Here is a 267,177-nt window from a genome sequence, read left to right as displayed (position 1 = left end):
TATTCACAGGAATAGCTCAATCTCTCTATCTCCATCCACTATAACACACTGTACGGGTGCTGTGTAAGCAGCCTTAAATAGTGTGGGGCGTGGACTTAGTCCCCCTGAGCCATGATTGGCCTGAAGCACCCTGCCTTTGGCCAATTATGGCTGGTCAGGTGCATGCTTTGGCCAATCATCATTCAGCAATGCACTGTGGTCTTGCAGTGCATTATAGGGCGCTGGAATTTGCTGCTAACATCCCATAAAATTTGCTGTTCGGCAAACGGGCAAACACCCGATGTTCACTCGAAGCTCATCCCTAGTTAGCATAATGCTAAGATTAGAGGTGAGACTAACGACTTCCTGTTCGGTTTGCGCCAGAACTCTCGAGCACTGCAAGAAGTCAGAGCTGGATAACGAACCCCATTGAAGTCTATGGGACCCGAACTGGAAAAATCAAAAGATGCCATTTTGAGGGCTTAGATGGGGGTGTTTTTAAATGAGCAGTGATTTACTGATGCTTAAAGTGAAATAAAAATTAAAAATTCCTTTAAATATAGTGTCTGGGGGGTCCCCTTAGTCTGCCTGTACTGTGCATAGAACCTGCTGCAGCAAAAATGGCATTTTATAAAGGCCAAAAAATTACATTTTCCCTGCAAGCTTTCATTATTTTTAACCGCTCCCGGACTGCCCCACGTACATTTAGTCGACTAACTTAATACCATTTTAGTCGACTAAAATACAACTAAAACTGAAACAATTGACATGAGTAAAATGGGACTAAAACTAAAATGCCATTTTAGTCAAGACTAATGCCGCGTGCACACGATCGGCATTCCGACAACAAATGTTCAATGGGAACTTGTTGTCGGAAATTCCGACCGGGTGTAGGCTTCATCGGAAATTTTTTGTCGGAATTTCCGACAACAAAAATTTGAGAGCTGGTTCTCAAATTTTCCGACAACAAAATCCGTTGTCGGAAATTCCGAGCGTGCGTACACAATTTCGACACACAAAAATTCCACGCATGCTCTGAATCAAGTACGAGATGGAAGCGCTCGGTCTGGTAAAACTAGCGTTTGTAATGGAGATGGCACATTCGTCACGCTGCAAATTTTTAAATCTTTCATAGCAGCGAATTCTCTTCTTCTTTATAATGCTAGAATTATGAAGTTGTTTTGCTGCGGATATTCACACAGAGTTCTGACAACCTGATTTCTTTATTATTTCTTGTGATCTCATGAATAATCTTTATTTTTTCACCAGATCTCCAGAATAATGTTTATAATTTTTGTTTATAGTGATCTCTTTTTTTTAAAATCAAGATCTGTTTTTTTAATTTTTTTTTTCTAGTGATCTTCATAATATTTTTTCTCGTTTTATGTGTCAAGTTACCACAACACCATTATTATCTTGTATTTTATAACCTCAAAGAGATTGATTGGTGTTGGTGTCCCTTGTTAATTTGACATTGTATTTCTGAAATATACCTGCCTACTCACAAACAAACTGCCCTTTTTTAATTATAACACATAGCCAATGATTTAAGAAAAAAAACACATTTATTAGGGGTCATAACAAAATAAAGAGGAAGGCAACGCTGGATAAACTGGTGAAATTAGCGAAGCCTTTGTACACCAGGGCACACATCAACTATTTGACAGGCAAAATTGGTAGCCATTTAAGTTTGGAGTCCATTTAATAGGGAGCACAATCCAGGCCAGGACTCAGAGAGATTAGGAACAGCAGCAGGTGATATATGTCCCCAGGCTGTGGTATTACACAGCCTGCGTCTTTTGCCAGACCAGACCGAACCCAGGCCATCACTCTCTTGTCTTCCTGGCTCTGGTGTTGGAGTTGTGGCAGGTGGTGGAGGAGGAGGATGGTCCAACTTACACAGGTGGGTTTTGCTTGTGAGTTCACCCCTCAACCCCTTATTTAGGGCCATATATATCACTTCCTCACAAAAGAGGCGTTGGCCCACCTCCATGTCCTTCATTTTTGTTGGAAGCCATGCAGGCATAGGCCTAAAGAAGACTGGGTGGGGTTCTGAGGGCTGCAGAAGCCTGCCAAATTAACCCAAGTGCTGACTCCTCCACGTTACTCCCCTTCCTGGGCCTTTTTTGTTGAAGGCGGAGGGACCTGGGATTCGGTCAGGCTACTGGGCCTGGCCACTTCCTGGCTGCCACTTACACCTGCCACCTCCTGGCTGCCACTATCCTCTGCCACCTCCTGGATGCCACTTTCCCCTGCCACCTCCTGGCTGCCACTTTCCCCTGCCACCTCCTGGCTGAGGATTTCCTGTGTATGAAAAAGGGGCATAGTTTTAGTTTATTGTTCATCAATCACACACAATCTTTAGAAATATGTTGAATAATGCTATACCTGGCTCAAGCTGGGCTCCTCCACATCTTCTTCCTGGGTGGAAGGCCCAGGTTGGATGTCGGAAGCCTCAGCTGGGGTGGAAGGAAGAGTGGAAGGAAGGGTTGAGGGTGATGGCCTGATTTCAGTCTGGTCTGACAGAAACCGCAGTCTCTCGTAGTACCGCAGCCTAGGTACATAAACGTCATCTGCTGCTGCTCCTGATCTCTGGGAATCCTGGACCTTCTTGCTCTCCCTATTATAAGTGCTCCTCAGGCCACCAATTTTGCACTTCAAATAGTTGATGTCTGCCGTGGGGATCTGCGGCTTCACAAATTCCAGCAATTTATCCAGTGCTGCCTTCCTCTTTAGTCGATTTGTATAAAAGGGGTGTTTTGTCTGCCACAGACAGGACAGCTCTCTGTACAAATTAATGAATTGGGGGAGGAAATCATGATAGCTGAATCCATCCATTTTATCTGCAAGACACAACACAAGACAAACCCTAATGTCAGGCTAAACTCGCATAATCTTGTCCCAATATAGGCCTCAATCTCTAAGCGGTACAGGCCACTGATAGCAATAAACAGGAATAAATTCTGGACAGCTGCACTCGTAGATTAGCCTTGTTTATTAAGGTTTAAGGTTCACATGAAATTCAAAGGTAACAGCAGACAGGAGGAGAGCTGACAATTTGCACTAATCATAGCTGACAATCACGATAGGCCACTGATACCCCAAGTTAAAATTGTACCTTTGTTAGAACGATCGGCACTTCCGCTACTCCGTCCTCCGCTCACAGATTGTACATACGACGCACGCGTGTTGCGCTTTATATACACTGCGCATGCGTGAAACTCCGCCCACCCCTGACCTTCTTTATAGTATATTCCCCGCCCCTTCTCTTTCAGCGCAGTGGGAGAGCACATGGCGGAGAAAGAACAAGTGCATGAAGACGGCAGCAATGACGAAAGCCCGGAGCAACTAATGTCCCGATCCCTGAGGAGATTTAAGATTTAAGAGATTTAAATATGTCCTTTGTAGAGATGGTGGAGATCTTGAAGAGGTCCGACTGTGATGGGAAGCATGGACCTTACCCAAACCCAATTGTCAGAAAGGCCTAGATCATGACAAAAGTTGTGAAAAGTCTCTACAGGAATTTTGGGGTATGACGATCCAAGGATCAACTGAGGAAACGATGGTCAGACCTCTAATTGAGGGAGCACGATCAGTACAGAGGAATCAAGAGAGTGCTGCAAAAAAGTAAGTAACGTATTTATCGGCATATAACACGCACAGGCGTATAACACGCACATTCATTTTAAGAGGGAAGTTTCAGGAAAAAAACTTCAATTTTTAAATAAGGAACTTTGAAGCAAAATAAGGGTCAGTGCCCATCTGCAGCCTCACCATTGCTATCAATGTAGCCTGATCAATGCCCATCTGCAGCCTCACAAGTGCCATCAATGCAGCCTCATCAGTCCACATCAATGCAGCCTCACCATTGCCATCAATGCAGCAGCCTCACCATTACAATCAGTGCAGCTTGATCGATGCCCATCTGTAGCCCAGAGGGGACAGGGAGGGGGGCATGACGAGCGCCGTCAGATTACATACAGTGAGAATCTCCTATGATAGACAGAACAGTTGTCCAAAGGCGGGCCAAGAGACGGGACTTCTTATTACAGATGCCGCCAAGTAAACAGGAGATTCTCGCTGTATGTAATCTGACGGCGCTCGTCCTGCCCCCCCCCCCCCGTCCCCTCCGAGGCAGCTAAAATTAAAGTATTGGCGTATAACACGCACACCCTATTTGCACCCGATTTTAATGGTGAAAAAGTGAGTGCTATACGCCAATAAATACAGTATTTATTGTGTGAGTTCCTATTATTATTATTATTATTATTATTACGTTCGTGCTGCTCCATGTGCTTTTCTTTACTGTTGTACAGTTTAAAATGGCAAGTTTCATGTTCGTGGGCACAGTAATCGTTTGTAGTAAACTTTGTTCGCCCACTAATACGATGTTTTTGGCAGATGCAGGTTAACTACATTTGTTCATGCCTATTTGGATTAAAAGAAGTTTAGTAGCTGGGGGCGTGGCCGCGGCATGGAAGGGAGCAGACGTGTGGGAGCTGAGCGCCGTCTGACCCGTTCAACATTATAGCACCTACAGCAGCATCCAGCCTCAGGACAGCAGGCATGCCATCGCGGAGGAAGCACTCCCCGCAGGACACCTCAGCTCCAATTCAACTTCATGGATGCATATCTTACTGGCGGAGGCCCGCAGTGTGGGGCTGAATCCAAGATGGCACTGGGTGAGTGTTCCCAGGCAGCACACGTGGTATCCCCGATCCCCTCACCATGCCATCCACCTGCATCACCTCCTCCCCCCTCCTCACCGGCCCAAGCAGCCCAGGCCGGCATGATGCCTGGGGGACAAATAGTAATGCCTCACACAGGTCGCCTCATGGCTCCCAGGCGCACTCTGCTACACCTCTTTCCTTCAGCCCCCAGATCCCCCCCCGGATATTTCCTGGGCATATGGGATCGCAAGCAGCCCTAGAAGATGGAGACCTGAGGTCCCATATCCTGGCCCTCCCCCCCCCCCCGGGCTGATCTGGAGGGTTTTATGGCCCGGATGGAGAAGGCCTTTAAGAAGGACATTACAGATTTGCAAGCTGACAGCTCACATTGTGGGAAGAGTAGAGGCCTTGGAAGAGACAGTAGAGGACATTAACCCTACCCTACAGGCCCTACAGACACGCTGTAAGGTGCAAGATAAATGCATTGACTCTTTGCTTGACCAACTTGATGATGTTGAAAACCGGAGCTGAAGGGTTAATATTCGCATACGAGGTGTACCGGAAGCTACGGGTCCCAGAGACATTATCCCTGCTCTTCAGGGGATATTCACACAGATTCTGCGCCTGACCGCATAGAGATTGATAGAGCCCATCGGGCCCTCAAAACCTCCTCTGACGATCCAGACAAACCCCGGGACATTAATTGTAAGCTGCACAAGTATACCTTGAAGGAACGCATCATGTACTATGTCCAGGGGGTCCGCCACATGGACTTTGATGGAGCTAAGCTGTCCCTATTCCCAGACCTATCCAGAGGCACACTGATGCAACGCAGGGCCCTCAAGCCCTTGCTAGAAGTTTTACAAGATGCCCACCTGATCTACCGCTGGGGATTTCCCTTCAGCCTGCCGATCACTAAGGGGGTCAGCAAGTCACCCTGAGGAACAAGTCAGACCTGCCCCACTTTCTTCCCGCCTCGGCCTACCGGCGGTGGACATACCTGATTGGTGAACTCCCCCAGTTGTCCCAGCACAGGCCTGTCCAGAGCCTTGGCAAAAGGCCCATCCCAATGCCGCAACAAACCATGTGCCTACCCCGCTGTCACCGCTGATCAGAGGCCTTCCTCTCCCTCTGCTGCACGTTGACTGTCTGTCCTAGTTCCAGATGATTACACCCTTCCCTCCATTTTCCCCTAATTTTTTCTTCTGTTTTCAGGACTGTTTTTGCTGCTGCAGATAATTCAAATGCACCTCCCATTCCCGGAGGTGCTCATGCACTGGAGTGGGACCCCTAGCAGAGCTCCTGCCTGATGTCTCCCTACTCACCCCCCATAGGTGAACTCTTGGGAGTTGCACTCCTCGGCCGAGGATGTCCACGGTGCGTGGGTAATTTGGACCCTTTTGGGCCGGCTGCCCGAGAGGTGACCCCTGCACCATCGTTGTTAGTGTTATCTACTTGCCCACTGGGCATTATGTTCTTTATTTGTTTTATACTATCCATGTGTGTTTTTCTTTCTCTCTTTTTTTGCTAACTGGGTTATACTCACATGTTTTTTCTCTTCAGCACCTCAGATTTATTGGGTTCAATTTGCCACAGGTCTCTCCTCATCCTCTGTACGCCCCTGTGGTGGAGCCACCAGTGACCAACCATGGCTGATCTGAAGATCGTCTTATACAATGTCCGTGGCCTGAGCTCCCCATCCAAACGCAGTAAGTTGTGGCTTGAGACAAAGACTGGATGCACACATTTTGCTCTTACAGGAAACTCATTTCAGGATTGACTCGGTTCCCCAACTCCCCACACACCTATACAACCAATGGTATCTTAGCAACTCACCCTGATCTAAATCTGGTGGAGTGGCGGTTGTGATACATAAAAATTGCCCTTTCATCCCCCTAGACCACCATTCTAGGATGGCAGATTTGTCTTCCTGAAAGGCACTCTGTTCGATTGCATGCTAACCCTCGTGGCGCTTTATGCTCCTAATTCCAAGCAATTGGAGTTTTTGGATAAGATGTTAGATACCCTTTCCACGTTTCAGGAGGGGCAGCTGGTGGTGGGGGGGTGACTTTAATGTCAGCCCCGACCCGTAGTTGGATACCTCCTCTGGCCATTCTACACACTCGTTTGCCTTCCTTAAACGATTCCGTAAGACCCTGAATGCGAACCATCTGTTCGACTGCTGGAGAGTGCTTCACCCCACCTTAAAAGACTTTAGTTACTATTCCGCCACGCATACCGTGTACATGCGGATAGACCTCTTATTGGTAGACCAATGCTTTTAGAATCGCTCTCTGCTGCGTCGATTGGATCCCTGACGATCTCCGACCATGCACCCATTTCCATCTCCCAAGCTCCCCTATCGCTGGATGTTCGTCAATGGACGTGGCGGTTAAACGAAAACCTGCTAGATGATGCAGTGGCACAAAAGCGGGTCTCAGATACCATTTCATTATATTTCAAAGAGAACATGACGGGAGAGACGGGGATCTGTATGGGAGGGACACAAGGCTGTGATCCGGGGCGAACTTATCTCCCAAGGATCCAGACTCAAAAAGGCACGCAGTGGGGAACTTCAGTCCCTACTGGCCCAGCTATGCACTGCGGAGCTTAAACATAAACGCCAACTGAGGAGCTTGTGTCCCTTAGGGAAAAGCTTCCCACTCTGTTAGAAACATGCGCACAGGATAGACTGAGATGTGTCATAAATTTTACGAGTTTGGAAAAGTGCGGGAGGCTACTGGCAAGGGCCCTTAAACAACAACGCACGTCCGGCCACGTCCGTAAGTTGCAAACTGCCTCAGGCTCCCAAATGGTATTGTCCTCCAAAATTGTGGACACCTTTCGGGAATACTATGCCCAACTTTACCAGCTCCCTGCCACACTCGTGGGTCACACGCCTCCGCAGAAAATGGAACGTATTTCACAATACCTAGAAGAAGCATTAGCCCCTCAATTGTCGACACAAATTAGCGAGCAGCTTGACAGGCCTATAGCTGTGGCGGAGATCGAAGCAGTCATTAAAGACCTTCCTCAGGGAAAGAGTCCTGGCCCGCATGGGTTCACTAATGCATATTACCGCAAATTTTCACCCCTCCTGTCTGATCGCATGTGCACATACTTTAATGCCCTAGCATCAGGCACTTCCCTTCCGAAGGAGGCACTACTCGCACATATTGCCGTTCTTCCGAAGGAAGGGAAGGACCCATCCACCCCCAGCAGCTATAGGCCGATCTCGTTGTTGAACACCAACATCAAGATCTTAGCAAAGGTCTTGGCGAATCGACTTAAACCCGTCCTACCGACAGTAATTCACTCGGACCAAACAGGATTTATAATGGGGAGGGAGGCTAGGGACAACTCCAAGCGAGCCATACAATTGATTCACTGGGCGAATCTACAGGGGCCCAGTCCACCCTGTCTCCTATTATCCACGGATGCTGAAAAGGCTTTCGACCGGGTGGACTGGGCCTATCTTCAGGCGGTACTATCTAGATTGGGTCTAGGACATAATATGCTTAGGTGGATAGGCTCCTTATACAGTTCCCCAGAAGCCCGGGTTAAGGTAAATGGGACGCTCACCAACTCCTTTCCTATACGAAATGGGACCAGACAGGGGTGCCCTCTATCCCCCTGATATTCGCCCTCACCCTGGAACTGCTACTCAATATGATACGGTCCATACGCCGATGAGGTTTTATTTTACATCACGGACCTGCTGATCTCCCTTCCTAACATTATGGCTGAACTAGATTCCATTCCATTCTCTCTCCAACTTTAAAATCAACTATAGTAAATTGGAGATCCTTCCCCTCGCTATTCCTCCTGCGATGCGCTCCCAACTGCAAGCCTCTTTCTGCTTCACATGGTGCGGCTCCTCATTAAAATATCTGGGCATTTACCTCCCACATACATTTGCACAACTATATACGTGTAACTTTGCCCCTCTACTCAACACGATTAAAGCTGATCTTTCGCAATGGGATTGTACCACCTTCTCATGGATGAGCCGAGTCAGTATCCTGAAAATGAATGTACAGCCGAGAATTCTTTTTTACCTTCAGATGGTACCCATATCTCTCTTCTCAGCCTTTAACAGCCTGTTCCTAAAATTTATATGGCAAGGTCGTACACCCCGCTTGGCCCTCCGCACACTGCAACGTCCTAAAGGGCTTGGGGGGGTGGGGTTCCCCTCTATACAAAGGTATTATGAGGTGGTTGCCCTGCAAAGGATTCTCGATTGGCAGCATCATACAGCCACCAAATCTTGGGTTCACCTTGAGAAATTCCTGGCAGGTCGTAACTTGTCTCAGGCGAGGCCTCTTGGACTTTGTGTCGACGGTCTCTGTCCATGTGCTGAAGTTGTGGGATACATTGAACGCATGGGGGCTGCTGTCACAGCCTGTGTCCCTGCTTGCACCTCCTGGGGGCTTCCCCTGGTTCACCCCAGGGGAACACCTCTCCTACTTCCGCATGGGGCAAGGGATGGGGAGACGCGATGTGGTAGGTTTGTACACAAGCAAGGCCTAGTCTCCCTACACTGGCTCTGCTCTCAATTTGGCCGCTTCCCGATGGACGAATGACGCTATAGACAATTACATAACTTTATCCGTAGTTTGCCTCATTCTGTTCGACCCCCACCCCCCCTTGACCCCGTTTGAAAGGCTATGTAAGTCTGAAGACCCTATTCCTCATTCTATTTCAGTGCTTTACGAGATTTTGCAGTCTGCAGAGTCCCAGGGTAAGCCAATATGTATACGAGAATGGGAGAGGGATCTACAGCATACATTTACGGAGACTCAATTGAGTCATCCATACCTTCTCACTCACAAGAGCTTGGTGGATACTAAGATGCAAGAAAATAGCTTTAAGCTGCTGACCCGATCGTATAGGGTCCCAGCGACCTTGGCTAGGATATATCTGACAGCTTCTGCTGCCTGCTGGAGGGGCTGTGGACTTCGAGGTGCCTTCCTGCATACTTGGTGGGAGTGCCCAAGGCTTCAGCTCTTCTGGCAGGATATCAGGGCCCAGATAAAAATTATTTTAGATGTAGATCTGCAGGATTCACCATTGGAGTTTTTACTGCATGTGCCATCCACTCCTCTCAGCCTCTACCGTAAGTCAATTCTCCCACACCTCTTAAACGCTGCCTGGCGTCTGATACCCATATATTGGAAGTTAACCCAAGTTCCGGGGCGACCCGAATGGGTGCGCCTGCTTAACTCCATTATGGCAGCGGAGGAGTGGATGGCAAAGTGCAAGGATAGGTATGATACATTTTACACTATGTGGGCCACTTAGATACATTATACATCTAACATGACGCAAACGCCACCTAATACGGCCCCCAGGCAGGCTGACTAGAGGATGATGGTACATAATTTTACTTTTTCTTTTCTTTTTTTTTTGGAGGATGAGACCTGTGAGCCACGAACCCCTAGGCCCTTTATAACAGTTACAGATGCACGCTTACTGCTGTTGTGCTGATTGATTGTTATGCTCATTGTTTTCGGGTATGCCCATTTCCCTCTGTTTCCCTCCCCTGCCTTTTCACCCTGGGTTATTATGGATGCAGTGCGCGTAGTGTTGTATCCTATATGTAAGAACGTTATTCTGTTCTGTTACAACGGTTAAAATACCCACAAGCCCCTCTGTTGTTGGGGTATAATTTGATGAAGTCATATGAAGCTAGCTACTGACTGTATCAGAAGTCTTTTTGCTCTAGTAACCCAGTGTCCCCCGTCCCCCTATGTGCCCCCCTGGGCACTCATTGTGTTAATTTTTCTTTGTTGGGTTTTGCTTTTCTCAATATATGTTATCTTGAAAATATAAAATAAAGATTATACAAAAAAAAAAAAGAAGTTTAGTACATTGTTGTCTAGATGGGTTTGTAACTAGAATGAAATGCAAACTTGATTCAATGTAAGGAGAGAACACTCAGCAGCTGTTTACACATCTGGATTCAGGAGCACTAGTGTGGGACACCAGAACACCCTTTTTAGGGTGTCCCACACAGGTGCTTCAGTGGATACTAGGGGTCTCTACATGTGTGAAACTTGCACAAAACAGGTAAGTATTCCAGCTTTAAGAAAGGGAAAAAAAATGTGTTCAGCTTGGAACTCTGCCAAAACAGACAATTGTACGACACTTCCAAGCAATGATTCATATTATTGTTTCTGCCGTCAAATATCTGTGTGCTAAGTATACCTTTTTTTATTCACATAGGGGAGAAAAGAATCGGGACATCAGAGGACACCAGGGACCCCCCACCTCCTAAACAAGGGGAAATCCACACACCACAACCTCAGGATGTGGAGGAAGGAGAGGTTTATAAAGTGGGCGAAATAGTGACCACAACAGGTGAGTGTCTGAGACCACTGCTTCAGGTAATAGATGTATGCCTGCATATTTATAATACATGGTGTGTTTTTTTTATTTTAGGTGATGTGAATGTTGTAGAAGAAGAAACACATTTCACAAGTGCAAGTGCACACGTCATCGGTGAGATCATGGTGTGCAATCGTGATTTACAGAAGATCAAGGAAGACATCAATGATGTGGGAAAAAAAGACTCAAAAACATCAGAATATAAAACACCAACATTTGTGAAATTTTTTTTTTTTTTTTTAATAACTTTTCTACAAAATGTTGAAAGCCAAATTTTGAAGATGCACACAGTGTGTCAACATGTGCTATCTGCCATCATGGGATATCAATGTACGCGTTTTGTGGGTGCAACCCCTTCCTCACAACTAAAGTAGCTGAGAGGCAGGGGTTGTACCCCCGAAACACGTCTATTGATAATCAATGATGGGAGCTAGCACATGTTGACATTAGGCATGGGATCAGGAGGGAAATCCCCATTTTGACTCCTAATTTGTGTGCATCTTCAAAATGTTGGCTTTCACAGGGGTGATATCACCCCATCCGATGAAGGCAAGATCAACACAGTTTGGACATACTAATGTCTGATATTGCCTTCAATTTATCAAAGTTGAACTTTGTAAGTTCCTGAGTTTGGTATTGTTTTACGTTTTTAAAAAACAACAAAAAATGATATTTCTACTGTCCAAAAAAAAAAAAAGTTTATTCCAAAAATATGTTGGTTTGTTCAAAAACCCTTTTCTAAACATACACTTGAATGTGAACAGAGTAAAAATGTTTCTACTCAACAATGTGTGGCTTCTTCTTTCAATGCTCAATAGCAGTTTTTTGCTTAAGTTGGTATTTACAGTGACAATGGGGGTTATTTCCTAGAGGCAAATCCACTTTGCACTACAAGTGCACTTTCAAGTGCACTTTTGCAGTGCACTTGTAGTGCAAAGTGGATTTCCTTTAGTAAATAACACCCACAGTGCTTTAAAAATTGGCATGAAAATGATGAATATTTTTATCATTAATGCATTACATACATTAACAACAAAAACAAGGTGTGTGAGTAGCAGAACCACAACATAATAGTTAGCTGAAGAAGAGATTGTCACCTCATGTATCCAAGAAATTACGTTTGCACTATTGAAGAAAATGGCCAAAAAAAAAGCCCATTGGAGAACCTAGGAGACAGCTAAGAGAAACACAAACAGTAAATCAAAGGAAATATTTTTCAGTTTAACCACTTGACCACTGGGCACTTAAACCCCCTTAATAACCAGATCAATTTTCAGCTTTCAGTGCTCTCACATTTTGAATGACAATTATTCAGTCATGCAACACTGCACCTATATGAAATTTTTGTCCTTTTTTTCACACAAATAGAGATTTCCTTTGGTGGTAATTAATCACCGCTGGGTTCTTTATTTTTTGCGCTATAAAAGAAAAAGGACCGAAAATTCAGTAAAAAAAAAATGCATTTTTCTTCGTTTCTGTTATAAAATTTAGCAAATTAGTAATTTTTCTTCATATAATTTGGCCAAAATTTATACTGCTACATATCTTTGGTAAAAATAACCCAAATCGGTGTATATTATTTGGTCTTTGTGAAAGTTAGAGTCCAAAAGCTATGGTGCCAATATCTGAAAATTGATCACACCTGAAGTACTGACGGCCTATCTAATTTCTTGAGACCCTAACATGCCAGAAAAGTACAAATACCCCCCAAATGACCCCTTTTTGGAAAGAAGATATTCCAAGGTATTTAGTAAGAGGCATGGTGTGTTTTTTGAAGTTGTCATTTTTTTTCCACAATTCTTTGCAAAATCAAGATTTTTTTTTTCAGTTTTTTTCCCACAAAATTGTCATATTAGCAGGTTATTTCTCACACACAGCATATGCATACCACAAATTACACCCCAAAACACATTCTGCTATTACTCCCGAGTATGGCGATACCACATGTGTGAGACTTTTACACAGCGTGGCCACATACAGAGGCCCAACATGCAGGGAGCACCCAGGCCAATTCTGACATTTCTCTTCTACATGTAAAAATCATCATTTATTTGCTAGAAAATTACATAGAACCCCAAAACATTATATATTTTTTTTAGCAAAGACCCTAGAGAATACAATGGCGGTCGTTGCAACTTTTTATCTCACACGGTATTTGCGCAGCAATTTTTCGAACGTGTTTTAAAAAAAAAAAAAACAGTTTTGTGCTTTAAAAAAAAACAAAAAAAAACAGCAAGATTAGCCCAATGTTTTTGCATAATGTGAAATATGAAGTTATGCCGAGTAAATAGATACCCAACATGTCACTCTTCAAAATTGCACACGCTCGTGGAATGGCGCCAAACTTTGCTACTTAAAAATCCCCATAGGCGATGTTTTAAAATTTTTTACTGGTTACATGTTTTGAGTTACAGAGGAGGTCTAGGGCCAAAATTATTGCTCTCGCTCTACCGATCGCAGCGATACCTTACATGTGTTGTTTGAACACCGTTTTCATATGTGGGCGGGACTTACGTATGTGTTCGCTTCTGCATGCGAGCACACGGGGACGGGGCGCTTTAAAATTTTTTTTTTTATTGTTCATTTTACTCCCCTCTCGCCTCCCGTAAGAACAATCAAGCAGTGGAACAGCCGCTATGATCATTCTTATGGTTTAGGGAATCGCTGGCTAAAAAAGCTGATATCTGAATGATGCCTGTAGCTGCAGGCATCATTCAGATATCCTGCACAAAGTCAAGGAAGTCGTATGAAAGCGGGCGGGAGGTGGTTAAAACGCATTTTTTTTAACACAAAGTAGGCCATGTATACAATATTTCTAACACATAGCATGTACACCCCAAAATAGATTCTCCTACTCCTCCTGAGTACGGCGATACCACATGTGTGAGCCTTCCACGGCCTGGCCACATACAGAGGCCGCGTACAGCCGAGTATGGCCGAGCATGGCAGGGTATCGCCGAGTATGGCTGGGTATGGCAGAGTATGGCTGGGTATCACAGAGTTTTGCGGGGTATTGCAGGGTATTGCAGGGTGGTCAGAACGAACTAACAGAATGCACTGAAAATCAAATACCTAATATAAAAATACGCACTGAAAACCAGATACGAACTGACTACACGCACTAAAAACCAGATACAAGCCCACAAGCACAAACTGCAAAGCAGTAACGATCTGAAAAGCACAAGGCTGAAAAGCGCGAATCGTCTCTCACCAGACTTCTACTAACACGAGATTAGCAGAAGGAGCCCAAAGGGTGGCGCACTGGCCATTGAACTTCCTTTTTATAGCACCGTCGGACGTGTTGTACGTCAGCGCGTTCTTGGTGATCGGAATTTCTGACAACATTTGTGTGACCGTGTGTATGCAAGACAAGCTTGAGCCAACGTCCGTTGGAAATAAATCCCAGGATTTCTTTGTCGGAATGTCCGATTGTATGTAAGCGGCATAATGCCCTGTACACACAATAGGATTTTCCGACAACAAAACCGTGGATTTTTTTCCAAAGGATGTTGGCTTAAATTTGACTTGCATACACACGGTCACACAAATCTTGTCGGAAATTCCAAACGTCAAGAACGCGGTGACGTACAACAGGTACGACAAGCCGAGAAAAATGAAGTTCAATAGCCAGTGCGGCTCTTCTGCTTGATTCCGAGTATGCGTGGACTTTTGTGCGTCGGACTTGTGTACACATGCTCGGAATTTCCGACAAGTTTTGTTGGCGGAAAATTTGAGAATCTGCTCTCAAACATTTGTTGGCGGAAATTCCGACAACAAATGTTCTATGGAGCATACACACGGTCGGATTTTCCGACAACAAGCTCACATCCAACATTTGTTGTCGGAAAATCCTATCGTGTGTACAGGGCATAAGACTAAAACTAAATTGAAATTTGATGTCAAAATTAACACTGGTCTGTAGTGCATGTTCATACCTCAATACCATAAATAATAACATATTCAACTTTTCTTTCCAGCAGTATATAATGAGTTTGGAAATTGTAGAGAAATACATTACAATTTAACTACACCCATTAGATTTTAGATGACTAAAACCCCCGTTAGACTTACGGGTAACGGTATTTCCAGGAACCTTCCAGGACAGCTACTTGAGAGATGATTGGCTCCGCCCTCTACAGGAAACACAAATCAGATACAATTTAAAAGGCCACTCCCTTTCCTATGACCCTCAGTTGTTTAGAAGATCAAGTAACCTCCACCAAAGGTGCACTCGACCAGTGAAAAAATAGAATAGGGTGGGAATATAGACGCTGTCCTGGAAGGTTCCTGGAAATACCGTTACCGGTAAGTCTAACGGGGGTTTTCCCCCCTCACCTTCCAGGACAGCTACTTGAGAGGATAAGCAAGATTTTATACCTTAGGGAGGGACGACAGCCTGAAACACTTTCCTACCAAAGGAAAGGTCCTGGCTGGAAAGCATCTGAACTCTATAATGTTTGACAAATGCATGAGAGGAGGACCAGACGGCAGCTTTAGAGATTTCTTCCCATGAAGCCCCCGCTCTTTCTGCCCATGATGTGGCCATGGATCTTGTTGAATGGGCCCTAATTCTAGAAGGAGGGGTGCGACCTGACGCTTTATATGCCTCACAGATAGCTTCCCTAATCCACCTAGCAATTGAACTTTTAGATGCTTTGGACCCTTTCTTGGGGCCATTGAACAAAACCAACAGTTGGGAGGAACTCCTAAACCCACTAGTCTTTTCTAGATAAAGCAAAAGACACCTTTTTACGTCTAAAAGACCAAACCTTTCCTCTTCTGCATTTTTGGGAGAGGTGCAGAAACTAGGAAGGACTAACTCCTGGGACCTATGAAAGTTAAAAGAAACTTTGGGTAAATAGAGAGGATCAGGTCTAATCACTACCCTGTCCTCCAGAATCCTCAGGAAGGGGTCTTTACAGGAAAGAGACTCTAGATCAGAAATCCTTCGCCCTGACGTAATAGCCAAAAGGAAGGCCAACTTTAAAGAAATAATTTTCAGGGAAGCCTCATACAAAGGCTCGAAAGGAGCCCTTGTTAGTGCATTTAATACTAACGACAGATCCCAGGGGGGAACATTTTTGATGACCCTAAGAGTATGTCTAGATCTGGCTAAAAGGAAACTCCTGACTAAGGGATCTTCCGCTATTCTTCTCTCTGCAACTAAAGATAGGGCAGCAATCTGAACCCTAAGGGTGCTGACAGAGAGCCCCTTTTTCACTCCCCCCTGCAAAAAATCCAATATACAGGAAGTGGAAAAAGAATCTAAACCAGTTTTCCTTTGCCAAGAAATAAAAGTTTTCCACACTTTCCCATAGATTCTTCTTGTGACCAACTTACAGCTGTCCAGGATAGTTGAAATAACCCTCTCTGAACACCCCTTTAACTGTAGGATGCGCCGCTTAGCCTCCAGGCCGTCAAATGGAAGGTCTGAGGGTTTGGATGTAACACCGGTCCTGATGGAGCAGATCCTTCCGAACTGGTAGGGGCCAGGGAGGATACACAGATAGGGCCTTCAGAGAGGAGAACCAACTCCTCCTGGGCCACCAGGGGGCAATCAGAAAAACTTCTGCCCTGTCCTGAATCATTTTCTGAACCACTAGGGGCAAGAGGGGAAAAGGAGGGAAGGCATAGGCCAGAGTGAAGTCCCACGGGAAGGACAGAGTATCCATCCCCAAGGACTGTGTTTCTCTCTCCAGAGAGAAGAACGCCGGCAGTTTCTTGTTGAGACTGGAGGCAAAAAGATCCACTGTGGGGAGACCCCATCTTAGCACCACCTCCTGGAACGTGCTTTGATGTAGTTCCCAACCGCTGGAACTGATGCTCACCCTGCTCAAATAGTCCGCCAGCACATTTTCTGACCCCTTGATGTGGACTGCCCTTACTGAAGTGACATAGATCTCCGCCCAGGACAGAATCTGCTGTGTTAAAGACAGAAGCGATTCTGAGCGAGTGCCCCCTTGCTTGCTCAGGTAGGCCACCGTTGTCGTATTGTCTGAAAATATCAATAGGTCTTTTGAATAGACCCTCTCTTCCATAGATACAAGTGCTTTCCTCACAGCCAGAAGTTCTCTGAAATTCGAGGAGCGACCTGCTTCCTCTGGCAACCAGGCTCCCTGTGCTTGCCAGTCCTGTGAGTGAGCACCCCAACCCCACAGACTGGCGTCTGTGGTAATTTTCACCGGGGAATGTTGTGTCCAATCCTTCCCACTCTGCAGATGTTCTCGCTGCTCCCACCAGGCGAGATCGAGAAAATTCCCTTCTGGTAATTTTACCAGCTGATCCAGAGAATCCTTCCTGCGATCCCAATGGAGTAAAAAAAAAGCCTGAAGGGGTCTGGAGTGCAATTGGGCCCAAGGCACCCCTGGAATGGCTGCAGTCATCAGACCCAGCAACTGCATGATCCGCCGAAGGGAGGTCTGAGGGAGCAGCTTGAAGGCCTGCACAGAGAGAAGAATTTTCAAAATCTTCTTTTCGGGAAGAAAAATTTTTAGGGCAACAGAGTCTATTAGATAACCCAGGAAAAGTATGCTCTGTGAGGGTACCAGGCAAGATTTCTGCTGGTTGACCTTCCACCCTAATTTTTGAAAAGTCCGCAAAACCAACTGTAGGTCTTGACCAAGAAACTCCTTGAAGATCAAAAAATCATCTAGATATGGGACGATCGATACACTTTGAATCCAAAAAAAGGCCATGACTTCAGCCATGATTTTTGTAAAAATCCTCGGTGCTGCCGAGAGACCAAAAGGAAGGGCATTGAACTGCCAGTGAGATGGCTCGTTTCCCACGAGAACTGCAAACCTGAGGAACCTTCGGTGGCTCTGGCAGATTGGTACATGAAGATAAGCGTCCTGAAGGTCCAGGGTCACCATGAAGACCTCTGGCAACAACAGATTCCTTACCGAATAAATGTTCTCCATTTGGAAACATCTGTAAACTATGTATTTGTTCAGGACCCTTAAATTTATGACCATACGAAAGCCGCCGGAAGCTTTCTTGACCAGAAAGACGTGAGAATAAAATCCCCGGAACTTTTGAATTTCTGGGACAGGAAAAATAACTTCCTCTGTTTCCCACACAGAAATAAAATTTAACATGGCTTGCCGTTTCTCCTGGTCTCTCGGCAGGTGGGTAAGAAAAAACTTCTGGGGAGGAAGATTTTTGAATTCCAGCCTGTAACCCTTTTCCAAAGTTTGAAGGATAAAGGAATTGGTGGAAATTTCTGCCCATTCCTTGATGAAATGGCACAATCTTCCCCCTACCCCAAACCTGGCGTCACTGGGTATTTTTGGAAGAGGCTGAAGGAGCAAAGGGAGTTCCCCCTTTTTGCTTGTGTTTGTTAACCATTTGATATCCACGCTATAGCCGAATGACGGCTACAGCGCAGACCTTAATTCCCGGGAGGCCATCATATGACGGCCTCCCCTGTGCACGCGCCCTGCGCGCACCCTGCAGGGCGCGCACCGAGCGCGATGTGATCACCGAGTCACTGAGACTCGGCTGATCACCGATCCAAGTAAGCCAATGACAGCTGATCACAATATCAAAACAAAAGCTCTGTGATCGTTTTTTTTTTCTTCTCGCGCTGACAGTGCGAGGAGAAAAAAAAGCCGATCACCGGCTCATTAGCAAGGGACATCAGTCCCGAAGAGGAGGAGGCAATAATGCCTCAATTGTGCCACCAGTACCCCCTGCCAGTGCCACCTGACATTGCCACCTGACAGTGCCCACCAGTGCCACGTATCAATGCCCATGAGTGCCAACTATCAATGCCTACAAGTGTCACCTATCAATGCCCACCAGTGGTGCCAATCAGTGCCACCTAGCAGTGTTGCCTATCAATGTACCAGATCAGTGCCCATCACTGCCACCCATCAGTGCCCATCACTGCCACCCATCAGTGCCCACCAGTGCCGCCTCATCAGCGTACATCAACGAAGGAGATAAATTACCCTTTTTAAAATTTTATAACAAAATATTTAAAAAAAAAAATTTTTTTTTAAAAATACGGTCTTTTTACATTTTTTTAACAAAAAATAAAAACCGCAGAGGTGATCAAATACCACCAAAAGAAAGCTCTATTTGTGGGGGAAAAAAATGATAAAAATTTCATTTGAGTACAGTGTTGTATGATCGCGCAATTGTCATTCAAAGTGCGTCAGCGCTGAAAGCTGAAAATTGGTCTGGATAGGAGGGGGGTTTAAGTGCCCTGTAAGCAAGTGGTTAAAGGACAATTTCTGTAGTCTGTTGGCTTTAAAATTAGCCTGGTTTTAGAAGCCACAAAAGGGCTTCTTATTCTGGGGCTTATTCCTTTGGGAAAAGGGGAATCGTTTACTTTTCTCAGAGGAACGAGCTAAGACCTCTTCTAATGCAGAACCGAACAAGAGTTTGCCTTCGAAGGGAATGCCACAGAGCTTATTCTTGGAAGTAAGGTCACCTTCCCAAGATTTAAGCCAGATAGCTCGCCTAGCTGAATTAATGAGAGCAGAATCTCTGGCTTCACTGAATCTGCTGCTGCATCAGCTAAGAAGGCGACTGACTTGGCAATGAGTGGGAGGGATTCCCTAATCTCTTCTTTGGGGGTGTCAGATGCAAGAAGATCATCCAGACGCTGAACCCATACGTCTAAATTTCTAGCCACACAGGTGGATGCTACTGCCGGGCCTAAGGAAAAAGCTGAAGCATCCCAGGCCTTATGTAGCAAGGAGTCAGCCTTTCTATCCATTTGATCTTTAAGGACTCCAGAATCTTCAAAAGAAAGATCTGATCTTTTGGACACCTGTGACATAGGGGCATCTAATCTAGGACACTTAAAGAAAACCTCCTCAAATTCAGACTGAAAAGGAAATCTTCTTTTGTGTCCCCTGGATTGGAACAACCTTTTTTTTCCATTCTTAGTTCTTTCCATTCAGACAGAATCATGTCCCTAACAGACTGGTGTACCGGAAAAGTTTTTGATTTCCGTCCCTGTAGGCCCCTATACATTATATCTTGTACAGATTGGGCTAGTTGTGGCATCTCAATCTGCTCTAAGGTATATATTGCTTTTAGTAGTTCATCAATATCCTCAACTGGAAAAAGATACTTAGATGAGCTACCTGTATCCTCCTCTGATGCAGACTTTTCATCAGATGAAGAAACCGGATTCTCACCTTCTTCCAGATCAGAGGTATCACGTGAACTAATAGTCTCAGATACTAACAAGGGAAGGGACCTGGCAGAGTTAGAAGGGTCTTGGGCTATGGGTCTCGCTGAGGAAGAGCCTAGACTAGTAACCCTGTCATTAAGTGACCGAAAGGAGTCCACTACCTCCTTCATAAAAGTCATTAACTCCCTAAAAGAGGAAAACTCTAAACTAGCTCTGGGTGAATACAATCCTCACAAAATAGCTTTTTATAACTATCCAGAAAGCCTGGCCCTACAGTTCCCACATTTCTTCTTCACCGGTTTGGCCTAGAAAAAAAAGCAGAAACAAGGACCATAAATAAAAAGGTTCCATACAAAAAAAGTCCCTTGCTGTAGACTATCCACAGACAAGGGCTTACCTTGGGGGTAGTATGGGACCCGGATGCTGCCGCTGGTTCAATACGAGCGGATGCTCCATCCTCAGACCTGTCCTCAAGCTCCATGAAGCAAGCGGAGAACGGCCGTAGAGAAGACTGCTGCTGTACTGAAAAACTGCACTTAGAATGGCATTTTTAGCGCACTATACCCCTGCAGCATGTCCTCAGTGTCTCCACGCCATGCTCCTTTAAAAACTCGGCGTCCGGAAGTGCGTCATGTGACTTCCGGTTCCGGCGCCATCTTGCCACGTGACCGGAAGTCCTCCTGACGTCATCTTGGTCCACCGAAATGAATCACTTAGGAGGACACAGTTCCACACAGCAGCACTGGGGAAAAAAGGAAGGGAGTTGCCACCATTCACATAGGCAAGTAACCCTTAGAAATAGGGAACCCTTCTGGTACAGACTATCATATAGGACTTGGCCACAACTAGTCCTGGATGAAACCAGAGAAGGGGGTCCACCAACCACAGTTACCAGACCTTAAGAAAACAAAAAATGTGTCGGTGCTCCTGGAGTGTCTGGAAACACAAAACAACTGAGGGTCAGAGGAAAGGGAGGGGCCTTTTAAATCGTATCTGATTTGTGTCTCCTGTAGAGGGCAGAGCCAATCATCTCTCAAGTAGCTGTCCTGGAAGGTGAGGGGGGAAAATAAGTTTTACTCTACTAAAATCATTTTAGTCGACTAAAATGTACTGGAGATTTTAGTCAACTAAAATGTCCTTGAGATTTAGTCGACTAAATACGATTAAAAAAAACTATTGCAGAAGACTACCATGGGACTTAAGCCTCATAAACACGATTGGATTTTCCGCAGACAAAACCTCAGACTTTTGTCCGAAGGGTGTTGGCCAGGAACTTGTCTTGCATACAAACGGCAAGGAATTGTCAGCTAACAAACACGAACGTACTGACGTATTACATGTTTTGTCAGCTCTTTAGCGCCACCCTTTGGGCTCCTTCTGCTAATTTCATGTTAGTAGAAGTTTGGCGAGTGTTGATTGGCACTTTTAATTACGTGCTTTTAATTTCGTGCTTTTCATTTTGTTTCTGAACGGCAGTTCGTCAACCAGGCATGTTGCGGAATCGGAGGAGATAACGTGTTATTTATTATTGGCCTTGGAGTTATTGCTTTCACCCAAGTCCAAACCAGGAACAGGAGGAGGAGGATTTCTTGGACCAAAATTTGGTTGCTTTATTAATCGTGACCAATTATGTCATATGCCTTTGCTGATTACTCCACCTGTGCCTGAAAATCATCAAATAGTCCTGGAGGAGTAATCCTTGTGCTGCGGTTCCCGGCATTTACATGCCCCGGCGGATTCATATAGACAAGGGGACTGAGACTTTATTTTTGTCAGGAGCCGCTGCACAAGTTTTACTCCACTAGTTTTGTTCCTTCCTCAGCCCCCAGCTGCTGCCCGATAAGCACTAGTTCTTCTGTTCCTTCCCCTGGCCCCCAGCTGCCACAGTCTGATCTGAATGAATCATGTGTCCGGGTTCCAGGCACACTGAAAACCGGACACATGATTCAAAATGATTCAAAACCCGGACTGTCAGGGTGAATCCCGGACAGGTGGCAACCCTAGGATGGGCAGAGGAGCAGGTCATATTATTAAAAAGGAAGTCTAAAGATAATTTAGAGGTGAGTGCAGATGTCAGTCCTGAGGTAAGTGCCGACCCTGCCCAGTGACAAAAAGAAGGGGAAAAGTTAAACTCAGTGGTCAGCTGTTTTCCTGCAAAAAGATTTGCCACCAATCCAGTGCTCAGCTGATGGAAGATCTGCCTAGCTACTGAGGTAAATCTTCCTAGCAACAGCAGGCAGCTTGTTACCTGAAACACAAACCAGAAGCAGCAAAGCCGCCCAGAGAGACATGTAAACTACAATAACTATTGCTCTCCATCAACAATAGAATTCTTTAAAAAACAAATTGATGATCAGGGATGACAACCCCAGGGGCCACTTTTCTAGGTTTTTCTTTTGTGGCCCAAACAAACCTGGAGTTCATCATTAATCATATCTGGTATATCACCTCCTACATACCTTACATAAATATTATCCATTGCATAGTTGCCAACAATGTAAAAAAAAATTCCGGGACCCTTTTTTGGCTGTAGGCGGAGTTGTATTATAATTAGGGGGCAGGGTATGTGTTTGCAGGCGTGGCATAGGGAAAAACAAAAAATGCGGCGTGCAAAGCGTGGGCATGGGTTACACAATATAGTGGGTGTGGCTTAAATGGGTGTGGCTCAAAGGGGTGTGGTTAGAGTTTGAGATGAATGAGGGATGGAGAGGGAAAGGGGGAAAGGGTGAGAGGGGGATGGAGGGACAGCAGCCCCAGATCCTACACAACAATAGAAATATGTGTATTGTAGAAAGTTTAACAATCAGAAGATAAAGATACTCCAAACACATGGTGTTAGCACTTTAATCATCCCGGCACCAAGGTTGTTATGGTGTCAGGATGATTGAAGTGCGTTATTTCTATTATTACATTGTAATATAAAATAAAATCATTCAACTCACCATAATGCAGAATTAGTGGGATCCCTGAGCGTGTCACCTGCCATCAGCAGAGTCTGTCCTTGCATCAGGTGCCCCCAGCAGAGTCTGTCCTTGCATCAGGTGCCCCCAGCAGAGTCCGTCCTTGCATCAGGTGCCCCCAGCAGAGTCCGTCCTTGCATCAGGTGCCCACAGCAGAGTCCGTCCTTGCATCAGGTGCCCCCGGCAGAGTCCGTCCTTGCATCAGGTGCCCCCGGCAGAGTCCGTCCTTGCATCAGGTGCCCCCAGCAGAGTCCGTCCTTGCATCAGGTGCCCCCAGCAGAGTCCGTCCTTGCATCAGGTGCCCCCAGCAGAGTCCGTCCTTGCATCAGGTGCCCCCAGCAGAGTCCGTCCTTGCATCAGGTGCCCCCAGCAGAGTCCGTCCTTACACCAGTGTTCCCAGCCTCAGTCCTTACATCAGTGTCCCAGGGAGAGCCATAGTTACCCCCCTGTACATAGTTACCCCCTCCCCCTAGTTACCCCCCTGTATATAGTTACCCCCCTTGCATTGTTAACCCCCCTATACATAGTTAACCCCCCCTCTTGTACATAGTTAACCCCCCCTCTTGTACATAGTTAACCCCCCATTTTGTACATAGTTAACCCCCCATCTTGTACATAGTTAACCCCCCCTCTTGTACATAGTTAACCCCCCCTCTTGTACATAGTTAACCCCCCCTCTTGTACATAGTTAACCCCCCTCTTGTACATAGTTAACCCCCCCTCTTGTACATAGTTAACCCCCCCTCTTGTACATAGTTAACCCCCCCTCTTGTACATAGTTAACCCCCCCTCTTGTACATAGTTAACCCCCCTCTTGTACATAGTTAACCCCCCTGTACATAGTTCCCCCCCCCCTTGTATATAGTTAACCCTCCTCCTGTACTTTAAAGTTAAATTACTGCCTGGGCTTTACACTGAGAGACAGGAACAAGAGCAGAAGGAACTCCACGAGTGGACGGCGCCGTGTGTTCAGTGGAGAGGGGAGGGGCCGATCCATGCAGCTAACCCCAGCTTCAGTGTGAAGAGGGAAGCCGATTCATTGGCTGCATGGATGAAGCCCCCTTCCTCTCTCTACTGAACACAAGGGGAACGATCTAGCAGCGGCGCTGGTGGCCATTTTGTTGAAGCCAGCTGCTGCAAAAGTGCAAAAGCAAACTTTCCTGATTTCCCTGGGCAAAAAAAGGCAAAATCCCGAATCGGGACGGCCTCCAATCGGGACGAGGGTCCCAAAATCGGGATTGTCCCGGGAAAAATCGGGACTGTTAGCAACTATGCCATTGTATTGATTCTCTAGAAAAGATTACAGTTTGAACCCAATTGGGGTAAGTGAGACCAAGGTATATTAAGCTTGATGTTACCTAATTACCATTGTTTAACTACCTTTATAGCGTATACTGATAAGAAACCTCATTAGTGAATTGTTTATTGTTATAAACATATGCTCTTGTTACTGAAGAAATAAATAAAAAAAAAAAAAAAAGAAAAGAAAAGATGGAAAGTCCCAGTTTCAGTTTCGCTTCTAGCTTGTGACTAGGATGGGGTGATTCTGGGAGATCTCCTTGGTGTCACAGCAGCCATGAGTCGTTTATTTGAGGCACATCTGTTGGACGTCACAGAAACCCTGAAGGAAACCTTTGCTGCACTTTCCTTTTAGACAAAAAGGAAACCCGTCTACATTAAAAAGCCTGAGAGGGAGAGTGTGAGATCCAGTCTGACTAAGGACTGAGCTGTGTGACAGGGACTGGTGTCTTTCTGAGGAATAAAGAACTGGAGAATACTACGCTGAGGTCAGGTGAGTTGTAGCAGAGATATCTGTGCATTGACCATGACCAAAGTATGCTGTGTTTTCCTCCAACCTGTGCCTGTATACCTGTGCTCCATACCAAGGCAGGGGGTGTATATACTTATGCTCCATACCAAGGCAGGGGGTGTATATACCTGTACACCATACCAAGGCAGGGGGTGTATATACCTGTGCTCCATACCAAGGCAGGGGGTGTATATACCTGTGCTCCATACCAAGGCAGGGGGTGTATATACCTGTACACCATACCAAGGCAGGGGGTGTATATACCTGTACACCATACCAAGGCAGGGGGTGTATATACCTGTACACCATACCAAGGCAGGGGGTGTATATACCTGTACACCATACCAAGGCAGGGGGTGTATATACCTGTACACCATACCAAGGCAGGGGGTGTATATACCTGTACACCATACCAAGGCAGGGGGTGTATATACCTTGTCTCCATACCAAGGCAGGGGGTGTATATACCTGTGCTCCATACCAAGGCAGGGGGTGTATATACCTTGTCTCCATACCAAGGCAGGGGGTGTATATATCTGTGCTCCATACCAAGGCAGGGGGTGTATATACCTTGTCTCCATACCAAGGCAGAGGGTGTATATACCTTGTCTCCATACCAAGGCAGAGGGTGTATATACCTTGTCTCCATACCAAGGCAGAGGGTGTATATACCTTGTCTCCATACCAAGGCAGGGGGGTGAATATACCTGTCCCCTATACCAAGGCAGGGGGTGTATATACCTGTGCTCCATACCAAGGCAGGGGGTGTATATACCTGTGCTCCATACCAAGGCAGGAGGTGTATATACCTGTGCTCCATACCAAGGCAGGAGGTGTATATACCTGTGCCCCATACCAAGGCAGGGGGTGTATATACCTGTGCCCCATACCAAGGCAGGGGGTGTATATACCTGTGCCCCATACCAAGGCAGGGGGTGTATATATACCTGTGCCCCATACCAAGGCAGGGGGTGTATATATACCTGTGCTCCATACCAAGGCAGGGGGTGTATATATCTGTGCTCCATACCAAGGCAGGGGGTGTATATACCTGTACTCCATACCAAGGCAGGGGGTGTATATACCTGTGCTCCATACCAAGGCAGGGGGTGTATATACCTGTGCTTCATACCAAGGCAGGGGGTGTATATACCTGTGCTCCATACCAAGGCAGGGGGTGTATATATCTGTGCTCCATACCAAGGCAGGGGGTGTATATACCTGTACTCCATACCAAGGCAGGGGGTGTATATACCTGTACTCCATACCAAGGCAGGGGGTGTATATACCTGTGCTTCATACCAAGGCAGGGGGTGTATATACCTGTGCTTCATACCAAGGCAGGGGGTGTATATACCTGTGCCCCATACCAAGGCAGGGGGTGTATATACCTGTGCCCCATACCAAGGCAGGGGGTGTATATACCTGTGCTTCATACCAAGGCAGGGGGTGCCTGCCATGGTAGTTATATTATAGTGCAGCACTGTTTAACCTATAAATCAATCATTCTTTGAAACACTAATGAAAAAAATAGAAAAACTAAATGCAATATTCCCTGCAGTATATTCTTATATATGTGATTAAAACCACAGTGCAACCAGTCCATATATATATATAATATTTCATATGTTAAATAACATCAGTGTTGATAGAGAACTAGTTCATATCAAACAGTGTGTGCAACCATCCACCGCTGTGCTCATCCGTCCTCACTGGGATCAATATGTGCACACCACCACCAGCCAAATTGCCTGCTCACCTCACAGATGAGTTTAAAAAATAATAGTAATGGTCACTCTTTTGCTCCTTCACGATCTCTCTCATCCACGCCAAAACAGCTGATCCTCCTACGTTCTCCCCACTGAGTGCTTGTGCTGATAACTTCACATAGATTCAGGAAACTTTCTCCTTCTCTCTCCACCTACAGCTCAGCTCCGATTCTCTCAAATCAGTTATTGACATGTAATCATAAACATAGACTCCATAGTGCTTTCTGTTTGTTACTTTATTAAAACAGCCCTAAAATAGGCACACTTGCAAGATCATAGATTTAAAAGAGCATGTGTATATGCGTCCACTCGCTCACCGCTGACATATACTCACGGTGGCTGCATGACGTTACGGGCTCGGGTTCCTCCCCTCTATACACGTGTCACCTTCTGATTGGGCTTTCTCAGTAGATGGGCGGGCCGCCTGCCCTGAACCTTTATTTATGTATACTAGTGTTGCCTAGGCAACCCTCCAGGCTTCGCCACGGCCGTCAGCAGCGTCTGCGGACACTCCCTATTCCAGTGAACACATATTCCATGGAACTGGATAGTTTGTCACCGTGCACGGGTCCACTCATTTGTCTTGTCACAGCATTGCTGCTGACCCCCGCGGCAACCTCCTGTTACAATCTCAACAGGAACTTATTAATATTTATGCCTTCATTTACTTTTTCACAATCTAAAACCCATTAATATTAGTATAATCCTATACCATTTTATATTTTCAACCAAACCATGAATATCCTTTATATTAAAAATGATTTCTTTATTATATTTATCAAAAAGGGCTCCTTATTAAAACGTCATTAAAAAAAAATCCTATAAAATTATATTTCTAAATACCTACTGATTACTCACCCCTCTTTTAAATTACATATGTACCTATTTTAACCATTGAAAATAAAGCAATTTAAGTCAAAGTCTATGTTGAGCCCCCTAGGCACTAAAACCTGGGTCTCATATATCCAGGCTGACTCACGTTGTCTAAGATATCTTATAAAGTTGCCCCCCCTCCAATGATGACTGACTTTCTCTACCACCCAGAATTTTAAATCTTTCGGGTTCCTATTCTATTCCGACCTCTCTCAAATGCTTAGAAACACTATGTTCTTTCATCCCTTTTTTAATTACATTAATATGTTCACGTACCCTTACCAGCAAAGGTCTGGAGGTCCGACCTACCTTCTGGAGCTTGCACAGGCATTCTAACACATATACCACCCCCTCAGATGAACACGTAATGAATTCTTTCATTTTATGAACCCTTCCTGTAGCCGAAGCTACAAAGTCATTCATCTTTTTAACATTACTTCCTTTGGTGATTTTACATGCTAAACACCTCCACAAGCATAAAAGCCTGTTAGAAAAGGTGTCAGTGTTCCCATCTTTTTACTGGGGGGGGGGGGTCCAGAACATTGGGAGTCAAAATATTTCTTAAGCTTGGTACTTTTTTTTTATAAAAGAATGAGGTATGGGGGGAAGAACACTCCCTAAAATTTTATCCCTCAACAGTATGGGTGTGTATTAGAACTGCACAATTCTGGCCAAAATAAGAATCACAATTTTTTTGCTTAGAATAAAAACATCACGATTCTCGCAACGTAAAATCTTTCACATTATACAAAAAAAAAATTGGGCTAACTTTACTGGTTAGTTTTTATTTTTTTTAATTCATTAAAGTAATTTTTTCCAAAAAAATTGCATTTGAAAGACCGCTGCGCAAATACAGTGCAAATACAATAAAATATTGCAACAACCACCATTTTATTCTCTATGGTCTCTACTAAAAAAATATATATAATGTTTGGGGGTTCTAAGTAATTTTCTAGCAAAAAAAATGATTTTAACTTGAAACCAACAAATGTTAGAAAAAGGTTTAGGGCTCTTTCACACGGGGGATCCGTATGTCCGTTTTTCATCCTTCCGTTTTCGGATGAAAAACGGACATACATGTATCCCTATGGAGCGTCGGATGTCAGCGGTGACATGTCCGCTGACATCCGACGCCGCTCCGATCCGAAAAGTGTAACGGAGGAAAAACCTACTTTTCCATCCGTTTTCGGATCGGATCGGGTGACGACGGACACTACGGTCCGTCATCATCCGATCCCCCATAGGGGAGAGCGGCGCTCTGACAGGTCCGTCGCTGCACAGCGTGCAGCGATGGACCTGTCATCTTTCTGCTCAGCGGGGATCGGCGGAGCGATCCCCGCTGAGCCAGCGGGTGTTCACGGGGCGGATCATCACTGATCCGCCCCGTGTGAAAGAGCCCTAAGTGTTTAAGTGGTTAAACTTCCCTCATTTACACACAAAGTCAATTCCTTTGACAAATTGTTACAATGTTTATACTTAGTTCCACTGCTAAAGAATGTTGTGATTCTTGGCAGACTGCCCAGTTTTTCTCTTCCTTTCTTTTGATGGCTGTGGCTTCAGAAGAGCAGAGAATTCTTTGTATAGACAGAATCGTGAAACACTTTTGTCAAGATCACAAACGGGGAAAAAATCGCAATAACGATTCTTGACGATTAATCGTGCAGCTCTAGTGTGTATATGGAGAGATATACCTGTACCCAAGACTAAGGTGTATGGTGTATACATCTGTGCCCCATACCAAGGCAGGAGGTGTATATACCTGTTCCATACCAAGGCAGGGGGTGTGCATACCCACATCAGTAATGGGCGCTTTTACTCCCTTCCTGCCCTGGCCAACTTTCAGCTTTCAGTGCTGTTGCACTTTGAATGACACCTGTGCAGTCATGCAGCACTCTACCCATATAACATTTTTATCATTTTTTCACACGGAAAGACCTTTCTTTTCACCCATGGGTTTTTGACTTTTTGCTAAACAAACGAAAAAAGACTGAAAATTTAGAAAAATATTCTTAGTTTCTGTTTTAAAATGTTGCAAAAAAAGTTATTTTTCTTCTTTACTGATGTGCTTATATATAAAATGAACTGTGGATTGAGATGGATGTGCTGTTCTGTGGAAGAAGATTGGTCAACTCTTATTAAAGTGGATGTAAACCCGAAATTTTTTTTTTTTTTTTTTTTTTTTGATATCATACTGTAGAGTATAAGATTTCCTATCATTTGAGCCCAGTCTTGCCACACAGAGTTAATCCATCTCTGAGCAATCCTCTTTTATTGTTCAGTGAGATAAATCTTGACAAACTGACAAAAACTTTGTCAAATCCTCCCCCTTGCTGTGAGTGACAGGTGATTTACATCTCATGCACTAGCCTAAGACATGCATTATTTTTTAATTCCCTCCCCAACTCCTTTCTTCAGCAGCTCTGCAAGGATTGGCTGTTCCACTCCTCACCATGATTTGGCATGCTGAAGTCATGTGGTTACTTTCCTGTCTTTTCACTGGATGTTAGAGATCATAGCAGAAGTTCAGTGTAAGAAATACACAGGAGAAATGCATATTGACAAGGGGAGTGTAGAGGTGGGCGGGGAGTCTACTGACATCACGACTCCACCCACCGAGCTCCAGACAACAGACCCACCCACAGAATCTGCAGTTTTTCGGGTCCAATAACAGACAGAGGGGAGACATTTGACAGGTAAAGATACATGCAGGAGGCATGTATATCCTTATAGATAACCCCTATGGCAGTAGTTTAGAAAGGATGACATTGGGTTTACATCCACTTTAAGAGGTGGAAAGTCTCTGTGTAATCTGTACTCTGAAGGGTGGCACTAATTATGATATTTATACCTTATTTATACCTTTTTATAGGTGGTATTGGAATTTCGCATTTTACAAAAAATTGAAAACTTTGCTGTGGAGTTTGGGTTTGACTTGGAAGAAACACAGGTAGATCTTTCTTTGTACTACTTAGTTATTGTTTAACAGAAGGAGGTTGTGCAGTCCGATTCTGATGTGTGTGGTCAGCTCTCAGATCGCAGTGCCATTTGTAGCCAATATTTAGGGCAAGGTAACAATCTGACTTGACAGTACTATTGTAGCTGATGTTGATACTTAAGCAGGGTACTGGTTTTACAGCATGCCAGTTCAAGGGAAGCGGGACATTAAGCCGACTTCTGTCGGACAGGCTGTTGTACACACTGTCTGAATGTCGGCCGGTTTCAGCTGAACTGGCCAATACCGGCCGATATTCGGCCCGTGTGAACAAGCTGTTACACTCCTTCAGCGTCTGGTCACAGCCTCCCATGATGCAGCATGCACCCCCTATGGGTTGCATTGTGGAGGAATGGGGAGACAATCACATGATCTCCCTTTTGTGGTGGTACTTGACTTGGCCTTGGGTGAACATTGCAGTATTGAAGAAGGGATGTATCAAAAGTGGAGTAGGGAGGAGGGTGGGCTATTAAGTGAACCTATTACTTTGCCGAGGGGAAGATTCCCTTTAAAAGATTTCTAAACCAAAAACAAAGATTGTGGGGGGGGGGGGGTGTATTCATCAATGTTTTTACCCAAGATTGAAACAACCTTTACCCCAGATTCATCAGTTTTTTACTTTAGATTCAATTACAAGAATAGGTAAAAATAGTTTGAATCTTGGTTGAAAACATTGACTAATATACCCCTTTAAAATACTGCAGCTGGAGAAACTAGGACTAGACTAATTAGACTAGGAGTAGGATCGGCTGGAAAAATAGAGAATTACTTTCATTAGTAAGCAATGTGCTTCCTATGCAAATATAATGATTGGTAAAATATGAAGAATAAATTGGCCTTTCCTTAAAATCCATAATTCACATAAATCAGTAAGTTACACCAGCATGACCAAATCACGTTATTAGTTTAAGCAAAAAAAGTATCTCATTCTTGCCACGAATGAAAAAAATCTGTTGTTCCTCAGCTCCTTGCCTAGGCACTAGATCACATGGTCTCTGACTACCAGTCATTACTGCAGAGGGTCTGTCGTTTTTAATCAGAGAGATGAAGATAAAAAGCTCACTATTGTCCACTACTTTAGATATAAAGAAAAACTGTATCATTTGATTGTCTTTGATGTTACCATACATTTCTCTGATTATAGCTTTATTTTAGAGATGGAGCTGCGGAGCTACCAGTGGGAAGTCATTACTCCAGCTTTGGAGGGCAAGAATGTCATCATCTGGCTCCCAACAGGGGCTGGAAAAACTAGAGCAGCCATGTACGTGGCAATGAGGCACCTACAAATAGTACCCAATGCCAAAGTAGCCATGATTGTGAACAAGGTAACTATGATTTCACATTCTGTATTGTATTTACACTACATACTGTGTATATCTGAACTGGGGCCAAACTGAAATCCTGGATTTTAAAGGGAATAAATATTTAGTGGCTTTGTATAAATTTTCTTTCTGACTTAAAGTGGTTATACAGGCGAAAAGTTTTTTACCATAATACATTCTCTGCATTAAGGTAAAAAAAAACTTTCAAGAGCTGCTCCCCCCCAGAAGACTTACCTGAGTCCTCTCTCGATCTGCACATTGCTAGAGGAGGGAGCAGGGGGCCAGGCTTCTATGGATGCACACAGCCCGGCTTGGGCTTGCTATGGATACACTCAGAGAACAGGAGGAGAGTGACAACGAGGGACCCCAGAAGAGGAGCAGGTAAGTATAACATTATTATTTTAAGAAAAAAAAATAAGCTTTACAACCACTTTAAAATACATTTTCCCTTTGTCATTTAAAGCGGTATTAAACCAAAAAAACAAAAATATAATATATTGCAGCTTACCAATCATTAGATGGGGTGGCCGCATTGTGTTTTTTTTTTAGACTTTTTTCCCCTCTGCTTTCACCTGGTGATTTGGGCAGTAACACACCTCCTGTATTAGAGAGCCTCCACTCTGGATGGGGAGCACAAGAAACACCTTTGGACAGCAGCATTGTCAGTCTGGGTGGATGGAAGCTTCAGTTGGATTAGCAAATTTGGATACACCAACAAACTGAAGCCAAACACCAGCTCACATATTTTAAACAGTTACAGCACACCATTTTTCTTTTAGGATAAAGGTTTTACATAAATAAATACTGTAAAAGCTGACCATTGTAATCACCTGTCAGTGGTAAATGGTTCGTCTTAACCCTTAACTGCTACACCTGCAGGATAGCTTGTTCTGTTGACAAACAACAGACTTACTGGCAGGATCACCAAGTAAAAATAAAAGAAGAAAGACTAAAAAAGAAAACATCACCTCTACGAATTGTTAAGCTGCAATATAATAAATTGTTGCATTTGGGTTTATTACCATTTTCAGGTTAATTGGTGGAGAAATGTGTGGACATTCAAATAATACACAGTAGTACACTTTCATAATAGGCAGTTCATGAGCTTTAAAATATCCTGACTGGGCTCTGTAGCTACATGTACTGTTAAGCAATCATAAGTGTGCGCAAGGGGTGTGCCAGGTATATTAACACTAGTCACCCTGCGCAGTGCAGATTTCCCCAAAGTCCACTGCGCTATTGACACCATCCACTGTTCTACTGACTGACAACATCCACTGTCTTACTCACACGTCCACTGCTTTACTGACACTGTTCATGTTTTAAAATGTTTGTTTACTTTTATTTATAAGAGTGTTTGTGTCTGTGTGTACTCAATATGTGAGTACACAATGTGAGTACACCCCTCACATTTTTGTAAATAATTTATTATATTTTGTTATATCTTTTCATGTGACAACACTGAAGACATGACACTTTGCTACTATGTAAAGTAGTGAGTGTACAGCTTGTATAACAGTGTAAATTTGCTGTCCCCTCAAAATAACTCAACACACAGTCATTAATGTCTAAACCTCTGGCAACAAAAGTGAGTACACCCCTAAGTGAAAATGTCCAAATTGGGCCCAAAGTGTTAATATTTTGTGTGGCCACCATTATTTTCCAGCACTGCCTCAACCCCCTTGGGCATGAAGTTCACCAGAGCTTCACAGGTTGCCAATGGAGTCCTCTTCCACTCCTCCATGACAACATCACGGAGCTGGTGGATGTTAGAGACCTTGCATTTCTTCACCTTCCATTTAAGGATGCCCCACAGATGCTCAATTTTGTTTAGGTCTGGAGACATGTTTGGTCAGTCCATCAGCTTTCCCCTCAGCTTCTTTAGCAAGGCAGTGGTCATCCTGGAGGTGTGTTTGGAGTCGTTATCATGTTGGAATACTGCCCTGCGGCCCAGTCTCCGAAGGGAGGGGATCATGCTCCGCTTCAGTATGTCACAGTACATGTTGGCATTCACGGATCCCTCAATGAACTGTAGCTCCCCAGTGCCGACAGCACTTATGCAGCCCCAGACCATGACACTCCCACCACCATGCTTGACTGTAGGCAAGACACACTTGTCTTTGTACTCCTCACCTGGTTGCCCCCACACACTCTTGACACCATCTGAACCAAATAAGTTTATCTTGGTCTCATCAGACCACAGGACATGGTTCCAGTAATCCATGTCCTTAGTCTGCTTGTCTTCAGCAAACTGTTTGCGGGCTTTTTTGTGCATCATCTTTAAAAGATGCTTCCTTCTGGGACGTCAGCCATGCAGACTAATTTGATGCAGTGTGTGGCGTATGGTCTGAGCACTGACAGGCTGACCCCCCCACCCTTTCAACCTCTGCAGCAATACTGGCAGCACTCCTACATCCAGTTCCCAAAGACAACCTCTGGATATGACGCTGAGCACATGCACGCAACTTCTTTGGTCAACCAATGGTGAGGCCTGTTCTGAGTGGAACCTGTCCTGTTAAATCGCTGTATGGTCTTGGGCACTTGGCAATCTTCTTATAGCCTAGGCCAGTGATGGCGAACCTTGGCACCCCAGATGTTTTGGAACTACATTTTCCATGATGCTCAAGTACACTGCAGAGTGCCTGAGCATCATGGGAAATGTAGTTCCAAAACATCTGGGGTGCCAAGGTTCGCCATCACTGGCCTAGGCCATCTTTATGTAGAGCAACAATTATTTTTTCTCAGATCCTCAGAGTTCTTTACCATGAGGTGCCATGTTGAACTTCCAGTGACCAGTATGAGAGAATGAGAGCGATAGCACCAAATTTAACACACTTGCTCCCCATTCACACCTGAGACCTTGTAACACTAACGAGGGAAAATGTCTAATGGGCCCAATCTGGACATTTTCACTTACGGGTGTACTCACTGTTCTTGCCAGCAGTTTATATATATATATATATATATATGTATGTATGTATGTATGTATGTATGTATGTGTGTGTGTGTATGTATGTATGTATGTATGTATGTATGTGTGTGTGTGTGTGTGTGTGTGTGTGTGTGTGTGTGTGTATGTATGTGTGTGTACACATACACACACACAAATGTATACAATTCATTCTCATAGTTCAAGGCAAAAGCACTGAAATTGATCAAGTTGTTCTCTCAGGAACTCAGCTCGCCATGTACCTCCTCCCAGAGCTCCAGTCATGACATTAGCCTAGAAATGAGAGATTGAAGTCACAGATGATTATATCTTGGTGGTTCTAATGGTGACTTCTCCCCCCCAATCTGCTAGGTGCATCTTGTACAACAGCATTACAGCAAGGAGTTTCAGCCGCACCTTAAGGACAAGTACAAAATTATTCCGATAAGTGGTGATACAGATGAGAAGGGCTTCTTTGCAGATTTTGTAAAAAAAAATGATGTTGTCATCTGTACTGCTCAAATCCTGTATAATTCTCTCTATAACACCAGTGAAGAAAAGCACGTGGAATTAACAGGTAAGATGATCTTTGATCATACTGTAAATCACTCTGGCAACACCTATTATGGCAATAACTTTTATTTATAGAAAAGACATGAGCAAAGATCAAATACTAAAAATATTTGACCCCCTGCTGATTTTGCACGTTTGCCCACTGACAAAGAAATGGTAGTCTATAAGTTTAATGGTAGCTTTATTTTAATAGTGAGAGACAGAATAACAACAAAAAAAACAGAAAAACGCATTTAAAAAAAGTTGTAAATTGATTTGCATTTTAATTAGTGAAATAAGCATTGGACCCCTTTGCAAAACATGACTTAGTATAGTACTGTGTGGCAAAACCCTTGTTGGCAATCAGAGGTCAGACGTTTCTTGTAGTTGGCCACCAGGCTCGCACACATCTCAGGAGGGATTTTGTCCCACTCCTCTTTGCAGATCCTCTCCAAGTCATTAAGGTTTCGAGGCTGACGTTTTGTAACTCGAACCTTCAGCTCCCTCCACATATTTTCTATGGAATTAAGGTCTGGAGACTGGCTAAGCCACTCCAGGACCTCAATGTGCTTCTTCTTGAGCCACTCCTTTATTGCCTTGGCTGTGTGTTTTGGGTCATTGTCATGCTGGAATATCCATCCATGTCCCATTTTCAATGCCCTGGCTGAGGGAAGGAGGTTCTCACCCGAGATTTGGCGGTACATGGCCCTGTCCATCATCCCTTTGATGCGGTGAAGTTGTCCTGTCCCCTCCATGTTTGATGGTGGGGATGGTGTTCTTGGGGTCATAGGCAGTATTTCTCCTCCTCCTCCAAACACAGTGAGTTGAGGTAATGCTAAAGAGCTCAATTTTGATCTCATCTGACCACAACACCTTCACCTAGTTCTCTCTGAATCGTTCAGATGTTCATTAGCAAACTTCAGACGGGCCTGTACATGTGCTTTCTTGAGCAGGGGGACCTTGTGGGTGCTGCAGGATTTCAGTCCTTCACTGCATAGTGTGTTACCAATTGTTTTCTTGGTGACTATGGTACCAGCTGCCTAGAGATCATTGACAAGATCCTCCCATGTAGTTTTGGGCTGATTCCTCACCCTTCTCATGATCATTGAAACTCCACAAAGTGAGAGCTTGCATTGAGCCCCAGATCAAGAGAGATTGACAGTTATTTTATGTTTCTTCCATTTGCGAATAATGGCACCAACTGTTGTCACCCTCTCACAAAGCTGCTAGGCGATTGTCTTGTAGCCCGTTCCAGCCTTGTGTAGGTCTACAATCTTGTCCCTGACATCTTTAGACAGCTCTTTGGTCTTGGCCATGGTAGAGAGATTGGAATCTGATTGATTGCTTCTGTGGACAGGTGTCTTTTATACAGGTAACAAGCTGAGATTAGGAGCACTCCCTTTAAGACAGTGCTCCTAATCTCAGCTTGTTACCTCAATAGAAGACACCTGGGAGCCAGAAATCTTGCTGATTGATACACATACCTGGTTCACTCATTAAAATGCAAATCAAGATCAGCAGGGGATCAAATATTTTTTTCCCTCGCTGTATATACTGTGTAGTCTGCCATTAACACAGCAGTTTTTGTCTTTCTGAGTCCCATCCCCCCATCTTAGTTTTATTACTTAATGATCCTGCCAGAAGATCCATCACGTTTTATCTTCTTCCATTCCCACTTTTATGACTCCAAAGTCATTCGACTTTGGAGTGCAACTTTGGATGGGTGCGACTTAAGCTGGCCATACACCTATAGATTATCTGCAGATTTTCTATGGTTAGATAGAAAATGTGCAACAGATCTCTCCATGTTCGCTAAACTGTGTGGATGGAGGAATCTCCCACTTTTTCTATCTAACCATAGAAAATCTGCAGATAATCTATAGGTGTATAGCCAGCCTTAGATGTGATTTTGGCTGTGACCAATGATAATGGACCACTGTTGCACAACTGTCACACATATAATATTTAGGAGTGACTTTCATGTGACATTTGAGGGTTCACATTGCAGTCTATGCACAACTGTCACACGTATAACATTCAGGCGTGACTTTCATGTGATTTTTGAGGGTTCACATTGCAGTCTATGGCACTCAAGTCACATTAAAGTCACACCAAAGAAGTGCAGGAACCGTTTTAAAACTGCTGCGATTTATTTTTCATCACACATATTTAAATGTTTGTCAAAGAAAAGCATTAGATGCGACCTGTCATGCGACTTTAGTGTATAGAGTCGCATGACAAGTCGCACAAGTGTGAATGGAGCCTTAGCAGAGCCAAAAATGTGTTTGGCTTGCAGTTATAGCATGGCCCAATTCTCTTGAATTGGTCACATTTAGTGGTGGTACTGATCATCTTTGTACTCTCTTTCCTGGTTCTGTTATCTGGATAAATGACAGACTATTGCAGTTACTTCCTCTATTCTACTCAGACAGAATGGGTGGGTGTGTCTGCTTTATTCACATGCTCTTTTAAAGTGTTAAGTCAGCCATTAATGGATTAAAATGCATCCAGTTCAGCAGGGACCAGCTAAATTTCAATCCATGTATGCACACCCTGGCTGTTCAGACATAAATCTATTGATCAACTTCTGTACAGCCACCGTGTTGTGTTTTTCCCATACGATCAGTCCCGCCAGCTATAGCCAGCAACACTGATCGTTGTGTTCTCACGGTGGGGAAGGCTGCTCGCTGTGAGATCATAATAGCACAGCAAAAGTGATTCCCCCACCCACCTCGAATGTGTGGATGGGGAAATCAGCATATTTTTATTCATTCAACCCACTGGTTGAACAAAAAATAAATTATGTATGGCCTGCCTTAGAAAAAACCTGCGTCTTGGCATCCCTCTACAGTATAATATTTAATTGCAATTTAACTTGGGTACCAATTATACCTTCATATTTATTAAGAAAATTATATTATTACTGTGTAGGGCCCCTTTTGCCCTCCAAACAGCCTCAGTTCTTCATGGCATGAACTCCAAAAACATTCCTTTTTAAGATTCTGGTCCATGTTATTGTTATTGACATTATTGTATCACACCATCTTTGCAAATTTGTCACCTGCACATCCATACTGAGATTCCAAAGGTGTTCTATTGAATTCAGACCTGGTGACGGCACTGAAGAAGATTGAATTCATTGCCATGTTCATCAAACCAGTTTAAGAGGTGTTTGGCTTTGTCTTTGCGACTGCCTAGTTCTAGTGAGCCTGACCCTCTGCAGCTTCAGCTTTCTGTATTCTGAGATATTTTTCTGCTCATCGATCGACCAACTGAATTTCAATCAATGTATGAGCACCCTGGTTTTACAGAAGTTGATCTACTGATCGACTTCTGTACAACTACCCTGTCAGTAGTGATCAGAATACAATGACTCAGCGGACCATCCATGTCAAGTGCGTGGATCGGGGAATCTGGTCATTTAAAAAAAAAAAAAGAATATCATATGGGCTGCCTTACTGTAGCATTTCTAATGGCTCAAACCAGTCTCACTCTGCCTATCTGTATCCTCATCAGTGCCCATCTGCAGCCTCACTGTGCCAACAATGCAGCCTCACTGTGCCCATCTGTATCCTCATCAATGCCCATCTGCAGCCTCGCCTCGTACCTTGATTACACACAGCTAGTGTCTCCTGCTGTGTTATGCAGCTGCAGTCTTAACTGTTCGGCGGCCGTCCACTGTAACAAAGTCACATATGTGAGGTATCGCGCAATCTTTAAAGCTTATTTCACTATTCCACGAGTGTACGCTATTTTAAAGCATGACATGTTAAGTATCTATTTAATCAGTGTAACATTTTCACGTTATACAAAAAAAAATGGGCTAACTTTACTGTTTTGTTTTTCTTTAATTCATAAAAGTGTATCTTTTCCAAATTGCATTTGAAAGACCACTGTGCAAATACAGTATGACATAAAATATTGCACCGACCACCATTTTATTCTCTAGGGTCTCTGCTAAATATATATATATATATATATATATATATATATATATATATATATATATATATGTGTGTGTTTGGGGGTTCTAAATCATTTTGTAGCAAAAAATACTGATTTTAACTTGTAAGCAACAAAGGTTCTAAAAAAGGCTTAGGCGTGAAGGGGTTAAATCTGAAAACCATATTACATGTTATATACTGTAAATGCCATATTGCCAACAAACTGCTAGGCGGATGATAAATGTTTTCCTACATATACATTATAAGGAGATATACAATTACATAGTAGGTGAGGTTGAAAAAAGACACACGTCCATCAAGTCCAACCCATGTGTGTGATTATATGTCAGTATTACATTGTATATCCCTGCATGTTGCTTTCGTTCAGGTGCTTATCTAATAGTTTCTTGAAACTATCGATGCTCCCCGCTGAGACCACCGCCTGTGGAAAGGAATTCCACATCCTTGTTGCTCTTACAGTAAAGAACCCTCTACGTAGTTTAAGGTTAAACCACTTTTCTTCTAATTTTAATGAGTGGCCACGAGTCTTGTTAAACTCCCTTCTGCAAAAAAGTTTTAACCCTACTGTGGGGTCACCAGTATGGTATTTATAAATTGAAATCATATCCCCTCTCAAGCGTCTCTTCTCCAGAGAGAATAAGTTCAGTGCTCGCAACCTTTCCTCATAACTAATATCCTCCAGACCCTTTATTAGCTTTGTTGCCCTTCTTTGTACGCTCTCCATTTCCAGTACATCCTTCCTGAGGACTGGTGCCCAGAACTGGACAGCATACTCTAGGTGCGGCCGGACCATAGTCTTGTAGAGTGGGAGAATTATCGTTTTATCTCTGGAGTTGATCCCCTTTTTAATGCATGCCAATGCTCTGTTTGCTTTGTTAGCAGCAGCTTGGCATTGCATGCCATTGCTGAGCCTATCATCTACTAGGACCCCCAGGTCCTTTTCCATCCTAGATTCCCCCAGAGGTTCTCCCCCCAGTATATAGATTGCATTCATATTTTTGCCACCCAAATGCATTATTTTACATTTTTCTACAGTGAACCTCATTTACCATGTAGTTGCCCACCCTATTAATTTGTTCAGATGTTTTTGCAAGGTTTCCACATCCTGCAGAGAAGTTATTGCCCTGCTTAGCTTAGTATCGTCCGCAAATACAGAGATTGAACTGTTTACCCCATCCTCCAGGTTGTTTATGAACAAATTAAATAGGATTAGTCCCAGCACAGAACCCTGGGGGACCCCACTACCCACCCCTGACCATTCTGAGTACTCTCCCTTTATCACCACCCTGTGAACTCGCCCTTGTAGCCTTTTTTCAATCCATGTACTTACCCTATGGTCCATGTCAATGGACCTTATTTTGTACAGTAAACATTTATGGGGAACTGTGTCAAATGTTTTTGCAAAATCTAGATACACCACGTCTATGGGCCTTCCTTTATCTAGATGGTATCTCGACTCCTCATAGAAGGTTAATAGATTGGTTTGGCGAGAACGATTCTTCATGAATCCATGCTGATTACTGCTAATGATACCGTTCTCATTACTAAAATCTTGTATATAGTCCCTTATCATCCCAACCAAGAGTTTACATACTATTGATGTTAGGCTAACTGGTTTGTAATTCCCAGGGATATATTTTGGGTCCTTTTTAAATATTGGTGCTACATTGGCTTTTCTCCAATCAGCTGGTACCATTCCAGTCAGTAGACTGTCAGTAAAAATTAGGAACAATGGTCTGGCAATTACTTGACTGAGTTTCCTAAGTACTTTCGGGTTCAAGCCATCTGGTCCCGGTGATTTAATAATGTTAAGCTTCTCGAGTCTAGTTTTAATTCTGTCCTCTGTTAACCATGGAGGTGCTTTCTGTGATGTGTCATGAGGATAAACACTGCAGTTTTGGTTACTGAAGCCCCTTGATTCCCTTGTGAAGACTGAGGAGAAGAATAAATTCAATACCTTCGCCATCTCCCCATCCTTTGTAACCAGATGTCCATCCTCAATTTTTATGGGGCCAATATGGTCTGTCCTCCCTTTTTTTACTGTTTACATACTTAAAGAATTTCTTGGAATTTTTTTTGCTCTCCTCCGCTATGTGTCTTTCATGTTCTATCTTAGCCGTCCTTATTGCACCCTTAGATTTCTTGTTGCATTCTTTATAAAGTCTGAATGCTGATGATGATCCCTCAACCCTGTATTTTTTGAAGGCCTTCTCCTTTGCTTTTATATGCATTTTTACATGCCATCCAGGACTTTTGATTGCTCTTTTAAGTTTATTACCCAATGGGATGCATTGGCTAATGCCCTTATTTAATATACTCTTAAAGCAAACCCATCTTTCCTCAGTGTTCTTTGTTCCTAGGATTTTATCCCAGTTTATGCTTTCTAGCAAGGCTCGTAGTTTAGGGAAGTTGGCTCTTTTGAAATTCAGTGTCTTTGTATTCCCCTTATGTTTCCTATTTGTGTGATTTATACTGAAGCCAATTGACCTGTGATCGCTGTTACCTAAATTGCCCCGTATTTCCACATCCGTGATCAGGTCTGTATTGTTGGTAATCAGTAGATCCAGTAACGCTTTATTTCTAGTTGGTACGTCTACCATCTGACCCATAAAATTGTCCTGCAAGACATTTAGGAACTGGTGAGCCTTAGATGAATGCGCGGTTCCCTCCGTCCAGACTATGTCTGGATAGTTAAAATCCCCCATCATGATGACACTTCCCATCCTTGCTGCTAATCCAAATTGTGATAGGAGATCTGTCTCCTCTTCCTCCCTCAGGTTAGGGGACCTATAGCATACTCCCAGTATTATTTTCCCCTTAGATTCATCCCTTTGGAGCTCCACCCATAAGGATTCCACCTCCTCCCTAGCTCCCTTAGTGATGTCATCTCTCACATTCACTTGTACATTATTCTTGATATATAGGCATACCCCCCCCCTTTTTTACCCTCTATCCTTGCGACAAAGGGTATACCCTTGAATGTTTGCCAGCCAATCATGAGAGCTGTTGAACCAGGTCTCTGAAATGCCCACAAAATCCAAATCCTCCTCGTACAACAGTATCTCTAGTTCACCCATCTTGTCCGCCAGGCTCCTGGCATTGGTGAACATGCTACATAGTTTAGACCGGTCGCATATTATCCTCTTATTAGGTGTTCCGAGATTGCAACTAGGACTTGCTACTATACTTACCTTGGGTTTATGTGCTTTGGTCAACCTACCACTAATGCCCCAATACTACCCTCTGGAATATGTTATGCGCTGACTATCTCTACCTCTGGACCCTTCCCCCCATCGCCTAGTTTAAAAATCCCTCTAACTTTTTGGCCATCTTCATTCCCAGCTGATCTGCACCCTCCTCATTTAGGTGCAGTCCGTCCCTTCTATAGTACCGGTTATCGAGTTGGCCCAGTCCTCCAGGAACCCAAACCCCTCCTTACTACACCAGCTCTTCAGCCACTTGTTTACTTCCCTAATCTCCCTCGGCCTTTCTGGTGTGGCTCGATGTACCTGTAGTATTCCTGTGAATATTACCTAGGAGGTCCTTTTCCTTAATTTAAATACTTGTATAGATCCACCAATAGAGGCTAGTAGTTGCCAATCCCGGAATTAGTATGAAGGAAAAATACCCCCCAGGTGAGTATTAGGGACTTTATAGGCAACAAGGAAAAGGATATGAACAAAAAATTATATAAATAATATTTATTTATTAAAGAAGATATAAAATTATGCGGGTGCAAAACATCACCAAAAATATAATGGATAAAAACAGCAAGTTACAAACATAAATCGTTAGTGCGTGGTAATCTTGTGGATATTCGGCCTGACGCGTTTCAGGACATTTTTGGGGTCCTTTCATCAGGGGAGTTCAAGACAAAGTGAAACTACCATAGCACATTCTAAAAACAAAACAAAAGAATATATAATAGTAGAGGTCGACCGATATGGGTTTTTCTCTGGCTGATGCCAAAGCCGATATTTAGAAATCGCGGTGGCCGATGGCTGATATATGATGCCGATTTTTTTGGGCCGATATATTAGGCCGATTTTTTTTTTTTTTTTCCCCTTCATCTCATAAAATCTAACAGTTAGACCCCTTTCACACTGGGGCGTTTTTCAGGCGCTTTTGGGCTAAAAATAACGCCTGTAAAACGGCTCCCCTGCAGTCTGTGTGAAAGCTCGAGTGCTTTCACACTGAGGCGATGTGCTGGCAGGATGTTGAAAAAAAGTCCTGCAAGCAGCATCTTTGGAGCGGTGTGTATACCGCTCCTCCACCACTCCTGCCCATTGAAATGAATGCGCACCGCTGCCGAAGCGCCTGCAAAACGTTTCGGCAGCAGCGCTTCAGGGGCGCATTTAACCCCTTCTTCGGCCGCTAGCTGGGTTATAAGCGCCCCGCTAGCAGCCGAATAGCGCCGCTAAAATTACAGTAAAGCGCCGCTAAAATTAACAGCGTTTTATCGTCAACGCATGCCCGCTCCAGTGTGAAAGCAGCCTTAAGTAATAAGTGATACAGAAAATTTTTTATATTTAAACATTTATTAAACAAAACAAACCTCCAATCAGTTCACTTGTATGTAGAATTTAGATTAAAAAAAAAAAATAACTATATCTTAAATATTAAATACACAAAAACAGGTAATCAAAACTTTTGGACGAAAAAAAAATGGGCTAACTTTACTGCTTTTTTTTTTTTTTTTTTTTTTTTTTAATTTCATTAGTGTATTTTTTTTTTTTTTAAATTGCGTTTGAAAGACCGCTGCGCAAATACCGTGTGACATAAAATATTGCAACAACCGCTATTTTATTCCCTAGGGTCTCTGCTAAAAAAAAAATATATATAATGTTTGGGGGTTCTAAGTGATTTTATAGCAGAAAATACAGGATTTTTACTTGTAAGCAACAAGTGTCAGAAAAGATTTAGAGCCCTTGCACACTGGGGCGGCGTCGGCGGTAAAACGCCGCTATTATTAGCGGCGTTTTACCGTCGGTATGCGGCCGCTAGCGGGGCGGTTTTACCCCCCGCTAGCGGCCGAGAAAGGGTTAAATACCACCGCAAAGCGCCTCTGCAGAGGCGCTTTGCCGGCGGTATAGCCGCGCCGTCCCATTGATTTCAATGGGCAGGAGCGGTAAAGGAGCGGTATACACACCGCTCCTTCACCGCTCCGAAGATGCTGCTAGCAGGACTTTTTTTACCGTCCTGCCAGTGCATCGCTCCAGTGTGCAAGCCCTGATAAAAAAAGCCGCTGAATCGGCTTTTTTTATCAGCACAATCGGCCGATGCCGATTAAGTAAAAAAAGCCAAATATCGGCCGATATATCGGTCGACCTCTATATAATAGTAGTGGTAGAGAGCAGACAGACAAAAGTAAAGAGCAAACAAAGAGAGCCCATCATGGACAAGGGTCAAGAGAAGAGGAGCATCGTTGAGACCGAGTTTGGGAGATCACCTACCGATTAGATGAACTTGAAATTGCATACACCTCCAAATAATGATGTAATACGGCTGTAAGGGCACAGCAGATGCCATGGGGCAGTGTGGGATGAAGATGGCTAATTAATTGTGGCTAACCAGGAGATTTGCGTGGTTAAGTATAAGATGGTATAGTGCCTTAATAGAACAAATGGCCACACTCTTGGCGGCAAAATGTCTGCAAGAGAAAAAAAGGTGTATAAAGGAATAGTATCTTTGAGTGCCGAGCTTATAAAAGAGGGCCGTTATTCTCCACCATGATATTATCATCAATATGAAACATATTTATATCCATATTTATATTTCTTATATCTATATTTATTACCCCCGCCAAGTTATTCATTAATAGGCGCAGGTGTTCCTCATAACAATAATAATACAAAATTAGAGGTAGGAGATAAACAATTTTAATATTGGTCATTGATAAATATCAAAAGAGGAGAGGTTTAAAAATAGGGTTGTATATATTCAGAATGTATAATGCGCTAATATTAATCTCCCAATATAACACGGTGTGATCTCTTAATGATTGATCAGTGAATCATGTGCAAAATATTCAAATGGAGCCTATTATAAATAACATAACATCCTTCACCATAACAAAATCCTATAACTAAACATGTGTTAATAAATTATTGAACACAATTAAAAAGAGAAAAATAAAGATGATAAATATTAATGTAATGAACCACAGTGCACAGATATCTCAATAGGACAGCATACTGCTGTGAAAAAATATAACGTCTTTGGTGATTTGATGAAAAATTAGTAATCCCCAGTGATAGTTGGCTTGCTCATATATTCAGCTGCTCATTAGCATGGGCTGGCTCCTGGCTTTCAAAGAATTTTCAGCAGAATAAATTGCATATGATAAGGTCAGCTGCATACAGCTAACAGCTGGGATCTCCTCACACGCCAACAGTGTTCACACAGCACTGCTCGTCACTGGCTCCTCCCGACCGGTTTCATCACTAGACACATGACTTTTTCAAAGGCTAACCAGGAGATTTGCGTGGTTAAGTACAAGATGGTATAGTGCCTTGATAGAACAAATGGCCACACTCTTGGCGCAAAATGTCTGCAAGATAAAAAAAGGTGTATAAAGGAATAGTATCTTTGAGTGCCGAGCTTATAAAAGAGGGCCGTTATTCTCCACCATGATATTATCATCAATATGAAACATATTTATATCCATATTTATATTTCTTATATCTATATTTATTACCCCCGCCAAGTCATTCATTAACAGGCGCAGGTGTTCCTCATAACAATAATAATAAAAAATTAGAGGTAGGAGATGAACAATTTTAATATTGGCCATTGATAAATATCAAAAGAGGAGAGGTTTAAAAATAGGGTTAATTATATAAATGAGTCCTTCTGCTGGTAATGAGAAATAGTGTCCAAGACCATTTAATAGTAAGCCTCAAAAATGCTTTGGAGCAGTCAGACAATTTATATAGTTGGATGTTATGGCACTCAGCCAATCCATAAGTACTGAACCAGGTGTTCTATAGACAATAGAAAATACTGCCCACCATCATTAGGGTCATAAGGTAAAGATTACATCCCAGAGCTGAGTACTTAACCAACCTTGTAGTGGATATTAGTACAGAGCTAACCCAAGCACATGCATCACGTCCGTCCTGAAGTGAGTGGAGGAGGGTGATGCCTGTGCTTGAGCGTTGGCTTATGTAGCGAGGGAGAGGACGCCGGCACGTGCGCAGTGTCCCACACTGCGCATGCTGTGTAGTGTAAGGTGTTGGGGGCGTAGTGTGGGCGGAATCTAACGTCAATCCCAGCCCATATGATACACGTCCATTATGCTGTGACGTCTGTGGGCGGACTTGAGGGGCAGACGTAGCAGCATCAGCAGCGCCGCATGTCCATCTCCTCCATGTCTCTATTTACTGAAAAAGATGCAGGGGGCGGGGCTGGAACACCGAGCAGCTAAATGTGCCTGCATTGTTGTTTATTCACAGTGATGTTTCCTCTCGCAATAGCAGAGGGGGAAAAAAACGAACGGCTGACAATCAGGGGGGAGAGGGCAGTCACATGTCATAGCCCCAAGCAAAACCAGATCCAAAAATCATGAGGATACTTGTTACTCTGGAGGTGAGAGAGAGAGGCAGCACCGATAGTATATGGGTCATGTATATTACTTGTGCATAGATATATATGCAGTCATGTAAATATAAATATAGATAGTATTGCCATTTTAGTAGATATCCAGTGGACATCTAGTACTGGTCCTCTACATATGCACTGAGGAACATAATCCGGCCCAAAGCTAACATTAGCCACAAACACTAGGCCAGTCCACACAGGCCGTGGTAGACCTAATAGGAGGAGAAGTCCTCCTTAGTCCTGCATGAGCCTGGTGCACACAGTGAAAACGGTAGAGACTCCCAATCACGGACTCAAGGGATTATAGAGTCTAACACATAGGACCAAGAAGCGAAGGATGTGAGGTACATATTTAAAACAGTTCAACAGAAACAATAATAAAACATGCATGTAAAGTTGTCTATACTTTTGACTGGTGCATAGGATTGTATATAGCACACATATATAACATCTTATAGAGAACATCCTCACATTTATCTCTATAGTAAACCTTGTTTATAAACAAAGTTTACCAGCCATTCAATAAACTCACAGGCCACTAGAGGTCTTTTTCACACACCCCTGACTCAAAACCCTCCAAAAAAGGCCTAAAGCTAAGCTGGGTGTTCAGGCCTGGGAAGAGAGTGGCGTTCAACTCGAGTTTCTCGCTGTAGGAGGAGTTTATTCTAGTCTCCTCCCCTGGTGTTTGGATGGATTCGATCCAAGATTAGAAAGTTGAATTTGGGGCATATTCCCCCATGGTGGTCAGCCACATGCCTACCCATGGGTAAATCTGGTTTTGCTGTCAGCATACTGGTGATATGTCGCCTTGCTCGTATACCAAAACTCAAGTTTGGTTTTCCCTATGTAGAAACACTTGCACTGAAAAACCAATAAATATACTACCCGGGGGTTTTGCAATTGGCATAGTGTCGTGGTTTAAACACTATGCCATTAGGTAGTACTATATTTTTTTGGGTATTCATATATCGGCATGTAGTGCATCCACAGCAGGTGAAAGTGCCCGTATTTTTAAAGGGATCTGACCTGAATTCCCCAACAAATTCGCTCTGAACAAGTTGATCTTTTATTGATTTGGTTCTACGGTATGTAATCACCGGGTGTGGTGGCACATGTGGTCTTAGAGTTGGATCAATGGTAAGTAGATGCCAGTATTTTTCGAACGTTTTCTTAATTATTTTGTGCTGGCGGTTGTATCTCATAATAATATGGGTTGTCTGTGGTTTGATGTTTGCAGAAATTTGGGCTTCCGAGAAAAGGAGGCTAGTCCTTGATTGATCATTTGCACGTTTGAAAGCTCTCTTGAGGCATTTGCGCGAATAGCCTCGGTCTAGGAGTCTCGTCCTAAGATGGTCAGCTTCTATAAGAAAAGACTCCTCAGTCGAACAATTCCTCCTCAGCCTGAGGTATTGGCTGTAGGGGATGGATTGGATGAGCGATCTAGGGTGTGCACTGGAGGCATAGAGGACGTGTTTCCCGCAGTGGGCTTTCTATACAAGCCGCTGGAGAGGGTGCCATCCTCATTCCTGGAGATGGTAACATCCAGGAATGTAATTATGTCCTTGCTGAAGGACATAGTAAAGAACAAATTAAAATAGTTTTTATTAGTGGCCAGCAAAAATGTGTTAAGTGACTCCACTGATCCCTCCCAGATGATGAGGATATCATCGATGTACCTATACCACGTAGTGATATGGCACATCAATGTAGCCAAATCCTCATCATCTAGGAGGGACTGTTTCCACTCCCCCAGGTACAGGTTAGTGTAGGATGGGGCACAACAAGTCCCCATCGCTACTCCCTGCACCTGGAGGAAGTGGGAACCGTTGAAAGAAAAATAGTTGTGTGACAAGATAAATTCCAAAGAGGCAGTAATAAATTGCCAAGTTTTCCAATCATCCTTGTGGGACTGTGAGAATATGTGCTTCACAGCTGCGTTTCCCAGATGGTGGGGAATCGAGCTATAGAGCGCCTCGACGTCTATAGCCACTAGTAGAGTATCCGGGGTGAGTTAGATGCCTTCTAGATTTTTTAAAAGGTGTATCGTATCTTTTATAGATGATGGGATATTTTGTACATAGGGTCTAAGTTAGGCATCTACAAATTTACTTAGATTTTATTGGTCTGCCGAGTGGGGCCTGCATATTCTTGTGTACCTTTGGCAGGCTATAAAAAGTAGGCATCCTAGGGTGTTTCGTGCGTACATATTCCCAGGTCTCCCTACTAATTGCCCCATTAACGAATCCCTCATCCACTAGGGAGTAGAAATCTTTGTTGTATTTATCAATCGTACTTCTTGAGATCTTCCTGTACCATGTGCCATTTTGAAGAATCTTATTGCACATTTCCTGGTATAGGTCAGGTTAGTTAAGTTTCCAATTGGTTTAGACTTATTTTTCTTGCTCTTTTTAAGATCCGCACTTACAAGGTTTACAAACGCTGCCAGATTTGTATTCTCGGACAAGTGGGGGAATTTGTCTGATTTCTTTTTGAAAACAGGAGGGACTGATATGAGTTCGATTTTTTTCTTCGGCATGCTGTTGCAGCACGCCAATTGTGTCAGCATTGTCGGATAGATCACTTGGATCGGATTCTTCCAATAGGCTGACTAGAGTTTCTAATGCTTCATCTGTTTCAACGTTTTTGGTTCTTTTTTTCTTCATTTATTTCTACATTTTTATTTATCTCAGTTGTATTTTTAGAATATAGACTTTTTAAAATAGCCGTCTTGTGAATAATTGGACATCTTTGATAGTGTCAAAGGTGTCCATGTCTGAATCCGGACAAAAATTGAGACCCTTGCATAGGACTGATACTTCTGCTTTAGATAGTATATAGTTGGTAAGGTTAATAATAATTAAGGGGTCAGAACTGTCTACAACTGAGGTGGTTTGTTCTGTTGTCTGTTCGTGTCAGAATTTATCCTCTCGTATGGCGGTATCAATTGTTGTGTCATGTAAGGAGGGTGTTCCCGCGTGAGTAAGAACAGATAACCCGTCACCTGTAGGCCCTACCGTGCGGGATCCTGCTACACCACGTGCATTACCTCTGCCCACGTTAGGAGTGTTTCCAGATAGGGAAGGTGTGGAGTGTTGTTGAGATAATGGTGGGTCAACCATACGTTACTTGGGTATGATGTTCTCACCAGAGCGTGAGCGTTTTGTCTTTTGACTTTTTTTGTCCATTCTTTGTGATTTCTGTGAGAAAGAAGAAGATACTGATGAGTTTAGGGTAGAGTCAAGGTCTTTTTCATGATGATATTTTTTCTGTCTATTATTAGGAGGATTTGATTTATTGTTTTGCTGTCATCCGTATGCCTTCCCTTCTTGGAAGGCTCTTTGATCATACCAAAACTTCTTCTCCTTTGTGGCTAGTGTTTCTCTAGCAAATGCCTCCAAATGGTTTTTCACCCTTTCCTCTTGTTCCCTAAATATAGCCAATTTTTTAAAGGGTTGTAGTTTGTTATAGATTGACTCAATATCTTTGTCCATGGCAGCGATGCGTTTCTGGTACGCCTCGATGAGGAGTTGCATCATTACCATGGTACAATTTTGCAGATTTTTCTCCCACTTTAGTTTAGTTTAAAAGATGTATCAATATCTTCTAAAGTGGGGAAGATCTGAATCCTCAAGCCGAAGGGGTTAATATTTTTTCTTAAATATCTTGAAAAACTCTCAATGTGCCAGAAGCACGCCGCTTTCTTTTCAACCACCTTTTTTAATTGGGTAAAGATGGACAGTACCTCAGTATGGGAAGATTCCCTCTCATCATGGCCCTTGTAATAGCCTGCCATCAGGGCCTCCCACTCCTGTCCCAGGAACATGATGAAAAAGGAAAATGAAGCAAAAACAGGTAACAACAAAAAAAACAAAAAAAAAACCACACACACAATTGCTAGGTAGAAAACAACTATGCAAGAATAGTGAATAATCAGCACAAAGATTTAAATATTGAATTATAAGTTATACTCTAATCTATGATCAAAAACATCAAAACAGGTTATCAATCAAAAAAGAAATGATGAGTGAATAATTCCATATATTCAAAAGGTTCCAGATATATTACGGGAACAAAATGGTATATGTGGGGCCTCCTTGGGTGGAAGGAGGGGGGGTGGGTATCATCTACCTGGAATGAAACATTTGAATACTTGTATAGATCCACCAATAGGGGCTAGTAGTTGCCAATCCTGGAATTAGTATGAAGGAAAAATACCCCCCAGGTGAGTATTAGGGACTTTATAGGCAACAAGGAAAAGGATATGAACAAAAAATTATATAAATAATATTTATTTATTAAAGAAGATATAAAATTATTTGGGTGCAAAACATCACCAAAAATATAATGGGTAAAAACAGCAAGTTACAAACATAAATCATTAGTGCGTGGTAATCTTGTGGATATTCGGCCCGGCGCGTTTCAGGACATTTTTGGGGTCCTTTCATCGGGGGGCATTCAAGACAAAGTGAAACTACCATAGCACATTCTAAAAACAAAACAAAAGAATATATAATAGTAATGATAGAGAGCAAACAAACAAAAGTAAAGAGCAAACAAAGAGAGCCCATCATGGACAAGGGTCAAGAGAAGAGGAGCATTGTTGAGACCGAGATTGGGAGATTACCTACCGATTAGATGAACTTGAAATTGCATACACCTCCAAATAATATGCCAACTGATGTAATACGGCCGTAAGGGCACAGCAGATGCCATGGGGCAGTGTGGGATGAAGATGGCTAATTAATTGCGACTAACCAGGAGATTTGCGTGGTTAAGTACAAGATGGTATAAATGTACAAAATGTCTGCAAGAGAAAAAAAGTGTATAAAGGAATAGTATCTTTGAGTGCCGACCTTTTAAAAGAGGGCCGTTATTCTCCACCATGATATTATCATCAATATGAAAAATATTTATATCCATATTTATATTTCTTATATCTATTTTTATTACCCCCGCCAAGTCATTCATTAATAGGCGCAGGTGTTCCTCATAACAATAATAATAAAATTTTTAGAGGTAGGAGATAAACAATTTTAATATTGGTGGATTATGTTCAGTGCTGGTCCCTGACTGGTTTCACCAATGTCACTCAATGTAGTGTACTTATTGGGATGCTCCAGCCCTGGATCGGCCTCCCTGGCACTTCCCCCTCTACCCTTCCTGACTGTCACCCATCTACTCTTTGCTAATGCCTGCACCTCTTTGTCTCCACCCGCCCCTGTGCTGGCCCCATGCCGCATGTACAACGAGTCGCCTCTCCACCCCCCGCTGGGCATCGTACCTATTAAATTATATATATATATATAATGTCACTTGACACTTGAAAAAGGAGCGCGCATGCCCAGTGGGAACTTCGCGCATGCTCTGAAACGTGTTGTGGTCCTCTCCACTCCGGTGATGTCACACGCCCACGAGCACCCTTGTTTTGGATTATGGGACTTCCATCCAGCGCAGCGGTTTGCTCTCTCTTGGCGGGGGACCGAGGCCATTCCTTCAGACTTATGCCCCGTACACATGGTCGGACATTGATCGGACATTCCGACAACAAAATCCTAGGATTTTTCCCGAGGGATGTTGGCTCAAACTTGTCTTGCATACACACGGTCACACAAAGTTGTCGGAAAATCCGATTGGGGCAGTAGCCAATAGCTTTCCTCTCTTTATTTATTCTGAGCATGCGTGGCACTTTGTGCGTCGGATTTGTGTACACATGATCGGAATTTCCGACAACAAAATTTTATAGCCTGCTCTCAAACTTTGTGTGTCGGAAAATCCGATGGAAAATGTGTGATGGAGCCTACACACGGTCGGAATTTCTGACAACAAGGTCCTATCACACATTTTCCGTCGGAAAATCCGACCGTGTGTACGGGGCATTACTCTGCCAAATCCACGCCATGGACGCCGGGACCGATCCAGGAGCTGTTCCCCCTTTGTAGCTGTTTTCTCCTTACTTACTTGTAAGTGTGGATAACTTGTTGTTGTCATTATTAAATACCTGCACTCAGAGGCGCTTTTCTTTCGTTCTTTTTCATGTTTACTAGAGAGCTGACTTCGCTCACCTGGAAAGCTTGCCCTCAGCGCGGGTCTTCACACAGAGACATTTTAGTTGTTCTAATTTATTCCTTTATTACAAAGTTTATTGCTATGGGCTGGCTATTGCGATGGACTACCTATAACAATCTTCTGCAGCTATGGCCTTGCTTTTATTTTTTAGCTTATTGATTGGTATTTTATATTGATTTTATAGTGCATTTTCTATTGGTCCTGAGCGCTCGCATGTATTTGTATATATACGTGCACTCGGAGACCTACGTGCACTTGCAGACCACTCGCAGACCTACGTGCACTCGCAGACCTACGAGTATTTTGTATTCCCGTTTTTAATGGACAGCACATTATACAGTATTACCTGTGTGATTTGGTTCTTCATAGGGAAGAGAAACTGACAATTATTACTGTTTCTTCAGATTTCACTCTCTTAATAATAGATGAGTGCCACCACACTCATAAAGATGCCATTTATAATAAGGTGATGCAAATCTATCTTCAGAAAAAGCTGAAACATGAAAAGAATCTCCCACAAATCCTGGGACTTACTGCATCCCCTGGGACTGGTGGAGCTAGCAGTTTTGAGGATGCTGTGGATCACATTTTACAGGTGAGATACAGAAAAAAACATCAACACAATAGCCAGTGGTTTTGAATACAAAAATGTGTAATTTTATTAAATAAACCCTTAAAATAACTACTCATATTTGGTTCTTTTTGGTCTATTAAATATACCTTTAAAAGTGTTTTGTTATATCTGTGTATTAAGTTCATAAAATCCCTGCTGATCCTTCCACAGATCTGTTCAGCGGATTACTGTCTGAGCTCCCTGCCTGTGCTGCACTGTTAACAGTTACGTTCTTCCCAGCTATCCCTGAGGACTATAGAACCCCCCCCCCCATCTGTTATAGAAAAGAGAGGAGGTATTTTAGCCCTGTCCTAGGGTGACAATGCTGCTTTATCCATTGATACACTACATTGAGCAAGTATTGTCACAGGACAAGAAGTGTTAGGGGGCGGGATCAGTAGGTTAACATCAAGGGAGAGAAGGTTGAAAAAAAACACGAATGCAGTCACCACATACAATCACCGATAAACTACAATCTATTACATTTTTGTTTATGGGTTTAGCTGCACTTCAGTGCCACCAAACTTTTGTTCTGTCCTATCCATATTTGTGTTACACCACTTGATGTTCCCAAAGCTTAGTCTGTAACACTTTAGAAACCAGGACTGTGGCAATATGACGTTGAGGCTCATTATAGTTCTTAATGTATCTGTTACTTTTATATTCTTCAGATTTGTGCTAATCTGGACACGTGGAAGATAATGTCCGCCAAGGTCAACATCGAAGATCTAGAAAGTAAAGCCAGGCAGCCCAACAAACAATATGACTTAGTGCCAGAAAGAGCTGTGGTAATGATCAACACATCTTTTTATTGAGTCATTCATTATAGCCTGCAGCATTTTGTCAAGTTATAGTGGCCACGAACCAATGATTCGGCAGATTATACCATCTTCTGTCAATGGAGACACAGAGCTCCTGCGCAGCCATCAAAAACGTATGCCGTGTACACACGATCACACATTCCGACAACAAAATCCATGTTTTTTTTCCCCGACGGATGTTGGCTCAAACTTGTCTTGCATACACACGGTCACACAAAGTTGGTCGGAAATTCCGAACATCAAGAACGCAGTGACGTACAACGAGCCGAGAAAAATTAAGTTCAATAGCCAGTGCTGCTCTTCTGCTTGATTCCGAGCATGCGTGGCACTTTGTGCGTCAGAATTGTGTACACACGATCGGAATTTATGACAACGGATTTTGTTGTCGGAAAATTAGAGAACCAGATCTCAAATTTTGTGTGATGGAAATTCCGATGGAAAATGTCCGATGGAGCTTACACACAGTCGGAATTTCCGACAACAAGCTCCTATCAAACATTTTCCGTTGGAAAAGCCTATCATGTGTATGGGGCATTACAGTACATCGTACAGAACCCTGTTACAGTACATCATGACTACATTTGCTAATGTGTAATCACTGATTACATAAGGAGAGATTAGAAAGGATCCGTTATCATTCTGTGCTTTACTTTTGTGAATTGCAGTGATGGCATACATTGTCTTGAGTGACATCCCCTTCCCCTGTTCACAGGTTTAAAGTCCTTACTTGGATTACTGTCCGCATCAGCAACATGTTTGATTGTTAGCTCATGGGCACTCGCCTCTTTTTCTGCCTTTTTGTGTTGCTCTTATTGGGGGCTTTTTTTTTCTTTAATATTGGTTTGTCCTCGGTTTGGGGGCAGCATACCTGTACATAGCAAAGCTACTTTGTTTTACTTCAAGAAAAATCATGAGCTTTTGTGTTTTTTTTTTTTTGTTTTTTTTTGGCATGGTATTTTATAGTTTTTATTTTTGTTAGGTATCTTGGTTTTTATTTGGGATGATAGGGATTTAAAGTGATTGTAAACGATCACCTTGTAACACAACCCGTTCAATTTAAAAGTGAAATGAAAGGCAAAACATTTGTGTATAGATATAAAAAAAAAAATATGAAAAGCTTTTTTCCCTTTGTTTAAATTGATCACATGCCATCTGTTCTCAGCTGCATAAGGGGAGGAGAAACAACAGCACCCTGATCTTCCCAGTGAATGACTGTGCAGGATGGGGTGTGTCAGGACAAATCTGATCATTGGAGAAGAGCAGCCTGAGTTCCCAGCACAGCTAGAGAGCTGACCACCCTGTGTTCTTCGTTCTTCTGCTTAATGTGGTCAGTTTGTAATAGGAAAACAGTTACAGGCAGGTACAGCAGGGATTTTACAAAAAGGAAGCAATAAAATGAGAACAGGATATTTTTTCATACAAGTACATGATATAGCAGGCACATATCAGGAATATAATATGTTAGGTGCATGGGCATGCTCTGTAAATGCTGTGTGCCATGGACATAGCAGATCACAGATTGGGGTAAAGGGCCAATCACAGCAGCCCTTTCCCTTGGAATTAGCTGTGTCCAATCACAGCTGTCACAATGTAAACAGACTTGCCGGTTATCACCTCTCCCTCCCTCACACAGAGACAGCATGTGAGGAAAGGAGAGCCAATCTTTGGGGCACAGTGAGTACATTGTTTACACTGATAATCAGTGCCCTAATTATCAGTGCAGCCCCATCAGTACCCATCAGTGCAGCTTATCAGTGCAGTCTATCAGTGCCGCCTCATCAGTACAGCCTTGTCAGTGCCTCCTCATCAATGCCCATCAGCGCAGATTATCAGTGTCTATCAGGGTCACCTCATTAGTGCAGCCTCATCATTGTCCATCAGTGCAGCCTCATCATTGTCCATCAGTGCAGCCTCATCATTGTCCATCAGTGCAGCTTGATCAGTGCACATCAATGCAGCTTCATCAGTACACATCAGTGTAGCCTCATTAGTGCCTATCGTGGCAGCCTCTTCGGTGTCCATCAGTGCGGCCTCATCATTGCACATCAGTGCGGCCTCATCATTGCACATCAGTGTAGCCTCATCATTGCACATCAGTGTAGCCTCATCATTGCACATCAGTGTAGCCTCATCATTGCACATCAGTGTAGCCTCATCATTGCACATCAGTGTAGCCTCATCATTGCACATCAGTGTAGCCTCATCATTGCACATCAGTGTAGCCTCATCATTGCACATCAGTGTAGCCTCATCAGTGCACATCAGTGTAGCCTCATCAGTGCACATCAGTGCAGCCTCATCAGTGCACATCAGTGCAGCCTCATCTGTGCACATCAGTGCAGCCTCATCTGTGCACATCAGTGAAGAAGAAGTACTTATTTGCTAAATTTTATAATAAAAAAGTATGAAAATATATATATATTTTTTTTCAAAATGTTTGGTAATTTTTTTTTCTACACTGCCCAGAAAAAGTAATGTTTTATTTTATTGTACAGGAGAAAGTTTGTCACTGAATAATGAAAGCAGTTTTGTGGTTTTAAAGTAAGGTTTTGGTTTAAAAACATTAATTGAATTGCAATTGAAGTTGTGCCATACTCTTTCCATTTTTCGGATGATGGATTGAACAGTGCTCTGTAAGATGTTCAAAGCTTGTTTTTTTTATAAGTTAACCCTGCTTTAAACTTCTCCACAACATTATCTTTGACCTGTCGTGTGTGTGTTTATTGGCCTTCATGATGCGATCTGTTTACTAAAGTTCTCTAACAAACCTCTGAGGGCTTCACAGAACAGCTGCATTTATATTAAATTACACACAGATGGACTCTGTATACAAATGCATGCTACACTTTTAAGATATTAATTTGTAAACATTTTTGAAAACCATTTTTCATTTTCTTTCCACTTCACAATTATGCGCCACTTTCTGTTGGTCTATCACATAGCATCCCAATAAAATACATTTCCATTTTTGGTTGTAACATGACAAAATTTGGAAAATTTCAAGGGGTATGAATACTTTTTTAAGGCACTATATTGAACACAAAATAAAAACGCCAGTGGTGATTAACACCAAAAGAAAACTCTGTCTCCAAAAAAAGATAAAATATTATTTGGGTACAGTGTTGCATGACTTGAATTGAAAATGAAAATGAATTGTCACTCAAATGCCGCGTACAGACGATCAGTATTTCCGACAACAAATGTTCAATGTGAGCTTGTTGGAAATTCCAACCGTGTGTAGGCACCATCGAACATTTTTTGTCGGATTTTCCGTCAAACAAAATTTGAGAGCTGGTTCTCAAATTTTCCGATAACAATATCTGTTGTCGTAAATTCCGAGCGTGTGTAGACAATTCCGACGCACAAAATTCCACGCATGCTCTGAATCAAGTATGAAACGAAAGTGCTCGGTCTGGTAAAAGTAGTGCTCGTAATGCCGTAATGGAGATAGCATATTCGTCACGCTGCAAAGTTTTAAATCTTTTAATGCAGCGCATTCTCCTTTTCTTTATAATGGTAGAATAATGAAGTTGTTTTGCTGCTGATATTCACACATTTCTTTATTATTTCTCGTGATCTCATGAATAATCTTTTTTTTTTTTTTTTTTTTTGCCAGATCTCCAGAATAATGTTTTTTTTTTGTTTTTGTTTTTTTTTTTATATCGTGATCTTTTTTTTTTTTTTTATCAAGATCTCATGATTTTTTTTTTTTTTTTTTTTTAATTTTTTTTTTTATAGTGATCTCCATAATATGTGTTCTCGTTTTGTGTGTCAAGTTACCACAACACCATTATTATCTTGTATTTTTTAACCTCAAAGAAATTGGTTGGTGTTGGTGTCCCTTGTTAATTTGACATTGTCTTTTTGAAATGTACCTGTCTACTCACAAACAAACTGTCCTTTGTCCTAAAACACATAGCCAAGTATTTGTGAAAATAAAATAGGCATTTATTAGGGGTCATAACAAAATAAAGAGAAAGGCAACGCTGGATAAACTGGTGAAATTGGCGAAGCCTTTGTACCCCAGGGCAGACTTCAATTATTTGACAGGAAAAATTGGTAGCCTGAGGAGTCTATTTAATAGGGAGCAGCAGCAGATGACATGTATGTCCTGAGGCTGTGGTCTTACAACAGCCTGCATCTTTTGTCAGACCAAACTGAACCCAGGCCATCACTCTCTTGTCTTCCTTCCACGCTTGCTTCCACACTTGCTTCTGGGCTGTGGCTCTGGTGTTGGAGTTGTGACAGGAGGTGGAGGTGGATGGTCCAACTCACACAGGTGGGTTTTGCTTGTGAGTTTGCCCCTCAACCCCTTATTTAGGGCCAGATAGATCACTTCCTCACATAAGAGGTGTTGGCCCACCTCCATTTCCTGCATTTTGCTGGCTACCATGCAGGCATAGGCCTCTTGAAGATTGGGGGTGGTTCTGAGGGCCGCAGTAGCCTCCCAAATCAAAGAAAGTGCTGACTCCTGCACGTTCTTCCCATCCCTGGTACTTTTTGTTGGAAGGCGGAGGGGAGGAACCTGGGATTCGGTCAGGCTACTGGGCCTGGCCACCTCCTGGCTGCCACTTTCCCCCACCACCTCCTGGCTGCCACTTTCCCCCGCCACCTCCTAGCTGCCACTTTTCACAGCCTCCTCCTGGCTGAGGCTTTCCGGTGTATGAAAATGGGACATAGTTTTAGTTTATTGTTCATCAATCAAACACAATTTTGAGAAATATGTTATACCTGACTTAAGCTGGGCTCCTCCACATCTTCTTCCTGGGTCCCAGGTTGGACTTCTGAAGCCTCATCTGAGGTGGAAGGAAGAGTGGAAGGAAGTGTGGAAGAAAGGGTTGAGAGTGATGGCCTGATTTCACTCTGGTCTGACAGAAATCGCAGTCTGTCATAGTACCAGAGCCTGGGGGACATAAACGTCATCTGCTGCTGCTCCTGATCTCATGGAATCCTGGACCTTCTTGTGCTCTCTATTATATGTGCTCCTCAGGCCACCAATTTTGGCCTTCAAATAGTTGATGTTTGCCGTGGGGATCTGCGGCTTCACCAATTCCAGCAATTGTTCCAGCGCTGCCTGCCTCTTTCTTTTATTAGTATAAAAGGGGTGTTTTACCTGCCACGGACAGGGCAGCTCTCTGTACATATCAATGAATTCAGGGAGGAAGTCGTGATCATTGAATCGATCCATTTTATCTGCAAGACACAACACAAGACAAACCCTAATGTCAGGCTAAACTCTCCTAATCTTGTCCCAATATAGGCCTCAATCTCTAAGCAGTATAGACCACTGATGCCCCAAGTTCAAATTGTACCTTCGTTATCACGATCGGTGCTTACGCTACTCCGTCCTCCGCTCACAGATCGTACGTACAAGACACGCGTGTTACGCTTTATATACTTTGCGCATTTGTGAAACTTCGTGCGCCCCTGTCCTTCTTTCTAGTATATTCCCGCCCCTTCTCTTTCAGCGCAGTGGGAGAGCACATGGCGAAGAAAGAGCAAGTGCATACAGAGGAGAGCAGCAACGACGAAAGCCCGGAGCCACAAACGTCCCCATCCAGGAGATTTAAGGCCTCAAATATGTCCTTTGTAGAGATGGCGGACATCTTGAAGAGGGCCGACTATGATGGGAAGCATGGACCTTACCCAAACCCAAATGTGAGAAAGGCCAAGATCATGGCTAAAGTTGTGAAAAGTCTGCAGAAGAATTTTGGGGTACAGCGATCCAAGGATCAACTGAAGAAACGATGGTCAGAGCTCAATTGAAGGAGCAGGTTCAGTACAGAAAAATGAAGAGTGCTGCAAAAAAGTAAGTATTTAGTCATGCATTACTATTATTATTACGTTCATGCTGCTCCATGTGCTTTTCTTTACTGTACAGTTTAAAATGGCAAGTTTCAGGTTCGTGGGCACAGTAATCGTTTGTAGTAAACATCGTTCGTTCGCTCACTAATACAATGTTTTTGGCAGATGCAGGTTAACTACATTTGTTCATGCCTATTTGTATTAAAAGAAGTTTATTACATTGTTGTCTAGATGGGTTTGTAACTAGAATGAAATGCAAACTTGATTCAGTGTAAGGAGAGGACATTCAGCAGCTGTTTACACATCTGGACGCAGGAGCACTAGTGTGGGACACCAGAACAAACTTTATAGGGTGTTCCACACAGGTGCTCCAGTGGATACTAGGGTTCTCTACATGTGTGAAACTTGCACAAAACAGGTAATTATTCCAGCTTTAGAAAGGCATAAAAATCATGTTTTCAGCTTGGAACTCTGCCAAAACAGACAATTTTAAGACACTTCAAGCAATGTTTCATCTTCCTATTTCTGGCCTCAAATATCTGTGTGCTAAGTATACCTATTTTTTAATTCACAAAGGGGAGAAAAGACTCAGGATGTCAGAGGTCACCAGGGACCCCCAACCTCCTAAAGAAGGGGAACTCACAATACCACAGCCTCAGGATGTGGAGGAAGGAGAGGTTTATGAAGTGGGCGAAATAGTGACCACAACAGGTAAGTGTCTGAGACCACAGCTTCAGGTAATAGATGTATGCCTGCATATTTATAATATATGGTGTGTTTTTTTTTATTTTAGGTGATGTGGATGTTGTGGAAGAAGAATCTCATTTCACAAGTGCAAGTGCACACGTCCTCATCGGGGAGATCATGGTGTGCAATCGTGATTTACAGAAGATCAAGGAGAACATCAATGATGTGGAAAAAAGACTCAAAAACATCATTGATGTTTTAGGCAGAATCAAAAACACCCTAAAATTATTCAAGTTTGTTTGTATTTTTCTGATTTTCACATATTTTAAACATTTTTTAGAAAGCCAAATTTTGAAGATGCACACAGTGTGTCAACATGTGCTATCTGCTATCACGGGATATCAAGGTACGCGTTTTGTGGGTGCAACCCCTTCCTCGCAACTAAAGTAGATGAGAGGAGGGGGTTGCACCCCCGAAACACGTCCATTGATCCCCTATGATGGGAGCTAGCACATGTTGACATTAGGCATGGGATCATGAGGAAAATCCACATTTTGACTCGCAATTTGTGTGCATCTTCAAAATTTGGCTTTCACAGGGGTGACATCACCCCATCTGATGAAGGCAATATCAACACAGTTTGGACATACTAATGTATGATATTGCCTTCACTTTGTCAAAGTTGAACTTTGTAAGTTCCTGAGTTGTGTATGTTTATGGTTTTAAACATGCCTGTTTAACCCAAAAAAGGCTATTTGTACTGCCAAACCTAAAAATGTTATACAACAAATATGTTGGTTTGTTCAAAAACCCTTTTCTAACGCACATGTGAATGTGCTTTGAGTAAAATGTTTTCTACTCAACAAAGTGTGGCTTCTTCTTTCAATACTCAATATCAGTTTTTGTAGTAATTTGGTGTTTACAGTGACAAAGGGGGTTATTTACTAAAGGCAAATCCACTTTTTACTACAAGTGCTGTTTCAGTGCAGTGGGACTCAAAACAATTCATTCATGGTGCTGAAAAGGATGTGTTTTTTTTATCATTAATACATTACATACATTAACAACAAAAACATTGTGTGTGTGTGTAGCAAACCCACAACATAATAGTTAGCTGAAGAAGAGATTGTCACCTCATGTATCAACTAAATTACTTTTGCACTATTTAAGAAAATGGCCAAAAAGAAACCCCCATTGGAGAACCTAGGAGACAGCTAAATATTATTTAATATTAACAAAAAAATGTATTTTAAAAATGTTTATCAAACATTTGCTGACATATCAATGGCCCCCCTACCCGCAAAGTATTCCATATATTTTGACGGACCTCGCGGGCACTTGGGGGGGGGGGGGCAAGCCAGGACGGCCAGCTTCAAGCGCCGTCAGGGTTGTTTTTTGTTCTGGAAATCCGGTCTCAGGCCCAACTGAGGCCACATGGTTTGTAGCATTTCTCCTGAGAACGTTGTGTAGAATGCAGCAAGCAAGTATTATATGGTTTAGTTTATATTGCGCCATGTTGATTGGCGTCAGGAATAGGCGGAACCGGCTGGCCATTATCCCGAAAGCTCTGGCCAGCTGGTAGTTAAAAAAACCTCTGCTCCGGGGTGGGGGTCCTCATCGGGAACGGCCGCATCAGGTGAACACCAAGCCCAAATGCTTCATCAGTGACAAAGATGAACGGTAGACCAGCCACGTTGTCTTCTGCAGGTGGCAAGCCCAAGTCACCACTCAGCTGTAGCCGTCCGTAGAACTCGGTCTGGGCGATGACTCCACCATCTGTCATCCGGCCATTCTTCCCCACATCCACATAGAGAAACTCAAATGTCGCCGACACCACCGCCAACATCACAATACTATTAAACCCCTTGTAATTAATTGTATGACCCTGAGTTGGGGGGTGGCATGATGTGGATGTGTTTCCCATCAATTGCCTCTCCGCAGTTGGGAAAGTCCCACCACTGGGCAAGTTGGGAAGCCAGTCTGCCATTCCTGTGGCGTTGAAGGAAACTGTGGAGTCAAACAAGAAAAAAAAATAGTACTTTTGCACATAACATTGCAAGCAGATTAGACAAACATTCTTGGCCAACATAAGAATAAAACATTTATTTTAAGGAGTATTTAAAGACAAAAATATAAGGTCCACTTATCAGATTCCTCACCCCCCTCTGATGGCCCATTTAAAAATTTTAGGGGGGGGGGGTAGATGTAGATGTAGATCTCCACTTCATTGAGAGCTGAATTCATAAATAATGTGTGTTACTTTGGCCAGCCCCTCCTTACTTACACTATTGGCAGCCCACTGGACAGGTAAGAAGTGTCATAATACAAAAATATGAATACACACTGTCCAAATTGAAGCACATTTTTACATTCTGCAACTACCTATCAAGATAATAGGAGTGCAAAACTTTAAACAATACCATTTGAAAGTATTCAGGCAGGACCTTTCACTACATGCTTTGGTGAATTAATCCATAAATATGAACACAAAAGAGGTAGATATAGTGTGTATGGGTTTGGCAAAGTCAGCAGATAGAGTATTGGTATCGGTTTGGGGGGGAGGGAGGGTTCCAAATGAGTTTTGGCCCCAAAAGAAAAAGCCTCTTGCACTCTGCCTGAATTTAAGGACAAAAATAACATTTGTACACAATTTAGGGGGTATTTAGGGTAAAGCACTACAATGGAGCTGACAAAATACATGCCTGGGGAAAGATGCCTGTTGAGAACTTGAAGTCCTTTAGACTTCTCCCCGTCGCCAAGTACCGCAAGGTAGCGACGAGCCTCTGCTCGGGAGTGATGGCTTGTCACATGCAGTTGTCCTGCTTCGTAATATAAGGGGACAGCAAAGCCAACAAACGGTGAAAAATGGGGTCCGTCATCCGGAGATAATTCCTGAAATCATCAGGATTATTCTCCTGGATCTCCCGCAACAAAGGCATGGGAGAGAATTGGTCACGCTGGAGCAACCAAGTCTTCGTTCATGAACTCCTCCCCACCCTGTTAATGGACTGGACTTGAGTCAAAGTAAGAACCCCAACACCAAGCCCCTGCGAAGCATGAACTCTGTGACGAGTACGTAACCGCAACATGGCTTCAAAATGGTCGGCTGGTCAAAACGAACTAACAGAACACACTGAAAATCAGAAAGAACCCGAGAAGAAAGAGCTGAAAATCAGAAACTAGCAGACAAGAACGCACTGAGAATCAAATACGTACTAGAAATAGCACGCACTGAAAAACAGATGCAAACTGATTACACGCACTGAAAACCAGATACGGACGCACAAACTGAAGAGCAGTAACGATCGGAAAACACAAGGCTGAAAAGACCGAATCGTCTCTCACCAAGCTTCTACTAAAGCGAGATTAGCAGAAGGATCCTAAAGGGTGGCGCACTGACTATTGAACTTCCTTTTTCTAGTCCCGTCATAACTGTCGTACGTCAGTGCGTTCTAGCCCATCGGAATTTCCGAAAACATTTGTGCGTTCGTGTGTATGCAACACAAGTTTCAGCCAACATCCGTCGGAAATAAATCCACGGTTTGGTTGTCGGAAATTCTGATCGTCTGTACGCGGCACAAGTGTGACAGTGCTGAAAGCTTAAAATTGGCCTGGGCAGGAAGGGGGTGAAAGTGGTTTCATTTATGGGTGCTCATAGCGCAGCATTCATTTGTTGCTGATACAATATTTTAGGAGCTGCCTTTTTTCGAAGCATACTGCCATATCATTTGAAAGGAAAAAAGTGCTAAAACAGTGTGCCCCCAAACTACCTCAGACTACTACAGTTAGGTATAGACCTGATAAAACCAAAATGCAGGTAGGCCTAAAAGCAGAGGCAAGGGTATTATACATGGAGGTAGTAGAGAGTGAATGCCTCAAACAAGCAGGTCCTGCACAACAAAGCAGTGGCAGGATCACACACAGCAGTGGCAAAGCATGTTTGTATCCAATACCACTATAACCATCGCAACCTAGTCCTGGTAAGTATGAGTGAGAGGTGTCACCCCAGTATGAGTTTTACATTTTGAGAGTGAACCCACATCCCTATGTGATACAAAACACAAAAACACTCACAAGGAGTGTAGCTCCTCTAATGGGACTTTGAAAAGGGTCACTCACAATGGAAGTACAAAAGTGGAAGAAAATATTAAAATATATGATATTTATTGGAAAAAGATTTAAAAATGGGTCACATGACCTAGTGATTATGCATAATAAATGAACATAAATGAATAAAGGGAGATTGTAAACACAGGACAATAACCAATTCTATTGAGAAAATTGATTTACAACAATAGATAAATGACCTGACGTTTCGAGGTATAGTAGGTAGACCTTTTCTTCAGGGATAGCAGATTTGGTCACGATGAATTTTTACATTGAAAAGATTGTAGAATAGAATAGAAATAAACAAACAGAAAAAAGGCGTATTTATAGGCATATGCGGTAAGTAGAAAACTTGTATAACATGGCCCAAGTAATGTAATATATAGTGCAACATTTATTCGACTATCATGTATGTGCAAATACTGACCACTTGTGTTGACAATGCATTTTCCAGGACATCCCCAGCATCCAATAGGAAGAGATGGATCAGCCACAGCTCCACAGAGGCCAGAGGACAGGAGGGCGGGAAGAGATGGGAGGAGGAAGAACTGTAGAGTGGAGAGGGAACACCTGGACCAGGTGCTAGATTCCCAGAGTAGGCAAAAGACCCCAGTAGGTGCAGCAGCTCCACAAAGGGCACCCCCAAAGTAAAACACATCCACCCCTCACAAAGGGGACAGACAAAAGTCAGTTCCGATGAGCTGGCTGGTTGTCTCACCCGGCCACTGGAATGTAAATAAAGTAAAATTTAATTAGAAGCTTGTTCTGTGTAAAAGAAACCTGATATTTCTTAGTCACTGTGAAAATCTCTACAAAGGGTTGTATCGACCCTAACAGTCATAGCCAAGCATAAAGTCCAAAGGACATACCCCAAATCTTGACTTGTAATATATGGGACCACAGATTCCAAAGGCGTTAAGCAAGGAGGGGAAGGACAGACAGGTCATGTCGATCCAAGAGTGTTTCTGAAAGGAGTATAACTTCCCTAAAGAGTATCCAATATAGGTGGTCTGGAAGCATAGAGCACGGAAATGAGAAGGGGAACTATATAAGTTCATAAGCAGATAATGATCCTAATATTTAGAGCAATGAAGCGTCTTCTCAACAAAGGCAAAAAAGCTTACCATGCAGGCTGTCAGTCCTCAGCGTGATCTGTAGGACGCCGTGAGCAGGTGTGAGTAGTGGGGATCAGGTTATTTAAATACAGCTGTACTTAATATCCACCTCTGTTCAGCCTGCATGAGTGACTTGTTGGTATCCCCCCCTCGTAAATCCTATCCAATATTAGGAAAGAAAACTTGGGGGCAACCCCGTCATGTAGGTCCCTAACATGTCTCCCCAATGGGAGGCTAGGGTTGCTGGTCTGCATTGACACAATGTGTCGGTAGGCACGTCGCCAAAGGGGCTGAATAGTTTTGCCTACATAAAAGCAGAAGCAGTCACAGAGCAAGAGATATACATCAGTCGTCTGACAGTTCGCGTAGTGTTTGGGGCGATACCGTTCTCCATTGGGAAGTATCACATTACGTGCAGTGTTCATGTAGCGACAATAGTTGCAGCCACCACAGGTAAAAGTACCTGGGTATTTGCAGGGATCACGTCGACCCGCGTTGTTAAATTCACTGGACACCAAGTAATCTTTGAGGGATCTTGCCCTTTTAAAAGTAAATGATGGATTTTTGCTTACATATGGGCCTATCGTTCATGGAAAGGACATGCCAATATTTGCTGGCAATTTTTTTGAAAATTTCCTGTTGGTTGCAAAACCTAGTAATAATGGAAATCTGATTTTTTTGGTATTTTTAGATGAAGGATTGTATAACAAGTCATTTCTTGTTTTCAATAGTGCTCTATTGTAGGCCTTCTTAAGACATGATTTGGAGTAGCCGCGTAGGAGTAATCTTTCCCTAAGTAGATCAGCCTCCTTCTTGAAAACGTTCCTCTGTATCCTTAAGTATTGACTGAAGGGGATGGACGCATTTAAAGCTGTAGGGTGAAAGCTACTGGCATGCAGTATAGTATTGCCAGCCATCGGCTTCCTATATATATATTTGGCATCCAAAAAAGTTATTGAGGATCTGTTGGAGGTCATTGTAAAAGTTAGATTGAAGTTGTTTTTATTGAGGTGCTTCAAAAAAAGTTCTAGTTGGTATTGCGGGCCATCCCATATGAGGAAGACATCATCAATAAATCATCATCATCAATAAATCTAAGCCAGAGACCCCCGTTTTTCATAAAGGGGGCCAGGGCCTCAGACTGATTGATCATGCGCTCCCATTCCCCCAGGTACAGGTTGGCATACAATGGGGCACAAGAAGTCCCCATCGCAACCCCCTGCACCTGGAGGAAATGGGAGCCATTGAATGTGAAATGGTTGTGTTGGAGAATATAGTCAAGGGAACCCAACAAGAACTCGCTCATTTTTTAATTAAATCTATTATCCTGCAAAATGACATGTCGAATACAGCTAAGACCCTTGTTATGGGGTATTGAGCTGTATAAAGCCTCCACATCGATGGCCACCAAGGTCGACGTGGAGGAAATACACAATCCATCTAAAACCTGTAGTAGTTATACTCCTTTCAGAAACACTCTTAGATCGACATTACCGGTCTGTCCTTCCCCTCCTTGGGCTTTGGAATCTGTGGTCCCATATATTACAAGTTAAGATTTGGGGTATGTCTTTTGGACTTAATGCTTGGCTATGACTGTTAGGGTTGATACAACCCTTTATAGAGATTTTCACAGTGACTAAGCAATATCAGGTTTCTTTTACACAGAACAAGCTTCTGATTAGATTTTACTTTATTTACATTCCAATGGCCGGGTGAGACGACCAGCCAGCTCATTGGAACTGGCTTTGGGCTGTCCCCTTTGTGAGGGGTGGATGTGTTTTCCTTTGGTGTGCCCTTTGTGGAGCTGCTGCACCTACTGGGGTCTTTTGCCTACTCTGTGGATCTAGCACCGGGTCCAGGTGTTCCCTCTCCACTCTACAGTTCTTTTTCCTCCCATCTCTTCCCGCCCTCCTGTCCTCGGCATCCGTGGAGCTGTGGCTGATCGATCTCTTCCTATTGGATGCTGGGGATGTCCTGGAAAATGCATTGTCAACACAAGTGGTCAGTATTTGCACATACATGTTAGTCTAATAAATGTTGTACTATATATTACATTACTTGGGCCATGTTATGCAAGTTTTCTACTTACCGCGTATGCCTATGAATAAGCCTTTTTTCTGTTTGTTTATTTCTATTCTGTTCTACAATCTTTTAGATGTAAAAATTCATTGTGACCAAATCTGCTACCCCTGAAGAAGAGGTCTACCTACTATACCTCGAAACGTCAGGTCATTTATCTATTGTTGTATATCAATTTTCTCAACAGAATTGGTTATTGTCCTGTGTTTACAATCTCCCTTTATTCATTTATGTGCATCCATTTTAATTATGCATAATCACTAGGTCATGGTGACCCTTTTTTAAATCTTTTTCCAATAAATATCATATATTTTAATATTTTCTTCCACTTTTGTACTTCCATTGTGAGTGACCCTTTTCAAAATCCCATTAGAGGAGCTACACTCCTTGTGGGTGTTTTTGTGTTTTGTATCACATAGGGATGTGGGTTCACTCTCAAAATTTAAAACTCATACTGGGGTGACACCTCTCACTCATACTTACCAGAACTAGGTTGCGATGGTAATAGTGGTATTGGATACAAATACCTTTTAGGCAATATGTGTTTCATGTTCTTTTTTTTAAGATATGAATGTTTTTAAATTTTTTCTGTAATAAACTGATTATGTTTTATCAAACTTGTATACCTGTGCCTAAAAAGTCCATATTTTTGTCCTCATCCAATCTTCCACTATAGATTGCATGTGGCACCTTTTTACAATGAGCGTATCCACAATTCCACCATGTTGTGATACAAGCAATCTATTTCCTTAGCCACAGTTGCTGACCAATTCAGTCACAGCATGCAGAGGAAGTTATTGACTGGCTCATGAAGCCTACATCATTTTCTTCCTCCCATGCACAGAGCAGTCAGCTTGCCTGGTGCTCCCTCTTCCTCCTCTACTGAAAACCATACTACCATACCCCTGAACAGTGGCAGCAGCTCCATACGGGACACAGGGGTGCCTCCCCCCTAAACCATATGCAGGGCGCCGGACATATGTATTTCAATAGGGTTTTTCTTTTTAGAGCCTCAGACTCTAAGTACTTGATTAGAGTCTGAGGCTCTAATTGGCTTAAAAAAAGGGTGGATTCGGGGCACAAAGCTCTGCTCCCTGAGCCCACCCAGCTGTGTGACAATAACAAATTGCCTTCCTGCTTCTCCTCCCGACCAATCAGAAATTGGGTCAAGTCGATTGGCCGAGAGGAGAAGTGATCATATTGGTTGGTACTGGGGGCGGGGAGGATGTAGGGAGAGGCCTGGGAGACAGTGGCGTAGCGTGGGGGGTGCGGGGGGTGCTGTGGCCCCGGGCGCATCATTTAGGGGGGCGCAATTTCGTGCCAGTAGTGTCACTACTGGCTGCCTCCTCCTAATTTAATTTCCTGTGTCCCCCGCGCTCCGCCGCCATGTCCAGTGTTTGGCGCCCTGTGATTGGGCGTATGGGGGTCATGTGCGGCGTGGGGCTGGCCTATCCACGATCACGGTTGCTCCTGAAGTCCCGCCTCCGCACATGACCCCCATACACCCAATCACAGTGCGCCGGGAAACAATGAACATGCTGGCCGGAGCGCGGGGGAGACGAGCACTGGAGAGTGTGAGCCGCCGGGGTATCTGTCTTCTCCTCTTCCTCCTATCCTCCAGACCGATGCAAGACAAAAAGGTGAGGAATGGATAAACATGGGGGGAGGGAGAGAAGAGACAGGCGCCCTATATGTAGTGTCAGTATAGGAAGACTAGGCAGGACAGTATAGTGTACAGTGTAGTATAGTGGTCAGTATAATGTAGTCGACAGTGTAGTGTAGTGGTCAGTATAGTGTAGTGGACAGTGTAGTGGACAGTGTAGTATAGTGGTCAGTATAGTGTAGTGGACAGTGTAGTGTAGTGTAGCGGACAGTGTAGTGTAGTGGACAGTGGTGTATAGTGGTCAGTGTAGTATAGTGGACAGTGTAGTATAGTGGTCAGTATAGTGTAGTGGACAGTGTAGTGTAGTGGTCAGTGTAGTATTGTGGTCAATATAGTGTAGTGGACAGTGTAGTGTAGTGGACAGTGTAGTATAGTGGTCAGTGTAGTGTAGTGGACAGTGTAGTGGACAGTGTAGTATGGTGGTCAGTATAGTGTAGTGGACAGTGTAGTGTAGTGGACAGTGTAGTGTAGTGGACAGTATAGTGTAGTGTAGTGGACAGTTTAGTGTAGTGGTCAGTGTAGTATAGTGGACAGTGTAGTATTGTAGTCTGTATAGTGTAGTGTAGTGGTCAGTGTAGTATTGTGGTCAATATAGTGTAGTGGACAGTGTAGTGTAGTGGACAGTGTAGTATAGGGGTCAGTGTAGTGTAGTGGACAGTGTAGTATAGTGTTCAGTGTAGTGTAGTGGACAGTGTAGTGTAGTGGTCAGTGTAGTATAGTGGACAGTGTAGTATTGTAGTCTGTATAGTGTAGTGTAGTGGTCAGTGTAGTATTGTGGTCAGTATAGTGTAGTGGACAGTGTAGTGTAGTGGACAGTGTAGTATAGTGGACAGTGTAGTGTAGTGGACAGTGTAGTGTAGTGGACAGTGTAGTATAGTGGACAGTGTAGTATTGTAGTCAGTATAGTGTAGTGGTCAGTATAGTGTAGTGGACAGTGTAGTATTGTGGTCTGTATAGTGTAGTGTAGTGGACAGTGTAGTGGTCAGTGTAGTGTAGTGGACAGTGTAGTGGTCAGTATAGTGTAGTGGTCAGTGTAGTATTGTGGTCAGTATAGTGTAGTGGTCAGTGTAGTGTAGTGGACAGTGTAGTGGTCAGTGTAGTGTAGTGGTCAGTGTAGTATTGTAGTCAGTATAGTGTAGTGGTCAGTGTAGTATAGTGGTCAGTGTAGTGTAGTGGACAGTGTAGTATTGTGGTCTGTATAGTGTAGTGGTCAGTGTAGTGTAGTGGTCAGTGTAGTGTAGTGGACAGTGTAGTGTAGTGGACAGTATAGTGGTCAGTGTAGTGTAGTTCTCAGTGTAGTGGTCAATATAGTGGACAGTATAGTGTAGTGGTCAGTATAGTGTAGTGGACAGTGTAGTGGAGTGTATAGTATAGTGGTCAGTGTAGTATAGTGGTCAGTGTAGTGTAGTGGACAGTGTAATGGTCACTGTAGTGTAGTTCTCAGTGTAGTATAGTGGTCAGTATAGTATAGTGTAGTGGACAGTGTAGTTCTCAGTGTAGTGATCAGTATAGTGGTCAGTGTAATGGACAGTATAGTGGTCAGTGTAGTGTAGTGGACAGTATAGTGGTCAGTGTAGTGGACAGTATAGTGGTCAGTGTAGTGGACAGTATAGTGGTTAGTGTAGTTCTTAGTGTAGTGGACAGTATAGTGGTCAGTGTAGTGGACAGTATAGTGGTCAGTGTAGTGTAGTGGACAGTATAGTGGTCAGTGTAGTTCTTAGTGTAGTGGACAGTATAGTGGTCAGTGTAGTGGACAGTATAGTGGTCAGTGTAGTGTAGTGGACAGTATAGTGGTCAGTGTAGTTCTTAGTGTAGTGGACAGTATAGTATAGTGGACAGTATAGTGGTCAGTGTAGTGGACAGTATAGCGGTCAGTGTAGTGTAGTGGGCAGTATAGTGATCAGTGTAGTTCTTAGTGTAGTGGACAGTATAGTATAGTGGTCAGTGTAGTTCTTAGTGTAGTGGACAGTATAGTATAGTATAGTGGTCAGTGTAGTGTGTAATGGTCAGTAAAGGAATCAGGTTGGTCAGTGTTGAAATGAAGTAGGTTAGTGTAGTGGTCAGTATAGGCATCAGGTAGGTCAGTACTATTGTATTTAAAAGGACTCGGGGAGTGATAAAAGTCTGCAGGTTAGGGGGGAGCGCAAATTACTTGCCTTGCCCCGGGTGCTGACAACCCACGCTACGCCACTGCTGGGAGATAGCTGTCCTGTTGGAGCGATCTCTCTGCCCTGCATCGCCACGTGTGTACCACACTCTCCTGGCTTGGGCACCAGCCGTCACTGCTCCTGAACACCTGTATTTCAGGGTAAAGCTCTAATTTTTAGCAAAAAACACTGCCTCTGCCTTGTGTCCCCCACACTTGGGCCTATTTTCAATGGGGTCAATTCACTAAGTGTTAAATAACGGCAAATAAAATGCGGCAAAATAACGCATGCGGTAAATCAGTTGTGAAAGTTCAATTCACTAAGAATTTAGCGTTAAATAAGAAATGCAGTATTTTTTGATTGTTCGTAACTACTGCATTTTCTCATGCGGTAATTTATCACATGTGTCAGTGGTTAAGGGTTGTTTTAGGTCATTTCCTTATAACATTTTACGTTATAACATGTTTGTTATTTTTCTTTTACAAAAAAATATTTTTTAATCTAACCTTTTTTACAGTAATCTGTATTTGGAGGCATTGAAATTTGAACTACCTTCTCAAATTTATGTCTCCTGATGCTTGGTAATCCAAGCTGTGTCTTTGTCATGTGGATCTGTTGCCTGAAAATAGCGGTTAAGCTGTGTTGTGCTCCCTTACTAAATCTATCATGCCATACATTCATAAAAAATATTTTTTTTGTAACTGTATGGCCTACTAAGCTGTTGAAAGTGCTCTTTACTAGATTGTTCTAGGTTTTTGGCCCAGTTCTGTGCTGCTGTTTATATTGTGGAAAATAAAGAAAACTTGATAAAATTTATGGATGGGGGGTGACAATGTCAAAGAGAGGGCACCACCATCCCTGAATAGTAAATGTAGTCAGGAGGATAATTTAGTGGGACTTTATGGGTGCTGGGAAAAGAGATTTCAACAGAGATTTCAAGGTAAAAAATAAAATTCATATTTTATTCAACATATACAAAATTTAAAAATTATGCTGGCCAGACATAGTAACATGAAATGACATACAGCGGTACATATCAGATTAGATTGGAAGTACACAATCACTCAACACTGTAATCTCTAATCCCTACATGTTTCACCCAGTGGGGCAACCTCAGGGGATATTTTGAGGGACCAGAGTGGATATGTAGCTGCATAAAATAGGATACAATTAGAAGCCATAAAAATATTCACAAAGAAATATATTTATAGACAGAAAGCATTAGCGGTTGTCCAAAGCTGATTTGTTTGGCTGCCATCTGGTGAATAGTTACCTGCTAGGGGAGTCAAGCCAGGTGTAGGAGAACGGACCTTGCTCTGTACTGAAGAGGTTTAGTCTGGGTGGGCCCAGATGGAGGCTGTTAGATCTGTGGTTGCCATATAAAGAAGGGGTTAAAGTGAAATAAAAATGGGAAAAGCAAGAAAAGGGAGAGGGAAAGGAAGGGAGGGGAGGGAAGGGAAGGGAAAAAGGGGGGGGGGGGGAGAGGGGAAAGGGAGGAGGGACGGTTGGAGGGGGAAGGGGAAGGTGAGGAATAAGAAAACTTGACTATATTCTTTCTTATAATTTTTTTTAAACATTTTTATTTATTTTTCATGTTCCTATCGAAGTTTAACTTTATAATGGTGTATATAACTAAAAGTATTAGAATGGCCACTTCAAGAGGTCACTTCTAGCTGGAGCAATTGTCATGGTTGACATACTTCATTGTTGCACTTTTGTAAATGTTTACTTTTAAAAAAATGTATTCATTTTTTTTAAAAAGTTCTTGATCTTAAACTTCAGCCGAGGTTTGCATTTAATTTGCACTACACGTCATGCCTTTTTGATTAAATAGTATAAATAAATAAATACTTGTGTACTCGAGATGTATAATGCCACATTTTTGTGTGTCCACTGCTGGTGGAACAGCGTCAACTTTTGGTGGGTCTTCTGTGGGTGGAATTAGACCCCAGCTCAGAGTAGTTTTGCACCCCTTTCTGTGGGTGGAATAGTACCCCTTCCTGTGGGTGGAATTAGGCCCCTTTCTGTGGGTCTTCTGTGGGTTGAAATAGGCTCTCGGTAGGTGGAATGTCCTTTTCTGAGGGTTTGAATAGGCCCCTCTTTATGGTACTGCACTGGTCACAAAAAGAGTGGTGTTAAATATTGCGCCTTTTTTTAGTTCCTGCTTTATTTGTGAATTGGACTTAACAGATCACTGAATGATTTTTTGCGATATTTACCCCCAATTTTTTTTTAATGTTGTTTACTGCAAAATCTTTATTTATTTTTTTAATGATTGGACTTTATTTGCCGCATGCAATCATTTATGCAAATGAGTAACATGATACCCTTACCGCATGCGGTAAAGCTTAGTGAATTGACCCCAATGTTACAAAACTGTTTGCCAAAAAAACTGCTGCCTGTAGCACTTGGTTGATAATTAAGAACAGCAGTGTTTTCAGTGGTGAGGTCCAAATCAATAACCTGTTTAGCCAGAAACAGGACTTTTTCTGCTGCAAATTACTCAACCCAAGTTTAAAACAAAAAGCTCTTTGGAAACCCCTCTGCTTGATATTATTAGTCAGTGATTGGATATATACCAGGGCTTGTCTCACAAACACCATCTCTTTCCTTTGAGTTGCACCCATAGCATAGGAGAGCAGAAGGCAGCAAGAACAGACCTAAACATTGATTGTACAATTTCTCTCTTTACCTCTTGCATGGGATTAATGACCAAAAATTGGATGACACAATGAGAATTAGCTACTCCATTTTAACTATTAATCTGAAGGGGGAGAACCTAAGTTGTCTCATGTGGCTGCGGCTGGTTGTGGTCTGTTGGTAGAAGATGTGTGTAGGCTGCAAAATGTATTGCTAGCTTTTTTAGCAGGTGATCATTCTAACTGGATTTGTATTATGTACTTACAAGTTTAGTAATGTTGCATAATAAAACATTTCTCTCTGCTCTAGGATCCCTTTGGGGATAAGCTGAAGTCACTCATGGAAACCATACATGAATATCTTGGTGAAAATGACTATATTAGAACTGACTTGGGCACTCAGACATATGAACAGAAAGTGGTTGAAATGGAGAAGGAAGGTAAATGTTAAATCTGAAAGTGAACTACACTGTTGAGTTCCATATGTGTGAACTGTCTTATCTGCCAAACAATTGTAAATCTGTTCAGCTACTCATGGCCATATTGGTGACCTAACTTTTCTCCAATACACTTAAGCAATACAGCTTGGTAATCGATTTCCCTCAACTTATGGTTGGACAATGGAGGAGCAAGATGCTGAAGAGGTTGTCTCTGCTCTCTCTTCTTATACGCATGAAGAAGGAGAGTGAATGATAGCACTGTGAATTACAGTAAAGCCTGACTGGCTCAGGCTCGGTTCACACCTAAACCGGCTGAGGATCGCACAGCAACGCTGTCCGTCCCTGTTCTCCGTTTCAGGGACGAATCAGGGCAGAATTTTTGCTTCAATTCGGCCCTGAGACGGAGCCAAAGACAGTGCGCTCCGCAGCCGCAACGGAGATATGTGAACCGGCTCCATAGGGAGCCAGTCACATTCTCCTGCTATGTGAATAAGTTGCAGGTTTCCTGCATCTAATTTGCGAACCTGGCCTTAAAGTGCTGATCCTAACAACTTTTGTTGTTCTGAAGATATAGCTGTTTGTTTCACCAGACTGATTGCAGACTGATTCTGAACGGGATGATCTGATTCATTATATTCACCTGGTACACTCTAATACCCCGTACACACGGTCGGACTTTGTTCGGACATTCCGACAACAAAATCCTAGGATTTTTTCTTACGGATGTTGGCTCAAACTTGTCTTGCATACACACGGTCGCACAAAGTTGTCGGAAAATCCGATCATTCTGAACGCGGTGACGTAAAACACGTACGTCGGGACTATAAACGGGGCAGTGGCCAATAGCTTTCATCTCTTTATTTATTCTGAGCATGCGTGGCACTTTGTCCGTCGGATTTGTGTACACACGATCGGATTTTGTTGTCGGAAAATTTTATATCCTGCTCTCAAACTTTGTGTGTCGGAAAATCCGATGGAAAATGTGTGATGGAGCTTACACACGGTCGGAATTTCCGACAACAAGGTCCTATCACACATTTTCCGTCGGAAAATCCGACCGTGTGTACGGGGCATTAGTGTTCTAATAAAGAAATGTGCAGTGTCTGCATCATAGTTACATAGTTAGTCTGGTTAAAAAAAGACAGTCCATCTAGTTCAACCGATAAAAGGGGAAAAAAAATCCTAAAAAAAAAATCATACAATCCTATATACACAGTCCTATACCCACAATTAATCCAGAGGAAGACAAAAAACCCAAGTAAAGCATGATCCAATTTACTCCAGCAGGGAAAAAATTCCTTCCTCATCCCCCAAGAGGCAATCGGATATTCCCTGGATCAACTTTTCCTGTAAATATCAGTATCCAGTTATATTATGTACATGTATCCCTTTAGAATCAAAATTTTTTTTTTTTTTTTGGAAAAAAGTGTCAAACTAAAATAAATAAAGTAAAATGAACAATAAAAGAAAAAAAAAAAAAAATTTAAAGTGCCCCTGTCCGCGTGCTCGCATGCAGAAGCGAACGCATACGTAAGTCCCACCCACATATGAAAACGGTGTTCAAACCACACATGTGAGGTATCGCTGCGAACGCTAGAGCGAGAGCAATAATTTTGGCCCTAGACCTCCTCTGTAACTCAAAACATGTAACCAGTAAAAAATTTTAAAGCGTCGCCTATGGGGATTTTTAAGTAGTGAAGTTTGGCGCCATCCCACGAGCGTGTGCAATTTTGAAGGGTGACATGTTAGGTATCTATTTACTCGGCGTAACTTTATCTTTCACATTATGCAAAAACATTGGGCTAACTTTACTGTTTTGTTTTTTTTAAAGCACAAAACTGTTTTTTTTTTTCCAAAAAAAATGCGTTCGAAAAATTGCTGCGCAAATACCGTGCGAGATAAAAAGTTGCAACAACTGCCATTGTATTCTCTAGGGTCTTTGCTAAAAAAAACATATATATAATGTTTTGGGGTTATTATGTAATTTTCTAGCAAATAAATGATGATTTTTACATGTAGGAGAGAAATGTCAGAATTGGCCTGGGTGGGGCGTGGCCTCGCTCAGGATGTGATCGGACGTGTTCCTGTGTAGCTCCGGTCTCTCCCTATACAATCCTGCTCCATCCTGATCGACCATTGTCAGCACTCAAATTCTTTTTTGCCTAATCCCTCCTGGTGTGTCTCCTGCATCATCAGGGGGCATTTTGGTGGATGGGAAAGCGGTGAGTGAAGAAACAACCCCTGGTAAAGATGAGCATTGCCACCCGCTCCTGCCAAGATGGCCGCCGCAACACCGTCCATGGGCCCAGCTCATCTCCAGCCTCCACTCCGGATCTCTTTGGAGACGGCCAGGACGGATCCCTACCACCCTCCCCTGAGATTCCGGACCCTGCAGCCGTGCCGTTGCTAGCGACCCCGGGCTTGGAGGTCACGGATGGCAACAAGGAACCCACCCTGGCGGATGTCCTCGCCATTATCAAGGTAAACCATGCGGACCTTGTGGGGAAGGTGGATGAGCTTAAGATTGACCTAACTATTATGCGGCAGAACATGCACAAGTTACGTGGCCGGGTTACTGAAACTGAGCAACGTATCAGTGATTTGGAGGACACTGTCGCTCCCATTCTACCTAAACTCAATACATATGGGGGAAAGATTACATCTCTAGAGGATAAGGTCGATGACCTCGAAAACCACCTACACAGAAACAACCTGCGCCTGGTAGGACTTCTGGAGCGGGTGGAGGGTTCTGACCCTGTAGCCTTCCTAGAGAGCTGGTTCGAGCAAGAATTTGGCCAAGAGCAGCTGTCCCCCTGTTTTGTGATTGAGAGGGCCCACCGAGTCCCCGGACGCCCCCTTCCTGAAGGTAACCCCCCACGTACGGTGGTGATCCATCTCCTTAATTACAGGGACCGTGACTCCATCTTGGGGGCTGCCAGGTGGAAAGGAAGTCTCCGCATTAATAATGCTGTGGTGTCACTCTTTCCAGACTACTCTGGGACAGTCCGCAACCGTAGAGCCAGCTACCAGCGTGTCAAGTAGAGGCTCCGGGAGCAAGATATTCAGTATTCCATGCTATTCCCTGCCACCCTTCGGATCACATACCAAGGGAAAGCCCATTTCTTTCAGTCCCCACATGATGCCATGTCCTGGTGGGAATCACTACCCCGCCCTCCTAAGCCTCCTGCCTGATGCGGATCCCCACATGTTGCTGGCTCCACTGCTGTAACTGAAGTTTCCTCCCTCCTCTGGATTCTCCTTTTCTGCATAATTTTTTGTTTATTATCAATGCGAAGTTTTGTTTTGTTGCTCAAGCATGTGCTGACTTTGGAGAATCATACTTGTCTCCGGAGGGAGAGTACCAAGTCTCGGTCTTTAACCGAGCCTGAGCTGCCTTGGGGTTCAGTCCCCTCCTTTTTCTTCTGGAAATATTGTTGTTGAACACTGACTTTTTTTTTTTTTTTGTTTTTGCTTTTGAACTTCTTTTTTTTTTCTTGCCTCCTGTTCCGGGCCATGTACGCCATGCATGGTACACGTTTAGGGTATAGGCCCACTCCCCTTTTTTGGAGCTGGGCAGGGAATTTATTGCCCTTGTTGGGTAATGAACATGTTAATGTATGTAGTTGTGTGGTTGTATGCATAGTGTTTGTATGGATGGTTGTATGTCTAGCACTGCGGCCCTTAATTTTCTGTGTGGCAAGGGTGAGATGCCCTCCGAGACCCCAGTGTCTGTCCCTATCCTCTCTGACCCAGCACTTATAATACCAACCCCATGTCTGAAGTAACCGTTTGTTCGTGGAATGTCTGCGGGCTGAACTCTAAATTTAAAACAGCATCTATCTTTGAGGCCCTGAAACATAGTAAGCCACATATCCTATGCCTCCAGGAGACTCACCTAATGGTGTCCAAAGTGATGGCACTAAAAAACACTGGGTGGCCAATCACTATCAATCTACCTAGTCAAATTATGCCCGGGGGGTTGCTATCCTAATTTGTAAGGGGTTGCCCTTCGTGTGTCATCAAGTTGTCCTAGATCCCAAGGGGCAGTATGTTATTTTACATATATCAATACATGGCACATCCCTTATTTTGGTCACGGTATATCTCCTTCCCCCGGTCACGGCTGCAATGTTCTCTGATCTCAATATTCATTTTGCTAACCTGCCTAATTGCCCTATGCTTATCCTTGGGGATTTCAACTCGGTCTTGCAACCTGATTTAGATTAAAACCCCTACAATCAGAATCCAAGTTGTTTCGTGCATGGTGTAATACTTATGGATATGTAGATCTGTGGCGCTGGAAATTTCCAGATGCCAAAGTGTACTCCTGCCAGTCTAGGTCCTATACAGCCCTTTCTAGAATTGATTATGCCCTGGCCACGATGGATTTTTTACCTGCCGTTCGATTCATAGCGTATCTGCCCCAGACGGAGTCTGATCATTCTATTATACAGGTGGGTTTGACTGTGGGCCATAGAACGGCGTTCCGAACCTGGAGACTCAGCCCTCTCTGGATCTCTACACCGGAGATATCTGAGGGCATCCCGACTGACATGACTAATTACTGGTCCTTTAACACGGACTCTGCTCCTGCAGGCCCTGTCTGGGATGCCTTTAAGGCTGTGGTCAGGGGTTCCTATATTTCTAGAATTAAGTGCTACAGAGCCGCCGGGTGGAGGACACAGGAGGATCTTCGAAAAGTATTGGAGGAGGCCCGCGCCCGTCATACGGGTGCCCCCTCCTCTGAAACTAGGGGCATGCTGACAGAGGCCCATTGGGCTCTGCAGTTACACTTGGTAGACCTGACCAGGAAATGGCAGTTATACCTCTCGGCTTGTATTCACGAGCATGGATGGAAAAATGGCAGGCTCCTTGCATATCTTGCACACATGGACTGTCAGGAAGCCGCGATTGCCACAATTCAATTACCAGACGGGTCGACTACATCTGACGCACTGACTATTAACCAAACTTTCGCGGATTTCTATGCCACACTGTACAGGGGCACGGATATCCCTTCAGAAACAGACTTTATGGGCTTCTTTGAATCCCTTGACCTCCCGGCGCTTAGTGACTCTCAACAATCCCTTTTGGATAAACCCATTATGCTGGAGTAGGTCACCAAGGCCATATGCCTCCTACCCTCTAATAAAACTCCGGGCCTGGATGGGCTTCCTTTGGAGTGGTATCAGACACATATAGAGGTAGTGGCTCCTAGGCTCCTCAAAATGTTTCAGGACTCCCTTAAATTGGGGAAGCTTCCTGATTCTATGAATAAGGCACTCATTGTTGTTATACCCAAGCCACAACAATGTAGACCCTACCGGCCTATCTCACTCCTGAACGGTGATGCAAAGATTTTAGCAAAAATACTTGCCCTCAGACTTCAGTCGGTCATCCTGTCCCTCATACCACCGGACCAATCCGGTTTCATGCCTGGCAGGAGTACATTTGATAATATCCGCAGATTGTACTTACATGTCCATGAGGCAGCACGTGCGAAACGTTCTGGTTTAGTCCTGTCCCTGGACATATTGAAAGCTTTTGATACTGTGAGTTGGTCTTTCCTATGGGAAGCTATGGCATGGATGGGTATTGGCCCAAATTTTAGCCACTGGGTTTGATTACCATATGCTGACCCGAGGGCTAGGGTTCGCACAAACATGGACATCTCTGCACCATTTTCTTTGAACCGGGGTACTCGGCAGAGATGCCCTCTCTCTCCTCTGCTGTTCGCAGTAGCCATTGAGCCATTGGCTCTGGGAGTGCGGCAGACGTCTGAGATTGGGGGTATCCGTTCCGGCCCACTAGAAGAGAAGATCTCTTTATACGCAGATGATGCCCTGGTATATCTGGATGGTAGGGAGAGCTCTTTTACTAAATTACTACAAGTGGTGGAGGAGTTTGGTGCAGTCTCGGGGCTCCGGGTGGGCTGGGAAAAATCCCAGGCCTTTGCTAACGGTCCCCCTTCTCCCTATGATTATCTACAGAGGTCATGTATTCAACTAACACCCTCCTTTAAGTACCTTGGTATTCAGATACATGCCGATTTCCCTAGATATAAAGAACTCAATATCGCCCCTATAGTCCATCAGATGACGGATAAATTCCGTACCTGGTCGTCACTGCCCCTCAATCTAATTGGTCGCATAAATATATTTAAAATGATTTTTCTACCGACATTTCTCTATAGCTTTAAGGCTTCCCCGGTTTTCCTCACCAAAAAATTATTTGCAAAACTTGACTCTGCCCTGTTTACTTTTATTTGGAATGGTTGCCACCCTCGTATAGCCAAATCCTCTCTACAAGCGGCCAAGGCCATAGGTGGCTTGGCTTGCCCGAACTTAAGAAATTATTTTCTCGCTTCCCAGCTCACCTATATCCATGATTGGCTGCACTCTGATCCCCAAACTCCTGCCACTGCCTTTCCTTTGACCTTGTTTGCACCTCCTACCTCTTTGAAGGATGAATTGCATAGATCAAGGAAAACGGGTGGCTCCAGATTTTCTCCCATTGAGGTTTGTTTTATGGCTTGGAGGGAGGGGGGAAAGACACTGACACAATCCCAAGTGGATATTTCGCCACAGGCTCCCCTGTGGCGAAATCCGAATATTCCTGAGCTCTCAGGTCATCCGGACTCAACGTGGTGGGCCCATTTTGGAATAACACACCTCTTTCATATATTTGAGGAGAATACCTTACTGCCTTTTGAATCCCTTAGACTTAAATATGGCCTTGACAATAAATTCTTCTTCAAGTACCTTTTATTACGACAATTTGGATCATTGACCATAGAGCTCAAGGAATCCTCTATTGAGGACCTTCTGTCATTCCCAGAAATAAACAAACTAGTGATGACCTTTTATGGGCGCCTTCAGGTGATGGGGGCGGATCCCTTTCAGAATTCTCAACGTAAATGGCAGATGGTTATGCCTGAGCTTTCTGAAGAGGATTGGGAAGAGGCAGTGGAAATATGCTTTCAGGATATCATCAGCACGGCTGATGTCCTGATACAATTTAAGTTTATACATCACTTACACTATACACCTGCTAGGTTAGTTAAAATGGGTCTGGGTCGAGATATTGCATGTGCTAGATGTAACATGATTGCTGCCGACTTTTTTCATATGTTTTGGACATGTTCTGGACTTACAACCTTCTGGAAGGATTTGTATTCATTTTTCAACCGTAAGCTGCATATGCTGTTGCCTCATACTCCAGAGGTTGGACTTTTGGGGGTATTGAATGATCATGTTTCTCGCACTCATGCTAGAACGTTGATACGTATATTGTTGTTTTACGCACGTAAAACAATTTTGTTACATTGGAAAGATACTGCTCCCCTCTCGGCCCAAGCTTTCTTCCGTATTGTTCATGGGACCCTCCCTAAATTCAAATGAATATATAAAAGTAGGGCATGCCCTAAGAAGTTCACAAAAATATGGCAGCCATGGCTGGACTTCTGGGGGGATGTCCTCTCCTCACAGTTATCTCAGTGATGTGGTATGTTGATGTGATCCAGTAAACATTATTTGACATATGTCTATATATAGATAGAGATTCACATATGCTCTTAAAAAAGTTTACTTACTGTGGGTTTCTGGAAATATACTGCACTAATGAGGTCATGTGTGCTAGGTGTGTGAATGGGTGTGAGTGTGAATGGTTGTTTCTTTTCTTGTTTGGGGTATTAATGTTTTATACAGATGACCTAATCAGTGATCTTCTTTATATCCAAATGAATGTGCTGTTTACACCAAACATGTATGTACTGTCAGTCTGTACTTGTTTTTTGGTTCTGTCCTTCTTTTGTTGTATAAAAATGAAAATAAACACCTTTAAAAAAAAAAAAAGAATTGGCCTGGGTGCTCCAGAGCGCCTGAAGGGTGCTCCATGCATGTTGGGCCTCTGTATGTGGTCAGGCTGTGTAAAAGTCTCACACACGTGGTATCGCCATACTCGGGGAATAATAGCAGAATGTGTTAATGAGAAGGGAGAGTCCCTTACAGCCAAGACTCACGTGCAACATTGCTGGATCAGGTAAGTATTAGGGGGCTGAGGGGGGCTGCTGCATACAGAAGGTTTTTTATCTTAATACATAGAATGCATTAAGATAAAAAAAAAACCCTTCAGCTTTTAGAACAACTTTAATTGAACAATTTGAAGTTAGAAACTGATTGGCTACCATGAACAGCTGCACGCACCAGTTTTAGTAAATTTACCCCAATATGTATTGTGTAACAATTGTTCATGTTATTTATTTTCTATTATTTAGCCATTAAAGGTCAATTCCCTGTACTGCTGCTCTTCTCTGGAAACTTCTCTTCATAGCGTTGTCCTTAAAAGCAATGTGACAATGCTGATAGTTCTCCTTCTACATGTCCTTGATTTAGGCATACTTTATGTTGTTAAATTGTTTACACTATTTTCTCAATTAGCACTGCCAGGTTTCAAAGAGAGGTTTCTGGGGGTCCATGACCCCATGACATGAGTTACATCTCTGATCACAGGTGTAGAAGGAAAGGTGAGAAGAAAAGAAATAATATCCTAATATAGGAGAGATGCCACCCTTCAATCAGAAATAATCCATAAAATAAATATGTATGTACTATTTATCATATACAGTATGTGAATTACATTATACAATATCCCTATTGGGTAATAATTATTGGGTAATTACATGCTGTAACTGATCTTTAACTCAATAGTAAGTTATGGCTAAGAATAGGAAAAATATTAGCGAATCAATGATTTGTGTAGTTTGTGGTGTTTATGAGCCTTTTGGTGGTCTTGTATTTCAGGAGCAGTGAAGGCTGACAGAAAGAAAAGGACATGTGCTGTGCACCTTCGTAAATACAATGATGCCCTCTTTATTCATGACACTGTCAGAATGCAGGATGCCTATGAATTTCTGGATATGTTCTACATTGAAGAGAAGTTCATCAAGGCATCAGACGACCCCACTGATGTCTTTCTCTATCAGTTATTCAATGGTAAAGAGCATTAATGTGTTTGTATATTATTTATATTTTGTGATAAGTACGTTTTTAAAGCATCAGTCCAACTGCTATCAGTTTTGGACAGACTTTAGTAAGTTTTATTACTTGCCAGCTACTCTCACAGTTCCTCTCTCCTGCACATTAGATATGTGGTTTCAAGTTGAAGTTTAGCACACATTTTTTTCTGGTATACAGAGCTATACGTCAGGGGCGTCTAATCTTTTGAACTTCTTGGACCACATTGGAAGAAAAGGGAAAATTGTTATCAAATACTTACCGTAATTTTCCTTTCCTGGCCTATACTCACGTCAGTACACAATGGGTTAACCCAATGGACCACCTCTTCCTAACTAAATCCTGTATAATATAATATATAATCCTGAAGTGTTCAATAACCTAGCCTGCGACAGGCCACTAGGAAGGGAGTCCAGTGCTGACGTGATGATAAGCCTGGAAGGGAAAATTACGGTAAGTATTTTAATAACAATTTTCCTTTTTCCTGGCCCTACCTGGATATAACTAGCTGAATAAATGGGCGGGAGAGAACACATAAAAAGAAAGATTGACGCTCAAAGAAAGGCTGCCAAAAGACAAAAAGAATTTATATGTCTCGTCCCAAACTTTGCAGAACTTGCTGACCACACGCCTAGCTTGTAAAGTCGAATGAAGAGCTACAGTAACTATCTCACATATATGTTCCACTGAAATCCTGGCATAACTGCCCCAGAGGCTGTCACTCCTCAGGTCGAAGAATCTTGCACCTAGGCCCTTCTGCACAGGAATAACTCCTGCATGCCGATCTAAGCACTCTGGTAAACCAATAGAAGATGACCTGACGGCAAGATGAAAAGTTTGTCCACTTTCCTGACCTCTTTTGAATTTTACATGTACATTGTTAGCAACTTGTCCATGTGTAAGGAACTGAGGTCTTTCTGCTGTGTACACAGTGACTCCATGTGATTGCTTGGAGGGACTGCCCCCAGTTTTCCTAGAAATTGAATACCACTTTGGAATTGAGCTTTGGAGATGGACCTAGTTTTACTATTTCTGGTAAAAAGACACAAAAGGGATCTTTGCAGCAAATACTTACCGTAATTTTCCTTTCCTGGCCTATACTCACGTCAGTACTCAATGGGTTAACCCAATGGACCACCTCTTCCTAACTAAATCCTGTATAATATAATATAATATATAATCCTGAAGTGTTCAATAACCTAGCCTGCGACAGGCCACTAGGAAGGGAGTCCAGTGCTGACGTGATGATAAGCCTGGAAGGAAAAATTACGGTAAGTATTTTAATAACCATTTTCCTTTTTCCTGGCCCTACCTGGATATAACTAGCTGAATAAATGGGCGGGAGAGAACACATAAAAAGAAAGATTGACGCTCAAAGAAAGGCTGCCAAAGGACAAAAAGAATGTATATGTCTCGTCCCAAACTTTGCAGAACTTGCTGACCACACGCCTAGCTTGTAAAGTCGAATGAAGAGCTACAGTAACTATCTCACATATATGTTCCACTGAAATCCTGGCATAACTGCCCCAAAGGCTGCCACTCCTCAGGTCGAAGAATCTTGCACCTAGGCCCTTCTGCACAGGAATAACTCCTGCATGCCGATCTAAGCACCCTGGTAAACCAATAGAAGATGACCTGACGGCAAGATGAAAAGTTTGTCCACTTTCCTGACCTCTTTTGAATTTTACACGTACATTGTTAGCAACTTGTCCATGTGTAAGGAACTGAGGTCTTTCTGCTGTGTACACAGTGACTCCATGTGATTGCTTGGAGGGACTGCCCCCAGTTTTCCTAGAAATTGAATACCACTTTGGAATTGAGCTTTGGAGATGGACCTAGTATCACTATTTCTGGTAAAAAGACACAAAAGGGATCTTTGCAGGAAAGTGCTGCAATTTCCAAAATTCTTCTGTCTGAAGCAACTGCTGTCAAAGGAACTAGTTTTACCACTAGGCACTGCAATGGCAATGAAGTTATTGCAGCAAAGGATGCCTGTACTAGTGCTTTCAGAACCAAGCCTAAGTCCCATGAAGGGAACAAGGATTTCCTTGTGGTCATATATGGATTACTGCCCGCATGAAGCATTTGGTCATTGCTCTTCCACTCATCTGCAGCCTGAAAAAGAGGATAAAAGCAGAGACCTGTACTTTAATGGAGTTGTATGCCAGACCATCCTCTAGCGCTGATTGTAAAAATGTCTAGGATATTGGCTAGAGCTGGGGACACAGGAGAGAAAACTTTGCTGAGCAAACAGAACAAATTTCCTTCATATCCTCTCATATGTAGCGTTTATGGATGATCTTGTGCTCTTCACCAAGGTCTGAACCACCTCGGATGAGAATCCCTGCACCTCTAGTCCAGCCAATTCAATAGCCAGGCTATTAAAAGAGTCTTACTGGATTGGGGTGCTGCCATTTACGTTGGCATAAAAGATCTTGTTTGACCGGAAACGGGATTGGGAGTGCTGATGACATCTGGAGGAGCAATGAAAACCAAGGCCTCCTCAGCAGGTAGAAAGCATCTGCATGGCATAAACGTGTTCTGTCCAAATTTTCTGAAGAATCTTCATAATCAAGGACACCGGATGAAGACAAACACCAATGGAAAAGCCATGGCACTGTGATTCCATCTTCACCTATGTACCCTGTTTTAAATACCGGAAGCTGGAGATCTACCACTGGAATACCCCATAGAGCCAATACTAGTTGGGGTACTCATAAAATAATTTGCCTAACTGATCTGTTAGTGGATCCTGCTTTCCCAGTAAGTAGACTGCCGTTAACTGCCTGTAAGCAGCTCTCTGCCCAGCGAAAAGTTTATGTTGCGAAAAGTAACAGGAAAAGACTTATGGTGCCCCTTTGGTGACAATGTAGGCTACTGCTGTCTTGTTGTCTATCATCAACTTTTCACGGGCCCCTTGGAGAAAGATCCTGAAAGGCTTGCAATGCTAGAAAAAACTGCCTTCCATTTAATACAGTCAGAGCATTTGCATTCCACCAGGCTTCAATGGCCTTGGACTTGTCTCCTCAGACTGGAGACAGACTGGCATCCACCGTCAGAATTATTCAATCTCCTGGGCTGAGAGGCATGCCACATAAGAGGATCACAGGTAATGTCAAAAACTCCAGTTCTTGATAATTTGTGGAAGCACAAATACCTTCTGATCCATAGAGAGCCCATCCCATTAACTGAGGAAGGCAAATTAAAAAGCCCCCATTTGCCACCTGGCCCAAAGGAAAACACTGGAGTGTAAAAGGTCCCAATGGGGATAATGCAATCCCTCACTGACCTAAATGCTGTATTCATGACTCTTCGTACACAGATTTTCATTTTGTAAATTTTACAGTTTTGAAAGACCACTTGACTTATTCGGTTGTGAACTGCTACTCCAAGATCCTTCATAGATTAAGAAGGTGTTAACTGCTTTCCCTGTTTGTTCATTAGTTGACTGAACTTGGAAAAGGACTTCTAGGACAAGGTTGTGATGCTTTGCCAGCTCCTGGCTTACATGTGCGACAATCAGAACGTTGTCCAAGTAGTGGTAGAGCCTTATCCCCAAGGACGAATTACCGCCACCACTGCCACCAAAATGTTCAAATAGATTCTTGGTGCAGTGCTGATTCTAAAAATTACAAACACCTGAACTGGAAGTGACAGCCTGTCACTGAAAATCTCAGATGTCTCTGGTGTTACGCACTGATTGGTACATGGCACTCATGTTCTCTCTGGTCGGCCAGGCGGCATCAGAAAATTGGAGGTGGAGCTCCTTCCTCTTCAGTCACGGGGAAGCTCAGCTGGAGGCAGGTGCGGAGAGGTCAGGTGAGCAGCGCAGGCTTAATGAGCAGCCCAGCTGCAGGTCCCACATGGATATGCCGCCAGCACGCACGCCTTGTAGAGAAGGCACCTTGAGCCAGGTGCTGTCATCCAGTCGCTGCCGCCACCTCTACTGTCCCGCTCCCGCTGTCACCGGACTGGGACGCTCTGTGATAAGGCCGCTATTCCTCGGGGCAGTACCCGATTTGTCAGTTAGCCCCTGGGCCACACAGTCCCAGCGGCAGTAGGCGGAGCCGCCAGCGTCAACATCAGTGATTGAGCACAGGTAAATTAGCAACCGCCTAATTTGCCTAATTAGAGAGCTGCCTCTGGGTCTTCTTATTAGATCTCTCCAATTCTTCATCATTGAGCTTTTAACTCTCTGTCATTATGGGATACGAAGGCCCTTCCTTTTTCACATTTGGAAATATCTGCGTGCTTTTTGCAATGGTTCGGCCTGTGTCTTGCCTGTGGCATGGATATTTGTCGCATACTTTCCTCTACAGCTTCTAGGCTTTAAAATTTGTGCATCCGCTTCCTTATCCATTGTCATTTGAGCCAATCCATCCAACTGACTTTCTTGTTACTGTAGAATGCATGCAGGTCCAACATGCACCCTGGGCTGGGCAATTTCCTATTGCTCTGATTTAAACACATGAGCGCCATTGCTACATGAGGTGCTTAAGGAGCATGAAAGCAGCCCTGTGTGGGAATCCGAGGAATGCAGATTGTCCTGGTCAGGAGATGACCAGTGGCGGCTCCTATGTTTTCTGGAGTGTTTACGTTTAGGGCTTCTGCTTCTAAAAGAATGCAAAACAGCATACTTTGCGTTCCTTGAGCACTCTTTTAAAAACATGTCCCACCTTGCACGCTCGTACCTTTTGCTTGTCTTCTGTGCCACTGACAGGTGTGGTGAGCTCATATCTGCAAAAAATATGGAAAAAATCATAATTCTTTCACTAAGAAAAACAGGCCTTTAAGACCCATCTGCTTTAATTCACTTACTTCAGAAGCAGTAGCAGGTGAGCCCAGGCAGCCCTTCCAGAGACAGACTAGAGACACAGAATCTGAAACAAAACCAGTTAGACTGTGTGACCCCCAGCAATAGAGATGGGCTCGGGCGTGTTCGGGATCTTAGTCCCAACCCATCAAATGTCTCACTGCCTGTGATTAGATGTGCAGTGTCAGCTTCCTGGCGGGAATGGGGCAGGTGGGATCCCGAACACACCCGAGCCCATTCCTACCCAGGAAAACACAGCACAGGAGGGGAGCAAACAACAAGTCTTTACTAGAAAACTGTCAGGACTTCAGAGAGAAGGAGAGAAACCAGTTCCTCTGCTGGCTCTAATGCCCAGTACACACGATCAGAAAATTGTACGGAGAATGCAAATTTCGGGGGGCGATCGTACGATAAGCTTTTTGAGTGCTGATCAGGACAGTTCATCTGATAATATTTGATCCGACATACACGAAAAAAAATTTCATACAGTGCCAGATCGTACGATTTTCGTTTAATCAGTACAGCTGTTGTTAGAAAATGCAATACAAATGCATTATTATTATTATTATTATTATACAGGATTTATATAGCGCCAACAGTTTACGCAGCGCTTTACAACATTAGGGAGGACAGTACAAGTACAATACAATTCAATACAGGAGGAATCAGAGGGCCCGGCTCATTAGAGCTTACAATCTAGGAGGGAGGGTCAAGTTATACAAAAGGGTAATAGCTGTGGGGGATGAGCTAATGGAGAAAATAGTGCAGTTAAAACACATGACATCACTTCTGAATTTTTATTCTGTCAAACATGAATTTTCATGACTTTAGTAAACTCATCAGATTTGATCTGAGATTATCTTGCAAAAAAACCCAGACAATCATTTGTCCAATAATCTCATCGTGTGTACCAGGCATAAGACTGTTTATGCTGCTGCCCAGTGACTGGCGGTCACTACACCGCACCACCTCGTCTCCCTGCCCTCTGTGACATCATCCATAGTCGCTCTCAGACTGAAAACAAAGCCAGCAGAGCAGTGCGGCATGCTGCCTATACAAGACAGGAAAAACCCCAAGGGAGAGGCCAATGATGACATTGCAGAGATTAGTAATAACACACCTGTAGAATATTTGTGCTTTTTAAGCAACATTTCCCATGGCCTGGCACACAGGGCACCCAGTTTCACGTGGGTTTACATTCAACATTCAGGGCCTTCCAACTCCAGGAGAGGCTAAACCTGGAGGGGCGGTGTGGTAGGGGGGATATACAGCAACCAAAGTACTTACCAACTGCAATCAACAGGTGGCCTGAAGCATGACCAAAAAAAAAACAACACTTCAGTGGGGGAGGGTCTTTTATTTTGTTAGGAAGAGGTGGTCCTGTGGATTCCAGAGAAGGCGTTAACCCATGTGCTGATGTGAGGTAGGGCCAGGAACAGGAATTGTTTTGGGCTCTACATCGAATACTCTAACAATAAAGATAGCTGATGAGCGGAAAATGTTGGGCAGTTTACAAGTTAATGATCACTGATATAGATAATGTAGATATATAGATTTTGAGTCTTTTCAGTTGTTGATATAGATAATATGAGTAATAAAACTTTTTTTGTAATATTTTTTATTATAAAAGTAAAAGAGGGCAACATAAAGCTAGTGCTAGAATTTAAAAAATAATAGATAAGGGATCTGATTTCAACTATATTTTATAGCGTAAACTCTGCGCAGCATGAAACCAATCATTTGTAAACCACCACTATTTACAATCCACAGGTGTGGTCACTAAAAAACAAGTGTTTTCAAACCCTATCCAATATGTGAGACTGCACTACAATATGAAAATATTCAAATAAATATATCAACAACTGAAATTACTCAAAACAGAAAATGAAATAAAAAAAATACAAAATATATGCAGTGTCTACAATTGTGTAATAGTATATAAAATGTTCCCCTCTGCCCCCCCCCCCCCCCTTCTGTACCATCCTCAGTGACTGTCTTCCGCCACTGTAAAAGGTAACTGCAGCATCTGCTACACAAAAAGTTGAGCTGGCCATCTTCGCCCTTTCTGCTCTCCCTGCCATTCACAGAACTTGTCTTACTACAAGCCCACAATGCATCACATTCTGTGAATGAGTAGTAGAATCCTGCCATTCAGCTACTCTACTGCTCATTCACAGAACATGATGCATTGTGGGGTTGTAGTAGGATGAGTTCTGTGAATGGCAGAGATCAGGAGTGGAAAGGGGCGGTTGGCACAACTATTTTCTGAAGCAGAGGCTGCAGTTCACTTGTATAGCAGCAATAGACAGCAGCTGAAGACAGTAAATGTGGCTGTGGGGTAAAGATCTGGGCAATAAGTGCCTTCTAATACCACAAGCCAAAGAAAGCATGCTTCAGCCTACAAAACTCCTCAGTCTGCCTTAAAGGATATGTATTGCAGGTAGTTAATTGCATTCAATTGGACTTGGACAAGTAGAAAACATGAAAGTGGCCACAGCGAACATGTTAATAAAAGCATGTATCCATTTATTGCACAACATAAGTAAACACTTACATTCAAGTAAACAAAGTTCCGCTTGAGCTTGGAACAGAAGAGAGCTGTGTGCATCACAGCCAGTGAACCGGCAAGCGGCTGTCATGCAGAAGATTCTGGACCCGCCAAAGGGATATGAAGACAGCGGCGTCTATGAGCTCCTAGGACCAAGATAGTAGACATGGGGAAGTAAAGGGGCAGATTCAACATGTTTCAGAGGCCCTGCCTCCTTTATCAAATAGTGAAGCAAGATTTTATTTTATACTGATGACTGCAAGCCAATATGGCAGGTGGGAAATGAGAGTGACTTTGACAGGTTTGAAAAGACCAATGAGCTTGCAGGGCAGGATCAGGGATGGACTGGCCATCGGGACTACCGGGAGATTCCCGGTGGGCCGATGGCTCAGTGTGGGCCAGTTTCATTTTCCGCCGCGTCTGCGGTGCGCGGTGATCTACCCGTAAACCGCCAACAGCTGGCGCCTGACGGGTAGATCGAGATTAGCCAGCATGCAGAGTAGCGCAGGGAGCTTCTGTAGTAGTAATTTCTCTCTCGTGTCATCACGTTGCTCCCCGGCGGCCCCTCCTCTCTTCTCGTCTATACCAATTGGCTTGTAAGATCATCTGGTATAGACAAGAAGAAAGGAGGGGCCGCCGGGGAACAGCGTGATGACACGAGAAAGAGAGCTTACTACTACAGAAGCTCCCTGCGCTACTCTGCATGCTGGCTAGTAAGATCCCATAATGTGCCATTTGCCCCACAATGTGCCCCGATGATGTGCCACATAATGTGCCCCGTGCTCTAATGTGCCATGTGCCCTGATGTGCCCCATCATGTGCCCTGATGTGCTATGTGACCCATCATGTGCCCTGATGTGCTATGTGCCCCAATGTGCCCTATCATGTGCCATAATGTGCCCTGATGTGCCCCGAGCCCTGGTGTGCCCCGAGCCCTGATGTGCCACGTGCCCTAATGTGCCATGCAGCCTGATGTGCCCTAATGTGGTATGTGCCGTGATGTGCCCCATAATGTGCCCTGATTTGCCCCATAATGTGCCCCATCATGTGCCCTGATGTGCCCTGTGCCCTGATGTGCCATGTGCCCCGTGCCCTGATGTGCTATGTGCCCTGATGTGCCCCATCATTTGCCCTGATGTGCCATGTGTCCCATGTGCCCTGATGTGCCCCGAGCCCTGATGTGCCATGTGCCCCGTGCCCTGATGTGCCATGTGCCCCGTGCCCTGATGTGCTATGTGCCCTGTGCCCTGATGTACCATGTGGCCTGATGTGCCCCATGCCCTGATGTGCCCCATGCCCTGATGTGCTATGTGCCCCATGCCCTGATGTGCCCCATGCCCTGATGTGCCCGTTCCCTGATGTGCCATGTGCCCTGATATACTATATGCCCTGATGTGCCATGTGCCCTGATGTGCTATGTGCCCTGATGTGCCCCGATGTGCCCTGATGTGCCCCATGCCCTGATGTGCCCCGTGCCCTGATGTGCTGTGCCCCGATGTCCTATGCCCTGATGTGCTTTGTGCCCCGATGTGCTTTGCCCCAATGTCCTGTGCCCTGATGTGCCCCGTGCCCTGATGTGCCCTGATGTCCTGTGCCCCGGTGTGCTGTGCCTCAATGTCGTGTGCCCTGATGTTCTGTGCCCTGATGTGCTGTGCCCTGTACCCTGATGTACTGTGCCCTGATGTGTTGTGCCCTATTAGCTGATGTGCTGGGCTCTGTACCCTGATGTGCTGTGCCCTGATGTACTGTGACCTGTGCCCTGATGTACAGTGACCTGATGTGCTGTACCCTGATGTGCTGTGCCCTGTACCCTGATGTGCTGTGCACTGTACCCTGATATGTTGTGCCCTGTATCCTGATGTGCTGTGCACTGTACCCTGATATGTTGTGCCCTGTATGCTGATGTGCTGTGCACTGTACCCTGATATGTTGTGCCCTGTACGCTGATGTACTGGGCTCTGTACCCTGATATGTTGTGCCCTGTACGCTGATGTACTGGGCTCTGTACCCTGATGTGCTGTGCCCTGTACCCTGATGTGACCTGGTGTGCTGTACCCTGATGTGCTGTACCCTGATGTGTTGTGCCCTGATGTGCTGTGCCCTGTACCCTGATGTGGCCTGATGTGCTGTGCCCTGATGTACCGTGCCCTGGGCCGGTCTGGATGAAGTCCAAAGCCACATTTTTGTCCCAGTCCAGCCCTGGACAGGATAGACACATGACAATCACTGTACATACATACAGTATTTTGTTGAAAATCAACATATAGTATAGGCAATGATATGAGAAACGAAATGAAGATCAATAAAACAGATGGTAATGAGGCAAAACTGACTGAGGGACCAAACTGGTTCTAATTGTCTTTTATTACTATAACACCAGCTAAATATCTGACTTGTCTTTCCACCCATCCCTCTGCTCATCCATCCTGTAGGATATCCTGCTCTCCTGCCCTCCTGGTTGATAAGGCTGCTGGCTATTTCAACAAAGCTTGTTCCATCCATGCACCTGACTCTTCAGATTACTTTTTGGACTTGGACAAGTAGTGAAATGTCTTTAACCACTTCAGCCCCAGAAGGATTTGCCCCCTTCCTGACCAGGCTTTTTTTTTTTTGATACGGCGCTTTAACTGACAATTGTCGTGCAACGCTGTACCTAAACAAAATTTATGTCCTTTTTTGCCCACAAATAGCTTTCTTTTGGTGGTATTTGATCACCTCTACCATTTTTATTTTTTGTGCTATAAACAAAAAAAAGCGACAATTTTGAAAAAAACACAATATTTTGTACTTTTTGCTATAATAAATATCCCAAAAAAACATTTCTTCATCAGGTTAGGCCAATATGTATTCTTATACATAGTTTTTGGAAAAAAATCACAATAAGTGTATATTTATTGGTTTGCGCAAAAGTTATAGCGTCTACAAAATAGGGGATAGATTTATGGCATTTTTAGTATTATTATTTCTTTTACTAGTAATGGTGGTAGTCTGCGATTTTTATCGGGACTGCAACATTGCGACGGACACATCGGACACTTTTGACACTTTTTTGGGACCAGTGACATTAATACAGCGATCAGAGCTAAAAATAGCCACTAATTACTGTATAAATGTAACTGGCAGGCAAGGGGTTAACTCTAGGGGGCAATCAAGGAGTTAACTGTGTTCCCTATGTGTGTTTTTAACTGTGGGGGGAATGTGGCTGACTAGAGGAGGAGAGAGATCGTTGTTCCTACTTAGTAGGAACACACAATCTCTTTCCTCTCCCCTGACAGAACTGGGATTTGTGTGCTTACACACAGATCCCAGTTCTCACTCTGTCACGAGCGATCGCGGGTGCCCGGCAGTCATCGCGCCTACCAGGCACGTGCATCGGCTCTGGGGACACGCTGCGGGCGCGTGCCTCTGGCGGTGTGCGCGCGCCTGCTACAGCATCTTAAAGAGCCGACGTACAGCTACGACAGCTCGCGCAACTGTGCCAACCTGCCGCAGTATAACTGCGGCGGCTGGTCAGGAAGTGGTTAACATGTTAGAACAAGTATCTTACGCAGTCCCAATTAAGCTGACCACAGATGGATTAAAATTCAATCAGGGAATGGCCATTTTTGTTCGATCATTTGATCGTCTTCTGTCAAAGGGATATGTTGAAAAAAGGAGGTGGGTTAGGGAAATTACTTCGTCCACCTCGCTTGTGTGTATAGAGGAATTAGTTAGATTTGTTTTGTTCAGTCCGCTGGCCAGCCCAAAGTGATTGTACAGCTTTAATTTTTTTTCGTTGAAATAATAAACATGTTTTACTTACCTGCTCTGTGCAGTGGTTTTGTAAAGAGCAGCCCAGATCCTCCTCTTCTCGGGTCCAACGCTGGCGCTCCTGGCTCCTCCCTTCTGTCGGGTGCCCCTCACAGCAAACAGCTTGCTATGGGGGCCACCGAGCCAAGCCGCTGCTCTGTGAGTCCATTTACCCATGGAGCCATGATACGGCTCGCCCCCTCCATCTCCTGATTGGCTCACTGGCTGTGGCAGCGGGAGCCATTGCCAATAGCCAATCAGGAGTGCGAGTTCCCAGAGAGGGAAGGCTCTCGTGGACATCACTGGATCGGGGGGGGCTTGGGCAAGTATTAGTTGGGGCTGCTGCACACAGAAGGTTTTTACCTTCATGCATAGAAGTCTCTTACAAGACTGTAAAACTGGGCACGACCAGACCACATGAAAGAAGGTCCCCACCGACTGTCTGCATTTAGGACAAGTATCATCCAGTCCTGGGTAGATAGTGGAAAGTCTATGCGGGGTGTAGTACACCCTATGTAGAAACTTCAACTGCACAAACCTGTCTCTAGCTGAAATCATAAATGGAAAGCATTGCTGCAGTTCCTCTGACCAGTCCTCCTCAGTCAGAGCCGGAATGTCCAGCTGCCATTTAGTGAACAGTGGGAGCATTTTAGAGGTGTCCTTGCAGGTAAGTCTTAAGTATATAGAGGACAGCGTACGGTCTGTATTAGTGGCCCTCAGCAGGGATTCAACCGAATGAACCACTAGTTCTACCCCATCAGGGAATTGCGCTCGGGCAGCATGCCTAAGTTGTAAAAACCTGAAGAACATCCATGAGGGGAGGTGGTATTTGCTCTTCAGCTCTGCAAACGAGAGGAGGTGACCCTCTTTATAAATATTGCGCAGTGTCCGGACCTCGCACCTGGCCCAAGCCTGAGGGTCTGGGACAGATTGGAAGTGCGGCATTGTTGGATTACCCCACAATGGAGTATATGGAGAGACACTATTTCTGTTATTAAAATAGTGGGATACTTGTTGCCATACCTTTACTGTCGTTTTCATAGGTGTTGTGACTTTCATAGGTGTTGTGACTTGGGGCTGTACCTCGGACCCCTGTACACCAAGTTACTGAGTTCAGAGTATGAGCCAAGAATCGCTGCTTCTAGATTGACCGCTGGATTAGTTTTGTCTTGAGTAAACCACCAGCGCACCGAGACCAGCACCGCTGCCCAATAGTATTTCTTAAAATTTGGTAGAGAGAGGCCTCCCTCAGAAAGTGATAATTGTAATGTTTGTTTAGCTACCCTGGGTGTAGCCCCTGCCCATATAAAGGAGGTAATAGCTTGGTCCAATTTTACAAAGAATGAGTTTGGGATGGGAACCGGAGTATGACAAAAGGCATATAGGAATTTAGGAAGGAAGGACATTTTAATTAGATTCACTCTCCCGACCGGTGTCAGTGGCAGTGTCTTCTAGACCGAGCTACGCTGGAGAAATTGTTGGAGGATGGGGTATATATTATCCACTAGGTACCTTTGTGGTTCAGATTGTATATGAATGCCTAGATATTTGAACCTTGTCACTCTTTTGAGAGGGAGGGGTGGGCCTGCTGGTGGAGGAGCATCTGTCAGAGGGAACAGGAGGGATTTCTCCCAGTTCACCCTGATCCCAGAAAACAGCCCAAATCGGTCAATAATAGATAGAGCAACCCTTAGCGACTGTTGGGCGTCACGGAGATATAGCAGCATATCATCCGCATAGAGAGAAACTTTTTCAATCAGAGGAGGAATCAAAATACCCCCCACTTCCGTAGATTCTTGGCTCATTTTTAGTCCTTTATTTATTTTGCTTTTACAGATAACAGTGACCACCTTCTAGAACTGAGCAGAGACCAGAACAATGAAAATCCCAAGCTAAAGAGGCTTGAAGAAATTCTCAAGGAGCACTTCCAGTCCTCGCTGTGTTCCCGTGGGATCATCTTCACTCGCACTCGGCAAAGTACCCACTCCTTGCACAACTGGATCACTAGCAATTCCACTCTCAAGGAACGGAATATAAAGAGTGCACCACTAACTGGAGCTGGCTTCAGCAATCAGACCAAGCACATGACACAGGTATTGAAGTAGTTATGTCTGCTAGCAGAAACTGACTGCATTGCTCCCTTAACAATTACAAGAAAAAGAAAAATAATGTTGGCAGTCTTTGTTAACTGTAGGACTAAGGAGCACATGACTAAGAAATTATAAACAAAAGACAAATATGTTTATTGTTTCAGAACTAACACATTGCCTTGGTCCAAAAAAGACATGGGTCTGTTTATGAAAAACATTCATTGAAATGTGTGCAATACGTTTTCACCATATGATCTTCAGCTTCATCTAATAGCCATAATGCAGTATTTTCCTGAACTACCCCAATTTAGAAAATACAGCGTTATGGCCACTATATGGAGCTGGCGATCACAGGAAGTAAACAGTGATTATTTGTAACAGCTGTGTGCTTAAAGTGATTCTAAGGGATTTTTTTTTTCAAATAACAAACATGTTATACTTACCTGCTCTGTGCAATGGTTTTGCACAGAGCAGCCTTGATCCTCTTATTTTTGGGTCCCCCGTCGGTGGTCTTGGCTCCTTCCCCTGCCAAGTACCCCAAATAGCAAGCCTCTTGCTATGGGGGAACTCAAGCAGTCTCGCTCCCAAGCCACGCTCTGTGTGGCCATTCACAAACAGCACGGCTCAGCCCCACCCTCCGCTCTCTCGTTATTGGCTCACTGCATGTGATTGACAGCAGCAGGAGCCAATGGCTCCCGCTTCTGTGTTAGCCAATAAGGAGAGAGAGACCCGGGAAAACTACTGCTCTTATGCACATCACTGGATCGAGATGGGGCTCAGGTAAGCATTAGGGGTGTGGGGGCTGCATGCAAAAGGTTTTTTACCTTAATGCATAGAATGCATTAAGGTAAAAAATAAAGAAAAATTGAGCCTCTAGAACTACTTTCAGACATTCACACAGAATATTTTTATAGACAGATCCATTGACTAGTTCTGTAGCGTTATTACCTAAAGTGATTTGGCATCATCATAGTAATGTAATCAGATCATCATGTTAATGTGTTAGTCCAGCGTCTTCATGCTGATATTGTCTTACAATTCAAACACTTTAACTCTTAATCCCAGGGCTAAATCAATTTACATTGCCTTTGGTTAAAGTAATATTTTATATTCATAATCTGTGTTCACAGAATGAGCAACAGGAAGTCATTGAAAATTTTCGTAAAGGCTCGCTAAACCTGCTTATTTCGACCAGCGTTGCAGAGGAGGGCCTTAATATCCCAGAATGTAATATTGTTGTGCGTTATGGTCTTATGACTAACGAAATAGCAATGGTGCAGGTAAGATATCACTGCAGCAGGTGTGATGTAGAAAATGGTGAATCTCTAGAGAAGATTCCAAAAAAAGCGCGCAAGCTCAGGTCAAATATGTTTGTAAAATTCAAAAAAATACAATTTTTCATTTAATATCCTTAAAATAATCAAACTAATAATAATAAATAAACAAAGCCTCATTCGCTGATTAAATCATTTTCAAACAATTAATTGAAACAGAAAACAAAGAACAAACGAAAAACACTCACTGTGTTCATTCAGAAAAGGAAGTTCCATTTTATTGGTAAACATGACATATTTACAGGCCCCTTCCCTCGGTCTCCATCCTGAAATGATCCCCAGCAACAGCCAGCGTAGGGGAGAGGAGGCGGAGCTTGGGGGACCAAGGGAGCATATAGGGGGCCTGGGCAGCAGAAGGAAGAGGATCCTGGACAGAAGGGGCAAGGGCACTGATCCCCAATAGCTCACCCCTGCAGCAGCTAAAAGCCGGTGGAAAGGAGAGGAAGAGAAACCGGCTTTCGGCTGCTGCAGGGGGAGCTACAAGAGATCAGTTCCAGTAAATGCCACCACCCCTTCTTCTTCTTGTCAGCTACCTGGCCCCCTCTTTTAAACTGAGGGGGCCAGGGCCCTGTACAGGGGGACCCGTGGCACCCCTATATCAGTGGTCCTGGCGGTGAGCCTCTTATCACGTGGGAATAAGTGCTGTGTCAACAGTGATTTGGGGGAGCCCATCCACAATCATTCTATGCCGCGTATTGTTATCAGTACTTTATGTATACTCTTTGCATGCATACACTTAGCTTGGTTTGATCAGCCCGTAATGACCATATTGCATGTCCTCATTTCATGCAGTGTATTGTCATCAGTATATGTCATGCATGCAAAATGGGTTTGAGTAGACTGCAAGTATTATATTGACTGTTTCCATTCTAGACAATTTAACGTGGCCCCTGTTACATTGTGGACAATCAGATTACCTCATCTGTTCATAGGGATTTAAGTGTAGAGGTGATCAGACCTGATTTTGCACTGGGACTGGGTGCAATACAGCTCAACCCATTGTGGTCCATACAGGGTTCTCCTGTGGCCGTCAGGTCTTTATGGTCTTAAAGGGGGTGGGGTTACTAAAGGGTATTGTCCAAGGGGTGGGTTTGGGTGAAGTTGGGTTAAGGGGAGAGAGTTTAGGTTTTTATCATGGGTGTGGAGGAGGGGGTGGTTAGGAGGGGATACTGAGTTGTGATTCATATTTTGTATTCTGCATTTTGTAATAAATTTTGCGGTAGCCATAAGTTGGTGTCATTGTCCAAATGTATTTTTCTTGGTTGAGCTATAGTTATTTTTGGTGACACCCACCATAACTTTGGTTAGGCACTGCTATTTCACGTGGGGCATCCGGGGACCACTTTTTTGTTCTAGTTTAATTGTCCATTTAGACCTACTTCCGGGATCCGGTCCCCTAAAAAAACAAAACAAAAGGAAGGGAATCCATCCCCTTCCATTTAGGCAGATTGGATCAGAGGATAGTCAGGAGTAAAAAGACAGCAGAGTCTGTTTACTCCCAACTACCCATAGAGCACAGAGGTGTTCTGTCCTTGTCCTCTGCAAAAACTGAGCGGACGCTGATGTGTCATTGGCCCACTCTGGTCCGATCAGCAGGGGGTCTGTAAGCTGATCCCTTGCTAATCAGAACATAATCTGCCCCATGTGAAAGGGGTCTAATTCTTTTATTCCCATCTATACATTGTGAGCTAAGGTAGCAATGGCCCTAGGAGTCAAACAGTGACAATGATACATGTTTCTTTTCTCCTCATTGCTCCAATGGAAGCATCATTGTAATAAGTTCATGAAAGTGTTTTTTCATGTTTAAAAAATAGACGTGTGGATGTGGAAGGTTAAGCAGTGACATGTTGGGTTGATATGTAGAACTCATAGGGGATTGTGGTGGATGCAGTGACTGGCTAAATTAATTTTAGTAGAATAGTACTTACGTCAAAATTCTAGCTTTTATGAACAGAGTTACTTTATAAGAAAATTTAGTGTTAGGTGAAATTCAGTGTGTTAGATTATTCTATTATTCTGTCCAATCATGCTACTTAAAAACTAAGGGACATATTTGAACACAACCAAATGTTATATGCCTTCTTTAAGTGAAAATGCATGTCAAAATGATCAGTAGATGCAGAAATATTGGCAACTGAATTGACCTTTTTCTTGTAAAACTTGATCTTGACCCCACCTTCTTCTATTCCCAAGTATCCCTACTGGCAACTGAGGCCCCCATACCATTAAAACACATATAGGGGATCAACAGGTAGGTAGAGGCAAGGTCAACTATTAAAGGAGACTGAGATTTTCATATAACTCTAATTACAGATTTGTCTGGATCTATTGGTAACCCATGCTTAGGCATTTTTACATGTGCTCAGTCTGAAATGGCCCATGCAGGATGGGAATATGGCAACAGAAGATTCATGTTTTTTTCTCTAATAGACAACAGAAATAGGCAATATTGCTGTTAGAAAATGGAGGTGCTACAAATGATGCATTCTGGGTATAATACTACTGTGCATTTCTTTAGGCTAGAGGCAGAGCTCGGGCTGAGGACAGTTGTTATTCATTTCTGGCCAAATCTGGAGGAAAGGAGAGCCGAAGAGAGAGGACCAATGAATCCTTGGAGGATCTGATGAAAAGGGCCATTGAGCATGTGCAAAAAATACCAGAGAAAGAATATAACGCAAAGGTGAGTGATGATACCAGAAATCCATGTTTCTGTCATTTTCTCTTCCAATCCAAAACAAAAAGTACTTTATATGTAACGGGGGAGTAATGAAATGCTGCTCTACACTATGTTATGTGGCTTCGGTAAGACTGTCTCCTACATCTATAAGAGCAGATTATTCCAGTCCTTCATAGAAAGGTAGCAGAGTCTGAAATAAACAATAGGGGGAAGAGTAGGGTTGCCACCATTTCTTCAATCCAAAACTTTAGCGTCAGATGGCAATTTTTTTTTAGTAGTATACACTATAGGGTTGTAAAAGACCCATTGAGAGCAATTCCTGCGGTGCACTATGTGTGCCGCGGCAAACAGTAGGTGTGGCCAAATTGTGATAACAGTGGGAGGGAGCATTCTTGTACCCATAAAATATGCTTTCCTTGCTGTGCCAAAAGTAAGAGTCTCGCAGACATGCATAAACCTCAGCACAATAATTTTTAAAAATAAACTTCTTCCATTACACTTGATTTTCCGTACACTGAAAATAGTCAGAAAAAACATTTTATCTGAGCCTACCTTAAGGAAGATCTTCATTAAAATAGTCATGGACTGCTAGGCAACCAGCAACTCTTAAGACAATAAACACTTTGGTGAGAAGTATATAATATATAATATAGTATATATACAGTGTGGAAAGTATTCAGACCCCCTTAAGTTTTTCACTCTTTGTTATATTGCAGCCATTTGCTAAAATCATTTAAGTTCATTTTTTTCCTCATTAATGTACACAGAGCACCCCATATTGACAGAAAAACACAGAATTGTTGACATTTTTGCAGATTTATTAAAAAAGAAAAACTGAAATATCACATGGTCCTAAGTAATCAGACCCTTTGCTCAGTATTTAGTAGAAGCACCCTTTTGATCTAATACAGCCATGAGTCCTTTTGGGAAAGATGCAACAAGTTTTTCACACCTGGATTTGGGGATCCTCTGCCATTCCTCCTTGCAGATCCTCTCCAGTTCTGTCAGGTTGGATGGTAAACGTTGGTGGACAGCCATTTTTAGGTTTCTCCAGAGATGCTCAATTGGGTTTAAGTCAGGGCTCTGGCTGGGCCATTCAAGAACAGAGTTGTTGTGAAGCCACTCTTTCGTTATTTTAGCTGTGTGCTTAGGGTCATTGTCTTGTTGGAAGGTGAACCTTCGGCCCAGTCTGAGATCCTGAGCACTCTGGAGAAGGTTTTCGTCCAGGATATCCCTGTACTTGGCCGCATTCATATTTCCCTCGATTGCAACAAGTCGTCCTGCCCCTGCAGCTGAAAAACACCCCCACGGCATGATGCTGCCACCACCATGCTTCACTGTTGGGACTGTATTGGACAGGTGATAAGCAGTGCCTGGTTTTCTCCACACATACCGCTTAGAATTAAGGCCTATCTTGGTCTCATCAGACCAAAGAATCTTATTTCTCACCAACTTGGAGTCCTTCAGGTGTTTTTTTAGCAAACTCCATGCGGGCTTTCATGTGTCTTGCACTGAGGAGAGGCTTCCGTCGGGCCACTCTGCCATAAGGCCCCGACTGGTGGAGGGCTGCAGTGATGGTTGACTTTCTACAACTTTCTCCCATCTCCTGACTACATCTCTGGAGCTCAGCCACAGTGATCTTTGGGTTCTTCTTTACCTCTCTCACCAAGGCTCTTCTCCCCCGATAGCTCAGTTTGGCCGGACGGCCAGCTCTAGGAAGGTTTCTGGTCGCCCCAAACGTCTTCCATTTAAGGATTATGGAGGCCACTGTGCTCTTAGGAACCTTAAGTGCAGCAGAATTATTTTTGTAACCTTGGCCAGATCTGTGCCTTGCCACATTTCTGTCTCTGAGCTCATCAAGCAGTTCCTTTGACCTCATGATTCTCATTTGCTCTGACATGCACTGTGAGCTGTAAGGTCTTATATAGACAGGTGTGTGGCTTTCCTAATCAAGTCCAATCAGTATAATCAAACACAGCTGGACTCCAATGACGGTGTAGAACCATCTCAAGGATGATCAGAAGAAATGGACAGCACCACAGAGTTAAGTATATGAGTGTCACAGCAAAGGGTCTGAATACTTAGGACCATGTGATATTTCAGTTTTTCTTTTTTTAATAAATCTGCAAAAATGTCAACAATTCTGTGTTTTTCTGTCAATATGGGGTGCTGTGTGTACATTAATGAGGAAAAAAATGATTTTAGCAAAAGACTGCAATATAACAAAGAGTGAAAAATTGAAGGGGGTCTGAATACTTTCCATCCCCACTGTATATTGAGCAGGAGTCTGTAATATCCAGAGTGTAAGGGGTCAGAGGTATGTAATGCAAGAGTGCAAAGGTCAAGAATATGTAACACACAGAGTTTAGAGGTCAGGGTGTGTAATGCATAGTTCTCCAGCTCTATTTAATGTCCATTGAGAACACAAATGGGAGATGCCTTACACTTTGATTCCTTGGACACAGGCATCACAGGACAGATAACTAAAAAGTAGGCCTATTCCAGCAAATCTGAGACAGTTGGCAAGTATGCACAGAGAAATTTGACAGAGTGGTTAAGATAGGAATCTAAAAGCTAACTTAACCTCTTGCCACCTACATAATGTCTATGGGCGGCAAATGTCCCAGCACAGAGACCGAGATGTCAAAGACAGCTCTCGGTCTGTACTACCCTGTTTCCCTGAAAATAAGACCTAGCGTGATTGTGGGTGATGGCTGCAATATAAGCCCTATCCCCCAAATAAGCCCTAGTTAAAGTCCTTGTAGGTCTTATTTTCAGGGTAGGGCTTATTTTCGGGGAAACCAGGTAGGGCTTATTTGGGTGGTAGGGCTTATATTGCAGCCATCACCGACAATCACGCTAGGTCTTATTTTCGGGGAAACAGGGTAATGATCAGGAACCAGTGGAATCGGCTCCAGATTGTGTGACCACTGCAACAGTCAATAACATTGGTCACATGACTTGGCAGACAAGCATACAAACCCAGGTTAAAGGGACACTAGGGCAGGCAGGAAGGGGTTAAAAATGAGGCTAGTTTCACATCTGTGTGGATGTAGAAGTGTGTGAAAATCGCACCCCTTCCCACACTTGCATAAATTACACGCTGCTTTAAGAAAACACGTGGTGGTGCCATTAACTCTTAATGGCACCCCCATGCACTGAAAAATATGGTGCGGTTTCCACTTGATGAGGGACTTTCCCTGAGTAAATATAGTGCAATCCACTATCCCTCTCATTGACAAATTGTACATACTCCTGTGGATAGCATCTAGCAGGAATGGCAGCTCTCTCAGAAATGTGCCTTTCTGAGAGAGCTGCTCCACCTAGCTCCCCAGCCTTGCCCCACTCCCCCCCCACCCCACCCCCCGCTGTACAACATTCAAGGATGACACTGCACGCTGCAGGGAGAGGTTGTCAGTATCACTCTGCCCGAAACACTGGTGACACAGGTGCAGCGGTTTAGTGATCCTTACTCCATACTTTCTGGATCATATCACAGGAAAAAGTGATGTCAATACATAAAGCAAGTATGCTTGGGAAGCCAAAGTCCGGGTCCATAATGTGTCCGCCTTTCATGTGGACTGAAAACTGGACACATGATTCAAAACCCAGACTGTGTGGGTAAATCCCGGATAGGTTTCAACTCTAGGGAAGAAAATCTAAATCCTGTGCTCAATAGTGCTACAATATAATTAAATCAAATGTTGACAGCTGCACTCACTGTTATCCACATATCAAATAGTATAAACCAAATAAAACCATATAGTTACATTGTTAGTCTTGTGGAAAAAAGACACACGTTAATTTAGTTCAACCAATAGAAGGAACAAATTTATAAAATCCTATATACACAATCCAATTCCCATAATTGATCCAGGAGGTATGGCAAAAAAAAACAAAGCATGATCCAATTTGCTCCAGCGGGGGAAAATATTCTTCCTGATCCCCCAAGAAGCAATTGGATATTCCTTGGATTAACTTTACCTAAAGTCCATCAAGTCTAACCTATGGGTGTGATTATATGTCAGTATTACATTGTATGTCCCTGTATGTCGCGTCGTTCAGGTGCTTATCTAATAGTTTATTGAAACTATCGATGCTCCCCGCTGAGACCACTGCCTATGGAAGGGAATTCCACATCATTTCTAGTTGGGGCCTCTATAAACTGTACCATAAAATTGTCTTGTAATAAGTTTATAAGTTGTTGCCCTTTAACTATCCCTGCAGTGCCATTACTTAGTCAGTTTCTGGGTAGTTAAAATCCCCTATTATTATCACTGTCCCAACCCTTGCAGGCCTTTCTATCTGTGCAAGGAGCTGAGTCTCCATCTCCTCATTAATACTGGGAGGTCTATAACAAACTCCAATAACTACTTTTGTAGTACGCACACCCATGTGCAGTTCCACCCATAATTGTTTTTTTTTTTTGGTGTTGGTGAAGAACATTTAGGTGGGGGGGTTTCCAAATACAGTCAGTATGAAGGAGCCCAAATAGGGGATCAGAGTACGGCAAATACAAGACCAGAGGGAAAGAGTCAAGATGACTAAGAAAAGAATAGGTAGTAAATAGTTTGATAATGATTCCCCTGGTCAGGACATTATTGTTTTGTGACTATCTCCTTTTTTGTTGTCTGTGATATTATGGAATGTTGTTTCCTAAATAAAATAAAAGATTTAAATTTATAAGTCTTGGAGAGCAGCCTCATCTTTGGAAAATGTGCTCACTTAAAGTTAAATGTTTTTATCTTTCCAGTATGTGCTTGTTGCTTACAGCTAACACCTAACACCTAAGATTAAATGAAATAATGTTATGGTCACTGCTACCCAGATGTTTTTTTATATGAACATTAGTAATAAGCTCTGCATAGTTTGAGATTACCAGGTCCAGCAGAACAGCATTCCTACTCTATGAAATAAAAGAAATATGTGGCGCTAACTAGAATGTAAAAGTAAATCAAATATCACAAAAATAATGTGACTAAATTGTGTAGCTAATGACAATTCTTGAATGTGACATCAAGTGGCTAACAGGATAATGACGTGTAGAAATAACATTCAATAAATCCAATAAACCTCATAAAGTGCATAAAAGTGAAAAAATAAAAAAAAAAATAAAAAAATCGCATAAAGTGAAAAAAGTCGCAATAATAAAAAATTGCATAAATAAGTCCAAAAATGTAGAAATGCAGTCAGTGAATCCAATAAAACTCATGAGGCACATAAAAATGAAGAAAATCAGATATTATGAAAAAGTGCAAAAAAGTGCAAGAAAACCGCTAATTCAATAAATAAAGGTGCATAGTCCAACAAGTGCAATCGTCATATAACAGTTCATGCAAAAAAACATGCATGCAAGTGTATGTGCAGAGAATGATCGGTTTCAAATTCCTCCAATCACCGACAATCCGTGGTGCGCCACACGATTCCCCCAGCCTCTCACCTCTATTAAAGACCCCTACGGGTCAAGTCAAGCCTGCAGTCTGAAAGCAGATGTGATCCAATAATCGATCAATCTCCTCCAATCGTCCCAGTCTCTGATGGAAGGCTTCAGGCTTGGCAAGTAAGATGGGGGCATGCAATATAAAGGAATAACCCCATTGCGTAGTAATCCAACACAGTTTTATTAAAACACAACGTAGTAACTTACATTAAAAAATTGGATAAACAGCACAGGACAGAGTACTTCCGGTCTCGGCCGTGACCCAGAAGTGACAACACCTGACTCCTCTCTGACGCGTTGTGTCACTGCTCACGTGACTTCATCATTGATCTTTCATCTTTGATGAAGTCACGTGAGCAGTTCCCTGTGAACTCCAAAAAAGCTTCCAGCGTACCTTCACCTGTGTGTTCAGGGTACTCTTGGTGAGTTCTACAGTGTCCCTACACTCCTGTCTTCCAGTTCTCCCAGAATCTCTCTCAACAACTCCAGTGTTGGAGGAAACTCACACTCCAGTGTACCTGTGTTCCCAGAACCCCAGTTCTGCAATTAATGCACACTCCTGTGTACCTGTATTACCAGAACACCAGTACTGTAAGAGCCTCTCACACTTGAGTTCTTATGTTTCCAAGAGAGTTCTCTGTCCATGAGTGAGTTTCTTGTTCCTGTGACTCAAGCACCCCCAGTACCTTAAGAGACTTCTGCACCCTTATGTATCCTGTAATCCCAGCACCCCAGTGTTCCAGTGACTTTCTTCTGTGTTCCTAAGGTGACTATCTCTCCAACCTTCCCAGTGCCTCTGGTGACCTCACTACTTCCTGTGTCAGTTGCTGTCAGCACAGGTGTCTCTGATGGCTGCAACCTGGATGCCGTCCTGCGGCAAAGTCCATTACGCCTTGGGAGGTGCACTGTTGATTCCCAGGTGGCTCCTCAGACTCTGTGTGTGTGTATATACAAAGCGCAAATCAATATGAGTTCAAACAGGTAAAAATTAATATATAAACTGCACACCATATTGAAATATATAAATTAATAAATAAATGTCCATGTGTATTCAGTGCCAATCATGGATATCGGTAATGTTCAGCGCTTTATTTTCCTTACATCAGGGCGGAAAGGATTAAAATAGCCTCTTACCAGATGAGATGGATCCCAAGTTATGGGGATCAAACACGATAATAAGGAACAGTAGTTCCTCGCTTAGGAAAAAAGAGGAGAAAAAAGAACTGCAGCCCCCCTGACACAGAATATCACTTAGGTGAAATTCAAATCAACAAAAGTTCTAAAATAAGGGAATTGGCGCTGTTCGGCTATATGTGCATTGGATATTGTTCATGTATAAATACATATAAAAAAATTATATATTAAGTGCAACAAATGTGGTGAAAAAAGGGAGCTAAAAATAAGTGAAAAGCTCCTGCAACCATATCCTATACAATAAAGTGCAAGGTGCTAAAACAAATATACCCAAAACTGTCTATAAAATTGAAAATCTGCAAACATTCCAAATTAGTGATGAAAAGAAAAAAATTTTTGGTACAAACTTGTTAAAAACAATCTAAACCATTACAATAAAGTCCCCAGCGTTAATATGTGGAAAGTCCAATTCATAAACCAAGTGATAAAAATATATAGAAGTGATAAAAATGTGCTGAAAAAATATTATTATATAATGAAAACAATGTCCAAAAAATTTGTGTTCAGAAAAAATTCTTTTGATGTGTCCCTCCAATAGAAAGGCGGTACTCTCAGTGTAGCAAGTGTTCCCCGTCTTCCACTGCACCCCCACTCGTGCCCTCACTCACCGGACTGCAGGGGTAAAAGGCATGCAGACAAAATCCAGCGATGATGAACCTTGGTAATGGTCCTCAGCCCAGTGGTAGTCTTTCCCTTCTCTGATGTTGCGGTGTTCCCAGCATTAAACATCCATATGCAGCAAAAAAGAAATTGATCTCATAGCGTGAATCCGAAAAAAATATATGGATTTATTATTGCATATATAGCACATATAAGATTCAAAAAGGGAGAAACTTCATGGTGCAGTAGAAAATGGATGTTTTATTTTCAAATGTCATTGCACTTCACAGATAAACAAAGAAAATCCAAATGAACACAGCCGCAGAAATTCCCTGCAGGCTGGAACGTGGTGACTGATTACTGCTCCACCCGACGCGTTTCCCTTTAAGAAGTATCGACTGGGAACAGAATATTTAGATTTTTGAGTTGCTGCACCTATCAATGTTTCTTTCTCATTTTATACACAGATTATATCAATTAGTTTTCACTATTATCTTTTTAGGGTAAGCGCAGGATATTAAAACTTATATATTTATCCTCAGACTCTGTGCCTAGGCCCCTTTTTGGGGCTTGCACCCTCACCAATGTTGCAGACAGCACAGAGGGTCTACAACTCTGGTCATATGTGACACAAGTCTAGAGATGCAAAACCTGCATGAAGTATGTCAAATGTAGATCAAAAGGAGGTCAACTCCAGGTCAAAAAAAGGTTAATTGCAGGTCAAATGTGCCTGTCAGTGAATTCCGAATGATTTAAAAAGTGTCTCAAACTAATGTCAAACTAATGTAGTTAACAAAAGCCCTAAAACAACAAAGTTATAAAGTAAAATTAGAGCTTCCCCCACCACTGCCTCTGTTCCAATGGCAATGATTAGAACCATGTCTTCTTTCTTATCTCATCAGCTGTACCTCTAAGAAAGCGAGGTGAGGACACATGTGAGGCATGTTCCCTGATCTCTTTGCAACTTTTTTCAGCACTTTTGGTTTTTATGCTTATTGCATACTCAAGTGATGGAGGAGAAGGTGATCGGGGACACTGTGTACCACCGGCCACATCTTGACTATACAGTGAAAACATCAATGGTCTATTTAGATCCCAGATGTCTTCATAAAGAGGTCAACTCTGCGCACTGTCATCAAGAGGCTTCTTAAATAATACATAAATCCAGCATAAAGTAAAATAAGAAAATAAAATAAAATGTACATGGTACTTGTTGGGTTTATTTGATTTATTATTATTCAGAGTACTATACATAGTTTATGAGGCGCAAAGTTTATTTATTATTTTCACTTGTTGGGCATCACCACATATGGTGTGGGTTTAGAAATAATTGTAGAGTCATCATTTTACTTAATAATAAATATCAAAAGGTGTTTTATTGTAAGTTGCCTAGTTGGGGTTTTTGTGTGCTTGCAATTTCTACTTTTTCACAAAAACACACAATATTATATGTATGTGTAATTGTTATTTATTAAGCACTTTTATATTTTATAGTAGTGATTACTGAGATAGTTGTATTAGTATGCATCAACTATGATTTTAAAGGCATTATTACCAAAATATAATTATGATAAACAGTTCAACTATGATGGGAAATACAGAATGAATATCTTTTAATTCTGGCTGGGGATGCAGGGGGCTCTTACAAACATTCAAATCTCCAATGTGTATGTAATAAACACTAAATATGGTCTGTTCATCCTCTGTGCAAAAAGAGAGGTAGTACCAAACAATGGTAGGGTTAATGTAGGAGTCAATATTTAACCATTTGATAAGTTTCTGGTTTCTGCCACAGATTTTGGATCTGCAGTTATCATCTGTCATTGAACGTCAGATGAAACAAGCTAAGGTGGAGCAGAAAAAGAAATTCAATCCTCAAGATGTTCAATTCTACTGCAGGAACTGTGCCACTGCAGTTGGGCATGGGAGTGATTTTCGGGTTGTGGAAGGCGTTCATCATGTGAACATTAATCCTACCTTTAAGTAAGTGTATGTTTCATTTATGGAAAATGGTTGATGGGAAATAGGCTTACCTTTTGTTACATTAAGCCTATCTGATTGCTTTTGTGTTTTATGAAAGGATCATTCCACCCAAAAGTGATATTTCAATTAATGCAATTTTCCCACTGCATACCTTGAAAGATATAAATGTCACTATTTAGCATATACCAGAAACTAAAATATCAGTTTTAGGTGGATTGACCCTGTAGTAAAATGTTTAGTTAGTTTTATTTTTAAACAATCCATAAAGACTAATGTCACCAGATTCCAGAAGCCCCTCACCCACAGACCCCCATAACCACCAGTCCAGGGTTGTGGGAAAGAGGCCTTTGTCCCCAAGGTGCTTTGCCATGTGGTCCCTCCTGACAAGGTACACCCTCCCCTTCTCCAAGTTGAGGACTTGTGGCTTGGTATGGTTTTTTTCTTGTTTTTTTGCATGATGTTCCCCCTTACAATCCATGCCAGACTCAAAGGGGGGGGGGGGGGGATTTGAGGGGGACGCTATGCCTTTTTTTTATGGTATCCCCCTTAAAAGTCATACCAGACCTAAAAGGCCTGGCATGAATTTTGAAGCTGACAGTTGAATGTGCTGAGATAAATCACTGGTTTTTAGAATGTCGGCAGGTGTGGCTCCTTAACAACAAGGAGAAAGCTGTCACATTTAGAAGTGGTAATAATACCATGTTCTGCTTCACACTGCTTCTGGAGGCTCGGTCAGCTGAATACCCATTCATTTACACAGGATCCTCCTCAGACAGTACACCGTGCAAAAGTCTCCATAATATTATTTCCCTTGCTGCTCGATTGCTTTTAGCCTATAATGGTAGGCTATTTTCCCTTTCGGCGAATGTTAATTCTCACAGGCAAATGTTCCTGCAACTATTTTTTTTCTTGCACCTGAATGTTAGGGAATGTTACATTCCCCTAGCAAAAGGCAACAATGAAACTGTTACACACATATTACAAACAGTGTGGGTATTATTCACGCTTGCATGAATGTTGAAACATTTGCAAAGCACATTTTTCAATAACTAGCCCATCTTTTGGCATGATACCATATTTAATATATCTATTAAAGAAAAACTGTCATGAGTGAATCATTGGGGCTACCATTACTGACAATTCCTTTTAGAAATGCTAGTTGCCTGGCTGTCAAATTTTCATACATTTATAGTTGAACCGGGCTAAACCCTGTACACAGGAGTGCAGCTACATAACACCAAAGTAGAAATGTTGATGCTTTTCTCTGTGCCCTGCCTTTCCAGTAGATTTCAGTAGGACCCGGCAATTTTCATCTCTAACAGGCTCTTTTGTCATTGTAAATTGTTTATTAGGGATGGTTGCACCAGAACATGCGAACAGGCAAAAATTTGTGCGAACATGCGAACCCTATTAAAGTCTATGGGACACGAAAATGAAAAATCAAAAGTGCTAATTTTAAAGGCTTATGTGCAAGTTATTGCCATAAAAAGTGTATGGGGACCCGGGTACTGCCCCAGGGGATATATATCAATGCAAAAAAAAAGTTTTTAAAAGACCATTTTTTCAGGAGCAGTGTATTTAATCATGTTTAAAGTGTAACAATGAAAAATAAAAATTCCTTTAAATATCATGCCTGGGGGTTCCCCTTAGTCTGCCTGTAAAATGGTGCATCTGTGTGATGTGTTTTACAGTGCAGCAACAAAATGACATTTCTAAAGGAAAAAGTGTCATTTAAAATTGCTCGTGGCTGTAATGTATTGCTGACTACCGGCAATATAGATAAAAATCAATTTTAAAAAATCAGCGTGGGCTTCCCCCAGTCCATACCAGGGACTACACTGTGTATACATATATATATATATTTTAAACTGCCTGCACGTCACTAACTAACCTGCCTCTAGCTTGTTCTCTCAATGATTGTGATAACACTATATACGGCCGACGTGTAAGCAGCCTTATATAGTGTGGGGTGTGGACTTAGCCCCCTGAGCCATGATTGGCTAAAGGCACCCTGCCTTTGGCCAATCATGGCTCTCACAGCAGAGCTCGCTGTGATTGGCCAAAGCATGCATGTCAGGTGCATGCTTTGGCTTATCATCAGACGTCAATGCACGCCAATCTCGCAGTGCATTATTGGGCATTACGCGGCGTTGGACTTGAACATTGAGCCCATCCCTACTGTTTATACCTATTCCTTCTCTGTAGTGGCCTGTGCAACCTTCCGTTGTCACACCTTTTACGCTGAAGGTCAGTGTAAATAGTAGTGGTCAGTGTATATGCCCCCTTTCAAGTTGTGGCCAGTATAAATGCTCTGTTACTTTAGTTCTTGGTGTAGATGCCCCATTACACTGGTGGTCAGCATAGAAAGAAATGCCCCTTTTCATTGGTAGCCAGTGTGACAGAAGAAGTGCCACCTTACAATAATGGTCTATTTATCAGAAGAAGTGCCCCCTTACAATTATAGATGATTGGGGAACCACATGAAAGTGGTTCTAAAGCCTCACATTATTTTACATTAATGATATCTATTATCTACAATAAACATAAACATAAGATTATTTTTTAAAAATAATCTAACATTGTATTTTACTCACTGTTATGGGTTGCATCCTTAGCGATCCTTGCTCTTGATTCCCTAAACGACGACATGTCCCAGCAGACTTTAACGGGCAAGCGCTACCCATTCCATTCTCAGCAAGCTGACGTCAGGTCAATCAAGTCACTATCAGCAGAATAAATCGACCTTTCTGTTCTTTCTAATCCTTTGCTAATGACATTTCTGGGGAGGTGTGAAGAGAGGTCCCCCAAGGAGGGTTGGGACTTTGAAGGCAACTAAAGTATAGGTACAAAGACCAATTATATAATGATGTAATTTATTAAATATTATAATAAAAAGTCAATATATGCATAAACATAACAATTGACCATTTAAGAACAATATAAAAAAATATACAGTAAGTACAGAATGACACTGGTGTTGTCTCCTGGGTAGAGATTACACTGACGCGTTTCAGGAACTTATCCTTTCTTCAGAGGCATTCCCTTGTGGAGAACAGTGTACATCTATAATAAAAACATACAATAACGCGAAGAAACATAGAAACAAGGGGCATATAGTGAGCATCATTGAGGGCGGGAAAACAGTCACCAAGACCACCCACACGGTCATGATACCACCACCAAATATAAAAAATATAAAAAAATAAATATAACCTGGTGTCAAAAAAGAAGTAGATTCACTGCTGGATGTCAACCAAGAATAAAATGAAGTCAAGTCCCAACATCAAGCTAAGGCAATCCTTAGCCAGATAATGATTGGTGAACCAATGAGTTCAGGTGTTGGCTATCAAAATCCAAGCCAGGTGTTTTAATTACAGGATGGCCAGATAAGAACATACAAATGGTCACAAGAAGAAATGGTAGTACCTATGCGATTTGTATAAAATGACAAAAAAAGATAAAGATAATAAAATATAATGTAAGTATATTTAAATGAATTGCATATTTAATATGCAAGCATAAGCTACAATGAGTGGCATGGATTAGCTGACAATTAGCCACTAAAATATACACCAGAGGGCATGTAGGCATTATCCTCTAGTCAGGGCATAAAAAGTCAGAGCCATCATTGCAAAAAATAACAAAAAAGAAATAGAAAAAATTGTTGAACTAATGTGTCTCATATAGAGTTGAACACAATTAATAAAGCAAAAAATACTGCCATTAACTTAATATACAATGCTAATTGCCAAACAGACAAAAAAAAAAAATATTCATAATGTAGTCTTATCAAAATACGCATATATTAAAATGGACTATCAAATAGAAACCACATAAAGTGAATCAAAAAGTCCTTCTGTATACCTAAGGATGCCAGTAGCAACGTGTAATGCATACACACGACCAGTTTTGCCGTCGGAATAAACTCTGAAGGTTTCTCCGACGGAACTCCGACGAATTCCATTTAAGCGGTCCTGCCTACACACGGTCAAACCAAAGTCAGACCAAAGTCCGACCGTCCAGAACGAGGTGACGTACAGCACGTACAACGGGACTAGAAAAAGGAAATTCAATAGCCAGTAGACAATAGCTTCCGTCTCATACTTGCTTCAGAGCATGCATCGTTTTTGGTCCGTCGGAACAGCATACAGACGAGTGGTTTTCCCGATAGGAATTGGTTCTGTCTGAAATATTTAGAACATGTTCTATTTCTAGGTCCGTCAGAATTTTCGAAAAAAAAAAAAGTCAGATGACGCATACACACGATCGGAATATACGATGAAAATCTTCCATCTGACTTTTTCTATCGGACATTCCGCTCGTGTTTCCGCGGCTTTTGGAAGTCCTTCCGTCGGGAAGCAGCAGTGACAATGAAACTTTTTATCCACTTTATATACTTTGTATACTTTATATAGGCTGAAAAAGTACCAGCAGCTGCGCAGTGCACGCTAGGTGTCAGCTGTGATCAGTTTAGTTAAAAAGATGCACGGAATGTAATTGCATCACGAGGAGTAGGGGCGGCATCAAGGGCGTCAGAACATACGACAGCGGATTGCATCACCGCGCACGCGAGACACTCAACAGAAGTCACAAAAACAGCAATCAGCTGATTAGCAAATGGGAGTGTCAATGACGGCGCCATAGAAAGGGCATCACGTTAACCGTCCTCTGTTCTCTACTGACACGCACGTGCCAGTACAAGAACGTGATTAGATCGAAACCACGCGAGAGCGCGGAAATGAAGGGTAAAGTCTATCCAGCATAGCAAGCCCACTGCGCATGGGCACAAATAAAAACAGAAGATCCCATAGTTGCAACGCAGAGCGGCAGTAATAGTATCCATAATAGAGACAACTCAAGTGTGTTAATATATTACAAAAAGAGAAGATCGTTAAAGGTGACATATTAACCCCTTAACAACCGGCCCATAGTCGAATGATGGCTACAGGGCGGTTCGATAACTCTGGGAGGGCGTACTATGATGTCCTCCCAGAATTGCGCTCCGGCCCGCCCCCTGGGGCGCGCACACGGGAGCATCCATGACCGCCGGGTCCAGAGGACCCGGCACATCACGGATCACGGTAAATGGCCGCTGACAGCGACCGTTTACCACGTGATCGCGCCGTCGACCACATGTAAACAACCCGACGTAATATCCGGTTCCTCTCTCCCCTCTCCGATCACTGTGAGCGGAGAGGGGAGAGATCAGATGCAGCAGCGCTGTGGGCTGGATGTGTAGTGCCCACAGCGCTGCTTTGTTACAATTGCAGCACTCATCCCAGCCATCCATCCATCCATGCTCAGCCATCCCTTTATTACTCAGTCCTCAATACTCATCCATCCATGCTCAGCCATCAATACTCATCCATCCCGCCATCCATACTCATCCATCCCGCCATCCATACTCAGCCATCCCTCCATCCATACTCAGCCATCCCTCCATCCATACACCGGCCATCCCTCCATCCATACTCGGCCATCCATAGTCATCCATTCCTCCATCCATACTCATCCATCCCTCCATCCATACTCCGCCATCATGCCATCCATACTCAGCCATCTAAACCTCAAGGGTAAACTACAACTAATTGAAGCAGCTAAAGATAGCTCTAGCTAACAAATAACCACTGAAACTGACTGTGCAAAAAATGTGCAAATAGTGCAAAAATAGCAGCTACGGTAAACAATGTGCAAGCTAATGATACAATCTCGCAAACAGTAAATATAAGTGCAAATAACAATTATGCAGTGATTGTGCAAAATAGGCCAAATAAAGTGCAAATACAATTCAGGACTTTCAATAGTGCAAGCAATTTCTTGTGCAAGTAAAAACAAAGTCCAATGTGTAACAAAACAGTCTTTTAAGTAGTGCAATAAATTTAAATAAAGTGCTGAATCCCAATGTGCAGGACTGTTCATCCAATATAAAGTGCATGTGCCACACTCCAATTAGCGTACTCCATCCAATGTGAGTGATACCATTTCCCCCAGCCTCTCACCTCATATAACAAGTAAACAAGCCAAACTTGGACGATCCACACTGACCGATCGGTTTCCGGCAGATCGATTCCCCGGTCACTCAGGAACAGTTAAGCTCTCGGGCTGGCAGCGATCAGTGACATAAAAAAGCAAGAGGAGGGCTTCATGGTGTAGTATTTAGCCAACACTTTAATAATAAAATAGTAGTAACTTACAGTAGAAGTAACGAACAAACAGCATGTAAACAGAACAGACTTCCGGTCTCGGCGGCGTCCAGAAGTGACGTCACCATGGCTCATTTCCCTGACGTGTTGCGTCACTGTCTACGTGACTTTTTCAAAGGGTTTAGAGCCGTGAGTGCGGAGGTGACTTATAAAGTGAATCGCTGTCATGGAAACCAGCGTTACAATAACTATCTACTAGAATAATTATCCAAATTCCTAAATGTTCCTATACCTCACCATCTAAACAAAGAATCTAAGTATTTTCTTAAAAATATAATTAAAATTCATCACTGAATGACAAAATTACATAAGAACATGGTCCCTATTGATAAATCATTCACGGCGCTCCATCTAGTGGCCAGTTATATAATAACATTCCTCGAAACAGGAGGAACAGCAGGGGCTTAACATGAATAAATATCTGGCGACATCTAGTGGATAATTACAAGGATGCAATCCTGTCAGGAGCCAGGGAGCGTCTCCGCTCGCCGGGCTCCGGTGCGCATGCGCACGGGACGAGCGCTTCGCCGCACACCCGTCCGCGGCCTGATGGTGCGGCGCGCGCGGGTGCACGGCGGTCCCCGTGTGCGCGCCGTAGCCCGTGCGGGTGCCCGGTAGCGCGTCACGCTGACGCGCTCGCCGGGCACGGGGGCTATATCTGACGGCTCCAGCACCCAGTCGGGTTGCTGGTTTGTCGTCAGCTCTCCCCTGCTTCCTTGTGCCTGTGTTCCCTAAAGCCTTATAGTCTGATCTGTGTACCGAATCTCTGCCTGATTAACCACTACTCTCCTGGATTGTCCCTAAGCACTCTGCCTGACCTGTGTACCGAACCCCTGGCCTGTTTAACCACCTCTCTGCTGGACTACCCTGATCATACCTGCCTATTCCCTAACCTCTGCTTGTGTTTGCAGCCTTGCTCCCCCCGGGATCTCGGGGCACCCGCTTCCAGCCTCTGAACCTGCTATTCACCCGGAAGCCCGTGCCTCCGCGTGCCCCCAGCCTCCTGTACCCATTTCGGGGGTCTGGGTGCGCGTGGTCGTAAGGGCGAGCCGCTCTCGGCATCTCGGCCTCGGTAAGTACGTGTTTGTGACAGTACAAACCAGCCAGATGTCTGAGGCCGACAGAGCGCGCTCTCCTTTGGAGATCTTATGTCAGCAAGTATCTACCCTGGCGGACTCCGTACAAAAGCTGCAAGAAGGCTACACACAAGTTGATAACCGCCTGCAGCAGATCTCCGGGTTACTACCCTCCGCAGCCGCAGCTCCTGCACCCAGCAGTGGGGGTCCGCTTCCTCAAGCTCCGGCCAACCCCACTGTGGTTATGGCCCTTCCTGAGCCCAGGGTCCCTACACCTGAACGGTTCTCGGGAGATCGCAAGAAGTTTAGGGCTTTCAAAAACGCATGTTCCCTATACTTCGCTCTACAGCCAAGAACCTTCTCTTCAGAGATCGTCAAGGTGGGGTTTGCCATTTCCCTGCTTTCCGAGGAACCCCAGGCTTGGGCCCACAGCCTGATGGAACAGCGCAGCCCTGCCCTGAACACTATCGAAGCGTTCTTTGAGAGCATGACCCAGCTCTACGATGATCCGCAACGCATGGCCACCGCCGAAGCTATCTTGCACCATTTGTCCCAAGGAAGAAGACCTATTGAGGACTATACAGTAGAATTCCGTAAGTGGGCGGCCAACACCAACTGGAATGAGCCGGCCTTACGTTACCAGTACCGCCAAGGCCTATCTGAATTACTCAAAGACGAGTTAGCCAGGATGGAGACCCCTGCTTCCTTAGAGGAACTTATTCAAGCAGCTACAAAACTTGATCGGCGCCTTAAGGAGCGGCGCTCAGAACGGTTTCAGCAGCCTCGCCCTGCCTGGGCATCACCGCGACCTCACTCCACAGTATCCCAAACTTCACCTTCAGTTACTACCGCATCGGTCCCTGAGGTCGAACCAATGCAGCTCGGTTTGGTCCGAGGTCCCTTGACCTCCGAGGAGAAACAGCGCAGACGGCAGTCTAACCTTTGCCTCTACTGCGGAGGAACCGGGCACTTCCTGCGCAGCTGTCCGATCAGGCCCAGTAAGTTCCCTCAGTCAAACATATTGAACTTTCCTAACCATAACATCCCCAAGGCTTATGTGATGTTGTTTGTTTCTCTGCAGCTTCCGGAAAAGGAGACTCGCCTGCAGGCCATCGTTGATTCCGGGGCCTGCAGCTGTTTTATAGATTCCGCCTTGGCACACAGATTGAAGATCCCTCTACAGACCAAAGAGCAGGATCTACAAATACACCTGGCCGACGGATCCCTTCCTTGCTCAGGCCCCATCACCCAGGAGACCCAACCTATTTCAGTCGTCACGGACTCCGGCCACCGGGAGTTCTTACGGCTTGACCTAATTCGCTCACCAATCTTCCCCATCATACTCGGCCTACCATGGTTGCAAGCCCACGATCCGCTAATCAAATGGAGCACCAAGTCAGTATCATTCCCTTCTCAGTATTGCTCCCAACACTGCCTGCTTCCGGATTCCAAAGTTTGTGCCACAATGGCGGTACCGCCAAACAACCTCCAACACGTCCCCTCTGAATATCTCGAGTTTCAGGAGGTCTTCAGTAAACAAATGGCTGACCGCCTACCACCTCACAGGGCCTACGACTGTCCAATTGATCTTCTTCCTGGCTCTGAGATTCCATTTGGCCGGATATTCCCCCTTTCTGAAACCGAGCTGGAGGCTCTAAAGCAGTACATAGATGAAAATCTTGAGAAAGGTTTCATCCGCCCTTCATCTTCACCCGCTGGAGCAGGTATCTTTTTCGTGGGAAAAAAAGACGGTACTCTTAGACCCTGCGTAGACTATCGACAACTCAACAACATCACAATCAAGAATCGGTACCCGCTGCCACTCATTCCTGAGCTATTCCAAAGGTTTCGATCGGCCAAGGTGTTCTCCAAACTTGACCTCCGGGGGGCCTACAACCTCGTCAGGATCAGGGCTGGAGACGAATGGAAAACGGCCTTTAGATCCAGATTCGGCCACTTTGAATATTTGGTGATGCCATTCGGCCTCTGCAATGCTCCAGCCACCTTCCAACATCTAGTGAATGACATCTTCCGACAATATCTAGATGACTTCCTGGTGGTGTATCTGGACGACATCCTCATCTTCTCCCCTACGCTAGAGATGCACAGGAGACACGTTAAAACAGTTCTCGCTATTCTCTTGCAACACAAGCTATACCTAAAAGCCGAAAAGTGTGAGTTTGAGAGATCAACCATACAATTCTTGGGATTCATACTCTCCACCAATGGGGTTGCAATGGACCCTCAGAAGATTCAGGCAATTCAGGAGTGGCCAGCTCCATCAAATAAGAAAGCAGTACAGAGGTTTATCGGATTTGCTAATTTCTATCGGAAATTCATCGTGGGATTCTCTGCCATTGTGGCACCTATTACTCAACTAACTCGGCAGCATCATTCGTTCCAGTGGTCCGCAGCCGCTCAAGAGGCTTTTCTTAAGTTAAAAGAACTATTCAGTTCTGCTCCAATCCTTTGCCATCCTGACCCGACTCAACCCTTCGTATTGGAGGTCGATGCATCAGAAATCGCAACCGGAGCAATCCTTTCCCAGAGACAGGGACCAAAGGCCATCCTGCATCCAGTAGCTTTCGCTTCCCGGAAACTCAGTCCACCGGAACTTAATTACGACGTGGGTGACAGAGAGCTGCTGGCTATAAAGTTTGCTTTGGAGGAATGGAGGTATCTGCTGGAGGGGGCAGTCCATCCGGTGATGATCTTTACGGATCACAAAAACCTTGAGTACCTCAGAACAGCAAGACGATTAAAACCCCGCCAAGCCCGATGGGCCCTGTTCTTCTCTCGTTTTAATTTCCATATTGCATACAGACCTGGGGCAAAGAACGGGAAGGCTGATGCCCTTTCACGAATGTTTTCCGCAGACTCCCAAATACCAACACCATGCACGATCCTCTCTCCTCAAAATTTTCTTGGATTAACCCAAGCAGACTTAATATCCTCCATCAAATCTTCATCAGACACATGTACGGAACCAGCTGTGCATTCCCTGAAAAAATATGAAGACCTTTTCTGGATCAAAGGAAAAATATTTGTACCACAGGTGACTCGGCCCCTAGCCCTTCAAATGTGTCATGATCACAAGATGGCAGGACACTTCGGGAACAAGAAGACGGCTGAGCTCCTTTCTCGTTCCTTTTGGTGGCCAGGATGGAGAAGGGACTGTAGGGAATATGTGGCGTCCTGTCTCCTATGCCAGAGAAGCAAGGGCCAGAACATCAAACCCTGGGGTTTGCTCAGACCTTTGCCCATTCCGGAACGACCTTGGGCTGACGTCTCCATGGACTTCATCGTTGACCTACCCAGCTCAGAGAATTTCTCCACCATCCTAGTTGTGGTCGACCGCCTTTCCAAAATGGCCCACTTTCTGCCCATGAGGGGTACTCCCTCTGCCGTGGAGACGGCCAACATTTTTCTAAAGGAGATCGTTAGGCTCCATGGGATACCAAGGAGTAGCGTGTCAGACAGAGGCGTTCAGTTCACGTCCAAATTCTGGAGAGAACTGTGCAAGGCTTTGGGGATCAACATTTGCCTTTCTTCAGCTTATCACCCTCAGAGCAATGGTCAGACAGAGAGGACCAACCAGACGCTGGAGCAGTACCTCCGATGCTTTTGTTCGGGTTCTCAGGATGATTGGGCGAGCCTTCTCTCTTACGCGGAATTTGCGTACAATAATTCTATCCATGCCTCCACCAACCAGACTCCTTTCTGGACCAATTGTGGGTTCCATCCCACATCCTTTGCTAACAACATTCCAGAAACGGCAGTTCCTGCAGTCCAGGATAGGATAATCTCACTACAGTCCAATTTTCAAAGGATTCAAGATACATTACACAAGACCCAGGGGGACTATAAGAAACAGTACGACCGGGGCAGAAAGGCAAGTCCAAAATTTGACGTAGGAGACGAGGTCTGGCTGTCCACCATCAATCTGAAATTACCTCTGCCTTCTCGAAAGCTCGGGCCTAAGTTCATTGGGCCTTTTCAAATCAAGAGGATTATCAACCCTGTGGCGGTGGAATTGACACTTCCCAAAACATACCGGATTCACCCCGTTTTTCATGTGTCACTATTGAAGCCTGTGGTGCCCAGCCCTTTTCCAGGAAGAAAAGAACCTCCTCCTCCGCCAGTCAGAATTGATGGCGAGAATGAATTTGAAGTGGAATCCATTCTTGGTTGCAGGAAGAGGGGCAGGCAGTTACAGTACCTGATTCAATGGAAGGGGTACCCTCCCGAAGATAATTCTTGGGAACCCGCCAGGAACCTACACGCTCCACAGTTAATTCGAGCATTCCATCAAGATCATCCAGAACTAATGGCCAGCCTTGGCGTCCAGTGTCCGCCCTTAGGAGGGGGGCACTGTCAGGAGCCAGGGAGCGTCTCCGCTCGCCGGGCTCCGGTGCGCATGCGCACGGGACGAGCGCTTCGCCGCACACCCGTCCGCGGCCTGATGGTGCGGCGCGCGCGGGTGCACGGCGGTCCCCGTATGCGCGCCGTAGCCCGTGCGGGTGCCCGGTAGCGCGTCACGCTGACGCGCTCGCCGGGCACGGGGGCTATATCTGACGGCTCCAGCACCCAGTCGGGTTGCTGGTTTGTCATCAGCTCTCCCCTGCTTCCTTGTGCCTGTGTTCCCTAAAGCCTTATAGTCTGATCTGTGTACCGAATCTCTGCCTGATTAACCACTACTCTCCTGGATTGTCCCTAAGCACTCTGCCTGACCTGTGTACCGAACCCCTGGCCTGTTTAACCACCTCTCTGCTGGACTACCCTGATCATACCTGCCTATTCCCTAACCTCTGCTTGTGTTTGCAGCCTTGCTCCCCCCGGGATCTCGGGGCACCCGCTTCCAGCCTCTGAACCTGCTATTCACCCGGAAGCCCGTGCCTCCGCGTGCCCCCAGCCTCCTGTACCCATTTCGGGGGTCTGGGTGCGCGTGGTCGTAAGGGCGAGCCGCTCTCGGCATCTCGGCCTCGGTAAGTACGTGTTTGTGACAAATCCACACTAAAGAATGATACTATGTGCAAGATAAATGATCACGGTACCTATTAACCTATTAACTTTAGGGAAACCAATTTAATGGCCAGTTAAAAATTACTCCTCAACAGCTGGGAAAAAAACCACAGTTGGGCCATCTAATGGTTAAATAAGTAACTGCCAATTGTGACAAAAATAATTGTAAAATTATGTTAAAATGCAACATATCCAGTGGGTCGCAAGATGCATCCCTCAGTACAGGGAATGCATCATAGTAATGGACAATAAATAGATAAAAATATTTAAAATATATAAAGCCCCAGCATCTATTAAACATCAATTTATAAATATATGAAACAAAGAGAATAAAAATCAATAATTAGAGATAAAACAATTTAGGTCAAATTCCACATTGTGTCCTAGTGGTACTAAATAAGGAGCTCATGTATCCATCGAGATTCTGCCTGGCTAAGTTTTATGATTTTATTATCCCCCCTCCAGTGAGTTTTATACTTTTCTATTCCCCATACTAGTGGGGAGGTGGGGTCTCTGTTGTGATACTGATCATAATGCCTGGAAAGACTATGCTTTGAAAATCCATTTTTTATGTTTTGTGTATGTTCTCTTAGTCTTAACTAAGAGAACATACACAAAACATAAAAAATGGATTTCCAAAGCATAGTCTTTCCAGGCATTATGATCAGTATCAGGCATTATGATCAGTATCACAAAAAAAAAAACATTCTTGAAAAAAACATCATTTTTGAAAAAAAAAAAAATCATTTGTGAAAAAAAATCATTTAAAAAAATCATTTTTGAAAGAAAAAAACATTTTTGTAGGAAAAAATCATTTTTGAAAAAAAAAAAATCATTTTGAAAAAACAAATGTTCAGCTCTTTCAGCTAATGATGGGACTTCTTCAACTTTTTTACTACTATTTATACTTTTTAAAATATTAAGCTTTTTAACACTTTTCACAATTACTCCAGGCACTCCAACCACACAACAGTTACTCCAGCCACTCCACCCAGTTACTCCGCCCACTCCAGTTGTAGACTACTGTAGGTGGAGGCAAGAACACTTCACACAATTTCCCCAGAAATTGTAGCTTTTCTAGTTTGACCTAAATTGTTTTATCTCTAATTATTTATTTTATATTCTCTTTGTTTCTGAGGGATGCATCTTGTGACCCACTGGATATGTTATTGTGGATTGCATTTTAACATAATTTTAACATATTACAATTATTATTGTCACAATAGGCAGTTACTTATTTAACCATTAGATGGCCCCACTGTGGTTTTTTCCCAGCTGTTGAGGAGTAATTTTTAACTGGCCATTAAATTGGTTTCCCTATAGTTAATAGGTACCATGATCATTTATCTTGCACATAGTATCATTCTTTAGTGTGGATTGCATCCTTGTAATTATCCACTAGATGTCGCAGATATTTATTCATGTTAAGCCCCTGCTGTTCCTCCTGTTTCGAGGAATGTTATTATATAACTGGCCACTAGATGGAGCGCCGTGAATGATTTATCAATAGGGACCATGTTCTTATTTAATTTTGTCCTTCAGTGATGAATTTTAATTATGTTTTTAAGAAAATACTTAGATTCTTTGTTTAGATGGTGAGGTATAGGAACATTTAGGAATTTGGATAATTATTCTAGTAGATGGTTATTGTAATGTTAGTTTCCATGACAGCGATTCATTATATAAGTCACCTCCGCACTCACGGCTATAAATCCTTTGAAAAAGTCATGTGGACAGTGACGTAACGCATCAGGGAAAAGAGCCGTGGTGACATCACTTCCGGACACGGCCGAGATCGGAAGTCTGTCCTGTTTACATGCTGTTTGTTCGTTACTTCTACTGTAAGTTACTACTATTTTATTATTAAAGTGTTGGTTAAATACTATGCCATGTAGTCCTCCTCTTGCTTTTTTATGTCACTGAGCTCTGCCAGCCCGAGAGCTTAACTGTTTCTGTGTGACCGGGGAATCGATCTGCCAGGAACCGATCGGTCAGTGTGGATCGTCCAAGTTTGGCTTGTTTACTTGATATTAGGGATGAGCTTTGAGTTCGAGTCGAACTCATGTTAGGCTCGAACATCGGCTGTTCGCCAAACAGCGAATAATTTGGGGTGTTCGCGTCAAATTCAAAAGCCGCGGAACACCCTTTAAAAGTCTATGGGAGAAATCAAAAGTGCTAATTTTAAAGGCTTATATGCATGGTATTGTCATAAAAAGTGTTTGGGGACCTGGGTCCTGCCCCAGGGGACATGGATCAATGCAAAAAAAAGTTTTAAAAACGACCGTTTTTTCGGGAGCAGTTTAATAATGCTTAAAGTGAAACAATAAAAGTGTAATATTCCTTTAAATTTTGTACCTGGGGGGTGTCTATAGTATGCCTGTAAAGGAGCACATGTTTCCCATGTTTAGTCTGACAGCAAAATGACATTTCAAAGGAAAAAAAGTCATTTAAAACTACTTGCGGCTATTAATGAATTGTCAGTCCGACAATACACATAAAAGTTAATTGATAAAAACGGCATGCGATTTCCCCACAGGGGAACCCCGAACCAAAATTTTAAAAAAAAATGGCGTGGGGGTCCCCCTAAATTCCATACCAAGCCCTTATCCGAGCACGCAACCTGGTAGGCCGCAGGAAAAGAGGGGGGGACAAGAGAATTTCCCCCCCTCCCGAACCGTACCAGGCCACATGCCCGCAACATTGGGAGGGTGCTTTGGGGTAGCCCCCAAAGCACCTTGTCCCCATGTTGATGGGGACAAGGGCCTCATCCCCACAACCCTTGCCCGGTGGTTGTGGGGGTCTGTGGGCGGGGGGCTTATCGGAATCTGGAAGCCCCCTTTAACAAAGAGATCCCCAGATCCTGCCCCCCCTGTGTGAAATAAATACAAAAGTACCCCTACCATTTCACAAAAAAACTGTCAAAAATGTTAAAAATGACAAGAGACAGTTTTTGACAATTCCTTTATTTAAAGTCTTCTTTTTTCCATATTCTTTCTTCTATCTTCCTTCGGTTTCTTCTTCCATCTTCTTCTTCTTCTGGTTCTTCCTCTGGTGTTCTCGTCCGGCATCTTCCTCCGCGGCGTCTTCTTCCCTTCTTCTTCTCGGGCCGCTCAGCATCCATGATGGGAGGCTCCCGCTGTGTGACGCTTCTCGTCTTCTGACGGTTCTTAAATAATGGAGGGCGGGGCCACCCATTGACCCCGTCCCCTCTGACGTCACGGGGAATGCCACAGGGAAGTCCCCGTCAAGTCCCTGTGCGTTAGAAGGGGGTGGGGTCACCGGGTGGCCCAGCCCTCCGTTATTTAAGAACCGTCAGAAGACGAGAAGCATCACACAGCGTCATGGATGCGGAGCGGCCCGAGAAGAAGAAGGGAAGAAGACGCTGCGGAGGAAGATACCGGACGAGAACACCAGAGGAAGAACCAGAAGAAGAAGAAGATGGAGGAAGAAACCGAAGGAAGATAGAAGAAAGAAGATGGAAAAAAGAAGACTTTAAATAAAGGAATTGTCAAAAACTGTCTCTTGTCATTTTTAACATTTTTGACAGGTTTTTTGTGAAATGGTAGGGATACTTTTGTACCCCCTTACCATTTCACACAGGGGAGGGCCGGGATCTGGGGGTTCCCTTGTTAAAGGGGGCTTCCAGATTTCGATAAGCCCCCCGCCCTCAGACCCCCACAACCACCGGGCAAGAGTTGTGGGGATGAGGCCCTTGTCCCCATCAACATGGGGACAAGGTGCTTTGGGGGGCTACCCCAAAGCACCCTCCCAATGTTGAGGGCATGTGGCCTGGTACAGTTCAAGAGGGGGGGCACTCTCTTGCCCCCCTCTTTTCCTGCGGCCTGCCAGGTTGCATGCTCGGATAAGGGTCTGGTATGGATTTTTGGGGGGACCCCACGCCATTTTTTAAAAAATTTTGGCATGGGGCTCCCCTTAAAATCCATACCAGACCTGAAGGGTCTGGTATAGATTTTGAGGGGAACCCCCACGCCATTTTAAAAAAAAAATTTGTCCAGGGTTCTCCTTAATATCCATACCAGACCTGAAGCGCCTGGTATGGAATTTAGGGGGACCCCCCACGCCATTTTTAAAAAAATTTTGGTTCGGGGTTCCCCGTGGGGAATTCCCATGCTGTTTTTATCAATGAACTTTTATGTGTATTGTCGGGCCGACGATTCATTAATAGCCGCGAGTAGTTTTAAATGACTTTTTTTCCTTTGAAATGTCATTTTGCTGTCAGACTGTTCTAAACACGGGAAACATGCGCCCTTTTACAGGCATACTATAGATACCCCCCAGGTACAAAATTTAAAGGAATATTACACTTTTATTGCTTCACTTTAAGCATTATTAAAATCACTGCTCCCGAAAAACGGCTGTTTTTAAAACTTTTTTTTGCATTGATCCATGTCCCCTGGGGCAGGACCCAGGTCCCCAAACACTTTTTATGACAATAACTTGCATATAAGCCTTTAAAATTAGCACTTTTTATTATTGGTGTTCAAATCCCATAGACTTTAACGGTGTTCGCGTGTTCGAACAAATTTTTTGCCTGTTCGCATGTTCTGGTGCGAACCAAACAGGGGGGTGTTCGGCTCATCCCTACTTGGTATCACTCACATTGGATGGAGTGCGCTAATTGGAGTGTGGCACATGCACCTTATATTGGATAAACAGTCCTGCACATCTTAAAAGACTATTTTGTTACACATTGGACTTTGTTTTTAATTGCACACGAATTTGCTTGCATTATTGAAAGTCCTGAATTGTATTTGCACTTTATTTGGCCTATTTTGCACAATCACTGCATAATTGTTATTTGCACTTATATTTACTGTTTGCCAGATTGTATCATTAGCTTGCACATTGTTTACCATAGCTGCTATTTTTGCACTATTTTCACATTTTTTGCACAGTCACTTTCAGTGGTTATTTCTTATCTAGAGCTATCTTTAGCTGCTTCAATTAGTTGTAGTTTACCCTTGAGGTTTAGTAAGCGCTACATTCTCTTTTAATATTCATTTGCTTATGTGTGAACACCTATTTTGTTGGCAGCTACTGTATTTAGACTATTAAGATTTGATTTTATCTTGCTCTTGGTGGTTTGCGCATTAGTATTTATTTACACATACTAAGCCATCAATACTCATCCATCCCTCCATCCATACTCATCCATCCCTCCATCCATACTCAGCCATCCCGCCATCCATAATCAGCCATCAATACTCATCCATCCCTCCATCCATACTCGGCCATCCCTCCATCCATACTCAAGCCATCCCGCCATCCCATACTCATCCATCCCTTCATCCATCCCGCCATCCATACTCATCCATCCCGCCATCCATGTTCAGCCATCCATCCATCCATCCATGCTCAGCCATCCCTCTTTCATACTTATCCACCCATCCATGCTCAGCCATCCATACTCAGCAATACTCATCCATCCATGCTCAGCCATCCCATCCACGTCCAGCCATACTTAGCCGTACCCAGCCATGCTCAGCCATACTCGGCGATACCCAGCCATACTCAGACGCTGTATGTGGCCAGGCTGTGGAAAAGTCTCCCACATGTGGTATCGCCATACTCAGGTTGAGTAGGAAAATCTATTTTGGGGTGTCATTTTTGGTATGTAGTTGCTATGTGTTAGAAATATTGTATGAATGGACAACTTTGTGTTAAAAAAAAGCATTTTTATTTTCTTTCCACATTTTCCAAAAATTTGTAGAAAAAAAATGACATATTTAAAAGACTCATTATGCCTCATAGATTATACGTTGGGGTATTTTCTTTCCAAAATGGGGTCATTTTTGGGGCGTTTCCATTGTCCTGGTGCTCCAGGGCCTTCAAAATTGTAAGAGGTAATCAGGAAATTACCGTATTTATCGGCGTATAACACACGCCGGCGTATAACACGCACCCCAAGTTTAGGAGGGATTTTTAAGGTAAAAAACTTTTAGGAGGGAAGTTTAAGAAAAAAAACTTACATTTAAATGCCCATCAATGCAGTCTCATCAGTGTCCATCTGTAGCCTTGTCTATCATTGCAGCCTTGTCAGAGTCCCTCATTGCAGCCTTGTCCCCCATTGCAGCCTTGTCAGTGTCCCTCATTGCAGCCTTGTCCCCCATTGCAGCCTTGTCAGTGTCCCTCATTGCAGCCTTGTCCCCCATTGCAGCCTTGTCCCCCATTGCAGCCTTGTCAGTGTCCCTCATTGCAGCCTTGTCCCCCATTGCATCCTTGTCAGTGTCCATCTGTAGTCCCTCATTGCAGCTGTGTCCCTCATTGCAGCCTTGTCATTGTCCATCTGCCTTGCACTGTGTTTGCAATGGCGTTTAAAAATGGCGCCGCCATTCTCGGGCGCTTCCGGCCAATCTCGGCGGCTCTCGGCCTCTCCTGGCGGCTTTCGGCCGCTTTCACCCATTCTTGGCGGCTCTCGGCTGCTTTCGGCCATTCTCGCCGGCTTTCGGATGCACTCGGCTTTTGGCGGCTCATGCGAGGCTCGGACTGCGAGAGCTGCCGAGAATGGCCGAAAGCGGCCGAGAGCCGCCGAGAATGGCCGAAAGCAGCCGAGAGCGGCCAAAAGCCGCCAAAAGGCTCACAATCGGCGGGGGATCGGTGTATAACATGCACCCACGATTTTCCCCTGATTTTAAGGGGAAAAAAAGTGCGTGTTATGCGCCGATAAATACGGTATATGTGTAATTTATGCTCCAGAATGCCTCAAGGTGCTTCCTGCATGTTGCGCCTCTGTATGTGGCCACGCTGTGTAAAAGTGTCACACATGTGGTATCGCCGTACTCGGGAGTAATAGCAGAATGTGTTTTGGGGTGTAATTTGTGGTATGCATATGCTGTGTGTGAGAAATAACCTGATAATATGACAATTTTGTGAACAAAAAAAAAAGAAAAAAAAATCTTGATTTTGCAAAGAATTGTGGGAAAAAAATGACAACTTCAAAAAACTCACCATGCCTCTTACTAAATACCTTGGAATGTCTACTTTTCAAAAAGGGCTCATTGGGGGGGGGGTATTTGTACTTTCCTGGCTTGTTAGGGTCTCAAGAAATAATATAGGCCGTCAGTGCTTCAGGTGTTATTAAATTTCAGAGATTGGCACCATAGCTTGTGGACTCTATAACTTTCACAAGACCAAATAATATACACTGATTTGGGTTATTTTTACCAAAGATATGTAGCAGTATAAATTTTGGCCAAAATTTATGAAGAAAAATTACTAATTTGCAAAATTTTATAACAGAAACTAAGGAAAATGCATTTTCCTGACGCCTTCATGGCAGCACACACTGGTTGTGACTCCGCCCCCACAACCTGACAGGATTGGTTAGCTATAACTTTGAAGGGGAGACACCCCGCTGCATTCTCTTTTCTATCCTCACCTGACAGATTGGGATAAGCAAGGTTGCTCCTGTTTACAAGATTAAAGAAAAGCTTCTTACCGCACTCGCCCCAGCAGGTTCAAGCCTCTCCTGTTTGGAAGTCCCTCCTGTACAGTCTCTAAAGGAGCTTCTATGGAGGGAACCCCCATTCTGGTGGTCTCAGGGGGCGTCTGGATGTCTGGCGCAGGAAGCTTTAAAGAAGCTTCATATATTGCAGTGGCCTCCTCTCTATTATGCCTGTCCTTTTTTTCTTTGTCAGTTAGGTTTTTTTCCCCTGCTTAAGGGGATTGCTGGTACCTGTTGTCCACCACTGTGGAACCGCCATGGCCGCCGATGCTCCTCCCCTGCTCTGCACGCTCTCTATTGTGTCCAGAGTCAGGTTACTGCCTTAAGTAAGGTTGTGCCCTTTTCCAAGATGGTGCCGAGGCGTTCAGGACGCTCTGCGCATTTTGCCGCGACGGCGGCGCCAGATTTAAAAATGCAGTCTTTCTCTGTGTTTTTGCTGAAGTTAACCAAAAAAGCTGGATTTCGCTGTCTGTTTCACCTGCTGTGCCAGAACTAACTCAGCAAACTCAGGTAAGTCGGATCTACTGCTCCAGACTCTCTTCAGCCTTTTTAAAAAATAAATAAATAAATAAATAAATAAATGTTTTTCCTTATTCCTCTTCAGACTTCCTGTCACTATTGCTATGGAGACCACTGCTGCGCAGACCACCATTAGCAAACTAGGTAAGAGGCCATCCGTCATTGGTAAGTATTGAAGAAGGGGAGAGAAAAAAGAGAGCCGGACCACTAACGCTGCGTTTTTGGCAGCCCTACCAGGTTAAGAGCCGCAAGTTCAAGGCATGGAAGAAGATCAAGTCGTGCGTCAAGCAGGAGGTGCCGCAGAAGCCGTTCAAGATCTTACTCCCGCCACCGAAGACATAGCCGCTCACGTCACAGCCGCTCCTGTCATAGTCGGTCACACCACAGATGGTCACTTTCATCACACCACCAGAACCGCCACACCCGTCCTGCAGCAAACGCTTGCTGGGTATACGGAGCGCCGGCCTTGCCAGATAAACTAGCCTGCCGCTCATGCTTCTATGAGGCAACAAAGGAAAAAGAATTAGACGCAAGAGTGGCTACGGAGCTCATAAGAGAATCTGTACGAGAATCCATAAGGGAGACAACGGCACCACTAACGGATAGGCCTACTCCCAGCACATCGGCAGCAGATTTCCATCAACCCCAGGCATCAGAATCTTCCTCCGGAGATGAGGACCAGGAGATGTCAGCAGGCTTTGATTTTTCCCTAGTTGAATCTTTTGCAAAATCAGTTAAGGAAGCGATCGGCTGGGAAGAAGATAAAGTGGAACTGCAGGAAGTTCGGAAATATTTCCCAAATTTAAGAAAAGATCCAGAAAACTTCCCTTTTATAGGTGAACTGGAAGATCTAATTAAAGATGAGTGGAAAAGATCTGATAAGCGATCCATTCTCACCAACAGACTGGCAAAGATGTATCCTTTGAAAGAGTCGAAAGTCAATTCATTGATGAATGCCCCCATCGTCGACTCCTCCTTGATGTGTCTTGCACGGCATGTCACTCTGCCTATTGAGGACGCAGTTTCCTTTTGGGCCGTTCTTGATCGGAAATTGGATCTGGAACTGAAAAAAGCATATTCCACGGCTGGGGGTGCTTGCAGGCCAGCGATTACCACAGCAGCAGTGGCTAAAGCCATATCAGGATGGGCAACCCGGGTGGAGAAAGACCTTCAAGACGGCACTGAATTGGAGAAAATAATCTCCTCTCTTCAGGAGATCAAGTTGGCAGGCGACTTCGTGGCAGAAGCCTCAGTCGATATTATAAGATCCTCAGCAAGATCAATGCTAGCCTCAGTCACGGCAAGAAGGGCCTTGTGGCTGAAACCATGGATGGCCGATACTGCATCTACAACAAACTGGTGCAGAATCCCATACGGTGGCTCAAACCTGTTCGGGTCTAAATTGGACGCCGCTATCTCCAAAGTAACAGGAGGGAAGTTGGGATTAATTCCCTCAGACAGGAGACCCAAGGCCCAAAAGGGTCCGTCCTACAGATGCAACCTTCCCGATAAATACAAGGAAGCTAGGTCCTACCGCCCCGGTAGGGAGTTTAGAAGGGACTGGAAAAATACAAGACCTTCCTTCCTGAGGATGCAGAAGTCCAAGCCTACCCCAGCAGGGGAGCAGCAGAAGTCCTTTTGAAGATTCGCCTGCCCACCCAGCACAGGAGGGCGCCAGGCTCAAGAACTTCGTACAGGTCTGGTCAAGTCATATAAAGGATCTGTGGGCTCTATCCACAATCAGATTTGGACACAAATGGAAGTTTATGGCAGACTCCCGGGAAATCACTTCCAATCAACCAGACTGCCATTTTCACTAAACAAAAGGAAGTTACTAATAAAATATATAGTAGAATTGAAGCAAAAAGGAGCAATTCTGGAAGTTCCATCAGGTCAAAAGGGGAGGGGTTTTTAATCCCCCCCTATTTTTGGTAAAGAAGAAGACTGGAGACTTGCGCAATAATTCTGGCAGTAAACCTGGGCGACTGGATGCTATCAGTAGATTTATCAGACGCTTACCTACATATTCCGATTCATCCCGCCTTTCAAAAGTTCCTCTGATTCGCCATCAACAAATGCCACTTCCAATTCCAGTGCCTCCCTTTCGGCATCTCTTCGGCTCCCAGGACATTCACCAAAGTCCTGCTACCCTTGGTTGCATTCCTCAGGGAAAAGGGTCTTCGAGTCCACCATTATTTGGACGACATCCTGCTCTTAGCAGAAAATCGGGAAACTTTGCTATGTCATCGGAAGATCCTACTCACGACTCTCCAGGACTTTGGTTTGCTAGTCAATTGGAAAAAGAGCAGTCTGCAACCCACGCAAAATATGGTATTTCTGGGAGCGGATCTGAACACCAAATTGAACAGGGTACAACTCCCTCAGGAGAAAGTCCAGCCTCTAATACAGAAGATGCAGAGATTACTGTCAGCGAAGCATCTACCAGCCAGAACCTGTTTGAGTGTGCTAGGCTCCATGTCTGCAACGCTACCCATGGTGCAGTGGTCACAATGGCACATGAAAGTCCTGCAAAACTCCTTTCTAAGGCAGTGGGATGGAGTATCGATGCGTCAGACCATTCCCATTTCCAGACCAATGAAGCAATCGGTATGGTGGTGGACCCACTCGATCAACCTCAGAAGATACAGGCTGATAGTTCCTCCAGACTCGAAAATAGTCACTTCGGATGCCTGCCAGAGCGGTTGGGAAGCTCACTTTCAAGATCAAGCAACGCAGGGCCGATGGCAGTTCCAGGCCCAGGGTATAGTATCGAATATACTAGAAATCAGGGCAGCTTGCCAGGCTCTCTTGGCATTTGCACCAGCCCTCAGAGGGAAAAACATGCTTATCCGGATGGACAACAAGGTGGCAGTGTCCTATATCCAGAAGCAGGGGGGTACCAAGAGTCTCACACTGATGGAGGAAGTCCGTCCTATCTTGGAATGTGCACAGGCACACCTAAGAGACTTAAGGGCAATATATGTCCCTGCGGCACATAACATGTTAGCCGATTATCTGAGCCGAGAGACTCTCTCAAACAACGAATGGTCCTTGAGCCTCCAGGCCTTTTAACTTCTTATGGAAACGTGGGGAATGTCAGAGGTCGACTTAGCAGCCACACCTGCGAATACAAAGTGTCGGAGGTTTCGGTCAAGAGCGTCGTTCCCATCAGCCGAGGGATCTTCAGCCACAGTAATCGCAGTAATCCCACTTTGGCCGAGAAGACCATGGTTCATGACCCTATTGCAACTCAGCCTTCAGCCTCCAATCCCACTTTGTCGGCCAAAACAGGTACTAGATGGGCATTACATCCTCTGGTAATCCAATTCCTGAGAGCCTGTCTCAAAATCAAACCTCTCAAGAAACCAGCTTTTCCATCATGAGACCTCTCAGTAGTCCTCGATGCCTTCCCCAATCCTCCTTTTACTCCATCTGAATCAATCTCACAGTGGGATCTAACTCTGAAACTGTCTTTTCTCATTGCAATTACATCAGCAAAGAGGGTATCTGAAATCCAAGCACTGATGGCATCGGAACTTTACTTAGTATTCTTCCCTGATAAAGTAGTACTAAGACATTCAGACCACTTCATCCCGAAGGTAGCAACTTCTATCCACTACAACCAAGACATTGTTTTACCATCCTTTACTAATGATCAAGGTGAACCTCATCTGCTGGATGTTAAAACAACTATCATTAGTTACCTTGCGGCTACAACTCCTTTTAGAAAGACGGATGCCCTCATGGTCATCCCCCATGGAAACAGACGAGGTCAAGCGGCTACTTCACGTACTATCGCCTCCTGGTTAGTGAAATCCATCAAGAAGGCATACTCCATTCGCCATCTGGCAATTCCTGAAGGTATCAGGGCTCACTCACCAGGGCAGTGGCTACCTCCTGGGCAGCATATTGCAGGGTCTCACCTGAGACGATTTGCAAAGCAGCGACTTGGTCCTCCAGACACACTTTCATCTCTCACTATAGAGTGGACTCTGCTCACTTGGCTATGGCAGACTTCGGTAGATCCGTTATTAGAGCCAATTCTTCCGCATTATAAGGAATAAATATTATTTTATTGCACCCACCTGACTGGTGAGTTATTTCCCAGTGTGTGCTGCCATGAAGGTGTCAGGAAAAACGGAAAATTGTATACTCACTTTTCCGTAATTTTCCTTTCCTGACGCATCTTCAATGCAGTACACAGATTCCCATCCCATTTTATGGTGATATATTTACAGAGAATGCAGCGGGGTGTCTCCCCTTCAAATTTATAGCTAACCAATCCTGTCAGGTTGTGGGGGCGGAGTCACAACCAGTGTGTGCCGCCATGAAGATGCGTCAGGAAAGGAAAATTACGGAAAGGTGAGTATACAATTTTCCGTTTTTTTACAGAATTTTCAGTCTTTTTTCTTTTATAGCGCAAAAAATAAAAAACCCAGAGATGATTAAATACCACCAAAAGAAAGCTCTATTTGTGGGGAAAAAAGGACAAAAAAATCATATGGGTACAGTGTTGCATGACTGAGTAATTGTCATTTAAAATGAGAGTTCACTGAAAGCTGAAAATTGGTCTGGTTAGGAAGGGGGTTTAAGTGCCCAGTGGGTAAGTGGTTAATATAAATACAACACAGGTTATACTACTAAAAAACAAAAAATAAATGGTGGTAAGGATGCGCTTTGGGTAGGTACGGCAGAAAGAATGTTTCCCCACCCTCAAGGGAGGATGCAGTCACCATCAGCAAGCATAGTACACAAAACATCAAATCAGAGTGTGTCTCGCTGTTGGGAGAGAAGTATACAAAAAAGCCTTCAAAATTGGTGTTATGCAACAACAGATTCTAATCATACATTGCATTTTAAGGCATTTACAGAAGGTGGCATTAACAGCAACATACAAAACCTATAATCATCAATTTACATATCCTTTTCACATACCCCAGAGCTAAACCCCTCCAGAAAAGGTCTATAACTTAATACACTATTGAGGCCTGGTATATTGGTGGCATCTAACTCACTAATCCAACGAGATTCTCTTTGGAGAAGGAGTTTATTCCAGTCTCCCCCGATTGCATTTGGGTGAATCATATAAAGGATTACAAAAGAAATTTTAGGGGTTTTGCCATCATGGGGGTCCCTAACATGTCTCCCAAGGGGTAGGTCTGGGTTGGCTGTTGTTATGCTTTTAATATGTCTCCCTGCCCTTTTGGGAAACTCTGGTTTCATCTTGCCAATATAGAAACTCCGGCATTGGCATTGCAGCATATAAATTACACCTATAGACTTACAATTAGCAAAGTGCTGGGGTTTGAATATTTTACCATTGGGTAACTTAATGTGAGGTCTAGTATCCATGTACTGACACATGGTACAGCCTCCACAGGTAAATGTACCCAGACGCTTACATGGATCTTTCCTAAATTCACCTACAAATTCAGTATGTACTAATTTGTCTTTTAGAGATGTAGCTTTGCGGAATGTAATAGTCGGGTGTGGTGATATGTGAGGACAGAGGAAGGGATCAGCCTGTAGGATCTTCCAATGTTTCTTTAAGATAGGTTTGATGTTTTTATGCTGATTGCTAAATTTAGATATCAATCTAGTGTATTGAGGTTTTGTGGGGATGTCCTTGTCTTTTGGAAAAAGTAGATCAGGTCTAGATCTATTGCAAGCCCGCCTTTTTGAGGCAAGTATGAGAATAACCGCGTTTAAGCAGATGATTTTTTAGGCCGTCAGCCTCAATTTTGAAAGAATCAAACGTGGAACAGTTCCTCTTAAGCCTGAGGTATTGACTGTATGGGATAGAATGAATAAGTAATTGTGGGTGGGCACTGGATGCATGGAGGATAGTGTTCCCCGCAGTGGGCTTCCGAAAGAGCCCACTGGAGAGACCACCATCCTCATTTTTATGAACGGTGACATCCAAAAAAGTAATCTTGGTGTCACTATAAGACATTGTGAAATGTAAATTGAAAACATTCTTGTTGATGGCCAACATAAATGCATTCAAGCTGTCAATAGAGCCTTCCCAAATGATGAACACATTGTCTATACAACGATACCATGTAGTGATGTTACTCATCAGTGGAATTAACTCCTCACCATCCAAGAGAGAACGCTCCCACTCCCCCAAGTACAGGTTCACATAAGAGGGGGCACATGATGTCCCCATAGCGACCCCCTGTACCTGGAGGTAGTGGGAACCATCAAAAGTAAAAGTGTTATGTGTTAGAATATATTCAAGAGCTGATATAATGAATTGATGGATTTTTTTGTCGTCTCTATGTGACTGGGAGAGTATATGTTGTATAGTCGCTATCCCATGGTGGTGCGGGATAGAACTATATAGTGTTTCAACATCAATGGCCACTAATAAGCTGTCTGAGTTTAGAAAAACATTTTCAAGAACCTGTCAGAAATGTATAGTATCTTTTAAGTGAGACGGGAGGTTCATAACATCGGGCCTAAGAAATGCATTCAATATATTTACTCAAATTGTCAGTAATGCTCCCTCTCCCGGAGATTATAGGTCGTCCGGGAGGGAGAGGAGTTTGTTTATGAATTTTGGGTAGGCAATATAGCGTAGGGATCCTCGGGTACTTGATGCAAATAAACTCCCATATGCCCTTGTCGATGATGCCACGAGAGAATGCATCATCAACAAGCATATAGAATTACTCATAAAACTTGTCAATTGTAGTCCTTGTAATTTTCTTATACCAAGCTTCATTTTGTAAAATTTTCAAACACATTGTTTTATATTGCACGTTAGACATGATGACTATGTTGCCACCCTTGTCAGCCTGTTTAATTGTGAGAGAGTGTTGTGCGCAGAGTGAACGTAGCGCAGCAATCTCTTGCTTAGAGAGATTTCCACTTGCGTATGCATTTTTTAAATATCATTTGTAACACAATTAACAAATGTTGCCAAATTCAGGTTTTCAGATAAGGGGGAAAATTTGTCAGATTTCAATTTGAAATCGGAGGTTCATATTTGGTATAAGAATTTTCCTCAAGGAGTGTTTCGATGTCTATCGTATCAATTGATTCGGAAGGGTCTGATTCTTCCAAGAGACTGGGAAGGTGGAACTGAGGTGGAGCTCCGGTCTCCTTCGATGCTGGGATGCCGGTGGATGCGGGCACAGGCAGTGTTAGGATGCAAAGATGCAGTCCTAAGCCTGTGAACGTGCACACACAGGTGTCACATCGGATCAGAGCTGAGCAGGGGGCACTTATCAGAGACGACAGGCAGAAGTTCATAAGAAACACACAGAAAACAAGTATAAGGGCATAAATTAGAAAAAAAAAATTGGTTCCAGTGATTGTAAAGGAACATATATTTAAAATAAAATAGGAGTGTTTAATATCACTTTAATGGTCAGTGTGTCAGAAGAAATGCCCTCTTATTTCAATGGTTACATAGTTACATAGTTAGTCAGGTTGAAAAAAGACACAAGTCCATCTAGTTTAACCATAAAAATAAATAAATAAAAAATAATATCATACAAACCCATATACCTAATCCTATACCCACAGTTGTTCCAGAGGAAGGCGAAAAATCCCAGCAAAGCATGATGCAATTTGCTACAGCAGGGGAAAAAATTCCTTCCTGACCCCCGAGAGGCAATCAGCTTTTACCTGGATCAACTTTACCTATAAATATCAGTACCAAGTTATATTATGTACATATGGTCAGTGTGTCAAAGAAGTGCCCACTTACAATTTCAGTCAGTGTGTCAGAAGAAGTGCCTCTTACATTTGTATTCTATTGAAGAGGTGCTCCCTTACCTTGGTATTCAGTTGGAGAAGAAGTGTTCACTTACATTCACATACATGTTCACTTACATTCGTAGTCATTGTGTCAGACAAAGTGCCCCTGGTGTTCAGCTCAGTGTAGATCACCACTGGTATCAATAATCACTTGCCTGTACTGATGCAGATGAGATGGAATGAAATGTTGGTATCACCAAGAATATTGGTGGAAAGAAATGTTGGTATGTGCTCCCCCCTTCCAGGCCTCATAGCAGGCAAGCTGTAGTTCTGACCCTGTACATACAAGATGCAGGTCCTTCAGCTTATCCTTATCTAATTTTATACACATTTTCAGAGACTATTATGAAGAATACACAGCACCTATTGATCTGGGAAAGAAGATGAAGGAATGGGTCCCTGGAGGAGCCATCAGATGCACGTTTTGTCAGGTAGTGCTGTATTTGTATGCATTCATCTAAGCTGTAATGTGTCTCACAATGAGAAAATGCTGGTTCTGCATTTTATATTTATCTTGTACCTGCCATATACAGTATGTGTCCCATAAATTCCCTGGGTGATTTGCTAGCTCGATTGTTTGTTTTGTATGCTATATTTTGATCTTAGATAATTGCCAGAAAAAAACATGAATAGATGGTGATAATTAAACGCATATTATGATCAATATTTTATTGTATGGGGGGACAGTACTAAAAACTATATTCAACATATAACAATCTCCATATATGCATAAAACACTAAACCACATCTGTGGTGCTCACCAACCATCCGGCAAATTTGGGTGTGTCAGGGAAGGTCGTCCGAACAAGTTCAGTCATCCAGTGCAGCTGAATGTGTTTCTTAAAAGATTAGAACTACCACTGTTTTATTCTCCAGGGCCTCTGCTTTTAGAAAAAATATAATGTTTGGGGGTTTTAACTAATCTTCAGCTCTTGTAGTGAAAGGGTAATCACTGACTAAGCCCAGTATGTCTTTTTGCACTTATTGATAGGAAAAGCCCAAGGCTGATTCACCCACTTTCACAGAAATATGGGGCGGCCCTGCCTTTTTGGTCTTTTTTTTATTCTTTATTCTAGTTTTCAAATTACACGTGGGCAGAATAGCACAGAGAGAAAAAGAACAAACGCAGTCTGGGCAGTAGGGAAGTTGTTATGGTATTCAGTTTACTAAAATAAACTCTTCAAGAGAGTCCAAGTGCAATACAGTAAGAGCATCTGTTATTGAAGATGATTTAAAGTGGAGTTCCACCCCAAAAAAAAAAAAAAAATTAGTAAAGTGCTTAAAAAAAAATACATTTGGAGAAAATTTTTTTTTTTTACTCACCTCTAAATGCCTGTTGCTAAGGGGTCCCTCGTAGTCTGCCTCCTTCGGTGCCTGGGCTCCTGACGTCACTTCCCTCGGTGCAGGAAGGGAGATCGCCTCTCCACCCTCCCTCTTGTCAATCATCTGGGACACGTGACCGGTCCCTGATGATTGCGGGGCCAGTGACTGCACGTGGCGCAGCTCACACATGCGCAGTGGGTGCCCGGCTGTGAAGCCACAGCCGGGTGCCCACAGTTAAAATGCCGGTGCCACCGAGCGGAGAGGGGGATGAGCGGGGCTTCGATCCCCGCATCGCTGGACCCTGGGACAGGTAAGTGTCCGATTAAAAGTCAGCAGCTGCAGTTTTTGTAGCTGCTGACTTTTAATTTATTTTTTTTATAATGGGAACCCCGCTTTAATGTCCATACGATGGAACTGCAAGTTGTAGTAATCTAGAAGTAGGCCTAGGAATAGCATTGTTTGGATGTTTCTTTTCATGCAGCCAGCGGCTTGAATCTGACAGCAGGGACTCCCCCCTGTCAGAATACACTAATCAGCACTGCAGCCATTGTCTCCATTGGCTGATTAAATACTGAATTTCCAGCAGGACCGTTTGGCAGAAGCTGGTCTAACAATTGGCTTCTGTTGAACAGACAGGGCTACGTGCAGATCGAAATGAGTCTGGTTCTTGCTGAACTGGCCAAATTTCAATACGTATATGCCCAGTTTTAGAATTTTGATTTGTGCAAAGGACTTGGCCAAAAATCATTGTACAAACAGGGCCAGTGGACACTAGTACTAGGCCGCAAAGTGGAGATTAGAAGTGAGAAGTAACAAGAGAGAATAAAAGAAACAAAAATCAAAATGGGGGAAAGAAAGAGGGAGAAGGGTGGGGGGAGGGGGAGACACAGGTAGGCACTTAGCACCTGAAGAGGGGAAACAACTGCAGGGTGTAAGATGTTCATGAAGGTGAATACAATAACATTGCCGGGAGGATTCCTCCATTCCCCTCGGTTGTGTGGATTGACTGTTTGTGTTTTCTGTTTTCGATCAGCCTGCTTAATGATTGAAAAAAAATTATACATCTATGGCCAGTTTAAGAAAGCTAAACTGTACTTGGAGCAATGAATAAGAACACATATAACAATTAATCGCAAGTAAATAAACTATGAAGTTTATATTGTACTCCAAGGTAGGTATCACCCTCTACTGAGGGCAAAGATGGAGCTCTGTACATGGGGAATGATGTACAAACTATGGAGACCCGAGAGATGTTCTTGTGCAAAATAAAGTGAAGTATGTAAGTGCCCGGGTACCAAATTTTTTGGTCAGAACAATCTTGGTTACAACTGAGGGGATCAACTGAAGATTCAAGTGGATCATGTCAGGAGCTTGGGAGGGAAAGAAGAAAAAAGGGTGGTTAGCCCAGGGAGGTGCCCTGCTGCCAAAGACAACCAGGGGAGGTATAATGATGGAAATATTTGAGCCCTATAATGGCCTACAAATGTGTCCATATGTTTTGCGGGGGCGTCTTCCTGGCTCACTTCAGTCCTCCCTCCTCCTCTCCTCCCTCCCACAGAGCAGCGATCTCTGTGTGTCACGGAGCTGAATTGCCCGGGCGGCTGCAGTAACAATGTCCCACCTCCTGTGGCAGATGACACACTGATCCAATGGACATTGAATCAGCGTGACGTGATCACAGGAGGCAGGACATTGTTAGTGCAGCCGACCGGGCAACTCAATTCACAGCTCCAGGACACACGGAGATCGCCACTCTGATCCGGGCACGGGTGAGGCTGCATCCAGACACTAGCAAGCTGCATACGACGAGCACTGGCAGGCTGCATGAGGGGAACAGGGAGGCTGCATCTGAGGGGAACAGGGAGGCTGCATCTGAGGGGAACAGGCAGGCTGCATCTGAGGGCAACAGGCAGGCTGCATCTGAGGGCAACAGGCAGGCTGCATCTGATGGGAACAGGCAGGCTGCATCTGATGGGAACAGGCAGGCTGCATCTGATGGGAACAGGCAGGCTGCATCTGATGAGCACTGGCAGGCTGCATCTGATGGGCACTGGCAGGTGGCATCTGATGGGCACTGGCAGGCTGCATCTGATGGGCACTGGCAGGCTGCATCTGATGGGCACTGGCAGGCTGCATCTGACGGGCACTGGTGAGGCTGCATTGATCTCTTGTATCATGTCAGCAGTCTCTGACCGTCTCCTGTAGTATATCTGCAATCTCTGACCATCTCCTGTAGTATATCTGCAATCTCTGACCATCTCCTGTATTATGTCTGCAGTCTCTGACCATCTCCTGCCATCTCCTGTAGTATGTCTGCAGTCTCTGACCGTCACCTGTAGTACAGTGGGGACGGAAAGTATTCAGACCCCCTTAAATTTTTCACTCTTTGTTATATTGCAGCCATTTGCTAAAATCATTTAAGTTCATTTTTTTCCTCATTAATGTATACACAGCACCCCATATTGACAGAAAAACACAAAATTGTTGACATTTTTGCAGATTTATTAAAAAAGAAAAACTGAAATATCACATGGTCCTAAGTATTCAGAGCCTTTGCTGTGACACTCATTTATTTAACTCAGGTGCTGTCCATTTCTTCTGATCATCCTTGAGATGGTTCTACACCTTTATTTGAGTCCAGCTGTGTTTGATTATACTGATTGGACTTGATTAGGAAAGCCACACACGTGTCTATATAAGACCTTACAGCTCACAGTGCTTGTCAGAGCAAATGAGAATCATGAGGTCAAAGGAACAGCCTGAAGAGCTCAGAGACAGAATTGTGGCAAGGCACAGATCTGGCCAAGGTTACAAAAAAATGTCTGCTGCACTTAAGGCACTTAAGGTTCCTAAGAGCACAGTGGCCTCCATAATCCTTAAATGGAAGGCGTTTGGGATGACCAGAACCCTTCCTAGAGCTAGCCGGCCAAACTGAGCTATCGGGGGAGAAGAGCCTTGGTGAGAGAGGTAAAGAAGAACCCAAAGAACACTGTGGCTGAGCTCCAGAGATGCAGTCGGGAGATGGGAGAAAGTTGTAGAAAGTCAACCATCACTGCAGCTCTCCACCAGTCGGGGCTTTATGGCAGAGTGGCCCGACGGAAGCCTCTCCTCAGTGCAAGACACATGAAAGCCTGCATTGAGTTTGCTAAAAAACACCTGAAGGACTCCAAGATGGTGAGAAATAAGATTCTCTGGTCTGATGAGACCAAGATAGAACTTTTTGGCCTTAATTCTAAGCGATATGTGTGGAGAAAACCAGACACTGCTCATCACCTGTCCAATACAGTCCCAACAGTGAAGCATGGTAGTGGCAGCATCATGCCGTGGGGGTGTTTTTCAGCTGCAGGGACAGGATGACTGGTTGCAATCGAGGGAAAGATGAATGCGGCCAAGTACAGGGATATCCAGGACGAAAACCTTCTCCAGAGTGCTCAGGACCTCAGACTGGGCCGAAGGTTTACCTTCCAACAAGACAATGACCCTAAGCACACAGCTAAAATAACGAAGGAGTGGCTTCACAACAACTCCGTGACTGTTCTTGAATGGCCCAGCCAGAGCCCTGACTTAAACCCAATTGAGCATCTCTGGAAAGACCTAAAAATGGCTGTCCACCAACGTTTACCATCCAACCTGACAGAACTGGAAAGGATCTGCAAGGAGGAATGGCAGAGGATCTCCAAATCCAGGTGTGAAAAACTTGTTGCATCTTTCCCAAAAAGACTCATGGCTGTATTAGATCAAAAGGGTGCTTCTACTAAATACTGAGCAAAGGTTCTGAATACTTAGGACCATGTGATATTTCAGTTTTTCTTTTTTAATAAATCTGCAAAAATGTCAACAATTCTGTGTGTTTGTGTCAATATGGGGTGCTCTGTGTACATTAATGAGGAAAAAAATGAATTTAAATGATTTTAGCAAATGGCTGCAATATAACAAAGAGTAAAAAATGTAAGGGGGTCTGAATACTTTCCGTCCCCACTGTATATCTGCAGTCTCTGACCATCTCCTTTATTATGTCTGCAGTCTCTGACCATCTCTTGTATCAGATGGTTAGAGACTGGGGACAGGATACAAGAGATGGTTAAAGACTTGAGACATGATATAAGAGATGGTTAGAGACTGCAGACTGAATTTTCTTGAGCTTTTCTTGCACCAAAGGTGCCAATAATGGCCAACAATAAATTCATATTAATTTAAATTGATGATATTAATTAAAAAGTCGAATATAATACAATTGTATATAAAAATATAAATATTTTTTTAAAAACTGTTTATTTTCGGTATCGGTTTTTGGCTTAGTGCATCTTTCATTTTCGGTTTCGGCACCAAAATTTCCAATCGGTGCAGATATATACCTACATGTCTTGTTCAATGGTAAAGATGAAATTAACGTTATTAGGAGATTCAGAAATAGAATTAAAAATGGGTTGGGTGGGAGAGTATAAATGGGTCATTTCTCCCAAAGATGACGGAAAGTTATTTCAAACAGTAGGTACGTATACGTTATGAAGACACCAACCTAGGTGGGGATAGTTAAGATAACACCATGTTTTAGTCAAAGAATCAGCATTATAAACATTGGAGCCTTGCGTCATACATCAAGACATCTGCTAACATAATTATATATCTTCAGGAGTTCATGCGTAATATGTACACAATATATACAGTAAGCATCTTACCAGTTTCCCTGCTTAGCCCTGGTCGCAATGTGATCTCAGGGGAGGGAAAGGCAAAACATGGTAATGGGTAAGGGACATGTGAGAGGAATGGGTGGGGGTGCAGGTAAAGGGGGGAGAGAGAGGATAAGGGTGGACAAGGTAGCCAGTGTTCTGGGAGTGACCATGGGCTGTATGCATTAAAAATAGGGAGACTTGAAGCCCGCGAACCCTCTCTGACATGAGTCTGTGAGAGAAAGGATCCCTTCCCTGTTTTCCTTCCCCCTCCTCTCCAGTACCCCCCCTACCCAGCCAGGAGTCAGGGAAGATACCCCTGTGGAAGTGCTGGTGAGAGACAGCAGTAGCTCCAGTGTCGGGTACATTGCACTTCCAGGGGCTTACCTGGCAGCCAAAGTGCGGAAGATGTGAGTGGGCTGAAGTGCAGGCAGCACGTGTGCTGAGACTCCAGAGAGAGGAGGAGGAGACATCTCCGGAGTCTGACAGGGCATTTAGCCACTGAGGAACGATCGGTTGGAGAGTGCACCGGGCGTAGTACCGGCCGTGGCCGCAGACAGGAGGAGTGGGAAGAGGCGGTGAGAGGAACAGGAGCCCGTCAGACTGTCAGTTAGGGGACGTTCCCCATAGAGACCGGGGATCCCTCCCGCAACCCCCCCTCCACCCCCCTCTTCTCTGTTCTCTTGGGCCATTCTGGCATGCTCTGACCCAAAGGAGCTTACGGCTGAACAGAAACAGGAGAAGTTTCTTACAAACAGCTGTGGATTGGAATCAAATGAACTTTCTGAGGAACTGAATTAGCAGGGGGTGAGTGGCTATGATTCTTCTTTACATTACAACTGGACCGAATAGAGCATTGTGATATAGGGAGCTGTCCTTTGGGTACATCTGTGGTTTACTCTTTAAAGCTTATTACTGACTGAGGAAATGGACTGAACAGATAAATGTGATAAAGGGAGTTGTCCTATTGGCATAAATGTGGCATACTTTTAAAAGCCTACTACAGACTGATGAACTGGACTAAACAAATCAATGTGATATAGTGAACTGTCTCTATGGTACATCTGTGGTAATCCTTTTAAAGCTTATTATGGACTGACAGTATAGAGCCAAAATCAAACGGTGTGCCTAGGGCAGTTCTACTTGAGAAATCTGTGTATAAGAACCCGGATGTAACATTGAAGCATTATCAAAGTAAAGTCTAAATTGAAGTCAATAATGGAAGGTATGCGTTCTGAGAGAAGGGATGGTGCGGCCCCCTGTTGAGAGGAAGAACCTCAGGATATGGTATTTGAGCTTGGAAAGCAGGATTAACACAACAAGTGTCTAGAAGACACGTGACAAACTCAGAGAACGGAGGGAAGGCAATCCCCCTTATGTATGGTGACGGTGTAATACTGTACAGAGACTGATAATAATCAGTAACAACAAAGGGGAGGACATAAGAGAAGGATACACACCAACTAATAAAGCCACTCCCCCCCCCCCCCCAACTACATGGGGCCTTCCATGCTCATGTCCATGGCATAGAGTGGATAAGTTGAACAATACATACATACATACCCCTGAGAACGGTTATCCCAAATCTGTATTTAACCGATAAAGTAAATAAAATAAACGGAATGAAGGGGAAACCAGTAAGGGGGGCAGGTGCGAACCCCCTGAAAGTGAGTGCGACCCCCGGTTCAATAAAGAAATACATGACAAGGGATGGTGGCACAGAGAGTCCTGGGAAACAGACAGGGGCTAAGAGTAAGTCATTGGAGAGCTCACAAAAAGATGGTCAGAGGAAACAACCTAAAGATCTAAATATAACAGATATATCGATGGGAATAAGTGGTGAGCCAGAAGAAAATATCCTAGCAGAACCCAAACAAAAAAAACAACAATTGCAAACTAAGGGAGAAATGGCGGAGATGTTTGCAAGACTGGAATCATCCATCAAAGGAGAAATGGCCACACTCCATGACGTTCTAAATCAGATCCTAAGAAGGGTGGAGGGAACAGAACCAGATGGCAGAACTACAGAAAGAACACAGATATACAAGGTATAGATTGGAAGACACGGAAAACCGTAATTGAAGGAAAAATCTTAGAATGAGGGGAGTACCGGACCAGCAAGAGGAAGACCTCCAAGAAAAAGTGGATAAAATATTTGGATACAGATTGTGTCGGCAATTCTTGGATATCCAGAAGGTACGGCTAAATTCTGCAATAGACTGGACATACTACAAGTTGAGATACCAGGCTGGTGGGAAGCACAAGATAGCACCCCACCTGTGGAAGAGTCAAGATGGCACCTAAGTACAAAAAAGAAACTGGTTGTGGCAAAGAAGAGGATGTGAAGAAGCAATGGGCCCGGGGGTTGGACTGGGGGGAAGGGAGGAGGATGGGAATAAGGATAGTAGATGTTGAAATGTGGTCGAGGAGAAGAGGCGGGCAAGGGGTACCCCTAGCCGGGGGGAGCAGTGGGTCTGTTAAGGGACCACAGGCAGAGCTCAACCTCTGGGGGGAGAACCGATTGGCCAGGAGGGGATGGAGGGCCTCAGATCCATTGGCCATGGGGAGGCTAAATATCCTCCCAATGGAGGGGGGGAGGGGGCGTTAGAGGGGATGGGAAGGAAGAGGGGGAGGGAGGAAATAGGAGTAAAGCCCTGAAATGGTTCAAGAAAAAGAGAAGTAGATTAAAAATCTCTGCTCATGGTGCTCCTTGCGAAGGATTGGAGGGAGTTGAGGTGGAGACCGGAAGTGAGGACCCGGAGCACAATGAGCAGAGATTACCACCCTTAAACCTATGACATATAATGTATGTGGGTTAAATACTCCCATAAAAAGATATACCATAATAAGAGAGTTCAAACTCTATAAAGCAGATGTAGTTTTATTACAGGAGACACACGTTTCTCAAGACTCTAACCTTAAAATAATTTCAAAAGATTACCCAATCTGGTTTTATGGGGATTCCCCAACAAAAAGAGCTAAGGGAATAGCTAAAGGATTTGCCAGAGGGGTAAGGTTCACATTGGACGATATAAGGACGGAGCCAGAAGGGTGATATCTATTTTTGAGGGGCAGAATCAATGAATTGGAGTACTCCCTTGGAAATATCTACTGTCCAAATAATAATCCGATAAAATAGTTAATAGACCTAAGAAGAAAATTCATGGAATTTAAGAGAGGAGGAGCCATTATGGGCAAAGATTTCAACTTTTGTATGATACCTGGGTTCTATAGTACGTCAAGTGCACAGAGGACTGGGAACGTACAGAGGAAGTTATTAACCACTTGACCACTGGGCACTTAAACCCCCTTAATAACCAGACCAATTTTCAGATTTCGGTGCTCTCACACTTTGAATGACAATTACTCAGTCATGCAACACTATACACAAATGAAATTTTTGTCCCTTTTTTCACACAAATAGAGCTTTCTTTTGGTGGTTTATTTTTTGCGCTATAAAAGAAAAAAGACCGAAAATTCTGTAAAAAAATGCATTTTTCTTCGTTTCTGTTATAAAATTTTGAAAATTAGTAATTTTTTCTTCATATATTTTGGCCAAAATGTATACCGCTACATATCTTTGGTAAAAATAACCCAAATCGGTGTATATTATTTGGTCTTTGTGAAAGTTATAGAGTCCACAAGCTATGGTGCCAATCTCTGAAAATTAGTACTGACGGCCTATCTCATTTCTTGAGACCCTAACATGCCAGAAAAGTACAAATACCCCCCAAATGACCCCTTTTTGGAAAGAAGACATTCCAAGGTATTTAGAAAGATGCATGATGAGTTTTTTGAAGTTGTCATTTTTTCCCACAATTCTTTGCAAAATCAAGATTTTTTTTTTCTTTTTTTTTTTTTTTCACCAAATTGACATATTAGCAGGTTATTTCTCACACACAGCATATGCATACCACAAATTACACCCCAAAAATCATTCTGCTATTACTCTCGAGTACGGTGATACCACATGTGTGAGACTTTTACACAGTGTGGCCACATACAGAGGCCCAACATGCGCGGAGCACCTTCAGGCGTTCTGGGGCACCCAGGCCAATTCTGACATTTTTCTCCTACATGTAAAAATCATAATTTATTTGCTAGAAAATTACATAGAACCCCAAAACATTATATATGTTTTTTTTAGCAAAGATCCTAGAGAATACAATGGCAGTCGCCACTTTTATCTTGCACGGTATTTGCGCAGCAATTTTTCGAACACTTTTTAAAAAAAAAAAAACTAAAAGTAAAATTAGCCCAATGTTTTTGCATAATGTAAAAGATGAAGTTATGCCGAGTAAATAGATGCCTAACATGTCACCCGTCAAAATTGCACACCCTCGTGGAATGGCACCAAACTTCGCTACTTAAAAATCCCCATAGGAGACGCTTTAAAATTTTTTACTGGTTACATGTTGTGAGTTACAGAGGAGGTCTAGGGCCAAAATTATTGCTCTTGCTCTACCGATCGCAGCGATACCTCACATGTGTGGTTTGAACACCATTTTCATATGTGGGCAGGACTTACGTATGCGTTCGCTTTTGCATGCGAGCACACGGGGGAAAAAAAAATAAAAATTTTTTTTATTGTTCATATTTATTTATTTTAGTTTGATGCTTTTTTCCCAAAAATTAATTTTTTGATCACTTTTATTCCTATTACAAGGAATGTAAACATCCCTTGTAATAGGAATATGGCATGACAGGTCCTCTTTACAGTGAGATATGGGGTCAATAAGACCCCACATCTTACCTCTAGGCTGGGAAGCCTGAAATAAAAAAAAAAAAAAAAAAAAACGATCCTGGCTTCGATCGTATCGGTAAGTCGGTAGAAGCACCGGAGGGTGGCGGGAGGGGGGGACGTCCCCTCTCGCCTCCCGTAAGAACGATCAAGCAGCCGAACAGCCGCTATAATCATTCTCATGGTGTAGGGAATCGCCGGCTGAAAAAGCTGATATCTGAATGATGCCTGTAGCTGCACCCATCATTCAGATATCCCCGCACAAAGTCAAGGACGTCGTATGACGGCCGGCGGGCGGGAAGTGGTTAAAACACATTTTTTTTTAACACAAAGTTGTCCATTTATACAATATTTCTAACACATAGCATGTACATACCAAAAATTACACCCCAAAATAGATTCTCCTACTCCTCCTGAGTATGGCGATATCACATGTGTGAGACTTCCACAGCCTGGCCACATACAGAGGCAGAGTATAGCAGAGCATGGCTGAGCATGGCAAAGTATGGCTGGGTATCACCGAGTATTGCAGAGTATGGCTGGGTATGGCAGAGTATGGCTGGGTATGGCGGGGTATTGCAGGGCGTTGCAGAGTATTGCAGGGCATTGCAGAGTATTGCAGGGCAATGCAGAGTATTGCAGGGCATTGCAGAGTATTGCGGGGCATTGCAGAGTATTGCGGGGCATTGCAGAGTATTGCAGGGCATTGCAGAGTATTGCGGGGCATTGCAGAGTATTGCAGAGTATTGTGGGGCATTGCAGAGTATTGCAGATTATTGCGGGGTATTGCAGAGTATTGCGGGGTATTGCGGGCTATTGCAGAGTATTGCAGGGTATTGTAGAATATTGCGGGGCATTGCAGAGTATTGCGGGGCATTGCAGAGTATTGCGGGGCATTGCAGAGTATTGCGAGGCATTGCAGAGTATTGCAGGGCATTGAAGAGTATTGCAGGGCATTGCAGAGTATTTCAGAGTATTGCGTGGTATTGTGGGGTACTGCAGAGTATTGCAGGGCATTGCAGAGTATTACAGAGTATTGCGGGGCATTGCAGAGTATTGCGGGGCATTGCAGAGTATTGCGGGGCATTGCAGAGTATTGCAGATTATTGCGGGGTATTGCAGAGTATTGCGGAGTATTGCAGGGCATTGCAGAGTATTGCGGGGCATTGCAGAGTATTGCGAGGCATTGCAGAGTATTGCAGGGCATTGCAGAGTATTACAGAGTATTGCAGAGTATTGCGGGGTATTGTGGGGTACTGCAGAGTATTGCAGGGTACTGCAGAGTATTGCGGGGTATTGCACAGTATTGCGGGGAATTGCGGGGCATTGCAGAGTATTGCAGGGCATTGCAGAGTATTACAGAGTATTGCAGAGTATTGCGGGGTATTGCAGAGTATTGCGGGGCATTGCAGAGTATTGCGGGGCATTGCAGAGTATTGCACATGGAATTGTATTGCACAGGGAATTGCAGAGTATTGCAGAGTAGTGCTGGGTATTGCTGAGCATGGGGGGGATGGCTGAGCATGGATGGATGTGACTGCACATGTCACTGAGCAGCGCTGTGGGCACTACACATCCAGCCCACAGCGCTGCTCCCATCCGATCCCTCCCCCTCTGGACCGATCGATACAGAGAGGGGAGAGAGGAACCGGCGTCATGACATGGTTTGTTTACATGTGATTGCTTCGTCATTTGACGGAGCGATCACATGGTAAACGGCCGCGATCAGCGGCGTTTACCGTGATCCGCCGTGATGCGCGCGGGAGCGGTTTTCTGGAATCACGTCATAGTATGTGATCCCAGAGTTATCCAACCGCCCTGCAGCCGTCATTTGGCTATCGGCCAGTTGGCAACTGGTTAAAAAAGATTCTGCATCAGAATCAATTGATGGATGCATTTAGAATACAACATGCTAAACATCCAGACTATACATTCTACTCCTCTGTGCACGGGACGTACTCAAGAATTGATTTCTTTTTGGTGGAGCATAGGTTGCTCGAGACAGTAATTAACACAAATATTGAAATTGCAACTTTCTCTGTCCATGCTCCTGTGAGTATGAGAATAAAGATTGAGGGGAACCAAAACAGGCCACCCGTCTGGAGACTAAATAAAGAACTACTACAGGATAAAGTGGCGGAAGAAAGGATCAGGCAGGAGTTAGAAATATACTTTAAAATTAATGACACGGATGAAAAAACAGAAGCTACATCATGGGACGCCCATAAGGCTTATATCAGAGGTATATTGATCTAAATGGGAGCAGAAAAAAAAAGGTTGGAATAATGAGAAGGAACGTCTTGATAAAAGAAATTTCTGAGTGAACAGCAACACAAAAAAACAGGGAATAAAGAAATAAGAACGGTACTCATTTGTAAAAGGGAGGGATTGAAAGATATAATCGAGCAGGAGACCCGGTCGGCCTATAACAAAATTAAAAAGGAAAGGTACCTCTGGGGAAATAAGACTGGGAAGTCTCTGGCAAGACTGTTAAAAAAGAAAACAACATTAAATTTTATAGAAAATACAAACTAGTGCAGGAACAATGATCTATAATACATCAGATATAGCAAGAATATTTCAGGAATACAATGCGAATTTATATGCAATTAACAAGGATGAAACAACAGAACAGGGTAAAAAGAGGAAGGTTAAAACAAGTAATTTCTTAAATGATATAGACCTAAATAAAATCTAAGAAGATCAGATGAGGGCTTTGGAAGACCCCGTAACAGAGGAAGAGGTTATGAAAACTTTAAATGAGACTCCCTCAGCTTCAGGCCCGGATGGCCTGATGACACTATATCATAGGAAGTTTAAGGATATTTTAATTCCCAAGTTTTGTTCATACATAAACGGTATAGGAACTAAGTGGGCAACGAGGAAGGAGGCACTGGAGGCTGCTATAACTATTATACCAAAGGAAGGAAAAGATGCCTCACTCTGCTCCAGTTATAGACCTATATCATTGTTGAATGTCGATACTAAGTTATTTGTGAAGGTAATGGCGGGTAGGTTGAACAGCCCTACAATGTATGTGAATATATTCAGTTGTGCTCATAAGTTTACATATCCTGATAGAATTTATGATTTCTTGGCCATTTTTCAGAGAATATGAATGATAACACAAAAATTTTTCTTTCACTCATGGTTAGTGTTTGGCTGAAGCCATGTATTATCAATCAACTGTGTTTACTCTTTTTAAATCATAATCACAATAGAAACTACCCAAATGACCCTGATCAAAAGTTTACATACCCTGGTGATTTTGGCCTGATAACATGCACACAATTTGACACAAAGGGGTTTGAATGGCTATTAAAGGTAACCATCATTACCTGTGATCTGTTTGCTTGTAATTAGTGTGTGTGTGTATAAAAGGGCAATGAGTTTCTGGACTCCTGACAGACCCTTGCATCTTTCATCCAGTGCTGCACTGACGTTTCTGGATTCTGAGTCATGGGGAAAGCAAAAGAATTGTCAAAGGATCTGCGGGAAAAGGTAGTGGAACTGTATAAAACAGGAAAGGGATATAAAAAGATATCCAAGGAATTGAGAATGCCAATCAGCATTGTTCAAACTCTAATCAGGAAGTGGAAAATGAGGGCTTCTGTTGAAGCCAAACCACGGTAAATCAGGTAGACCAACTAAAATTTCATCCACAACTGCCAGGAAAATTGTTTAGGATGCAAACAAAACCCATAAATAACTTCAGGTGAAATATAGGACTCTCTGAAAACATGTGGTGTGGCTGTTTCAAGATGCACAATAAGGAGGCACGCTTGGTATACGCTTACAATACGCCAAACAGCACCTCTAGAACAGAACAGTACCTTCTGGCACAAAGTCATTTGGAGTGATCAGACCAAAATTGAGCTTTTTGGCCACAACCATAAACGCTTCATTTGGAGAAGAGTCAACAGGGCCTATGATGAAAGGTAAACCAAATTTTACTGTGAAACACGGAGGTGGATCTCTGATGTTTTGGGGATGTGTGAGCTACAAAGGCACAGGAAATTTGGTCAAAATTGATGAGTAACATTTGCATTTATCAGCCAGGAAGCTGCACATGAGACTAGCGATAGGCAAACGGTTTGGCCCGAGCATAAGTTCGGGCCGAACTTTCATTGCTCGGACGTTCATTTAACAGCCGAACAAACGGGTCGTTTGACCGTTTGTTCGCCCCCCCCGAACCGACCACAAGGCATTGCGGCACTTAACAGTGGATTGCAAGCTGTGATTGGCTGAAGCAGTGAAAGCTTCAGCCAATCAGGGCACAGAGCACTGTCAGAGTCATGATTGGATACTGTCATCATGACTTTGTTCAATCATGGATCATTCCCACCCCACAGTATAAAAGTATTCTTTCAATGGCAGCTATTTTCAGTATGATTTTGGTGTGGAGAGAAATAGAACAGGGCTCTGTTCAGTGCTATTAGTGTGCTATACTGTGCTATTTTGCTTCAATTGTCAGTGGAGAATATTAGTTTAGTGTCAGTCTAGGGATAGCGTGAGTGTAGTGAGGAGGACCATCATTCAGCTTTTCATACTGTGCAGCTAGAGTAGGAACAGCTCAGATAGTTTCAGTGTAGTGTAGTGAGACCGTGTCAGTAATCTTGACATTAGTATATAGCTAGAGTAGTGACAGTTCAGATAGCTTCAGTGTAGTGACAGTTGAACACCGTCTATTTGATTGCGTTACTGTAAGTTTAACTCCATATCATATTGCGTGCGTTACTGCCAGTTTAACGCCATATTGTATTGCGTGCATTACTGCCAGTTTAACGCCATATAGTTTTGCGTGCGTTATTGCCAGTTTAATGCCATATAGTTTTCCGTGCGTTACTGCCAGTTTAACGCCATATCGTTTCGCGTACGTTACTGCCAGTTTAACGCCATATCGCTTTGCGTGTGTTACTGCCAGTTTGACGCCATATAGTTTTGCGTGTGTTACTCCTAGTTTAACACCATATTGTATTGCGTGCGTTACTGCCAGTTTAACGCCATATCGTTTTGCATGCGTTACTGCCAGTTTAACGCCATATAGTTTTGCGTGCATTACTGCCAGTTTAATGCCATATCGTTTTGCGTGCGTTACTGCCAGTTTAACGCCATATAGTTCTGTGTGTCACTCTATGTTTGGTGCATTATTTTGCAGTATATTATATTGTATCCGTGGAGTGTGTCTGTGTAGGGTGGGTACTCAAATTAAAGGGCACCAAACATCTCTTTAAATTGATTAAAGTGCATCTACATACAGATTTCAACTTCTCCTTTATATTTGCTTATAAGCACTGCCCCCTCCCTCCCAATAATGTCTGGGAGAACAACAAGGAGAGGCAGACGTTCCCTTGGCACTGTAAGGAGGCCAGCAACAAATGTGTCCACAGGCAAAGGTGGACGTGGTGGTCAGTCCTCAGGCAGGGCATCATTTCCTCTGTTTAGTGAGTTTGCCCATGCTATCCAGCCACAGCATGCAGAGGAGGTGGTGGACTGGCTTACTAAACCTTCCTCATCCTCCTCATCCTCTGTCACACAAGCAGAGACAAGTGTGCAGTCCCCTGCAGTTGCCAGAGTGGATAAACATGCCTCCTTGTCCACATCTATTCCTGCCATAGCCCTAACATCAGCCATTGAGGAGTCAGCTGAGTTATTTGACCACAGCGTCAGCCACTTGCTCCTTGATGATGCCCCGCCATTACTGGATTCAGATGCTGGTTCTGAGGTTGAAGATGACAGGAACATGAGCCTAGAGAGAGGGAGGAACACTGGTAGACAAATTGGCATTCATGTTCCCCAAGCCGCAGCGTATTGCCAAGTTGTCTCCAGTGTTAATGATGAAGATGGAGGAGATGGAGATGATGATGATGATGATGATGAGGTCCCTGATGCGACTTGGGTGCCAGATAGAGCAGAGGAGGAAACTGAAGGTGAGGCGGCACAACCCCAAGGAGGTCGGCATCAAGAAAGAGTAGAAAGTAGCCACCCTATTCCATCACATTCTGCAGCTGTTATCTCCCAGCCCACTCCCCACAGCTCAGCTGTCTGGGCCTTTTTTAGCACATCTGCAGCAGATCGCACTGTTGCTATCTGCAAACTGTGTCACAGGCACATCAAACAAAAACACCAACCATTTGGGTACCACATGCCCAACAAGGCATTTAACGTCCAACCACTCAGCCTGTTGGCAAGAGTACCTAAAAGCCACACAAAAGGGGCACACATCTGTCCCTCCTCCTCCTCCTTACCCACTTCAGTCTGCCCCTGCGATGCCGAGTCATTACCTTTCAGCAGCCTCCACTGACAGGGATGATGGTATAGCACAGGGTGTCCAAGTTCCTAGCAGCTCATCTACCAGCAGCACACCACCAGCTGTAGACTGTAGTCGGCAAATTTCTCTGCCCCATCTTCTGCAGCAGAAAAAAAAATACAGTCCCTGCCACCCACATGCCCAGCGCCTGAATGCAAGCTTGCAGCTGTTGGCTCTCCAACTTCTGCCTTTCAGCCTGGTGGATTTTGCCCCCTTTCATGAATTTGCACAATGTGCTGTACCACACTGGCAGGTTCCCAGTCGATACTACTTTTCATGTAAGGCCGTTCCATCTCTCTACCATCACGTGGAAGGGAATGTTCTGGCATCGTTGGGCAAGGCAGTCAGCCGTAAAATCCACCTTACTGCTGAGACGTGGTCCAGCAAGCATGGGCAGGAACAATATATTTCATTCACAGCACACTGGGTAACGCTGCTTGCAACTTGAAAGGATGCAGGACAGGGCTCTGTGCTGCAGCTTGTTGTGCCCTCACGTCTCCATACAGCTGGTGGTGATGATGCCAGACCTGTGAGCTCTACCCCCTCTTCCTCCTCCGCCACCTCCGTGCCCTCCTCTGCAGAATTGTCCTATGAACATCAGGTACCCCTTAAGCGTTCAAAGGGCTTTTCCCAGAGTCAGGCTAAAAGGTGCCATGCAGTGCTTCATCTGGTGTGTTTAGGGGACAGGAATCACACCGGAGCAGAGATTCTTGCAGCTCTGAGGTGGTTCACACCACGCCAGCTGGAGCCAGGAATAGTTATGTCCGATAATGGCTCAAACCTCCTGTCCGCCCTTAGACAGGGAAAGTTGACACATGTGCCATGCCTGGCACATGTTCTCAATTTGGTGGTGCAACATTTCCTAAGTAAGTACCCAGGGTTGCAAGATGTACTAAAGCAGGCCAGAAGATTCTGTAGCCATTTCAGGCGGTCATACACAGCCAGTGCTCGGTTGGCTGAAATTCAGCGGGAATTCCACCTGCCCGTAAACCACCTGATTTGTGACATGCCCACCAGGTGGAACTCAACTTTGGGAATGTTGCAGTGGCTATACATGCAGCAGAGGGCCGTCAACGAGTACTTGTGTCAGTACGGCACGACGACAGGCTCAGGCCGCCTCAGATTTTTTCCCCCATGCCAATGGCTGATCATTAAGGATGCATGCACTGTATTGTCACCATTTGAGGAGGCCACAAGGATGGTGAGCAGTGACTGCATGCATCAGTGACACAATCCCTGTTGTGTTCCTGCTGGAGCAAACTCTGCGTGGCATTATGGACAGAGCACTGGAGGCAGAGCAGCAGGAGGAAGAGGAGGACTTCTTTTCCTCTCAAGGCCCACTTTATGCAGACACCATCATTCCAATGTCACAGAACACACAGGAGGAGAGCGGGGAGGAGGATGAAGAGGAGGATTCTGGCACTTTCATAGGCTTTGAAGAAGAGGAAGACATGCGTCAATATGTAAGTGATGGCTTTCCAACCCCAGGACCCTTGGGAGTAGTACGTGGCTGGGAGGAGGAAGTTCCAGATGCTGTCATCCTGAGTGACTCCGAGGAGTCTGCTTCTCAAGCCTCTGCAAATTTGAGGCGCATGGGCAACCTCATGCTTCAAAGCCTGTGAAAGGACACAAAAATACGTGGCATAAAGGAGAAGGATGATTACTGGTTGGCAACCCTCCTTGACCACCGTTATAAGGGGAAGGTCTCTGAACTCATCTCGTCCCCACAGAGAGTGCAGAAGATAAAATCTCCTGAGGACACATTAAAGAGGATTTTATTGAACGTTTTTCCTGACTCTAGTAGGTTACAGTGTGGTGGAAAACATTGTTTTGAGTCTTCCGTTGGTTAAGAAAGGAAAGTTGGAGAAGGCATCCGCCTAAGTGAGGCATTTCGGAATTTTTTTAGTCCTCGCCACCCTGGGCTGTCAGCTTTCACATCCCATCTGCAGCGTCTGCATCACATGGTGGACGATTACCTCGGGGCCAAAACAGAGACGGAGAGCTTTTCAGCTGACGATCCACTGGCTTACTGGGTCATGAGAATAGACCACTGGCCAGAACTTGCCCAGTATGCCAATTGAGTTGTTGGGCTGCCCTGCATCCAGTGTGCTTTCAGAACGGGCATTCAGTGCTGCAGGAGGTTTCGTTTCTGATCATAGAACGCATCTGTCCACAGACTCTTTGGACCGTTTTACTTTTATAAAAATGAATCAGTCCTGGATTACCAGCTATATAGACCCTGATGCCGATGTCACTGATTAAGTCTTTTTGGGATGTGGAATCTCTGCAGGACTTTGAGGCTGCCTAGCTTTAAGAGTGTTCAATCATTTCATCTGGAAGAATGTTTTTGGTATAGGTTTCATGGGCACAATTAACACCCAAAGACCAATTTTTCTGCACCCGTCTGACAGGTGCATATCATTACAATTTTTTACAGCAAGGCAAATTCTTGCTTTCATACCTCTATAGTGTTACGGTGGTAAGGCACCACCGACACCCAAAGACCAATTTTTCTGCACCTGTTTGACAGGTGCATATTATTGCAATTTTTTACAGCAAGGCAAATTCTTGCTTCCATCAAGATTATCTCTATAGGGTTACGGTGGGAAGGTGCCACTGACACCCAAAGACCAATTTTTTTTTATATCCTTTATTTTTTTGAGATATTCCATACATTATTCGAAACATTCATACATATTATTTAATAATACAATACAAATAAATTATACAAGCCCGTTCTTATATTCCTACCCTCTTTCATTGCGGTGTTATATTTCTACTACTAAGTCATATCTCAACCTTTTATCTTCCCTATACCTTCTCCCCCTCCCCCCCTCCACCACAACGAACGTCTCCTATGACCTGTAGTATTTTATTCGCCACACTCTCAATTACCACTGGCTTCCCCCATATCCAACGTTCTTACTTGTCTAATTATACAATCATTACTATACAATCATTACTTCTTCAAGCCATCTTTTTGTCCTTTTCTTTCTTCTCCCCTACCATTCTCCCTCCTTACTTTTCTTCCTTTCCCTCGGCTGTTCCTATCTACACTTTCCTCTCTGGTCTTCCCCCCCATGTCTCTACATCTGAAGCCTTTCCACTACCAATTGATGCGGGGCCAGGTCCACATCCCCCAACCATGGTTGCCATATCTTATCGAATTTACCCTTATTACTTCTACGGCTACAGGCCAATCGCTCTCTAGGAAGCAAAGAATTGACATATGCAATCCATTGTTTCCCTGTGGGTACAGTTGGGGACATCCAGTGCCTTGCAATAAGTTTTCTAGCCGAGTACATCAGTCTAGTTAACATAAAATACTTTCCTCCCGGGAACATTTTTGCATTTATGGCTCCAAGCAGGTATACTAACAGGCTTAAGGGGAGGGGGACTTGCGCTAGCCTTGAAATGCAGCGGGAGACCTCATCCCAGTACCTATGCAGCTTTGGACACCTCCAAATTAGGTGAATGAAGTCCCCCCTGTGCACTCTACATTTGGGGCACAACGGGGAGTCTCTTCCTCCCCATTTATATAGCTGTACTGGTGTCCTATAGACCCTGTGCAAAATAAATAGTTGTGACAGCCTTTGGGATGCGGATAGCGACACCACTGGAATAGCCTCAAGTGCCATTTCCCACTGTTTTTCATCTATCTCCCCTATATCTTCTACCCATTTATTTCGGCACTTTAACAAGGTATGATCCTGAACCGACATCAGTAACTCCCTATATATTTTTGATATTAACCCTTTCCCCGTATCTGCTGTTAAAACCTCACTCAAAAGTGATGCTGTTGATACTGTCAGAGAATGTGTTATTTGTTGTGCCTGTAATGCATGGCGAAGTTGGAGGTATTGATAAAAACCCCTCGGGTTCAGGTGAAATTCCCTACATAGTTGTTCATATGTCTTTAACACCTCCCCCTCATAAAGTTGTGAGAAAAAACAGATCCCCTTTTCTTTCCAGTTTGTAAACCCTTGTAATTACTGGACCTCAGGATATCTTTTATTATGCCATATCGGTGTGAATGGGAGCACACCCGTTATTTTTACAGCTTTCCAGATCTCTCCCCATACCCTTTTAAGGAGGATACTTGTGGGTTTTAGGCCCTTCATACTTGGTAAATCCATTTCCAGATACCAGAAGACGCCACCAACACCCAAAGACCAATTTTTCAGCACCTGTTTGGCAGGTGCATATCATTGCAATTTTTTACAGCAATGCAAATTCTTGCTTTCATCAAGATTATCTCTATAGGGTTACGGTGGGAAGGCGCCACTGACACCCAAAGACCAATTTTAACGCACCCGTTACTTCTATCCAAAGACCAATTTTTCTGCACCTGTTTGGCAGGTGCATATCATTGCAATTTTGTACAGCAAGGCAAATTCTTGCTTACATCAAGAGTACCTCTATAGGGTTACGGTGGGAAGGCGCCAACAACACCCAAAGGCCAATTTTTCAGCACCTGTTTGGCAGGTGCATATCATTTAATTTTTTACAGCAAGACAAATTCTTGCTTTCATCAAGATTATCTCTATAGGGTTACGGTGGGAAGGCGCCACTGACACCCAAAGACCAATTTTAACGCACCGTTACTTCTATCCACAGTCAAAGTGACACCAGAATGTACCCAAAAAATCTCTAATTTTGTTCCCAGTGCACTACATTGTGGCCTCATCATACACACAGACTCCCCCCAGCTGTTGCTGAGCAATATAAGGGCAGCTTGCAGGAAAAATGTAATTTTTTTTGGCTTTATAAATTTAATTATTGCTGCAGCAGATTCTAGACATGGTACAGATCTGCCACTTTACAGTTAGACTAAGGGGACCCCCCTGGCACTATATTGAAATTTCATTTTTAGGCTTTCACTTTAAAAATCAAAAAATCACTGCTCATTTAAAAATGAAGTTTTTCACAAACTTTTTATTATTGGTCCATGTCCCCCAGGGCAGGACCCGGACCCCTATAACCATTGTATGCCTAATTACTTGCATTTAAGCCTTCAACATGGGCACTTTTGATATTTGACGTCCGGGTCCCATTGACTTTAATGGGGTTCGTTATTCAGGTCCGAACGTTCGCGGTGTTCAGACATTCTGGTCCGAACTGAACAGGAGTCCGTTCGGCCCATCCCTACATGGAACGTACTTGGACATTCCAACATGACAATGATCCAAAACACAAGGCCAAGTCCACCTGTCATTGGCTACAGCAGAATAAAGTAATGTTCTGGAGTGGCCATCTCAGTCTCCTGACCTAAATATCATTGAGCCACTCTGGGGAGATCTCAAATGTGCAGTTCATCAATAAAATCCTCTTTAATGTGTCCTCAAGAGATTTTATCTTCTGCACTCTCTGTGGGGACGAGATGAGTTCAGAGACCTTCCCCTTATAACGGTGGTCAAGGAGGGTTGCCAACCAGTAATCATCCTTCTCCTTTATGCCACGTATTTTTGTGTCCTTTCACAGGCTTTGAAGCATGAGGTTGCCCATGCGCCTCAAATTTGCAGAGGCTTGAGAAGCAGACTCCTCGGAGTCACTCAGGATGACAGCATCTGGAACTTCCTCCTCCCAGCCACGTACTACTCCCAAGGGTCCTGGGGTTGGAAAGCCATCACTTACATATTGACGCATGTCTTCCTCTTCTTCAAAGCCTATGAAAGACAGCCCAAGAATTTATAGAAACTGGAGGCTTTTTGCCAAGAGGAATGGGCAGCTTTACCATCTGAGAAGATAAAGAGCCTCATCCACAAATACTACAAAAGACTTCAAGCTGTCATTGATGTTAAAGGGGGCAATACACGGTATTAATAACTGGGGTATGTAAACTTTTGATCAGGGTCATTTGGGTAGTTTCTGTTGTGATTATGATTTAAAAAGAGTAAACACAGTTGATTGGTAATAAATGGCTTCAGCCAAACACTTAACCATGCGTGAAATAAAAGTTTTTGTGTTATCATTCATATTCTCTGAAAAATGGCCAAGAAATCATAAATTCTGCCAGGGTATGCAAACTTCAGAGCACAACGGTATGTGCAAATATTTTGCAGTGCCTGCTCTTCATGTACGTCTGCAGTTTTGAATTATAGAGCAATTTAAATTCTCTTTTATTATCCCTATAGAGATATTGGCAACATTTTTGCCTTACCATGTGTTTACACACTTCAGTTAACCTAATATTCTCATTGTTTCAGGGGGACTGGGGCTTTATTATGATCTACAAAGCAGTGCCTCTTCCAGTTGTCAGCATCAAGAATTTTATAATAGAAACTCCCGAGGAGCGTAAACCCTGCAAAAAATGGAAGGATGTGCCTTTTTCAATAGAGCAGTTTAATTACACACAGTATGTTGAAGAGAACGACTTAAATGATGATGATGATGATGATGATGATGATGATGATAATGACGACGACTGAGAATGAAGCTTTATGGATGAAGCTCTATGTTTCCTAAATGGACAACATCATAGCAATACAAAAAATGTCAAAGGGTATACTGGTGTGTGGGAAGAAAACAGTTTTGTATCAAAGTTCATTCTCTATCTGAAGTAAAGTAATAACATTTATGATCATAAAATATTTTGTATCAACGGTACTAAATACCTTTGTATCAACCAGGGATTTTCAACATTTGTCATCTCATGAACCTCTATAAATAATGGCAAGGTATGGTAAAAAAAAAGAACTTAAAAAAAAAAGTTTTGCCTGGAAAAAGGATGCCAAAAGCATTAGGCAAAGGGGGATAACCACATGTATCAACATATTTGGGGACCAATTATCTGGATCTTCTTTTACCTTAATATTTTGTTTTGCTGTAAAATGCCCATACTTACTTAATTTTCCAAACACACGTGGAACTAAAAATTATATCAACCCATAGGAAATTCACTGTCCCTTCCATGTTTGTCTCAAAGTAGACCTAGACTGGAAGCTGTGCCCAAAAAAGCTGAAGGCCAAGGATTAATCACCAGTATTGCTAGTTGGTTTCCTGCTGCTGATATTTTCCCCAGGGCAGACTCAACATGCCTTGATCCACACTGTAATTCTGTGGGGCAGACGCCATCTCTATAGAGAACCATGGCTTTGCTTCATCATGTCAGACATTCTCCCTCTTCCCTGATGACCCAAGAGCTAATGACTGGTGAACTGATGACTGGTGTGGGGAAATATCAACAAGTATTTGGAGAGGTGAAAGAGCCACAGATCCACAGAAAGCAACAGCATGGGAGGAGGAGACATCAGTAGGTGGCAGGAAAGGCGGGAGAAGCACAGAAGTGATATCACCATATCTCAAAATCATGTGTGAATAGGTGTCATCAGAGGCAGCAGTGGATGGAATTTGCCCTAGATGATCCCACATTGAAGATATGAAGCTACAGACACAAGACTAAGAGCACTAAGACAATGTCACATTTTAGGAAGTACACTGCAGCCTCTGATAAGGAATTCAAGGCCAAAGGACATTTAATTGAACTTACTAATTACCTATTGCTAGAAAATTGTGCTAGTGGAACAAGTCATGTGACGTGAATGGAACAATGAGATGTCTTTTTGCACTATACCAAGGTAGTCAATGTTTTTGCCTGTATGCTGTCAAGGTAACCAGAACTGAAGTTATGAACTGGAGAATTAATATGCTTAATTCTTGTTACCCAGCATCTCATGTACTGACAATCATTTGCACTTTGAATTATAAGCATTAAAGTTCAAATCCCAATCTGGGTGGACTCCCTATGATCACCGCGTTTGATACTTTATGAGCTGTTTACGAATTTATATCATGTGAGTGTTCTCTTTTTATTATTCTAATAAACGCATGCTTTTTAAACGATATCACGCCATGTGAGTTTCTTTCTCTCATGGTTTTTAAACAAACATCCCGTTGGCCCGCTGAAACGTCTGGACGGTTGATGCTGTGACAGATCTTCCCTTCCCCTCTATTTGAAGCTGTGGATACCCGATGTTCCATCCTGCCAGCCCTGGCGGCTAAACAAGCGTTTTGAGACTTGTAAGACGTATGTCTTTTCAGGTCCCCTGCTTCCGGTAAGCCTCCTCAGATGCTTTGGTGACGGTCCTGCTATACACTCAGACGTCTCATTTCAATTGATGCTTTACCCCTTCACTCACCAGAAGCCTTCCAAATTTTGTGTCTTCACCAGTTAACCCACAGAGACTGTTGGTGGTGGTTTTTGATTTTCATCAGGAACACATTAATTAAACATTAATGGACTTTTTTGGTTGATTTTTTATCCATTATTTGGTCTTGTCTTCACACTTCACTGGTGTATTGCAATTATTTTACTTGTTATTTTGTAATATATAGTGCACTTACTGTACTGAATCACTCTTTATCTAATTTTGGAGTTTTTCCTTGTTTATATGCTGGCCATTGAGAGATGGCTCGAGCCTAATTTCTTGTTTTATATTTTGTATTATTTATACACATAGCGCTACACTGTATGTTTTCCAAATCCCAATCTGTGAACTCTTCAAAGAATTCCAACCAAATGAATCTTAGGTATTACACTTAAAGGCTAATTTTACCTTTTTTACCTTAACACATTCAGTGCTTTAGGATATAGAAAATGCCCCACTAACTCCCCCCAGTAGTGCAGTGTGTGTCTGTGGATGTACATTCTGGTTTGGGAATGCACATGTGCTGGTGCCCCCTTAGCACTTGGCTGGCTAAGGGGACACTCGGAGGAGGTAGAAGCTGACAGCACTGGCGGGGGACCTCAAAAGTAGAGGTAAGCAACTGCTCTGTGCAATATCATTGCAAAGAGCAGATAAGTACAGTATAACATATTTTTTATTTAAGAAAAAAGGTCTTTAATATCATTTTAACATATGAGACTATAGTTAAAGTGGAGGTCTGCCCACCCCTGCAAAAATTAGGTAAGTGTCCTATTATTAAAAGTCAGCAGCTGCAGTATGTGTAGCTGCTGGCTTTTAATAATAGGACACTTACCTGTCCTGGAGTCCAGCAATGTCGGCACCGCAGCTGATGTTAACATCAGCTGTTGGGTGCTGCCAGCGCCATTGCCAGTAAGGGAACCTGGTAGTGAAGCACGCTTCACCCTGGCTCCCTACTGTGCATGCGCGAGGCACTGCTGTGCTCTCCTACTGGCCCAGCGGCGGGGGAAGGAGGAGGGAGCTGAGCTGCTGACGTAATGCACCGCAGCCCGCTCTCCCGAAAGTGGGGACAGGATACCTGTCAAAGACAGGTATCCAATCCCCCCTCCCCCCGAAAGGTGCCAGGTGTGGCACCGGAGGGGGAGAAGAAACAAATGAGCGGAAGTTTCCCTTTTGGACTCAACTCCGCTTTAAGTACAGCTCAGTATAAATTGATATAATTGATTTTAATGCAAAGACTATAAAAAGTGTTCAATAGAAAAAAAACTGTACTGTTGGCCATAGCAACCAATCCTTATTTCATTGTCAATCCTGGACTTCAGAAATTACATTTTGAACCTGACTGGCTGGAACCGAGATGCTAAACAATTTCTACAGAAAAATGTTAAAATTGTGTTTGTAATATTATATAATCAATGTCTAAATGTGAATCATAATAAACCAACTACACAGTTATGTTTTCTACCTTGTGGACTTAAGTTTAAAGGTTAACATACTGCATTCACAGAAAATTTCTCTAAAAAGACTGCCTGGGTTATTTAATCTGGCAAAAAGGTGCAGTATCCCACAGCATAATCAAAAATCATTCTTTGTTGACCTGGCTGCATTTAACTTATGATAGGCGAATTTTGATTGGTTACTCCAAGTTTGTACTGCCACAGCCACAAACAATCCTACATAAAGCCCTAGACTGCTATTAATAATGGATGTGAAAAATAAGGGGCACCAGATTGTTACTATGCTGATCTACTGGGTACTGCCATCTTGCCATTAGTCAAAAGGTTGGATCAAGAAGTTACAGAGTTAGGTCACAAAACAAGTAATTCTGCAGCCCAGCCCCTTTCTAATTCTGTAACTCTCATCTGAAGCCGGACAGACAGCTATTTTTAGAAGCACATGATTAGAGCCAGAGGCTCTAATTGGCTTCAAAAAGGGTGGGCTCATGGCGCAGAGCACTGTGCCCTAAGTCCACCCAGTTGTGTGACATTAGTGAATAATATTCGCTAATGTCTTTCTGTTTCTTCTCCCGGCCAAACAGGAAGTGGTCCTGAGACACGATTGGCTGGGAGTCCTAAGACCAGTTTGGCCACAGGTCCTAAATCCTGATTGGTCAGGAGGAGAAGCGACCACCAGGACTCGGGAGGAGACGCAAGGGGGGAAGCTGCGACCTGGATGGGGTAAGTGCAGGGGCTGGCGGGCGATGTGCGAGCAATGCGGCGATCGAGCAACGGGGGGAAGTGGCCATCGATTGAGAGCTGGGGGGGTAGTGGTTGTTTGGTTGGCTGGCTGGCTGCAAAAGTAGAAATAGAGGGAAAGAATACCAGTAGTGATAGAAGTGTAACCCCAGTCTACAGCGCTCCCAAGCCAAAGCCAAACAAACCAGGCAGTGGCAGCATATGCAGCTGCCCACAGAGCTACTGCTGTCATTCCTTCCCCTCTCCCTGGCTGCAAGTGAAGTGTGTGTGGAGGAACTTCACAATGAGAGAGAGGGAGAGCAGGCCAGAGACTGTGAATACTTCTAGATTGCTAGCATGGTTATAGGGTTTGGGGCTATCATGGTGCAAAGCTTTGGGTTTGCATGCTGCTAGAGTAGTGGTTGGGTTTAGCATAGGGTTAGGGTTAGCATAGTACTAGGGTTAAGGTTAACATACTGCTAGGGTTAGCATGGTGTTTGGGTTAGGTTTAGCTTACTGCTAGGGTCAGGGTTTGCATAATGCTAGAGTTAGGGTTAGCATACTGCTAGGATTAGAGTAAGCCTATTGTTATGGTTAGCATATTGCTAGGGTTAGCATAGTGCTAGGTTTGGCATACTATTAGGGTTAGGGTTAGCATAGTATAGTTGGGGTTAGCATAGTGATAGGGTTAGTATAGTGTTAGGGTAAACATAGTGCTAGGGTTAAGGTTAGCATACTGCTAGGATTAGGGTTAGCATACTGGTAGGGTTAGGGTTTGCATAGTGTAAAGGTTTTGGGTTAGCATAGTGCTAGAGTCAAGTTTAGCATTGTGATAGGGTAAGGGTTTGCATTCTCCTAAGACTAGGGTTAGCGTAGGGATAGGGTTAGCATACTGCTATGATTAGGGTTAGCATGTTGTTAGGCTTAGCATATTGCTAGGGTTAAGGTTACCATACTAGCAGAATTAGCATTAGCATAGTGCTAGGGTTAGGGTTTGCATAGTGGTACCATTGGCATAGTTCCAGGGTTAGTGTTAGCATACTGATAAGGATCGGGTTAGCATAGTGCTAGGGTTAGTTTAAGCATACTGGAAGGATTAGGGTTAGCATGCTGCTAGGGTTAGAGTTAGCATACTGCTAGGATTGGGGTTAGGGTTAACAGTGGTAGGGTTAGCATATTGCTATGGTTAGGGTTAGCATACTGCTAGGGTTAGGGCTAGTATAGTGCTAGGGCTAGCACACTGCTAGGGTTAATGTTAGCGTACTGCTAGGATTAGATTTAGCATAGGATAAGGGTTAGCATGGTACTAAAGTCAGCTTTGGCATAATGCTAGGATTAGGGTTATTGTTCACAAACTGCTAGTGTTAGCATAGTGCTAGGGCTGGGTTTAGCCTACTGCTAGGGTTAGGGTTAGCATAGTGTTTGTGCACTGATTGGGTTATGGTTAGCGTAGTGCTAAGGTTAGAGTAAGCATACGGCTAGGATTAGCGTTAGGTTTAGCAGAGTTCTATGGTTAAGGTTAGCATACTTCTAGAATTAGGGATAGGGCTAGCATACTCTTATGCCCCGTACACACGATCAGACTTTCCGCCAGCAAAACCGTGGATTTTTGTTCGAAGGTTGTTGGCTCAAACTTGTCTTGCATACACACAGTCACACAAATGTTGGCCAACAATTACAAACGTGGAAACGTGGTAACGTACAAGACGTACGACAAGCCGAGGAAAAAGGAAGTTCAATAGCCAGTGCGGCTCCTTCTGCTTGATTCCGAGCATGCATGAACTTTTGTGTGACATACTTGTGTACATGCGATCAGACTTTCCGACAACAAGCTCACATCCAACATTTCCCGTTGGAAAATCCGACCATGTGTACGCGGCATAAGGGTTATGACAACAAAACATTATTAACTCTAGGGGCAAAGGGCAATGTGTCCGTGGAAAGTCAGCACAAACGGGATAGTACAGTCCATAAGCAATAAAGTTAAAATGTAAAGTCCATAAATCCATATAAAACAAATAGATGGTGATTAATGGTGGCAGTTATCCTCAGAGGAAGCCAGCTCTGTGAAATAAGGCAAGACAGGGGAACATAGGAAGCGCCGCCTGAGTGTAGTATTACTGAAAACAATTTAATTACAAAATACAAAACACTCACAGGATTAACGTTAAAATGTGCTCATCTGTTAGGGGTGTCATACGTGACTCTCATGACGTCTGACAACTGCATCCACGGGCTGCTGGAGTGACTAGGGGTCTGCAGCATGTTTGGTGTCAATAAGGAAGTCAGACGGGACCAGCGTGGAACACACAAAAGTGATGTCACCGGAAGTGGGGAGACAGCAGGGAACACTGTGCTGAATAGGCAGACTACGCGCTCGGAGCTTCAGCTCCTTCTACTGGCCTAAACTAGAATGCCTGTACAGGTCTATTTAAATAGAGGGCCCAGATGTGGGAAAACAAGACCAGCATCTCTACAAGGAGCAATAATATACATACAAATGGATTAAAAACTGTGATTTACTAAGCAATGTTAGGCTAAAAACCAGAATGACTGGATGGTAAGTAAAGTATCATAAGGTGGGAGACAAACAATCATTCATGAATAACAAAATAAAGAAAAATGGTGCTCTGAGCTGCCAAAGTGATATATAAAATACAGTGACCATAGGCGTACGCAGCCTATTGCATTAGGGTGTACACCCGAAAGCTCAAACACACATACGTGTATATGTATATACAGTATCTCACAAAAGTGAGTACACCCCTCACATTTTTGTAAATATTTTGTTATATCTTTTCATGTAACAACACAGAAGAAATGACACTTTGCTACAATGTAAAGTAGTGAGTGTACAGCTTGTATAACAGTGTAAATTTGCTGTCCCCTCAAAATAACTCAACACACAGCCATTAATGTCTAAACCGCTGGCAACAAAAGTGGGTACACCCCTAAGTGAAAATGTCCAAATTGGGCCCAAAGTGTCAATATTTTGTGCAGCCACCATTATTTTCCAGCACTGCCTTAACCCTCTTCGGCATTGAGTTGACCAGAGCTTCACAGGTTGCCAATGGAGTCCTCTTCCAATCCTCCATAACGACATCACAGAGCTGGTGGATGTTAGAGATCTTGCACTCCTCCACCTTCCGTTTGAGGATTCCCCACAGATGCTCAATAGGGTTTAGGTCTCGAGACATGCTTAGCCAGTCCATCACCCTTACCTTCAGCTTCTTTAGGAAGGCAGTGGTCGTCTTGGAGGTGTGTTTGGGGTCATTAGGTTGGAATACTGCCCTGCAGCCCAGTCTCCGAAGGAAGGGGATCATGCTCTGCTTCAGTATATCAAAGTACATGTTGGCATTCATGGTTCCCTCAATGAACTCTAGCTCCCCAGTGCCATGACACTCCCACCACTATGCTTGACTGTAGACCACACACGCTTGACACCATCTGAACCAAATAAGTTTACCTTGGTCTCATCAGACCACTTCACATGCTTCCAGTAATCCATGTCCTTAGTCTGCTTGTCTTCAACAAACTGTTTGGGGGCTTTTTTGTGCATCATCTTTAGAATAGGCTTCCTTCTGGGACGACAGCCATTCAGACCAATTTGATGCAGTGTGCGGCGTATGGTCTGAGCACTGACAGGCTGACCCCCCACCCCTTCAACCTCTGAAGCAATGCTGGTAGCACTCATACGTCTATTTCCCAAAGACAACCTCTGAATATGACGCTGAGCACATGCACTCAACTTCTTTGGTCGACCATGGCGAGGCCTGTTCTGAGTGGAACCTGTCTTGTTAAACCACTGTATGATCTTGGCCACCATGCTGCAGCTCAGTTTCAGGGTCTTGGCAATCTTCTTATAGCCTTAGGCCATCTTTATGTAGAGCAACAATTCTTTTTTTTCAGATCCTCAGAGAGTTCTTTGCCATGAGGTGCCATGTTGAACTTCCAGTGACCAGTATGAGAGAGTGAAAGCGATAACACCAAATTTAACACACCTGCTCCCCATTCACACCTGAGAACTTGTAACACTAACAAGTCACATGACACTGGGGAGGGAAAATGACTAATTGGGCCCAATTTGGACATTTTCACTTAGGGGTGTACTCACTTTTTTGCCAACTGTTTAGACATCAATGGCTGTGTGTTGCGTTATTTTGAGGTGGACAGCAAATTTACACTGTTATACAAGCTGTACACTCTCTACTTTACATTGTAGCAAAGTGTCATTTCTTCAGGGTTGTCACATGAAAATATAGAATAAAATATTTACAAAAATGTGTGGGGTGTACTCACTTTTGTGAGATACTATATATATATATATATATATATATATATATATATATATATATATATATATATATATACACACACAGTATCTCACAAAAGTGAAGAAATGACACTTTGCTACAATGTAAATTAGTGAGTGTACAGCTTGTATAACAGTGTAAATTTGCTGTCCCCTCTAAATAACTCAACACACAGCCATTAATGTCTAAACTGCTGGCAACAAAAGTGAGTACACTCCTAAGTGAAAATGTCCAAATCGGGCCCAATTAGCCATTTTCCCTCCCCAATGTCATGTGACTTGTTAGTGTTACAAGGTCTCAGGTGTGAATGGGGAGCAGGTGTGTTAAATTTGGTGTTATCGCTTTCCCTCTCATACTGGTCACTGGAAGTTCAACATGGCACATCATGGCAAAGAACTCTCTGAGGATCTGAAAAAAAGAATTGTTGCTCTACATAAAGATGGCCTGGTCGCCATGGTCGAGCAAAGAAGTTGAGTGCACGTGCTCAGCGTCATATCCAGAGCTTGTCTTTGGCAAATAAACATATGAGTGCTGCCAGCATTGCTGCAGAGGTTAGAGGAGAGGGGTGGGGGGTCAGCCTGTCAGTGCTCAGACCATACGCCGCACACTGCATCAAATTGGTCTGCATGGCTGTCGTCCCAGAAGGAAGCCTCTTCTAAAGATGATGCACAAGAAAGCCCCCAAACAGTTTGCTGAAGACAAGCAGACTAAGGACATGGGTTACTGGAACCTTGTCCTGTGGTCTGATGAGACCAAGATTAACTTATTTGGTTCAGATGGTGTCAAGCGTGTGTGGCGGCAACCAGGTGAGGAGTACAAAGACAAGTGTGTCTTGCCTACAGTCCAGCATGGTGGTGGGAGTGTCATGGTCTGTGGCTGCATGAGTGCTGCCGGCACTGGGGAGCTACAGTTCATTGAGGGAACCATGAATGCCAACATGTACTGCGACATACTAAAGCAAAGCATGATCCCCTCCCTTCGGAGACTGGGCCGCAGGGCAGTATTCCAACATGATAACAACCCCAAACACACCTCCAAGATGTCCACTGCCTTGCTAAAGAAGCTGAGGGTAAAGGTGATTGACTGGCCAAGCATGTCTCCAGACCTAAACCCTATTGAACATCTGTGCGGCATCCCCAAATGGAAGGTGGAGAGCGCAAGGTCTCTAACATCAACCAGCTCTGTGATGTCATCATGGAGGAGTGGAAGAGGACTCCAGTGGCACCCTGTGAAGCTCTGGTGAACTCCATGCCGAAGAGGCTTAAGGCAGTGCTGGAAAATAATGGTGGCCACACAAAATATTGACACGTTGGGCCCAATTTGGGCATTTTCACTTAGGGGTGTACTCACGTTTGTTGGCAGCGGTTTAGACATTAATGGCTGTGTGTTGAGTATTGTTTGAGGGGACAGCAAATTTACACTGTTAAACCAGCTGTACATTCACTACTTTACATTGTAGCAAAGTGTCATTTCTTCAGTGTTGTCACATGAAAAGATATAACAAAATATTTACAAAAATGTGAGGGGTGTACTTACTTTTGTGAGATACTGTATATATACACATTATATTATCAACTACCTTTACACGCACATGAACTTTAAAGGCATCCCAGTCTTAGTTCATAGGGTTCAATATTGAGTTGGCCCACCCTTTGCAGCTAGAACAGCTTCAATTCTTCTAGGAAGGCTGTCCACAAGGTTTAGGAGTGTGTCTATGGGAATGCTTGACCATTTTTCCAGAAGCGCATTTGGTCAGGCACTGATTTTGGACCAGAAGGCCTGACTCGCAGTCTCAGCTCTAGTTTATCCCAAAGGTGTTCTATCGGGTTGAGGTCAGGACTCTGTGCAGGCCAGTCAAGTTCCTCCACCCCAAACTCGCTCATCTATGTCTTTATGGACCTTGCTATGTGCACTGGTCCAAATCATTTGTTGGAGGAGGGATTATAGTGTGGGGTTGTTTTTCAGGGGTTGGGCTTGGCCCCTTAGTTCCAGTGAAGGGAAGACCTAAGGCGTCAGCATACCAAGACATTTTGGACAATTTCATGCTCCCAACTTTGTGGGAACAGTTTGGAGATGGCCCCTTCCTGTTCCAACATGACTTCGCACCAGTGCAGAAAGCAAGATCCATAAAGACATGGACTTAGCAGGGGTGGTAGAAAATTAACTTCAAGTGCAATAATTCACATTATAATCCTAACTAAAACATATAAAATTAAGTGTAACAATCTAAAAAATAAAAAATTCCAAAGTGCTATAATGGTGTGATCCTTCCAACTAAAAAGTTGTTGCAATTATCTGTAGAGGGGTTTTCACCATCCCTGCTAAGTTGTATTTTTTATGTCTTGTTTTCAGTTTGATGTGTATTATATGTAAAGTTGTGTATCACAGAGACCGGTATTGTGAAGTTTATTGAGATTTCCATACATTATAGGGTTTCACCATTATTAAGTTATTGATTAGTAAGTTTGCACTTTCCTTTTTTTTTTTTGTGGTATGGGAAGACGTAACAGTGCTTAGCGGCAAGCCTTTTACTGACACTTTTTTATTTTACCCTTAGTAGTTAATTGTAAATAGTAGTGTGGTGATTACCTATTATACTAAGGATTGGCATGTTGCATCCATGGACAATGTGCCTGGCTGCGGAGTTCATCTCCCCATCCCTGCACTCAGTGCACTGATGGGTACTGATTAGCAGCGTTGATGGGCACTGATTAGCAGCACTGATAGGCAGCGCTGATGGGCACTGATTGGCAGCACTGATGAGCACTGATTGGCACTAATGATGGCCACTAATAGCTGCCCCTGATTGAGACTGATAGCTAGCACTGATTGGCAGCACCTATGGGCACTGACTGGCAGCACTAATGTCCACTGATAGGCAGCACATGCAGCACAGATTGTTGGCACTGATGGGCAGCACTGATTGGTGGCACTGTTAGGCAGCAATGATTGCCACTGATTGGCAGCACTGATAGGCCGCACTGTTGGGCACTGATAGGCCCTGATAGGTGGCACTGATTGGCAGCACCGATTGGCACTGATAGGCAGCACTGATGGGCAATGATAGGCTGCACTGATTGGCAGTGTTGATGGGCACTAATTGGTAGCACTGATAGGTGGCACTGATAGGCAGCACTGATTGGCACTGATAGGCAGTGATTGCAGCACTGATAGGCGGCATTGATGGCCACTGATATGCAGCACAGATGGGCTCTGATTGCCAGCACTTATGGGCAATGATTGGCACTGATAGGCACTGGCACTGATAGGCAGCACTGATAGGCATTGATAGGCAGCACTGATGGGCACTGATAGGCGGCACTGATATACAGCACTGATAGGCTCTGATTGGCAGCACTTATGGGCACTGATAGGCTCTAATTGGCAGCACTTATGGGCACTGATAGGCAGCACTGATGGGCACTGATTGGCAGCATTGATTGGCACTGATAGGCAGCACTGGTTGGCACTGATAGGCAGCACTGGTTGGCACTGATAGGCAGCATTGGTTGGCACTGATAAGCGGCACTGGCACTGATAGGGGAGAGGGGGAGTTTCACATTCATGAGATCGTGAACCTTGCCAGAGCCCCTCAGTGTGTGACACTGTCACATAATGTCACTGCTTGCAGGGAGAGACCAGCTGTCAAAAGTCAGTGGTGATGCCGGGGGTGGGAGGGACCGACCAGCTATCAAACACCAGCCAATGGGATGGGGTCTGGGCGGGCCGCTACATTTATGTGGCTCCGCCTCCTCTCTAAAGCAGCCCAATCATTGGCTGGTGTTGATAGCGCTTGGTCCTGACTCCCGCCCACCCCCGACATCGCAGCTGAGTTGTGACTCGGAACTCAGCCGCAATGTCGGGGGTGGGTGGGACCAAGCGCTATCAACACCAGCCAATGATGAAGCTGCTTCAGAGGGGGGGTGGAGCCACATAAATGTAGCGGCCTGCCCAGACCCATCCCATTGGCTGTTGCTTGAAAGCTGTTCGGTCCCGCCCACCCCCGACATTACCGCTGACTTTTGACAGCTGGTCTCTCTCCCTGCAAGCAGTGACATTATGTGACAGTTTGATACACTGAGCGGCTCTGGAAAGTCCCATGATCTGCTGCCTGTGAAACTGTTTCACAGGCAGTGCGGGTCACATACACTCTTGGATGCAACATTTCGTGGCAGATCTCTGGAGACACCACGGGGTGATTAGGGTGTGCCCAGGCACACCCGGCACACCCTATGTGCACGCCTATGACAGTGACCTTATTTAAATTGACCTCTAACCTGCTGCAAATACAAATTGTGTTCCCACAATGGTATTTGCTCTGCTTAAAACAGATTGCTTAATTATATGACCAACCTGGAGAAGAGTCCCACAATAGAGATAAAGTTTAACAAGACACGTGGCCACTCATTAAAATTAGAAGAAAAGAGGTTTAACTTTAAACTACATAGAGGGTTCTTTAATGTAAGTGCGGCAAGGATGTGGAATTCCCTTCCACAGGCGGTGGTCTCAGCGGGGGCTTCGATAATTTCAAAAAACTATTAGATTAGCACCTGAACAACCACAACATACAGGGATATACAATGTAATACTGACATATAATCACACACATGGGTTGGACTTGATGGACTTGTGTCTTTTTTCAACCTCACCTACTATGTAACTATGTAACCTCTGGTATTAAGTGAACATAATCATAGGTGCTTAAACATATTATAGAAAATCTCTCATATTAAAATCATATTCACATGACATCAACCTCTTACACACTTAAAGTGGATGTAAACCCAAATTTTTTTTTTCTATATCATACTGTAGAGTATAATGTTTCCTTTCATTTGAGCCCAGTCTTGCCACAAAGAGTTAATCCATCTCTGAGCAATCCTCCTTTATTGTTCAGTGAGATAATTCTTGACAAACTGAGAAAAACTTTGTCAAATCCTCCCCCTTGCTGTGATTGACAGGTGATTTACATCTCGTGCACTAGCCTTAAACTGGCCATACACCTATAGATTATCTGCAGATTTTCTATGGTTAGATGGAAAAAAGTGGGAGGTTCCTCCATCCACAAAGTTTAGGGAACATGGAGAAATCTGTTGCACTTTTTCCATCTAACCATAGAAAACCTGCAGATAATCTATAGGTGTATGGCCAGCTTAGGACATGCATTATTTTTTAATTCTCTCCCCCACTCCTTTCTTCAGCAGCTCTGCAAGGATTGGCTGTTCCACACCTCAGCATGATTTGGCATGCTGAAGTCATGTGGTTACTTTCCTGTCTTTTCACTGGATGTTAGAGATCATAGCAGAAGTTCAGTGTTAGAAATACACAGGAGAAAATGCATATTGACAAGGGGAGTGTAGAGGTGGGCGGGGAGTCTACTGACATCATGACTCCACCCACCGAGCTCCAGACAACAGACCCACCCACAGAATCTGCAGTTTTTCGGGTCTAATAACAGACAGAGGGGAGACATTTGACAGGTAAAGATACATGCGGGAGGCGTGTATATCCTTATAGATAACCCCTATGGCAGTAGTTTAGAAAGGATGACATTGGGTTTACATCCTCTTTAATGGCATAAAAAAATTCCAAAACAGGAAAAACAGCAATACAGTGAAAGTAGCATGCCCTCATAAATTATGTGCTACAATTCAAACATGTGTCAGTGTTTAGGGCCCTTCATCCTTATAAACGATGTGCTTCATTTTTTTTTTTTTTTCTTTCTTTTTTTTACCACTCAGCAAGATAATTTCTCTGGGAGTCATTTTTCAGTTGTCAATAATTCAAAATTTGTCCCATTCTTTCTTCACATCATCGTGGTTGTAATAATTCCATTATTGTACACCTCAAAGCTTATTTAGGTGGTATTTAAATTTCACATTTACCTTTACATATTCTTCTCCACACCCCTTCCCCCCCCTTCTGGTAGGCTTTATTGGGCATTTCACTCATATGAAATAGGCAGACCCAAGGATCATCTGGTAGGTTAATTCCTGTTATATCTTTGATAAATCCCCTCACTTCACTCCAGAATATTTTGATTGTCGGGCATAGCCACCAGATATGGGCCATTGATCCTGTTTCCCTACACCCCCTCCAGCAGTATTGTGGAGATCCATTTTGAAATTTATTCAGGCAATCCGGGGTCAGGTACATCCTGGCCAAACATCTGAAATTTAACTCCAGGATTTTGCAGTTTACTGACGTGGCCGATACTCTGCTTAGGATCAATGACCCCTCTGGGCTTGTGAGCTTCCTTCCTAGCTCCTTCTCCCATTTCTGTATAAACGACGGGGTTTCTATGCTCCCCAAGCCTATCAACATTCTATACGTCTGAGAGAACCCCCCTTCTTGTCTTTATCCATACACATTTTCTCTAATGGGCGTAGATTCTCCCTTGATCTAATTGGTTGTGGTAGGGTTCTTATGAACTGACTCAATTGGTTGTACCGCCAAGTGTTTATAACCAGTAAGCTTTTTTTGTCCTTTAACTCTTGATATGTACATATTTTATTCTGATGCATTACGTCTTTTAACTGTATGTTCTCGTCCAGTAGCCACCCCCCAAACCACTCCCCTATCCCTGGTGCAAAATAGTCTGAGTCCTTCAGTGACATCAGGGGAGAATTATATCCCCAGTGCTCCCTTTTGTGGACAGTGTCCCATATTTTTAGTGCGTGTCTAGTGATCTCGTGCGTTTCAGTACTTAGTTTCCTTAAGTGTGGTGGGATCCAAAGTATTTTATTCAACTTAGTGTCGCTAATTTCCTTCCCCATTTTTACACAATGTTTATCTGCTTTATCTTTCGCCCAGTCTATTACTCTGGCAAGAGCTATGGCTTCATAGTATTTACGAACATCTGGTGCTCCCCATCCCCCTTTACCTTTGGCTTTTATCAATTGTGTAAATTTTAGTCGCGGCATTCTTTCTCTCCAAATGAATCTTAAAAAAATTGAGTGCAGTTTTCTAAGGTAGGCTTGCGGGAGCGCCACTGGCAACATTTGCATTTTGTAAGTTATTCTTGGCAATACAACCATTTTGTAAATATTTATTCTCCCCCCCAAGATAGTTGTCCTAGTGATATTTTCCTAAGTTCTTGCTTTACCTCGTGAAGAAGTGGCAGGAAGTTGGCTTGAAAGAGCGTCTCTTGTGAGGTTGTAATTTTTATCCCTAAGTAATTTAATTCTTTTTGCCCCCACATGAAGGAAAAGTGCTTTTGGTATGAATGATCTCTAGTTTTACAGGTGTTAAGGCTTAATGTTTCAGATTTATTTGAGTTGATTTTAAAGTTAGAAAGCTTTCCATACTCTAATAAGGTTGTCATTATGTTCGGGAGAGATATCCTTGGGCGCGTTATGTAAAGCAGAATATCATCCGCGAATGCGGCTATTTTGTATTCGTCCTTACCTATCGTTACCCCGCTGATATCCGGACACTGCCTAATCTTAGCTAGTAGAGGCTCTAGAGTCAGTACAAACAGGACAGGGGAGAGTGGACACCCCTGTCTTGTACCATTGTACATATCAAACGGCTCCGACAGAACTCCATTTATCCTTACTCTCGCTGTGGGTCTGGAGTATAATGCCCCTATCCTTCTACAGATCCTATTCCCAAAGCCCATCTCCTCTAGTGTGCCCATCATGAAGTCCCAGTCCACTCTATCAAACGCTTTTTCAGCGTCTATTGATAAGAGTAGACCTGGGACTCCACTCTTCTTCATCTGTTGCACTGCCAAGAGGGTCTTGATACTATTATCCCGTCCTTGTCGGCCTGGCACAAACCCGACCTGATCTGGATGTATAATCCTTCCTATTATAGGTTTTAGTCTTTCCGCGATTACTTTCGCATATATTTTCGTATCTACGTTTAGGAGGGATATCGGCCTGTAGCTTGAACATAATGTACTATCTTTGCCTTCCTTGGGGATAATAGCTATGTTAGCTGCCAGAGCTTCCTTTCTCATTTCTCCTTTGTCCCCGATGTCATTCATGTAAGAGCACATTTTTGGTATCAGGTAGTCCTGGTATTTTCTATAATACAGCACCGTCAGTCCATCCGGACCTGGACTTTTTCCCAATTGCATCCCTTTGAGCGCTTTTCTCACTTCTAGTTCAGTGTAGGGGGCTTCTAAGGCGGTTTGTTCGCTTCCTGATAGTTTGGCCAGGCCACTATCCTTTAAATAATTTTTAATTTTCCCTTGTTTTACTTCCCTCTCTTCGATAGTTATATTTTTGTTTATAGCATACAGCCCCCCGTAGAACTCCTGGAAGGTCCTCACAATGTCTTTATCTTTGTAGGCAATCTCGCCTGTTTTAGTTTTTATTTTATCAATATAATTATTATTTTTCTTTTTACTTAGGACCTTAGCCAGGAGTTTGCCGGGTTTGTTACCTCCTATATATCTTTCTTTTTTAACACGGTTGTATACCTTACGATTCTCTAATTCGATAAACTCACGCATGGCCTCTCTACTCTTATGTAAGTCCACCATTATCTCCTTGTCCCCTGTTTGCTTATGTTGTTGTTCTAGTTCCTGAATTTTCTTCTGTAGGGCAAGTCTTTTTTTCCTTTCTGAGCCCGCCTTTATTAGAATGCCTCTGATATATGCTTTATGGGCCTCCCATACTACAGCTTCTGGGGTTTCCCCCACCATGTTGGTTTTAAAGTAGAATTCTATTTCTTCCTTAATACACTTATCGATATCTCTATCATGTAGTAGGTCCTCATTTAGTTTCCAGCTGTTAGAGGGGTGTTTCCCTTTACCTAGTTTCCACTGAAGGCTTACTGGAGCATGGTCAGAGAATGTTATTGACCCTATTTTTGTGCCCTCTACTTCATCGATATGCCTATGTTCCACCAAAAAAAAACCCAGTCTGGAGTACGTCGAGTGTACGGGGGAGTAGTAGGAATAGTCTCTTTCATTTGGGTGTTGCAGCCTCCAAATGTCTACCAATTGGCATTGGCAAAGTTTCTTTTTGAGTTTATTCATCCATATCCCTCCAGTCCCCCGGACACTCGACGTACTGTCTTTACCCAGGTCAAGGCACACATTGAAGTCTCCTGCAATAATGGCCCTTCCACTCTTGAAACATTCAAACTTTGAGAGAATGCCCAACCTACCAGGGTTAATATTTGGACAGTAGATATTTGCTAACGTACACTCCAGCCCGTTTAGATTGCCCCTTAGAAATAGAAACCATCCCTCAGGGTCAATCATTCTCTCGTCCAGCTTAAACCTGGCGTCTTTGGCAAAACCTATAGCTATACCTTTTGAGCCCCTAGTTGGGGAATCCCCGTATTCCCACTTCGGGAAGTCTCTCGATTTTCTTCGGTTGTTGCCCATGTAAAGGTGCGTCTCCTGCAAGAAGACTACCTCTGCTTTGAGGAGTTTCAATTCTCTCATTATGTTCGCACACTTTGTGGGAGAACTGATACCCCTTACATTGTATGAGATTAGATTTATCCCTGTCATCTTGTTATTATACCGTTATGTGGGCTGAACCTCTCCTTATAGTTCTAGGAAGCGGGGAACAGTGCCATAAGTACAGGTCTCTCCCTCCCCCTCCCCCCCACCCACCCTTGCCCCTCCCTTATCCCCCCTTATCCTCCCCCCATACCCTCCCCTCCCTCCCCCACCATTTGGGGGTAGCGGACCATCTCATGGCCCTGTTAACCGTGGCCCTACTAACTCCTCCCGGCCCCTCGGTTCTCCCCCTAGAGGTTGAGCACGGGGGTGCCATCCTTGGATCCAATCGCCTCCCCCAGGACTCCCAGCCCCGCCCCCCCCTCCCCCGACCCCCCCCAAGACCCGCACCCCCCTGCCTCCCCCGCACTTGTTATATTACTTAGTCCACGGTTGTCTTTCTATGATTGTGATGCAGTCTTATATTTCTTGTTTATGATTGAATCATTTTAGTGACTGGTTTCCAGGTAGGTGTCCCCTCCCTGCTATCTTGAGTTATGGTTCTTTCCCACCATCCCGGAATTTCCACCAGTGGCACTTCCAGGCGATGGCAAAATTTTTGTGTCTCTTCGGGAAACTGCAACGTCGCTGACCGACCCTCCTTGCGTCCGATCAGACAAGCTGGAAAGCCCCATGAATATTGGACATCATATGCTCTGTGTTGGGCCAGAAGTGGCTTGAGAGTTCTTCTCCTGGCCAGGGTCTCTGCAGATAGGTCTGGAAAAATCTGTAGGTTTACCTCTCCATACTTCACTGGTTGGTTCATTCTTATGCTGGATTTAATCTGCTCTTTATCCTGGAAGTTGTGAAATCTAATAATTACATCTCGTGGGGCATCCCCACTAATCTCAGCTGGCTTTCTTATCCTGTGGGCTCTCTCTAATTTGATCTTCGGTCTGTTGTCAGTTGGATCTAATCGGATCCAAAGATTTGGTCGATTTTTTCCTGTAGGTTCTCTTTACCCCCTTCCATCTCGGGCAGGCCTCTTATCCACAGATTTGTCCTCCTATTACGGTTCTCCTGGTCTTCCAATTTATACCGTAGATTTCTTTGTTCTTTCTGGATTTCTTCTATCTGCTGTTTGAGGTTTTTTATCTCCATTCCCTGTACGTCCATTGTTGCTTCCAGCTCTTCCACTCTTTTTAGTGTATGGCCCATATCTTGTCGAATTGTTTCGATTTCTCCTTTAATTGATGTTTCTAATCTTGCAAACATTTCTGCCATCTCGCTCTTTGTTGGTAATTGTTTGTCCTGCTGGAGGTCCCTTGATGCCTCTTCTGTTGTCTCCGTACCTACGGTGTGGGAGTCCATCTCCGCCAGTTGTCTTAGTGTACTTATTTTGGATGGGGGTTCAGGGGTTTTGAATTTGGACCCACCTGCCTTCCCCGGGCTCCCTTTGCTACCATCATGGACCATATATTTCCTGATAGCCCCCCGGCTTACGCTTGTTCTATTACTGTTGGCCGCGTTGACTGTTGCCCCCTTCCCTCCCCTCCCCCTCATTATGCTGCTTGCGCTGCGGGGCCCCGAGGGACGGTGCTAAATATCCTACCGGTGTGACCCGTATTGTATATGACCGGTCCTCTCAGGTGCTCTGTGCGGTCAACCGAGGGGTTAATCCCTTCTAGGCTCCAGGCCTCTTTGGGTCAGGTGTTTCTCGCACAGGGACCCGGTGGGCTCTCCTAGCTTACGCCCACCCTGTATATCGGCACTATGGATATGCTCTTGTTTCAAACCAACAAACAAAAACCAAAAAGAATCATAAAGAGATATAAGGAAGAACCATCAGAGAGGGAATCTTTTAACTAGGAACAGTCCTACTTCTTTAACATGAGTCCCGATCCAGGTTCTCTTCGGCAGTGTATCATGCACAGGAGCAGGTAATACAAGCTGTCATTCCACAAGTTTTGCTTTCTTTCTGGATCCCTTACTAAGAAGGGGAATCCAGCATGATACAATCAAAGTGGGACACTTACCCCCTCAGCCGCTGTTGCACAATCTTACCCAGTTTTTCTTTTTTTTCAGTACAAGCGCAAACTTTCTTCCACAGGGTCTCCGTGCAGCTGTCGGCCGTTCGAGTCAGCGTGACTCACCGCCGCCCGGACAAACGTCCTCCTCACTCGCTCCCCGACATGCTTGACCATGCCCGAGGTACCTTCACTGTCGCTACGGGGACCCGTGTCCGAGATGCATACGGGGGTTAGAGGCGCAGGGTATCAGGCTCCAGAACGGGAGGTGGGAGAGCTACAGGGGGGGTGAGGCTGCTCTCAGCCGCTCGCCAGAGCTAGAGGGAGAGACGCCCGGCATCCCGGGATTAGCAGCAGGTCCAACCAGACGCCCGCATCCGGCTCCTCCCTCCTTCGCCAACGATGTGCTTCATTTAAAAAAGTTTCCAAATAGTCCACAGTTTATATCCAAAAACAAAAAATGGTGCAAGTGTTGAGGGCTCTTCACCCATATAAACTATGTACTCCACCACCACACAGGTGCTCCACCACCAGCTAAAATGCTCGCTCACCTTGGAAGTGGATCTGTAAATTAATGCAGATCAAACAGGCTTCTAGGACAACAATCCTTCTATGGGTATGACGATCATCTGGTTTCATCCACAAAGTATGGCTACTAGATGTATGTGCCGACCTCAGCTGGCTGTATCTCCATACAGTCCGCTGTACATATATAAAGAAAATGTCCGCATATAGTGTAGTGTTGATCCGCATTCATAGGCATCTTGGGCCGCAGGTTGTGGTCAGCCCTGTTGTAGAGCAGCTGCTTCATATAAACTCCTGAAAAAGTTGAAAGTTCAACGAAACGCGCAGAGTTCCTGCTCATCGATACCCCTTCATGAGACAAACTCGGGATGTTATGGCTTTGATCCAACAGCCTTATTTATGTGACCAGGGCAGATTGCAATATAATGGAGATGAACCATGAGATAGAACCAAAATGTCTTAAAAGAGAAGTATGGGTTAATTTTTATTTCCTCCATCATACTTACCTCGGCAGATGCAGCATCAGTCCGATGCTGCATCTGTCCCCCAGCGCCTCTACACTGAGAACCGAGCGATCAAACAACGCTGATCACTTGGTTCTGACAGTTCCCCCGAGCAGAGAGCTGTAGACTGTCATTGGAGCGCTAAGCTGTGGAGGGGTGGGGAGCGGCTGTCTCAGGCTTTCAGCGGCTCATTGAGGGGCTGAGCGGGGTGTCAGTACAGGCACCTGGCGGATCCAGACTCCCATTGTCGGGATGACACGGTGCCTGGGCTGATATCCATGACGTCAGCAGAGAGCGGACTTCAGCCCGTTCTCTGCTGAAAACGGGTCACAGGAGTGCAAAACCAATTGCACTCCTGTGATCAAGCGAGCTTTGGCTGGACTTCTCTCTTAATGGCTTACTTGCAGTAGTGTAATATTGTTGTTTTCCAAAATTTGGAAATGTGCAATAAAAACTTTACATTTTATGTGTTGACCATATATATTATACAATTATATGTGCTGACTGACACAAAATTGGGATGTTGCTACATTGATAGCTAAATATAATATAAAGGCCATTTTGTGAACTTTACATCTGCAACCAGATTGTTGCATATGTGGCCAGTTTTAGAGGCTAAAATCCTAAACTATACAGTTAAAATAAAACTGTACAGGTAGAAAAAAATGGATTTGGATAGTTTCAACAAACACAATTTTCCCGTCTGTTTTTCTTTCTTTTGTGATTATGTGCTCACATACAAAATAAACCCCACTTTATTCCCATTCCTGCAGAGGGAATATGGTTCAAGGTTTAACCTCTGCCGTTGTTCCCTATGGAGCATGGTTCACATCAGTCTGTCTTTGATTTACTTATTGCAGAAGTGTTTTGGAAATGAACGAGGCTTTGCAATAAACAGAGCAGCAATGTGTGAGAGGGTTCGGCTCGCCTCCTGCTAACAAAACCTGCTCCCCCCTGGCTTTCCCATTGACAGCTCAGCTGAGAAGGCAATCAAGAACCTGTCTTCGGCCCAGGCAAAAATTCACAGCTTTGCCACTGATTTTTGTGCCATTCTATTTCAGATTACCGCAGTCTATTTTCAGATGCTTATGAGACACCTCTGCCAAGAACAGCAAAATCGAGCTGACGGCTAATCCCGGGTCACCTTTACAATTCGGGACTAAAGTCTCAGAAACGCGTGCTGATTTATTGTCTGATGCACGGACAGAGGTTTGGGTAAGGATAGAGGAGCTGTTCGCAATCCTGTAACGGATTAGAATAACAATCACAGAGGGTAATGGCATTGCACAGATCATGGTGCATTTAACAGGTTAATTAAGTCCGTAAGAACATTTCCTAATCTTTCTGTCACATTCTTGTGGCACATATTCTCAAGTTCTGGCTTTCTGTTTCCTCTGACATATATTCCCCATCCATCATTTCTATAGAAAGAGGTTAAAGTAGAATTTGACAGAACAGGAATATGCCTTTAATGTACAATGTATATGTTAGGGAAAGCCAACTCTTAAAAGTTCTGCATAATGAAAGAATGTATATGGTGTAATGTATCCCTCACAGGGATGTAGACCAAGGACACATAAAATTCAGAGGGTTGGGTTGACCATGACCCTGAGTTTGACACCAACTCTAGCAGTCTGCAGCTTAAGAAATTGGCAAGCTATTGTGTTCATTTGCCACTGTAGTAAACATTACTAATGGTGGCTTGGGAGGGCCAATCATGGCATTTTGCCAATGTGCCAGCTCATGCCCTATAACAGCCAATGTTACCAAGAGCCTTTGTTCAGTGTATGTTACAGGAGATACAGAGTAATGCTACACACCATACATGCCTGCTGTCACACGAGTGATAGCAGCCTCAGCCCGGCTTCGTCTAAGCCACGATCCTGACGCATTTCATGCCACCTATGAGGCTTAGTCATGGACCTTCATTATTAAGCTCTGTGGGTGTGACAAAACGCGGCAGGGCCATGACCTAGACAGAGCCAGACTGAGGCTGCTATCACTCATGTAAGGGACGTGCTGATATGGTGTGCGACAAATAGAACATTTCTCTCCCATATGGGTTGTATAGAGTCAAGATGGACTTTCACATAGCCTGCACCCTCAATGGAATCCATTGGATGAGACAATAGAAGCCTGAGCAAAGACACAAAGCTTTCTTGAGGTTCAAAGAGATACAGAGTAGTTAGGGAATGCTCACAGAAGGCAACGAAGGTTTAAAATTGATGCTGTTGCCGTAAACAAATCTCTATATGTTTACATGCAGTCACAGACATACAAATAGGGATCTATTTAAAAAATATTCATTGGATGAATATCACACACATTTGTGCATGAAAAAGTACATTTCTATAATAGAATAATTCCTATCATTAGCTCCATCTAGTGGGTAAAATGCAGTATATTTTCTCATTAACCACTTCCCTACCACGCATAGTCATATGACGACGGCAGGAAACCTTTGTCCCTCTGGGCCGCCGTCATATGACGTCTTTTACTTTCCGAGCCTCTAAGGGGTGCGCGCGCCCGCAGAGTCATTAGGCACCTGATGCGCGTGCCCGGCGGCCGCGATGTCCGCCGGGCACCCGCAATTGCCTGTGAACACAGCAGGACCATGGATCTGTGTTTGTCAGAGGAGAGGATATCAATGCTGTGTTCCAGCACAGAGGAACACCGATCGGTCTTCTCCCCTTGTGAATCCCCGCCCCCTACAGTTAGAATCACTTCCTAGGATACACATTTAACCCCTTCCTTCCCCCCTGTTGTTAACCCCTTCCCAGCCCGTCACATTTACACATTAATCAGTGCATTTTTATAGCACTGATCGCTGTATAAATGTGAATGGTCCCAAAATAGTGTCAAAAGTGTCCGAAGTGTCCGCCGCAATATCGTAGTCATGATAAAAATTGCAGATCGTCGACATTACTAGTAAAAAAAAAAAAATAACAATAAAAATGCCATAAATGTATCCCCTATTTTGTAGACGCTATAACTTGTGCGCAGACCAATCAATATACGCTTATTGAGATTTTTTTTACCAAAAATATGTAGAATACATATCGGCCTAAACTGAGGGAAAAAATGTTTTTTGTTTTTTTTAATGGGATATTTATTATAGCAAAAAGTAAAAAATATTGTGTTTTTTCAAAATTGTCGCTATTTTTTTGTTTATAGCGCAAAAAATAAAAACCACAGAGGTGATCAAATATCACCAAAAGAAAGCTCTATTTGTGGGGAAAAAAATTATCAAATTTCATATGGGTACAGTGTTGCATGACCGCGCAATTGTCATTCAAAGTGTAACAGCGCTGAAAGCTGAAAATTGGTCTGGACAGGAAGGGGGCGAAAATGCCCAGTATTGAAGTGGTTAAAGAGGAACTGCAGTCTGCTCACATAATTTGTAATAAAAACATCTTTGCCATTCTGAAGCTTCCCTCCAACCACTTTGCATATTATTTTATTTATACTGTGATTCTGTACTTACCAAATATGCTGCAGAACTCTCCCTCCACTGTGTCTGGCTGCAACTATTTTAACTGTGGGCAGTTTAAGCTGCTGCCTGTTCACTTCCTGGATTTACACAGACACACAGAGGCACACCTCCAGCTCTGCAGCTTTCATTGGCCCTCTTATGACTCACCCCCCTCCATTCCTGGCAAACTCTCATGAGAGTAAGATGCATGATGTCATAAGCCTAGGCTTTTTACCAGACAAGAACAGGAAGTGTACTATATAAGGTATTTACTGGCAGACAAAATTTTTTTACTATCCAAAGTTAAAACAATAAGGGCAGAAGATTTCATAGATGGAAAGATGAAAAAATGACTGAAGTTCCGGGTATTTCAGAAAACTATACCAAAGTTTAGCCACTAGACGGAGCTAACAATATAGGAATTAATCCATTACAGAAATTACAGCCAAGATATGTTGCTGTGTGTGTCATTCATCCAAGGAATGTTTTAAAAATAGAACCCATAGTTTGTTCTACAATTGTGTAACAGATTAGGGAGATATTTCTTAGTTTGCAGAGATTTTCAGAGTTTTAGTAGGGACAATTAAAGCAGTGAAAAGTGGTCATAACAGAAAATAGCCTTATTTATATTCAGACACACCTCCCAGAGTCTCCCTGGCAGATATACCTTTCACGTACCTTTGATACTTACTGTATCTTCTTTTTTTTTTTTCTTTTTTTGTGGGGGGATTCTTTCATTTAAAGCAGTATTGAACCCAAAACGTAACATATATACAATAGTAATTCAAATGCCCATGTGACTTTATATGAGGTACAACACAGACAACAGTACAGTTAAAAAAGAAATGTTATTACAATAAAACAGTAAACTCATTAAAAATATGCAGCGCTGTGATGATTATAAGCGTGAATTACATAAACATAAAACACATAAAAAAGTCTTTCTGTGTTAAACAAAAAAGTCCAATGTACCCACTCAGTAAGTATAAAAGAAGGTGTCCGACCACCATAAGGACTGAAGGCTCACCAGAATTTGTGGCTACACAATTAAAGTGGGAGTCCGGCGACCAATCTTTTTTTTTTTTTTTAGGTCATTGAGACACTTTGCTAATCCCAAAATAATACTCACAGTTTGGGTGTAATATTTCCGCCTCTGTCTGTTTTCGTACTGAAGAATAACTTAAAAAATGTGATGCTGGCTGTTTCCATCTTGCTTGTGGGCATGTGAAGCCCACAAGCATTGATTTCCTGGATGCGGTGAATGCTGTTCATTCACAGCTTGTTCACATGCATGATCATTGTTTCCGCACTGAATCTTGGGAAGCCTAACGCTAAGCTCCCAGGAGACAGTGCGGCGCCGGGGAAAGGCAATAAACACGCCTACTCCCATGGGAGGAGAGACAGGAAGTGCCACAATAAAGTACAATATAAAGGTAATTACAGCGATAAAAAATTTTTTCGTGTGGCATTTGAACAACTATGCAATTAACTGAAGGGGGTAAGATTAAGTTAAAAATTTGAGTGGAACCCCGCTTTAAGTGCAGCAAACACACTTTGATAAAGCCACTCATGTGAAGTACAATGAATCCTCTCCTTTGATCCTTATCTCTGGAACTCCAGATAGGCCAGAAAAAAGAAAAAACTAATATGGTGTAATATTGTTACCACTCTGATAAATTACACCCATGTGAGTAACAATCCATGAATAAATTATAAGTGTAACTGCCGATCGCCAGCTTTAACCCCAATGCAGTGCGCACTCACCAAACAAAAGATCATAGGAAGCATCAAAGGCAAAAACAGGGATGTCCACAGGTTTCAGTGCAAGGATTTCCTCAAATATTATCTTACTTCACAGGGTAGAGCTCTATTCATATGTCCTAAAATACCAAACAAAAGATATGACCCAGGGGGGTTGATTTACTAAAGGCAAAGTGCAGTGGCTGTAGATCCGTTGGGGACATGCAAGGAAAATAAAAAACAGCATTTTTGCTTGTACATGATTGGATGATAAAATCAGCAGAGATTCCCCTCATTTCAGATCTTCCCCTCAGATATACAGTGATTGTCCTTCCAAGTGCACTTGTAGTCAGTGGTGTATTTAGGTTTTGTGCTGCCCTAGGCCTGACTAAACTCATGCACCCCCCTAATTTAAATACGACCCACCCCATCCTGCCGAGGCCACACCCCTTCCTGTTTAAGACCCACCCTATCATCTGTAAACCACACCCCTTCCTCTTTAGGCTCATTTGGCACCTTTCAGGGGGGAACGGGTACCTGTTTTTGACAGGTACCTACCCTTCCCCACATCCGGGAGACTGCGCTGTCCCCTCTGAATTTTCCCACCCCTCCTCCTTCCTCCAGTGGGCCATTCAGAAAGTGCAACGCGCTTCGCACATGTGCAGTAGGGAATCGGTCGGTTTCCCTTACCATGTATGATAGTGGCAAAACCCGAGAGCCAATCCGAAAATCGGCTGAGGTGTCGACATCGCTGGATCCCTGGACAGGTAAGTGTTCTTATATTAAAAGTCACCAGCTACAGTATTTATAGCTGCTGAGCTTTAATGCTATCACGGGGGGGGGGCCTCACTGTGCCCATCAATTGCAGCCTCACTGTGCCCCATCAAACGCAGCCACTGTGCCATCAAATGCAGCCACTGTGCCCCATCAAACGCAGCCACTGTGCCCATCAAACGCAGCCACTGTGCCCATCAAACGCAGCCACTGTGCCCATCAATTGCAGCCACTGTGCCCCTCAAACGCAGCCACTGTGCCATCAAACGCAGCCACTGTGCCATCAAGCGCAGCCACTGTGCCATCAAACGCAGCCACTGTGCCCATCAATTGCAGCCACTGTGCCCTCAAACACAGCCACTGTGCCCTCAAACGCAGCCACTGTGCCATCAAACGCAGCCACTGTGCCATCAAACGCAGCCACTGTGCCCATCAATTGCAGCCACTGTGCCCAATCAAACGCAGCCACTGTGCCCATCAAACGCAGCCACTGTGCCCATCAAACGCAGCCACTGTGCCCATCAAACGCAGCCACTGTGCCATCAAATGCAGTCACTGTGCCATCAAACGCAGCCACTGTGCCCATCAAACGCAGCCACTGTGCCCATCAAACGCAGCCACTGTGCCATCAAACTTAGCCATTGTACCATCAAACTTAGCCATTGTACCATCAAACGCAGTCACTGTGCCCTCAAACGCAGCCACTGTGCCCATCAATTGCAGCCACTGTGCCCATCAATTGCAGCCACTGTGCCCATCAAATCCTGCCACTGTGCTATCAAACGCAGCCACTGTGCCCATCAAATGCTGCCACTGTGCCCATCAATTGTAGCCACTGTGCCCCATCAAATATAGCCATTGTGCCATCAAATGCCCCCACTGTACGCATCAAATAAGGACACAATCATTGTACCTGCTGTCCTGGGGGTTTCCCTCGTGCTCCTCTCTCTCCTCCTCCTGACGTCACAGCCAGATCCCGCCCCAGGGCCGAGGAGAAGATTCACTGCAGGAAAGCAGTGCAGGGGAGGGTAGGCGGAGCTTAAGGCTCCACCTGTCACCTGCTACTTATGAGGGGCGCGAGTCACACGCCGCCCCCCCGCATGAGAGAAAGCCCCCCCACCCGTCTTCCCAATTCCTGGCTCCCGCGGCTGCCTTGCTGTAGCGGCACCGCGGTGTATGGGCGTCCTTGTCAGAGAGTGGGGGTCATGAGATACACGCCCACACCCTCTGCCAAGCACGCCCATACACAGTGGCACTGCTACAGAAAGCCGGCCGCCATGGGCTGCATGTGTGCGGGAGGTGGCCGCGGGAGCCGGGAATTGGCAAGACGGGTGGGGGGGCTCTCATGCGGGGGCAGGGCTGGTGCAAGCATTTTTGACACCCTAGGCGAAACCCCATTTTGCCGCCCCCGCGGCTCCACCCCTGACTCCACCCCCATTGCCCTGCCCATGTACACCCCACCTTTTTAATGAGGGGACCAGACACCAGACCAGAGGTTTTTGTGCGTGTAAAGGATGCATTGTGTGTTTTCGGTGTCTGTGTGTGACTGTAAGGGATGTCCATCAAATGCAGCCTCACCAGTGCACATCAATGCCGCTTCACCAGTGCCAAATAATGCAGCCTCACCTGTACCTATCAAATTCAGGCAGTTTCACCAGCACCCATCAAATGCAGCCTCCCCTGTCCCCATCAAATGCAGCCTCACCTATGCTCATGAAATGCAGGCAGCCCCACCAGCGCCCATCAAATGCAGCCTCACTCACCTGTGCCCATTAATGCCGCTTCACCTGTGCCCATTAATGCTGCTTCACCCGTGCCCGTCAAACGCAGCCCCACCTGTGCCCATTAAAGCTGTTCACCTGTGCTTATCAAATAGTCTTACCTGTGCCCATCAAATAGTCTCACCTGTGCCCATCAAATAGTCTTACCTGTGCCTATCAAATAGTCTCACCTGTGCCCATCAAATAGTCTTACCTGTGCCCATCAAATAGTCTCACCTGTGCCCATCAAATAGTCTTACCTGTGCCCATCAAATAGTCTCACCTGTGCCCATCAAATAGTCTCACCTGTGCCCATCAAATAGTCTCACCTGTGCCCATCAAATACAGTCTCAGCTGTGCCCATCAATGCCGCTTCACCACTGCCAATCAATGCAGCCTTACGGGGGGGGGCTCTGTACATACTTGGCATTTTAGCAGATCAGTGAACATAAATGCACACATAACATTTGCAAATTGCATGTCATTGTCAATACAATCTCATTATTATCTAAGACAGCAACAGTAGTTTACTCACCACACACCAGGTGATGGTCTTGGGCTCAGCAAACTTGTATCTGAGGACGTGAACCTGTTTGCTTGCTGCCTGTTCCTTGCTCTAAAATTCTTCTGTACGCCTGTACCTGCTTCTGTCTGTGCCTCTTCCAGGCTCCACCTGTCCCCAAGCCTGGAGAACTGCTGCCAGACGCCACGCTATGTGACTGTCACATGATTTCCTCCGCTCCACTCCAGTGTGACACGGCCAGTCCAGGAGAGCATCTTCGGGCTGGGAGGTGGGATGGCCGCTGGAAACTTGTCAGAGCGGAGAGCGTGAGGGAGGTGTTCTGGACAGTGTGGTCACACATGATGTGTAAGTGCGGAGACCGGGGGGGGGGGCGGCGAGCTGCTTCACACATGTCAGAGGCTCAGAGCGGCTGCCTGGTGTATAGTGCAAGCTCTGTGGACAGTGCGGGAGTAGCATAACCACCGGCCGGGCGCCCTAGGCGGCTGCCTAGTGGTAGCACCGGCCCTGTGCGGGGGGGGGCCCTCTTTGCCGCCCCCCACAAAGTGCCGCCCTAGGCCTTGTCGGCCTAGGCCAAAACACAGCCCTGCTTGTAGTGCAGAGTGGATTTACCTTTAGTAATCAACCCCATAGTGTAGTATTTATTAAAAGAACATACAATGAACAGGTAAAATTGCATAAAAACAATATATTATGCCGTTAGACTCACATATAACACTGCCAAATGGACCTCCTCTGTGGCAGCACGACGTTCTGGCTCTGAAATCCTACCCTTCGCGATTCGCATTAAAATACATCCTCAGGTGCATTTTTTCAGTATGTGTAAAAAGCATGCCTTAATGAAATGTGCTAACTAACCAGCTATAATTAGAGCTCCAAAAATAACACACAGTGCATCTCAATTCTCAATGCATTTCGTGAACCTGGTTCTCTTCTTCAGGAGTAGATTCTATCGATATGGAATTGGTCAGCTTTTAGTAGATAGAAATTATATATTACTCAGAGACTTCTGAATTGTAACAGGCCAATGGGTATCTGCCCAGGAAATTGTGCGAGGGGGAAAATGTCACCCCCCCCCCCCCAAATTAAAAAGTACAGAGCAACCAATGAACCACAGCCAGTGGCACGTAGATAGAAATGAGAGGAACTCATAGTTCCACCAATCTGAGAGAAAAAATAGGTTGTAAAAAGAGAGTTTTATCAACAGATAACCAAAGTGGAAAGGATTTCCTCTCACTGCACCCTTTATCCCAGCAGAATGGGGGAGGGAATTACTATTGTATATGACTAATTCGGGATGGAGGTACTTCACCTCACGCACTGGATCACATTATCACATTGTTGCAATATATTGCAGCCTACAATTTATTAGATGTGGTGCCTGCAATAGTTTCCTTTTTTTTGTCTTTTCCCCTCTGTTTTCACCTGGTGATCTGGCCAGTAACAAACCTCCTTTATTAGAGTAGCTACACTCTGGATGAATGAGCACAGGGGGCACCTTTGGACAGCAGCATTGTCAATCTGGGGGGAAGGGAGTGTTAGATGTACTAGCAGATTTAGATACACTAGCAAATCAAAGCTGAACTCAGCTAACATTTTATACAGTTACAGCAAACAGTTTTTTCTTTTGGGATAAAGGTTTTGCATAAATGAATAAAAGCTTGTAGGCAGCTGTTAGTGCCCCTTTTATTGTTACCCCTTCTGTAGTGATGTAATGGGTGGAAATAGTGCCCCTTTATATGCCAACTGTGGGTGAGACCCAGTGCATTTGGGGTATGGGAGCAGGACACCCCTGATCTGTAGATATGTAGTGCTGTGCTGGAGCTGAACTAAAGAGCCCATTGCAAGGCTGAATTGCCAGATTGAAGAAAGAGGACCCTTAGGAACAGAGTAAACTTGCCCCCCTGATCTCATAATACAATCAATATTTTCTCCTGCCTTTAATACCACTTGATCTTGTAATATAATAAATATCTGCTCCTGCGTTTAATACCACTTGAAGGTTTAAAAAAAAGAGGGGGAGGTTTACTGTTTAGTAAAATTTGAATATTTTGTGTTAATACATTAATGTGTGATTTTTTTTTTCTTTTGATATGAAAAGCTTTAATTATGAAAATCATGTTAGGCTTAGTCATTATTGTACTGTACATGTCCTCACCTCACTCCAATATTTGTTAGAGCTGTCTACCATGAAATAAATAAAATAACACTATAATGCTGAATTTTAATTTGAAAAAAAAGATCTTTTTAAATTAACCACTTGCCGACCGCCCGCCGTCGGTTGATGCCGGCAGAATGGCACTCCTGTGCGAATCACTGTAGCTGTATGGCGGGCGCTTTAAGGAATATAGGGCGCGCGTCCTTGCCGCGTGACATAGGAGCCCATGCGCGTGACTGGCGGCCATGATGACTGTCAGCTACCTGCGAATGCTCCTGAGAAGGAGAAAAGTGAGATCTATCAATGTAAACAGACAGATCTCCGTTCTGTCAGGGGTGAGGAGAGCAATCTGTTGTTCCTACTGCTTAGGAGCAACAATTGGTCTCCTTGCCCAGGCAGCCCCATCCCCCCACAGTTAGAATCACTCTCTAGGACACACAGTGTTAACCCCTTCCCTGCCAGTGACATTTATACAGTAATCAATGGCTATTTATAGCTCTGATCGCTGTATGAATGTCAATGGTCCCAAAATAGAGTCCGATCTGTCCACCGCAATGTTGCAGTCCCAATAAAAATTGCAGATCGCCGCCATTATTAGTAGAAAAAAAAATTATACTAAAGATGCCTAAAACTGCCCCCTATTTTGTAGACGCTATAACTTTTGCGCAATCCAATCAATATACGCTTATTGCAATTTTTTTTTTTACCACAAATATGTAGAAGAATACATATCGGCCTAAACTGATGAAGAAATTAGGTTTTTTATATATTTTTGGGGGATATTTTTTTATAGCAAAAAGTAAAAAATATTGCTTTTTTTTCAAAATAGTCTGTCTTTTTTGTTTATAGCGCAAAAAATAAAAACCACAGAGGTGATCAAATACCACCAAAAGAAAGCTCTATTTGTGGGAAGAAAAGGACGTCAATTTTGTTTGGGTGCAACCTCACACGACCGCACAATTTTCAGTTAAAACGACACAGTGTCGTATCATAAAAAAATGGCTCGGTCAGGAAGGGGGTAAACTCTTCCAGGCTGAAGTGATTAATAACTGGCTGTTTTGCGTCCTGTTAACAAAGCAAACTATTGAAAGTGTAGCAATACCCCAGTAGGAGATATTGGATAGGATGGGACCTTTCCAAGAACCTCAGTCCCTTTGACACACCAGGTTGAGTGTAAAAACTGAATATCACAGGAAATCACCGAAAATGTCAAATAATAGTGCTACATTGAAGAAAACAGGCACCAAACTGGGTAGGAAAGGCAAATAGGGGTGGTAACTAGGCAAGCATAAAATGGATTAACAACGGTAATAACACACTTAAGCATACAAATTGATTAACAGTAAGGACTAGGCATAAGATGATATTTGGCATCCAGATCAGCATAAACAGCCATCTCAAGTGCAGCAGTGAGCAGTAGTAAAGTTTAATCTACTAAGTGCTGGAACTATACTGCCAGAGTGCATATATGACAGAGATGCTAGTCCTAGACTGATTGGGTATGCACTGTTCAAAAGAAAAGGAGGATGGTAGCAGAGGGGGCAGGGAAACAAAGGGTGCTTGCAGAATAATTATTATGGGAGGAGCAGTCCTTTGAGATTTTAGGGCTAGGGTTACTGGGTGGGTTTGTGTTAATTCTAGGGTTACCTCTGAGCATTGCCATTCCACCTACCCAGGATTGCCCCATTAGCTCAGGACTACTTTAAAGTGGTTGTAACCCTTAAAAAAATGCTCCTGTCCTTTTAAGGAATGATATATAGCATAGTGCTTTTGTAGCGTCATTTGTCCCTTTCCACGTTGTACAATACCTGGCTGATCCTGCCTCTTCCTGTGTTCCCCTGTGTAAACTGACCACGCTAATCATGGCTGCTGATCCATGATAGCGTGGTCAGTTTATGTCCCATCTACCTTGATTGAGTATTCCGCTGCAGCTGCTCCTCCCTTTTGGTAAAGTGGTTGTAAAGTCAAATCTATTATTTACTTTTATCCTCTCTGTTTTAGGAACATATTAAGTATAATGTGTGTGTTTTTTTTAAATTATAATGCTAAATACCTTCTAAATACCTTGCATATATCAGAAGGGAATATGAGCCCCTTTCACTTTACTCCCTTAGATCAGAAAAGAGAGCAGAGGGAGGACACATAACCACACAGCAGTGCTGGGCAAAGAAGGTATTTAGCATTATAATTTAAAAAAAACACACACACTGTACTTAATATGTTCCTAAAACAGAGATGGATAAAAGTATATAATAGATGTGACTTTAAAACCACTTTAAATTCACCCTGAGCTTTTTCACTACCATTTAAGTCTTTCTTCAAGTTACATAGTTGGTAAAGTTGAATAAAGACAACAGCCCATCCAGTTACTTTCACCAAACCCCTCCTCAATTATCCGGCCTCTTAAACTGGAAGCAGCCAAAAGCCACCAAGCATCACCATTTGTGCACCACCGAAAGGGCCCCAACAAAGCCGGCAGAAATTGCTATTATTTTGAAGACTACCCCATTCTGTCTCATAATGCTTTGCATAGACTTTGTCAACTTCTGGCATAGTGAGGTCCTGCAGGCAGATTTGAACCTAGCAAAGTCACTCCAGGGCCAAAAGGCAACATAGCCTCTGGGGGTTTATACTATCTATTTCCAAGCTGACCTTATGACACTCTACGTGACTCTGTTACAGTTTAAATGGGGGTTGGGGTGTGCAGTAAAACCTGGGCACAGTTACTTTTGGGGTTGCTCCCCACATTGTCACAGTCAGAGGGTAAGATCACCTGGGACTGTAGCTCAAAAACTAGCAGCCAGCGCAACAACCAACCAGGTGTACCCAGGTATGGGTACTTACAGCTGCGGGTGCAGTGTGACCACACACTGCACCCACAGCTGTGAGTACCCGCCCGGTGGTGTGCCAGAGTCACAGGATCTAAGGAGCCACCCGATCTTCTCCGGAGACACTATTGATGTGGATGTTGCACTGCGTGACAGCCCTCAGGTGTCAGCTCTCTAGAAAATATGTGCACTGGCAGCCAAATAGCACCCTGGAAGGACATGGGGTACACACAGGTGCCTAAGCAGAGAAATACACTCACAGCAACAGGAAATACAGGAAACCACTGACAGAATCCAAAGGGGGTAAACTGCAAAGCCAGAGGGAAACACTGAGAACAAAGACAGGATCAAGCAACACACAGAATGAGGGAATACTCAGAACAGCAAATACCAGAGGAACAGGAGGGTCTGGCTTCAGCGTGGAGACACAGTGCTCGAACACTAATGCCGCGTACAGACGGTCGGAATTTCTGACAACCAAACCATGGATTTTTTTCCGATGGATGTTGGCTCCGTCAGAAACTTATCTTGCATACACTCGGTCACACAAATGTTGTCGGAAATTCCGATCGGCAAGAACGCACTGACGTTCAACACATACGTCGGCACTAGAAAAAGGAAGTTCAATAGCCAGTGCGCCACCCTTTGGGCTCCTTCTGCTAATCTCATGTTTTTCAGTTCGTTATTGCTCTTCAGTTTGTGCTTGTGGGTTTGTCTCTGTTTTTCAGTGCGTGTAGTCAGTTCGTTTCTGATTTTCAGCTCGGTCTTCTCAGGCCTTTCTGATTTTCAGTGCATTCTGTTAGTTTCTTCTGACCAGCTGACCGTTTTGAAGCCATGTTGCATTTACGTACTCGTCATAGAGTTCGTGCTATGCAGGGTCTTGGTGTTGGGGTTCTTACTTTGACCCAAGCCCACTCCATGAACAGGGGGAGGAGGAGCTCATGGATGAAGAATTGGTTGCTCCAGGGTGACTGTCACGGAACGCCCCACACTCCGCTTGAGTGCTTCCGTCATATACCGCTTCCTAAGTTCTGGAACACGAGTCCAATGGATATGGCTATAGGAACCCCAAGAACTAGACAACACCAGTCTTGGAGTACATCAGAACTACCTTTATTTTGAGATCTCACAGACCTTTATACAGCAGGGATGACTCAAAGCTAACCTAATTAACATGACCTAATTTACTACAAAATGTACCCAGACCAGATGACAGTCTTGTGGGCACCGAGCTTCACACATTAATACAATTAACAATACAAACAACAATCTCCCCCCTCCTCAGCCTAGACCATTCGTCTCCTAACCAGGGCTGGTGGCTAATGTGATCAGCTCTCTCAATTAACATAAACACATGTTGATAACACCAGCATCTCCTCACAGGATGTGTCCCAGCAGAATGAATCAGTCTTATCAGCAGGGGGCTGCTGGAGGAATCCCCCCTCCCTCTTCAGGGACACAAATATACAGTAAGGAGTCCCCATACAATATATACATGACTGAGTCCGATTAATACAGTTCAGACTGGATTTCTCATTCACCTCAAATGCTAGGGCCCATAATCGGTGGGCAACAGGCTTGCACACAGTCCTCTCCAACAGCCTCCGCTCTGGCCATGCCCGTGACAGTGACCAATTCTTGCACATGCCTTTGTTGTGGGAGATCCAGGAGAATAATCCTGATGATTTCAGGAATTATCTCCGGATGACGGACCCCGTTCTTTACCGTCTGTTGGCTTTGCTGTCCCCTTATATTATGAAGCAGGACACCTGCATGCGGCAAGCTATCACTCCAGAACAAAGGCTAGTTGCCACCTTGCGGTACTTGGCAACGGGGAGAAGTCTGCAGGACATCAAGTTCTCAACAGGCATCTCCCCCCCATATAATGTACATATACATTATATGTATTAAATGTTTGCTAATGTTTTGTATTTCTTTCATCATTCCCTAAATATCATGTAATATGCTGTGAAGGTCATCTTTGTCCTCATGCATGCTGGAAGCTTTTAATGCTTCTTTTTTGTCCTCTATGCATATTTTGCCTTCACTAACCTCCCCAGCATGCTATCCTGGGCCCATACACACCTAGCCTAGTCACTTAACAATGTATTTTGTCAGCTCCATTGTAGTGCTTTACCCTAAACACCCCCTAAAATGTGGACAAATGTTATTTTTGTCCTTAAATTCATGCATAGTGCAAGAGGCTTTTTTTTGAGAGGCCCAAACTCATTTGGAACCCTCCCCCCCCCCCCCAACCGCTAAGTCAACCGATACCAATCCTCTATCTGCTGACTTTGCCAAACCCATACACACTATACCTACCTCTTTTGTGGTCAGATTTATGGATAAATTCACCAAAGCATGTAGTGCAAGGGCCTGCCTGAATACTTTCAAATGGTACTGTTTAAAGTTTTGTTCTCCTATTATCTTGATAGGTAATTGCAGAATGTAATATTGTGCTTCAATTCGGACAGTGTGTATTAATATTTTTGTATTATGACACTTCTTACCTGTCCAGTGGGCTGCCAATAGTGTAAGTAAGGAGGGGCTGGCCAAAGTAACACACATTATTTATGCATTCAGCTCTCAATGAAGTGGAGAGGGTTACCTGTCCAAAACATCTCCCCCCCACCATAAAATTTTTACACTGGGCCATCAGAAGGGAGGAGGAATCCGATAAGTGGACCTTATACTTTTGTCTTTAAATACTCCTTAAAATAAATGTTTTATACTTATGTTGGCCAAGAATGTTTGTATCTAATGTGCTTGCAAAGTTTATGTGCAAAAGTCCTCATTTTTTTTTCTTGTTTGACTCCACAGTTTCCTTCAACCCCACAGGAATGGCAAACTGTGGCATCCCACTTTGCCCAGCGGTGGGACTTTCCTGACTGCGGAGGGGCAATCGATGGGAAACACGTCCACATCGTCCCACCCCCCAACTCGGGGTCGTACTATTATAATTACAAGGGGTTTAATAGTATAGTGATGTTGGCGGCATACGAGTTCCTGTATGTGGACGTGGGGAAGAATGGCTGAATGTCGGATGGTGGAATCATCGCCCAGACGGAGTTTTACAGATGGCTCCAGAATGGTGGCTTGGGCTTGCCACCTGCGGAAGACAACGTGGCTGGTCTTCTGTTTGTGTTTGTTGCTGTTGAAGCGTTTGGGCTAGATGACCATCTCATGAGGACCCTCACCCCGGACCAGAGGGTTTTTAACTACCGACTGGCCAGAGCCAGAAAAGTGGTGGAGAATGCTTTCGGCATATTGGTCAGCCGGTTCCGCCTATTTCTAACACCAATACACATGGCGGAATATAAACTTTTTAAACATTTTGCACAATTTCCTACGGAAAAATTCTACGAACTATGTGGCCTCAGTTGGGCCTGAGCCCGGATTTTCAGATCAAGCAACCCTGACAGCACTTGAAAATGGCCGCCCTGGCTTCCCCCCTAAAACGCCCGCAAAGTCAGACAAAAATATCTGGAGTAGGGGGGCCATTGATATGCCAGCAAATGTATAAAACATTTTTAAAATACATTTTTATTTTAAAATGAACTAATATTTATTTTGATTTCCTGCTTGTGTTTCTTTTAGCTGTCTCCTAGGTTCTCCAATGGGCTTTACTTTTTGGACATTTTCTTCAATAGTGCAAATGTAATTTATTTGATATATGAGGTGACAATCTCTTCTTCAGCTAACTATTATGTTGTGGGTCTGCTACACACACACACACACACATTGTTTTTGTTGTTAATGTATGTAATGCATTAATGATAAAAATTATCATCCTTTTCAGCACCATTAATTAATTGTTTGGAGTCCCTAAAATGCCCTGATTGGGGCCAATTTTAGAGCACTGTGTGGGTTATTTACTAAAGGCAAATCCACTTTGCACTACAAGTGCACTGCCAATGCACTTGAAAATCCACTGAAAGTGCACTTGTAGTGCAAAGTGGATTTGCCTTTATTAAATAACCCCCATTGCAAGAATACACAATAACAATCAATTGTGTGTGTGATTCCGCGCAAAACCTCTGAGTGAACAATTCTAATAAATAAAAAATAAGTACAAATGATAAAATTCCACAAAATATAAATCCACAGTTAATAAAAATATGTAAATACGTGATTGTCCATAAGTGAGTAAAACGTGACTTCTGTGCTGATCAATCAAATAAGTAAATAAAGTGCATAAACAAAAATGTGACTATTAAAAGAAGAGAAAGCGTGCGTTGATAGGAGATCTGGTGACTTTCGTGGTGTTAGATACCCACTAGGGGCTCCCAGAACTCTCACCTTGATGACACAATAAAAGTGCCTATGTGACTCCTTTGGAACTGTGCTCTTTCTAGTCCGATCGATGCTGGCGTTCTGTTCCGTCTATGGGGAGGAGGCACTCCCTCCGGTACATGGACTCCACATAAGGGATAATCAAAAAGGAGGGGACTCCAATAGGGTAATATCGTATAACCAGTGAATTTTATTAAAAATATCTGCTTACATTAGAGTTAAAATGGTTGCGTCGAACAGTAGTAAAAACAGTGTGGTTGTGATCCCCGCTACGTCACTTCCGGTCCGCGCTATTGTGTATCCGGTTACGTCCTACGCGTTACGTCATATCACGTGACTTTCTCAGGGCACCGGATTGGCTGTTGTCATTGTGTATTTATATAGTTGGGACAGGAAGTATCAAAATCGCCATTTTGTTGTAGACCAAGTGCATAACAGTATAGCGGCCATCATATAAAGGATGGTCGCGCTGGATCTTTATAAATAAAGTTTCCTTATGTTCAAACAAAAACATAAAAAAAGTTCAAACAAGATGTTAGTGTTTGAATAACATCTATGTTGGTAATTGCGCTGTTCATCAAATCGGTGATCGCTCAGCGTGCGATCATGCTTATTTATTTTTCTAAAATTATTGTAATTAAATAGTCTTGTTACTAATGTATAAACACCACAATGTAACTTACAATAAAAAAGTTAAAAACATTTAAAAGCGGTTAGAGATATTAAAATCAATTAAAAAGTTTTTTTATATAATTATTAAAAACAAAGAACAACAATCCATATTCATACTAAATCTTGTTGGTGATAAAAATGGGGATGAAAAATATAAAAATATTTACGACGTTAGGCACGCCGGAAGTGATATACTGGGTTTACATAAATAGAAATGTTAAATAACTAAAAATCACTTATAAAACAGTTTAAGTCAAATTCTATATTTAACCCTTCAGGTGCTAATGTCCTAATTTTGTGTATCCACTTAGACTCATTCTGACTGAGTGTTCTAATTTTATGATCCCCTCTCCATGATCTGTTATATTTCTCTATGCCCCAAAATAAAAGTCCCGTGGGGTCTTTGTTATGTGCCAGCGCAAAGTGCTTGGATACATTATGTTTCGGACAACCTTTTATAATATTTTCAATGTGCTCTTTTATTCTAATTTTTAGTGCTCTCTTAGTCCTCCCTACATACTGTAAGTTACAGGAACATTGTAAAATGTACACTACCCCTTCTGTATAGCAATTGATAAAATCTTTGATTGGGTAGACGTTTCCTGTGCTTGTTGCCTTGAACTCACGTCTCTTGCCTTGAAATTCTTTTTGCATGTGTACATGCATAACAGTATTTGCAGGGATAGAACCCTTTGCCATTGAAGAAAGAAAATGTATTTTTAGGAGGTGGTTCAACCACGTTTTTAACAATAATATCCCTCAAAGTGGGGGCTCTTTTGTAAATAATAGGAGGTTTCTCTGGTAAGATTTTTTGTAGATGTTTATCTTCCTTTAGAATGTGCCAGTGTCTCCGAATGATCTTTTCTATATCTTTAAATTGGACATTAAAATCTAGGATTATACTTGGTGCCTCTGGAAATAGTTGTGCTTTCTTAGGTGTATGTATCATTTGTTTCCTGTTCATTGTTTGGATCGATTGGATATCTCTTCTGATTTGTGCTTCTTCATAGCCTTTTTAACAAATCTTTGTCCAATCAGGTTGGCCTGGGTCTCAAAATCTGTATCTCTAGTGCAGTTACGCCTGATTCTTACTAGTTGGCCTTTCGGAATATTGTATAGCCAGGGTTTGTGATGACAGCTTGTTATGGGTAGGTAGCTGTTTCTTGATACTTCCTTGAAATGGGTTTTGGTTATCAATAAGTCTTCTTCAATAATAATTTCTAAATCGAGAAATTCTATCTTTTTGGCATCTATATTCCAGGTCAGCTGTATATTCCTGTCATTGTTGTTTAGGTTGCATAGGAATTGTTCCAGCGATTCTCTACTCCCATTCCATATGATTACGATATCATCGATGAACCTTTTGAACAGTCCTAGTTCGCAAGGTGGATGTTTATACACAGATTCCTCCTCCCATTGTGCCATAAAGGCATTAGCCACACTTGGCGCAAATTTTGCACCCATGGCAATACCAGTTATTTGCTTATAGTAATTTTGATCATGCCAAAAATAATTATTTTTTAATGAAAATTCCAGACATTTGATTAAGAACTTTCTTTGTGTGCATTTCAATGTACTATATTTTCTCAGAGCCCATTTGGTCGCTTCACACGCCTGGTGGTGTTGGATAATCGTGTAGAGGGATGAGACATCCACGGTGGCCATTAGGGTCCTTCCTTCCAGGACTGGTATATCTTCTAGTAGTTGTAGGACATGTTTTGTGTCTCTTACATACAACGTTGTTTTTTGAATGGCAGGTTGAATAAAATAATCAATATATTGGCCAATTCTTGCTGTTAGGGAATTGATCGCATTAACTATAGGTCTTCCCGGGGGGTTCTGGAGGTTCTTGTGTATCTTGGGGACTGTATATAATACTGAGATCCTATGTGAGTCAGGAACTAGATATCTTGCTTCTTTCGCATCTAGTATATCTTTTTTTGTACCTAAGTGCACAACTTTTTCTAATTTTTTTTTACATTTGATAGAGGGGTTACTGAATAATCTTTGATATGTGGTTGTATCTTCCAATTGGCGTTTAATTTCTGCTTGATAATCCGTTTTATTTTGAATAACCACTCCTCCTCCTTTATCTGCTGGCCTTATTACCAGGTCTTTTCTGTTGATCAAGGATCGTATACCTTTCTTAATGTGTATAGGATCATTTATTTTCTTAATCTTTAGTTGGTCCAAATCCTTTAATACTAAGTTTTTAAATACTTCAATGTGCTGGTTGTCGTGTATTTGAGGGTTAAAGAGAGAATTATTCCATAGTCCGCTGTGTTCAACTCGTTGTGTATCATGTGGGATTGTCGTTCGTCTAGTTTGAGGGTTGCTTAGAATTGCTTTTTTAATGTTTACTTTTCTCACGTATTTCCTTATTCCTATATATGTTGTGAATTTGTCCAAATTTTTTGTAGGGGTGTATTTTAGACCTTTGTCCAATACAGCCAATTCCTCCGTGGTCAGGGTTTGTCCACTTAAGTTAAAGATTCCTTCTCCCATTATTCCCTTTTTCTTTTTGAATCTCTTTCCCGCTCGACATCCCCTCTTGGTTCTGGGGTTCTTCTCCTTTCTTCCTGTTGTCGTCTCTTTGGGGAATGTTGAGGTTCTTGTGGGTATCTTCTCGGGGATCGGTGTGCATAATCCTGTTTCCTCCTCGGTGATGATTCTCTCCGACCTCGGTCTAAAAAATCAGTGCCATGTGTTTCTTGTTCATATTGGTATTGGCGAGAGTATGAATTGGAGTCATTATAGTTTCTAATTGGCTCGAACCTATTATGTGTTGGTATTGGACTTCTTTCATATCTGCCTTGTTGATTGTAGTATGGTGCTTCCCTATAGTCTCTATATGGACCTTCATTGTATGGTCTGTCATTGTTGTGTCTTTGGTTGTATCCACTATTGTGGCTGGGTTTTTTAAAAGGTTTTTTAAAAGGTTTTTTCCAAGTATTTCTCGGGGTTTGTTGGACCCGAGTTTGGTAATTTTGTTGTTCTTGATAGGGTTTGGGAGTGTGGGGATGTGTTTCCCTATTGTAGCCATTATACTGTAATGGTTGATATGGTATACTCCCTTGGGGTTCATATATTTTCACCTCTTTCTCTGGTGTTGAGTATGCTGACGTGATGGCTGGTTCTTCAACTTTGTTTTGCCATTTAAACACTTGGTCTGTTTTATAATCTGTGACGTCTCTCTGGTATTTTTTTGTTTTTCTCTGTTGTGTTTCTAGATCTTTGGCCATAAGATCCTTATTCAACTGGTTTGCTAGTTTTTTTAAATCTTCAGATTCCTTATGTGGTTCCAGTTTGGATTTTAGTTCCTCTATTTGTTGGTCTACAGCTTTCATTTTTCTGTATTTTCTATCTAGAAGGAATCTGAGACCTTCAATACTCTTCCCATTAAAGAAACTGTACCATTCATTAATGGAATCTTTATCAAGGAGACCATCGTTTGGGGGTAATTCCCACCTGAGTCTTCTGGGAACTATATTCTCTCTCAGGTAGCGTTCTGCAATCTCTGACCAGCTTCTGTACCATGTCTGCAGTGTCTGACTGTCTCTTGTATCATGTCTGCAGTCTCTGACCATCTATTCTATCTTGACTGTAGTCTCCGACCATCTCCTGTATTATGTCTGCAGTTTCTGACCATCTCTTGTATCATGTCTGCAGTCTCTGACCATCTCCTGTACTATGTCTGCAGTCTCTGACCATCTCTTGTACCATGTCTGCAGTCTCTGATCATCCCCTGTAGTATGTCTGCAGTCTCTGATCATCTCCTGTATCATGTCTGCAGTCTCTGATCATCTCCTGTACCATGTTTGCAGTCTCTGATCATCCCCTGTAGTATGTCTGCAGTCTCCGATCATCTCCTGTATTATGTCTGCAGTCTCTGACCATCTCCTCTACTATGTCTGCAGTCTCTAACCATCTCCTGTACTATGTCTGCAGTCTCTGACCATCTCCTTTACTATGTCTGCAGTCTCTGACCATCTCTTGTACTATGTCTGCAGTCTCTGATCATCTCCTGTATCATGTCTGCAGTCTCTGACCATCTCTTGTATCATGTCTGCAGTCTTTGACCGTATCCTTTCTAACAGAAGCCCTCTCTGTGTGCATCAGAGACTCCCCTCCAGGTCTCATTAGTGTTCCTCTTCCTGTATTTTCTTTATTGTTAAGAGATCATGGGAGGATTTCAGGGTAACAAAGACTTCTTAGGGGAGCAGCTCTGTATTTGAGTCATTGCCATAGAATCATTTGTAAAGGGGAGGAGTTGTTAAGATGATGACGCCCATGTGGGGGCGCCAGAAATATTTATGCACCCAGGCGTCTGTGACCCTAGGATCGGCCCTGAGCGGAGGTGATATATACCGAAGCATGGGGGCAGCAGGGGCGGAGGAGCGATTTGCTCCTACCTTTTGCGGGAGGATGCCCCCATGCTTCGGCATATATAAATGGTGCATGTATGTCCATCATTAGAAGTGGGTGGATGAAGGGAGGTATTCTAATGGTGGGCATACCCACCGATCAATCTCTTTTTTTCGTTCAGCCCACAGGCTGCATGAAAAAAAAAATTACAATATATGCCCAACATATATGGTATGTTGCTGGACTTTGAGTGGTTATACCAGAATGATGCCTGCAGGTTTAGGTATCATCTTGGTATCATTCTTTTCAGCCAGTGGTCGGGTTTCATGTAAAAGCAATCCTAGCGGCTAATTAGCCTCTAGACTGCTTTTACAAGCAGTGGGAGGGAATGCCCCCCCCCCACACCGTCTTCCATGTTTTTCTCTGGCTCTCCTGTCCCAGGAAACCTGAGAATGCAGCCGGTGATTCAGCCAGCTGACCATAGAGCTGATCAGAGACCAGAGTGGCTCCAAACATCTCTATGGCCTAAGAAACCGGAAGCTATGAGCATTTCATGACTTAGATTTAAACAGCGCCATTGGGAAATTGGGAAGGCATTTTATCACACCAATCTTGGTGTGGTCAGATGCTTTGAGGGCAGAGGAGAGATCTAGGGTCTAATAGACCCCAATTTTTTCAAAAAAGAGTATCTGTCACTACCTATTGCTATCATAGGGGATATTTACATTCCCTGAGATAACAATAAAAATGATTTAAAAAAAAATGAAAGGAACAGTTTAAAAATAAGATTAAAAAAAAAAAAAAAAAAAAAAAGGTCCCTCCCCCACTCCCCCCCCCGCTCGCCCTCCCCCCTCCTCCCACGCCCCCCCCCCCCACCTCCATCTTCTATATCTGTAACAGGTCAGGGACGGGAATGCCCAGACTGCCACAGAAGTCCTGCATTTCTTCCATGTATCTCATTCTGTATGATCTTCCGTCCTTGGTTACGATCAGGGATGTTGGAAACCCCCAGCTATATTTTAGGTTTGCCCTCCTGAGTTGGTCGAGAATTGGTCTCATCCGTCTTCTCCTCTCCAGTGTGCCAGCTGAAAGGTCCGTAAAAATCTGCAGCTCTCTGTTTTCGAAGTTTATTGGAGGGGCCCCCTTTAATTTTTTCCAGATTATTTCTTTGTCCTCGTATTGATGAAATTTTACTATGACGTCCCTGGGGGAATCTTGCTTTATATGGGGGGGCTTCCTTATTCTGTGGACCCTATCGATCCTTAATACTTCATCTTCTCGCCTGCCCAGCAGAGGGTTGAATATCTTCCTCATCTTCTCTCCCAAGTCTTCGTTTTGTTGTTCCGGGATGGATCTGATACAGAGATTTTGTCGTCGGCTCTGGTTCTCCTGTTCTTCCAGTCTGTACGTCAGCAGGCGGTTTTCGTTTTGTACATTCCTAATTTGTTCTTTTAAATCTGAGATGTCCTTGGCTTGGAGAACTGAGGCCTCTTCAGCTTCCTCCAACCTGCGGAGGAGGTGGCCCATGTCGGAGCGGACAGTTGAGATTTCTGCTTTTATCACACTTTCTAGTTTATTTTCCAGTTTAGTGAGCATTTCACTCATGTCTAATTTGCTCGGGACTAGGGCCATCATTCTCTGCTCCTCAGTCGTGCTGCTTGCAGATGCCCCCTCCAGGACCGGCTCTTCGTGGGTCTTGTCCCCCTGTCCCCCCTTTTGTTTCTGTTGCTCCTTCTTCTTTGTACCCGTGTGTTTCGCCTCCATTCCTGGGCTCTTTAAACTTGCTTCTTTTAAATATTTTTGTATGGAGCTAGTATTTAAACTCTCTCTTGAAATATGGGGTTCTGTTGTTCTTGATGACCGGCCTCGCATACTTCCGATCTCAATCCTGATTCGCCCCTGCTAGTGACTGGGTGCTAAAAAGTGTCACCGTCGTCCCGCTAGGCGCTTCACTCTTTTGGGATCTCCCTCCCTCCTCGGACCATATGGAAGAGGGTCCGCCGTACCACTAGGGTCTATAAACTGTGTTAGGTCTCTGCAGTGTCTGTGCCGTTTCTTCCTCCTTCCGGGCCGCACAGACCTCACTTTTTGTCTTTCTTCATTTTCAAAAACAAAGAGAGCTGCAAAATACTCACCATGCCTCTTAGCAAATAGCTTGGGGTGTCTACTTTCCAAAATGGGGTCATTTGGGGGGGGGGAGGTGTGCCACCTGGGCATTCCATGGCCTCCGAAACTGTGATAGGCAGTGAAGAGTGAAATCAAAAATTTACGCCCTTAGAAATCCTGAAGGCGGTGATTGGTTTTCGGGGCCCCGTACGCGGCTAGGCTCCCAAAATGTTCCACACATGTGGTATCCCCATACTCAGGAGAAGCAAGCTAAATGTATTTTGGGGTGCAATTCCACATATGCCCATGGCATGTGTGAACAATATATCATTTAGTGACAACTTTGTGCAAAAAAAAAAAAAATGTGTCACTTTCCCGCAACTTGTGTCAAAATATAAAATATTCCATGGACTCAACATGCCTCTCAGCAAATAGCTTGGGGTGGCTACTTTCCAAAATGGGGTCATTTGGGGGGGGTTGTGCCATCTTGGCATTTTATGGCCTTCAAAACTGTGATAGGTAGTGAGGAGTGAAATCAAAAATTTACGCCCTTAGAAATCCTGAAGGCGGTGATTGGTTTTCGGGGCCCCGTATGCGGCTAGGCTCCCAAAAAGTCCCACACATGTGGTATCCCGGTACTCAGGAGAAGCAGCTGAATGTATTTTGGGGTGCAATTCCACATATGCCCATGGCCTGTGTGAGCAATATATCATTTAGTGACAAGTTTTTAAAAAAATTTTTTTTTTTTGTCATTCAATCACTTGGGATAAAAAAAAAATAATATTCAATGGGCTCAACATGCCTCTCAGAAATTTCCTTGGGGTGTCTACTTTCCAAAATGGGGTCATTTGGGGGGTTTTGTACTGCCCTGCCATTTTAGCACCTCAAGAAATGACATAGGCAGTCATAAACTAAAAGCTATGTAAATTCCAGAAAATGTACCCTAGTTTGTAGACGCTATAACTTTTGCGCAAACCAATAAATATACGCTTATTGACATTTTTTTTTACCAAAAACATGTGGCCGAATACATTTTGGCCTAAATGTATGACTAAAATTGAGTTTATTGGATTTTTTTAATAACAAAAAGTAGAAAAAATCATTTTTTTCAAAATTTTCAGTCTTTTTCCATTTATAGCGCAAAAAATAAAAACCGCAGAGGTGATCAAATACCATCAAAAGAAAGCTCTATTTGTGGGAAGAAAAGGACGTAAATTTTGTTTGGGTACAGCACTGCATGACCGCACAATTAGCAGTTAAAGCGACGCAGTGCCAAATTGTAAAAAGTGCTCTGGTCAGGAAGGGGTTAAATCCTTCCGGGGCTGAAGTGGTTAAAACCATAATATACACAACTCAGGAACTTACAGAGTTCAACTTTGAAAAAGTGAAGGCAATATCAGACATTAGTATGTTAAAACTGTGTTGATCTTGCCTTTATCAGATGGGGTGATGTCACCCCTGTAAAAGCCAAATTTTGAAGATGCATGCAAATTGGGAGTGAAAATGTGGATTTCGCTCTTGATCCCATACCTAATGTCAACATGTGCTTGCTCCCATCATGGGGGATCAATGGACGTGTTTCGGGGGTGCAACCCCTTCCTCTCACCTACTTGAGTTGCGAGGAAGGGGTTGCACCCCCAAAACGTGTACCTTGATATCCTGTGATGGCAGAGAGCACACGTTGACACACTGTGTGTATCTTAAAAATTTGGCTTTTAAAATACTTTAAAACTTGAATTAAAATAAAAAAGTCCTTGACAAAACGGTACAATTTTTGTGTGTTTTAGATTCTGCCATCAATGATGTTCTTCATTTTTTGTTGAACATCATTGATGTTTTCCTTTATCTTTTCTAAATCACGATTGCACAGCATGATGTCCCCGATGAGGACGTGTGCACTTGCAATTGTGAAATGAGTTTCTCCTTCCACAACATCCACATCACCTAAAAAGAATAAAACACATCATATATTATAAATATGCAGGCATACATCTATTACCTGAAGCTGTGGTCTCAGACACTCACCTGTTGCGGTCACTATTTCAACCACGTCATGAGCCTCTCCTCTCTCCACATCCTCAGGTGTGGTAACTTCCCCTTCTTTAGGAGGTTGGGAGTCCCTGGTGTCCTCTGATGTCCTGAGTCTTTTCTGCCCTATGTGAATAAAAAAAGGTATACTTAGCACACAGATATTTGAGGCAAGAAATATGAATATGAAACATTGCTGTGTCGTACAATTGTCTGTTTTGACAGAGTTCCAAGCTGAAGACATGATTTTTTCCCTTTCTTCCAGCTGGAATACTTACCTTTTTTGGTAAAGTTTCCCACATGGAGACACCCCTAGTATCCACTGGAGCACCTATGTAGGACACCCTAAAAAGGGTGTTCTGGTGTCCCACACTAGTGCTCCTGTGTCCAGATGTATAAACAGCTGCTGAGTGTCCTCTCCTTACACTGAATCAAGTTTGTATTTCATTCTAGTTATAAACACATCTAGACAACAAACTGCTTTTAATACAAATAGGCCTGAACAAATGTAGTTAACCTGCATCTGCCAAAAACATCGTATTAGTGAGCGAACAAAGAATGTTTACTATGAACGATTACTGTGCCCACAAACCTGGAACTTGCCATTTTAAATTGTACAACAGTAAAGAAAAGCACATGGAGCAGCACTAAAGTAATAAATATAATAGGAACACATAACAAAATGCTTACTTTTTTGCAGCATTCTCTTGATTCTTCTGTACTGATCCTGCTCCCTCAATTTGAGATCTGACCATCGTTTCCTCAGTTGATCCTTGGATCGTCGTACCCCAAAATCCTTCTGCAGACTTTTTACAACTTTACTCATGATTTTATCCTTTCTCACATTTGGGTTTCTGTACGGTCCATATTTCCCGTCATAGTCGGCCCTCTTCAAGATGTCCACCATCTCACCAAAGGACATATTTGAGGCCTTAAATCTCCTGGATCAGGATGTTTGTGGCTCCGGGCTTTCCTCGTCATTGCTGCTACTCTCATGCACCTGCTCTGTCTTCGCCATATGCTCTCCCACTGTGCCGAAAGAGAAGGGGTGGGGAATATACTAGAAAGAAGGTCAGGGGCGGGCAGTGTTTCATGCATTATAAAGTGTAACACGCATGCATCGTACGTATGATCTGTGAGCAGAGGACGGAGTAGCGTAAGCGCAAATCATCCTAACGAAGGTACGATTTTAACTTGGAGAATCAGTGGCCTATACTGCTTATAGATTGAGGCCATATTGGGACAAGATTAGGAGAGTTTAGCCTGACATTAGGGTTTGTCTTGTGTTGTGTCTTGCAGATAAAATGGATAGATTCAACGATCATGACTTCCTTCCCAACCTCATTGATAAATACAGAGAGCTGCCCTGTCTGTGGCAGGTGAAACACCCTTTTTATAATAATAAAATAAAGAGGAAGGCAGCGCTGGATCAATTGCTGGAATTGGTGAAGTCGGTGATTCCCACGGCAACCATCCCCTATTTGAAGTGCAAAATTGGTGGCCTGAGGAGCACATATAATAAGGAGGGCAAGAAGGTCCAGGATTCAATGAGATCAGGAGCAGCAGCAGATGACGTTTATGTCCCCAGGCTGTGGTACTACGACAGCCTGGGGACATGCGGTACTGCGGTTTTTGTCAGACCAGACTGAAATCAGGCCATCACTCTCAACCCTTCCTTCCACTCTTCCTTCCACCTCAGATGAGGCTTCAGAAGTCCAATCTGGGCCTTCCACCCAGGAAGAAGTGGAGGAGCCCAGCTTGGGCCAGGTATAGCATTGTTCAACATATTTCTTGTCAAAAATTAATGATGTTAACTTGATGTTATTATTGAACACTCATTTCTGATTTAACAAAGTGGTTTACATATCAATAGACAGCCAAAAATGATTGGGACAAGAATGACAAATGCTGGGGTCAGAAGGATAGTCTTTTCTATTTGTTAACATTCAATTTGCAGCAATTAGAGCTCAAAATTGTGTGTGATTGATGACCAAAAAACTAAAATTATGTCCCATTTTCATACACAGGAAAGTCTCAGCTAAGAGGAGGGCGTGGAAAGTCTCGGTCAGGACGAGGCCGTGGAAAGTGGCAGCCAGGAGGAGGCCGTGGAAATTGGCAGCCAGGAGGAGGCCATGCTCAGTAGCCTGACCGAATCACAGGTTCTTCCCCTCCGCCTTCCAACAAAAAGGCCCAGGAAGGGGAGTAACGTGGAAGAGTCAGCACTTTCTTTGATTCGGCAAGCTACTGTGGCCCTCAGAACCACCCCCGATCTTCAAGAGGCCTATGCCTGCATGGCAGCCAGCAAAATGCAGGAAATGGCGGTGGGCCAACGCCTCATTTGTGAGGAAGTCATGTATCAGGCCCTAAATAAGGAGGTGATGGGCGAACTCACCCAAAAAAGTTACGTATGTGAGTTGGACCATACTCCTCCGCCACCTCCTGCGACAACTCCAACACCACAGCCACAGCCTTGAGGGAAGCATGGAAGGAAGACAAGAGTGTGATGTCCTGGGTTCGGTCTGGTCTGGCAAAAGACGCAGGCTGTGCCAATTTCAACAGTTTATCCAGCGTTGCCTTCCTCTTTATTTTGTTATGACCCCTAATAAATGTCTAGTTTTTTTCACAAATACTTGGCTATGTGTTTTAGTTCAAAAAGGACAGTTTGTGAGTAGGCAGGTACATTTCAAAAATACAATGTCAAATTAACAAGGGACACCAACCAATCCCCTTGAGGTTAAAAAATATAATATACATTATTCTGGAGATCTGGCAAAAAAAAAGCAAAACAACTTCATTATTCTAGCATTATAAAGAAGAAGAGAATGCGCTGCATTAAAAGATTTAAAAATTTGCAGCGTGACGAATGTGCTATCTCCATTACGAACGCTAGTTTTACCAGACCGAGCGCTTCCGTCTCGTACTTGATTCAGAGCATGCGTGGAATTTTGTGCGCCGGAATTGTCTACACATGCTCGGAAGTTACGACAATGGATGTTGTTGACGGAAAATTTGAGATCCAGCTCTCAAACATCTGTTGTCGGAAATTCCGTCACGAAATGTCCGATGGAGCCTACACACGGTCGGGACTTCTAACAACAAGCTCACATCGAACATTTGTGGTTGGTAATTCCGATCGTGGGTACGCGGCATAAGGCTCTGTTCACACCTAGGTGTTCCGGAGCACCTTGGTTTGTACGGAGCCTAAGCCACTGGTGTACAGGCTTAATAATACGTGGGTTCAGGGTGGATTGGCAGGAACCAGAGCAGCTCTAACAGGAGGTAAAACCCAGCGTCATAACAATGTATGCAGAACCGTGGCACACATACAAGTTTGGTATAGAAGTATTCTGTATAGGAATTGGTGTTATCTTATTTTGATCACGATTTGTATTACCTTGCTTTAATTGGCTGATTTAATTCCAATACACATGGTTCACGTTCATCTAATCTGGCATTGTTCATTCCATTGAGTGGGGTAAGGGTGGTGGCCCAGCTAACCAAAGAAGGTAACTAGTTTCAGAGGGCCCAGTAAACTAGCGGCTCCTTAGTGGATGCGCTACACAGGAAAGGTTAAACCTAGTACACACCACTAGTTCAACTGCTGGGTTAAACTAGTGACAGCTAATGACTAGTGACATTAGCTAGTGACACTAGTGATTAGTAACAGCTTTGGTCAGAACCGCTGATCAGAAGGCAGATGAATGGCCGGATTCTGTCAGGACCGGCTGCCATACACACAGGCCAAATGTCAGCCATTTTTTATTGAACTGGCCAATGACGCCCGACATTTCGAGCCTTGTGTACTAGGCTTTAGTGTAAGGCTATGGATATAGGGAGAGCTAGTTTTAGGGTTGGGATTAAAGTGGGGTTAGTGGTGGGGTCACAGGCACTGCTAGGGCTAGATTTACAGAAAGGGTTAGTGTAATGCCCCGTACACACGGTAGGACATTGATCAGACATTCCGACAACAAAATCCATGGATTTTTTCCGACGGATGTTGGCTCAAACTTGTCTTGCATACACATGGTCACACAAAGTTGTCGGAAAATCCGATCGTTCTAAACGCGGTGACGTAAAACATGTATGTCGGGACTATAAACGGGGCAGTAGCCAATAGCTTTCGTCTCTTCATTTATTCTGAGCATGCGTGGCACTTTGTGCGTCGGATTTGTGTACACACGATTGGAATTTCCGACAACGGGTTTTGTTGTCGGAAAATTTTATAGCCTGCTCTCAAAGTTTGTGTGTCGGAAATTCCGATGGAAAATGTGTGATGGAGCCCACACACGGTCGGAATTTCCGACAACAAGGTCCTATCATACATTTTCCATTGGAAAATCCGACTGTGTGTACAGGGCATTAGGGTTTGGGTTACACAGAGGATTAGTGCATTGGATGGGGTGACAGGGAGGCTTTGTGTCAGGGGTGGAAGGGGTGGACTGGAGTTTTAGGGAGGGCTAGTTGTAGTGTTGGTGTACCGGGAGTCTTATGCCGCATACACACGGTCAGAATTTCTGACAACAAATGTTCGATGTGAGCTTGTTGTCGGAAATTCCGACTGTGTGTAGGCTCCATCGGACATTTGCTGTCGGAATTTCCGACAACAAAAATTTGAGAGCTGGTTCTCAAATTTTCTGACAACAAAATCCGTTGTCGGAAATTCCAATCGTGTGTACACAATTCCAATGCACAAAATTCCATGAATGCTCGGAATCAAGCAGAAGAGCCACACTGGCTATTGAACTTCATTTTTCTCGGCTCGTTGTACATCACCGCGTTCTTGATGTTTGGAATTTGACAACATTTGTTCGACCGTGTGTTTGCAAGACAAGTTTGAGTCAACATCCGTCGGAAATAAATCCAGGATTTTTTTGTTGGAATGTCGGAAGAGCATACTAAATAATTGTATTGGCCAGTGCATTCCAACAGGAAATAAGTTTAAAAGAGTTAAAATAAATCCTGGGTGGCTAAACTCTAATGTAAAAATGCATATAGAAAAACGTGAAAAAAAACGCGCTAGAAAATTCTAAAAAAAAGGTATAAGCAGCAAACCTCCTATGAGACATGTACACAGTAAATAAACATACAAAATATATAGGTTGCGCTATTCAATCATATAAGTTAAATCAAACAGTCCACAAATAATTATCCTAATGCCCCGTACACACGATAGGATTTTCCGACGGAAAATGTTCGATGGGAGCTTGTTGTCAGAAATTCCGACCGTGTGTAGGCTCCATCGGACATTTTCCATCGGAATTTCCGTCACACAAAATTTGAGAGCTGGTTCTCAAATTTTCCGGCAACCATATCCGTTGTCGTAAATTCCGATCGTGTACACAATTCCAACGCACAAAGTTCCACGCATGTTCGGAAACGACGGCTTGTCGTACGCGTTGTATGTCAGCGCGTTCTTGACTTTCGGAATTTCCAACAAGATTTGTGTGACTGTGTGTATGCAAGACAAGTTTGAGCCAACATCTGTCGGAAAAAAAAAACATGGATTTTGTTGTCAGAAAATCCTATCGTGTGTTCAGGGCATTATAGTGCAGTGCTGCCTCAAAAAACATATATCACTTTTGCATTTGCCTATATTATTAACCAGTCTTATGTGAACTAATAAATATGTGCTCTAACGATTTTCCAATATATAGTTCATATATGTATATTTAAATCTTGACTGTTGTGAACTTCAGTCCTTATATACAAAAACACCACTGTGCTCCTCTGCTCTCCAACAGATCATCCTTAATTGTGCACACCGTCACCAGCTGCAATGCCTGCTCACCTCAAAATTGAGTTAAATTAACTCAGAACCTTGCATTGGCTCTGTCCTATATAGACCACTAGCCAGGCCTGCTGGTCATGCCCATTGTTATACCTTGATGCTCTGTGTCTGTATAATGATGGGTGTGAATAGCGGGCCTGGCTAGTGGTGTATATGGGACAGAGCCAATGCAAGGTTCTAAGTTCTATAAATGCCTCACTGAAGGAGCTGCTACAGATCAAGTCCTTTAGCATAGAGAAAAATAAGGTCTCTACTACTTCTTGGTGCTGTGTGTGCCCTTATCGTCTAGGATGTTACAACAGGGGCAGAATATTGGACCAAAAGAAGCCACAACAAACAAAACTGTGCCTGACCTGATTCACGTAGTCAATAACAATATCAGCATATCCTATACAGCACCAAGGGGGGAATGTGTTGGGAGACCATCTGGACCTGGAGAAAGGCCTTGGTTGGGCTAAAGCCACAAGTGCTAACAATCCCTTATAATAAGGGATTAATTGGAGCTGGTAAGCAAGCCCTTTAGCTTTTGGTGGAGGCACTGATATTTGCCAGTTCGGTGGTGGATGGTGGAGATTGCTACCAGGAGTAATTTTCACTTCACTTGTGGACTGATTTTATTCACTAATTTATTTTCACATTGATGTCACATTATTTGTGGACTGTTTGATTTAACTTATATGATTGAATATATTTTTTTTTATGTAAAAATGCATATAAAAGCAAAAGAAAAGGTCTTTAAAAAATACAAGGCTGAGGGGTCATTGTCAGCATTCCAACAATACAAAGAACGCAATAAGAAGGGCAGCTAAAATAAATGAAACACACATAGCAAAGGAAAGTAAAAAAAAAGCAATTATTTAAACATATAAACAATATAAACAGTAAGAAAGTGAGGCCAGAACATATTGGCCCAATGAAGAATGATGAAGGGAATTATGTTACAAAAGACAAAGAGAAGGCAAAAGTTTTAAATGCATTCTTCTTCTCAGTTTTCACAAAGGAAATGGGGGGATATAGTAACCAAGACTGTAATGGTTGAAAAACTTCACATAAATAAGTCACCATGATCAGATGGCTTACACCCATGGGTCCTTACGGAACTCAGTCAGGTGATAGCTAGACCATTGTTCCTAATTTTAATGGACACTTTACTGACTGGAATGGTACCAGCTGATTGGAGAGAAGCCAACGTGGTAACAATATTTAAAAAAGGGCAGAGATATATCCCTGGGAACTACAGGCCAGTTAGCCTATCAATAGCCTGCAAGCTAGAGGGGATGATACGGGACTATATTCAAGATTTTAGTAATTAAAATGGTATCATTAGTGGTAATCAGCACGGATTCATGAAGAATTGTTCTTGCCAGACCAATCTATTAACATTCTACGAAGAAGTGAGCTGCCCTCTAGATAAAGGAAGGCCTGTGGATGTGGTTTATCTGGATTTTGCAAAGGCATTTGATACAGTTCCCCACAAACATTTACTTGACATATTGCGGTCTCTCGGCATAGACCATAGGGTGAGTACCTAGATTGAAAACTGGCTACAGGGGGGGGTCCAAAGGGTGGTGATAAATAGCGAGTACTCAGAATGGTCCGGTGTGGTAAGCTGGGTCCCCCAAGGATCTGTCCTGGGACCAATTCTGTTTCATTTATTCATAAACGATATAGAGGATGGGATAAGCAGCTCATTCTCAGTATTTGCGGATGATACAAAGTTAAGCAGGGAAATAACTTCTGCACATGATGTGGAAACCTTTCACGAAGACCTAAATAAAATAATGGAGTGGGCAATTATATGGAAAATGAGGTTTAATGTTGAAAAATGTAAAGTAATGCATTTGGATGCTTAAAATACAAATGCAAGTTACCCGCTAGGGGGAGAACCTCTGGGGGAATCTAGAATGGAAAAGGACCTGGAAGTCCTAGTAGATGATAGGCTCAGCAATGGCCTGCAATGCCAAGCTGCTGCAAGCAAAGTCAGCAGAATATTGGCATGCATTAAAAAAGGGGATTCACTCCAGAGATAAAATGATAATTCTCCCACTCTACAAGACTCTGGTCTGGCCGAATCTTGAATATGCCTTCCTGATTTGGGCAACAATCCCTAAGAAGGATGTGCTGGAATTGGAGAGAAGGAATACAAAGCTAATAAAGGGACTAGAGAAGGATCTCAGCTATGGGGAAAGACTATGCGGGGGGGGGGGGGGGGGGGGGGAGACGTTGTCTACACAGGTCACAGACGATTTAAAGGTATATGATTGTTTTTTCGATTCAGCCATATCAGATACATCTGGAGATTTTATGCTAATATTACACTTTGCATGATTTGTAGCTTCTAATAATTGACAGAGTTATTTTGTCTCTGTCCTTGGGCTCCACCTATTCTCTCTCTATACCTCTTCCCACACCCAGATATATCTCTCCACTCCTCAATTCACCCCCCCCCATCTCCTCATGGATCACAAACTTACTGAATGACATATCAGTATGGATGTCACACCACTTTCTCAAACTCAATCTTTCTAAAACTGAGCTTGACTTTACCATTAAGATCAATGGCACAACCATTGGTCCCTCCACACATGCCAGGGTGCTGGGTGTAATTCTAGACTCTGACCTCTCCTTCAGCCCCCACATCCAATTACTGGCTAAATCTTGCTGCCTTAACCTCCGCAACATCTCCAGAATTCGCCCCTTCCTAATGACACCACAAAACAACTTATTCACTCCTTGGTTATTTCCCACCTTGACTATTGCAACTCTCTCCTCAATGGCCTACCCTTACACAGGCTTTCCCCCTTCAGTCTATTAAAAAGGCTGCTGCTAGACTCATACACCTCACTAACCTATTTGTGACTGCTGCTCCTCTCTGCTAATCCCTTCACTGGATTCCCCTACCCCACCGTATAAAATTCAAAATATTAACCAATACCAGGCCATCCACAAAATCGCCCCCAGTTACATCCCCAACCTCATCTGCAGATATCATCCAAATTGTCCCCTCCGCTCCTCCCAAGACCTCCTGCTTTCTAGCTCCCTTCTTACCTTCTCCAATGCTCGCCCCTAGGACTTTTCTAGAGCCTCTCCCTTTCTCTGGAACTACCTGCCCCGGTATAACCGGTCAGCTCCTACCCTGTCCACCTTTAGGAGATCCCTGAAAACTCATTTATTCAGGGAAGCTTATCCCGCACCCACCTAAGTCCTGTACCCGAGCCACCCCCATCAGACCATTCCCTGCATCTATTACCAAACAAAAGAACAATAAGGATGATATATAAGTATGATTTTTCCTATAAGGTTGTATAATTTAAAACACATTTTTGTTCTATACTGATATGTGTAATTAGGCTATGTAAGGTGATATTTAGGGTAGTGGTATGTCCCAAGGGGACCATTTTTTTTTTTTAATGTGCATGGTGTCAAAAAGTGTATGGTGGATACGCTCTGAGAGTTTTATTTGTTCCATTCTACTCAATACCTGAGGCCAAGGAACCGTTAATGAATGCCAATTAAAAGCGATCATCCAATGAATTGAGTTAAACAGTGTGTGTATTAGTCTTATATTATGTGTAGGAACATTAGGTATAGATGCAAACAATAAACACACCTGAGGGGTGAGGGGAATTTTTTTGCCTATAATATGTTCAATCTTAGCAGCTGCTTGTAGCCACATGGGTTTCAAAAGGTTGCCGTTCCAGAATGTATGTAAAATGGTACCTTGATCTGGGCCTCCCCTGAAACGTGGGAGTGCACTTGGAAGTACGGTCTCTGTAGATCTGAGGAGTAGATCTGAAACGAGGGGAAGCTCTGCTGCTTTTATCATCCAATCATGTACAAGCAAAAATGCTGTTTTTTATTTTCCTTGCATGTCCCCCTCAGATCAACAGTGACTGCACCTGTCCAAGTGCACTTGCAGTGCAAAGTGGATTTGCCTTTAGTAAATAAACCCCATATGTTAGAAAGGCTTAAACCTCCATTTAATTGAGATCTATGCATGAGAGCGTAACCAAACCTCAGCTTTTTGTTGAGCCATATAAATTCGTTAATTGTGTAAAAAAAGTTTACCCTGGACAAAATAAAAAATTACAAATATTATACAGTCAGTCAGTAGTACTGACACGGCAGTCTTTGTTCACCCTGTAACACAGTTTTGTTACCTGGTGATCTAGCCAGTAAGTCTTGTTTTCAACTTGTCTTCAGCCCAAGCTGTCCAGCAAAAGTGACAGTTAGAGGTGTGAGACAAACCATTTAACACTGACAGAGGTGCTTACAATGGTCAGCTTTTATTTATTTATATAAAAGCTTTATCTCAAAAGAAAAAATAAAACTACTGCTGTAACGTTTTAAAAAGTGTTAGCTGGAGTTGGGCTTTACATTGTCAGTCACTTATGTAAAGTACCTAAATCTCCTAGTCCATTGAACACTACCCTCTCCGCAGATTGTAAATGCTGCTGTCCAAGGGCGACTACGTTGCTCCTCCAAAGATACAGTGGAGGGGTGAATGTAGCTTCCCTAAGACAGAAGGTTTGTTAATGGTCGATCACCAGATGAAAATAAAGAAATTATTATTAAAGCCTGGAAAAAAGTAAACTAATGCAGACACCACATGTAATGATTGGTAAATTACAATCCCTCAAACCCAATAGCAAAACGCTTGTCTTTAGGCTGGGTTCACACTATTGGGAATTGGATGCGAAATTTCCGCATCCAATTCGCAATAGCAGGAGATTTTGACCGGCTCTCTATGGAGCCGGTTCACATATCTCCGCAGTGGGTCCAGTGCATTTTGCACATCTTTTGGTCGGCTTCAGGTCCGAATTCAGCCCAAAATTCGGGTTGAAATTGGACCTGAAACAGTGAACCAGCATGCACCGGACCCCTGCTGTGAGCTGCATGCAGCTCATGTGGGAACCAAGCCTTAATTGTAAGTTAACATTTATCAGCCAAACCTTAATCTTACACCATCCTGAACCTTTCCCTAACACTGGGGGGAGTCTATTAACCACTTGAATACAGGGCATTTTCACCCCCTTCCTGCCCAAACCAATTTTCAGCTTTCAGCGCTGTAACATTTTGAATGAAAATTGTGCGGTCATGCTACACTGTACCCATACGAAATTTTGATCATTTTTTTACCCACAGGTAAAGCTTTCTTCTGGCGGTTTTTGCTCACCTCTGCGGTCTTTTTTTTTTGCGCTATAAACACAAAAAGAGCAACAATTTTGAAAAAAAAACACAATATTTTTTACTTTTTGCTATAATAAATATCCCAATTTAAAAAAACAAAAACAAATTTCTTTCTCAGTTTAGGCTGATATGTATTCTTCTACATATTTTTGGTAAAAAAAATTGCAATAAGCGCATATTGATTGGTTTACGCAAAAGTTATAACGTCTACAAAATAGGGGATAGATTTATGGCATTTTTATCATTATTTTTTTTTTTTTACTAGTAATGGCAGCAATCTGCGATTTTTGTCAGGACTGATATTGCGGCGGACAAATTGGACACTTTTGACACTATTTTGGGACCATTGACAATTATACAGAGATCAGTGCTATAAATATGCACTGATTACTGTATAAATGTCACTGGCAGGGAAGGGGTTAACACTAGGGGGTGATCAAGGGGTTAAATCTGTTACCTAGGGAGTGATTCTAACTGTGGGGGGAGGGGACTGACTGGGGGAGGTGACCAATCTTTGTTCCTACCTACAAGGAACACACGATCTGTCTCCTCTCCCCTAACAGGATGTGGATCTGGGTGTTTACACACCTAGATCCATGTCCCTGCTCTGTGACAGGCAATCGCGGGTGCCCGGCGGACATTGCGGCCACCGAGCACGCGCATCAGCTCCCGAGTGACACAGCGGGCATGTGCACCCCCTAGACGGCCGGGAAGCCAAGGACGTCATATGACGGCCGCCCATGATGAGAGAGTCACCTTAATGCTGTCATGTTACTATACGCGGGATGGGAAGTGGTTAAAGTGATTCTAAACTTTTTTTTTTTAAATAATGAACACGTTACACCTACCTGCTCTGATCAATGCTTTTGCACAGAGAAATCCCAAACCTCTTCTTCTGGGGGGCCTCGCTGGCACTCTGGCACTCCTGGCTCCTCCTCTTCTGCATGCCCCCCCCCCATGGCAAGCCTCTTGCTATGGGGGTGCATGTATGGGCTCAATCCTCGCACATGCCACCCACTCCCTTATCACAAGATTTGATTGACAGCAGCAGAAGCCAATTTCTTACTCCACTGCCTTTATGTCCTAGGTCAGGATATAGAGAGAATGCCACTGCTCTTCGGCACAGCGCTGGATTGAGATTGGGTTCAGGTAAGTAATGCAAAATAATGCAAAAAAAGAGCTAAAAAAAACCCTTAAGACTTTACAACCACTTTAAGTGTTTTCATGTAAGATTTACAAAGATTTTACCTAAGATTTAAACTAACATTAGGTTTCTCATTAGATTCAATTTGAAAATGTGTGAATCCAGGGTACAAATTGTGTGAAATTGAAAGTGAAATCTGATCAGTGTTTAAGACTAATGCCCAGTACACACGATAGGATTTTCCGATGGTAAATGTATGATAGGACCTTGTTGTCGGAAATTCCGACCGTGTGTAGGCTCCATCACACATTTTCCATAGGAATTTACGACACACAAAGTTTGAGAGCAGGCTATAAAATTTTCCGACAACAAAATCCGATCGGTTAAATTCCGATCGCGTGTACACAAATCCGACGAACAAAGTGGCACGCATGCTCAGAATAAATTAAGGCTATGTTTCCACTAGTGCGTCCCCAAAGTCGCGCGATTTTGCCGCGATTTTTTACCGCGATTTTACCGCGACTTTTTACCGCGATTTGAAGCAATGCCTGTATCTATGGACCTCAAGTCGCATCAAAGTGGGACCAAAGTAGTGCAGGGAAACAATTTGTCATGCGACTTGGGACTGAAAAGTCGCATGACAAATTGTTTCCCATGATTTCCAATGAGTACCGTTCATATCTGTGCGACTTCAAGTCGCAGTGACTTCAAAAGTCGCACTAGTGGAAACAGAGCCTAAGAGACGAAAGCTATTGGCTCCTGCCCCGTTTATAGTCCTGACGTACGTGTTTTACGTCACCGTGTTCAGAACAATCGGATTTTCCGACAAGGTCGTGTGACCGTGTGTATGCAAGACAAGTTTGAGCCAACATCCGTTGGAAAAAATCCATGGATTTTGTTGTCGGAATGTCCGATCAATGTCCGATCGTGTGTACAGGGCATTAGACTGACCTTTATTATTTCTTGCAAAACACATCTTATTTAGTACATACACAGTATATATATTTTATACAATTTAAACAGCATTAAAAGACATGTGAAAATGTAGGGCATGTCTGTATGAAATAAGTTCCACACAGTAATATTTATCCATCATGTCTTATAGAATATGCATGTGTACACCTCTCATTTGTCATACAGACGTATGAGCTCTATCTGCACAAGGACATTCAACCAATGATAGCACAGCGGCTTAGTGGAGGCTTTATCTGGTGACTGGATCACTGCACAGAGCTTGGCTTTGTCCTAATGAGAGACCGGCTATATCCCCAACACAGAATAAATCTGTCCATTCAATCTAAGCAAGTCTCTTCTAGTCTTGTAGAGACAAGATTGGTTAACCCTTGCTGCTTTATTTTTGGTATACCCATTGGACATAATACTTGGTATATGTAAGGGTTTACATCCACTTTAAAGTGGAACTTTAGGCTAACCTATTAACCTGTTCCCATCCGCGCTATAGCCGAATGACGGCTACAGCATGGACCTACATTGCCGGGAGGCCGTCAATAGACGTCCTCCTCTTTGCACACTCCCCGCGCGTCCCCTGCATGGCACACACGGCGCGTGCTGTGATCACCGAGTCAATGTGATCCCGATCCCGCCCCTTACCACGTGATCAGCTGTCAGCCAATGACAGCTGATCATGTGATGTAAACAGAAGATCAGTAATAATTTTTTTCTCCTCACGCTGAAAAAAAAAAGCTGATCACAGGCTTCTGTGCAAGGGACATCGGTCCTGAAGAGGAAGAGGCACAGTCGCCTCATCTGTGCCAGCCAGTACTGCCTGCCAGTGCCACCTGGCAGTGCCCACACAGCGCATATCAGTGCCCACCAGTGTAAATCAGTGCCACCAATCAGTGCCAACTATCAATGCCCAGGAGTGTCACCCTATCAATGCCCACCAGTGGTGCCAATCAATGCCTCAGCAGTGCTGCCTATCAATGTCACCTACCAATGCCCATCACTGTCCATCACTGCCACCCATCAGTACCCATCACTGCCACCTATCAGTGCCACCTATCATTGCCCTTCAGTGCCACCTATCATTGCCCTTCAGTGCCCGTCAGTGCGACCCTTTAGTGCCCGTCAGTGCCACCCTTCAGTGCCACCCCTCAATGCCGCCTCTCAGTGCCCACCAATGCCACCTCTCAGTGCCCACCAGTGCCGCCTCTCAGTACCCACCAATGCTGTCTTATCAGTGCCTATCAATGCAGCCCATCAGTGCAGCCTCATCAGTGTACATCAATGAAGGAGAAAAATTACCTGTTTTCAAAATTTTATAGCAAAATATAAAACAGTTTTGTATTTTTTTTTTCAACATTTTCTGTCTTTTTTCATTTTTTTAACAAAAAAAAAAAAAAACCCAGAGGGGATCAAATACCACCAAAAGAAAGCTCTATTTGTGGGAAAAAATTATAAAAATTTCATTTGGGTACAGTGTAGCATGACTGCGCAATTGTCATTCAAAGTGTGACAGCGCTGAAAGCTGAAAATTGGTCTGGGCAGGAGGGGGGTTTAAGTGCCCAGTAAGCAAGTGGTTAAAATGGGTGCACAGGCAGGATTTTTAATGCAGAAGAGACATGCGTTGTCTCTTCTGCATTAAAACTACTTACCTGCCTGACCCACCCCTGTACAGTGAGCCACGCATGCGCAGCTCACTATACAAATTTAGCAATGCCGAATTTGACTGAACTCCCACGCATGCATGGAAGTAACGTCATCCCCACTCAGCCAATGACAGCGGCGAGTGATCGAGACCTGTAAGCCAGCCATCCAAAGACTTCAGTGGCCGAGTGGGGAGCTCGAGGACGCGGCATCGCTGGAGCTGAAGTGAGTATTGTTCTGCTTTAAGGTTCCATTCATATAGGATATAAACTCACAGCTGCAGCAAAAATCCAGTGTATTCCTGTGGCTAGATTCACAGGCGGATGCAGATAGTTGTGGCCACTCAGGCTATACAAAGCCATGCCAGTCTGCAAGCGGCTGCAGCTTCCCAAGGGTACTCTTAATTGTATTGTTAATTGTATATGGAGCGATTACCTGCGGTTAGGGATGGATGATAGCCTCTGGATGCAAAGTGTCTAGGGGCAATCATCTGTCCCTACCTGCAGGTAATGGCTCTATGCTCTACACAGGTGTGCATTACAGCGGCCTGTCAGTTTGTCATTGCTTTTTTAGAGGCTGAGAAGCTATCTATCTGCATCGATCTGTAAATTCCAACACAGGATAATGCTGTATTCTTGCTGCAGTTGTAAGTTATATCTTGTGTGAATGAGGCCTACATGGAAATGTTGGCATATTTATGTTTGAATATTGTAAATCAGCACCACAAATATAGAGGAATGACATTTACATCTTGTAGAGTATTATTGCCAGCTATATCACTCTATATAGTAATATAGTCAGGGCTGTCTTTAAGGCAGGGCAAAAGGGGCAGCTGCCCTGGGCCCTGTCATTGTTGTGGGGCTCAAAGCAGCTGCCTCATAATTGCCAATTATCCCAGTTTAAATGCCCTCATCCCTTGAGGTTTTAGTCCCATGCTGTGTCCTGGTATCGCAGTGTGAAGTTTTGCTACTAATGCTGCCCAGATCCTACAGATGTCTCACCTGCAGACCCTGTGTTTACATGTAAATACTGGCATTGATATGTAAATAGTGGCAACATTGATATGTAAATAGTGGCAGATCGGCAGCATTCATATGTAAATAGAGGCGGTATTCATATGTATATCATGCCCCCCTGAGGTCATATCCACCATCACTTCTGCTGAATGCTGCCCACTGGGGAGATAAAGGGGCATGGCTGAAAGTCCTGCCAGTAACTGTGGTCAATAAGCCTACCATCAGCCTGTTCTACACAGGTAAGCAAGTCAGTGGTGGGGAGGGTAGTGTGGGGTGTGCAGAGGTATGCAGAGAAGGAATTACAGTTTTGGGTGCACATGTGAGCAACGAGGGGATGTATGGAGGTAAGGAAGGTGGGTGCAAAGATTAACAAAGGAGGCAGGTAAAGTTAAAGGGGTGGGGAATTGGAGTAGAGAGGATGGGGGGAGGTTTGAGGTGCAGAGGTTAGCATGGGTTTTAAGATGCAAAGGTGTACTGACAGGGTGGATAAAGATGTAGGTCACGTGTAGGGCAACCTATTCATTTGAATGGGCTGCTCTATGCGCTACAAATGCGGTAAAAAGTCCCAAACCCCTTTTCAAAATCACACGGTGCCAAGGCACATGTCAGCAGATATGTGAGGGTGTCATTAACAATTAATTGTGTATCTGCTAAAAGGCAGCATGTTTCTGTGGTGTCAGGAAAGTCATTTTGCATGCATTCCCGACATACACAAATGTGAACACAGGCTAAATGTCCAGTTACATTGGTGGTCAGTGTAAATCTTCTCATTACATTGGTGCTTGGTGTAAAATCCTTTCATTCACACTAGTGGCCAGTGTGAATGTTCCCCTTACATTGGTGGTTACTGTGAATGCTTCTATTACATTAGTGGTCAGTGTAAACCCCTTTTACATTAGCGGTCAGTGTAAACCACTATTACATTGGTGGCCAGTGTTGGAACTCCTCTTTATATTGGTAGCATTGCCATAAATCACACCCTCCCCTCCCCCCAGCACTGCCACTAATCACCAGAGTCCTAGGATCCCTAGGAGTTTTCTGTCTATTAATGGGTCTCCTCACCTCCCCAGTCCATGGTGTGCAGGCAGTGAGGAGATAATGTGCTGTAACCTCTAGCAACCAATCACTATGCAGTAATGATGTGCAGTAACCTCTAGTAACTCAGTGAGCAGTATTGATGTACAGTAATCTCTATCAACCAATCAACAAGCAGAAATCATGTGCTGTAAACTCTAGCAACTAATCAGTGAGCTGTAATGTGTGCTGTAACCTCTAGCAGTCAGTGACCGGTAATGATACACTGTAACCTCTGGCAACCAATCGCAATTGCTGCCTGATCTGATTCAGTGAATGGATTTTGAGTCTAGCTGCTATTTACTGTATGTCTCAGAGCAGGTGGAGAGCGAAACTGCATGGGGGGGGGGGAGAAAAAGTTTGCCCAGGGTCCAATCAATATTAAAGACGACCCTGAATATAGTATTTATCGCCAAAATAGTGTAATGCCCCGTACACACGGTCGGATTTTCCGATGGAAAATGTGTGATAGGACCTTGTTGTCGGAAATTCTGACCGCGTGTAGGCTCCATCACACATTTTCCATCGGATTTTCCGACACACAAAGTTTGAGAGCAGGATATAAAATTTTTCGACAACAAAATCCGTTGTGGGAAATTCCGATCGTGTGTACACAAATCCGACGGACAAAGTGCCACGCATGCTCAGAATAAATAAAGAGATGAAAGCTATTGGCCAATGCCCCGTTTATAGTCCCGATGTACGTGTTTTACGTCACCGCGTTTAGAACGATCGGATTTTCCGACAACTTTGTGTGACCGTGTGTATGCAAGACAAGTTTGAGCCAGCATCCGTTGGAAAAAATACTAGGATTTTGTTGTCGGAATGTCCGAACAAAGTCCGACCGTGTGTACGGGGCATTAGAGTTATGTGATATTTGTGAAATTTGTGATAGGCTCTTGTTGTCGGAAATTCCGACCGTGTGTAGGCTCCATCACACATTTTCCATCAGAATTTCCGACACACAAAGTTTGAGAGCAGGCTATAAAATTTTCCGACAACAAAATCCGTTGTCGGAAATTCCTATCGTGTATACACAAATCCGAGGCACAAAGTGCCACGCATGCTCAGAATAAATTAAGAGACGGAAGCTATTGGCTACTGCCCCGTTTATAGTCCCGACGTACGTGTTTTACGTCACTGCGTTTAGAGCGATCAGATTTTCCGACAACTTTGTGTGACCGTGTGTATGCAAGACAAGTTTGAGCCAACATCCGTCTGAAAAAATCCATGGATTTTGTTGTTGGAATGTCCGATCAATGTCCGACCATGTGTACGGGGCATAAGGGTTAGCATTAGGGGCTAGGTTTGGATGAAGGGTTAGATTAACTAACTGAGGATAAAGGTCAAAGTTAACCTATATTTTGCTCTTTTAAGGCAAAGCAACATGTTCACTCAGCTGTCACTCTCCCCAGCTGCACATACTTTTCTTTTGCTTTCCCGCTGCTCAATTTGGGCAAAGTGCAAGACTGCTTTAAATTTGGAGAGTAGAGAGAGTTATTGATCTGCAATGGAAGCAATTCCAATTAAAGGTGGAGGTGCATGAAGGTGAAAAGATGATTGATGGAGTAAAGATTAGGCCATTCCTTTCAAATTTCACACTTTATCGTTTGATGTATTATGGACTTTTTCAAATTAATTATTATTTATGAAGTTTGTCCCTGAATTAAATTATTTGCATAATCATTTATTTTTGCAAAGATTTCTAGTTGTCAGTGGAGTTAAAGAGAATGTTGCAGTTTCATGTACTTACAAATTTTATCACTGGATGTAATTCATATATTTTTTATTTATGTCCGGTTGGCAATTCTGTTGCTACAGACAAATCACTAAATAGGCTTCCTGTCTGTCGCTATGGAATCGCTCCTTCTGTAGCTGAACTGAGATGTCGCTCTGCCACTGGCTTGAAAGCTGCTGAATCTCGATTGCTAGTGATAAGAATGGCATCTTGCTGCCTTAGCTATAGAGAGGTAAATTCCACAGGGTAGACAGTAGGCCTTTTTAGAAATCCTGCTACTAATCATTTTTCCAAATTTCCAGTGGCAGGATCGCTAGCAGCCCTTCTCTAAATACATGTGTAGATTAATTGGTTTCCGACTGGGGATTATGTAAGGCTTTTGCCAGTGGCACCCTTTGCCACCCCTCTGAAAATCGGTATATGACTGGCACTGAGGAGGTGATATGTTGCCTTCTTAGCTCTGGGTTTAACCCTGCATCCCAACCACATGCATTGCATGTAGTTGCAGGGTGGTTGTGGCACGGCCCCATTCACACATTGAGTGGTGGCACTGTCTGTCTAATGCAACAGGGGGGGATCATTTTTGCTGTGGTATGTGTACAACTCAGTTCGGGTGCCTTTGCAGCTTAAAGGGGTGGTTGGGGGAGGTATAAACCTGTTCAACTGTCTATTTTACCACCCTTAAGGTATTTAAGTGAGTAATATGGTTTAACCACTTCAGCCCCGGACCATTTGGCTGCCCAAAGACCAGGGCGTGTTTTGCGATTCGGCACTGCGTTGCTTTAACTGACAATTGCGCGGTCGTGCGACGCTGTACCTAAACAAAATTGACGTCCTTTTGTTTAGGTACAGAGCTTTATTTTGGTGGTATTTGATCGCCTCTGCGGTTTTTATTTTTTGCTGTATAAACAAAAAAAGCGACAATTAAAAAAAAAAAATGCAGTATTTTTTACTTTTTGCTATAATAAATATCCCCAAAAATATATAAAAAAACAATTTTTTCCTCAGTTTAGGCCCATATATATTCTTCTACATATTTTTGGTAAAAAAAATCGCAATAAGCGTATATTGATTGGTTTGCGCAAAATTTATAGCATCTACAAAATAAGGAATAGTTTTATCGCAATTTTATTTGTAATATTTTTTTATTAGTAATGGCGGTGATCTGCGATTTTTATCGGGACTGCGACATTATGGCGGACATATCGGACACTTTTGACACATTTTTGGGACCATTGTCATTGATACAGCGATCAGTGCGATTAAAAATGCATTGATTACTGTGTAAATGACGCTGGCGGGGAAGGGGTTAACCAGTAGGGGGAAGTGAAGGGATTAAGTGTGTCCTAGGGAGTGATTCTAATTGTGAGGGGGCTGGGCTTGAACACACAGGAAAGTGATCACTGCTCTCGATGACAGAGAGCAGTAGATCACTGTCCTGTCACTAGGCAGAACGGGGAATGCTTTGTTTACATAAGCATCTCCCCTTTCTTCCTCTCTGTGACACGATCGCGGGCACCCGACGGACACCTTTTTGCCTGCCAGTGCCATTCTGCCGACGTACATCGACGTGCGCTGGTCGGCAAGCGGTTAAAGTGGTTGTAAAGTCAGAAGGTTTTTTATCTTACTGCATTCTATGCAGTAAGATAAAAAGCCTTCTGTGTGCAGTAGCCCCCTCAGCCCTCCTAATACTTACCTGAACCCATCTCAATCCCTCCTCATTGACTTAAACAGCAGCACAGAGCCACTGGCTCCCGCTGCTGTCAAAGTCAGTAAGCCACTAAGGAGAGAGAGGGGGCAGGGCTAAACTGCAGCTCCCTGTCTGAATGGACACACAGAGCAGCGGCTTGGGTGCCCCCATAGCAAGCTACTTGCTGCGACGGCACTCAACAGGAGGGAAGGGCCTGGAGCACCAGCGAGAGACCCGAGAAGAGAAGGATCTGGGCTGCTCTGCAAAACCACTGCACAGAGCAGGTGAGTATAACATGTTTTTTTTTGTTGTTTAAAAATAACAGAGACTTTAGCAAGGCTTTTTTTGCAGCGGGAACACTGGGGAACGCAGTTCCGGCACCTCCAGCACTGAATGTATGTAATAGCATGGGGTGTGGGGTGTGAGGTGTGCTGGAGAGTCTATTGATGTTGGCTGCTGGGGGATCTATTGTCACTGGTGGGGATCTGATTTTGTGTGAGGGTCTATTGTTGCTGATGGTGAATCTATTGTTGCTGGGGGGGGGGGGTCTTATGTTGCTGGAAGGGATCTACTGTTGAGGGAGAGGTCTGCTTTTACTGGCTGCTGGAGGATCTATTGATGCTGGCTGCTGGGAGATCTGTTGTTGCTGCTGGGGGTGTCTAATGTTGCTTGAGTGGATATTTTGTTACTGGATGTGATATTTTGTTGTGGGTAGTTCACTGTTGCTGCAGGGAATCTATTGTTGCTGGGGGAGTCTATTGTTGTGTGGGGATCTATTGCTGGGATTCTATTGTTGCTGGCTGCAGGGGATCTATTTTACTGCTTTGCTTTTTATCATCAACATGTTCCATACAAATGATTTAGCACCACAAAATGATACTTGGTTCTGTATTCTCTAAACAGGGCAGTACTGGTAGGTGGGTAGGGGGTGGAATCAAGGGACGGTGGTCAGAGGTGGGTAGGGGGCAGAGACAAGGGGTGACTCAGACGGGGGGAGTTCCTGCACCTATTCTCCGAGAAAAAAAGCCCTGGACTTTAGTATCACTTTATTAAGATGTGCCATATGAAACATTTATAGCACATGTAGCAAAACATGTATTCCTGACAAAAATGTTGACTCCCTACAATTTAAACAAGTAAGTTTTCAGAAGCCAATAACTAATAGACATGTGCACACTGAAATATTTTATTTATTCGGAATTTTGGTTTCGTCCGAAAAATAAAATTATTTAGTTACTTCCGGAATTCATTTTTATTAATTTTGTTTTGTTAAAAAATGCATTAATCTGAAAATCTGCATTAATTAAGGTCAAATCTGTCAATTGAAGGCTAATGGTGTCTGTCGGATGTTCTAAGAAGATTCAACAAAGCAGCTAAACTGTATGACACCGCGATCCTACATTTTCGGTCGAATTCTCCGCCAACAAGTTATAGTAGAATTCTAATGTTGTTTGACTAGTAATATTATAATTATTAATTATTATTACTAGTCAAACAACATTAGAATTCTTCTATAGCCTATGGGCAGAGCATTTGACCGTAAATGTCTGCTCGTGGCGATCGTATGTTTTTAGCTGCTTTGTCGAATCTTCATGACGAACGGTACTATACACATTTTTGATTGTATCGAATGATATGATACGTGTTTGTTTCTGTTCATGTCGAACGGTCTACCCCAACAGTCAGCCAATGAAATTGCATATTGAATTTCAAGCATATAACTTCCTTCCTGTTCGCTCTGCACTCCTAACGGTTCTAGTTCAAGTGCGATGGCAGCATCCAACGGTGACTCCAAGCAGGTCAACCCCATGAAGGTTCCTGGTCCTTCTATGAAGGCAGCAGCACCACCCCCACCATCAAAAAAGTGCAGGAGGGGGACACAAGCTGCAACCAGCAGGAAGCGTAACCTTACATGGACTCACATTGAGTCCCAGGTCCTTGTAAGGGAAACGCTTCCTTGCTGGATGCAGCTGTGTGGCACCCGCTCCAGGGAGACCACTTCGGAATGGGAGCAAGAGAAGTGGGAGGAGATCTCCCAAAAAGTTGCGGTGATACAGCGCCATCAGTGTGACCCATCTGCCTGTCGTAAAAAATTCAGCCACATAAAACGGTAAATAACGTGTCTGATTATTTTATTTTTTTACATTTTAAAAATCCCATATTATGTCCAAAAACTAGTCCCCCCAACACACACATAAACATATATTATTGCTATCACATGTGATGTCAGTAAAGTTAAGTGATTTTTTTTTTTAAAAAGGAAAAAATAATTTTCAAATCATCCTCCCACCTGAAAAACCTAATTTGTGCATAGGTGTGCCTAGTCTACAAATGAAAGCATAGTTTGCACATGTTACATATTATCACCACGATCGTTGTGAGAGGAATAGTTCCATGGCCGTTATTTGTTTTTATCACTAAACTGATGAGCAGTAAGTGCTTGACCACCACCTGTAGGTTACGCCCCCTTTCTGACCAGACCATATTTTTTTGGTGGTATTAGATCACCGCTGGGTTTTAAATTTGTTGTTATTGAAACAAAAAAAAAAAGCGTTAAATATTTTAAAAAAATTTAATTGTGTTACGGCGGCTGGACTTAACCAGCTTGCGGACCTGCCGCATGTTTACTGTGGGCTGGTCCGCATCCACAAGTGGTAATGCTTTGCGAAGGAAAAAAGAAAGGAAATTTACACCATACACAGTTCTTACAAGCGAGTAATTAGAAAGGTGGACTGGACATCTATTTACTCGGCACAATCCTGTCTTTTATATTTCTTTTATATTTTATTGTGCACCAAAAAGCATATGTTTTTTCGTTTTTCCTAAAATAAATTTGGTAATAAAAAAATTTGCAAATGTTGTGCTACATGAAAAAATGCTCCTAATCCAAAAATTCCATTTGCATCGTTTAATTCTACGGGTTCATTCTACATTTGTTTCATGTGTTGATGTCATTTTCAGATTACAATTGTAGTTTAATTATGGAACCCGTTTCTCTTCTCTTTTTGTTTTTCAGCACCATAGAGCGTAAAAGCAGGCAGACGGGGAGCAGAGGGAAGCAGGTGCCTCTCCTCCCCCACGAAGCGGAGCTCCTAGCGGGTGTAGGGGAGGATGAGATCACCCAGCTCCTGGCTCATCAAGGTTGGTGTCAGCATTGCATTGTGCAGGACATTTTTTTTGTCAAGCATGTAATTTACCATGTTGTCTTTGATTTTATTTAAAGATTGTATCCAGGTCCAGGGCCGCTGAAGGCGGAGCACGGAAGAGCTGGAGTCCCCCACTTCATCATCATGCAGTAAGTACTGTAGTAGTGACACTAATACAGTGGGTCCTTTTCCATTTGTCCAGCCTTCCATTGTCGATTCTAACATCACTACTTCCACCTGAAGTAGTGACAGATAGAGCCTCGGCAACATTCTGTCAGGTAACCAATCGCTTGCGTAACTTACGTATTCTGACAGAACGCCGCCGCTCTATCTGCACTGAGGTACCGGATCAACAGCAGTGTGCCTAGCACTCGCCGTTGGAACCAGAACAGGTAAGTGCCTCGTTCTTTTTCTATTTTTACAGATTTTTCATTTTTCTTTCTTCCTAAATGGCAGGTGAAGTTCTGCCTCACCTGCCTCTAGTGATTGCACATCCCTGCCTTGTAGATAAACGTTAGTGACCTGCCCTGTATTGCCATGCTAATGGATAATAAATTTTATCTATATACAGTATTTATTTATAGTAATTTGAAGCTTGAAAATTGTAACGTTCATCATTTCTCCTTTGTATTAAATAGGTGTCATCCAGTCAGAGGGGGAGACTCAGGAGGAGGTGGCTGAGGCGGGAACTCCCACATGTAAATTAGTATAATCTTGCTTGTATCTGCTGATCATATATGTTTCAATATTCTTGTACTAATGTAGCACGGACCCCCGAAGGAGCTGCTGAGTTATTTGGGCCTGTACTCTGCTTTATACCCCCTTTGAATATCTCAGTCCCCCTGACACAGCTGTGGTGTAATAGCGTGCAGTTAGAACGAAATCACAAAGGCAAGTTCACAATACTCAATATAGTATACTTGTCTGTAGTTACCTTACCCTCCTCTTGGCTGATTATGAAGAGGAAAACAACACCCACACAGTTGTACTTGAAAACTAACCGTATTTACTGTAGTTGTATTGTAGAAAGGTTGAACTACAATGGTTGTACTGTCAGACCAACATAGTCTGACAGACAACTAAACTTTACAAAGGTACAATACAGGTGTATCATGTCTAAAGTAATATATGAGAGGTATAACAGTGTAAATAGGATACCGTCAGAGTGAGTGTATCTCATTCTAAGCACTGTCCTTTTTCCTGCACGCTTAAGGCTGTACTTAATCAAATGACTAACTTGATCAAGTATAATACAACACCAGGGAGCTTCCTCCTGTAATATCACACCACCCTGATATAGTAAAATAACCCAAGACCTTATGTGTTACTGAACAGTCCTTCTTTATCTTCTTTTCTTCTGCTAGCAACAAGGTAATTTTGTAATTCAAGGGTTAATGATTCCTTAACAAAGTAACCTGAATATATAAAGCAAAGTCCTGATGCAGCAGAGCTATAACTAACTTTGATGCAGTGACTTAGTGCTGAATCCTCTTGACTTTGCTTGTGGGACTACGGGTCCCAGCAACTCTGTCTTGTGTAAACTGATGTATGAAAGTGCGTCAAGAAACTTGTGGGCAACAGCCCTCTCACCCAACCAGGACAGTGATGTCAGAAAACTCCATTCTCATGTGCCGGGTTCTGTCTCCACAGTAGCTCAGTTCTTTCGCTGTGGCCGAGCCGTCAGGCTGTACCACTTCACAGACGACCGGGAGTCCTCAGTTACCTCCTTCAAGGGTCTCTGGATCGATCACACTGCTGCTCCAGCATGCTGTGATGCCAGATCAAAGACTGCTTCACAGACGACCGGGAGTCCTCGGTTACCTCCTTCAAGGGTCTCTGGAATGATCACACTGCTGCTCTAGCACGCTGTGATGTAAGGCAGGATCGCTGGCTGCTGTTCCGCTCTGCACAGCGTAGGCCGTAACTCTGTGGGACACACACACCCACAGAGCCCTGTTGGCAGGCCATGCATCCCAGGAACAAGAGACCTAAGATGGTCGCTCCCAGCTTTTTTTATAGGCTTCCCACAATGCAGTTCTGTTCCCTGAGGATTGTGGGAGTCACTATGCATTGTGGGCAGGTCAAGTTAATGTCCAAAAACTTCCAGGTCAACTTGAAATGCGAAAAGAAAATAAAGATTCAGTCCTTTTGTACTTTGGCCGCTAGATGGCGCCAGAGGATAAGATATAACATAACATAACATTAAGTTAGATAAAAAAAATGTGTCCCCGCTACACACTCCCCCTGCTTGAACTCTTTGGTCCCCAAAGAGATGCAAAATTTTTGTTTCTGTAACACTTTTTTTATTCTATACGGTTACACAAAGCTAACAGAGGAGCCTCCCACCAATTCTCAGGTGATAGGGAACTGTGCTGTGTACCTACTGCTGACACCATGGTATCTGATACAGTGTCAAGGGGTGAGTTAGGGTTACCTCTCACCACATCTGCGGTGAGAAGGTCAGGCTCTCTCGACAACCCTTGAGGGTTGAGAACAATTTCTGTGGAACTCTCATCCAACACATCACAGGTTGGTCTCTTGAGTTTGGAGATGATTCTTCGTTTCCTCTGATTCACTGGTTCAGACACGGTAGACTCACTTGTCTTCTCTTCCCGCTCAACCACTTCTGCCTCCTGCAGGTAGGTTTCTTCCACTTCTGTTTCGGATTTTTCTCCATCATCTGTAAAAAAAGTAGACACTTCCAACTCTTCTTCTGGCAGTGACGGTAGAGGGTCACATCTGGGGACAACAGGGGCTAACAGCCGCTTCACCAGGTCTGTGTTGGTCCCAACAATCAACAAACTTCTTGAGGGTCCTGGCAGCCAGAAACAGACAATGGCCAGTGTCTCAAAATCTTGGGACTTCCCAGTCTTCAATGGATCACACGATAAGTTGATCCGCAGACATCCATCACAAGAGTACTCTTCCGCTTGAACACCCTGAACCTTTAAGTCTTCCAACTTCTTCAGGGGAAGGTATGACAAGTACCTCTTGTAAAAGTCTCTGGTCATCAAGGTAACTTGGGCACCTGTATCGAGGATGGCTCTGGTGTAGATCCCTTCAACCAGAACAGGCACTACAGGCAGAGGACCTACCAACTGGGTAGGAGGCCTATTAGAAACATCTGTAACAATGGATTGGCATACTTGGACTCGTGCTCTCTTCAGCTTCTGCCACCGGGCACACCGCTTCCGTCGGCGGTTTAGGGACTGAAAGGCATTTCCCACCGAAACAGTATAAACAGCAGGTGTTCTCCATTGCTCCCTTGCAGATTCAGGGAAAATTCTTTTCGAAGGCCCAGATCTTCTCTTCATCCTTGGGTCACTTCTCTGAGGTCTCCGCCAGTCTTCTGTCTCCATTAGTGGACTTGGACATACTTGCTGGTAATGACCTACACCCCTTGCAGATTCAGGGAAAATTCTTTTCGAAGGCCCAGATCTTCTCTTCATCCTTGGGTCACTTCTCTGAGGTCTCCGCCAGTCTTCTGTCTCCATTAGTGGACTTGGACATACTTGCTGGTAATGCTGGTAATGACCACACTTTTGGCAGACATCTTGCTTCGTGGGCTTCTGGCCAGACAACTCAGTTCGTTCTGCCATCAATTTGTTCATCATCTCTGCCATCTGGGACACTTGCATCTTTAAGGTGTCTAACTCAGACATGAGATCCGATGACCCGATCAATGCCTTCATCATCTTGGTAATCTCTCTTTGCAGCTGAAGCGTCAGCTCCTCCAATTCAGGGTCGCTCCCCCTGCTTTGTTGGATAGGTGGGGACCAAGACATCATGTCAGCAGTCGCTCTCAGGACCCTGGACTGACGTTCTTCCTCCCAGGCCTTTCCAGGGTGTTCAATGGTCACACTCGCCTCTCTGCGGGCGAGTTCTTCTCTGTGCCTCTGAATCAGAGCGTCAAGGTCCATACTGGTGCCAAGGGGTATCTGGGGGGTTGCTTGCAGAGTCACAGTATCCCGGATGAGCCCCCACATGTAGCACGGACCCCCGAAGGAGCTGCTGAGTTATTTGGGCCTGTACTCTGCTTTATACCCCCTTTGAATATCTCAGTCCCCCTGACACAGCTGTGGTGTAATAGTGTGCAGTTAGAACGAAATCACAAAGGCAAGTTCACAATACTCAATATAGCATACCTGTCTGTAGTTACCTTACCCTCCTCTTGGCTGATGATGAAGAGGAAAACAACACTCACACAGTTGTACTTGAATAATAACCGTATTTACTGTAGTTGTATTAGAAAGGTTGAACTACAATGGTTGTACTGTCAGACCAACATAGTCTGACAGACAACTAAACTTTACAAAGGTACAACACAGGTGTATAATGTCTGAAGTAATATATGAGAGGTATAACAAAGTAAATAGGATACCATACGAGTGAGTGTATCTCACTCTAAGCACTGTCCTATTTCCTGCGCACTTAAGGCTGTACTAAATCAAATGAATAACTTGATCAAGTATAATACAACACCAGGGAGCTTCCTCCTGTAATATCACACCACCCTGATATAGTAAAATAACTCAAGGCCTTATGTGTTACTGAACAGTCCTTCTTTATCTTCTTTTCTTCTGCTAGCAACAAGGTAATTTTGTAATCCAAGGGTTAATGATTCCTTAACAAAGTAACCTGAATATATAAAGCAAAGTCCTGATGCAGCAGAGCTATAACTAACTTTGATGCAGTGACTTAGTGCTGAATCCTCTTGACTTTGCTTGTGGGACTATGGGTCCCAGCAACTCTGTCTTGTGTAAACTGATGTATGAAAGTGCGTCAAGAAACTTGTGGGCAACAGCCCTCTCACCCAACCAGGACAGTGATGTCATAAAACTCCGTTCTGATGTACCGGGTTCTGTCTCCACAGTAGCTCAGTTCATTCGCTGTGGCCAAGCCGTCACGCTGTACCACTTCACAGACGACTGGGAGTCCTCAGTTACCTCCTTCAAGGGTCTCTGGAATGATCACACTGCTGCTCTAGCATGCTGTGATGTAAGGCAGGATCGCTGGCTGCTGTTCCGCTCTGCACAGGGTAGGCCGCAACTCTGTGGGACACACACACCCACAGAGCCCTGTTGGCAGGCCATGCATCCCAGGAACAAGAGACCTAAGATTGCCGCTCCCAGCCTTTTTATAGGCTTCCCACAATGCAGTTCTGTTCCCTGAGGATTGTGGGAGTCACTATGCATTGTGGGCAGGTCAAGTTAATGTCCAGATATAAACAAACAAAAACTTCCAGGTCAACTTGAGAAGCGAAAAGAAAATAAAGTTCAGTCCTTTTGTACTTTGGCCACTAGATGGCGCCAGAGGATAAGATGTAACATAACATAACATAACATTAAGTTAGATAAAAAATGTGTCCCCGCTACACTAATGTGTGAGATTGTTGTATACTACAGATTGTAATGTTCTTTTTTTTTTCCCTATATTTTATTTTAGTTGTCATACATATAGAGAAATAAACAATTTCACTAATCCATCAATCATATGAGTTCCAACGAATCCATTCAGACTCCAATTAACAGCATTACTCCTATCCTAAATACATCTACAGAAAAAAACAATAACTAGTTATTTGAATTAGTCCCCATTCTCTCTTCCGTTAGACCTGCTTCTCTTGTATGCCCTGACAACATACTTCACTAAGAAGAAAAACCTCTACATATCTGAAGAGGCAAAAGAAGTAAGAAGCCCCATGAGGGAAAGAATACCTAAAAAAAAAAAGGGGAGAAAAAAGATAGAAAGAGAAAAAAACAAACAAAAAAAAACAAAAAAAACCCCAACACTGATAAGGGAGAGGGAGTCGGAGTTGGAGGGGTGACGTACCGAGCAAAAGGCGAGTTTACTATACCATCATCCACGGATGTGAGGAAGTGAGGTCACCCCCAAGGCCCCACACTCCTCTCTTTTTCAAATACTCTCAGGAGCCAAGAGGGAACTCCCTTCCTCCGAGAATTTAAATGTATTCCATTGGCCCCAAGTTTCTAAATATGTCTCCTTTCGATTTTGAGCCGATACTAGCAAATCCTCCATCCTATTAACCTCTTCAATTCATGTGACCTATGTAAGAATTGTGGGAGGTTACTTATCTCTCCACTGCCGTACAATACATGATCTAGCCGCTTTAATAAGATGGCGCAAAATTAATTTACTATATGTTTCCCCCTATATGTTTGAGACATGTAACAAAAATAGGGCTGGATCTTCTGGGAGGTTATACTCAGTAAATTTCTGTGCTATCTGCCGTATATGCCTCCAGAAGTATTCCAGTTTTGGGCAGGACCAAAGAACGTGAAGTAGAGTCCCTCTTTCCTCCTGACACCTCCAACATTTGTCTGGGATCTCCGGAAAGAATTTATTAAGTAATGAGGGTGTACGGTACCATCTTGTCATTATTTTGAAATTAGTTTCTTGGATTCTTGTGGATATTGAAGATTTAACGCAAGATTTACTATCTGCCTATGTTGTGCCTGGATGAACGTCCGGTCTAATGTCATTTCCCACTTCCTTATATATGGAGGGACATAATCCTCTTGGGGGGCAACCAGTAGTGCATACATTTGCGAGATTAAATGAGAGCAAGGCCCCGTCCCCTCACATAGTTGTTCTGAGGGTGTCAATGTTCGTTGAAATCTGTCTGGAGGTGGGAGAGTGTTAAGGAAATGTCACAACTGGGCTCCACTCCAGAAATCAAGACAGAAACGGTCGTTGGATGAAGTTAGTTCAGGTAATGAGGGCCATGTCCCAGTCGCTATTTGTATAAAATGCGAGGCCTGAAAACACTGTGAGTCTGAAAGTCACCTGAAGGGTCCCTCCTGTAGTCCCGGAGGGAAACGAGGATTCCCTACAATAGGGTACAGGGGGGAGTTGACAGATGATAATAAAGTGGTGGAACATATTCGGGAGCAAATACGCAGGGTAGGGCCCAAGGTTGGGTGCTTTTTGAGAACTCAGGTTCCAAAGCACCAAACCGCACGATGCAATGGGACCTCACACTGTGAATGCTCGATTTTTGGCCATATTTTAAAGCTTTTAAAGGAGAGATCTGGGGAATTGGCGCTGCCCTAATTTCAATAGATGTTAATTAAAGATCACCGAACCTTATAAAGTTGTGTATAAAACAAAAAATAATAATAATTTGTGTGGTCCTTAGGTAGATTTACCCCTCCATTTGTGCCAAAATATATAAATAAATAAAAATGTGTTTCTTTAACGTGAACGTGCTAATCCTCTATATTGCGTAAGTGAATTTCACAATGTATGGGTTTGATTTAGATTTGCCCCACCTCCATTGCAGGACTCCACTTTTAAAATATATCAAACTTATTGAAAAATTATTATTAAGTAGCCTCCTATAGTGTTAGTGGGGTTTGTAACAAACCACACTAATTGGGGGCTATCAGTAACTGTGTGAGGTCCCCTTGTATCCCTATTAAATATGGTGACAAAAGTGCACTGTGCATAAAGTGAAACAAAAGTGCATTAGACCTTTAAAATACTAGAATGCATATAGAATAAATTCATATATAAAAATTCATAAAAATATAAGTCCAAACCATTGACACTCATGTAAAAAAATAACGAAATAAAAATACACATCTGTGAAAAAAGTCCCTGTGATGAACCCAAACAGGGTTATAAAATCTTAATTTTTAGAGACAAGGATATTAGAAACGTCAGGATCAGTTGACATGCATTTACAAATGCCCAAGGGGTGGTAATAAGTGACTTCCATGCATGTAGAAGCTGGTGACTCCAAGTGCTCCCCCCCGTGCTACCCCACTCACCAGAATCCGTCACCCCCTAGGGGGTATTTAGGCAAAAGAGTGGGTGTCTCAGGATGACTGCCTTTGATGGATGTCCCTCTTAAGCTTTACTGCTCCGTGAATTCCCTCTTTTACACTGGTGGTAAGGGACCCCTTCTGCTGGTCCGGGTCCAGGTGCCTCCACTACTATCCACCTCCGTGCTGCTAGATCCTCCTCCCGCAAAGAAATAGACAGGGGGCTTGCATAGTGAAGTACGTCCGGTTTATTCAAAAGTCTAAAAGTTTAAAAGCATAACAACCACAGCTGGGTGCAAGGGATGGGATCGGGAAACGAATCCGAGCGTGCGTCCCACCTTGCGTTCCAGCCGGCTCTTCCGGGTATGACGTGTGAGCGTGACTCCGCCTTACGCGTTTCGTCATCAGACGTTGTCAAAGACGGTGTCAACGCTTCACGCTACACACACAAATATAGTCCTCCCGGCTCCATCGAACCTCCCCTAATTATGTAAATACCGCTCGGGGGTGTGTATGAGTTAGCGGAGCCGCAGGTCTATATGAAAGCATACCGCCTAATCATCATGGTTAATTACACATCCCATACTGCTCCAATACTACTACCGTCTATAAAATCATTTGTTGTGGTTGGGAGACAATAATGTCCAAATGTTTAAGCTATTTGTCTGTATTAAGTAGTCATACATAGTAGACTGAGATATTTAGTCGAATCATACACAAACGAAAATAAGCCAAATCGAAATATGGACGTCAGAAGGTAATAGTGTAATAGACCTTGGTACTATGAGCCTTAATGTAATAAACATATAATTGTATATAAAAAATAAAAGAAATGTTATATATATATAAAAAATGCTCTTAAGTATCTAAAAAATACTTATATACATATAATTGTATATAGAAAAAGAAATGTTATATATATATATATATATATATATATATAAAAACTCTTAAGTATCTAAAAAATACTTATTAATACTAGAACTTCAATCAGATAAAATAAAAATAAAAAGATTGTCTATATGAAAAAAGATTTTTTATATATAAAACTTTTAAAATACTTAATAAGAACTACTGATGGTCACTAATGATCACTACTGGTGTGTATGACTTATACCATCCACTATCCATTATGTGCAGAATGGGATAAGAACTAGAAATACCCAAAAAGGGGTTAAACTGTGGAAAAAGAGGGAATTGAAAAGGGGGGAAATTAAAAAGGGGGGAAGTTAAAAAGGGGGGTAAAACGTGCATTGCCCCGTGTAAGTTCTATTATATGCTAAGAGGTCTGTATTCTAAAGGAAAATTGTTTAATAGGGCCTTAATCCCTTATCTCTTTCTGTCTATGTTAAAAAAGGGGGGCTTAGGGGTTGGCGATAAAACAATTTAGGTCTATATCCAAGTTTAACCCTCTGGGGGCAAAAGATCCCAGCCGGTAAATCCAGCTGGTTTCATTTTGGGAAATTGAGATCTCTCTATTGCCCCCCCGCCAGTTTGCTTGTACTGTGTCAATTCCATAGAAAACAAGGCCACTAGGATCTCTATGGTGGACCTCATCAAAGTGCCTGGACAGGCTGTGGTTAGGGAACCCTTTCCTGATATTTTTGATGTGTTCTCTGATCCGAACGAAAAGGGGGCGGGTGGTTCTCCCCACATATTGGAGGTGGCAAGGGCATTCTATGATGTATGTAACATGCGTACTCCGACATGTAATTAATTGATTGATGCGGTATTCCTTATGATCGGTGCATGATCTAAACGTAGTCTTCTTTCTAGGTTGCCACTTAGCCACTTTGCATGGTAAACACCTCTGACATCTGTCTATGACATTTCTCACAAGATGGTTCCTTAGGTTGGGTGCTTTCCTGTATATAAACTTGGGTTTTGCAGGTAGGAGTTTCGATAAGACAAGATCTTCCTTAAGGATCGGCCAATACTTCCTTATTATTTTTTCTAGATCTCTGTATTGGTTATTGTATCCAGTGATGAAGGTAATATCTGCTCCCTTATTGTCATTTCTGTTTTTATTACAAAAGAGGGAGGATCTATCCATCTTCATAATCTCCATTTTCAGTTTAAGGAGTCTGTCTTTGTCATAGCCTTTTTCTTGGAATCTTCTAATCAAGATATCTGCCTGATTGCTAAAATCCTCCAGTGTGTCACAATTGCGACGTATGCGCAATAATTGTCCTTTGGGGACATTCAATTTCCATCGTGGGTGATGGCAACTGGAGGTGGGGATATACCCGTTCCGATCCGTCGTTTAAAAAAATGTACGGGTTGATAGCGAATCCCTTGTTTTAAAAATTTCCAGGTCCAGGTAGTCGATTTGTTCGTTACTCCACTTTCCGGTAAAAGTGATACCATATTTGTTGATATTTAGATTGTCAAGAAACTTAGTAAGGCTCTCTGGTGTTCTGTCCCATAAGATGATCAGGTCATCTATATACCGCCTGTACATCTTGATCTGGGGTATGTTTTTACTGTAAATGTACTTGTCCTCCCACATGTCCATGAACAGGTTGGCTACGCTAGGGGCGTAGCGAGCCCCCATTGCAACCCCCTTTGTCTGTCGTAATATTTCTTATCGTACCAGAAATAGTTACATTCCATGGCTAGCTTTAGGCCCTCTAGGATGTAACTAATCTGTTCCTGCTTCATGTTAGTATTTTTGTGCATTGCTTTCTCTACTCCCCGCAGTCCATCTTTTTGCTCAATACTGGTGTAAAGCGAATTTACATCCACCGCCACCAGTAGCCATTGTTCTACTCCCTTAACCTGTTGGAGTTCCTGTATCAATTGCATACTGTCGCGTAAGTAAGATTTACCTTCTTTTACCAGGGGTTTGAGGAATTTGTCTAAATATTCTCCTAATCTGGAGAATATAGAATTAATCCCGCTGACGATGGGCCTTCCTGGTGGTCTTTCCAGTCTCTTATGGATTTTGGGCGTGTAGTATATTACTGGCATCTTTGTTGAATTTGATATCATATATTCGGCCTCTTTAGAGTTCAAAATCCCCTTGGTTTTCCCTTTTTCCACATATGCTTTTAGCTTCTTCTCATATTTTGTCTTCGGGTTCCCGGTTAATTTTTTATAGGTGTTTTCTGTATTCAGAAGATTATTCATCTCATCCTGGTAGTCTTTTTTGTTTAGGATGACCAGGCCTCCCCCCTTATCTGCTGGCCTGATCACTACATCATGTTTGTTCCCTATGTCTTTGATGGTTTTCCAGATGTTCCTTGACCTCTTCTTGCTATTTTTCATTGCCTTGATGTCTTCCTCTACCATTTTCCTAAACGCATTAATGCATTGGTTTCCTGGTGTTTTGGGATTAAATATGGAATTGTTTTTAAGTTCGGTGTGTATATACTCCGAATGTTCTCTTGTTATTTCTCCTGGGTTCATGGCAAAATGTTTTTTTATGTTTAGTTTCCTTAAGAATTTTTGAAGGTCAATATAGGCCTCAAACTTGTCCAAAGATTTATCGGGAGCATATTTGAGCCCCAATTCTAGTACTTCTAGTTCTTCTTGTGTAAACTGTGTGTGGCTGAGGTTAAAAATCCCTTGCCCTAATAATTTCTGGGTCTTTTTCTTCTTCCTGCCCCCTCGTCTTCCTCTTGCCTGCTTTCTCTTTCCATGTGCCTGTGTGTGGGTTCCATTTCCTGTTGATGTTCCCTTCTGTTTCCATTTTGTGGGTTCATTTCGTATCTCTGATACGTATTTGGACCTTCTGTTCTCCTCGGGCTCCAGTACCGGTCTCTTGTTCTTGGTCCTCCATAGGTATTTCGTCCCCTCCAGCCGGGATTCCTGTAAGGAATATGGGGTCTCCATTTCCCAGGAGGTCTGTCTTGGTAGGTAACTCGGGGAAAATCCCTGCCTCCCTCGTATCCTCTTCTGTATCCTGGATGTTGGCCTCTGTAATCATCCCTTAATGGGGAATATCTATTACGTACAGGTATATTATATCTGTTATTTGATGGAGTTCTGTAGTTAGGGGGTACTTTGTGGTCATCTCTCCTATTCTCTCTTCTTACTGATGTTATATTAGGAGTGATAGGTCTTGTTGGACTATAAGGTATGTTATCCACTCTCCTAGGCGTACCTCCCATCATTCCCAAAGGTGGGAGTAGTATTGGTTCCTCTGATTCTTCCTCCATTGAGGGGTCATCTAGTTGTTCGTCCTGACTGTCTTCATGTATTTGCCATTTGTACACATTAGAATTTTTGTAGTCCATAACGTCTCTTTTAAATTTTTTCTGTTTTTTAGCCTGTATGGTGGTGTCATATTTTTTGATGGATTCCTGTACTTCTTTTTCTTTATCTTTATATTCTTTGAGGTGGACAAAGGGTAATAGTAGGTTTTTTATTTCAGCTATACTTGTTTCAATCATTCTCATTTTAAACTGCCTCCTTTTGATGATATGCTGGAGTAATTCCTCCTCACATTTATTAAAAAGGGAATACCAGTCCTTCATGAGATCAGTGTTGTCAATTCCATCGTTAGGGTGTACATCCCATCTTAACCTCCTAGGGGTAATTTTCTCCGTGACATACATTTCCAGAGTGGAGATGTCCCACCATACCCTAAGTTGTTTTTCTAGGGTATGTTTTAATTGTTTAAGCAGTCCATGCATATCTTTATTGTTGATAACTTGCTCCTGGCTAAAGATTGCCTCTATGTCTATATTCCTGGTATTAAGATACCCAAAGATATCCATAGCAGCAGACAAAAGACACCCGAGGGTAATCTTACAGAGATACTAAATTGAGAGTCCGCGCTTAGGATTATGGAAGGGCTGCTGCCTCCCCCTTAATTGACTCCTAATAGGAGTTAATTGGAAGTATTTAAAGGAGAGATCTGGGGAATTGGCGCTGCCCTAATTTCAATAGATGTTAATTAAAGATCACCGAACCTTATAAAGTTGTGTATAAAACAAAAAATAATAATAATTTGTGTGGTCCTTAGGTAGATTTACCCCTCCATTTGTGCCAAAATATATAAATAAATAAAAATGTGTTTCTTTAACGTGAACGTGCTAATCCTCTATATTGCGTAAGTGAATTTCACAATGTATGGGTTTGATTTAGATTTGCCCCACCTCCATTGCAGGACTCCACTTTTAAAATATATCAAACTTATTGAAAAATGATTATTAAGTAGCCTCCTATAGTGTTAGTGGGGTTTGTAACAAACCACACTAATTGGGGGCTATCAGTAACTGTGTGAGGTCCCCTTGTATCCCTATTAAATATGGTGACAAAAGTGCACTGTGCATAAAGTGAAACAAAAGTGCATTAGACCTTTAAAATACTAGAATGCATATAGAATAAATTCATATATAAAAATTCATAAAAATATAAGTCCAAACCATTGACACTCATGTAAAAAAAATAACGAAATAAAAATACACATCTGTGAAAAAAGTCCCTGTGATGAACCCAAACAGGGTTATAAAATCTTAATTTTTAGAGACAAGGATATTAGAAACATCAGGATCAGTTGACATGAATTTACAAATGCCCAAGGGGTGGTAATAAGTGACTTCCAGGCACCTGGACCCGGACCAGCAGAAGGGGTCCCTTACCACCAGTGTAAAAGAGGGAATTCACGGAGCAGTAAAGCTTAAGAGGGACATCCATCAAAGGCAGTCATCCTGAGACACCCACTCTTTTGCCTAAATACCCCCTAGGGGGTGACGGATTCTGGTGAGCGGGGTAGCACGGGGGGGGAGCACTTGGAGTCACCAGCTTCTACATGCATGGAAGTCACTTATTACCACCCCTTGGGCATTTGTAAATGCATGTCAACTGATCCTGACGTTTCTAATATCCTTTTCTCTAAAAATTAAGATTTTATAACCCTGTTTGGGTTCATCACAGGGACTTTTTTCACAGATGTGTATTTTTATTTCATTATTTTTCTACATGAGTGTCAATGGTTTGGACTTATATTTTTATGAATTTTTATATATGAATTTATTCTATATGCATTCTAGTATTTTAAAGGTCTAATGCACTTTTGTTTCACTTTATGCACAGTGCACTTTTGTCACCATATTTAATAGGGATACAAGGGGACCTCACACAGTTACTGATAGCCCCCAATTAGTGTGGTTTGTTACAAACCCCACTAACACTATAGGAGGCTACTTAATAATCATTTTTCAATAAGTTTGATATATTTTAAAAGTGGAGTCCTGCAATGGAGGTGGGGCAAATCTAAATCAAACCCATACATTGTGAAATTCACTTACGCAATATAGAGGATTAGCACGTTCACGTTAAAGAAACACATTTTTATTTATTTATATATTTTGGCACAAATGGAGGGGTAAATCTACCTAAGGACCACACAAATTATTATTACCGTATTTATCGGCGTATAACAAGCACTTTTTTCCCCTTAAAATCAGGGGAAAGTCGTGGGTGCGTGTTATACGCCGATCCCCGCTATCGCTATGTGAATGTCGGCGATCGCCGCCGACATTTACATAGCGAGTAGTTTCAAATATGGCGCCGCGGACTTCGGAAGGACTCGGCGGTGCTGAACGAGCGCAAATCACAGAGCCGAGATACACATAGTCGGGTGTATTCGGCTCTTTCCGGCGCCGCTCACTGTCACGCCCAGTCCCGCCATTGGACCTGTGTTATGTCCATCATAGGGCGGGACTGGGCGGGACTGTGAGCGGCGCCGGAAAGAGCCGAGAACCCTCGGCTATGTGTATCTCGGCGGCGTTCGTTCACTTCCGCCGGCGCCGAGTCTCTCCGAACTCCGCGGCGCCATATTTAAAACTACTTCTATGTGTATGGCGGCGGCGGCAGGAGGCATGGACACTAGGCTGCACTGGGGACAAGGCTGCATTGATAAGGCTGCACTGGGGACAAGGCTGCATTGATAAGGCTGCACTGGGGACAAGGCTGCATTGATAAGGCTGCACTGGGGACAAGGCTGCATTAATAAGGCTGCACTGGGGACAAGGCTGCATTGACAAGGCTGCACTGGGGACAAGGCTGCACTGACAAGGCTGCACTGGGGACAAGGCTGCACTGACAAGGCTGCACTGGGGACAAGGCTGCATTGACAAGGCTGCACTGGGGCAAAGCTGCACTGACAAGGCTGCACTAACACTGAAAAGGCTGCAATGACACTGAAAAGGCTGCAGATGAACACTGATGAGGCTGCATTGATGGGCATTTTAATGTAAGTTTCTTTTCCTTAAACTTCCCTCCTAAAAGTTTTTTTCCTTAAAATTCTCTCCTAAACTTGGGGTGCGTGTTATACGCCGGCGCGTGTTATACGCTGATAAATACGGTATTTTTTGTTTTATACACAACTTTATAAGGTTCGGTGATCTTTAATTAACATCTATTGAAATTAGGGCAGCGCCAATTCCCCAGATCTCTCCTTTAAATACTTCCAATTAACTCCTATTAGGAGTCAATTAAGGGGGAGGCAGCAGCCCTTCCATAATCCTAAGCGCGGACTCTCAATTTAATATTTTAAAGCTTGCATGCCTACACCAGTCTACTAGTCACGCCATATGAGCCGCCTTATACTATTTCTGCATATCAGGTACCGAAAGCCCCCCATATTGTTTAGGCATTGTCATTAAACGGCGTTGAATTCTGGGTCTTTTATGGGCCCAAATGAATTCAGTTATCATCTTATTAGTCTGTTTAAAGAATTCTGGGGGTATCTGAATGGGTAGAGTTTGAAAAAGATAGGAAAATGTAGGCAATACTGACATTTTCATTATGTTACATCTACCGAACCAAGAGAAAAGGCCCTGATGCCATTTAGAGAGTAAGACTTTTACTCTACTCAGTAGAGGTGGGAAATTGAACTCAAAGGTTTGGTCCGATTTAGGTGGAATCAACGTGCCCAGGTATTTGATGCCCGTATAGGTCCATCTAAACTTAAAATTCATTTTTAAAGCGTTAATTTGAGTCGAAGTCATAGATACACCCATTGCCTCTGACTTGGACATATTAATTTTTAAATTGGACAGTGCACCATATTGGTCCAATTCTCTTAGTAGGTTCGGCATAGATATAACAGGATTAGTAAGGCAGAATAAAAGATCATCTGCATATGCGGATTCTTTATGATGTAAATCTCCAATTATTAACCCCCTAATATCCGGGTTTTGCCTGACCTTACAAAGAAATGGCTCTAAGGTGATAGCAAAAAGGAGTGGTGATAAAGGGCACCCTTGGCGGGTGCCATTAGAGGTAGAAAAAGGTTCAGATAGAACTCCATTTGCTTTTATTTGTGCCTCCGGCCTTGTGTACATGCTCGAGATCCATCCTACCATCCTCTCCCCTACACCCACATATCGTAGGACTGAGAACATAAAAGATCAATTGACCCGGTCGAATGCCTTTTCGGCATCCATTCCCAGGAACACAGTGGATGTTTTAGAATGACCGGCTACGTGAACTAGATTCAAAATTTTAGTGGTATTATCACGGGCCTCCCGAGCTGGAATGAAGCCTACCTGGTCTGGGTGTACTAATGCAGTCAAATGTGGTTGTATACGTGTGGCTAATATTTTTGTAAATAACTAAAGATCTACATTCAATAATGAAATGGGGCGATAACTGCCACATATTGATGGATCCTTATCCTCCTTCGGGATAACGGTGATATGTGCTTTCAGGGTTCCTGGAGTAAATCCTGTCCCGTGTCCCTTTGCATTAAATGTTTGTACCATCTGCTTACCCAACTGAGGGAAAAATGTCTGGTAGTATTTATGTGTAAAGCCATCCGGACCCGGATCGTTTGGATGTCCTGATGGCCTCTTGCATTTCCTCTAAGGTAATAGCAACGTCCAACTCTTCTCGAATCTGTTCTGTCAATTGAGAAATACCTGAAGAGGAAATATATTCCTCCATGATATTTTGAGGTTGTGATCTGGTAGGCAAATTATATAAAGATTGGTAAAATCTACGGAAGGTTGAGACAATCTGGGAGGGAAGGTGTACTTTTCTACCTTCAGGGTCCACTAAGTGGGGGACATAGGATTGAGTCCTTTGTTCCTGTAAAGCTCTAGCCAGTGACCGGCCGCATTTGTCTCCTGTTTCATAATAATATTTCCGGCATCTCTAAAGTGCTGTCTTAGCTCTATGTTGGAGTAACTCTGTCAATTGTCTACGCAATTTAAGGAGTTCTGTCTCCCCCGTACACCTCGTGTTCTGTTTATGTTGGGACTCTAACATCTGTATATCTGTCAGTAATTGGGTCAATTGGGCCTCCCTTTTCTTTTTTATTCTGGAACCATGCTTAATGAGAACCTCTCTTATTACCGTTTTGTGCGCTTCCCAGATTATCCCTGCATCTTTCTCCTCTACAGTATTATATTGAAAATAATACTACAATTCCTTAATAACGTCCTCAACCACCATCTTATCTTCCATCAGACTCTCATTCAATCGCCACTGTCTCCTCTTGTCAGAGGAATACTCATTCATAGTTAATGTCAGTGAGACCGGGGCATGGTCTGACCATGTAATACTCCCTATAGCCACCTCTTTAACCTCCGTTAACATACTCTGTGGAGTGAAAAACAAGTCAATTCTAGAATATGCTTTATGTGGCACTGAATAGAAGGTGTAGTCTCTTTCGTTGGGGTGATACGCTCTCCACGCGTCAGTAAGTTGGTAATTATGCAATATTTATAAGACTCGTTTACGTAGACCTGTAGCTACCGAGAAGCTTGCCCCGATGTATCCATCTTCTGGTCTAGGGGAAGATTAAAATCACCCCCCAAGATAAGTTTACCGTCAGTAAATTTCATCAGCTTATTAATAGTAGCGCAGATAAATTGATCTTGATTATTATTAGGGGCATATATCGTGGCCAAAGTCACTTTTATGCCACCCATCGTCGTTTGAGGAACAGAAATCTGCCCTCTATATCTGTTTTTTTGTCTATTAATGTCCAGGAAATTCGTCTTGAAAACAATATAGAGACCCCTCTTGATTTAGCTGCCCTATTAAATGCATGATATGCATAGGGGTAGAAGTTGTTCTTAACAATTGGTACCTTATCCTCTCTGAAATGGGTTTCCTGAATGTACGCCACATCCGAGTATGAGCGTTTCAAATCTTGCATTAAAATCTTCCTTTTCTCCAGTACATTAAGCCCTTTCGCATTTAGAGAAGTGACCTTAAAAGCCTCCACCCCCCCTACCAAAAAGCAACAGAAAAAAAAGAAAAAAAAAAAAGAAAGAGAAAGAAAAAGGAACAATAAGAAAAAAAAGAACAAAAAGGGTTCTGATAACCCTAATGTGTTTTGTGGGGTTTACTCCCCCCCATATCTCCCTCTGCCAGATGAAGGGATAAAAGAGTATCTTTCTTAACGCACTCAACTCCCCCTACCCTAAGTGAGTACTAACCTACTATGGGGGATTGATTGCGCATGAACCCGGGAGGGGAGCTCCCGGACCTCCCTCCCGCTCCTGCTCCTTATATCATAGCCTCAATATGTGTTTATATATCTAAATCAATACCGAATCTCCCCTCCGTTATATTCACAGTTCCACTTTCCTGTTTATGATACTATGTTCTCCCTATTTTATGAGCTCTCTTGGGACCAACTGCAACCAGTCTGGAACCTCAAATGGATCATCACCCAGAGACGAAAAAAGGTCTGATAAGTCTGCTCTGGAACGCAACCAGAAAAATAGAGTGCCTTTTTTATCAGCACTGAAATTGGGAACCTCCACCGATATATCCCACCCCAGTCTCGTAGCCGCTCTAATACTGGGCGTAGTAGGGCTCTGCGCTGCAATGTAGCTCTTGATAGGTCTGGTAGAATTTTCACCTGCCCCCCCTTAAAGTCTATTGTTCCTGTCTCCCAGGCTTTCTGCAAAATAGCCTCCCTATGTGTGAAATAATGCAAACGACACACCACGTCACGGGGGTGATTAATGTCCTTGGACTTTGGGCCTAATGCTCTATGAACTTTATCAAATTCCAGATTTAAAGGCATAGCGTCTTTTAGTATATTTTCAAAAATAGATTTTACCATATCCTGCAGATTTTCCTGGTCTGATGCCTCTGGAATTCCTCGCAGGCGCACATTGTTGCGTCTACTCCGATCTTCAAGGTCCTCCAACTGTAGCTGTAGCGCCACTGATGTCTCTTTTTGGGTGTAACTATCTTGTAGATAAACGTTAGTGACCTGCCCTGTATTGCCATGCTAATGGATAATTAATTTTATCTATATACAGTATTTATTTATAGTAATTTGAAGCTTGAAAATTGTAACATTCATCATTTCTCCTTTGTATTAAATAGGTGTCATCCAGTCAGAGGGGGAGACTCAGGAGGAGGCGGCTGAGGCAGGAACTCCCACATGTAAATTAGTATAATCGTGCTTGCATCTGCTGATCACACATGTTTCAATGTTCTTGTACTAATGTGTGAGATTGTTGTACACTGCAGATTGTAATGTTCTTTTCTATATTAATCAACAGCTGCTGAGGCTGAGCAGGAGGTGGAGGAGACCTGCCCTGTAGAGGCTGCTGAGGATGTGGAAGATGGTGAGCAACAGCCAGACGTGGCAGATCCAGGGAGTAAGTACAACTTTTTTGTATTTTCTAGGCAAAAATAGTATTTTAAACATGAAATGCTGATGGCATACCTTGTCTAGAAATGGTTGTGATTTATTCTGCAAGGCTTTGGTTTAGCTGGAATTATTAGCCCCCCTCTGCAGCTGATTCCAGTCTCCTGCCTTTGTCTTCCTGTTAGCGTGACCTGTGCTTTTTATTTCCTCAGTGTCACTTCCCTGGTCACGCCATCTTCTTGCTGCGGTTCAGATTCCTAGACTGAGCCAATCACTGTTAATCATCGTGAATAACATAGCAGGCTGGAGGGGGTGTGTGAGACAAGAAGCTCCAGCTATTGGTTGACAGTACCTGGACATGTTCAATCTCTGGCATGCCCCTGATGCATGCATTAACACTTTCCTCATGATGTCTGGTGCCTCCTCTTGGGCATCATCTAAAGCAATGACCTTGTGACCTCATAGATCTTTGCAGGCAAATATCTACAAAAAGTTGAGTCTTTAGACTATAGTTCAGACTTGTGTTGCACATTGGAAAGGCTATTTACTGATATATTTTACATGTATCCTGGAGTTCTTCTTTAACTGCTCATTTTTGTCGAGTGTTTTTTTGTTTTAGAAGTTTAGACATACTGATCCTTGGATCCCCCAGTGGTCGGACACATTTCCATGCACCCTCTCTCTCCTCCACTTAAATGGTCTAGGCTTCTGATGTTATTAAGACCTGCATAGGTCTTGAAGGCTCAGGGAGAGACCACTGCAGTAGCAGAGGGGAGCAGATGAAGCATCGGCTGCCGGGAGATCGGAGGATCAGTAATTGTAAATTCTCTGTTATACCTCCTAGCCTAGAACAGGATTCAGTGGCTTATTCAGTGGCCATACAAAATTATCAACTTTAAAAAGTAGCTTGCTATATTTTATTAAACAACTTTGTATTAGGTCATCCCTAATGCGATGGCTTGAATGGCTTCTCTTTGGTGAGTGTAATGTTCATAGCTAGTATAGCTGAGATGTTTCTACTTGCAAGTGCAACTGATCTTCCAGATTTGCATCGGTCAATCTGGATTAGGTAGATTAGCTAGTGGTCAGCACTTAGGCGTCCATTACACCTTAAGATTTTCTCCAGCTGGCCATGCAACTGAGCGGATAAAATCTTTAGGAGATTCCCCTTTACACTGCTAGATGTGTAGAGGGGAATCCCTTTGTACTCTGGCCAGGGTGGACACTCGGCTCCGCCCCGGTCAGAGTACAGTAAAGTACTACACCTTCCTGTGCAGCTCTGCAAACTTGTGATGACACAGCAAATCGACAGCACTATCTCCTACACAAAAGAGTGATAATATGCTGTGACCAGGAGGCTATTTCGCTCTGTGGCCCTCCACAATCGCCGGCAGCGCCATCACAATGTGGTTTTGGAGAGGTCCCAACGTAGCCTTGGGAGGCAACTGGAGGCTTGTAAGTCCTACCTTGGTGACCAGATGGCTGAGATCAATAGGTCCCTACTAGGGATGAGCTTCGTGTTTGAGTCGAACCCATGTTCGACTCGAACATCGTGTGTTCTGCCGTTCGCTGAATTACGAATGATATGGGCCGTTCGCGCCAAATTCGAGTGGCGCGTCACGGCCCATAATTCACTGCGGCATCGCAGTGCATTGCTAGCTGATGATTGGCCAAGCATGCACTATGACCCGCATGCTTGGCCAATCACAGCGCCGTCTGTACAGAGAGCCACCCTGGCTTTGGCCAATTATGACTCAGGGGGTTTAGTACACGCCCCACACTATATAAGGCTGCCTGCACGGTGGCCCTCTGTAGTGTGTTCTGACGTTGAGAGAGAGATAGATAGACAGAGAGACAGTGTCATTTGATTTAAGTTAGATAGTGTAGGCAGGCGAGTCAGTTAGCTGCACTTACAGTGTATTGTGTATATATATATATATATACATCCTAGGTGTTGTGTGTGTGTGTGTGTATATATATATATATATATATACTGTATTTAGTTTAGTTCTTCTGATCCTATTAGTACAGTACCACAGGCAGCTGCAGTATTTACAAATTAGTGTAGTGCGTCCTCTGCACAGTGTGCACCTAAGGCTACCTGAAGAAAATTGGTGGTGTTCTTCTGATCCTATTAGTACAGTACCACAGGCAGCTGCAGTATTTACAAGTTAGTCTAGTGCATCCTCTGCACAGTGTGCACCTAATGCTACCTGAAGAAAATTAGTGGTGTTCTTCTGATCCTATTAATACCACAGACAGGCAGCTACAGTATTTGCAGTTAGTGCAGTGCATCCACTGCACAGTTTGCACCTAAAGCTACCTGGAGACAATTTGCTGTTGTTCTGCTCCTATTAATACCACAGGCAGGCAGCTACAGTATTTACAGTTAGTGTACTGTGTCCTCTGCACAGTGTGCACCTAAAGCTACCTGAATTAAATTGGTGGTGTTCTTCTGATCATATATTAATACCACAGGTAGGCAGCTACAGTATTTACAGTTAGTTAGTTAGTAAACAGTTACTGTACTGCGTCCTCTGCACAGTGTGCACCTAAAGCTACCTGAAGAAAATTGCTGTTGTTCTGCTCCTATTAATACCACAGGCAGGCAGCTACAGTATGTACAGTTAGTGTACTGTGTCCTCTGCACAGTGTGCACCTAAAGCTACCTGAATTAAATTGGTGGTGTTCTTCTGATCCTATATTAATACCACAGGCAGGCACCTACAGTATTTACAGTTAGTGTACTGTGTCCTCTGCACAGTGTGCACCTAAAGCTACCTGAAGACAATTGCTGGTGTTCTCATACTAATAATACTACAGGCAGGTAGTTGATTCTGCTAGCTGCAGTATCAGTATATATATACATTCCAGCTTTGTGCAGCTACATCTCACTGCAGGCCATTAGTATGTCTGGAAGGCCAACAAGGAGAGGCAGACAGTCACAAGCCAATAAAAGAGGGCAAGCAGGCTGTGTCTAGAGGCAACAGTGCTGGTTGTGGAGACGGTGCATCCTCATCAGCACGTGGCCGTGGAACACTCTTGTCCTTTTTTTTGGCAGCTGGCCATGTTGAGCCGCAACATGCGGAAGACTTGGTAGAGTGGATGACCAAGCCATCCTCATCCTCCTCATCCTCTCTCACCCAGGCTCAGGGTACTTTGTCTGGCAAAGCAGCTGCCAACGCGGCCTGTTCCCTCAGCTCAATGGTATCAGTCACTCCTTCCCTAGCCCCACCATGTCCTCCTGAGGAGTCCCCCGAACTGTTTGACCACAGTGTTGGGTACATGCTCCAGGAGGATGCCCAGCGTTTTGATGGCTCCGATGATGGTACCCAGCTAGAGGAAGGCAGTAACGTGAGCCCAGAGAGAGGGGGTGCCCAAGAAGGACAGCAATCTGGCAGTCATGTTCCCCCAGCTGCATCATACTGCCAGCTTTGCTCCAGTGATGAGGAGGGAGGGGATGATGAGGTCACTGACTCCACGTGGGTGCCTGATAGGAGAGAGGAGGAGGAGGAGGAGGCAAATCTCCAATGAGGCAGGATGCCCTCCAGGGGCCAGCTTAAGGGCAGCACACCAACTGCATCATACCGCAGAGCTCTGCATGTGCAGGGCGCTGCTGTCTCTGCGCGTTATTCCAAAAGTTCTTTGGTGTGGGCCTTTTTTGAGACGGGTGCATCAGATCCCACCGCTGCTATTGGCAACATTTGTCTCAAGCGTATCTCGCATGGCCAAAACATCTCCCGCTTGGGCACCACATGCTTGACCAGACATATGTTGACCTGCCATGCAGTTCGTTGGCAAGCGTACCTAAAAGACCCACACCAAAGAACAAAGAGGACCTCTCCTTGCTCCTCATCAGCTGGGATCTCCAACCCCACTATACCTCTCTGAGACCTGCACTGAGAGGAATGAAGGTGTAGAATTAGGTGTGTCACAGCCAAGTACTTGGGGGCAATCTGCTATCGGTACACCGATGTCAGATTGTACCAGGCAAATTTCCCTGCCCCAGCTGCTGCACTGCTGAAAGAAGTTCGCTCCCAGCCATCCACATGCCCAGCGGTTGAATGCTAACTTGGCTAAATTGCAAGCACTTCAACTGCTGTCTTTTCACTTGGTAGACTCTGCCCCCTTCTGTGGGGGAGTTTGTGGAATGTGCGGTTCCTCAGTGGCAGGTTCCCAAACGCCACTTTTTCTCACTGAAGGTGATTCCAGCTCTCTCATGGAAGGCAATGTCTTGGCCTCGCTGGAAAGGGCGGTCAGCAGTAAGGTGCATATTACCACTGACTCATGGTCCAGCAGGCATGGACAGGGACGTTACCTATCTTTAACCGCGCACTGGGTGACTCTTCTGGCAGCTGGGAAGGATGCAGGACAGGGTGCAATAGTGTTGGAGGTTGTTCCGCCACCACGCCTCCAAAATACTACTAGTGGTGATTCTGCCACACCTCTCTCCTCCACCCCCTCCTCTTCTTCTTCCTCCATGGCCTCTTCCTGTGCTGATTTGTCTCCGTAGGCTTTCAAGGGGCTACGCTAGCATGCAGGCCAAAAGGTGCCATGTGGTGCTTGAGCTGGTGTGCTTGGGGGACAGGAGCCACACTGGGGCAGAGATTCTGTCAGCTCTGCAGGGGCAGGTTCAGAGGTGGTTGACGCCACGCCAGCTTAAGGCAGGTATGGTGCTTTGCGACAACTGACCCATGTGCCCTGTTTGGCTCACGTCCTTAACTTGGTGGTGTAGCGGTTCTTGGGCAGGTACCCAGGCTCACAGGATGTCCGGAGGCAGGCCAGGAAAGTCTGTGTGCATTTCCGCAGGTCATATAATGCCACTCCTCGGCTGGCTGACCTGCAAAAGGAATTTAATCTGCCCAAGAACTGCTTAATCTGTGACATGCCCACCAGGTGGAACTCAACATTGGCCATGCTGCAGCGGCTGCACACGCAGCAGAGGGCCATCAATGAGTACCTGTGCGACTAGGACAGGGTCAGGGGAGCTTGTTTTTTTTTCCACACGCCAGTGGGCCATGATCAGGGATGCATGCACTGTCCTGTCACCATTTGAGGAGGCCACGAGGATGGTGAGCAGTGACAGTGCATGCATCAGTGACACTGTCCCCCTTGTCCACCTGTTGGAGCACACGCTGCATGGAATAATGGACAGGGCACTTGAGGCAGAACAGAGGCAGGAAGAGGAGGACTTCCTTAGCTCTCAAGGCTCCCTTTTATCCAGACAGTGTTCCTGCATGCCCGCCGATCACACAGGAAGAGGACGAGGAGGAGGAGGAGGAGGAAGAGGAGGATTGTGTCAGCATGGAGGTGGAGCCTGGCACACAGCAGCAGCAGCAGTCTTTAAGGGATCATTTACAGTCCAAAGAAAGCCATGGACTTGTACGTGGCTGGGAGGAGGTGGCTGCGGATCATGTCATCCTTAGTGACCCAGAGGACTCCAGACCGAATGCCTCAGCAAACCTGCGCTGCATGGCCTCCTTGATCCTGCAATGCCTGCAGTCAAAGAAGGAGCGGTGCAGAAGGTGGCCGTCTGACCGATACGTTCAGACAATTTTTTAGTCCACAGCCCCAAGGTATGATCGGTTCCAGCAACCATCGCCAGCGTCTGTTTTACATGGTGCAGGAATACCTAGGGGCAAGATCTGACTTGGACACCTTTCCCACCGAAAATCCTCTGGGTTACTGGGTCTTGATGATGGATCACTGGTCAGAGCTTGCACAGTATGCAACTGAGCTACTGGCCTGTCCTGCATCCAGCGTTCTTTCGGAACGCACATTCAGTGCTGCTGGAGGCTTTGTAACTGATCACAGGGTGCGCCTGTCCACCGACTCAGTCGATCGACTGACTTTCATAAAAATGAATCAGTTTTGGATCACCACGAGCTACCAAGCACCTGATGCTGATGTAACTGAATAATTTTTTTGAAATGTCAAATCCCTTCAAGATTGCCTATGCTGATGCTGAGTGACTATCCTGTTATGCTGATTGACTATCCTCTTCCTTCTCAATGATCATGCTGATAGCTTGTAAGAATATTTTTGGTTCTGGGCGCCGCCACTAGTGGCTAAGGCCCAATTTTTCAGCCCCTGTTTAACAGGGGCGTGTAATTACAATTTTTGATGCAATACTTTGCAGCAGGGCTCGTTCCTGCCCTCTAACTAGAGTATCTGTGAGGGGTTGCAGTGTTGTGGCACCAGCACCAGTGCCTAAGGCCCAATTTTTCAGCCCCTGTTTAACAGGGGCGTGTAATTACAATCTTTGATGCAATATTTTATAGGAGGGCTCATTCCTGCACTCCAACTAGAGTATCTGTGAGGGGTTGCAGTGTTGTGGCACCAGTGCCTAAGGCCCAAATTTCCGGCCCCTGTTCAACAGGGACATGTAATTACAATTCTTGATCTAATATTTCACAGCAGGGCCCGTTTCTGCGCCCACCAAGAGTAACTGTGAGGACTTACAGTGTTGTGGCACCAGCACCACCACCACCAAATGCCCAGTTTTTCTGCCCCTGTTCAACGGGGGCATGTAATTACAATTCTTGAACTAATATTTCACAGCAGAGCCCGTTCCTGCGCCCACCGAGAGTAACTGTGAGGACTTACAGTGTTGTGGCAACACCAACAGCTAAGGCCGCAATTTCTGCAGAGTATATAGGGCAGGCCCCTACTTTCAAACATCCAACTTACAAACGACTCCTACTTGCAAACGGAAGGAGACAACAGGAAGTGAGATGAAATCTACCCCTGGGAAGGGAAATTCTCTCCTGTAATGTAATGTGAGTTAATATGGGAAAATGTGTCTCCTCTCCACTGACGCTTTATCACCAATCCTTGTTTCACTAAAAACCCCAAATTGTCAAAAAACATTTGTCATTGGGACAGAAAGTGAGGTGAAATCTTCTGAAGAGGTGCACAGACAGCAAAACAAAGGTTACAGGGGTGATAACCCTTCCCTATGATTTCCAAAAAGCTTAAAAATAGATTTTTTGGCTGGAGCTACACTTTAAAAATGTACCAGTTTGAAATTACAAACAGATTCTACTTAACAACAAACCTACAGGCCCTGTCTTGTTTGCACCGCTTGTATGCTGCTGTTCAGAGTATATAGGGCCTGGGGGCCCCACGCCTTTCCTTTTTTTAATTTTGGTGCAGGGTTCCCCTTAATATCCATACAAGACCCAAAGGGCCTGGTAATGGACTGGGGGGTACCCATGCCGTTTGTCTCACTGATTTTTATCTATATTGCCGGGACCCGACATTACATTAAAGCTGCAAACAGTTTTAAATGACCTTTATTCCTTTAAAAATGTCATTTTGTGCAGGGACTGTTCTAAGCACGGGAAACACGCGCCACTTTACAGGCATACTATAGACATCCCCCAGGTACAATATTTAAAGGAATAATTCACTTTTTTTGTTCACTTTAAGCATCATTAAAATCACTGCTCCCGAAAAAACGGCCATTTTTAAAACTTTTTTTTGCATTGATGCATGTCCCCTGGGGCAGGACCCAGGTACCCAAACCCTTTTTAGGATAATACCATGCAAATTAGCCTTTAAATTTAGCACTTTTGATTTTGAATGTTCGAGTCCCATAGACTTCAATGGGGTTCTAAAGTTTGCGCGAATTTTCGGTCCGTTCGCAGGTTCTGGTACGAACCGAACCGGGGGGTGTTCGGCTCATCCCTTGTCCCTATAGCTACATCTTTAATCATTGTTTCTTAAACCCAGACCATCATACAAAAATGGTTAAATTAGCACAAGCTGCTATTTGTATATACAAAGACAGCAATACGTGAGCAGTAGCGTCACGTCAAGGCTTCAACTCTTGCTACTGTCCATTCACACAACATTCATTCATGCAATCATGCACACTCTAGTCTACACAACACTAATCATTGTATTTTCCAAAAAAGGATAATGGAAGGAATAAAGGGAAACATTTGGATTGCTTAAAACAATATAATTCAATTTAAATATTGGGTCACTCCAAAGACAACTTGTCATGGATATGCAGTAATGTTTGTCTGTCAGCTTACCTCTCCATGTGTTCTGCTTAAGAGGCCAGTAGGGATGAGCCCAACACCCCCCGGTTCGGTTCGTACCAGAACCTATGAATGGACCGAAAGTTCGCATGAACGTTAAAACCCCATTAAAGTCTATGGGATGTTCAAAATCAAAAGTGCTAATTTTAAAGGCTAATATGCAAGTTATTATCCCAAAAAGGGTTTGGGGACCCGGGTCCTGCCCCAGGGGACATGTATCAATGGCATGGGCAGACATAAGGACTTACCTGTACGTCCTTGCCTGCCCACTGGCGGGGGGTCGATAGGACCCCCCGGTGCCTGCGGCAGTCGGATTCTCATCAGGGGCGATCAAAGGTGAAGGGGAGGCCACTCATTAGTGGCTCCCCCCCTCGCGATTGCTCCTGGTGAATACAGAATCAGTAGGGCCTTAATTACAATATGAAGTGTAACAGGTATAGGTACCATCATCCCAAATTGCTATAAAACAGGAAAAATCAGGGGGTGGAGACGTAATGGCAGTTGCTGCTACCGCCAATTCCCGTCTAAACCCCCCAAAGGAGGTGAGGGGTGGGACTATTCCGGTACTTGATATTATAGTACAGTGCTAGATATACAAATAAGTTACAGCCATATAAAAAATCAATTAATAAATAAAATCATATACAAATACAGACCACATAACTACATACAATCATAAAAATAAGGGAGAAATACCACACTGACTAAGCAAGTGGATGCCTTAGATAAGGAGTTTATGTAAGACTTTTGATCTCGACCAGTTTCACGGTTAATACCGCTTCTTCAGGAGCGGCAAAACCATTCACAAGAATATCAAAACACATATTACAAAAAAAGTAAAGGTAAGGACAAGCTCACCCGCTCAGGCGGCTTCAGTAGGTATGCAGAACACAAAACAAATCCCCCCGCGGCGGGCACAGGGGATGACAGACAGCATCTGGTGAGTAAGTTAAATTAATTTAAACAGATTGTAAACATCACGATAACAATTGTTGTTATCGTGATGTTTACAATCTGTTTAAATTAATTTAACTTACTCACCAGAGGCTGTCTGTTTTGTAAGTGACACAGGTGACGCTAGTTAGGGAGTTAAGTATATAGGTTCGCCGTCAGTGTTTTATAGCGACAGAGCCCCCCATATACTACCTAATAAAGGTTTTAACCCCCTGATTGCCCCTTAGTTAACCCTTTCACCAGTGATCACCGTATAACTGTTACGGGTGACGCTGGTTAGTTAGTTTGTTTATTATAGTTTTAGGGCACCGTTTATTACCTTATAAAGGTTTAACCCCCTAGTTGCCCGGCGGTGAGATAAGTTACGTTTTTAGGGTCAGATAAGGTCTGCGTCACCCCAGGCAGCGTCAGGTTAGCGTCAGTACCGCTAACACCCACGCACGCAGCATAGACCTCCCTTAGTGCTAATTAATTTAAACAGATTGTAAACATCACGATAACAATTGTTGTTATCGTGATGTTTATAATCTGTTTAAATTAATTTAACTTACTCACCAGAGGCTGTCTGTCATCCCCTGTGCCCGCCGCGGGGGGATTTGTTTTGGGTTCTGCATACCTACTGAAGCCGCCTGAGCGGGTGAGCTTGTCCTTACCTTTACTTTTTTCGTAATATGTGTTTTGATATTCTTGTGAATGGTTTTGCTGCAATAATTGTATTTATACAATTGTATATGTTAAGCTATTTCATGTTATGTTCTAGATATGTTTCTCCTGAAGAAGCGGTATTAACCGCGAAACCGGTCGAGATCAAAAGTCTTACATACACTCCTTATCTAAAAATCTGCGGCATCCACTTGCTTAGTCAGTGTGGTATTTCTCCCTTATTTTTATGATTGTATGTAGTTATGTGGTCTGTATTTGTATATGATTTTACTTTTCACTACTAAAAATTGATTTTTTATATGGCTGTAACTTATTTGTATATCTAGCACTGTACTATAATATCAAGTACCGGAATAGTCCCACCCCTCACCTCCTTTGGGGGGTTTAGACGGGAATTGGCGGTAGCAGCAACTGCCATTACGTCTCCACCCCCTGATTTTTCCTGTTTTATGCTCCTGGCGAATGAAATGCTTCCTCGGCTTCTGTAATGTAAACAGAAGCAGAGGAAGTGATGTCATCTCTCCTCGAGCCGATCTTTTCGTTCCGGCGCCGAGGAGAGAAAGCATCCAAGTAAGTTTTCACAACACTATACTTTCAGTAGAACACGCAGGCACACTTTTCACCCCCCCCGTCACCCCCCAGTCACCCCCCGATCACCCCCCTGTACCCCCTGTCACAGTGACACCAAAAGCAGTTTTTTTTTTTCTGATTATTGCATTGGTGTCATTTGTGACAGTTATAAGTGGTAGGGCAGGTAGGGTTAGCCCCCTTTAGGTCTGAGATACCCCCCAAACCCCCCTAATAAAGTTTTAACCCCAAGATCACCCCCCGTCGCCAGTGTCACTAAGCGATCGTTTTTCTGATCGCTGTATTCGTGACACAGGTGATGCTAGTTAGGGAGTTAAGTATATAGGTTCGCCGTCAGTGTTTTATAGCGACAGAGCCCCCCATATACTACCTAATAAAGGTTTTAACCCCCTGGTTGCCCCTTAGTTAACCCTTTCACCAGTGATCACCGTATAACTGTTATGGGTGACGCTGGTTAGTTAGTTTGTTTATTATAGTTTTAGGGCACCGTTTATTACCTTATAAAGGTTTAACCCCCTAGTTGCCCGGCGGTGAGATAAGTTAAGTTTTTAAGGTCAGATAAGGTCTGCGTCAGCACCAGTACCGGTAACACCCACGCACGCAGCATACACCTCCCTTAGTGCTATAGTATCTGAACGGATCAATATCTAATCTGATCAGATCTATACTAGTGTCCCCAGCAGTTTAGGGTCCCCAAAAACGCAGTGTTAGCGGGATCAGCCCAGATACCTGCTAGCACCTGCGTTTTGCCCCTTGGCCCAGCCCAGCCCACTCAAGTGCAGTATCGATCGATCACTGACACTTACAAAACACTAAGCACACATAACTGCAGCGTTTGCAGAGTCAGGCCTTATCCCTGCGATCGCTAACAGTTTTTTGTAGCATTTTGATACAGTCGCTGACAGTCAGGAGCTTTTTTGCCTGTGAGTCTCAGTAGTGTACCACTAAATTTAGAGCCCAAAATGGCAAATCGAAGGTACACTAGTGAAGAGGCCTACACGTTTCTGAGCATGACAGATAGTGAAGAGGAAGTCACTCATCTGTCAGATTCAGGCTCAGAATACGATCCTGTAGACGACAGCGGCTCCATGACAGATAGCTCTGACGACGGAGTTGTGATCCCTGCCAAGGTCAGGCATACCAGACCCCAAACTTCTTCTTCTGTCCTTGATGTGCAAGAACCGCAGGGCTCTCGTATGGAGCAGAGCAGTACTAGCGCCGCTATTCCTTCTGGTGAACTGGCAAGCACCAGTGGCCTAGTACACCCTGGTCGAAAATTTGGGAGTTTTGGGACTTTAAAATGAGGTCCGTGGACAGTGTGGAGGTTAATAGAATACAATATATATTTATTGGTCATAAAAATGTATCAAACATATCACAAACATTGAACCACATAAAAGAAAAAATATTGTAGTGAATGTCATTCCATAATTGTCCATGCACACATATGTATGTGCGCATACAACAGGGCATCAAGAATACATCAAATATGTCAGACTGGACGCCACATAGTGGTCTCAGCTGATAAGTAAGTACATACAATGAACACATAATATATGTATACACACACATAAAAGCAGCACTGAGCGGTGAAAATAAATAGATGAAAAAAGTGTAAAACCATAATTGATTGAAAGAAAATGTTCTGAGTTGATGGTAGAATGAGAGCATGTATCTGTGTGACAAAATGTCCGACGCGTTTCGTGTAACCACTCATCAGGGGCAAGATGCTCTAGGATATCTGTAAAAGTGTAGTAAAATAAAATTAATCTATATAAGTAGCTGATTATGGCAGGGAGAGGTAAATGAGTCCCCCCTGAGTACTTACATGAAATCAGTATAGAGAGATGTATCAGTGGTGGAGCCAAGGCCAAGATAGTGGTCCTTGCCGGGAGCTGAGGTGGGAGAGCTGTGCACCAGTGGAGCGCATACAGAACAATGCCCCCCCCACACACAAAGACTGGGTGGCTTGGTCTTGAAAAGAGACATAATGTAGTACCGTGCCAAAGTGACTGCCCACAGATATCTGGGAACAAAAAGGGGGAGTACATAAATCAATGTGTCATGATGTGCCAAAATGTATAGCTTACATCAGGTAAAAGAAAGAAGATCAGAAATTCTGAACAACAACCTTGTATGAAAAAACAAAGGAGAAAAATGAACCATGTACCACTGCCCAAAGAAGATGGTATAGCAAAAGGCAGTGGAAATAGTACCTGATAAATCAGGACTAAATGGATAAAACATAAGAAAAAATGTGAGAAAAAATGACTGGCAATAATAGGGTATAATTGGAGTAACCTGATATGAACTTACATGTATTCCAGAAAAGTATCCAAGTACTATGGCACGGTCTATCAACATTTGTTTGTAACACCCAGACTGTGTGAGCGGCGGCCATATATATATGCACCCGCCCCCACCACGTGCACGCTGACACCACCAGCGTCACGCCGGCATGGCATATGTGGGGAGGGGCCCTAACGTGGACGAGACATACCACCCATGGGAGACGCCCACATCACCCAGCTGACCGGCTGAGAAGGAAACACTAAAGCCTGCACGTCGCGATGCCAATGTGACGTCACCCGTGCGGCAGGAGGCGTGGCGCCGATGCGCTGTGGGCACCCGCCCACCCCCTGAGCATATGCATATCCCTCCCCGCCCTGATACAGGGAGGGAGGGGGAGGGGAAAGGGGGGATACCCAGAGCGCATCGCAACTCCCGGACAACGGACAACAAGTCGGCCCATAAGCTCCAACACCTAATCAGTCCCACATGGTAATATGTCACAGCTGTGCTTCAAGATCTCATGGACACATGGTGATTGTGTCCAGTTGAGTGTCCAAGATCCAGACATGGTACACTGCCATCCAGACCCTGAAACCCTCTCACATGGGTGGCAGGGGAACACTACCAACCCTGTCCATAGACATCCATCCCTAATGCAGAGAAAAAGAGGGGGATTTTGGGACTTTATATGAGGCACATGTGTGGTGTGCCTCCATCCCTGATTCAAAAAGAAAATTCATTGTATGTACTTACTTATCAGCTGAGACCACTATGTGGCGTCCAGTCTGACATATTTGATGTATTCTTGATGCCCTGTTGTATGCGCACATACATATGTGTGCATGGACAATTATGGAATGACATTCACTACAATGTTTTTTCTTTTATGTGGTTCATGTTTGTGATATGTTTGATACATTTTTATGACCAATAAATATATATTGTATTCTATTAACCTCCACACTGTCCACGGACCTCATTTTAAAGTCCCAAAACTCCCAAATTTTCTTTTTGAATCAGGGATGGAGGCACACCACACATGTGCCTCATATAAAGTCCCAAAATCCCCCTCTTTTTCTCTGCATTAGGGATGGAGGTCTATGGACAGGGTTGGTAGTGTTCCCCTGCCACCCATGTGAGAGGGTTTCAGGGTCTGGATGGCAGTGTACCATGTCTGGATCTTGGACACTCAACTGGACACAATCACCATGTGTCCATGAGATCTTGCAGCACAGCTGTGACATATTACCATGTGGGACTGATTAGGTGTTGGAGCTTATGGGCCGACTTGTTGTCCGTTGTCCGGGAGTTGCGATGCGCTCTGGGTATCCCCCCTTTCCCCTCCCCCTCCCTCCCTGTATCAGGACGGGGAGGGATATGCATATGCTCAGGGGGTGGGCGGGTGCCCACAGCGCATCGGCGCCACGCCTCCTGCCGCACGGGTGACGTCACATTGGCATCGCGACGTGCAGGCTTTAGTTTTTCCTTCTCAGCCAGTCAGCTGGGTGATGTAGGCGTCTCCCATGGGCGGTATGTCTCGTCCACATTAGGGCCCCTCCCCACATATGCCGTGCCGGCGTGACGCTGGTGGTGTCAGCGTGCACGTGGTGGGGGCGGGTGCATATATATATGGCCGCCGCTCACACAGTCTGAGTGTTACAAACAAATGTTGATAGACCGTGCCATAGTACTTGGATACTTTTCTGGAATACATGTAAGTTCATATCAGGTTACTCCAATTATACCCTATTATTGCCAGTCATTTTTTCTCACATTTTTTCTTATGTTTTATCCATTTAGTCCTGATTTATCAGGTACTATTTCCACTGCCTTTTGCTATACCATCTTCTTTGGGCAGTGGTACATGGTTCATTTTTCTCCTTTGTTTTTTCATTCAAGGTTGTTGTTCAGAATTTCTGATCTTCTTTCTTTTACCTGATGTAAGCTATACATTTTGGCACATCATGACACATTGATTTATGTACTCCCCCTTTTTGTTCCCAGATATCTGTGGGCAGTCACTTTGGCACGGTACTACATTATGTCTCTTTTCAAGACCAAGCCACCCAGTCTTTGTGTGTGTGGGGGGCATTGTTTTGTACGTGCTCCACTGGTGCACAGCTCTCCCACCTCAGCTCCCGGCAAGGACCACTGTCTTGGCGTTGGCTCCACCACTGATACATCTCTCTATACTGATTTCATGTAAGTACTCAGGGGGGACTCATTTACCTCTCCCTGCCATAATCAGCTACTTATATAGATTAATTTTATTTTACTACACTTTTACAGATATCCTAGAGCATCTTGCCCCTGATGAGTGGTTGCACGAAACGCGTCGGCCATTTTGTCACACAGATACA

General features: G+C 43.7%; 1 protein-coding gene across 6 annotated transcripts; it reads left to right on the top strand.

Annotated features, from left to right (window-relative positions):
- The first annotated feature begins 24,661 nt into the window (after window positions 1-24,661).
- On the top strand, window positions 24,662-163,559 carry LOC141113174 (ATP-dependent RNA helicase DHX58-like). 6 transcript variants are annotated; one of them, XM_073606098.1, is made up of 14 exons: window positions 24,662-24,931; window positions 30,466-30,543; window positions 31,733-31,913; window positions 35,212-35,416; window positions 53,426-53,616; window positions 54,306-54,422; window positions 75,008-75,137; window positions 83,939-84,130; window positions 97,138-97,394; window positions 98,522-98,671; window positions 101,244-101,405; window positions 110,432-110,619; window positions 139,009-139,102; window positions 161,922-163,559. In XM_073606098.1, the coding sequence occupies exons 3-14, from the start codon at window positions 31,746-31,748 to the stop codon at window positions 162,141-162,143; spliced, it is 2,076 nt and encodes a 691-aa protein (XP_073462199.1). In that variant the 5' UTR covers window positions 24,662-24,931; window positions 30,466-30,543; window positions 31,733-31,745; the 3' UTR covers window positions 162,144-163,559. The 6 variants fall into 6 exon arrangements, with proteins under 6 accessions (XP_073462199.1, XP_073462196.1, XP_073462202.1 ...); XM_073606095.1 differs by having other exon boundaries at window positions 24,662-24,936; XM_073606099.1 differs by having other exon boundaries at window positions 24,663-24,931; window positions 31,744-31,913.
- Window positions 163,560-267,177: the final 103,618 nt, after the last annotated feature.

This window comes from Aquarana catesbeiana, linkage group LG12, assembly GCF_042186555.1.
Source record: "Aquarana catesbeiana isolate 2022-GZ linkage group LG12, ASM4218655v1, whole genome shotgun sequence".
In the NCBI taxonomy this organism is placed as follows: domain Eukaryota; kingdom Metazoa; phylum Chordata; class Amphibia; order Anura; family Ranidae; genus Aquarana; species Aquarana catesbeiana.
This window is presented reverse-complemented; position numbering and strand designations above follow the sequence as displayed.

Excerpts from the sequence above, each read along its gene's own strand:
- LOC141113174 (XM_073606098.1), top strand. The coding sequence starts at position 31,746 with ATGGAGCTGCGGAGCTACCAGTGGGAAGTCATTACTCCAGCTTTGGAG. Across the intron at positions 101,406-110,431 it reads AGAAAGAATATAACGCAAAG|ATTTTGGATCTGCAGTTATC; the intron begins GTGAGTGATGAT and ends TTTCTGCCACAG. Across the intron at positions 110,620-139,008 it reads AACATTAATCCTACCTTTAA|AGACTATTATGAAGAATACA; the intron begins GTAAGTGTATGT and ends ACACATTTTCAG.